This window comes from Hyla sarda, chromosome 4, assembly GCF_029499605.1.
Source record: "Hyla sarda isolate aHylSar1 chromosome 4, aHylSar1.hap1, whole genome shotgun sequence".
In the NCBI taxonomy this organism is placed as follows: domain Eukaryota; kingdom Metazoa; phylum Chordata; class Amphibia; order Anura; family Hylidae; genus Hyla; species Hyla sarda.
Window position 1 is genome coordinate 44,842,982 of NC_079192.1, and position 288,358 is coordinate 45,131,339.

Here is a 288,358-nt window from a genome sequence, read left to right on the forward strand (position 1 = left end):
ACAAAAATATTAGACAAAGAAGTTCAACATACCCATTCCTTTCCTTCCGCAACATCATTTGTCAGGGGCGAGTCAAGAGGCCCCCCATACACATATTAGACAGTCAGCCAGTCCCACCGACATTGGTAGGTTCAGATGCAATTCCTCTTTCTTTAGATTCTAGTCTCTTGATGACTATACTATGAACAATATTGCTGAATTCTAGAACAAAAACACCATCTTATATACAATATATGTACCTTATAGTGCTTTATGCTGAATTAAAGACCCAAAGACAAGAATCGCAATGGGGTACCCCAGTGTTTTCAAAACAGTGTGCCTTCAGTTGTTGCGAAACTACAAATCCCAGCCCAGCATGCCTGGACAGCCAAAGGCATCACACCGCCTCCCGGCTTTCCTCATGAATAAAGTGTGTCAACGTGAGAATAAACTGTGTCAACCTCGCCATGAACCGGTGGCCAACACGTACACTCCATGCATCTTTATGGAAGAGCCAGAGATACAGATGCATAGAGGGGCGTCGGGCAGGAGATCGCGGGAGGTCCCAGAGTTTGGACCCCCGCGATAAGACACTTATCTCCTGAGTACCCCTTTAATACCCACCATCCCTTGCTGCCAAAAATTCAGCAACTTTTTCAAAGACATTGGCCTTTACTATCCAAATCATATCACCAAATACCAGAATTTCTTACTCCTATGCTAGCACGTTATAAAAGACCACAGAATTAGAGAGATTCCCTAGTTAAAGCTGATGTCGGCTCCAAACAGAGCGCTCCATGCGCTCATTATTTGCCTACTTATAAAGTCATCTCATTTGGTTAAATATATGTAGAAGAAACACCCCAAATGGTAAAGAATTAAGTTCTTTTGGACTCACGATTTACAAACTTGGTCCCCCAAGGGACTAAATGGGGAAATTAGTATATTGTAATAAACTTTCCAACTCCTTTTGTAGAGTTGTAGCTTTTTCTCTGGGGCATGTAGACATATTTCTTTTCAGTCTTTTTTCCCATAACTTGTTTATATTGATGGCTCTTATCATCTTTCTCTTTCCATATATCAGTTCTGCATTTTATATATTACATTTTATTTCCTTTGTATCTGTTTATAATTTATATTTCATCATATTTCTCTTTAATTTATCTTATCTCTTAGCTTCTTATCAACTTTACCCACATTATATATCTTTATTTATTATATCTGTATTTATTTGTTTCAGACAGATATTGAGCAGAACTCTCCCTTTCATCATATCGCATCTTTTTTATTGATATTCTAATTTCAATTTGTCTTAAGTTCATCTTATTTTTCCTCTGACCATTAATTTCATTACACTCCATATCATCCAATTTCACATTGATTTTTTTTCATTTAATTCCTCTTACTTTGCACAGTCTCTTACATTATACTGCTGCTCATATACTCTTTAAAGTTATTCCCAATTTTAGATTTTACTTTTCTCCTTTTCTTTAGTTCTTGTCATTCTACTTTTTTCCTTGCCTCTATACAGCTGCTTGTGGAGGCAAGAAAAAGACCTTCTGGTATGAAACGGCTGTTGCCTTTGCACACACCCTGTTCTTCTATGTATCATCAGAAATAAAAGTTATGGATACCTGCAATTGGTGAGTGCTCCATCATACTTCTGCTTCTATGTATGCTGTATACACCCTTGCTGACAATCTCTGATGTTGAGCACCAGAACGCAGAAGATCCGCAGGCTATTGCATTGACGTCTGTTGTTGCTTCTCCATAGCGCCGCTGCATACATACTGACACATAGTGCTAGGTCTCTTTTATTATTCATTTTATGGTCTTGCGCCCTCCTTGTCTCCCTTATTCTTTCTTCTGACGTGTGAGCGGGCTTCTGGGCCTGAGCACACTTTCAGTCTTGCTTCTAGCACTCTACTGTACACGCTTTGTTTGTATGTACAGATGCAACTCGACTGAGTAGCTGGCACCATCTTGCAGGTCTCACTGCCATCACAAGCTCCTACAGGTACAATGTATTTGGAAAGTCTTCAGACTTTTTCATATATTGTTATTTTGTGGGCTTAGTTCCAGCCTCCAGTCTTCTTGGGGATGGGGACACACGGTTTACAAACCTGGATTTGGGGATCTTTTGTCATTCTTTTCTGCAGAGCCTCTCAAGCTATGTCAGGTTACATGGAGACAGAAATGCTCCATTGGGTTCAAGTCAGGGTTCTGTTTTGGCCACGCACATTGACAGAGTTGTCCTTAAGCCGCTCCTGTGTTGCCTTGGTTGCATAGTCTTGTTGACTGTAGGGTACCCCAGTGTTTTCCAAACAGTGTGCCTCCAGCTGTTGCAAAGCTACAAATCCCAGCATGCCTGGACAGCCAAAGGCACCGCACCGCCTCCTGGCTTTCCACACGAATAAAGTGTGTCAACGCGTGAATAAACTGTGCCAACCTGGCCATGAAGCGGTGGCCGACATATCCCCTCCATGCATCTTTATGGGAGAGCCAGAGATACAGATGCACAGAGGGGCGCCGAGCAGGAAATCGCGGGGGGTCCTAGAGTTTGGACCCCCGCGATAAGACACTTATCTCTGGAGTACCCCTTTAATACCCACCATCCCTTGCTGCCAAAAATTCACCAAATTTTACAAAGACATTGGCCCTTACTATCCAAGTCATGTCCCGAAATACCTGAATTTCTTAATCCTATGCTAGCATGTTATAAGAGACTACAGGATTAGAGAGATTCCCTAGCTAAAGCTGATGTCGTGCTCCATGCACCCCTATTCAGGTCCATCATATCCAGTCGAAGGTTTATTTTCATGTCTGCCTACTTATAAAGTCATCTCATCTGGTTAAATACATGTAGAAGAAATACTCCAAAAGGTAAATAATTAAATTCTTTTGGACTCACGATTTACAAACTTTGACCCCCAAGGGACTAAATGGGGAATTTAATATGTTGTATTAAACTTTCGTAATCCTTATTTTGTAGAGTTGTAGTATTTTCTCTGAGGCAGGCAGACATATTTCTTTTCAGTCTTCCTTCTCTTCCATAACTGGTTCATATTGATGGCTCTTATCATCGTTCTCTTTCCATATACCAGTTCTGCATTTTATGTATTACACATTTTATTTCCTTTGTATCTATTAATTTATATTTCCTCATATTTCTCTTTAAGCTATCTTATCTCTTAGCTTCTTATCGACTTAACCCATATTATATATAGTTTTAATTCTTTATTTCAGACATATATTGTGTCTAACTCTCCTTCTCAAACTCCATTTCATCTTATTTTTTTCTCTGATCCATTCATTTCATTACACTCCACACAATCTAATGTCAATCTAATGTCATTTTATTTCTTCTTACTTTGCACAGTCCCTTACATTATACTGCTACTCATATACTCTTAACAGTTATTCCCAATTTTAGGTTTTACTTTCCTCCTTATTCCATTTAGTTCTTATCATTCTCCTTTTTCTCTGGATTCAAGTCAGGGCTCTGGTTTTGGCCACGCAGATTGACAGAGTTGTCCTCAAAGTGTAGCTTTTTAGCCACTATCCTTTTTTTTCTTCTGACCCTGCCTATTGCCCATCTATCCCCAACCCCCTTATTTCCTTTAATTATTCTTTTTTTACTATATTAACCCCTTAACGACGCAGGACGTATATTTACGTCCTGCGCCGACTCCCGCGATATGAAGCGGGATCGCGCCACGATCCTGCATCATATCGCGTCGGTCCCGGTGCTCATCAACGGCCGGGACCCGCGGCTAATACCACACGTCGCCGATTGCGGCGATGTGCAGTATTAACCCTTTAGAAGCGGCGGTCAAAGCTGACCGCCGCTTCTAAAGTGAAACTGAAAGTGACCCGGCTGCTCAGTCGGGCTGTTCGGGACCGCCGCGGTGAAATCGCGGCATCCCGAACAGCTGACCGGACACCGGGAGGGCCCTTACCTGCCTCCTCGGTGTCCGATCGACGAATGACTGCTCAGTGCCTGAGATCCAGACAGGAGCAGTCAAGCACCGATAATGCTGATCACAGGCGTGTTAATACACGCCAGTGATCAGCATAGGAGATCAGTGTGTGCATTGTTATAGGTCCCTATAAAAAAAAGTGTTAATAAAGGTCATTTAACCCCTTCCCTAATAAAAGTTTGAATCACCCCCCTTTTCCCATAAAAAAAATAAAACAGTGTAAAAAAAAAAAAAAATAAACATATGTGGTATTGCCGCGTGCGTAAATGTCCGAACTATAAAAATATATCATTAACTAAACCGCACGGTCAATGGCGTACGCGCAAAAAAATTCCAAAGTCCAAAAAAGCGTATTTTGGTCACTTTTTATACCATTAAAAAAATGAATAAAAAGTGATCAAAAAGTCCGATCAAAACAAAAATCATACCGATAAAAACTTCAGATCACGCCGCAAAAAATGAGTCCCCATACCGCCCTGTGCGTGGAAAAATAAAAAAGTTATAGGGGTCAGAAGATGACATTTTTAAACGTATAAATTTTCCTGCATGTAGTTATGATTTTTTCCAGAAGTGCGAAAAAATCAAACCTATATAAGTAGGGTATCATTTTAACCGTATGGACCTACAGAATAATGATAAGGTGTAATTTTTACCGAAATATGCACTGCGCAGAAACGGAAGCCCCCAAAATTTACAAAATGGCGGGGTTTTTTTTCGATTTTGTCGCACAATGATTTTTTTTTCCGTTTCGCCGTGCATTTTTGGGTAAAATGACTAATGTCACTGGAAAGTAGAATTGGCGACGCAAAAAATAAGCCATAATATGGATTTTTAGGTGGAAAATTGAAAGGGTTATGATTTTTAAAAGGTAAGGAGGAAAAAACGAAAGTGCAAAAACGGAAAAACCCTGAGTCCTTAAGGGGTTAAAAATGGCTTTTTGTCTGCCTGGTAGTGTGCTCACTACCAGATAGACTTCCCCAGCAAGCACAACGTCACTGATGCCTGCTGGAGCTGACACTTCTGCCCTTAGTTCACCTGTACAGTGTGCCTCCAGCTGTTTCACCATTACAACTCTCAGCTTGCCCTGACATCTATTGGCTGTCAGGGCATGCTGGGAGTTGTAGTGGGGAAACAACTGGAGGAGGCACACTGTGGTGAAAACAGCTGCTGCACATCCCGCACATGCCGCACATCCCACTCCCCCGAACCCCACCACGCAACCCGCTGCCACGCAACCCGCTGTTTCACCACTACAACTCACAGCTTGCCCTGACATCTATTGGCTGTCAGGGCATGCTGGGAGTTGTAGTGCGTAAACAACTGGAGGCACGCTGGGGTGAAAACAGCTGCCGCACATCCCGCTCTCCCGAACCCTGCAACACAACCCGCTGCCACGCAACCCGCTTTCCACCACAAAAAAGAATGAAGTGAATAAAGTGCAGGTCAGTCCTACCTAACACCGGGTACCGAGGCTGGCATGCTAGGTCAGGGAGCCTGCGCGCATCCTCTAAGTTCAAAGCACTCGCTCCCGCCTGACTGATTGACAGACAGGGAGCGAGGGCAGACTGAATGAATTAGGACTGATGCCCGGCCGGCATAGGTCCGCATTCATGCGTGACGTCATGCCAGGCTGCAGCCGGCCACTAGGAGGGAGACCCCTAATGGCCGATTTTCAAATGTAAATGAAACAATTTTAATGAAAAAAATAATAATTAATGTATATTAGAGATATGTTGTAGTACATAAGTACTACAACATATCAAAAAAAAAAGTTTGGTGACAGTGCCCATTTAAGCCGCCCCTGTGTTGCCTTGGCTGCATTGCATTGTTGCCTTGGCTGCAGTGTACTCTGCGAGCTAACTAAACAAGATCCAGAGCTGGATGCAGAAAAGTCATCTATGAGCATTATAGAGATACTTAAAGGGGTACTCCCGTGGGAAACTTTTTTTTTTAAAATCAACTGGTGCCAGAAAGTTAAACAGATTTGTAAATCACTTCTATTAAAAAATCCTAATCCTTCCAGTACTTTTTAGGGGCTGTATACTAAAGAGAAATCAAAAAAAGAAATGCATTTCCTCTGATGTCATGACCACAGTGCTCTCTGCTGACCTCTGCTGTCCATTTTAGGAACTGCCCAGAGAAGGAGAAAATCCCCATAGCAAACATATGCTGCTCTGGACAGTTCCTAAAATGGACGAGGTCAGCAGAGAGCACTGTGGTCATGACATCAGAGGAAATGCATTTCTTTTTTTTATTTCTCTTTAGTATACAGCCCCTAAAAAGTACTGGAAGGATTACGATTTTTTAATAGAAGTGATTTACAAATCTGTTTAACTTTCTGGCACCAGTTGATTTAAAAAAAAAGTTTTCCACGGGAGTACCCCTCTAAGTTGGACTGAACTGATTTACAGCCTGTAGAAGGGTAAGAATAAAACACTCCTTTCCCTGTTCCCCATCAGAGCCCCCTGAACTCTCATACAAATAAAAGGCCCTAATCTCGGTATAACTGACAGTTTGGGAGTTTTAGCCTACTCCTAATAACACTGTGGAGCACGACTTTGTATGGGCCATCTATTCAATATGCACCAGCTGAAGGTCCCCAATGGTCGAATATTTGGGTGGGCTGCAGGTGTTATTGTGTATGGGTGAGAGAGATCTATATACACATTGCATTTGTCTGATTTTGTGCTATACTATACCTGACAGTTTGTTATGTTACACATGGTTGTTTTCCTTTATGCAATGCAAAGTTTCAAGTTAGCTTTGTGTCAGTAATATTAATCACTCAAGGATGTTCCCAACAGGATCCATACAATGGATGATCCATTGGGTGGAGCCACTGCCACAGATACTTACGACAGCTCCTTGTTAGCGGAGGTTCAGTATCGCCTGCCGAGTGCAAAGAGTTAACAAGGAACGACAAGAAAAAGGTAGACATTCCCAAAACCCAATTACACTTGTTCAAGAAATATTCTTAGATCCAGGTTGACTAGATTTAAAGGAAATAGCCATGTTTAAAAAAAAAAAATGTAAAGACCCCAAATGCAGTGAAATAACTGCACTTACCTCCTATTCCGATCTCACGCTGGCCCCCTGTTCAGAAGGAGTGGTGAAATGGAAGGACACTTATAATGGGGGCTTATTAGGGGTCTGCTGCCATGGACGCCTAAAATGCCAAGGTCTTTATTAAAAGTCATTGCACATTGTTTTGATGCCCAGAACATCCACGTATTAATCACTTACAGAAACTAACCAACAAGAACCACACCTCATGTGTTAGCTGTGAGTTTCTTCATATGGCTGACCTCAGAGCAGTTAGTACATTGTTTGTGATGGACAGTTCCTCAGAAGGCTCCTCCTTGCAGGATAGAGAGAGAGTTGGTTGTACGTTGGTATAAATGTTTGCGTCACAGACTGAGGCTGATAAAAAAAGGCTGATGATGAAATATTCCTGTTACTTAGAATTTAATATAAATCATCACTTGAGACACATAATTGTAAAAAAACAAAAAAAAAAACAAAAAAAAAATTGCTGTACTGTACTTTAGCCAGCAGAGGTCACTGCAGCAACTAAAGCAGTGGTGTCCAAGCATTAACCCCTTAACAACACAGACTATTTTCACTTTCACTTTTCAACAATGTAATTCAGTCGTGCCAGGCAGTACAATTATGTGGACACCATGTTTGTGTGTATACAGTATATATATATATATATATGGAAACAAAGGCAGTCCAACCAGCTCACCCCGCCCGATAGATGGAGCACGGACTCCTGGCGCTGGACAACGCCGCAGAGAATATAAAAAATGGAGGATGGAGTCCAGCTCAGTTGCAAGTAAAATCCGATTTATTAGCAGACAAATGCAGGAACACAAGGGTTACGCGTTTCAAGCGCTACAAGCGCTTGAAACGCGTAACCCTTGTATTCCTGCATTTGTCTGCTAATAAATCGGATTTTACTTGCAACTGAGCTGGACTCCATCCTCCATTTTATATATATATATATATATATATCTATATATATATATATATATATATATATATATATATATATAATCCAACCAGTGATGGCGCAGCACTCCAAAGTTGAAAAAAAACGTGAATTTATTCACCACATGTAACAGACAGCAACGTTTCAGCTCAACACTAGAGCCTTTTCAAGCATAGTGACAATTATCAAATGGAGGGAATATATACCCAATCACACAATACATCCAATAAAATAAATTAATATTAATAAAGTGCAATATAATAAAAAAAAACAATAAAGTGCAAAACATAGTGCAAATCCATATGCATAATTTAAGAGTACTCTTAAGTACATATAGTGTCCGGTGTTAAATAGTATCAAAATATTAAAAACAAGGCTTGAAATAAGATAATCATACATAATTGAGTCTGAAAAATAATTAATATCACATGTATCTTATTAAAAATATGTCATGCGTCTCAGAGGAGAACTTACCAGCTCCGTTACTGTCATGGCGCCGCCGGCTTGTAGTAATCCGCCGTGCGCATGCGCCAGACATTCCGTTCAAGTGACACAGTCACGTCAACGTTAAGTCACATGACTAGTCTCCTGGGAAACGACTGACGCATATTAGCTGTCAGTGTTTTCTGGATTGAATGTAGGAGACTATGATGTCAGGTGACTGGCTACCTAGGCAACCTAGGACGCTCTTACGCTGTCAGAGGCTAAAAAGGTTTCATATTATAATCAGAAATATACAAACTGTATATTGACAGCAAACACCCACAAGGCAAGTATTTTAAATCAACTATAAAATGTGCAAATTTAATAATAAACCATGACTCCAAAAAAAAAAAAAGTATATTCTACCACCACATTATATAGCACCTGTTGGTAATGTCATCAACTATGTGTGTGAAAGAAATAAAAATATACATAAAAAAAAACAAACAAAAAAAATAAAAATAAAAAAATATTTTTTTTTGAAAAATAAAAAATAAAAAAATGAAAAAATATTATAAACTATAAAATAAATATATAAATGACATACAAAAATATGTAAAAAAAAATAATAAAAAATAAAATAGAAAAATAAAAATAATAAGCTAAATAAAAATGATAAAGTAAAAAAAACAAAAAATGAAATTATATTAAATAATATAATAATCAAAATAAAAAATTTTTGCCAATAAGCAGGCACTGGTCAGGATGCATGTGTCTATACCTCCCTGGTTTGTAGGACAGTGTGTGTATCATCCCAATAAGGTGACACCCACTCCTGTCATTGGCCAGATCCCACTTGTGATATCCCTCAGGACACCCCAGCAAGGTACTGACCATCTACAGCCAGTAACGGGAGTGCGCCCGCTTTTCAGCAGCGCCCACAGACATCAACTGTGTGCACCCATCCCAAGTATGTGCCACTATATTTGGCTATTTTTCTGCACAAAAATAAAACTGAAATAAAATATAAATAAATAAAGTACAGATAATAACGAAAATTTAACACACTATCAGGGACACTAACATCAGTGCCTCTCCATTCCTAAGTGAAACTATCTATCATTAACCTTGCCGAGTGAGTGGTCACAAGTCAATAAAAATATCAAGATTTTATTTTTGCAAATATTGTACAGATATAGATGGAAAAAAAAGAGACTTCGGAGCTTGTAAGATTCTTCCCGTGAGGATTCCATGGCATATTATGTTTATCTGTAAAAAACAGAACAAACAGAATCAAGATCTTATAGTAGATAATTGTCACTTGTTATGCATTAGATTCAGCAAACAGTTTATCGCTTTATAAAGGAAAATCAACCACCTTAGACAGCATTAAACGCTACATTCAGGCCATAAGGCCTCAAAGAATTTCATTTATGGATCCACCACAACTCTCTCCTATGTAGTATAGATATCCTATCCCCCCACCACCACCACGTTTGGGGACAGGTACATGATCAATGGCCATAAAACGAAGATCTCTCTCGTCATGGCCCTTTTCACTGAAATGCTTAGAAACTGGCAGATCCATTTTTTTGCGTCTTTTTGCTGTACCTATGGTTGTTAATCCTGGTTTTGAGGCTCCATGTCGTTTGACCGACATATAAAAGATCACATGGGCAGACTAACACATATATAACCCATGTGGAGTTGCATGTCAAGAAATATTTCAATATATGTTCTCGCTTGGTTTTAGGATGAATAAAGTTGGTTCCTTTGATCATAGCTCTACAGTTAATACACGACAAACAGGGAAAGGATCCCAATTTCTTACTAGTAAGGTAAGTCTGTCCTGTCTCTTTTTTACAGCTAATATGCGTCAGTCGTTTCCCAGGAGACTAGTCATGTGACTTAACGTTGACGTGACTGTGTCACGTGAACGGAATGTCTGGCGCATGCGTACGGCGGATTACTACAAGCCGGCGGCGCCATGACAGTAACGGAGCTGGTAAGTTCTCCTCTGAGACGCATGACATATTTTTAATAAGATACATGTGATATTAATTATTTTGCAGACTCAATTATGTATGATTATCTTATTTCAAGCCTTGTTTTTAATATTTTGATACTATTTAACACCGGACACTATATGTACTTAAGCGTACTCTTAAATGATGTATATGGATTTGCACTATGTTTTGCACTTTATTGTTTTTTTCGATTATATTGCACTTTATTAATATAATTTATTTTATTGGATGTATTGTGTGATTGGGTATATATTCCCTCAATTTGATAATTGTCACTATGCTTGAAAAAGGCTCTAGTGTTGAGCTGAAACGTTGCTGTCTGTTACATGTGGTGAATAAATATAATATGTTGAGGGATCCGTGCAATAATAATATAGAAAATTATACTCACGTGTCCCTGCCGCTCCGGACCGTCACCGCTGCCCTGGATCGTCGCTCTCCATTGCCGTCATCACGTCGCTCCGCATGCCGCCCCGCATGCCGCCCCGCATGCCACCCCGCATGCCGCTCCGCATGCCGCTCCTATTGGATGAAGGGACGGCATGCGCGGCGACGTGATGACGACGAAGGAGAGCGACGGCAATGCAGCAGAGCCCGAAGAGGACGGTCCGGAACAGGTGAGTGATCATCACCGGACCACACACGGCACATTAAATGGCTATCCGGTGGCAGCTGAAGCAGTCTGTGCTGCCGGATAGCCGTTTATGGGATGGCCCCGAAATACAAAAGCATCGTATGTTGATGCTGCCTTCAACATGCAATGGCCATCGTATGTTGAAATTATCGTATGTCGGGGCCATTGTAGGTCGGGGGATCACTATATATATATATATATATATATATATATATATACAGTGGGGATCAAAAGTTTGGGCACCCCAGGTAAAAATTTGTATTAATGTGCATAAAGAAGCCAAGGAAAGATGGAAAAATCTCCAAAAGGCATCAAATTACAGATTAGACATTCTTATATTGTGTCAACAAAAGTTACATTTTATTTCCATCATTACAAAAATAACAGAAAACAAAAAATGGCATCTGCAAAAGTTTGGGCACCCTGCAGAGTTAATATCTTGTACTGCCCCCTTTGGCAAGTATCACAGCTTGTAAACGCTTTTTGTAGCCAGCCAAGAGTCTTTCAATTATTTGAGATTTCTGGGCTGTCTGTCACGCACTGCTTTTTTAAGGTCTATCCATAGATTTTCAATTATGTTGAGGTCAGGAGATTGTGAAGGCCATGGCAAAACCTTCAGTTTACGCCTCTTAATGTAATCCCTCGTGGATTTTGAGGTGTGTTTAGGATCATTATCCATTTGTAGAAGCCATCCTCTCTTTAACTTCAGCTTTTTCACAGATGGCATCAAGTTAGCATCCAAAATTTGCTGACGTTTTATTGAATCCATTTTTCCTTCTACTTGTGAGATGTTCCCTGTGCCACTGGCTGCAATACAACCCCAAAGCATGATTGATCCACCCCCATTCTTAACAGTTGGACAGAGGTTCTTTTCATTAAATTCTTTTCCACTTCTTCTCCAAACATACCTTTGCTCATTCCAGCCAAAAAGTTCAATTTTAACCTCATCGGTCCACAGAACTTGTTTCCAAAATGCATCAGGCTTGTCTATATGTTCATTTGCAAAGTTCAAATGCTGATTTTTGTGGTGAGGACGTAGAAGAGATTTTCTTCTGATGACTCTTCCATGAAGTCCTAATTTATACAAGTATCTCTTTATCTCTTGGGTTTTGAATTGTTATTCTCACAATTCTGCGAGCTGTTCTGTCTGATATTGTTTTTGGTCTTCCACATCTTGCTTTAACTTCCACTGTTCCTAATGACTGCCATTTCTTAATTACATTCCAAACAGAGGATATTGACATCTGAAAACGTTTTGCTATCTTCTTATATCCTTCTCCAGCTTTGTGAGTGTCAACTATTTTCAGTTTCAGATTTCTAGACAACTGCTTAGAAGAACCCATGGTGCTGATTGTTGGGGCAAGGTCAGATGAGTCTGGGCATTTAAAACATTTGAGATTGACATCACCTGGTCTTCCCAGATGATGATTGAGAACAATCCATGACACTGGCAGGTCTCAGCTTTGCAAAGGGAGTAGTGCATGCTATAAATTCTGCAGGGTGCCCAAACTTTTTCAGACGCCTTTTTTTCTGTTATTTTGAAAGTGTAAATGATGGAAATAAAATCTAACTTTTGTTGACATATTATAAGAATGTCTAATCTGTAATTTGATGCCTTTTGGAGATTTTTCCATCTTCCCTTGGCTTCTTTATGCACATTAATACAAATTTTTACCTGGGGTGCCCAAACTTTTGATCCCCACTGTATATGTATATATATATATATATATATATATATATATATATATCAGGGTTTTGGGGGTGTCTATCTACAGCCCTGTTGTCCCTCTTCATGCCCTGCAGGCTGATCCTAAGCCTTCACTATCTGGGAGCTGGGGTAGTAATCTACGGCGGTGCTTCCACCCAATGGATCATCCAGGGTGTCGAAGTGAAGTCCAGTCGGGAACATCTCTGAAAGAATTATAAAACTGACAAAAAGCTAACTTGAGACTAACATTGTATTGTATAAAGGAAAACAACCATTCTTAAAGGACTACTCCAGTGAAATAGGACAGGGGATAAGTTATAGATTGGTGTGGGGGGGGGTCTGACTGCTGGTCTAACCCACTGGCCACCGCTTCGTGCAGGGGTTGGCACGCCCCTGTACCTGCAGACTGCAAGGGTGCCGTGCAGTAGATCGTAGTCAGACCCCCTCGATTTATAACTTATCCCCTATTCTTTGGAAAGGGGATAAGATGTATTTCACTTCAATACTCCTTTCACATAACAAAACAGTAGGGTACAGCACAAAAATCAGACAAATACAGTATATATATCTATGTCTCACCCACCCACAATAACACCTGCAGCTCACCACTCTAGAGGGTGCACATTGAATAAATGGCCCTTCTCCGCAGTTTTACTTGGAGTAGCCTGAAGCTATCAGGGAGTTCAGGGTGCCCTGTTGTGGGACAGGGAAAGAAGGGTTTCAGGCTTACCCTTCCACAGGCTGAAATTCAGGTCAGTCCATACAGAGGGCTTTTCTGCTACCAGCACTGGATCTTGTTCAGCTTGCTATCGGGTTCCTACCAGCTGCTGTAGCACTCTTGGGACCAGATACTGATACGCTGCTTTATCTGTGTCCTCTCTTGGCTTTAATTCCAAGATGGCCACTGGCAGACTAGCCCTCCCCCAGCTGGACACCTTATATCATTGCAGGACTAAACACAGCAAGGTGAACAAGGGCTCTTCTGCTTTTCCCCATTTGCAGTGAGCCTTCGGCCAAAGCCAGTGTTACGTGACTTCCACACCACTAACCTTACTGCTCTGCATCCTTTAATAGGGCATTCTATTGAAAAACAGTGAGTACCACAGGTCTTTCCAATTTGTCTACTGCAAATGTTAGAAGTACTAGGTGTGAATGGGTCTCCAACCTTGAGATAGAAAAAAGTAGCAGTTACCATGCTAGAGACCTGTAAAGTATTACCTGGTTTGCCAACCAGACTTGCTTGCAATTCAGTGCGTTAGCATGGTTAACAGTGCCCAAGGCAAAGCAAGTATTGTGCCCTATAACCAGAGCAGTGTTCTAGCCTGGTGGATGACTTGTAACAGATTACTCGGTTACTATGGTGTGCTATGCTATTGGCATGGTGTCACACATTGTTTGTACAGGAGCAGGGACTTCTGCCATCACCAGACTCCCTGTTCCCATACAGAAGTGAGCAGTGATACATACACTTTACATTCTGCACTCACACACACGCATCTGGTTAATACCCTCTCGGCACCAGGCGGGTGCAAGAGCTGTACCCTGGGGTGCAAGAGCTGTACCATGTGACATCAGAAACACCAATATGTATGCACAGAGCAGGAGGAGGCAGAATTTTTTTATTAATTGGATGGGTTGTGTTTCGAATGGGTCAGTGTCTGCTCAATTAGGTGACATAGTAGGTATACAGTTTTTGGCACTCATGTGAACCCTCCTGCATTTCCCTTTCTGTTCTGTGCACAGCCTGACTTTAATATTTTGCACCTCTAACAATTTTCCACCCAGGGAAACTGCCCCCGGAGGGATATTGTCAAGGAAAAGCTGTCACTTTTACAGTAGAGATGAACCATGTTTGGCAAACCAGTCAAGAAATTTGGACCAGAATATAAAATGGGTAAAAAGTTTCCTTTATTTCTCATTTCACCAAGCTTCTTTGAAGTACAAATGAAAGTAGGAATTCTGAACACTGACAAAGCTTTTCTGGAGTTCCATAATAGTAAGAAATGTGGGAGTCACTGCTCTAGAGGTAATATATGATAGATCAGCCATATCGATTTGAAGGGCATGTAACCTGTGAATACAGCCCGTTGGTTTATACTTGTTGGCCAAATCTTATTACTCCCAACACCCCCATGCACACATAGATCGTCCATGTTCTTAATAGGAATATGGGAAAATACCATTGCCAGACCTCTATGGCATTGGCTTATCTACTTTGAAACCCAACACGTCCGATCTTTCCTTTCTTTAATATCTACTGTAAATGTATTTTCATTATCTCTATTAGCTTCTACCGCAGGACAACCAGCCGACAAGACCTTCGGGCTTGAGTGGATCATTCTCCAACGTAATACCCTTAAGGGGTGATATGCGTGCTATGGGGGAGATTTATCAAAACCTGTCCAGAGGAAAAGTTGCCCAGTTACCCATAGCAACCAATCAGCTTGTTTCTTTCATTTTTAACAAGGCCTCTGCAAAATGAAAGAAGCAATCTGATTGGTTGCTATGGGCAACTGGGAAAATTTTCTTTTACACAGGTTTTGATAAAGCTGCCCCAGTGTGTTCACTTGAGGTGAGCAGCTAATTCATAAAGCCTGCATGCAGGTAACCCCATAATCAGGGCCCCATATAACTTGGGTAATATGCAATGTGCTGCTGATCTATTTGCAGATTTAGGGAAGTGTTTGGACACCCCATACATCCCATAATCGTGTCTCACTGAGGTGTATCTAACATTTTTGGTACATTGTTATGGGTGTGATCGGTCAGCGTATTCAATTGGGTAGCTTCTCTCGCTACAGGCCTCCCTTAGGGTTTGGATTCCTTGACTAAAGAGGATTTTAGATACATTCCCCCCACTGATTTACACCACCCTCTTTCCCATAAATACATGTATATTGTGGTAAAATGGGCAGGGAGGCCCATTTATTTAACAACCATAAATAACAGTTAAATACATTATAACATATAAACATTACCAAAGTTCACTAAACTTAAACACTTGCCCTAAAGGGCCCCTGGAAGGCCCTCCCCTCCAACAACAAAAAAAAACCTGTGCACTATGCTCTTACCCCTGGCCACAATCCTCTAACCCAAGGGCACCCAGGTAACCTTGTGCACATTGCCACAGACTCCTGAGGCCCAGAACCACCACCAGGAGGCCCAGTTAAACAACATCATAACATCTGACTATTACCTCCAAGGACCCTTCCACTTGCCACCCAACCCTGAACACCAACCCAACCGAATAAAAAAGGGTTCCTGCTTCCACATGCCGACTGTTAAGTACATCCCCTGGGGCATCCCCTAAATATAACCTCTCCCTCCCCACCCCCTTTCTAGCTTTGACCATGGTTGAAATAAAATGAATTGTCTAGGCAAGGTCAACGAGCACAACTGAGATATATCTTATACCCAGCCTGCATAGCTAGACAACCCTACCCCCAAAAACACACCAGGACCACCATCAAAAGGAGCCAATTTACCAGCATGTAATGAGATCTTAGAGAGATTATATACAAATGACATAAATCAAGCTATAAAAACTATTATATACGGTATTGGCTAGAACAAAAGAAGATTTTGAATAAGAATTAGTTAGTATGTCCAGTTCTGCATCCATTGATCCATGATATTAAATACATCTATTGATGAGTTCTGCTCAGAAGAAACCAGTTCCCCCTCCCCCTCCACCACCTCCATCGTCATCATCGTCCCTTCCTGGCCGCTCCTTCTTCTTCTTGGTGTCCTCCAATTTGTACTTTATTCTACGGATGGGGTCGGTGACACTCCTCGAGGCTGTCGAGTCAGTGAATTCTGGAAGGACGAAACTTCTGTCAATGATTTCAGAGGCTTCCTGCCAATTCTGGAAGCATGAAGGTCCGAGTCGAGTCACCTCGTCCACTGCGTTTAGAGAGATGATCTGTCCGGATGGCTTCAGGACTACAAGGACTGGTACTTCGGAAACTGAGAACTGAATTTCCAGGTCCCTAAAACAGTATTATGTATGAGAATATAACATTATAAAAGTAAAACAACCAACATCAGTCTCCGATCCTGTAATAATGTGTCTTCTATTATTTTAAGGATTGATCTGAGACATATTACAGCTGGGGACGTTTTGTTCTGGAAAGGAGTGGTCCGGAACAAGGGGGGGGGGGGCTGGAGAAGGAGTTTGGCACATGGCAATACTATGGAAAAAAATGGTCTGGCATAGAGCAGAGCAAGCGTGGAGTGGTCTGGTATAGAGTACAGCTGGGGGTGGAGTGGTCTGGTATATAGTACAGCTGGGGATGGAGTGGTCTGGTATATAGTATAGCTGGGGATGGAGTGGTCTGACAAATAGTACAGCTGGGGATGGAGTGGTCTGGTATATAGTACAGCTGGGGATGGAGTGGTCTGGTATATAGTATAGCTGGGGATGGAGTGGTCTGGTATATAGCATAGCTGGGGATGGAGTGGTCTGGTATATAGTACAGCTGGGGACGGAGTGGTCTGGTATATAGTATAGCTGGGGATGGAATGGTCTGGTATATAGTACAGTTGGGGATGGAGTGGTCTGGTATATAGTATAGCTGGGCATGGAGTGGTCTGGTATATAGTACAGCTGGGGATGGAGTGGTCTAGTATACAGTATAGCTGGGGATGGAGTGGTCTGGTATATAGTATAGCTGGGGATGGAGTGGTCTGGTATATAGTACAGCTAGGGACGGAGTGGTCTGGTATATAGTACAGATGGGGATGGAGTGGTCTGGCATATAGTACAGCTGGAGATGGAGTGGTCTGGCATATAGTATAGCTGGGGATGGAGTGGTCTGGTATATAGTATAGCTGGGGATGGAGTGGTCCCCTTTTTCAGGGTTTTCACAGCAAAATGGAGAGCTAGTCGAGTATTTTACAATTCTGGTGCAAATTCTGGCGCAAAATCTGGCGCAGACAGAATTTCTGGCGCAATGTCACAGAATCTGGCGCACAACCCAACAAAACATGTCGGGTTTGCAATAGTAAATGAGGGCCAAAGAGTTATCTAAACACATACAGTGGGGAAAAAAAGTATTAAGTCAGCCACCAATTGTGCAAGTTGTCCCACTTAAAAAGATGAGAGGCCTGTAATTTTCATCATAGGTATACCTCTACTATGAGAGACATAAGGAGAAAAAAAAATCCATAAGATCACATTGTCTGATTTTTAAAGAATTTCTTTGCAAATTATGGTGGAAAATTAATATTTGGTCAATAACAAAAGTTCATCTCAATACTTTGTTATATACCTTTGTGGGCAATGACAGAGGTCAAGCGTTTTCTTTAAGTCTTTACAAGGTTTTCACACACTGTTGCTGGTATTTTGGCCCATTCCTCCATGCAGATTTCCTCTAGAGCAGTGATGTTTTGGGGCTGTAACTGGGCAATACGGACTTTCAACTTCCTCCAAAGGTTTTCTATGGGGTTGAGATCTGGAGACTGGCTAGGCCACTCCAGGAACTTGAAATGCTTCTTACAAAGCCACTCCGTTGCCTGGGTGGTGTGTTTGGGATCATTGTCATGCTGAAAGACCCAGCCACGTTTCATCTTCAATGCCCTTGCTGATTATGGAGGTTTTTACTCAAAATCTCACAATACACTGTCCCCATTCATTCTTTCTTTTACACGGATCAGTCGTCCTGGTCCCCTAGCAGAAAAACATCCCCAAATCATGATGTTTCCACCCCCATGCTTCACAGTAGGTATGTGTTCTTTGGATGCAACTCAGCATTCTTTCTCCTCCAAACACGACGAGTTGAGTTTTTACCATAAAGTTCTATTTTGGTTTCATCTAACCATATGACATTCTCTCAATACTCTTCTGGATCATCCAAATGCTTTCTAGCAAACTTCAGATGGGCCCAAACATGTACTGGCTTAAGCAGGGGGACCCTTCTGGCACTGCATGATTTGAGTCCCTGGCGGCGTAGTGTGTTACTGATGGTAGCTTTTGTTACTTTGGTCCCAGCTCTCTGCAGGTCATTTGCTAGGTCCTCCGTGTGGTTCTGGGATTTTGGCTCACCGTTCTTGTGATCATTTTGACGTCAAGGGGTGAGATTTTGCACGGAGCCCCAGAATGAGGGAGATTATCAGTGGTCTTGTATGTCTTCCATTTTCTAATAATTTCTCCCATAGTTGATTTCTTCTCACCAAGTTGCTTGCCTATTGCAGATTCAGTTTCCCAGCCTGGTGCAGGTCTACAATTTTGTCTCTGGTGTCCTTCAACAGCTATTTTTTTTTCTCATTATGTCTCTCATAGTTGAGGGGGAACTTGCACAATTGGTGGCTGACTAAATACTTTTTTTTGCCCCACTGTATCAGAGCTGGGATATAGTGGACCGGTACATAACATAGCTCCAGTTTTTTGGCCATGATGAGTGATACATGCAAGAAGAAAGCAATAGATATGCGATAACTGCTTGCTAGCAGCCCAATGAGGCTATATTTGTGTGGTATACACATATATATATATATATATATATGTATATATATATATATATATATATATATATATATATATAATAAAAATGTCTTATACAGTATCTCACAAAGTCGCAGCAAAGCTTAAAGGGGTAGTCCAGTGGTGAAAAACTTATACCCTATCCTAAGGATAGGGGATAAGTTTGAGATCGCGGGGGGGTCCGACCGCTGGGGCCCCCTGCGATCTCTCTGTACGGGGCCCCGGCTCTCCGGCCAGATAGCGGGTGTCGACCCCCGCACGAAGCGGCGGCCAACACGCCCCTTCAATACATCTCAATGGCAGAGCCGGAGATTGCTGAAGGCAGTGCTTCGGCTCTGCCATAGAGTTGTATTGAGGGGGCATGTCGGCTGCCGCTCCGTGCGGAGGTCGACACGCCCCCTTGCCGCGGGCTGTCGGGGCTCCGTACAGGAGATCGCAGGGGGCTCCAGCAGTCGGACCCCCCGCGATCTGCAACTTATCCCCTATCCTTAAAATAGGGGATAAGTTGTTCACCACTGAGTCACCACTGGACTACTCCTTTAACTAAGCAGATCCATGGCCTAATAGTTTACTTTCTATTAATCTGTCCATGGCTATAACATGCCAAAGTACATATATATAGCCAAATAAATGCCAATTATTTGACTGCCCTGCTAGTTAACCCAAATAAATGAATGGATAGTATGATCCTGTAATACTAAGCCTCCAACATCCCATAAATCCTTGGCAATTACCATATCTGTAAAGCGCTAATCCTCTGCGGGTTATCCAGATTACACGTAAAGTGAGTAATGTGAGGATCACTATTCGGTGAGAAATTACATCCATAATCATTTACATTATGTTAGATGGTAGAGATAATTCCCAGCTCTAGGTATTCATCCTATGCATTACTTTAATATGTGACACCATTTGTATGTTAATGCAGATTTTATATGCTGATCGTGTCTGGATAATTCTGCACATCCCCTGAGTCATTGGAGATTGGAGATTGGACACCTAAAGTTTCTCGTACAGCGCCATTTTGTATTCTATTCAAAAAGAGGTGTTCCCATGTTTTAAGATGATGGCATATTACTGGGATATTGATCTGCGTGGGTTCAATCTTTGGGACCCCAACAATCCAGGGAGCTCCCAGCTACCTACCGTATCATTCTTATAAATAGGCTGCTATTTCCAGCCAATGGCTAGTGCTGCTCTACAAGGACACAATGCTTAAAGGGGTTATCCTCCATAAGGTGATTTTAGTACGTACCTGTCTGACAGTAAAGGACATACTTAGGAAGGATCTGCGCTTGTCTTGGGGCTAAATGGCTATGTTGTGAGATTACCATAACACTATGGCTAGCTTTTTGTGAACTGATATTTCCTGTTTGCCTTATTTTTTTTATACTACAAATCCCATAATTCTATTTTCCTCCCTCCCACATATAAGCCACCCCACCCATTGAAACATAAATGAACTGCATCCATTCAAAAGACCTGAGGTTTTTAATCAGGGTGCCTACAGCTGTTGCATTAGTTGCAGATTGATCTCTCTCCCACCAAGCGATCCTTCCACCCATTGAAGCAGATAGGCTCCCTGTCATCAGCTGACTAGTGAGTCAGGTCTCGGCCGCATTGCAAGCTGGGAAAAATCTGAGACAACAGTCACAGTCATTTTGTATGCTGTTAAAAATAAATATTGGAGTGAAAATCAAAGAAGAATTGTGAGAAAACCGTCACACACAGGTACAGACACTATATTATGAACTACACTAAATTTACAGCCCCTGTAGCATAGTCAAATAAAAAAAAAATCCTGGAATACCCCTTTAATTCAGAGATGTCCATCCAGGGCTGCCACAGAATGGTCCACAGCCTACTCAGAAACTATTCCATCAGGGACAGTCTGTACATCGAGGTGTGTGTTGTCTCTCAATAAAGTTTTGGGCCTGTGATCTCCCCTCCCTACCCCCTTTTCTCCCAACACCCATGCCCTATCACTGTCTGCAATTGTTTATTGTTTGACTTTTATTAATAATATGTGCAGGAATGTTACTGTAGCATGTGGTATGATGTATAGTGTAGGAACACCTGTACTGTATGTTATACTGTCATGTATATAATATGTGCAGGAAAGTTAGAGTGGCATGTGGTATGATGTGTAGTGTAGGGACATCTGTTCTGTATGTTGTACTGTCATCCAATAATATGTGCAGGAAGGTTAGTGTAGCATGTGGTATGATTTGTAGTATAGGGACATCTGTGCTGTCTGCTGTACTGTCATGTATATAATATGTGTCGGAATGTTAGTGTAGCATGTGATATGATGTATAGTGTAGGGACACCTGTACTGTATGATGTACTGTCATGCTATGTACGGTAATTGTATTTATTTATTATGTGCTTCATCTGACACGATCACGGCCTCCGGCTCCGAGCGTTTGAAACAAAATGTTCAGAATGCTGGAGCATTAGAGTACCCCTTTAAGGGAGAAAGAGCTGGGATAATCATTGTGTATTTTCTGTGTTGCCAAGTCTGAACTTTTATGGGTGCTGTATTATAGATCTGTGCAACACATCACATGTGTAAAGCCTAAAGTGTACCTCCAAGTACAATAGCAAAACCTGATAGCGTCTATATTTATTCACAAACATGAAGAGCATAACTATGAACAGCAAAGTAGACATCACAATTCACCTTCTAAACTCTTCATCCTCGAAAGGAATCACTAGCCACCGTTTCGGCATGTCCTTTATGAAGCTTTCGTGATCCTCCTCCGTGCGGTCTAGAGACACATAAACCAGGGCAAGCTGAGAGGATCGGTTCACGTAGAACTCATCAGTCAGTTTGGTGAAAAAATCCTTTAAAAGCGGCGCAAACTCCTGACAGCGTGAACATCCTGACTCCGCAAAGTACAAAAGAAGAACACGATTTTCCAGTCTCTGCCAAATCTCTTGGTCCGTGTCCAACTCGTCCTGATCACGGTTATTTTTTAACAACACTTTGCCCAGAAATAATTCAGCCATATTTTTGACCAAAGTCAACCCCTGTAATGAAGAAGACACTTTAAGCTTTCTGGTAGTTCATACAAAACCCACACAATAGTTTAGTTAGCATTGCCCAGTAAATTCCCAAAAATTCTGAAAAACCTGAGGGACTACCAATATGGCAGCCATTACAGTTTCTTTGAGATAATTGTCTAATCAAAACAATGAGGACAACTTGACAAAGGACCTTATCTTTTTGGTGTGGGGGTGTCTCTTTAGGATTATTCATTATTACATCACCCTTATCTCTTTTGTCATTGGTAGCGCACTTAACTCTCAGGCCTGGCATGCAATTCGACTGATTTAGCTACTCCATTATATTTTATAGAGCTTGTCTACTGCGTTGAGTGCCAAGCCGGGGAGTAAAGCACACTGCTGCGTGATTTACCCTGCTTTAACTAACAATAGGAGGAGGTCTCAGCACAGCTGTCACGCCCCCTCCCATAGGCTTGCATTGAGGGGCAGAGCATGACATCACACGGGGGCGGAGGCGTGACGTCACACGCCGCTGGCCCCGTGGTCGCCAGTAATCAGACCCAGAGCGAACATGCTCCGAGGACTGATTTTAACTGGGGTGCTGCGTGCAAGATCACGGGGGTCCCCAGTCCTTTGGATAGGGGATAAGATGTCTAAGCGGTGGAAATGTTTTCAAGTCAACTAGCTCCAGAAAGTTAAACATATTTGTAAATTACTTCTATTTAAAAATATTAACCCTTCCTGTACTTATCAGCTGCGTAAACTACAGATATACTACAAAGACATTTGTGAAGTTCTTTCCAGTCAGACCACAGTGCTCTCTGCTGACACCTCTTTCCGTGTCAGGAACTGTCCAGAGCAGGGGAGGTTTTCTATGGGGATTTGCTCCTAATCTGGACAGTTCCTGACACTGACAGAGGTGTCAGCAGAGAGCACTGTTGTCAGACTGGAAAGAACTTCACAAATTTCTCTGTAGTATACAGCAGCTAATAAGTACTGGAAGGCTTCAGAATTTTTAATAAAATCAATTTACAATTCTGTTTAACTTTCTGGCACCAGCTGATTTGAAAACATTTGTTTTCCACTTGTTTCCACCGGAGTTCACCTTTAAGACACACCTTCTGTCATATAATTGGTTAAGCCTACTGCTCTCCCTCCGTTGTTGCTCTATCTTCTCTGACTGGCTGGTATACATAAACACAAGTCTATCACAGGTTCACCAGAAAGTCAGATAGGATCCCTAGAAAGTCCGATAGGATCCCCAGGAAGTCAATTTGGATCACCAGAAAGTCAGTAAGGATTAAAGGGGTACTGCTCAGTGTTTGGAACAAACTGTTCTGAATGCTGGAACCGGCGCCGGGAGCTTGTGAAGTCATATCCCTGACCCCTCATGATGTCACGCCCCGCTCCCTCAATGCAAGTCTATGGGAGGGGCCTGACAGCCATCACGCCCCCTCACATAAACTTGCATTGAGGGGGCGCGGTGTGACATCATGAGGGGCCGGGGATATGACGTCACAAGCTCCCGACACCGGCTCCATCGTTCGGAACAGTTTGTTCCAAATGCTGAGTATCAGAGTACCACTTTAACATGAAGTCAGTTAGGATCACCAGAAAGTCGGTTAGGATCACCAGGAAGTTATTTGGGATCACCAGGAAGTCAGTAAAGATTAACAGGAAGTCAGTTAAGATCACCAGGAAGTCAGTTAAGATCACCAGGAAGTCAGTTAGGATGACCAGAATGTCGGGATCACTAAAAAGTCAGTTGGGATTACCAGTAAATCTGTTAGGATTACCAGGAAGTCAGTAGGGATCACTAAGAAGTCAGAATCACCAGAAAATCAGTTAGGATCAACAGGAAGTCAGTTTTACCAAGGACAGAATACAAAGAACAGATTACTAAACCACAGGTGAGAAAAAGGTAATAAAATAATTGCATCATTTACTGAGGGAAAAGAGTTCTATATATATATATATATATATATATATATATGGAACCTGTAGGGGTGCTTTACACTCGTTCTGACCTCAGGCCTAGAGAAAGCGTTCTGCCAGTTGTCATTGAAATTAATAATACTTAGGGACATGACTGGTCCTTCAAAACAAGAAATGTTCTGATCTAATAGTGATGGCCTGTGCTAAAGATAGAGACTCTGGCCAAGAGTATTTACAAAGGCGTTTAATAAACTAAAAATATATTTGGTAAACCTTTTGGAAAAAAAATTTATAAATAATAATGAAGGAGTCCAGAACCTGTAGAGAATTACAAGTAATTTGGATTCCTTCCCATGCAGTGCACATACACATACAGGGTTAATGAATCAGATTAGATGGTAATGACTTAATATTCTCCTAGCTATGAGCGTGTTCAGACTCCTATTGTAAAGCTATTAGGTCTAATTCTTGTAATGACTTCATTAGTTTGTTAATCTTGAAAAGTCTTCAATCCACTTTCGGTGTCGGCAATAACCTAAACACCTATTATACACAATGAGGCAAAACGGAAATTCTCTAAAGGCCAGTTACACGGTATTACAAAAATGGCTTCCTCTTAATTAAAAAAATGTATTTAGTGTATTTACAGGGGCATTATAGACATCTACTCTCTCTCCAGTGCATAGGTGGACTTTCCGGTGGACAGCTCCACACTAGTCCCACTCATCTTCTACCGTGGAATAACCTTACCTAAGCTCTACTTTGACTTTCAAACCACAAATCTCTGCCCTTACCACCTCCACCTTAACATTTCTTGAACCTGCTCTTCTGTAAATCTTGGCAGATGCTTCATATCATGGTGTCCAACATGCGGTCCACAGGCTGCATGCGGCCCACAATGAATATATTTGCGGCCCGGACATCCCTGTGTCCCGAAAGATGTTTTCGGGACACAGGGATGCCCCCGTCAACTCTCAGCGGCCCCATGTTAAGTTATAAAATGCAGGGGCCGCCAGGAGATGACGTCCTGTGCATACGCCCATAGCAACGGAGGCACGGAGGAGCAGAACATGGAGGTGGAAGACAGGCGCTGGCCAGCATGGTAAGTGACTAGCGGCAAGTCAGCTACGGTGCTCAGACCACCCCTCCTCCCGTCCCAGGACCTACTGCTATGGCCAGACCGGAAGAGTGGTGGTCAGAGCACTGAAGTGGGGCAGTACACTGGCATACAGCCTCCAGCCATACACTGTATATGGCTGGAGGCTGTATGTCTGGGGGGAACATACTGCACCTAATGTGGGGAACTATACTGCACCTAATGTGGGGGAACTATACTGCACCTAATGTGGGGGAACTATACTGCACCTAATGTGGGGAACTATACTGCACCTAATGTGGGGGAACTATACTGCACCTAATGTGGGGGAACTATACTGCACCTAATGTGGGGGAACTATACTGCCCCTAATCTGGGGAACTATACTGCACCTAATGTGGGGGAACTATACTGCCAACCTAATGTGGGGGAGCTATACTGCCAACCTAAAATGGGGGAACTATACTGCCAACCTAATGTGGGGGAACTATACTGCAAACCTAATGTGGGGGAACTATACTGCACCTAATGTGGGGAAACTATACTGCACCTAATGTGGGGGCCCCGTACTGATGTTCGTTCATGTCACTCTCCCAGAATTTGAGGGCCGGCGTTACTATGTCCTTTTTTGGATGCGGCCCACATAAACTTAAACCTTGTTTTTTTGGCCCATGTTAGCCTTTGAGTTTGACATATTCATATGTCTTCTTTATGTGTCTATCTTCTGTATTTGGCTCACAAATCTGTCTGTTCTGCTGCTCACTTATTCTGACATCCACTGCTCAGGAAGGGGTATCTCTGAAGCAAGTACTGAGCCCGCCCTCACTCACTATGCACCTGAGTCTGATGTGCTGTGCCAGAGCGTAAGACTCATGGCAATAGGCAGGACACACACAGAGGTAGCGGGATGGTCTTGCTGCGGCAGGCGGCACCCAGTTCGCTACCCCTGGCATGACCTGACCACACAGGCGGCGGAGTTGATGCGAGGCACAGGAGGGATTCAGCAAGATGTGGTCAGGATAAAAGGAGGTCAGGACAGGCGGCACAGATGCGTGGTCAGGAACGTGGCAGAAGGTCAATAGGCAGGCATGGAGCAGTGTCAGGAAATGGAGCAGAGGGTCTGGACACAGGAGAGCAAACACAGAATATGCTTTCTCTAGGGCACAAGGCAACAAAGATCTGGCAGGGAATGATAGGAGGTGCAAGAACTTATAACTGAGGTACAGGTGCAAACAATAATTATGGGCGTACTGGACCTTTAAATCTTAGAGCTAAGGCGTGCGCGCCCTAGGAGGCGGGGGCACACTCGCCGGGGCTGTGAGAGCAGACAGGAAGCAGCAGAGAGCGGAGGTGAGAGACAGGCTGGGATTCACATGCGGGCGCATCCCGCAATGCGAATTCCGGCCCCCCTGGCTGGGGTGGACAGAATAGGAAAGCGCTCACGGCCTGCGCAGAACGTAACACAGAGGCCTTCAATCACTGCAAGCTGCTCTGTAACCCTCTCCTCTCTGTTTTCAGACAGGAGTCTAATAGAAAGGACAGGAGTGAGAAAAGACTAGTGCTTGTCCCGCCCCACTTACTGGACTTTGTTCCTGCCTGTGCTTCATCTGGGACAAAGATGATGCAGCCGGACCGGATTATGTTCTGTTTAAAAACAAAAATTTAAGTGATATTGTAACAATTAATATGCCTTTTCATGTAATTGGAAACTTATTAAAAAACATCATGTTGGAAGAATTATCTTCTGGATGGATCTTCTTTATAAGCCAAGATTTCTATAAAAAGGAGATGACATTTTTTAATGAAGTATATTACAAAAAACTTATGCTTCGCCAAGATGTACAACATGCACAACAAGTTTTTGATTCTGATAGTACCCATTTAAAATATTAACCATAACACCTCCTGATACCTTCCCACACATATTTTCCAATTCTCACAAGACAATCTTCTGTGCTCTTCCATTGTCCACTCTTCATACAACCAGATGTCTCCAGAGCTTCCCCCATACTCTGGAACTCCCAACCCCAGAACATCAGCCATTTATCTATTCATCCTTCTCTTCAGACATCTACTTTATAAACAGCTTCTCCCTTCACTTACTGTCTCCTTCCCCTCATCTTGTTGATTATCGGTCCTTGCAGGCAGGATCAAAATCAAAAACTTCATATCTTGGCAAAACATTAACCTTTCTTATATACTGTATTTTTCGCCGTATAAGACACACTTTTTCTTCCCCAAAACTGGGGGGAAAAGTTGGTGCGTCTTATACGTCGAATACACATTAAAACCCTGTACTATTGCGGCAGTCCCTGCGGCCATCAACGGCCGGGACCCGCGGCTAATACAGGACATCACCGATAGCGGTGATGCCCTGTATTAACCCTTCAGACGCGGCGATCAAAGCTAACCGCCGCGTCTGAAGCGAAAGTGACACTAACCTGGACAGCCGGACTGTTCGGGAAAGCCGCGGTGAAATCGCGGTGTCCCGGACAGCTTACAGGACACCGGGAGGGACCTTACCTGCCTCCTCGGTGTCTGCTCCATGCCGGGATCCCCTGCATTGCCGGCACTCTCCTTCGCCGTCATCATGTCGTTGCGCACGCCGTCCCGTCATGCGTAGTGACTGGATGTCGGCGAAGGAGAGCGAGGATACCGGGCAGCAGAGACGTTCCTGAGCGACGGGGACACCCTGGGGACAGCAATGGAGGGCGACATCCAGGGCAGCGGTGCCGATCGGTGACGGGTCCGGAGCGGCGGGAACACGTGAGTATTACCTCCTATACCAGTGGTCTTCAACCTGCGGACCTCCAGATGTTACAAAACTACAACTCCTGGCATGCCCGGACAGCCAACGGCTGTCCGGGCATGCTGGGAGCAGGGCCGTTTGAAGGAATTTGGGGGCCCCAAGCAAAATAGACATGGAGGGCCCCCCCCACCTTACGCACGCAAAGCCTACAGGAACCACAGCATAGCCATACAGTTTAAGTTCACATACACTTTATATAAATAATAAAGAAGGTTTACAGTGCAATTTTCATGCACATTAAATGCAACAGCAGTATTTGCACTGTGCTGTTGCATTTAATGTGCATGGAATTTGAACATTTTGAACAAATGAACATTTGCAAAAAACACCACTGTACCATACAAATTGTATGGTATAGTGGTGTTTTTTTTTGCAAATGTTTAATGTATATTGGATACAAGCCAATATACAGTGGTCCCTCAAGTTACAATATTAAGTGGTTCCAGGACGACCATTGTATGTTGAAGCCATTGTATGTTGGGACCAGAACTCTATGGAAACCTGATAATTGGTTTTGAAGCCCCAAAATGTCATCCAAAATAGGAAAAGGTGAGGATTAAAGAAAAATAAGTAAATAACTAATACAGATAAAGCAAATCCTTACATATAAAAGTAATAAAGATCTGCTGGGAGCTGTAAATCACTGTCTATATCAGTTATTTCCCATCCAGAGTGCCTCTAGCTGTTGCAAAACTACAACTCCCAGCATGACTGGACAGCCAAAGGCTGTCCAGGCATGCTGGGAGTTGTAGGTTTGCAACAGCTGGAGGGACCCTGGTTTGGACAGACTGGTCTATATAGAGGACAGGAGCTTCTTCAGGGTCCTGTACAGTACACACGAAATGTAGCCGCCCTCACCTGGTATCCAAAAGGAGCAGCTAACCCTGGCACAGGTAGAGTGCAGAACATGTAATACCTACCTGTACTGTAGGGGGCGCTAGCAGACACCAGTCAGTGCATACACTTCAGTAATACAGGTAAAGAGTACAGAACATGTAATACCTCCCTGTACTGTAGGGGGCGCTACCAGACACCAGTCAGTGCATACACTTCAGTAATACAGGTAAAGAGTACAGAACATGTAATACCTCCCTGTACTGTAGGGGGCGCTACCAGACACCAGTCAGTGCATACACTTCAGTAATACAGGTAAAGAGTACAGAGCATGTAATACCTCCCTGTATTGTAGGGGGCGCTACCAGACAGCCAGTCAGTGCATACGGTATGGGGGGCACTACCTGCCTACTGGGGGGGGGGTTAATCTGGGGGTAGTACATGCCTGCTGGGGGAGGGGGTTAATCTGGGGGTACTACCTTCCTACTGGGGGTGAGGGGGTTAATCTGGGGGTACTACCTGCCCCCCAGTAGGAAGGTTGTACCCCCAGATTAACACCCCCTTGTAGACAGGCAGTACCCCCTAGATTAACCCCCCCCCTCCCTTGTAGGAAGGTAGTACCCCAAGATTAACCCCCCTCCCTCCCTTGTAGGAAGGCAGTACCCCCCAGATTAAACCCCCCCTCCCTTGTAGGAAGGTAGTACCCCCCAAGATTAAAACCCCCCCTTGTAGGAAGGTAATACCCCCCAAGATTACCCCCCCCCCCTTGTAGGAAGGTAGTACCCCCCAGATTAACCCCCCCTTCCCTTGTAGGAAGGTAGTACCCCCCCAGATTACCCCCCCTCCCTTGTGTACCCCCCAGATTACCCCCCCCCCCTTGTGTACCCCCCAGATTACCCCCCCCCCTTGTGGGAAGGTAGTATCCCCCAAGATTACCCCCCCCTTGTAGGAAGGTAGTACCCCGCAGATTAACCCCCCCCCCCCATCGAAGGTAGTACCCCCCAGATTAACCCTCTCCCTTGTAGGAAGGTAGTACCCCCCCCCCCTCCATTGTAGGAAGGTAGTACCCCCCAGATTAACCCCCCTCCCTTGGAGGAAGTTAGTACCCCGTAGATTAACCCTCTACCTTGTAGGAAGGTAGTACCCCCCCCCCTTGTAGGAAGGTAGTACCCCCAGATTAACCCCCCCCCTGTAGGAAGGTAGTACGTCGGTACCCCAGATTAACCCCCTCCTCCCCCCAGACCCAGTAGGCACGTAGTTTAGAACTTGAAATAACATTGCTTTTACTCACTGTCACTATCGCAGCACTAAACGCCGCACGTGGTAATCCTGTGACGAGGCAGTGAGTTCGCGCACCGCGCACCATCACGTGACACGTCACGCTCTTGAATTATGGGACTCAGCGCGGTGACGTCATGACGGTGACGCGCGAAATTACGCATCCTGGACTGACTGAGTGAAGGTGAGCCGGAGCGGGGCACAAAAAGGAGCCGGAGGCAGGGACTTCAGTCTCTGCTTCCCGCTCCAGGCAGGGTCTCGCACTGCTGGCCTGTCAGGCCGACAGGGCGAGCTGCCTGCAGAACAGTATAGCGCAGGAGGACAGGCAGAGACCGGCTCTGCTCAGGGGCCCCGGGCCAGCTCGGGGCCCCAAGCAGTTGCTTGGTTTGCCTGTCCTCTTGCGACGGGCCTGGCTGGGAGTTGTAGTTTTTCTACATCTGGAGGCCCACAGGTTGAAGGTTTAGAATCTTTTTTTTCTAGATTTTCATCCTTTAAAATTGGGTGCGTCTTATATGCCGGAGCGTCTTATATGTTGAAAAATACGGTAATTCATTTCTATTTTTTATAGAAAAAAGACCACTAGGGGTCCCCATACCATCCAGAACACAATTCTGTCCGGCTGCAGCATCATCTTTGTCCCAGCTGAAGCACAGAATTGGACAAAGTAAAGTAAGGGAGGGCAGGACTAGCACTCCTCTGTGCTCACTCCTGTCCCATCAGACTGCAGCATGAAAACAAAGAGGAAGGGGTTACAGAGCAGCCTGCAGGGATTGGATTAAGAGACCCAGCGGGGCGGGCTCAGTGCTTGCCTCGGACATACCCCTTGCTGAGCAGTGGAAGTCAGAATGAGTGAGCAGCAGAATGTAGGGATTTGTGAGCCAAATACAGGAGCTAGACACATAAAAAAGGGCATGTAAAGTATCCGCATGAGCTAGTGAGTAACATATAAAAGCAATATCTAAAGTGTATTGTTCAGCGTGGCCTGGAAGATTTTACAGGGGGATCCCTGAGGGAGCAAGGTAGGTAAGTATGTGTTCTTTTTCCAACAGCATACACAACAATTTCTAGAAACCAGAATACCCCTTTAATATTTAATATACAGAATAAAAAAATATATATATAGATAGATAGATAGATAGATATAGATATGGGATATATAAGGAATGGTATTAAATCTCTTAAAACATCTATATTTTCTTTCAAGAAAAATTTATTATTCATATTTATAGAAAAAAAAATAATAAAAATGATGAATTTTCTACCTCTTTTACAGTTGTGTCGTTTTGGTTATATAAGGAATATTATTAAAAATTATTATTATTATTATTATTAATAATAATGATAACCCTCCCTCCTTCTTCTCCTGGCTAGTCATGATGGTAGCCATCCCATGACGTTTGACCTCCCTCCACCCTACCTTGGCCATTAACGCCATTAAAGGGGTTATCCAGGAAAAAAAAAATGTTTTTAGATATCAACTGGCTCCAGAAAGTTAAACAGATTTGTAAATTACTTCTATTAAAAAATCTTAATCCTTTCAGTACTTATGAGCTTCTGAAGTTAAGGTTGTTCTTTTCTGTCTAAGTGCTCTCTTATGACACGTGTCTCGGGAACCGCCCAGTTTAGAAGCAAATCCCCATAGCAAACTTCTTCTAAACTGGGCGGTTCACGAGACACGTGTCATCAGAGAGCACTTAGACAGAAAAGAACAACTCAACTTCATAAGTACTGAAAGGATTAAGATCTGTTTAACTTTCTGGAGCCAGTTGAGATATAAAAAAAAGTTTTTTCCTGGATAACCCCTTTAAGGTTGATGTGTTCCTTACTTTCATTGCGGGTTTTACCCTTCTGTTAGAGGGAGGATGACGTTGGGATATTTGCTACTTTTTATCTTTATGTTATGCTTGTTTGTCAAAAGCTTAATAAAACTTTACAATTGAAATAAATATATAATAATAATAATAATAATAATAACAATAATAATAAAAGAGTAAATCAATGTCTTTCTTTGCTTTTTAATATCATTAACCAATAACGGTAATATTAAATTGATTAAATAAAAATGAAAATAGGATAAAAATAACCTATAAGTCAATATAGAAATTTTAACCTGTTTACAGTCATAATCATATGTGAAATGTTATGTTTTTTAAATAGTTAAATTCAAAAGTAAATTAAATGTACAAATTACAGATCTTTATGTAAGAACCTATTAAGTGTCCCCCCCCCCCCCCCATGAAATCCTTCCGATGTCTATAAGAGTCTCTGTCATCTACGTCATTCTATAAGTATATATCAGTGGTCTCCAACCTGCGGACCTCCAGATGTTGCAAAACTAAAACTCCCAGCATGCCCGGACAGCCGTTGGCTGTCCGGGCATGCTGGGAGTTGTAGTTTTGCAACATCTGGAGGTCCGCAGGTTGGAGACCACTGGTATATAATGGTATGTTTGCCAATCAGGGTGCCTCCAGCTGTAGCAAAACTACAACTCCCAGCAGGGAGTTGTAGTTTTGCATCAGCTGGAGACACAAACGCTGCTGTATAGGAAAGCTGTGCGGCTTCACTGAGATGTTACCTACCTTCTAAGGAAGAGTGGGAGACACCACCGGTCCATTAGAAAACATGTATAATCTGCCCTACGGGACTTTTACTTGTGGGACCGATAAACAGTGCGAGGGATTTAGGATGCCGTCCTATAAATAGAGCGGATCCACGCAAAGGATTCTGGGAGCATAATCAGCTTATACAAAGGGCTAAGTATATATCACCTGGTAGAGTTTGTGGGATTTTTATTTATTTTTTATGAGGATGTAGTTTTTGTGAGATTTTATTGAATATATGTATATATATATATATATATATATATATATATATATATATGTGTAGAGGTTTTTGTGTATAGAGGTTTTTGTGTATACCTGTTTTAGCTGGTGTGACATGCGTGGGGTTTCCAGCCATACTGATTCTAATTTCAATCAGTGAAATGATTTCCTAATGCTGCCTACATTTCCTACTTCTGGCTTTGCAGAGAGAGAAGGTGGATTCTCATCACTGCACTTGGTCATCACCTTGCTAGAGTCTATAAGCCTTAAAGGGGTTATCCAGGGAAAAAAAACAAAACTTTTTTTTATATATATATCAACTGGCTCCAGAAAGTTAAACAGATTTGTAAATGACTTCTATTAAAAAATCTTAATCCTTTCAGTACTTATGAGCTTTTGAAGTTAAGGTTGTTCTGATGACACCTGCCTCGGGAAACGCCCAGTTTAGAAGCAAATCCCCATAGCAAACCTCTACTAAACTGGGCGGTTCCCGAGACACGTGTCATCAGAGAGCACTTAGACAGAAAAGAACAACCTTAACTTCAGAAGCTCATAAGTACAGAAAGGATTAAGATTTTTTAATAGAAGTCATTTACAAATCTGTTTAATTTTCTGGAGCCAGTTGATAAATATTAAAAAGTTTTTTTCCTGGATAACCCCTTTAACTGCTAAAACTCCTAAGTGGGTTGGGGGTTAGTTCACATTAGGTGCAGTTTGGATTCGGTTTCTTATTTAGAAAAGGGTTTCACGGAGCGTATCCACAGCGTATTTCACGCTGCGGATGCGCCGACAGCAGTTGCACATGGGAGTTCTGTGTCCACTCGTAACACTTAAAGGGGTACTTCATTGCCCCAGTGGCTGCCACACTCCCTCCCATAGACTGGCATTGAGGGGGCATGGGGTGAGTCACGAGGGGCGCAGCCGTCATGACTGCCGCAGCCCGCACCTAGCATTCGGAACAAAATGTTCCGAACGCTGGGCCAGTGGAGTACCCCTTTATATTTTTTTAATATATCAACTGGCTCCAGAAAGTTAAACAGATTTGTAAATTACTTCTATTAAAAAATTGTAATTCTTCCAATAATTATCAGCTGCTGAAGTTGAGTTGCTCTTTTCTGTCTTTCAACAGTGCTCTCTGCTGACATCTCTGCTTGTCTCGGGAAATGCACAGTAGAAGAGGTTTGCTATGGGGATTTGCACATTTGGACAGTTCCCGAGACAGGTGTCATCAGAGAGCACTTAGACAGAAAATAACAACTCAACTTTAGTAGCTCATAAGTACTGAAAGGATTAATATTTTTTAATAGGAGTAATTTACAAATCTGTTTAACTTTTTGGAGCCAGTGTATATATATATATATATATATATATATATATATATATATATATATAAAGTTTTTTCCTGGTTAACCCCTTTAAAGGGGTACTCCGCCCCTAGACATCTTATCCCCTATCCAAAGGATAGGGCATAAGATGTCAGATCGTCGTGGTTCCGCTGCTGGGGAGCCCCGGGGATCGCCGCTGCAGCACCCCGCTATCATTACTGCGCAGAGCGAGTTCGTTCTGCACGTAATGACGGGCAATACAGGGGCCGAAGCATCGTTACGCCACGGCTCCACCCCTCGTGACGTCATGGCCCGCCCCCCTCAATACAAGTCTGGAATGGGGCGTGGCGGTCATCACGCCCCCTGCCATAGACTTGCATTAAGAGGGCAGGCCGTGATGTCACGAGGGGCGGAGCCATGAGGTCACGCTGCTCCGGCCCCTGTATCGCCCGTCATTACGCACAGAGCAAACACGCAAACACGCTCCTTTGGATAGGGGATAAGATGCCAGGGGCGGAGTACCCCTTTAAGGTGTTTTATGAAGATATGAAGTCTCAGGCTGTGTTCACATATTTTGTAGCATTTTTACCATGTTTTTGCTGTAATTTTCCAATTTTCTGGTAAAACCGATGGGTGAAAACCTCTTAAAATTCTATTTTTGGAATCAAACTCCAAAGTTGTACAACGCCATTTGTTTCTTTCCAAAAATAAAAAAAATGCACTAAACATTTAATGTGTTTACCTGGGTGACCTCGAGGACCAGCAGCCTGATTCAATGACCAGGTGAAGTGATCAAACACCACACCCTCTCTCTGCAAAGCCAGAGTAATCATGGGAAACGTTGGCTACACAACATATTCATTTCTGATTTGAATGATGTAAAAACTTGCTTCTTATTATTGAAAACTTGCGCCTGCCACATCAGCTAAAATAGGTAAGCACAAGGCACTCACAAAAAGAAACTCTTGATTTTTCTCCATTACAACGTTTCCCAAACCAGGGTGCAAAACTACAACTCCCAGCATGCCCGGACATCCAACGGATGTCTGGGCATGCTGGGGGTTGTAGTTTTGCTAAATCTAGAGGCACCCTGGTTGGGAAACACTGCTCTAATAAAGAACAGTCCATATATATAATTTTCTGCAAAAAAAAAAAAAGGGGAACTAAACTGTGTAGACAGTTTTTTTGCAATACTTTTTTTTTGCAATACTTTAGTTTCCTGTCATACAGGGGCGTAACCATTAGCTCAGGTAATTTTGGCTTCCTGGACATTTTATATATCATTTCATAGTGTTGCCAGCACTTGTTGAACTTACGCACAGGCAATTCCGCCCTTACCTGACGTTACTTCCGGTAGAGCACAGTATCGCTAAAAGCTATTACCTGGTGAGTGAGTGAATAGTTCTAGCTCGGCGTCACATCCGCCCTCACTGAAGCCTCACAGGTAGGGCCGGGTGACGTCACGTCCGCCCTCTCACCTGCCAGTTCTCTGATTCTCGTAGTGCTGTCATTGTGCCGCTCAGTGTGTGCCCGGTACAGTATCCATTATGGCTATTAGTGTGCGGGGGATGTGCATGATGCTGGGGGGGACACACCGCTGCGACATAATGTATGCTGCGACAAATGCCTGTGACAGTGTGTGGGTGTGGGTCATGCCGCCGTGCTGGGCATTGTTCTTACCAGGCTGCATGGATGGCACAGGTGGGAAAGCGGCTTTCTGCACGACAAGGAGCAGCCTGCCATGCTGGGAGTTGTAGTTCCACAATGGCTGGTGCCCCCTCCGTGCAGATTTTAGAGCACATGTATGCAGGGTTAGTGGTGGGCACTGAGCTGCCATCATGACATGTGCCCGCTGTGTGCCCTCTTTATGGCTGTAACCTGTTGCACATGGTGTAGTGTGAACATGGTGCGATAACACACTGGGCTGCATGTGATTGGCACAAGTTATAATATAGAACGCTTATTACTGCTACAGTGGGCATTGGCACCCTGGCATACAGCGACAATCACATGACTGTCACCTGCAGCTACAGTGATACGTGTGTCCAGTGGGTATTGGGGGTGAAGGGTACAGGAAAGTGGTATCATAGACCATGTGTGCTTTTTATGTGTATTTGGGTTGTTTTTCTCTGTTATCAGCCAGTTTATATGTATATATTCTATCCGTCTTATATCTATCTATCTCATAGGAGCTAACACTGTTATGTGGGGCTGGCACTGTTATATGGCGGATGTAGTGGGGCTGGCACTGTTATGGCGGATGTAGTGGGGCTGGCACTGTTATATGGCGGATGTAGTGGGTCTGGCACTGTTATGGCGGATGTAGTGGGGCTGGCACTGTTTTATATGGTGGATGTAGTGGGGCTGGCACTGTTTTATATGGCGGATGTAGTGGGGCTGGCACTGTTATGGCGGATGTAGTGGGGCTGGCACTGTTATGGCGGATGTAGTGGGGCTGGCACTGTTATATCGTGGATGTAGTGGGACTGGCACTGTTATGGCGGATGTAGTGGGGCTGGCACTGTTATATCGTGGATGTAGTGGGGCTGGCACTGTTATGGCGGATGTAGTGGGGCTGGCACTGTTATATCGTGGATGTAGTGGGGCTGGCACTGTTATGGCGGATGTAGTGGGGCTGGCACTGTTATATCGTGGATGTAGTGGGGCTGGCACTGTTATGGCGGATGTAGTGGGGCTGGCACTGTTATATCGTGGATGTAGTGGGGCTGGCACTGTTATGGCGGATGTAGTGGGGCTGGCACTGTTATATCGTGGATGTAGTGGGGCTGGCACTGTTATGGCGGATGTAGTGGGGCTGGCACTGTTATATCGTGGATGTAGTGGGGCTGGCACTGTTATATCGTGGATGTAGTGGGGCTGGCACTGTTATGGCGGATGTAGTGGGGCTGGCACTGTTATATCGTGGATGTAGTGGGGCTGGCACTGTTATGGCGGATGTAGTGGGGCTGGCACTGTTATATCGTGGATGTAGTGGGGCTGGCACTGTTATGGCGGATGTAGTGGGGCTGGCACTGTTATATCGTGGATGTAGTGGGGCTGGCACTGTTATGGCGGATGTAGTGGGGCTGGCACTGTTATATCGTGGATGTAGTGGGGCTGGCACTGTTATGGCGGATGTAGTGGGGCTGGCACTGTTATATCGTGGATGTAGTGGGGCTGGCACTGTTATGGCGGATGTAGTGGGGCTGGCACTGTTATATCGTGGATGTAGTGGGGCTGGCACTGTTATGGCGGATGTAGTGGGGCTGGCACTGTTATATCGTGGATGTAGTGGGGCTGGCACTGTTATGGCGGATGTAGTGGGGCTGGCACTGTTATATCGTGGATGTAGTGGGGCTGGCACTGTTATGGCGGATGTAGTGGGGCTGGCACTGTTATATGGTGGATGTAGTGGGGCTGGCACTGTTATGGCGGATGTAGTGGGGCTGGCACTGTTATGGCGGATGTAGTGGGGCTGGCACTGTTATGGCGGATGTAGTGGGGCTGGCACTGTTATGGCGGATGTAGTGGGGCTGGCACTGTTATGGCGGATGTAGTGGTCCTGGCACTGTTATGACGGATGTAGTGGGGCTGGCACTGTTATGGCGGATGTAGTGGGGCTGGCACTGTTATGGTGGATGAAATGGGGCTGGCACTGTTATATGGCGGATGAAATGGGGCTGGCACTGTTATATGTTGGATGTAGTGGGGCTGGCACTGTTATGGCGGATGTAGTGGGACTGGCACTGTTATGGCGGATGTAGTGGGGCTGGCACTGTTATGGCGGATGTAGTGGGGCTGGCACTGTTATGGCGGATGTAGTGGGGCTGGCACTGTTATGGCGGATGTAGTGGGGCTGGTACTGTTATGGCGGATGTAGTGGGGCTGGCACTGTTATGGCGGATGTAGTGGGGCTGGCACTGTTATGGCGGATGTAGTGGGGCTGGCACTGTTATGGCGGATGTAGTGGGGCTGGTACTGTTATGGCGGATGTAGTGGGGCTGGCACTGTTATGGCGGATGTAGTGGGGCTGGCACTGTTATGGCGGATGTAGTGGGGCTGGCACTGTTATATGGTGGATGTAGTGGGGCTGGCACTGTTATGGCGGATGTAGTGGGGCTGGCACTGTTATGGCGGATGTAGTGGGGCTGGCACTGTTATGGCGGATGTAGTGGGGCTGGCACTGTTATGGCGGATGTAGTGGGGCTGGCACTGTTATGGCGGATGTAGTGGGGCTGGCACTGTTATATCGTGGATGTAGTGGGGCTGGCACTGTTATGGCGGATGTAGTGGGGCTGGCACTGTTATATCGTGGATGTAGTGGGGCTGGCACTGTTATGGCGGATGTAGTGGGGCTGGCACTGTTATATGGTGGATGTAGTGGGGCTGGCACTGTTATGGCGGATGTAGTGGGGCTGGCACTGTTATGGCGGATGTAGTGGGGCTGGCACTGTTATGGCGGATGTAGTGGGGCTGGCACTGTTATGGCGGATGTAGTGGGGCTGGCACTGTTATGGCGGATGTAGTGGGGCTGGCACTGTTATGGCGGATGTAGTGGTCCTGGCACTGTTATGACGGATGTAGTGGGGCTGGCACTGTTATGGCGGATGTAGTGGGGCTGGCACTGTTATGGCGGATGTAGTGGGGCTGGTACTGTTATGGCGGATGTAGTGGGGCTGGCACTGTTATGGCGGATGTAGTGGGGCTGGCACTGTTATGGCGGATGTAGTGGGGCTGGCACTGTTATATGGTGGATGTAGTGGGGCTGGCACTGTTATGGCGGATGTAGTGGGGCTGGCACTGTTATGGCGGATGTAGTGGGGCTGGCACTGTTATGGCGGATGTAGTGGGGCTGGCACTGTTATGGCGGATGTAGTGGGGCTGGCACTGTTATATCGTGGATGTAGTGGGGCTGGCACTGTTATGGCGGATGTAGTGGGGCTGGCACTGTTATATGGCGGATGTAGTGGGGCTGGCACTGTTATGGCGGATGTAGTGGGGCTGGCACTGTTATGGCGGATGTAGTGGGGCTGGCACTGTTATGGCGGATGTAGTGGGGCTGGCACTGTTATGGCGGATGTAGTGGGGCTGGCACTGTTATGGCGGATGTAGTGGGGCTGGCACTGTTATGGCGGATGTAGTGGGGCTGGCACTGTTATGGCGGATGTAGTGGTCCTGGCACTGTTATGACGGATGTAGTGGGGCTGGCACTGTTATGGCGGATGTAGTGGGGCTGGCACTGTTATGGTGGATGAAATGGGGCTGGCACTGTTATATGGCGGATGAAATGGGGCTGGCACTGTTATATGTTGGATGTAGTGGGGCTGGCACTGTTATATGGCGGATGTAGTGGGGCTGGCACTGTTATGGCGGATGTAGTGGGGCTGGCACTGTTATGGCGGATGTAGTGGGGCTGGCACTGTTATGGCGGATGTAGTGGGGCTGGCACTGTTATGGTGGATGAAATATGGCTGGCACTGTTATATGGTGGATGTAGTGGGGCTGGCACTGTTATGGCGGATGTAGTGGGGCTGGCACTGTTATGGCGGATGTAGTGGGGCTGGCACTGTTATGGCGGATGTAGTGGGGCTGGCACTGTTATGGCGGATGTAGTGGTCCTGGCACTGTTATGATGGATGTAGTGGGGCTGGCACTGTTATGGCGGATGTAGTGGGGCTGGCACTGTTATGGTGGATGAAATGGGGCTGGCACTGTTATATGGCGGATGAAATGGGGCTGGCACTGTTATATGTTGGATGTAGTGGGGCTGGCACTGTTATGGCGGATGTAGTGGGGCTGGCACTGTTATGGCGGATGTAGTGGGGCTGGCACTGTTATGGCGGATGTAGTGGGGCTGGCACTGTTATGGCGGATGTAGTGGGGCTGGCACTGTTATGGCGGATGTAGTGGGGCTGGCACTGTTATGGCGGATGTAGTGGGGCTGGCACTGTTATGGCGGATGTAGTGGTCCTGGCACTGTTATGGCGGATGTAGTGGTCCTGGCACTGTTATGGCGGATGTAGTGGTCCTGGCACTGTTATGACGGATGTAGTGGGGCTGGCACTGTTATGGCGGATGTAGTGGGGCTGGCACTGTTATGGCGGATGTAGTGGGGCTGGCACTGTTATGGCGGATGTAGTGGGGCTGGCACTGTTATGGCGGATGTAGTGGGGCTGGCACTGTTATGGCGGATGTAGTGGGGCTGGCACTGTTATGGCGGATGTAGTGGGGCTGGCACTGTTATGGCGGATGTAGTGGGGCTGGCACTGTTATGGCGGATGTAGTGGTCCTGGCACTGTTATGGCGGATGTAGTGGTCCTGGCACTGTTATGACGGATGTAGTGGGGCTGGCACTGTTATGGCGGATGTAGTGGGGCTGGCACTGTTATGGCGGATGTAGTGGGGCTGGCACTGTTATATGGTGGATGTAGTGGGGCTGGCACTGTTATGGCGGATGTAGTGGGGCTGGCACTGTTATGGCGGATGTAGTGGGGCTGGCACTGTTATGGCGGATGTAGTGGGGCTGGCACTGTTATGGCGGATGTAGTGGGGCTGGCACTGTTATGGCGGATGTAGTGGGGCTGGCACTGTTATGGCGGATGTAGTGGTCCTGGCACTGTTATGACGGATGTAGTGGGGCTGGCACTGTTATGGCGGATGTAGTGGGGCTGGCACTGTTATGGCGGATGTAGTGGGGCTGGTACTATTATGGCGGATGTAGTGGGGCTGGCACTGTTATGGCGGATGTAGTGGGGCTGGCACTGTTATGGCGGATGTAGTGGGGCTGGCACTGTTATATGGTGGATGTAGTGGGGCTGGCACTGTTATGGCGGATGTAGTGGGGCTGGCACTGTTATGGCGGATGTAGTGGGGCTGGCACTGTTATGGCGGATGTAGTGGGGCTGGCACTGTTATGGCGGATGTAGTGGGGCTGGCACTGTTATATCGTGGATGTAGTGGGGCTGGCACTGTTATGGCGGATGTAGTGGGGCTGGCACTGTTATATGGCGGATATAGTGGGGCTGGCACTGTTATGGCGGATGCAGTGGGGCTGGCACTGTTATGGCGGATGTAGTGGGGCTGGCACTGTTATGGCGGATGTAGTGGGGCTGGCACTGTTATGGCGGATGTAGTGGGGCTGGCACTGTTATGGCGGATGTAGTGGGGCTGGCACTGTTATGGCGGATGTAGTGGTCCTGGCACTGTTATGACGGATGTAGTGGGGCTGGCACTGTTATGGCGGATGTAGTGGGGCTGGCACTGTTATGGTGGATGAAATGGGGCTGGCACTGTTATATGGCGGATGAAATGGGGCTGGCACTGTTATATGTTGGATGTAGTGGGGCTGGCACTGTTATGGCGGATGTAGTGGGGCTGGCACTGTTATGGCGGATGTAGTGGGGCTGGCACTGTTATGGCGGATGTAGTGGGGCTGGCACTGTTATGGCGGATGTAGTGGGGCTGGCACTGTTATGGTGGATGAAATATGGCTGGCACTGTTATATGGTGGATGTAGTGGGGCTGGCACTGTTATGGCGGATGTAGTGGGGCTGGCACTGTTATGGCGGATGTAGTGGGGCTGGCACTGTTATGGCGGATGTAGTGGGGCTGGCACTGTTATGGCGGATGTAGTGGTCCTGGCACTGTTATGATGGATGTAGTGGGGCTGGCACTGTTATGGCGGATGTAGTGGGGCTGGCACTGTTATGGTGGATGAAATGGGGCTGGCACTGTTATATGGCGGATGAAATGGGGCTGGCACTGTTATATGTTGGATGTAGTGGGGCTGGCACTGTTATGGCGGATGTAGTGGGGCTGGCACTGTTATGGCGGATGTAGTGGGGCTGGCACTGTTATGGCGGATGTAGTGGGGCTGGCACTGTTATGGCGGATGTAGTGGGGCTGGCACTGTTATGGCGGATGTAGTGGGGCTGGCACTGTTATGGCGGATGTAGTGGGGCTGGCACTGTTATGGCGGATGTAGTGGTCCTGGCACTGTTATGGCGGATGTAGTGGTCCTGGCACTGTTATGACGGATGTAGTGGGGCTGGCACTGTTATGGCGGATGTAGTGGGGCTGGCACTGTTATGGCGGATGAAATGGGGCTGGCACTGTTATGGCGGATGAAATGGGGCTGGCACTGTTATGGTGGATGTAGTTGGGCTGGCACTGTTATGGCGGATGTAGTGGGGCTGGCACTGTTATGGCGGATGTAGTGGTCCTGGCACTGTTATGACGGATGTAGTGGGGCTGGCACTGTTATGGCGGATGTAGTGGGGCTGGCACTGTTATGGCGGATGTAGTGGGGCTGGCACTGTTATGGCGGATCTAGTGGGGCTGGCACTGTTATGGCGGATGTAGTGGGGCTGGCACTGTTATGGCGGATGTAGTGGGGCTGGCACTGTTATGGCGGATGTAGTGGGGCTGGCACTGTTATGGCGGATGTAGTGGGGCTGGTACTGTTATGGCGGATGTAGTGGGGCTGGCACTGTTATGGCGGATGTAGTGGGGCTGGCACTGTTATGGCGGATGTAGTGGGGCTGGCACTGTTATGGCGGATGTAGTGGGGCTGGCACTGTTATGGCGGATGTAGTGGGGCTGGCACTGTTATGGCGGATGAAATGGGGCTGGCACTGTTATATGGCGGATGAAATGGGGCTGGCACTGTTATATGTTGGATGTAGTGGGGCTGGCACTGTTATGGCGGATGTAGTGGGGCTGGCACTGTTATGGCGGATGTAGTGGGGCTGGCACTGTTATGGCGGATGTAGTGGGGCTGGCACTGTTATGGCGGATGTAGTGGGGCTGGCACTGTTATGGCGGATGTAGTGGGGCTGGCACTGTTATGGCGGATATATGGGGCTGGCACTGTTATGGCGGATGTAGTGGGGCTGGCACTGTTATGGTGGATGAAATATGGCTGGCACTGTTATATGGTGGATGTAGTGGGGCTGGCACTGTTATATGGCGGATGTAGTGGGGCTGGCACTGTTATATGGCGGATGTAGTGGTCCTGGCACTGTTATGACGGATGTAGTGGGGCTGGCACTGTTATGGCGGATGTAGTGGGGCTGGCACTGTTATGGTGGATGAAATGGGGCTGGCACTGTTATATGGCGGATGAAATGGGGCTGGCACTGTTATATGTTGGATGTAGTGGGGCTGGCACTGTTATGGCGGATGTAGTGGGGCTGGCACTGTTATGGCGGATGTAGTGGGGCTGGCACTGTTATGGCGGATGTAGTGGGGCTGGCACTGTTATGGCGGATGTAGTGGGGCTGGCACTGTTATGGCGGATGTAGTGGGGCTGGCACTGTTATGGCGGATGTAGTGGGGCTGGCACTGTTATGGCGGATGTAGTGGGGCTGGCACTGTTATGGCGGATGTAGTGGGGCTGGCACTGTTATGGCGGATGTAGTGGTCCTGGCACTGTTATGACGGATGTAGTGGGGCTGGCACTGTTATGGCGGATGTAGTGGGGCTGGCACTGTTATGGCGGATGTAGTGGGGCTGGCACTGTTATGGCGGATGTAGTGGGGCTGGCACTGTTATGGCGGATGTAGTGGGGCTGGCACTGTTATGGCGGATGTAGTGGGGCTGGCACTGTTATGGCGGATGTAGTGGGGCTGGCACTGTTATGGTGGATGTAGTGGGGCTGGCACTGTTATGGCGGATGTAGTGGGGCTGGCACTGTTATGGCGGATGTAGTGGGGCTGGCACTGTTATGGCGGATGTAGTGGGGCTGGCACTGTTATGGTGGATGAAATATGGCTGGCACTGTTATATGGCGGATGTAGTGGGGCTGGCACTGTAATGGCGGATGTAGTGGGGCTGGCACTGTTATGGCGGATGTAGTGGGGCTGGCACTTATGGCGGATGTAGTGGGGCTGGCACTGTTATGGCGGATGTAGTGGGGCTGGCACTGTTATGGCGGATGTAGTGGGGCTGGCACTGTTATGGCGGATGTAGTGGGGCTGGCACTGTTATGGCGGATGTAGTGGGGCTGGCACTGTTATGGCGGATGTAGTGGGGCTGGCACTGTTATGGCGGATGTAGTGGGGCTGGTACTGTTATGGCGGATGTAGTGGGGCTGGCACTGTTATGGCGGATGTAGTGGGGCTGGCACTGTTATGGCGGATGTAGTGGGGCTGGCACTGTTATGGCGGATGTAGTGGGGCTGGTACTGTTATGGCGGATGTAGTGGGGCTGGCACTGTTATGGCGGATGTAGTGGGGCTGGCACTGTTATGGCGGATGTAGTGGGGCTGGCACTGTTATATGGTGGATGTAGTGGGGCTGGCACTGTTATGGCGGATGTAGTGGGGCTGGCACTGTTATGGCGGATGTAGTGGGGCTGGCACTGTTATGGCGGATGTAGTGGGGCTGGCACTGTTATGGCGGATGTAGTGGGGCTGGCACTGTTATGGCGGATGTAGTGGGGCTGGCACTGTTATGGCGGATGTAGTGGGGCTGGCACTGTTATGGCGGATGTAGTGGGGCTGGCACTGTTATGGCGGTTGTAGTGGGGCTGGCACTGTTATGGCGGATGTAGTGGGGCTGGCACTGTTATGGCGGATGTAGTGGGACTGGCACAGTGATGGGGACTTAGTGTGTCTTGCTCTGTTATAGGTGACCCAGTGAGGCTGGTGCTGGTACAGGAAACCTAGTGTCACCAGTGCTACCAGGGACCTAGTGGCAATGGTGCCATTATGAGGGATCCAGTGAGACTGGCGCTGTGATGGGACACCCAATGGGGGTAATGGGGGACCTTGTGGGGCTGATGCTGTTATTGGGACCCAGTGGGGCTGAGGTTGTGATTGTAGAACTGTGCAAATATATTCCACTCCCGGGTGGTAGGATGTGAGTAGCTCGTTTTTGATTGTGTATTATGTTGCGTGCGATTTATTTTTTATTTTTTTTGACACAGAAAAAAACTGAATATTTAAAATTCGGGCTGTGGTTGCTATAGGCTTTATGTTTTGTATATGAGTTTTCTTTTTTTTTCTTTTTTTTTTTTTTATACAGGTGCTGCACTGTGTGTATGGGGCTTATTGTTACCTTTTATTGATTCAAGGATAGGTTCATGTGGTGCCAGGGCTGGACAACCATGACAGGAGCGGGCACGGCTCCACACCCACACAAACCTTGGGGTGAACTGTCTGAGCTGGGGACTGTAGGTCTTCTGCCGCTGTCTATCGCTCTTTCTCATATCTATCTATCTATCTCATATCTATCTATATATCTCATATCTATCTATATATCTCATATCTATCTATATATCTCATATCTATCTATATATCTCATATCTATCTATATATCTCATATCTATCTATATATCTCATATCTATCTATCTATCTCATCTATCTATCTATCTATCTATCTATCTCATATCTATCTCATATCTATCTATCTATCTCATATCTATCTATCTATCTCATATCTATCTATCTATCTCATCTATCTATCTATCTCATCTATCTATCTATCTCATCTATCTATCTATCTCATCTATCTATCTATCTATCTATCTCATCTATCTATCTATCTCATATCTATCTATATATCTCATATCTATCTATCTATCTCATATCTATCTATCTATCTCATATCTATCTATCTATCTATCTATCTCATATCTATCTATCTATCTCATATCTATCTATCTATCTCATATCTATCTATCTATCTCATATCTATCTATCTATCTATCTATCTATCTATCTCATATCTATCTATCTCATATCTATCTATCTATCTCATATCTATCTATCTATCTATCTCATATCCATCCATCTATCTCATATCTATCTAGCAAAGCAAAACAGCAGCACTCCGGTTTAGATGAAAGCGTGTCAGGCTTTATTCATCAGATGCCACGACGTTTCAACCTTCTCTCACGGTCTTTGTCAAGCTTGACAAAGACCGCGAGAGACGGTTGAAACATCGTGGCATCTGATGAATAAAGCCTGACACGCTTTCATCTAAACCGGAGTGCTGCTGTTTTGCTTTGCTGGCTGTTTGTGGGGGCTCTTGACCTGGGCCCGACCAGCTTGCACCCGTGGACACCCCTGGGAGTGCGGTCTGTTTTGTTGAACTCTATCTATCTATGATCTCATATCTATCGATCTATCTAATATCTATCTCATATCTATCTATCTTCTATCTATCTATCTATCTATCTCTATCTATCTATCTTTATCTATCTATCTCATATCTATCTATCTATCTTTATCTATCTATCTAATATCTATCTATCTTCTATCTATCTATTGTTCCTTGTATAGTTGTCCACACTGACCACAGTAACTTATAATGAAGTGTCTCAGGCTTCAATCATAATGACCTAAATAGCACCAAAAAATGGAGGGAAAAAGTCATGGCCTATGTCAGCAATTAAGATCTAGGTATCCAGGCTCTGGTTGCCATGGACGACTGCTTCATGTTTTATCTATTCGTCTTTTTGCTGCTCTGAGGATTAGAGATTCTTATTGTTGCCATTATTGATAGAAGGATAGGTTCATGTGGTGCCAGGGCTGGGTGTAGTCAGGTAACCATGACAGGAGCGGGCACGGCTCCACACCCACACATGCCTTGGGGGTGAACTGTCTGAGCTGGGTACTGTAGTTCTTCTGCAGCTGTAGAACTGATGGCGACCCGCCGGCTGTCAGAAGACTACAACTCCCAGCATGCTATGACTCTAGCTGTAGCTTCACAACAGACTGAGACCTGGTTAATAATCTAATCATACCCGCATAGTACGTGCCGGAGCATGCTGGGAGTTGTAGTTTTCCAACAGATCATAGATTAGAGATATATTCTGTTATGTTAGTATCTACATCAGTGTTTCCCAGCCAGTGCGCCTTCAGCTGTTGCAAAACCACAACTCCCAGCATGCCCGGACAGCCTTTGGCTGTCCGGGCATACTGGGAGTTGTAGTTTTGCAACAGCTGGAGGCACACTGGTTGGGAAACACTCTGAAGTAAATCCCTAATCTATTCCAGGGACCCTATAGTACCCTATATGTCATGTCTGGTACTGGATTTCTTCTTGTACTATGGCGCCGATTTCTTCCACCTTACTCAGCTCGGCCCCTAGGAATACAACCCCCTCATCCTTACCCTCCGGCTAGAAGACTCTGTCAGCCATAGCAACCTGTTTACAGTCTCCCAACGGAGGAGATGTGGGACTTGTCACTAGAGGAAAGAGCCGTTACCTGGAAACCATCATCTTATATAACCCTGTATGGAGACATCTGGGATTCTTATTGTGGAGAGGCCACCTGAGGGCTTACCGGGGCCCCGCAGGGACATATTGTGTGGCCCTTATCCTGTGGGATACAGATATGCCTGTCTGTGATAATATATGAGACATTACACGGCAGCGCCATTCAGTATGCTCTGCACTGATTAGAGATACAACTTCAGGACGTGGAAGAGGGAATGTAAGCTGGCACTGTTATGGGGAACTGATGCTGTTATGGCGGACCTAGTGGGGCTGGCACTGTTATGGGGGACTGGTGCTGTTATGGGGGACCTAGTGAGACATGCACTGTTGTGGGGGACTGGTGATGTTATGGGGATGGGGGACCTAGTGGGATTGGCACTGTTATGGGGAACTGGTGCTGTTATAGCGGGCCTAGTGGGGCTGGCACTGTTATGGGGGACTGGTGCTGTTATAGGGGGCCTAGTGGGGCTGGCACTGTTATGGGGGACTGGTGCTGTTATAGGGGGTCTAGTGGGGCTGACACTGTTATGAGGGGACTGGTGCTGTTATGGGGGACCTAGTGTAGCTGGCACTGTTATGGCGGATGTAGTGGTGCTAGCACTGTTATGGCGGATGTAGTGGGGCTGGCACTGTTATAGCGGATGTAGTGGGGCTGGCACTGTTATGGCGGATGTTGTGGGGCTGGCACTGTTATGGCAGTTGTAGTTGGGCTGGCACTGTTTTATGGCGGATGCAGTGGGGCTGGTACTGTTATGGCGGATGTAGTGGTCCTGGCACTGTTATGGCGGATGTAGTGGTCCTGGCACTGTTATGGCGGATGTAGTGATCCTGGCACTGTTATGGCAGATGCAGTGGGGCTGGCACTGTTATGGCGGATGTAGTGGGGCTGGCACTGTTATGGCGGATGTAGTGGGGCTGGCACTGTTATGGCGGATGTAGTGGTGCTGGCACTGTTATGGCGGATGTAGTGGTCCTGGCACTGTTATGGCGGATGTAGTGGTCCTGGCACTGTTATGGCGGATGTAGTGGTCCTGGCACTGTTATGACGGATGTAGTGGGGCTGGCACTGTTATATGGCGGATGTAGTGGGGCTGGCACTGTTATGGCGGATGTAGTGGGGCTGGCACTGTTATATGGCGGATGTAGTGGGGCTGGCACTGTTATGGCGGATGTAGTGGGGCTGGCACTGTTATGGCGGATGTAGTGGGGCTGGCACTGTTATATGGCGGATGTAGTGGGGCTGGCACTGTTATGGCGGATGTAGTGGTGCTAGCACTGTTATGGTGGATGTAGTGGGGCTGGCACTGTTATGGCGGATGTAGTGGTGCTAGCACTGTTATGGTGGATGTAGTGGGGCTGGCACTGTTATGGCGGATGTAGTGGGGCTGGCACTGTTATGGCGGATGAAGTGGGGCTGGCACTGTTATGGCAGATGTAGTGGTGCTGGCACTGTTATGGCGGATGTAGTGGTCCTGGCACTGTTATGGCGGATGTAGTGGTCCTGGCACTGTTATGACGGATGTAGTGGGGCTGGCACTGTTATATGGCGGATGTAGTGGGGCTGGCACTGTTATGGCGGATGTAGTGGGGCTGGCACTGTTATATGGCGGATGTAGTGGGGCTGGCACTGTTATATGGCGGATGTAGTGGGGCTGGCACTGTTATGGCGGATGTAGTGGGGCTGGCACTGTTATGGCGGATGTAGTGGGGCTGGCACTGTTATGGCGGATGTAGTGGTGCTAGCACTGTTATGGTGGATGTAGTGGGGCTGGCACTGTTATGGCGGATGTAGTGGGGCTGGCACTGTTATGGCGGATGAAGTGGGGCTGGCACTGTTATGGCAGATGTAGAGGTGCTGGCACTGTTATGGCGGATGTAGTGGGGCTGGCACTGTTATGGCGGATGTAGTGGGGCTGGCACTGTTATATGGCGGATGTAGTGGGGCTGGCACTGTTATGGCGGATGTAGTGGGGCTGGCACTGTTATGGCGGATGTAGTGGGGCTGGCACTGTTATGGCGGATGAAGTGGGGCTGGCACTGTTATGGCAGATGTAGTGGTGCTGGCACTGTTATGGCGGATGTAGTGGTCCTGGCACTGTTATGGCGGATGTAGTGGTCCTGGCACTGTTATGACGGATGTAGTGGGGCTGGCACTGTTATATGGCGGATGTAGTGGGGCTGGCACTGTTATGGCGGATGTAGTGGGGCTGGCACTGTTATATGGCGGATGTAGTGGGGCTGGCACTGTTATGGCGGATGTAGTGGGGCTGGCACTGTTATGGCGGATGTAGTGGGGCTGGCACTGTTATGGCGGATGTAGTGGTGCTAGCACTGTTATGGTGGATGTAGTGGGGCTGGCACTGTTATGGCGGATGTAGTGGGGCTGGCACTGTTATGGCGGATGAAGTGGGGCTGGCACTGTTATGGCAGATGTAGTGGTGCTGGCACTGTTATGGCGGATGTAGTGGTCCTGGCACTGTTATGGCGGATGTAGTGGTCCTGGCACTGTTATGACGGATGTAGTGGGGCTGGCACTGTTATATGGCGGATGTAGTGGGGCTGGCACTGTTATGGCGGATGTAGTGGGGCTGGCACTGTTATATGGCGGATGTAGTGGGGCTGGCACTGTTATATGGCGGATGTAGTGGGGCTGGCACTGTTATATGGCGGATGTAGTGGGGCTGGCACTGTTATGGCGGATGTAGTGGGGCTGGCACTGTTATATGGCGGATGTAGTGGGGCTGGCACTGTTATATGGCGGATGTAGTGGGGCTGGCACTGTTATGGCGGATGTAGTGGGGCTGGCACTGTTATGGCGGATGTAGTGGGGCTGGCACTGTTTTATGGCAGACTTACTGGGGCTAGCACCATTACGGGGACTGGTGCTGTTATGGAGGACTTAGTGTGTCTTGCTCTGTTATAAGTGACCCAGTGGGGCTGGTACTGGTACAAGAAACCTAGTGTCACCAGTGTTACCAAGGACATAGTGGCAATGGTGCCATTATGAGGGATCCAGTGAGACTGGCGCTTTGGTGGGACACCCAATGGGGCTCATGTTGTAATGGGGGACATTGTGGGGCTGATGCTGTTATGGGGACCCAGTGGGGCTGACATTGTAGAACTGTACACATATATTCCGCTGCCTGGGTGGTGTAGGATGTGAGTAGCCAGTTTTTGATTGTGTATTAAGTTGCGTGCATTTTTAAAAAATTAGACACAGAAAAAATTTTCACGCGAAAAAACTATATATATATTTTGTATTGGGAGATCTCCCTGATATATCTCCAGCAATAACAATGTGCGAACATCTGTGCTCCTTCCCCAGTAGATTTCCGGAGAACCTTGCTGAGAACCATCTGTGTCCAGCTTATACTAGTATAGCAGTGGTTTCCATACATTGCCAAACTACAACTCCCAGCATACCCGGACATCCGTTGGCTAACCAGGCATGCTGGGTGTTGTAGTTTTGCTACGCCTGGAGGTCCACAGTTTGGAGACCACTGTATTAGAAGTAGTAGGGCTAATCGTGTAACTACGGTAACACATCTGGGCCGGGTCAAAGTTTTTCTTTGGGATTTGGAGGATGCAGTAGAATAGGAAAACTTGTTTGCACTTTACGGAAAGGAATTCAGCAGCGCCACAATGTACTGGATAAACAGAACCATTCCGCTTCATATGTCGCTGTGTATTCATCTGTTGAGAAACACTAAAGGGGCTCACTGCTTAGAACAATCTCTGCGTACCTGTCATATCACAGAAAAAAATAATTCTTCTATATGTTACTCACTAGGTCATGCAGCTTTACATGTCTTTTTATGTGTCTAGCTTTTGTATTTGGCTCACAAATTCCACTGATCTGCTGCTCACTCATTCTGACATCCACTGCTCAGGAAGGGGGCATGTCCGAGGCAAGCACTGATCCCACCCTCACTCACCATGCATTTACTGTCTCCCTGAGTCTGCTGTGCTATGTTAGGTCTCTTTATCCAATCACTGCAGGCTTCTCTGCAAGCCCTTCCCCTCCCCATTTTCATGCTGCAGTCTGATAGGACAGAAGTGAGCACAGAGGAGTGCTAGTCCCGCCCTCACTTCCTGGAGCTTCAATGGGCACTGTCAGATACAATGGCTCAGATTTGTCAAACTGTGTGATAGAAAAAATAGTGATTTTTTTTTTCTCACACACAGTTTGATAAATATGGGTCTATAACTTTTGATATGTTATATAGCAAATATGTTTTGCAATTGCTTTCATCAGAAAATTTACAGTATTTCGTACTGAAAAAGCCAGTCAAAGAACTGGCCACTAGGGGTCCCCCTGCCTCCTGGGACACATACCAGTCCTGCAGTGTCCAGTGGTAATCGACACATCATGGACACCATGAGTGATTGACAGGGCTGCAGGCTGGTCCAGGGCCCTCTGTGAGTCAGAGCAGAGTGAAGGGGGGGGGGGGAAGGAGTCAACACAGTGAGGAGAAGAGAGGGACACACCCCATGCCTCTGCATGGACAGAAACCTCACTGAGCAATGATGGCAAGTAAATAAAGGTAATTCTGAGAGACATATAGGTTGTAGATACATAAAAATTAGATGTGCATGATCAGGATGAGGTACTGAGTAGAGATGAGCGAACTTACAGTAAATTCGATTCGTCACAAACTTCTCGGCTCGGCAGTTGATGACTTTTCCTGCATAAATTAGTTCAGCTTTCAGGTGCTCCCGTGGGCTGGAAAATGTGGATACAGTCCTAGGAGACTCTTTCCTAGGACTGTATCCACCTTTTCCAGCCCACCGGAGCACCGGAAAGCTGAACTAATTTATGCAGGAAAAGTCGGCAACCGCCGAGCCGAGAAGTTCGTGACGAATCGAATTTACTGTAAGTTCGCTCATCTCTAGTACTGAGCAACTTATAACACATATTATTATTATTATTATTTTTATTAATTTTTTCGGGGGGGGGGGGGAATCTGACAGGTACACTTTCAGCTTGGACAAAGATGATTTTGCAGACGGACAGGATTATGTTCTGAGGTTTCATGTGGCTGAAAAAGTTTGCCTTAATCTGGCTTTTATACTAAAGCCCCTCCCACATGACACATATTGGTGCTAGGTGCCTGAAACTTTGATCATTTGCAGATCTTGGCGACACCTGCTACTTCCCCGATATGCATAACCCTATGGCTTGTCCTTCATGTAGTTTTAATGTTCAGGAGCGTATATATTCATGTAACTCCCTATATTAGTTAGGGTCTGTACATCTGTGGCCCAGCTTTACCCATTCAGAGTCATAATCTTATCCTGTGGGGGGCACTATTGTATTGTATTCATGACATGTATATTTACTGCTTCTTTGACTGGAACTGCCCTTTAAATAAAGCAGCTATGTAACCTTTGTATTCCCTCCAGATTTGTGATGTCCTCCAATCGTCAGATCCGTGTGTTCCCCTCGGCAGCAGAGCTTGCTCTCTCTCTTTCCCAGCTCCTGGTTAATGAGTCTAAGGGAGTGGATAAGTTCAGGATCGGATTGTCCGGTGGCAGCCTGGTGCAGCTTCTGAGCCGGGAATTACCTAATACTGCCGGCCTCAATACAGAGGGATGGCAAGTGGCTATGTGTGACGAGAGGCTGGTCCCATTCTCTGACCCTGAGAGCACATATGGCGAGTACAAGGTGTGTACACTCTAGGAGAGTACTCTATGTAGCGTTAAATTCAAATATCTGCAATTTATCATCTGTATTATGACCACAAGGTCTGGTATATGTAAGCCTGTTAGTTCGGGTCATCATACTTGCGGTCAGGTCAAAGTTTTCAGTCGTAATATGGATATAAAAATGCAGCCCCCTTACAGATGTCTGAGAGGGCCCTTCTGTATAGCCATCTGACCATGCACTAATCTTACACTGCCCCAGTCTCTATTAACCCCTTAAGGACACATGACGTACTGGAACGTCATGTGTCCACTCCCGATCTATAACGCGGGGCCACGGCGTGGCCCCGCGTCATAGCGGTTCGGGCCCGGCCTCTAACAACGGCCGGGACCCGTGGCTAATAGCGCGCGGCATTGATCGCTGTGCCGCGCGCTATTAACCCTTTAGACGCGGCGTTCAAAGTTGAACGCCGCGTCTAAAGTGAAACCGAAAGCATGCCGGCTAGCTCAGTGGGCTGTTCGGGATAGCCGCGGTGAAATCGCGGCATCCCGAACAGCTGACAGGACAGCGGGAGGGCCCCTACCTGCCTCCTCGCTGTCCGATCGCCGAATGACTGCTCAGTGCCTGAGATCCAGGCATGAGCAGTCATGCGGCAGAATCATCGATCACTGGTTTCTTATGAGAAACCAGTGATCAATGTAAAAGATCAGTGTGTGCAGTGTTATAGGTCCCTATGGGAGCTATAACATTGCGAGAAAAAAAGTGCAAAAAAAAAGTGAATAAACATCATTTAACCCCTTCCCTATTAAAAGTTTGAATCACCCCCCTTTTCCCATAAAAGAAAAAACACAGTGTAAATAAAAATAAACATAAATGGTATCGCCGCATGCGGAAATGTCCGAATTATAAAAATATATCGTTAATTAAACCGCTCGGTCAATGGCGTGCGCGCAAAAAAATTCCAAAGTCCAAAATAGTGCATTTTTGGTCACTTTTTATATCATGAAAAAATGAATAAAAAGCGATCAATAAGTCCTATCAATGCAAAAATGATACCGTTAAAAACTTCAGATCACGGCGCAAAAAATGAGCCCTCATACCGCCCCATACACGGAAAAATAAAAAAGTTATAGGGGTCAGAAGATGACAATTTTAAACGTATAAATTTTTCTGCATGAAGTTATGATTTTTTCCAGAAGTGCGACAAATTCAAACCTGTATAAGTAGGGTATCATTTTAATCATATGGACCTACAGAATAAAGGTAAGGTGTCATTTTTACCGAAAAATGTACTACGTAGAAACGGAAGCCCCCAAAAGTTACAAAATGGCGTTTTTTTTTTCAATTTTGTCTCACAATGATTTTTTTTCCCGTTTCACCGTAGATTTTTGGGCACAATGACTGACGTCATTACAAAGTAGAATTGGTGGTGCAAAAAATAAGCCATCATATGGATTTTTAGGTGCAAAATTGAAAGAGTTATGATTTTTTAAAGGCAAGGAGCAAAAAACGAAAATGCAAAAACGGAAAAACCCCCGGTCCTTATTAAAGGGATTGTGCCCTGCTATAAATTTGTTCCCTATCAACAAGATAAGGGATAGCTAGGTGATTGCAGGGAGTCCGACTGCTACAGTCTCAAGAACGGTGACCCCAGTCTCAGAAGGAGTGGCTGGATCTTCCTCCTGATTATCCTGCTTCATCCTCCTGCACCTCATCATCCTGCTTCATCCTCCTGCACCTCTTCATCCTGCTTCATCCTCCGGCACCTCATCATCCTGCTTCATCCTCCTGCACCTCATCATCCTGCTTCATCCTCCTGCACCTCATCATCCTGCTTCATCTTCCTGCACCTCATCATCCTGCTTCATCTTCCTGCACCTCATCATCCTGCTTCATCCTCCTGCACCTCATCATCCTGCTTCATCCTCCGGCACCTCATCATCCTGCTTCATCCTCCTGCACCTCATCATCCTGCTTCATCCTCCTGCACCTCATCATCCTGCTTCATCTTCCTGCACCTCATCATCCTGCTTCATCTTCCTGCACCTCATCATCCTGCTTCATCCTCCTGCACCTCATCATCCTGCTTCATCCTCCTGCACCTCATCATCTTGCTTCATCCTCCTGCACCTCATCATCCTGCTTCATCCTCCTACACCTCATCATCCTGCTTCATCCTCCTGCACCTCCTCATCCTGCTTCATCCTCCTGCACCTCATCATCCTTCTTCATCCTCCTGCACCTCATCATCCTGCTTCATCCTCCTGCACCTCATCATCCTGCTTCATCCTCCTGCACCTCATCATCCTGCTTCATCCTCCTGCACCTCATCATCCTGCTTCATCCTCCTGCACCTCATCATCCTGCTTCATCCTCCTGCACCTAATCATCCTGCTTCATCCTCCTGCACCTCATCATCCTGCTTCATCCTCCTGCACCTAATCATCCTGCCTCATCCTCCTGCACCTCTTCATCCTGCTTCATCCTCCTGCACCTCCTCATCCTGCTTCATCCTCCTGCACCTCTTCATCCTGCTTCATCCTCCTGCACCTCATCATCCTGCTTCATCCTCCTGCACCTCTTCATCCTCCTGCACCTCCTCATCCTGCTTCATCCTCCTGCACCTCTTCATCCTCCTGCACCTTCTCAACCTGCTTCATCCTCCTGCACCTTCTCAACCTGCTTCATCCTCCTGCACCTCTTCATCCTGCTTCATCCTCCTGCACCTCTTAATCCTGCTTCATCCTCCTGCACCTCTTCATCCTGCTTCATCCTCCTGCACCTTCTCAACCTGCTTCATCCTCCTGCACCTTCTCAACCTGCTTCATCCTCCTGCACCTCTTCATCCTGCTTCATCCTCCTGCACCTCTTAATCCTGCTTCATCCTCCTGCACCTCTACATCCTGCTTCATCCTTCTCGTACCTCTTCTTCCTGCTTCATCCTTCTCGTACCTCTTCTTCCTGCACCTCTTCATCCTTCCCGCACCTTATCATTCTGCTTCATCTTCCTGTACTTCTTCATCCTGCTTCATCTTCCTGCACCTCTTAACCCTGCTTCATGAGCCACAACGTGGACAGGGACTGATCAGAATGATGGAAAAGCACTGGGGAATAAATTGGTGCTATATAAACAAAGAATTGTTCTTTTTGTAGCTGTAAAACACTCTTCCCTTTCTTGTGCTCCCCCTAGTGGTTGAAACAGGGCAATAGGAAAAATGTAATTATTTTTTTTAAAATATTTCCTGATTTTAGAACAAAGGTAAAAGAAAATGTTTTTTTACACTACGACCTTGTTTTTTCAAATTCTGTTTCTGTGACACATTCCCTTTAAATGTCATCCCTTCAACCATTGTGTCAGTGTCTCCATACAGTCAGTGTATCTCACAAGTGAAGCCTTTCACAAAGCAGGATATGTTGTGGTGTAAATCGGGAAGTTACACAAGAAACAGGCGGCATGCAAATCTCATGGACTCCATCACAAGCTGAGCCCTGACCTGTTGCATAACAATGTTATCCTGTGAAAGTGCCGTCCATAGTAGAATATTGCTGAAAAAACTCTGAAAGGCCCCATGACCTTGTTTACTGTAGTGAGGTCTCTCAGTTATCTGCTTCTGGGTTTTAGAATTTAGTTCTGTGTTTTATCCCGTCCTGCAGTGATCCAGTCATTCATGCTGCTTAATAACATTGGAAACTACAGTAATTTTCTGTAAAAAGGGGGATGTTGCTGCCCCTTTAAGAAGTTGTGCAGTAGCTAAAAAGTGTTTTGTCATGGTGGCTGCAGAACCTCTATGAATTGAAAGCAGGAGCTGCAGAACTTCTGTTTCATGTCAGTGATACAAAAAATGTTTCCAGTGATTGATTTACCATACTTCTTTTCCGGCATTAGCTGAGGTATAAATTGCTCTGCCTCTGCTGCTGCAGAACATCTTAGTGAGGAGAAGGATAGGAGAACTTGAAACTTTATTGACCTGAATCTTTTTTTTTTTTTTCCTTGTCAATGAGGTTCTGTAACAGCTGAGGCAAACGTAGGCCTCATGAAAATTAAAAAGAAATGTAAAAAAGAATGTAGTGTTTGACATGTTCTGTCTTCTCCCTGTACAAAGATGTTCAGCAGCAGGTAGGCCAGTGCACTTTACTGTATATTACTTACCCTAGCTGCTGCAGAGCCTCCTGTCTATCATTAAATGATTGTGTTGAGCAATTGACATAATCCCCCTTCTCTTGTTCTAAAGAGGTTTTGCGGCAGCATAAACAGCACATAAAGTTTTACAATACACGGTGCAAAACCTCTTCATATAGGTAATGGGGATCTTCATATCAATCACATTAAACTTATATCCACCTCCCTTATATTGAGAAGTTCTGCAGCAGAAGTCCTCTTCAATGTCAATAGCTCGCAGATTTTATATAACCACAGGACTGCTCATTTTTTTCCATACACATCAATTTCTCTGAAATCTGGGGGATCGGGGGTGTATTCCATGTAGAGGTCTGAGCCACATCAAAGGCTGAAAGTGTCAGACGGGGGCGGGAAAGTGTAGTTTCCTAGAATGTGACCACAATGCCCACAGTCTAAAGGCTCCCGAGGCCACCAACCTTCTCTTATGGTTACCCTGGTCCTGGTGAACATCTAGCGTTACAACCACAGCGGACACGAGAACACGGAGACCAGGGTTATTTGGATGCTGCCTGGGTTATTCCTTGCACAATTCTCATCCACATTCCTTTCCTTTATGTCACAGCGTCAGCTCCTTCCTCTTGGCCTTCTGTCGGAATCTCAGTTTGTAGTCATCGATCCATCTTTGAGCGTGGAAGACGCCGCCACAGACTATGAGAAGAAGCTAAGAGAGGTGAGGAACCCGGGCTCTAGTGTAGCCTACCATTTGCTGTCTAGGCCAATTATCATCCATTAGTGTATTGTTTGTTGACTTAAAGCGTTACTGTCGTTAGAAACAACTTTTTTCCATTTAATACTTCCTTAAAGGAAATCTGTCACCAGTGTCACCTGCACTAACCTGTCGGTACCGACAGGTAGTGCAGGTGACACTAATGACAACGGTACTTACCTTGTCCCTGTCCATGGCGGGGATCTCCGATAATCTTCTCCGGTATCTTTGCTCCTGGCAGCGGCTTGAAGCACGGGCGGAGCTTAATGACGTAACCCCTGCTGTTCCCAGGACCCAGCAGAGAGCAGCGGTGACATCACTAAGCTCCGCCCATGCCCCAAGCTGCTGCTGCTTTCTGCAGGGTCCCAGGCAGCAGCGGTTGCATCATTAAGCTCTGCCCGTGCCCCAAGCCGGTGCCCAGAGAGAAGATACCGGAGAAGATTACAGGAGATCCCCGCCACGGACCGGGACAAGATAAGTACCGTTGTCATCAGTGTCACCTGCACTACCGGTCGGTACCGACTGGTGACACTGGTGACAGATTTCCTTTTAAAGAGTACCTGTCACCAAATAAAACTTTTAATACAGTGTTCCTTGCGTAATTAGCAAACACTTTTCCATTCACTTGCTTTTAAAATTATGAACATAAATATGTTTAAAATGTAAAAAAAATACAAAAAATAAAAAGCCACTAGGTGGCTATGTTCTGTTCCCTGCCACAATTCATTCAGTGAGTTTGGTCCTGGCAGGAGACCGTAAGTGGTGCCCCAGCAGGCTTCAGTGATGTCTTGCCTGCTGGAAAACGCCCACTTTCTCTTGAGTTGGTTTAGAAAAGTTTATTTGGTGACAGGTACTTAAAAGTAAGTATTTTCCTAATATATTTCATTAAAAAAAATGTGATTGCTAAAGATGTGAAAAAATGGTTTAAAAAAAAAATGGCCACTAGGGGTCTCTGTCTTTGGTCCATCAGAAAAAAGGACCAAAATATCTAAAGGGGAGGGGAGGTATGGTTATCTCCATTCTGTGCCTCAGAGCACAGGCAAGATGCAGACAGCTTGCAGCCTCTGCAGATGAGGAGCATTTCCATGCACAGTGACAAGCAATACAAGGTGCTAAACTATTATTTTATATGCAAAATGGTTTCTCTATGGTCATTTTATGAACTTATTTCTTGTGTTTTTGCACCATATAGATTCCACATGGCTCCTTTAGGGTTATAAAAAAAACATGCACCTTGTTTGTTTGTTTTTTGGCACAAAATGCCGGTTTTTCTTCTGTCCTTGCACCATATAGTTTCACATGGCTGCATTAGAGTATTATAGAGCATGCATTTAGGCAGAAAGCTTTGCAAATGTAAAAATGACAGGGGCCTCCGGAGAGGGAGAGGGAGGGGGAGGAGAGGAGCTCATCATACTCTAAGGGAAACATCCTAAGCCTCTCAAAGAAATTCAAAAAGACTCATCACAGTAATACATAGATCAAAAAGTATTTTACATATTAACACGTGCATATTATTATGCATACAGGTCTTAGGTCTCATTACTACTAGGGATCGACCTATTATCGATTTGGCCGATATTATCGGCCGATTTTCACGATTTTGGACGTTATCGGTATCGGCAATTACCTTGCCCGGGAACAGGTAATTATAAAGCCGGGAATGGGGGAGGCAATGGGGCAGCGGTGGCGGCAGTCTCGGGGCGGTGTGGCGGCGGTGATAGGACTCAGGACCCCAGGACAGACAGTGGGAGAGTAGCGGGTGGCGGCGGCGGTCTCTGGCACCGCAAAAGCCGCTGCAGTTCATTGATTTAAAGCGCCCTCTTTAAATCAATGAACTGCAGCGGTGTCGCCGGGGGGGTGGGGGGGGGGGGGTGTTGGGGGGGGAATAAATAGCCGTTAACTTATACCGGAATATCGGTATAAGTTATCGGTATCGGCCCTAAAATAAAACGATATCGGTCGATCCCTAATTACTACACTGATATTAAGTATTTTTTCTAATTTTCTTACTAATGACAATAACGCTTTAAAGGAGAACTTCCCATACTAATAAAGCAGTGTTTTTCAAATAGTGTGTCTCCAGCTGTTTCAAAACTACAACTTTCAGCATGCTCGAAGTTGTAGTTTGGCGACAGCTGGAGACACACTGTTTGGAAAACACTCCTACTGTTTGGGTTAATAGATCAGATCATTAACCTCTTAACGACACAGGATGTAAATGTACGTCTTCGTGCCCTGGTACTTAACGCACCAGAACGTATTTATGTCCTGTACATGACCATGAGCATCGGAGTGGTACTTGTGTCGCGCACGGCAGGTCCCAGCTGCTACTAGCAGCCATGGACCCGCCGGTAATGGCAGACATCAGCGATCGCGCTCATGTCCGCCATTAACCCCTCAGATGCTGTGATAAATACAGATCACGGCACCTGCGGCAGTGTGGTCGGTTAAATGGATTATCGGATCGCCTGCGGCTCTGCCGCAGGGATCTGATCATCCATAATGGTGGACAAAGGTCCCCTCACCTGCCTCCGGCCGTCTCCTGGGGTCTTCTGCTCTGGTCTGAGAATATAGCCGATAACACTGATCAGTGCTATGCCATATGCATAGCACTGAACAGTATTAGCAATCAAGTCATTGCTATAAATAGTCCCCTATGGGGACTATTAAAGTGTAAAAAAATAAAAATAAAAAGAAAGTGAAAAATCCCCCTCCCCCCAATAAAAATTTAAATTGTCCCTTTTTCCCATTTTACCCCCAGAAAGTGTTTAAAAAAAAAAAAAAAAATTGCTGCTTTTTTTGTCACATAATATTAATATTATGTCACATATATTAATATTATGTCACATAATATTTTAAATTTCATTTAAAAGTTTGTATGCAAATTTATCAATAAATAGTGCAGATCACGGCGTAAAAGATGAGCCTTCATACTGCTGCTTATACGGAAAAATTAAGTTATAGGTCGTCAAATTAGAGGGATTTTAACCCCTTCCCTCTTTGGCGATTTTTCATTTTTGCACTTTTGTTTTTTCCTCCTCACCTTCTAAAAACCATAACACTTTTCAATTTTCCACCTAAAAATCCATATGAGGGCTTGTTCTTTGCTCCAACATTTTTACTTTGTAATACTATTAATAATTTCACCACAAAATCTACGGTGAAACCAGAGAAAAAATATTTGTGAGGCAAAATTGGGGGAAAAAAAAGCCATTTTGTAATTTTTAGCGGCTTCCGTTTCTACGCAGTGAAGTTTTCAGTAAAAATTGCACCTTATATTTATTCTGTAGGTCCGTAGGGTCGCAAGTAGAGATGAGCGAACTTACAGTAAATTCGATTCGTCACGAACTTCTCGGCTCGGCAGTTGATAACTTATTCTGCATAAATAATTTCAGCTTTCAGGTGCTCCCGTGGGCTGGAAAAGGTGGATACAGTCCTAGGAAAGAGTCTCCTAGGACAGTATCCACCTTTTCCAGCCCACCGGAGCACCTGAAAGCTGAACTAATTTATGCAGGAAAAGTCATCAACTGCCGAGCCGAGAAGTTTGTGACAAATCGAATTTACTGTAAGTTCGCTCATCTCTGGTCGCAAGGATACCCATTTATATAGGTTTGATTTTATTTTACTACAAAAAAAAAATCATAACTACATGCTCCAAAATAAAATTTGTTGAAAAATTTCCTATTCTGACCCCTATAACTTTTTTTTTTTTCCATATAAGGGGCGTTATGGGATGTCATTTTTTGCGCCGTGATCTGAAGTTTTTATTGGTAGCATTTTTGTTTTGATCAAACTTTTTGATCACTTTTTATAAAAAAAAAATGTATGGGACAAAAAGTGAGCAAAAATACGCTATTTTGGACTTAGGAATTTGTTTGCGCGTACGCCATTGAACGTGCGGTTTAATAAACAATATATTTTTAAAGTTTGGACACTTACGCATGCGGTGATACCACGTTTTTATTTACACTTTTATATTTTTTTTTATGGGAAAAGGGGGGTGATTTTAACTTTTATTAGTGAAGGGGTTAAATCACATTTATTTCCTTTTTTTTTTTTTTTTTTACACTTTTTTGCAATGTTATAGCTCCCATAGAGGACTATAACATTGCATACACTGATCTCTTACACTGTTCACTGCCATGCAATAGCCGGGCATTGATCTGTGTTATCGCCGCTCGACTGCTCCTGCCTGGATCTCAGGCACGGAGCAATTATTCGGCGATCGGACAGCGAGGAGGCAGGTAGGGATCCTCCTAGTGTCCCACCACCGCAGCGGTCCCAAACAGTACCATTGAGTTAACCGGCAATTTTTACTTTAACTAAAGGGTTAATGCCGGACATCAGCCCGATGGGCGATGTCCGGAATTAGCGGTGGGTCCCGTTTGCTTATAGCAACCAGGACCCACCGGGTATGATGCGCGCTTACCTTCTGAGCGAACGTCATACATCAGGAGCCGCAAATGGACGTGAATGTACGTCCATTTGCGGCAAGGGGTTAAACGCACTAATTTGGTTTAAAAGTTTGAGATTTTTTTGAAACGGTACAATAATAGAAAAGTATGTAATCATGGGTATGATTTTAATCGTATTGACCCACAGAATAAAGAAAACATGTCATTTTTACCGTAAACTGTACATAGTGAAAATGAAACCTTCCAAAATTTGCAAAATTGCAGTTTTCTTTTCTATTTCCCTACACAAATAGTATATTTTTTTTTATTTCGCCATACATTTTATGGTAAAATGAGTGATGTCATTACAAAGGACAACTGGCCGCGCAAAAAACAAGCCCTCATACTTGTCTGTGGATGGAAATATAAGAGTTATGATTTTTAGAAGGCGAGGAGGAGAAAACAAAAATGCAAAAATGAAAAATGCCTACATCCTTAAGGCCAAAATGGTCTGAGTCCTTAAGGGGATAAAAGATAATATGGAAGAAATATGTGATCCCTATTGATCGCTACAAGTAAGAAGCTTTTTGGGGAAAAGCACAGACGGGTATTTTCCCTTCAGCTGCAATTGTTCATCTGGAATCCTGTTCATTCTCTGTAGATCTTCCCTGGGGATGACCTCCCGAACTTTGACTTGCTGATTTTAGGAATCGGCCCAGATGGACACACGGCTTCCCTTTTCCCAGGACACCCTATCCTAGAGGTAAGTGCTTCCACCTACGATTTGAAACCTATGACGTCACCCACCATGTATTTGACGCTACATACAAATAACGGGGGTTTACTAACGTGATGCAGATTATTTTTCTCAGGTTTTGTGCCCAAATTGTCATTGTGACTTTACACCCAGGTTTTGCTTGTTTGAATTTGAAAAATGAATAACAATTTTTGACAACCAATAATACTACAGACTGTAGGGGACGGGTTTTGCCCCTTAGGGTTTTTTGCACAAGCAACAAAGCAAGACATAGGAGATTCCTAGAAATTCAGACCCAAAATAAGCAAAATAGGCAAAATAAGACCGGGCTTACATTTTTGCGGAAAGCGGAATTTCCACTGTCTGAATGGGACTGCAGAATCGCATTAAAAATAATAGGCAGTAAACTACGTCGGAATTCTACAGCGGAATTACGCACGGAAATTCCGCCATGTGAACACACCCCACCCACACACACACCCCCATTCACACACACCCCCATTCACACACACCCCCCCCACCCACACACACGCGCACATGTCTACACACCCACAACACCACCCTCTCCCACACACACACACTCCATACACACCCACAACCCCACACACACACCCACCCACACCCCACACACAAACACACATCCCAGCACACACACACACCCACAACCCACCCCCACAGCCCCCCACACATACACCCCCCCCCCCACACATACACACGCACACACATATAAGCACGTATATATATATATATATATAACAGGCGAATACAGCAGCACACTGCTAGCACAAAGATACAAATAAAATATAAAATGCTATATTGCTACAATGCAAAAAATGCAAAAATGAGGTACTTAGCTCACACTTTGGCGGCCAAATAGTTTGGACCATCCCACCACGATAAGGTGACCTCATTGGGACGGACCCTACACTGTGAATATGCCTCTGTGCAATCAGTTTAACAGGCTTGCAAGGTCTGAGACGTCCAGCACCTTATACAGCACCTAATAGAGATGGGTGGGGTGCAATGTATGTATGTATAACAAACAAGGATAAGTCCCAATGAGGTCACCTTATCGTGGTGGGATGGTCCAAACTATTTTGGCCGCCAAATTGTGAGCTAAGTACCAAATTTTTGCATTTTTTGCTTTGTAGCAATATAACATTTCATATTTTATCTGTATCTTTGTGCTAGCAGTGTGCTGCTGTATTCTCCTGTTTATGTATATTCAGCCTAGAAGGATGCACCTGTATGCCAGGTCCATGCAGTAGTTTCAGTATCAGTATGTGCTGGCCAACCTATCCTTGTTTTTATATATATATATATATATATATATATATATATATATATATATATATATACATATATATATATATATATATATATATATATAGTCACACACACACATACACACATGCACCTCAGCTCATGTTCTCATGTATCTCTGTGAGGAACGGTCTCAAGCTGTCCTCCCTCCAGGTCTGGACACACATACTGCTCCGAGGTGGTCATCAGGAATAGTTGGCATTCCTTTGGCTTGAATGGATCACCCCCATCTTCCTGTGTCTTACTTCCCATGTGCAGATTTGCTGACCACAACAATAGAAGACCCCTTCCCCCCTCCAATGCCTATAGACAAGTGGCCCTAAGTTGCTTGCAGAATACTTTTTAGAAATTTTGGAGTAGTTCATAAAAAATCCTCATCTTGCATTGGTGCATATTCTCAGAACACACAAGCTTTGTTTTTTGTGATTCATAAGTGAGGACCATCCTTCTACTCATGAGGGCCATTAAACTCCATTAGTGGCCATTAACATCAGCTCAGGGAGGTTTAAAGATGCAGAGATCTCTATACTAAGAGCTGGCTGGCACAATGCTGGCACAATGCTTGCCCCTTAATAGTAGCAAAGAAAACATAAGCTTTTTTTTAGTCCTCCATTAAATGTTGGAGTATTTTTTATTTTTTTTTATCTCTTAAAGGGGCACCCTGCCCCTAGACATCGTATCCCCTATCCAAGGGATAAGGGATAAGATGTCTGATCATGGGGTCCTGCTGCTGGGGACCCCCGGGATCTCCCTGCTGCACCCGACATTCATTGAGTTCGTCGGGTGCAGCGCCTGAGGCTCATGACGTCACGGCCATGCCCCCTCAATGCAAGTCTACGGGAGGGGGCGTGACCGCCATCACGCCCCCTCCCATAGACGTGCATTGAGGGGGCCGTGGCCATGACATCGCGAGCGGGGCATGACCTTGAAGTCACGAACCTCCGCCCCGCATCGCCAGTCATCCGGCCCAGAGCAAACTTCGCTTCGTGCACCGCATGTCTGGTGTGCCACAGCCGAGATCGCGGGGGTCCCCAGTGGCGGGACCCTCGCGGTCACACATCTTATCCCCTATCCTTTTGGATAGGGGATAAGATGTCTAGGGGTGGAGTTCCCCTTTAAGGACACAGGACGTACGTGTACTCTCCCTCCATATAAGCTGAGCAGGCTTCATACCCGGTGAGAATGCTGGCGCTAGCTCAGACAGCTGGTCGGGACCACCACAGAAAAATCACGAGGTCCAATTTGGCTGAGATGATAGACAGAGGCCTCTTACCCAACTTCCGCAAAAAAACTAATTTTCCTGTAGGTGGAGAATTGAAAAGTTTAAGGCTATTAAAAGTAGAGGATGAGAAAACAAGAGTGTAAAAATAAAAAATAAAACTCCCTGTAAGGGTCTATTCACACTTACAGTATTCTGTGCAGATTTGATGCGGAGGATTTTCTGCTGCAGATTTCAGTGTATACTAAATGACTGAGCACAGCTTCTAATCTGCAGTTTCAAATCCTGCGCATCAAATCTGTGCAAATCTGCAAGTGTGAACATGTCCTAAAGAGGACCCGAGGGCTGATCACATACCTGTTTACAGCATGAAAAAGACTATGCAGTTTACATAAAACATTTCTGGGTCCACTTCATCCATTGTTTTGTTTCGGTTTTTACATCTAGGTTACATTATTTTTATGTGATTTTTATTTCTCAGGTGACAGATAAGATTGTGGCTCCTATCAGTGACTCCCCCAAGCCTCCTCCGGAGAGAGTCACTCTCACACTCCCAGTGATCAATGCAGCCAAAACGGTTGTCTTTGTGGCCACAGGAGAAGGCAAAGCTACGGTTTTGAAAGTAAGTGTGGTGTAAGGTTGTGTTCACACTTCCATCAGCGGCTCCAGACAGCATGCAGGCCGCGCTATTCTTTCAGTCAAAATTACAGACACCATTATGAGTCACTGAAGTCCTTTTGGGCACCACTAATGCTTAGTCTTCCAGCTGGCCCTCAGCAACTAGTCTACCGACTGTCCCCCCAGCGTCTAGTCTGCCCCCAGCGATTAGTCTGCCAGCTGTCCTTCCAGTGTCTAGTCTGCCCCCAGCCTCTAGTCTGCCCCCTAACCTGTTTTTTAGCCCCTAGCCTGCTCCTAGTGTATAGTCTACCCCCAGCATCTAATCTGCTCCCTGTCCCCAGCATCTAGTCTGCCCCCCAGCCTGTTCTCTAGCCTCTAGTCTGCTCCCTAGCAACTAGTCTGCTGGCTGACACCCATAACCCCCCCCCCCCCCCCCCCCAAGGCGTCTAGTCTACCTTCCCAGCATCTAGTCTGTTCACTGTCCCACCCAGCGTCTAGTCTTCTCCCTGCCCCCCCCCCCCAACGTCTAGTCTGCTCCTTGTTCCCCCCCAGCGTCTAGTCTGCACCCTGTCCCCCCCCCCCAGCGTCTAGTCTGCTCGCTGTCCCCCCCCCCCCCCCAGCGTCTAGTCTGCTCGCTGTCCCCCCCCAGCGTCTAGTCTGCTCGCTGTCCCCCCCCAGCATCTAGTCTGCACGATGTCCCCCCAGCGTCTAGTCTGCACCCTGTCCCCCCCCCAGCGTCTAGTCTGCACCCTGTCCCCCTCCCAGCGTCTAGTCTGCACCCTGTCCCCCCCGCAGCATCTAGTCTGCACCCTGTCCCCCCCCCAGCGTCTAGTCTGCCCCCTGTCCCCCTCCCAGCGTCTAGTCTGCACCCTGTCCCCCTCCCAGCGTCTAGTCTGCACCCTGTCCCCCCCACAGCGTTTAGTCTGCACCCTGTCCCCCCCACAGCGTTTAGTCTGCACCCTGTCCCCCCCACAGCATTTAGTCTGCTCGCTGTCCCCCCCCAGCGTCTAGTCTGCTCGCTGTCCCCCCCCAGCGTCTAGTCTGCTCGCTGTCCCCCCCCCAGCGTCTAGTCTGCTCGCTGTCCCCCCCAGCGTCTAGTCTGCTCGCTGTCCCCCCCCCAGCGTCTAGTCTGCTCGCTGTCCCCCCCCCCCCCAGCATCTAGTCTGCTCGCTGTCCCCCCCCCCCCCGCGTCTAGTCTGCTCGCTGTCCCCCCCAGCGTCTAGTCTGCTCGCTGTCCCCCCCAGCGTCTAGTCTGCTCCCTGTCCCCCCCCCCCAGCGTCTAGTCTGCTCCCTGTCCCCCCCCCCCAGCGTCTAGTCTGCACCCTGTCCCCCCCAGCGTTTAGTCTGCTCCCTGTCCCCCCCCCCAGAGTCTAGTCAGCTCCCTGTCTCCCCCCAGCATCTAGTCTGCTCCCTGTGGCCTCCCCTCCCCAGCGTCCAGTCTACTGCACTGCATCCTATAATTTCTTGACATCCCTGAATTTAATTTCCAGAGCTCTGTTGAGAAGTGATGGATGCCAAATGAACTTGTAAACATGTGACCTGACTAATCTCTATTCTTTACCTTGGCTTCTGTACCTACCAGCGTATCCTGCAGGAGGAGTCCGATCCATTGCCGGCAGCTCGGGTCTCCCCGGTGAACGGTAAACTGCTGTGGTTTCTCGATGAATCTGCTGCTCGGGATTTAACTTGCCCTGTAGAGAAACACTCAGTCCTGTAATGTTACTGTAAGAACGCCAAGTATCCGGAGCCGGTTCGTAAACCAAAGTCCGGAGCTCCCCACACGTCATCCCTGGGTCTACCGGGGCCACAGGCAGAAGAAGAGAGCTGGACAGAGCAGAACTACAGATCATATTCAAGCCAAGGATAACTCAGCCACGGGCTGATAAGGGACACACAACCAAAACAAGTTATACATAGTGGAAATGTACACCGGCGCCGTGACCTCCTGGACCAAAGACAGAACTGGGACAAAAGCCAAGGATGCGAAGACTCAGCCACGGACAGAACTGGAATCAGGACCAGGATAGATGACCATGAACGTAGTTTGAAACCTTTAGACCCGTAGCCAGAACCTCAGACCAACCCACGGGCAGGAACCAGGCTCTGGCCAGTACATGAAGCTTTGCAGAACTGCCTTTCATATCAGTACCTTCCATATTTTTGACTCTGCCCGCTGTCCCCTTTGATGTTCTGTCCCCCTCTCACATCTGCCTCCTGCTAGGATTCGCTCCTCTGTGTCAAGACGAGCCACAGCTTCCGAAAAGGTTTGCACATTCCGAGCACGTCACCTCTGACTGCACAGTAATAAACATGCTATCTCGTCCATCTGAAGTGTGGTTCAATGCGCGACTGCTCGCAGCGCAAAATAAAACATTTTACCTTATACCTTAATTTTGTGCACCCAAAATTATCAGCCTGCAAGGACCTTGTATGATAAAGGAGGAACCTCACATACTTCCTCTATTGTATGGGCCATTGTTTCTTAATCAGGGTGCCTCCAGCTGTTGCAAAACTCCAACTCCTAGCATGCCCGGACAGCCAAAGGCTGTCCGGGCATGCTAGGAGTTGGAGTTTTGCAACAGCTGGAGGCACCCTGGTTGGGAAACACTGGTATGGGCTTTAGTCAGGGACAGTACTTGTTGTACGCTGCCTATTATTGTTCAATACCACCCTAAAAAAAAATCACCACCCTGCGTAATGACGCCCCACCCCAATAAAAATCTTAAAGGGGTATTCCAGGAAAAAACTTTTTTTTTTTATATATAGATTTGTAAATTACTTTTATTAAAACAATCTTAATCCTTCCAGTACTTATCAGCTGCTCATGCTACAGAGGAAGTTGTGTAGTTATTTTCTGTCTGACCACAGTGCTCTCTGCTGACATCTCTGTCCATGTCAGGAATTGTCCAGAGCAGGAGAGGTTTGCTATGGGGATTTGTTCCTGCTCTGGACAGTTCCTGACATGGACAGAGGTGTCAGCAGAGAGCACTGTGGTCAGAGTGGAAAGAACTATACAACTTCCTCTGGAGAACCCCTTTAAAGGGGTACTCCGCCCCTGGCATCTTATCTTCTATCCAAAGGATAGGGGATCAGATGTCAGATCGCCGCGGTCCCGCTGCTGGGGACCCCGGGGATCGCCGCTGCTGTGCCCCGCCATCATTACTGCACAGAGCGAGTTCGCTCTGTGCGTAATGACGGGCGATACAGGGGCCGGAGCATCGTGACGTCATGGCTCCGCCCATCATGACATCACGGCCCGTCCCCTTAATGCAAGTTTATGGCAGGGGGCGTGACGACCGCCACGCCCCCTCCCATAGACTTGTATTGACGGGAGCGGGCCGTGACGTCACGAGGGGCGGGGCTGTGACCTCGCGATGCTCCGGCCCCTGTATTGCCCGTCATTACGTGCAGAGCGATCTCGCTCTGCGCAGTAATGATAGCGGGGCGCAGCAGCAGCGATCCCCGGGGATCTGACATCTTATCCCCTATCCTTTGGATAGGGGATAAGATGTCTAGGGTGTCGGAGTACCCCTTTAAGAAAGAAAAGTCTGCATGCAGAAATTCTGCAGTATATAATGGTACTAGAAAAGTGCACTGTATGGGGGAGATTAATTGCAATACCTGTGCAAATGAAAAGTTTCCCAGTTGCCTATAGAAACCAATCAGATCGCTTCTTTCATTTTGCAGAGGCCTTGTTAAAAATGAAAGAAGCGATCTGATTGGTTGCTATGGGCAACAGCAACTTTTCCTCTGGACAGGTTTTGATAAATCTCCCCCATATATATCTCTATATAGAGTGTTCCCTCAAGTTACAATATTAATTGGTTCTAGGACGACCATTGTATGTTGAAACCATCGTATGTTGAGACCAAAACTGTTTGGAAACCTGGTAATTGGTTCAGAAGCTGCCAAAATGTCATCAAAATAGGAAAAAGTGAGGATTAAAGTAGGTAACTAACGCAGATAAAGCAAGTCCTTACATATGAAAGTAATGAAGATCTGCTGGGAGCTGTAATCACTGTCTATGTAGAGGACAGGAGCTTCTTCAGGGTCCTGTACAGTACACAGTGTCCTAAAAAAGTAACATGAGCCGCCCCCACCTGGTGTCCAAAGGAGCAGCTAACCCTGGCACAGGTAACATGTAATACCTCTCTGTACTGTAGGGGGTGCCACCAGACAGGAATTCGGTGCATGCCTTTCAGTAATACAGCGAATTTACCAGTGAATGCCCATTCTGATTGGTCTGTTCTTCCAGCTGTTGACACATTTCGCAGATTTGGACTGTCCGTAGCATTGTATGTTGGGTCTGGTTTCAAGGGTAAGTTCACACTACATTTCTTACATACGGTCACCGGATCTGGCTGGGGGGAGTGAAAACTGGGCGCTCCCGTATCCCAGCCATATCTCATTCATTTGAATAAGCCGACCGGAGTCAGATAGTGACTCCGGTTGGGTAATTTTTGCCCTGTAACCGGACTTAAAACCACGGTATACCACCATTTTAGGTCCGGTCAGAAAACCGGATATGGGGCAAAAATCGGACTCCGGTTGTCTCATTCAAATGAATAACATAAGGGCCGGGTCCGTCTGGGAAACAGGAGCGCCCGGTTTTTACTAACCCCCCCCCCCCCCCCCCCCCAAGCCGGATCCGGCGACCGTATGTAAGAAACGTAGTGGGAACCCACCCTCACACTGGTAAAGAAAAAGACCATTGTATGTGTAAGAGGTCTATGTAGGGGAATAGGACAACACCTGGGAATGCACAGTATCCCCAACACTATCCTATTCGCCCCTGTAGGACAGCACCCAGGTATGAACAGAGGCTTTTGTTAGGAGCGTGTGGGGTTCACATGTCATTGTGGCTCCGGTTGTGACTAGCGGGAGGGTGAATAGGATGGATCAGATCTCAGCTCGGTGAAACATATAATCCCACAGCTACAGGAAGGCAGAACAGGAACGAGATACTCCCAGTGCTGCAATGTAATACTGGATATTGCAGGAGGAGAAGCCAGTGGCGCAGGGCTTGTCCATCACAGGGCGGTAGAAGTTAAACAAATGGACACACAGGACTTTAGTTAAATGAATTGGTTACTTGCACCAAATGACAGTACCCCTTATATATGTAAAAGGGAATGCTTAACAAAAGGAAGGGTAATGGTGACCCGCTTAAAGGGAACCTATCATCAGGTTATCCTCAACGTATTATATATAGCAAAATCTTCTTCCTTCCCATGCCGGGAGAAATTCCTGCCTCCAGGGATAGTGAAGATAATAACTTTGAAAGGTGTCCCCGCCAGTCCATAAGTAGTCCCCTGGGCAGGGAGACCTCTTCTAGTCCCATCTGCTCTGGCTATAGTCACGCCCACTCCTGACAGCCCGGTATGGCCCATGTGATCAATATGCTGTCGGCTTAGAGAGCAGATTGGTGACGCAGGCTGTCAATCATGCTGAGGGGACGTGATTACAGCTGCAGAAGATGGGACTACATAAGCATAGCTCCCCACCCAGTGGTCTACTTACAGGCCGGCAGGGGGACACCTTTCAAAGTTCATATCTTCATCATCCCAGCCGGCAGGAACGTCTCCCAGACATGGAAAGGAAGAATATTTTACCATATATAATGCATTACCATCCGTATATGGAATAGCTGTAACTCACCTTCAGTACCAAAGGATCACTCTATCACTAGTTGATCATAAGGGATCTTGTTTCAGTATTACAAGAAAAATGTAATCATGGTTTTAAACAACTTCTATCCATGTGATTTCTAACTTATTGGTAAATAACTTTTATTTTTTGTCAAAAATTACTTCTTCCCCAGACAAAAAAACTAAAGTATTGGCCGGTAGGTGTCTTGCATCCCTGCAATCTGCTGTTCGCTGTCTGTTGTTAGGCTCAGTCCATCTTTAGTAACAGAGACCAAGATGGAACACATGAAGTGGAGTTGGGGCTTATTTACTGGTAAGTTTTACTGGTAAGACTTAGTTTTACTGGTAGGTACCTGCTCCACATAGTAAAGGGAGATCTGAATGACACGGGGCGCTCAGAGGCAAACAGCCGTTTTCGCACACAGCCGTGTGCTTCTTCCGGCCTCTAAGAGGCCGGAAGAAGCACACGGCTGTGTGCGAAAATGCCTGCTTGCCTCTGAGCGCCCCGCATCGTTCAGATCACCCTGGCCGAACGGAATGACCGTCTGAAGAGAACACTACAGGAACGGTGAGTGCAGGCTTACGCTCTTCATCATAGATAACAGAAGTAAAATGAACAGACATACATACAGCACAATCCTTCTATTATATTTTTGGGGCAGAAGATAAATGATCATTATACATAAAGGACTCAGCCTACTACAAAAAAAAGTTCTGATTGTTATTATAATATTAATATTAAAACTGATGTCACGAAAACAGAGGCGTTTTGTGTAGTCTGTTAATCTCTTATATAGAAGACATGATATACATATTAACTGCATGGAGGGGACTGGGGCTCTGTGTGATCAGTGAGAACTAAAATCACCTTGTCAGCACTCTAAAGAGTTACTGCAACTAAACCATACAGGTTTTGATAAATATTTTGAAATGACTGGTACGTTACATAGAGCCACCGTGTAATATGGCCAGTCCTCCAGGCCAAGAACCTTTTCTTAGCAATGGCTTTCCACTTACCTACTTTGGACCATCTCGGCTTAGGCAGCATTCACACCACGTTTCACACCGTATACTACGGTTTTAGGTCCTGTCCAAAACTGCATACGGGTCAAAACTGAGCCGACCGGAGTCACCGTTTGACTCCGGTCGGCTCATTAAAGTAAATGGAGTCACGGGCTGATTCAGCTGGTTTGCCCCTCCCCCCCGTATCCGGCACCCGTATGTACAAAACGTGGTGTGAATGCAGCCTTAGAAGGGGTGTCAATAGGCTGAACCCAAAATCTCTTCCTACCAGAACTCCCTAGCAACCAGCTGTAATTTATGGGTAAACCTTGTAGTAAGTGTTAAGCTTTCCTGCAGCGCCGCCGCCACCAGATGGGGGAATAAAGTATTACACAGTGCTTATTTAAAGGGAAACTGTCCCTTTAAAAAAAAAAAAAAAATAACTCCTATATATATATATAATATGTATATGAAATTGTTATATAAAATTAGTTTAGTTAAAGGGGTATTCCGGTGGAAAACTTTTTTTTTTATCAATTGGTGCCAGAAAGTTAAACAGATTTGTAAATTACTTCTATTAAAAAATCTTAATCCTTCCAGTATTTATTAGCTGCTGAATACTACACAGGAAATTCTTTTCTTTTTGGAACACAGAGCTCTCTGCTGACATCATGACCACAGTGCTCTCTGCTGACATCTCTGTCCATTTTAGGAACTGTCCAGAGCAGCATATGTTTTCTATGGGGATTTTCTCCTGCTCTGGACAGTTCTTAAAATGGACTGAGATGTTAGCAGAGAGCACTGTGGTCATGATGTCAGCAGAGAGCTCTGTTTTCCAAATAGAAAATAATTTCCTCTGTAGTATTCAGCAGCTAATAAGTACTGGAAGGATTAAGATTTTTTAATAGAAGTAACTTACAAATCTGTTTAACCTTCTGGCACTAGCTGATTAAAAAAAAAAAAAAAAGTTTTCCACCGGAGTACCCCTTTAATTTGTGTTTTTGCAGAACAGGACAGGTCCTCCAGAGCATGAGACTCTCTTAGAATGCTCTATAAATTCTCCAAAACTATCAGGATCTCGGACAGAGACCCCACCTCCTCTATTAACTATGAATTACCTGATAGTGTATGAAGGAACGAGTATCCTAACCTGAACAATGGCATTAATAGACAAGTGTCTGTATGAGGTACTTCCCTTCAGGTATTACTATAGTGCATAAGGAACCATCCACCCATAACCTGCCGATCACGTATGACAGAAGTTAACCCTTATAGCACTGCAATCATATGTTCTCTCGTTATATAGTGCGCATTTAGAACATCCAATACATTACGCTCCACGAGGCAGTAAGGCCTGGGAACCAGAGGATGTGTCTGGTTTAGTCATCCACACGAGGCTCCCTGGAGAGAAGAGATTTCCTACAGCAGAAACACAGAATCTACAGTATATAGTGGAGATCTCATTCTGAAATCATTATCCCCAGATCCAGCGTCCACAACATGTACACAGACCTCTCCAGCAGAATAGTGAGTGCAGCTCTGCAGTATAATACAGGATATAACTCAGGATCAATACAGGATAAGTAATGTAATGTATGTAACACAGACCTCACCAGCAGAATAGTGAGTACAGCTCTGGAGTATAATACAGGTTATAACTCAGGATCAGTACAGGATAAGTAATGTAATGTATGTACACAGTGACCTCACCAGCAGAATAGTGAGTACAGCCCTGGAGTATAATACAGGATATAACTCAGGATCAGTACAGGATAAGTAATGTAATGTATGTAACACAGACCTCACCAGCAGAATAGTGAGTACAGCCCTGGAGTTTAATACAGGGATATAACTCAGGATCAGTACAGGATAAGTAATGTAATGTATGTACACAGTGACCTCACCAGCAGAATAGTGAGTACAGCTCTGGAGTATAATACAGGATATAACTCAGGATCAGTACAGGATAAGTAATGTAATGTATGTACACAGTGATCTCACCAGCAGAATAGTGAGTGCTGCTCTGGAGTATAATACAGGATATAACTCAGGATCAGTACAGGATAAATAATGTAATGTATGTACACAGTGACCTCACCAGCAGAATAGTGAGTACAGCTCTGGAGTATAATACAGGATATAACTCAGGATCAGTACAGGATAAGTAATGTAATGTATGTACACAGTGACCTCACCAGCAGAATAGTGAGTACAGCTCTGGAGTATAATACAGGATATAACTCAGTATCAGTGCAGGATAAGTAATGTAATGTATGTACACAGTGACCTCACCAGCAGAATAGTGAGTACAGCTCTGGAGTATAATACAGGATATAACTCAGGATTAGTACAGGATAAGTAATGTATGTGCACAGTGACCTCACCAGCAGAATAATGAGTGCAGCTCTGGAGTATAATACAGGATATAACTCAGGATCAGTACAGGATAAGTAATGTAATGTATGTACACAGTGACCTCACCAGCAGAATAGTGAGTACAGCTCTGGAGTATAATACAGGATATAACTCAGGATCAGTACAGGATAAGTAATGTAATGTATGTGCACAGTGACCTCACCAGCAGAATAGTGAGTACAGCTCTGGAGTATAATACAGGATATAACTCAGGATTAGGACAGGATAAGTAATGTAATGTATGTACACAGTGACCTCACCAGCAGAATAGTGAGTACAGCTCTGGAGTATAATACAGGATATAACTCAGGATCAGTACAGGATAAGTAATGTAATGTATGTACACAGTGACCTCACCAGCAGAATAGTGAGTACAGCTCTGGAGTATAATACAGGATAGAACTCAGGATCAGTACAGGATAAGTAATGTAATGTATGTACACAGTGACCTCACCAGCAGAATACTGAGTACAGCTCTGGAGTGGGAGCCAATCAGTTGTGGGTGTGGTTCTGCTTCAGTTGAGCTGTGTGTCTGCTGTGTCTCCTGAGCTCCAGGGAATTACCACCTGTTCCACCTGGGACCTGCTTTCTCCTCCCCAGGGAGGGAGTGGGTTTCCAGGGATGAGTGAGGGAGGCAAGGCCCAGGCTTCTGCCTCCCGGAGTAGGCCGCAGGGAGGCAGGAGAGGCCAGCAAGCGGCCTGTACATCAGAAGATCTGGGGGTTAGGCGATCCACCCGGAGTCGCAGCAATGTCACTCCAACACCCCCCACAGAGGCAAGAGGCCGAAAGGTTTCTGGAAACGAGGATCCCAATTTGGGAAAGCTGGGTGCTGCCAGCAGAAAGCCAAAGTCATCTGGAGGAAGGCAGAGTACTCACGGAGGTGAAGCTGACCTCAGTGAGGAAGGCTGGGGAATGCTGAGGACCCGGGAGTCTATTTCCACCTATACTACCCGGGTCGTAAGTCACCTCCGTGAGTATGAAGACGCCAGCAAAGGTGTGAGGAGGCTTCAGGAGGAACTTCGCCATGTCCGTTCTAGGCTGGAGGTTACCCCAAAGAAGAAGAAGCCGGAAGTCCAGGCACAGATAAAAGGTCTGATGGCTGAAATAAATGCTTTGGAGGAAAGAAAGGAGGAATTGCTGGAGATGAGTGGACCATTTAAAGAAAAGCTAAAAAATCAAGAGCGTTTCAGAGAAATGGATGAAAAGAAACAGAGAAGGTTGATGGGGCTGCAACCTGAGAGCCAGGTGGATGATGAGGAGGAGATAGAGGGAGAACAACAGCCAGATCCACCTGGTGGCCTGTCGCAACAGCAGCAGGCCCTGTACAGTGGGCCCCCTGCACAGCAGCCAGCAGTATCACCTGCCGACTCAGGGGAAGACAGTGAAAACAGCTACCAGGGAGGGGTGCTAATGGCCCAGATACGTATGCTGGAATCCCCAGTGTGTCCTCAGAATCTGGTGTTCGGAGATGAGCTGCCAGATGAGGCACCTGGGGGTAAGAAAAAGAAGACCAAGCCAAAGCAGCAAGAAGTGGTGAGTTACATCTACACCCCCCTCCCTGTAAACCCTGAGTCGGCCGCAGGGTCAGCTCATTGTGCAAGCCCCGTTACCCAGCCCAGCCCGTGTTCTGTGGTGGACTCGGTGCAAAGGAGCGGGGAGAGTACAGGTACTAAAAGGGCGCAAAACTCCATGCCTGTTTGCAGTAGTAGGGATGGAGTAGAGAAGGCACTGGCTGCAAGGCCGGACAGTGAGGGCAGCCCAGCAGTGGGCATAGAGGCAGACTCCGGGGCTGTAGTTCGCTCCCCTGTGGGAGGGGGGGGGTGACTCAGTGCCTGAGGTAGTCGCGGTGACTACAGATGTAGCAGACGCTCCCAAAAGAAAAGAACAAATCTTATTTTGTATTGGCGCCGCTGATCCCATTGATCAGCGGCGCCCTGATAAGACTGGAGAAATTGCTGATGAGGCGGAGGGCACTAATAAGAACAGGGCTGGGGCCTCCTCTAGACTGGGTAAGCATGCTGCCCGGTCCCTTAAAGGGCCAGCGGAGGTTGTCCCAGCTCTAGTGCCCCGTGATGCCGAGGCAAAACGGACTGAAAATGTATCAACATCACCATCATCATCATCATTTGCCGGTTTACCTGTTGCTGGTCCAGCCAGTGTGAGTGATGGGGTAAATGGGGTTGGGGGATGTATGACTGGGGAGAGGATGGAGATTGATGTTACTGGGGAAGGTGTTTTTGGGGGAGGTGGTGACCATGTTATTGGAGTTGGTGCTAATGTTGTCATTGGGGGTGGTGGGGATGTTGTCATCGGCAGTGGTGTAGGTGCAGGGTCTGGTCCGGTTGCCCCCCCAGTGGTGACAGACCATAGGAGTTAAGCCAATGTCACTGCTGGGGGAAGTAGAATACTTTCCTCGTCTCCTGACTCTAGGGACGGTTTATTGCAGCGACGTCTCCTGGAAGCTCTGAAAAAGGGGGAAAGGTCGATTAATGTAGAGGGTAGAGCAGTTGATCTGTCCTTCTGGATAGAGAGACACGGTCTCTCTGCCTTCCGAGAGGAAAGAGGGGGCAATACTGTGTGGTCCCTCCCAACAGCCGGGGCAGGTAGTAACCATAGGAATGTAGTCCGTCTTCGGTGGCAGGGCGAAGATATGTGTCCTTCAAGGACGAAAGTGGTTGAGCTCTTGCTAAAGATGGGCTTCAAGGCAGTTGATATCTTCGCCTTGATACATCCCTACGGTACTCCTGAATTCGATATCAGTTTTGTTCGGCCAGAGGGGCTTGAGCTTTTCTGGTCGAATTATGAATTGGTAAAGAATGAGCCCGGCTGGCGAGACTTTGCCATACAGGCATTGTCTCTCCAAAACGAAATCAAGAGAGTGACCGTTTTGACCCGTAACGAATCACTCTCTTGTGTTGACATCATCACCTGGTTAGGACGGTATGGCGAGGTAATGGGGGTCCCACAGAAGAACAGGGACGAGTTTGGTATCTGGTCAGGAGCCTGGACGTTTTTGGTAAAACTTAAACGTTCAGGAAATACAGTTACCCATATTCCATCCTCTGCCTTTCTCGGTAGGGATCGTATCCAGATTTTCTACCGGGGTCAGCCGAAGCTCTGTCACAGATGTGGTGACCCCACACACTTCAGTGCAAACTGTACGGTGCAGAAATGTGCCTTGTGTGGGGGTGTAGGCCATCTTGCCGCATCTTGTGCAGAGATTAGGTGTCACCTGTGTGGTGACTTAGGTCACCCATTCAGTCGTTGTCCTCGTTCTTTCGCTAATGCAGTCTTGTCCCCAGCGGGTGAAGATCACGAGCCGGAATCTGCTGGGGAGGGGACTAGCAGGGGTGGAGGAACTGAGGGGTCAGTGAGGAACAGCAAGAAAAAGACACCAGCCCAACTAAGACGTCTTGATAAACGCCGAAGGGATAGGGTGATGGGGAAAGCCCGGGTTACCGGGACAACCTCTCATTCTGTCCCAGAGGCCAACCTTGCTGCTGAGACCCCGAGGGATGGCGAGTTGAATGAGGAGGTCAGGAGGATCCAGAATGAGGAAGGTGCCATCTCCTCAGATAGCGTGGAGGAGGATGATGGGGGATGGCAGAAGGAGACACGAAAGCGGGGTACAAGTAGGAAAAAAAAGGGAGATTTAAGATCTTCTCCCACCCTGGTCCAGGTGCCACAGGAAGGCAAAACTGACTCCCCTCTGGTTGGCCTTTCCAATCGATTCCGACCCCTCAGGGACGTCTCCTCCTCTTCTTCGGAGGGGGAGGATGAGGGGGAGGTGGCAGAGGGGCTTCCAGGGGGCGCCGAGTCCTCTTCCCCTGGGGAGGTTATGTCCTCGGGGGAAGGGACTGGCCTGGAATCCGGAGACGAGGAAAGTAAAATGACGTCTGGTGAGATGGACACTTCTATTTCTCTAAAGAGGGTGAAGAGTTCTTCTGATGTGGAGGGTGAGAAGGGGAGTGGGAAAAAGAAAGCTGTTTCACTCAATCACCCTCGATGGCGGCACCCTCTCCGTTGACGCTGGCGTCCATTAATGTTGTCAGCATTAAGTCAGATACAGCTCGATTTGCTGCCTATGATTTTTTTGCCCATATTAATGCTGATATTTTATTTTTGCGGGAGACCAGGCTAACAGACATGTCATCTATCTACAAGGCTAAAAGAGAGTGGAGGAATGGGCCCTCCTACTGGTCTCTTGGGGCCGAGCCGTATAGCGGAGTGGCGGTCCTTTTTACCGCAGCGGTAGAATGCCGACGGGTTATCGAGTTAGAAATGGGCAGGTGCCTGATCTTAGATGTCCTCATGAGGGGACAAGAACTTCGCCTTATTAACATCTACGGCCCACAGTCTAAGTGGGACCGGAAGTGTCTCTTTATGAGGATCAAGCCCTATCTTTTTACAAGTCGGCAGGTGGTCTTTGGAGGGGACTTTAATGCTGTCACGAGGCCCCAAGACAGGGGAGGTGCCAGAGACAAGCTGACTTATGATAGCGTCGCCCTTAATAGCATAGCGAGTGAGGCTCGCCTGGTGGATGTCCACATCCGGCACACCCCAGGCCACGCGGGATTCACCTATCATAGGGGTAGTTGTAGGTCTAGGATAGACAGGTTTTATTTAAAGGAGGAGGCCGTCTCTTCAGCAGTGTCTGTTGTTGAGGTGGAGTTCTCCGATCACTGTTTAATTTTGTTTTCTCTGAATGTCACAGAGACCCCCCGGATGGGCAGAGGCTATTGGAAGCTGAATTCGTCTCTCTTGGAAGAAGCGGAGATAAGACAGTCCTTTGAGGATTTTCTTCAGAGCCAGGTACCATTGCTGGGCCTTTGTAGCAGTAAGTCAGAGTGGTGGGAGATCTTCAAGGAAAGGGTTGCGAGATTCTTCCGCCAGCTCTCGAGCCTCAGAAGCCTAAACAGGTACCGCTTGTACCAGGGCCTGAGGAAGAAACTTGAGAACCTTGTCTCGACTGGAGGTAGTCGTGATGATATCTCCAGAGTGAAGTCCTTGCTGATGAAGTGCCAGTACGATAGGCACGCATCTTTGGTTTTTGAGAGGGATTACGGGAAGTACCGCTCGCCCGACCCTTACAGAAACTGCAAGATGTCAGTGAATAGTAAAGTAGTCTCAGGACTGATTGATAGTACGGGATCCTTGAAAAGGTCCAGATCAGGGATCCTGGAGGTCGTCAGATCCTTCTACTCGCACCTCTTGGAAAGGAAGGATCTAGATCGAGATAAGGTATCAGCTTTCTTGGCTGAAACCGTCCCTGAACCAGGAGTAGACCCCTCTCTTGACGTTTTGACAGAGATGATCCAGGAAGAGGAAGTCAGGATGGCTATTGACGGGCTTGCCCTCAAGAAGTCACCCGGTCCGGATGGCTTAACATCTGAGTTCTATAAGACCTTTAACCTGTTGGGGACGAAGGGCGTATGCATACGCCCTTGCGTCCTGGTACTTAAGGACGAAGGGCGTATCCATACGCCCGTGGGAATTTCGGCCCCCGCCGCTCGCCGGGCGGGGACCGGGCCGGGGTGACTGCTGATATCTATCAGCAGGCACCCCGTGCAAATGCCCAGGGGGGTCATTAGACCCCCCCATGTCGGCGATCGGCGCAAATCGCAAGTGAATTCACACTTGAGATTTGCGCCGATTCCGGGTCATTACGGGTCTATGGTGACCCTGTGACCCGGAATAGAAGGGGGATCGCGGGTGTCTAAGACACCCACGATCCCCTAAAGCGATAGGAGTGAGGTGGCAGAGTTGCCACCCCTCCTATCTCTGCTATTGGTGGTCTAGATGCGACCACCAATAGCAGATCTGGGGCGGAGGGGTTTACTTTCGTTTTCCCCGTCCTGCCCACCCACAATAGGCGGGGCAGAACGGGGAAAACGAAGAGGAGCGGCGCCGGAGTCCACTTACCCCTCCGGAGGCAGCGGAGCGTCGGGGATCGGCGGCGGCGACGGAGATCTGCGGCGGCGTGCGGCAGAAGAGGACGGCTCCCGGATGCGACGGAAGCCGGTGAGTAGTTGCATAGCAACATCTAGAGGGCTACAGTCTGAGACCACTATAGTGGTCTCTAGACTGTAGCCCTCCAGATGTTGCAAAACTACAACTCCCAGCATGCCCAGACAGCTGTTTGCTGTGTGGGCATGCTGGAATTTGTAGTTTTGCAACAGCTGGAGGTCTGCAGTTTAGAGATCACTGCACAGTGATCTCTATACTGCCCTCTAGATCTTGCAAAACTACAACTCCCAGCATGCCAAGACAGCTGTTTGCTGTCTGGGCATGCTGGGAGTTGTAGTTTTGCAACATCTGGAGGTCCACAGTTTGGAGATCACTGTTCAGTGGTCTCTAAATTGTAGCACTCCAGATGTTGCAAAACTACAAATTCCAGCATGCCCACACAGCAAACAGCTGTATTGGCATGCTGGGAGTTGTAGTTGCGTACCTCCAGCTGTTGCATAACTACATCTCCCAGCATGCCCTTCTGATCAGACATGCTGGGAATTGTAGTTTTGCAACAGCTGGAGGCACACTGGTTGGAAAATACTGAGTTAGGTAACAGAACCCAACTCAGTATTTTCCAACCAGTGTGCCTCCAGCTGTTTCAAAACTACAACTCCCAGCATGTACTGACAGACCGTGCATGCTGGGAGTTGTAGTTTTGAAACAGCTGGAGGTCCCCCCCCATGTGAACGTACAGGGTACATTCACACGGGCGGGTTTACAGCAAGTTTCCTGCTTCAAGAATGAGCTGCGGCAAATTTTTCGCCGCAGCGCAAATTCCTAGCGGGAAACTTACCGTAACCCGCCAGTGTGAATGTACCCTAAAAACACTACACTACCACCTAATAAAGAGTAAAACACTACATATACACCCCCTTACACTGTCCCCCCCAATAAAAATAAAAAACGTATTGTACAGCAGTGTTTCCAAAACGGAGCCTCCAGCTGTTGCAAAACAACAACTCCCAGCATTTCCGGACAGCCACTGATTGTCCAGGCATGCTGGGAGTTTAGCAACAGCTGGAGGCACCCTGTTTGGGAATCACTGGCGTAGAATACCCCTATGTCCACCCCTTTGCAATCCCTAATTTAGTCCTCAAATGCGCATGTGCTCTCTCACTTTGGAGCCCTGTCGTATTTCAAGGAAACAGTTTAGGGCCACATATGGGGTATCTCCGTACTCGGGAGAAATTGCACTACAAATTTTGGGGGGCTTTTTCTCCTTTACCCCTTATGAAAAGGAAAAGTTGGGGTCTACACCAGCCTGTTAGTGTAAAAAAAAAAAATTTTTACACTAACATGCTGGTGTTGCCCTTTACTTTTTATTTTCACAAGAGGTAAAAGGAAAAAAAATAATAATAATTTGTAACGCAATTTCTCCTGAGTACGGAAATACCCCATATGTGGGCGCAAAATGCTCTGCGGGCGCATAACAAGGCTCAGGAGTCAGAGCGCACTATGTACATTTGAGGCCGAAATTGGTGATTTGCACAGGGGTGGCTGATTTTACAGCGGTTCTGACATAAAAGCAAAATAATAAATACCCACATGTGACCCCATTTTGGAAACTACACCCCTCACGGAATGTAATAAGGGGTGCAGTGAGCATTTACGCCCCACAGGGGTCTGACAGATTTTTGGAACAGTGGTACGTGAAAATGAAAAATGTAATTTTTTTGTTTGCACAGCCCACTGTTCCAAAGATCTGTCAAACGCCAGTGGGGTGTAAATGCTCACTGCACCCCTTATTACATTCCGTGAGGGGTGTAGTTTCCAAAATGGGGTCACATGTGGGGGGGTCCACTGTTCTGGCATCACGGGGGGCTTTGTAAATGCACATGGCCCCCGACTTCCATTCCAAACAAATTATCTCTCTAAAAGCTCAATGGCGCTCCTTCTCTTCTGAGCATTGTAGTTCGCTCGCAGTGCACTTGACGTCCACATATGGGGTATTTCCATACTCAGAAGAAATGGGGTTACAAATTTTGGGGGGCATTTTCTCCTATTACCCTTTGTAAAAAAGTAAAATTTGGGGAAAAGCCAGCATTTTAGTGGAAAAATATTTTTTTTTCATTTACACATCCTACTTTAACAAAAAGTTGTCAAACACCTGTGGGGTGTTAAGGCTCACCGTACCCCTTGTTACGTTCCTTGAGGGGTGTTGTTTCCCTAATAGTGTGCGATGTGGTTTTTTTTGCTGTCCTGGCACCATAGGGGCTTCCTAAATGGGACATGCCCCCCAAAAACCATTTCAGAAAAACTCACTCTCCTAAATCCCATTGATGCTCCTTCGCTTCTGAGCCCTCTAGTGCACCCGCCGAACACTTGACATACACATATGAGGTATTTTCTTACTCGAGAGAAATTGGGTTACAAATTTTGAGAGGATTTTTTTCCTTTTACCCTTTGTAAAAATTCAAAAACTGGGCCTACAAGAACATGCCAGTGTAAAAAATGAAGATTTTGAATTTTCTCCTTCACTTTGCTGCTATTCCTGTGAAACACCTAAAGGGTTAACACACTTACTGATTGTCATTTTGAATACTTTGAGGGGTGCAGTTTTTATAATGGGGTCATTTATCGGGTATTTCTAACCAGAAGACCCTTCAAATCCACTTCAAACCTGAACTGGTCCCTGAAAAATTCAGATTTTGAAAATTTTGCGAAAAATTGGAAAATTGCTGCTGAACTTTGAAGCCCCCTGATGTCTTCCAAAAGTAAAAACTCGTCAATTTTATGATGCAAACATAAAGTAGACAAATTGTATATGTGAATCAATACATAATTTATTTGGAATATCCATATTCCTTATAAGTAGAGAGCTTCAAAGTTAGAAAAATGCAAAATTTTCAAATTTTTCATGAAATTTTTGCATTTTTCACCTAGAAAGGATGCAAGTATCGCCGAAAATTTACCACTAACATAAAGTAGAATATGTCATGAAAAAACAATCTCGGAATCAAATTTATAAGTAAAAGCATCCCAGAGTTATTAATGTTTAAAGTGACAGTGGTCAGATTTGCAAAAAATGCTCCCGTCCTTAGGGTCATAATGGGCTCCGTCCCCAAGGGGTTAAGGACACTTTGGTTCCCCTCTTGACCACGGTTTTTAATGAGTGTCTATCCTCGGGCACATTGAGTCCCACATTGAGAATTGGCGTCCAATAGCACTTCTCAATGCGGACAGAAAGATTCTGGCAAAAGTGCTGTTTAACCGGCTGGTGGAGTTTGCACCCCGGCTCCTTTCGGGGGCTCAGCATTGCTCTGTTCCGGGCCGCAGTACATTCAGTGCTGTGCTCAGTGTCCGAGAGGCTGTGGAGCAGGGTAGGGCTGGCCACTGGAAGGGGTACTTGCTTTCCTTGGATCAGGCAAAAGCGTTTGATCGGGTTAACCATGAGTACCTCTGGTCTGTCCTTCTGAGATATGGCCTGCCAGGGGGGTTTGTTGATTGGCTTAAGACCTTGTATGTAGGGGCAGAGAGTTTCCCGCTTGTGAATGGTTGGATTGGCCGCTCTTTTGAGGTTGGGTCTGGTGTCCGTCAGGGTTGTCCTTTGAGCCCTTTGCTGTACGTGTTTGCAATCGATCCTTTCCTTAGAGGGATTGATTGTGGACCGTTGGCGGGGGTGAGAATGGACCTGGCGGTGCCGGATTCGGCTCTGAGGGCGGTAGCGTACGCTGATGATGTCACCGTGTTTGTCTCCTCACAAGAGGAGGGCAGATGGGTGATGTCAGAGGTGGACCGCTACTCGGAGGCATCCGGGTCCAAGATCAATCAGGATAAGTGTGAGAGTCTCTGGCTGGGAGGGGGAGATCCTGATTTTGATCTCCCGGACGCCCTTCCAGAGCCCCAGGAATCCGCAAAAGTCCTCGGCATCGAATTTGGTCAAGGGGATTACCCCAAACAAAACTGGGACAGCAGGCTTAAGATCGCCGCTCAGAAGGTAGATCAGTGGAAGGGTTGGTCTTTGACCCTCCGGGAAAGGATTAACCTGATGAAAACTTTCCTGCTCCCTTTACTGATATACCTGGGCAGTGTATGCATGTTGCCAGAACCTCTTTGGACCCGGGTCTACAGTGTGTTCTTCCAAATGTTATGGGGGAATAGACTGAACCTAGTGAAGAGGGAGGTTACTTACCGTACGAGGAGACTAGGGGGGTTGTGTATGGTCAACCCTGTGGTGTTCCTAGTGAATACCTTTCTTAAGACCAATATAGCAAACCTCTGGTCAGAGAGGGCTCCTCCGTGGGTATCCTCCTGTAGGGGATGGTTTCGGCCTTTCTTCCAGGAATGGGAGACAGGAGGGCAAGTGAAGGATCTTCGCACACCACACGGGCATCTCCCGGCTTATGCTACACCGGTTCTGAAGGTTATTCGTCGGTGGGGTCTGGGGATGTGGGAGATTAGGACTCTGTCGAGGAAATTCCTTGACAAGAGGGTCCTGTCTTCTCATTTCCAGAGGCCATTGGCGCTCAGGGACTGCCCAAGTCGGGATCTGGAGGTGGGTTTAGAGCTTTTGAATTCTATCAGGATCCCCTTGAAGTTTTGGGACTTGACTTGGCGCTGCTTCCATGGGAAACTGTGTGTGAGGGACAATCTGAAGTGCAGGAGCTCTGATGACTGGGGATGTCCCCGCGAAGAGTGTGGAGGCATGCTGGAAAGCATGGAGCATTTTCTGCTTCATTGTCCCTTTAACACAGAGGTTTACAACAGGGTGGGCGCTTCCATTGGTTTGCCTCGGCTGGCCAGTCTCTCCTATGCGGAATGGGCCTATGGGGCATTCAGAAACCTTGGAGGCTGGGACCGATGCACTTTATTCCTAGTCAGCTCAGTGGTCAGGTATTACACGTGGAACGCACGGTGTTTAGTGTCGACGCAGCGTAAAATCCTCCCTGTGGGTGAGGTGGTTAGGAACATTCTCAGTGACCTGGTGAAGGTGCGTTCTCTGGAGTACGAGAGGCTGGGTGCTGGCAGGGCCTCTCGTCTGTGGAGGGGCTCTGCCTTTAAAGTGCCTTAGCCTGTTGTCTCCCCCTGGTGGTGGGCTGATGCTGGCACATTAGTCTTTTTGTTTTGTGCTGTAGATATATGGTGATATAGGGCTTGCAGGCGCTGAACTTGAGCTTTAGGGGTTTGTGTGATTGAAAAGCCTTATTGATGTTTGTTGTTTGGTTTGTATTATTTTGCATATATTTGTTTTGTTTGTACATTTATGTATATGTGTATATATGTATATATATTGTATTTTTTTCTAGGGGTTGTGTTGTGTTGGGGTTTAGTGCTAGGTTGGGTGGTGGGTAGATGGGGGGAGGGGGGATTCTGTGTGGGACTTTTTGTTTAAAAAAAAATAAAAAAATCCTGGACTGGTTCATGGACGTCTGTTATCATGTACTGGGGGCATGGGATGCGGGACCAGCTCAGGGCCAAAAAAAAAAAAAATAATTTAAAAAAAAATTATAATATATAAAAAATATAAAAAAACATTGTATATTCGGTTTTTATGTTTGCGGTGTTTGTTGGTGGTTTGACACATATTTATTATTTTGGGTGGGGAAATGCAACCGGACCAGTTTTTAGTTATTATTGTTATTATTATTACTGTAAGTATTATTATTATTGTAGATTGTTTAGTAGTTGTTGTTATAGCGGTGTGTTTGGTGAGAATGAGGCTGGACCAGAAGATACTTGGTTGGACATTTTTGGACTAATATGGACTCATTTTTGTATATATTATACAGGTGTATGTTGTTTGTATTATTGTTATGGTGATGTTTATTCTTTTTGTAATGTTTTATATTTTTTAATAAAAGATCTACAGGATATATTGGGATCAGTAAAGCATATATAATGTATTTATAAAGTGATTCCTCTTTTTAGAATAGATGTAGAATTAATTAATATGTACAGTAAAAATGGTTGAAATGGATGCACACTCATCACTGGGCTGGGGTCCTCGGCTTTTTTCATGCAGCATACTGACGAGGATTTATCTACTGCTGTCAACCAGTAATTTGTTGTAAACATCTTGAAAAGTAATAGTTAAAGGGGAACTCTGGTGGAAAACCAATGTTTTCAAATCAGCTGGTGCCAGAAAGTTATACAGATTTGTAAATGACTTCTATTTAATAACCTTTAATCCTTTCAGTACTTATCAGCTGCTGTATGCTCCAAGGAAGTTCTTTTCTGTTTTAATTTCTTTCCAGTGCTCTCTGCTGCCACCTCTGTCTGTGTCAGGAACTGTCCAGAGCAGGAGAGGATTGCTATGGGGATTTGCTCCTTCTCTGGACAGTTCCTGACATGGACAGATGTGTCAACAGAGAGCACTGTGTTCAGACTGGAAAGAACTACACAACTTCCTGTGTAGTATAAGCAGCTGATAAGCACTGGAAGGATTAAGAATTTTTTTTTTTTATCAAAGTAATTTTAAAATAACTTTCTGGTACCAGTTGATTTGGAAAAAATTGTTTCCTGCCGGAGTACCCCTTTAAGAAGTTCCGACCAAAGCGTGGACTTTTTGTTCAACACCTCAGCAAACCTACAGACAAAACAAATCCCAGTCTTACCTCTCAGCACCACAAAACCAGCACATGTCAATACCAGTACAGGCTTCACCTGTTTGCCCCCAAGCTGGGAGCCCACGTAGCTCAGACCGTTCCTAAAACAGCCATCACAGCTGACAGGCCAAACCCTGGACCAGTGTTTCCCAACCAGGAAGCCTCCAGCTGTTGCAAAACTACAACTCCCAGCATGCCCGGACAGCCTTTGGCTGTCCGGGCATGCTGGGAGTTGTAGTTTTGCAACAGCTGAAGGCACCCTGGTTGGGAATCACTGATCTACACAGAATTTATGCTATGAATATGATTGGCTGTCCGGACATGCTGGGAGTTGTAGTTTAGCAACAGCTGGAGGCACCCTGGTTGGGAAACACTGCCCTGGACTGTCTTGAAGTTGCTGCATTTCTGATTCCTTCAACCAGGTCCTTTTCCACACCCCAGACCACATTGTGACTAGTGTTGAGCACGACTCTTCGTAATGCAAATTTTTATCGCGAATATCGGCACTTCGCGATTTTGCGAATATTTAGAATATAGTGCTTTATATTCTTAATGATGAATATTAATTTTTTTTTCACATGCAAATTTTTTTTTACATTTTCGCATGGGGGAAAAAAAAGTGAATGAACATAGCGAATATGCGAATTTGGTGAACATAGTATGAATAATCGTCAATAAATTAGCGAAAATATCGCAAATTCGAATATGGCCCCTGCCGCTCGTCACTAATTGTGGCTGCCTGACCGTTGGCGTACATAGGAGATAGAGGGGTCCCCATAGCAGATATGAAATGGGCCTCCTATTATGGCCGCTGAATTTGCCCCCCAAGAACAGAAAGGTCTTGTGTTTACTGTATTTCCCATTGTTTTCTATGACTCTTCATGACTTTTCGGAATTTGTGAACGGAACTTGATGGGGGTAGTGCGGATGATTAACAGGACTCATGCCCTTTTTTTTAGGGAGATTTATCAAGACCTGTCCAGAGGAAACACTGCTGAGTTGCCCATAGCAACCAATCAGATTGCTACTTTCATTTTCAAGGCCTCTGAAAAAATGAAAGAAGCGCTGTGATTGGTTGCTATGGGCAACTCAGCAACTTTTACTCTGGGCAGGTTTTGATAAATCTCTCCCTTTGTGCCCACATTTTGCTTATTTTTAACCCCTTCCCGCTATAGGACGTATACATACGTCCCAGCACCCGACACGTTCGCTCGCTGGAACGTATGCATATGTCCTAGTGATCTCCGGCACTGCAGCGCAGGAGATCGGCGGCGGGACCCATTAACCCTCAGAGCCAGAGTCCTGGCATCAATCCTGATCACGCATCTATGGTGTTGACAGGGGGAGCGCGCTGCTCCCCCTGTTCACCAATGGTGGCACTGCGATACGATCGCAGGTCGCCGTTGGTTGCTATGGCAGCAGGAGGTCAGATCAGCTGTGCATGATGGGAGAATATCCCATAGGAACTGCACAGCTCCCGGGACGTGAGTCATCAGAAAGCAGTTAGACAGAAAAAACAACTCAACTTCAGAAGCTAATAACTATTGGAAGGATTAAGATTTTTTAATCGAAGTAATTTTCGGAGCCAGTTGATATATAAAAATAAGTTTTGGCCTGGAATACCCCTTTAACTTTCTGGAGCCAGTTGGAATGAAAAAAGTAGTTTTCCACCGGAGTACCCCTTTAACTCTCTAAAATTCAGAACAAAAAAAAAGCACAGAGAAAAGCACCTTCCCCTCAATATGTTTTGCAGTCGGTTTTCTATTCTCTAAATATTGCCCTGTACTTAATGTCTTGAATGTCTGAAAAGTATTAGGCTATGGTTTCCGGCGACTTTGGCTGCTCGACGCGAAGATCTGTGCGACCTGTTCGCCACTTTGTTGCAATTTGACAATCTTTTTAACAGCCAAATCACATTTACTGATGCACCTCCTGCAGCCCTGGCTGAAACATCTACGAGTAGCCTTGGCCTAAGCATCTACATGTAGCTGTGGCCTAAGCATCTACGTGTAGCTTTGCCTAAGCATCTACCTGTAGCTGTGGCCTAAGCATCTATGTGTAGCTTTGCCTAAGCATCTACATGTAGCTTTGCCTAAGCATCTACGTGTTGCTGTGGCCTTAGCATCTACGTGTTGCTGTGGCCTAAGCATCTACGTGTAGCAGTGGCCTAAGCATCTATGTGTAGCTGTGGCCAAAGCATCTACGTGTAGCTGTGGTCTAAGCATCTACGTGTAGCTTTGCCAAAGCATCTACGTGTAGCTGTGGCCTAAGCATCTATGTGTAGCTGTGGCCAAAGCATCTACGTGTAGCTGTGGTCTAAGCATCTACGTGTAGCTTTGCCAAAGCATCTACGTGTAGCTGTGGCCTAAGCATCCACGTGTAGCTTTGCCTAAGCATCTACATGTAGCTTTGCCTAAGCATCTACGTGTAGCTGTGGCCAAAGCATCTACGTGTAGCTGTGGCCTAAGCATCTACGTGTAGCTGTGGCCTAAGCATCTACGTGTAGCTGTGGCCTAAGCATCTACGTGTAGCTTTGCCTAAGCATCTACGTGTAGCTGTGGCCTAAGCATCTATGTGTTGCCCTGTCCAATGCATTTACGTATATTTACAGTTTTTCACACCCTGACAATCTCCAGCCATTGCAACCGGTCAGGGCATGCTGGAAGTTGTAGTTTTGCAACAGCGGGTTGGGTAATGCTGCCCTAACATGAAAGGCCCACCTAGCTGGGTAGGTCCCCTTATTTTAATGGGTGGTGAGTTCAACCCCCGAGGACCTCTTTTCTATAGTCCCTATAAATTTAGCAAATAAGGGTGTTACCGCTTTCTTCCAGCAAAAGCGCCACCACTATCCTCAGGTTGTGCATGGTATTACAACTTGTCTCCATTCACTTAACTGGAACTGAGCTGCAATACCACACACAATCTGAGGGCCAGAGTGGCGTTGTTTTTGTTAAAAAGAGCTAATTTCTTCCAGAAACAGCGCCATCCCTTTCCTCAGGTTGTGTGTGGTATTGCAGCTCAGTTCCATCAAAGTAAATAGAGCTAAGTTGTAATACCACACACAACCTGAGGACAGGAGTGGCGCTGTTTTTGGAAGAAATAAGCTCTGTGTTTCTATTTCCAATCTGATTCTATTTTAGAAATACACACGGCTATTTGTCGCTTATAGTTATCACACAAGCAGTTCCGCAGCAGCTCAACAGAGTAAAATACATTTAGGTGAATATAAGTTGTTTTTCTCTCTATGAATGGACTTGTGGCCATTTCTTACTGCTGAATGAAGTCATTCACCGACTTACACCTCAGCTTGTGGGGCGCGTTTACTACACGCAGTACGGCCTCTCACATCCCACGCATTCACACAGCGCGATTCATCCGGCTGTCGCGCGCCTCTACACGGTGCATTACGGTTTGAGTTGGCAGTGCGCCCATCCCTTTAAGAACTCGCTTGAATGTGACAGCGCGTTAGGGACTCCCGAGTCGGAGGAGAGATATGCGCTCTCTTAAAGGCATATTAACACTTCGCGACCAATCCCCGCTCCCTTGGCCACGCCTTCCCCTTTAAATCGCTGCTCCTGCTACTAAGTTGTAGTCGGAGGGCAGAAAGTGAGTGGATCCGCCGCTATGTACCGGGTGTGGGTGCTGCTGGGGCTGCTGGCTGCTCTGGGGCACTCCGGGGCCGGATACTTCCCGGAGGAGCGATATAACCCCGAGTCCCCGCTCCGGCAGCCCACCGTGCTGATCGCCCTGCTGGCCAGGAACGCCGAGAGGTCCCTGCCCGAGGTGCTCGGAGCTATAGACCGGCTGGAGTACCCCAAGGATCGGATGTCTCTATGGTGAGGAACCCCGGACCACTGCCACTGCTTCTTCTATGCTTGGCACTGCCACATCTGTACCTGGCACTGCCACATCTATACCTGGCACTGCCACATCTGTACCTGGCACTGCCACATCTGTACCTGCCACTGCTTCTTCTATGCTTGGCACTGCCACATCTGTACCTGGCACTGCCACATCTACACCTGGCACTGCCACATCTGTACCTGGCACTGCCACATCTACACCTGGCACTGCCACATCTGTACCTGGCACTGCCACATCTACAGCTGGCACTGCCACATCTACAGCTGGCACTGCCACATCTGTACCTGGCACTGCCACATCTGTACCTGGCACTGCCACATCTGTACCTGGCACTGCCACATCTGTACCTGGCACTGCCACATCTACAGCTGGCACTGCCACATCTACAGCTGGCACTGCCACATCTGTACCTGGCACTGCCACATCTGTACCTGGCACTGCCACATCTGTACCTGGCACTGCCACATCTGTACCTGGCACTGCCACATCTGTACCTGGCACTACTACTACATCTACACCTGGCACTACCACATCTGTACCTGGCACTACTACTACATCTACACCTGGCACTACTGCTACATCTACACCTGGCACTACTGCTACATCTACACCTGGCACTACTGCTACATCTACACCTGGCACTACTGCTACATCTACACCTGGCACTACTGCTACATCTACACCTGGCACTACTGCTACATCTACACCTGGCTCTACTACATCTACACCTGGCACTGCCACATCTGTACCTGGCACTGCCACATCTGTACCTGGCACTGCCACATCTGTACCTGGCACTGCCACATCTGTACCTGGCACTGCCACATCTGTACCTGGCACTGCCACATCTGTACCTGGCACTGCCACATCTGTACCTGGCACTACTACTACATCTACACCTGGCACTACCACATCTACACCTGGCACTACTGCTACATCTACACCTGGCTCTACTACATCTACACCTGGCACTGCCACATCTATACCTGGCACTGCCTCATCTGTACCTGGCACTGCCTCATCTGTACCTGGCACTGCCTCATCTGTACCTGGCACTGCCTCATCTGTACCTGGCACTGCCTCATCTGTACCTGGCACTACTACATCTGTACCTGGCACTGCCTCATCTGTACCTGGCACTACTACATCTGTACCTGGCACTGCCTCATCTGTACCTGGCACTGCCACATCTACACCTGGCGCTGACCCATCTACACCTGGCACTGCCACATCTGTACCTGGCACTGCCACATCTACACCTGGCGCTGACCCATCTACACCTGGCACTGCCACATCTGTACCTGGCGCTGACCCATCTACACCTGGCGCTGACCCATCTACACCTGGCGCTGACCCATCTACACCTGGCGCTGACCCATCTACACCTGGTGCTGACCCATCTACACCTGGCACTGCCCCATCTGTACCTGGCATCACTCTTACATAATATGCCAGCCCTGAAGTGGGCATTCTCCTCTCATGTACTCGTTATAGAACGTCCACAACTGACAAGGCTGTATTGACTACACTAGGGATGTAAGAAACAATCGATTTGCGCGATTATCGTGATTTTTCATTTGCCGATACTGAATCAATTCAAAATATTTTTTAATTGATCCTTTTAGGGATGTGGAATTTGTATCTCCTGACACCTGGAACAGCATGTCCTGGACGTCAGGAGATACAAATTCCACATTTGTGGAGCCGGGCATGCCGGATCTGACGTAGCGGCACTCTGGGTGTATGAAGCGGGCTCCGACTCGTGCCCGCTTCGTACTCTGCGGCCCCCGGCTGATTTCAGTAGCCGGGGGCCGCTGGTGCATCACCGCCGCTAATATCCAGCATGCGGCGCTCAGAGGGGTGTATGGAGCGGGCTCCGGACTCGTGCCCGCTCCATACTATGCAGCCCCCGGCTGTTCTCAGTAGCCGGGGGCCACCGCTAATAGCCAGCATGAGGCGATCGCTGCGGCTGGCTATTAACCCTTTAGATCGCCGCTGTCAAAGCTGACGGTGGCGTCTAATGGGATCTGTGAATGCTCCCTGGTGGGCTAGTGGGGTGGATCGCCCCCCCCGCAGCGCGATCGCGGGTGGGCGATCCACAGTGCAGGTAGCCGGAGGACTTGCCTCTGCTTCCTGCTGTCCCGGCTCTGGCATTGATAGATCCTGGCTGGACCAGGCTCTACCAATGGATCACAGATCAATGGAGTCCAATAGAATCTATTCATCTGTCTGAGGAATCTAATGATTCCTCCTAAAAGTCTAATAAAGTGTATAAAAATAAATAAAGTTTTAATAAGTGTAAAAGACATTGTTTTTGAGACAGAATCGGGATATATCGCAATGTATCGTCACCTAGATGGTATCGGGATATATATCAAATCGCCACACTGGTATCGCGATTCAAATCGTATCGCCAAATTCTGGGCGATTCACACCCCTAGACTACACTACACTACATTATATTGATTATCCTATTATAATGCAGAGCTGTACTCACTATTCTGCTGGTGAGGTCACTGTGTACATACATTACATTACTTATCCTGTACTGATCCTGAGTTATATCCTGTATTATACTCCAGAGCTGTACTCACTATTCTGCTGGTGAGGTCACTGTGTACAAACATTACATTACTTATCCTATACTGATCCTGAGTTATATCCTGTATTATACTCCAGAGCTGTACTCACTATTCTGCTGGTGAGGTCACTGTGTACAAACATTACATTACTTATCCTGTACTGATCCTGAGTTATATCCTGTATTATACTCCAGAGCTGTACTCACTATTCTGCTGGTGAGGTCACTGTGTACATATATTACATTACTTATCCTGTACTGATCCTGAGTTATATCCTGTATTATACTCCAGAGCTGTACTCACTATTCTTCTGGTGAGGTCACTGTATACATACATTACATTACTTATCCTGCACTGATCCTGAGTTATATCCTGTATTATACTCCAGAGCTGCACTCACTATTCTGCTGGTGAAGTCACTGTGTACATACATTACATTACTTATCCTGTACTGATCCTGAGTTATATATGCAGCTCTGGAGTATAATACAGGATATAACTCAGGATCAGTACAGGATAAGTAATGTAATGTATGTACACAGTGACCCCACCAGCAGAATAGTGAGTGCAGCTCTGGAGTATAATACAGGATATAACTCAGGATCAGTACAGGATAAGTAATGTAATGTATGTACACAGTGACCTCACCAGCAGAATAGTGAGTGCAGATCTGGAGTATAATACAGGATATAACTCAGGATCAGTACAGGATAAGTAATGTAATGTATGTTCACAGTGACCTCACCAGCAGAATAGTGAGTACAGCTCTGGAGTATAATACAGGATATAACTCAGGATCAGTACAGGATAAGTAATGTAATGTATATACACCGTGACCTCACCAGCAGAATAGTGAGTACAGCTCTGGAGTATGATATAACTCAGGATCAGTACAGGATAAGTAATGTAATGTATGTACACAGTGACCTCACCAGCAGAATAGTGAGTACAGCTCTGGAGTATAATACAGGATATAACTCAGGATCAGTACAGGATAAGTAATGTAATGTATGTACACAGTGACCTCACCAGCAGAATAGTGAGTACAGCTCTGGAGTATAATACAGGATATAACTCAGGATCAGTACAGGATAAGTAATGTAATGTATGTACACAGTGACCTCACCAGCAGAATAGTGAGTACAGCTCTGGAGTATAATACAGGATATAACTCAGGATCAGTACAGGATAAGTAATGTAATGTATGTACACAGTGATCCCACCAGCAGAATAGTGAGTGCAGCTCTGGAGTGCTGACCAATTAGTTGCGGGTGTGGTCGTGCTTCAGCTGTGCTGTGTGTGTCTGCTGTGTCTCCTGAGCTCCAGGGATTTCCACCTGTTCCACCTGGGGCCTGCTTCCTCCTCCCCAGGGAGGGAGTGGGTTTCCAGGCATGAGTGAGGGAGGCGAGGCCCAGGCTTCTGCTCCTCGGACTAGGCCGCAGGGGAGCAGTAGAAGCCAGCAAGCGGCCGGAACATCGGAGGATTTGGGGGTGAGGCGTTCCACCAGGAGTCGCAGCAATGCTGCTCCAACTCCCCCCACAGAGGCGAAAAACTCCAAGGTGGGATCCTCCTTGGGAAAGCTGGGTGCTGCCAGTGGAAAGCTGAGTTCGTCCGGAAGAAGGCAGAGTACTCACGGAGGTGAAGCCGACCTCAGTGAGGAAGGCTGGGGAGTGCTGAGGACCCGGGAGTCTATTTCCACCTATACCTCCCGGGTAAAAAGTCACCTCCGTGAGTATGAAGACGCCTGTAAGGCCATCAGGAGGCTCCGAGAGGAACTGCGCTGTGCCCGTGCTAGAGCCAAGGTATCTCCTAAACGGGAAAAAACTGAGATCCAGTCAGAGATAAAAAGACTTATGGCTGACATGCAAGTTTTGGAGGAGAGGAGAGCAGCATTACTGGAGAAGAGTGGGCCATTTAAAGAAAAATTGGAAAATGAGGAGCGCTTCAGGGTGACAGAAGAAGAAAAAAATAAAAGGTTGATGGGGCTGCAACCTGAGAGCCAGGTGGATGATGTGGAGGAGATGGAGGAAGAACAACAGCCAGATCCACCTGGTGGCCTGCGGCAACAGCAGCAGGCCCCGTACAGTGGGCCCCCTGCACAGCAGCCAGCAGTATCACCTGCCGACTCGGGGGAGGACAGTGACAGCAGCTACCAGGGAGGGGCGCTAATGGCCCAGATACGTATGCTGGAATCCCCAGTGTGTCCTCAGAACCTGGTGTTTGGAGATGAGCTCCCAAATGAGGCACCTGGGGGTAAGAAGAAAAAGAAGACCAAGCCAAAGCAGCAAGAAGTGGTGAGTTACATCTACACCCCCCTCCCTGTATACCCTGAGTCGGCCGCAGGGTCAGCTCATTGTGCAAGCCCCGTTACCCAGCCCAGCCCGTGTTCTGTGGTGGACTCGGTGCAAAGGTGCGGGGAGAGTACAGATACTAAAAGGGCACAGAGCTCCATGCCTGTTTGCAGTAGCAGGGATGGAGCAGAGAAGGCATCGGCCGCAAGGCCGTACAGTGAGGGCGGCCCAGCGGTGGGCATAGAGGCATACTCCGGTGCTGTAGTTCGCTCCCCTGTGGGAGAGGGGAGTGACTCAGTGCCGGAGGTAGTCGTGGTGGCTAAGGGAAAAATAGATTCTCCCAAAAGTAGAAAAAAACTTTTGTTTTGCATTGGCGCCGCTGATCCAGATCAGCGGCGCCCAGGAGCTGGACATTCTAGTACGGATGAGGCGGAGGGTACCGGTAAAAACAGGGCTGGGGCCGCTAATAAACAGGCTAGGCAGGCTTCCCGGTCCTTGTATAAGGGACCGGTGACCTGTCCTGTGGTGATGGCTCCAGCCCTGGTACCCAGTGATGCTGACAGTACAAAATCTGCGCCAGAACGCACCGGTCCAGCCAGTATGAATGTGGAGGTTAATGTTGGAGTGACTGAGGGTGTGAATGAGGGGAATAATTCATCTGTTACTAAAAATCTGTCTGGGGCTTTGAATAGTGGTTTGGGCTGTAGCACGGGTGGAGGTATGGGGGGCACATCAGCTAAAATAGGGGTCAATGGTTTGGGTATGGATTATGTGGAGGAGGGTGGTGAAGGGGCACAGATTAGTGGTGGGAATGTAGGGCCTGGTCCAGTTGCACCCCCAGCGGTGGCAGCACCCGTCCGCAGCTACGCGAATGTCACCGCTGGGGGAAGGGGGGCAGCTTCCTCGTCCTCTGGCTCTGGGGAGAACAGTTTGCAGCAGCGTCTCCTGGGGGCCTTAAGGAGAGGGGAGAGATCGATCAATGTAGAGGGTAGGGAGGTTGATCTATCCTTCTGGATAGAGAGACATGGTCTTTCAGCCTTCCGAGAGGAAAGAGGGGGGGATAATGTGTGGTCCCTCCCTACAGCCGGGCCAGGTGGTCTCCGTAGGAATGTGGTCCAGCTGAGGTGGAGAGGCAGTGATACATGTCCTCCAAGATCTAAAGTTGTTGAGCTTCTGCTGAAGTTGGGCTTTAAGGCAGCTGACATCTATGCCTTGATACATCCTTATGGTACCCCTGAGTTCGATATCAGCTTTGTTCGGCCGGAGGTGCTTGAGCTCTTCTGGTCGAATTATGAGTTGGTAAAGAATGAGCCCGGCTGGCGAGACTTTGCCATTCAGGCAGTGTCTCGCCAAAATAATGTCAAGAAGGTGACCGTTTTAACCCGTAATGAATCGCTTTCTTGTATTGACATCATGACGTGGCTAGGTCGGTATGGTGAGGTGGTGGAGGTCCCAAAAAAGAACAGGGATGAATATGGCATCTGGTCAGGGGCCTGGACGTTTATGGTCAAGCTTAGGCGTTCAGGAAACACCGTTACCCATATACCATCTGCGACCTTCCTCGGAAGGGATCGTATCCAGATCTTCTACCAGGGTCAGCCGAAGCTCTGTCACAGATGTGGTGACCCCACACATTTTAGTGCCAATTGCACTGTGCAGAAGTGCACTCTGTGTGGGGAAATAGGTCATCTCGCTACATCTTGTGCGGAGATTAGGTGTCACCTGTGTGGTGACTTAGGTCACCCATTCAGTCGCTGCCCTCGTTCCTTTGTCAACGCGGTTGTTGCCCCGGTGGGAGTAAGCCGTGAGGTGGATTCTGCTGGGGGGGATGGCTGTCGGGGATGAAGGGGTGCAGGGGCCAGGGAAGAAAAGTAAGCAGAAGACGCCTGCCCAACTGAGGCGTCTCGAGAAGCGTCAAAGGGACAGGGAGATTCAGGACTCACAGGAGCATCAACCAACTGGGGTGACTCCTGATCCTGTCCCTGCGGCCAGTCTTACTGCTGAGGCCCTGGGGGATAGTGAACTGGATGAGGAGACTGGAAGGATCCACAAAGAGGGGGATGCCGTCTCCTCACTGTCCTCCCATGGTGGGAGCGCGGATGAGGACAGTGGGGGATGGGCAGAAACAAAGCGGGGTACTCGGAAGAATAAGAAAAGGAGAGATGTAAGATCTTCTCCCACCTGCCAGATGCCAAAGGAAGGTACAACTGATCCCCCTCTGATTGATCTCTCCAACCGGTTCCGAGCCCTCCGCGACATTTCCTCTTCGGAGGAGGGGTGGCTGGGGGTGAGGTTCCGGATGTTGCGGTGGGGCTCACAGGAGACGCTGAGTCCTCTCTCCCTGGGGAATCTATGTCTTCAGGGGGGGAGACAGGCCCAGAGTCAGGGGACGAGGAAAATGTATATAAAGGGAAAATGGACACATCCATCTCACTTAAAAGGGGTAAACCATCATCTGATGAGGAGGGTGGTGGGGTGGATGGGAAGGATGGTGGGAAAAAGAAAGCTGTCTAACTCAATCACCCTTGATGGCGGCACCCTCTCCGTTGACTCTGGCATCCATTAATGTTGCCAGCATAAAGTCAGATACGGCTCGATTTGCGGCCTATGATTTTTTTGCCCATATTAATGCTGATATTTTATTTTTGCAGGAGACCAGGCTAACAGATATGTCATCTATCTACAAGGCTAAAAGAGAGTGGAGGAATGGGCCCTCCTACTGGTCTCTTGGGGCCGAGCCGTATAGCGGAGTGGCGGTCCTTTTTACCGCAGTGGTAGAATGCCGACGGGTTATCGAGTTAGAAATGGGGAGGTGCCTGATCTTAGATGTCCTCATGAAGGGACAAGAACTTCGCCTTATTAACATCTACGGCCCACAGTCTAAGTGGGACCGGAAGTGTCTCTTTATGAGGATCAAGCCCTATCTTTTTACAAGTCGACAGGTGGTCTTTGGAGGGGACTTTAATGCTGTCACGAGGCCCCAAGACAGGGGAGGTGCCAGAGACAAGCTGACTTATGATAGCGTCGCCCTTAATAGCATAGTGAGTGAGGCTCGCCTGGTGGATGTCCACATCCGGCACACCCCAGGCCACGTGGGATTCACCTATCATAGGGGTAGTTGTAGGTCTAGAATAGACAGGTTTTATTTAAAGGAGGAGGCCGTCTCTTCAGCAGTATCTGTTGTTGAGGTGGAGTTTTCCGATCACTGTTTAATTTTGTTTTCTCTGAATGTCGCAGAGACCCCCCGGATGGGCAGAGGCTATTGGAAGCTGAATTCGTCTCTCTTGGAAGAAGCGGAGATAAGACAGTCCTTTGAGGATTTTCTTCAGAGCCAGGTACCATTGCTGGGCCTTTGTAGCAGTAAGTCAGAGTGGTGGGAGATCTTCAAGGAAAGGGTTGCGAGATTCTTCCGCCAGCTCTCGGGCCTCAGAAGCCTAAACAGGTACCGTTTGTACCAGGGCCTGAGGAAGAAACTTGAGCACCTTGTCTCGACTGGAGGTAGTCGTGACGATATCTCCAGAGTGAAGTCCTTGTTGATGAAGTGCCAGTATGACAGACACGCATCTTTGGTTTTTGAGAGGGATTACGGGAAGTACCGCTCGCCTGACCCTTACAGAAACTGCAAGATGTCAGTGAATAGTAAAATAGTCTCAGGACTGATTGATAGTACGGGATCCTTGAAAAGGTCCAGATCAGGGATCTTGGAGGTCGTCAGATCCTTCTACTCGCACCTCTTGGGAAGGAAGGATCTAGATCGAGATAAGGAGTCAGCTTTCTTGGCTGAAACCGTCCCTGAACCAGGAGTAGACCCCTCTCTTGACGTTTTGACAGAGATGATCCGGGAAGAGGAAGTCAGGATGGCTATTGATGGGCTTGCCCTCAAGAAGTCACCCGGTCCAGATGGCTTAACATCTGAGTTCTATAAGACCTTTAAGGACACTTTGGTTCCCCTCTTGACTGCGGTTTTTAATGAGTGTCTATCCTCGGGCACTCTGCCAAAGTCAATGAGGAGGTCAGCGCTGATCATCCTGTCAAAGGGTAAAGACCCGTTCCACATTGAGAATTGGCGTCCCATAGCGCTTCTCAATGTGGACCGAAAGATTCTGGCAAAAGTGCTGTTTAACCGGCTGGTGGAGTTTGCACCCCGGCTCCTTTCGGGGGCTCAGAATTGCTCTGTTCCGGGCCGCAGTACATTTAGTGCTGTGCTCAGTGTCCGAGAGGCTGTGGAGCAGGGTAGGGCTGGCCACTGGAAGGGGTACTTGCTGTCCTTGGATCAGGCAAAAGCGTTTGATCGGGTTAACCATGAGTACCTCTGGTCTGTTCTTCTGAGATATGGCCTGCCGGGGGGGTTTGTTGATTGGCTTAAGATCTTGTACGCAGGGGCAGAGAGTTTCCCGCTTGTGAATGGTTGGATTGGCCGCTCTTTTGAGGTTGGGTCTGGCGTCCGTCAGGGTTGTCCTTTGAGCCCGTTGCTGTACGTGTTTGCAGTTGATCCTTTCCTTAGGAGGATTGATTGTGGACCGTTGGCGGGGGTGAGAATGGACCTGGCGGTGCCGGATTTGGCTCTGAGGGCGGTAGCGTATGCTGATGATGTCACCGTGTTTGTCTCCTCACAAGAGGAAGGCCAATGGGTGATGTCAGAGGTGGACCGCTACTCGGAGGCATCCGGGTCCAAGATCAACCGGGATAAGTGCGAGAGTCTCTGGCTGGGAGGGGGAGATCCTAGTTTTGATCTCCCGGACGCCCTTCCAGGGCCCCAGGAATCTGCAAAAGTTCTCGGCATCGAATTTGGCCAAGGGGATTACCCCAAACAAAACTGGGACAGCAGGCTTAAGATCGCCGCTCAGAAGGTGGATCAGTGGAAGGGTTGGTCTTTGACCCTCCGGGAAAGGGTTAACCTGATCAAAACATTCCTGCTCCCTTTACTGATATACCTGGGCAGTGTATGCATGTTGCCAGAACCTCTTTGGACCCGGGTCTACAGTGTGTTCTTCCAAATGTTATGGGGGAACAGACTGAACCTAGTGAAGAGGGAGGTTACTTACCGTACGAGGAGACTAGGGGGGTTGTGTATGGTCAACCCTGTGGTGTTCCTAGTGAATACCTTTCTTAAGACCAATATAGCAAACCTCTGGTCAGAGAGGGCTCCTCCGTGGGTATCCTCCTGTAGGGGATGGTTTCAGCCTTTCTTCCAGGAATGGGAGACAGGAGGGCAAGTGAAGGATCTTCGCACACCACACGGACATCTCCCGGCTTATGCTACCCCGGCTCTAAAGGTTATTCGTCGGTGGGGTCTGGGGATGTGGGAGATTAGGACTCTGTCGAGGAAATTCCTTGACAAGAGGGTCCTGTCTTCTCATTTCCAGAGGCCATTGGCGCTCAAGGACTGCCCAAGTCGGGATCTGGAGGTGGGTTTAGAGCTTTTGAATTCTATCAGGATCCCCTTGAAGTTTTGGGACTTGACTTGGCGCTGCTTCCATGGGAAACTGTGTGTGAGGGACAATCTGAAGTGCAGGAGCTCTGATGACCGGGGATGTCCCCGCGAAGAGTGTGGAGGCATGCTGAAAAGCATGGAGCATTTTCTGCTTCATTGTCCCTTTAACACAGAGGTTTACAACAGGGTGGGCGCTTCCATTGGTTGGCCTCGGCTGGCCAGTCTCTCCTATGCGGAATGGGCCTATGGGGCATTCAGAAACCTTGGAGGCTGGGACCGGTGCACTTTATTCCTAGTCAGCTCAGTGGTTAGGTACTACACGTGGAACGCACGGTGTTTAGTGTCGACGCAGCGTAAAATCCTCCCTGTGGATGTGGTGGTTAGGAACATTCTCGGTGACCTGGTGAAGGTGCGTTCTCTGGAGTACGAGAGGCTGGGTGCTGGCAGGGCCTCTCGTCTATGGAGGGGCTCTGCCTTTAAAGTGCCTTAGCCTGTTGTCTCCCCCTGGTGGTGGGCTGATGCTGGCACATTAGTCTTTTTGTTTTGAGCAGTTGGTTTATGGTAATATAGGGCTTGCAGGCACTGAACTTGAGCTTTAGGGGTTTGTTGTTTGGCTTATAGTGTTATATGTATTTGTTATTGTATTTATTGTTGTAGTCTATTTGTATACTTATGTATTGTATATATTGTTAGTCTGTGTATATTTTATGTAATGTATATATTGTATATATTGTGTGATGCCACCTGGGGTTTGGGTTTAGTTTAGGTTGGGTGGTGGGTTAAAAAGGGGGGAGGGGGTTTGTATGGGACTTTTATATATACAGAAAATCCTGGACTGGTTCATGGACGTCCGGTAACATGTACTGGGGGCATGGGATGCGGGACCAGCTCAGGGCCAAAAAAAAAAAAAGTGGTGTTATTTTGTTTGTGTTGGTTTTTATTATTTTGTATATATTATTATTGTTGTTGTTGTTATTCTTTTTGGTATATTACTGGTATTGGGTTTTTGGTATTGCAACTGGGCCAGGAAATTCACATTTAGTATTAGTGTATATAGTTTATTAGTATGGTATAGTATTATGGGTATTATAGGAATCTGTCTTTTGTAAATATTGTATATATTTGTTTGTGTGCAGGAATGAGTGTGGGGTGGACCGGTGTTGTATTTTATGCTATTATGTTGGTTTTATGATCATTATATTGATATGTTCTGTCGGATATGATATGTTTATGTTTTGTAATTTTTTTTATTGTTATGTTTGAAATTTTAATAAAAGATCTACAGGATAAATCGTGTAGTATAGTGAACTTATTCCATGGCTTTCAGGGTTATCCTCACAGATCCTGTAGTCTCGTCTATATACCTCACTGCTCGTCACCGCTGATCCCTGTATATTATAATATTCTGCACAGTCAGTTTGTTGCTTTTTTTCATGCCAGGTCTATGAACCTTTAATTCTTTATGACATGTACTCTCCTCCCCCCATGTGTATTCTGTACGTGTATCCCTTGTCTGGCAGATATGTCTGGAGGCCCCCGTATACCCAGTAGCTGTGCCAGTTTGCTCCCTTGGTGCCCGCTGCCAGTATGTCAGGAGTGGTGAGTGCAGCCTGGTGTTGGCCCTCACCCCCGGTACTCTCCAGTATTAGATCCCTGCGACTTCCTGCCAAGAAATCATATCCCTTCCCTGGTCCTTCCGAGGACGGAGATTCCTTGTATGTGGCGCCTGAGGCTACACTGTCTGCTTTATGAGGGACGCTGTATAATCTGGGTGCACGCCCAGGGACTCTCTGCTGTGCTAGCACCTCTACTACAACTGGTGTAGAGCGGAGTTTGTCATTGACACTTTATACTGCAGCTTTGCTTGTTCAGCTGTGGGGAAATGAACGCCAATTATTTTTTTCTGGTATGTGACAAAAAAATCCGCATTTCTAGACTTTGGTGTTTGTTTTTGCCATTGATCGTGCAATTTAAAGGGGTATTCGGGGCAATTTTTTTTATCCCCTATCCAATGCTGGGACCCCCCGATCTTCCTGCAGCGCCTACATTCTATGCGGGGACTACGTCATGCCTCGCCCCCTCCATTCATGCCTATGGGAGGGGGTGTTTCTATCAAGAAATAGTGCCACTCTGATAACCCAGGCTGTGTCTGGTACTGCAACTCTTCTCTGTTCACTAGAATGCTGCAAGATCAGACAGAGCCTGTGGGTAAGAGTAGTGCCATTTCTGACCCTCATTCTGGACAAACTTTAAGGGGGTACTATTGTTTTCAAATCAACAGGTGCCAAAAAGTTAAACAGATTTGTAAATGATTTCTATGTAAAAATCTTAACCCTTAACCACACACTCGGATCACGCCCCTGTAAGGATGACATTTACCCTTCCCTCTTCTGTCAAGCCACACTCTTCCTGGAAGTTAAATGAATCCCTCCTCCTGGACGCTCTTCACTCCAGGATGTCAAGTCGGCGATTTCTAAATTCCAGGACGCTCATCGAGGGGATCCCTCCCAACCCATGATTAAATGGGAGGCCCTGGAGTGTGTACTTAGAGGGGTACTGATCAAACATGGGGCTCGACTGAAGAGGGAATCAGCTGCGAAATACGCTTCACTTATCAGTCGTTTGCACTCCCTAGAATCCCAACACAAACAGTCACTCCAGGAAACGGTATTGCAAGAACTCGTACAGGTCCAACATGAATTGGTAGCCCATTTATATAACAGACGTCACTATTATAAACCGGTCACGGGCAGGGTCTTTTATGAATGGGGGAACAGGTCGGGCAGACTTCTTGCAAACGCACCCCAGAAAAAATTGTCCCCCCATTTTCTCCATCTATTAAAATGCCCTCGGGCTCCCTCACACATCTCACACCTGAAATCTTGGACGCTTTCCGATCCTTTTATACGTCCCTGTATAACCTTCCTTCTCCTCACCTCCCCTCCCTCACTACATCAGTACATTTCCGCCACAGCTCTTCCTGTTCCACCTTCAGAAGGGATCCAATCGCTGGAAGCGCCATTCACACTAGATCTAGTGATTTTGTTCCTGGCTGGTGGCAAGAGTCCAGGTCCTGATGGATACACTACTAAGTTCTTCAAAACCTTTCGCACAGACCTAGCAGACCCCCCTTCTTTCTGCCCTCAACTCCATCTCGCCCTCTTCCCCCACCCCCCTCCCCTCGTCCTTCTTGTGAGCCTTCATTGTGGTCATCCCTAAAGGTGGGAAAGATCCGTCCTTCTGCCCCAGTTACTGTCCAATTTTATTCCTCCACCTCTACGCTAAAATGTTTGCCAAGCTCATAGCAACCAATCTCTCCAACTTCATGGAAGATCTTATCCACCCAGATCAAGCGGGCTTCATCCGTGGGAGGGAGACGAGGGACAATACACTGAGAACTTTCTCTGGGATCCATTTCGCTCGTAAACGAAATATCCCTCTTTTCCTCCTCTCCCTTGACGTTGAAAGAGCCTTCGATAGGGTGGATTGGGGCTTCCTAGAAGCAACCCTTACGCAAATTGGACTAGGAACCGCAATGAAGGATCGCAAGATGGCACTTTATTCAAATCCACAAGCCCAGATACGCCTTAACGGACAGCTCTCCTGCCCTTTTGACACTTGTAATGGTACGAGACAGGTCTGCCCACTGTCTCCACTGTTATACGTCCTGTGTATGGAACACCTCCTCCCAGACATTCGCCAGAATCCGGATATAAAAGGTCTGAACACCGCCTCCCCCCCCCCCCCCCGTACCATTACAAATGCTCTGCCTATGCTGATGATCTCCTTCTTTACCTCTCATCCCCTCTAACGTCCCTCCCTTTCTTAATATCTGCCCTACAACGTTTCACAACTCTCAGTAACTATACATTGAATCCCACCAAATGTGAAGCGCTCAACATCACTCTGCCCCCCCCCCCTCCATGACCAGCCAACTTCAAAGCAACTATCCTTTTAAATTGCAATTCAAGTCCCTACAGTACCTAGGTGTCCTAGTCCCTGCCCACTTAGCTGAAAAAAGCCATCTTAACCTCCCCCCCCCCCCCCCCCCCCCCCCCCACATGGCTCCAAGTTATCAAATCGGATCTAGCCAGATGGGAGTGAAGGGATTTTTTTTCCATGGCTAGGACGCATTATTATCAATAAAATGAATATCCTCCCCCGCCTCCTGTACTCATTTTCTGCAATCCCGACACACCTCCCTCACCCATTTTTTCCGGGACATCTCTGGGCTCCTCTCTGGCTTAGTCTGGTCTCACAAACATCCTTGGTTAGCACGGCACATCTTAATCCAAAGGAAATCAGAGGGGGGGCCTTGCTCTACCGGACTGCCTCTTACTACCACCTATCCGCTGTGTTTACCTAAGTGTTAGTTTCCACCACCATAAGACAAAACAATGGGTACACCTGGAATCATCGTCCACGGGCATTGATCAGAGATCCATGCTCTGGCTCCCGACTCGGGACCTTCTCAGATCCACCCTGTTAACCCTTCCCCTGATCTTACACTCCATTGCTTGTGCACATAACTCCTATATGAGAAAATCTGCTTTTCTTCTACCAAATGGACCCATGACACCGGTCTTTGGCATTAACCCCTTAATGACTCAGGGTTTTTCAGTTTTTGCACTTTCGTTTTTTCCTCCTTACCTTTTAAAAATCATAGCCCTTTCAATTTTCCACTTAAAAATCCATATTATGGCTTATTTTTTGCATCACCAATTCTACTTTGCAGTGACATTAGTCATTTTACCCAAAAATGCACGGCGAAACAGAAAAAAAAATTATTGTGCGACAAAATCGAAGAAAAAATGCCATTTTGTAACTTTTGGGGGCTTCCGTTTCTACGCAGTGCATATTTCGGTAAAAATGACACCTTATCATTATTCTGTAGGTCCATACGGTTAAAATGATACCCTACTTATATAGGTTTGATTTTGTCGCATTTCTTGAAAAAATCATAACTACATGCAGGAAATTTTATACGTTTAAAAATGTCATCTTCTGAACCCTATAACTTTTTTATTTTTCCACGCACAGGGCGATATGAGGACTCATTTTTTGCGCCGTAAGCTGAAGTTTTTATCGGTATGATTTTTGTTTTGATCGGACTTTTTGATAACTTTTTATTCATTTTTTAATGGTATAAAAAGTGACCAAAAATGCGCTTTTTTTGACTTTGGAATTTTTTTGCGCGTACGCCATTGACCGTGCGGTTTAATTAATGATATATTTTTATAGTTCGGACATTTACGCACGCGGCGATACCACATATGTTTATTTATTTATTTTTACACTGTTCTATTTTTTTTTATGGGAAAAGGGGGGTGATTCAAACTTTTATTAGGGAAGGGGTTTAATGACCTTTATTAACCCTTTTTTTTTTTTACTTTTTTTTTTTGCTGTGTTATAGGTCCCATAGGGACCTATAACACTGCACACACTGATCTTTTACACAGATCACTGGTGTGTATTAACATGCCTGTGATCAGTGTTATCGGCGCTTGACTGCTCCTGCTTGGATCTCAGGCACGGAGCAGTCATTCGCCGATCGGACACCGAGGAGGCAGGTAAGGGCCCTCCCGGTGTCCTGCAAGCTGTTCGGGACGCCGCGATTTCACCACGGCGGTCCCGAACAGCCCAACTGAGCAGCCGGGTCACTTTCACTTTTGAAGCGGCGGTCAGCTTTGACCGCCGCTTCTAAAGGGTTAATACCGCACATCGCCGCGATCGGCGATGTGTGGTATTAGCCGCGGGTCCCGGCCGTTGATGAGCGCCGGGACCGACGCGATATGATGCGGGATCGCGGCGCAATCCCACTTCATATCGCGGGAGCCGGCGCAGGACGCAAATATACGTCCTGCGTCGTTAAGGGGTTGAAGCTTTTGCCCCAGCTTACACATCCTTGTCCTTCTCATCCCTCGTCCTGGGACACGACAGGAGAGAGGGGTTATTTTCCTCTTTCCTTTCAATCACCTCTTTGAAATCCCTACCTGACATCTTACAGGATAACCCCCCCCCCCTTCTTTCTATTTCCAATACATGCAACTGCGTCATTTCTACGATACCTCTAAATCCGCCTTTAACTTACATCGCCAGCGTACTCCCTTTTGAGCTGCTGTGTGCCTCCGCGGCACAATTCCAATGCCTGGTGAGTGTGCTGTATGGCCTTTTTGTTAGACCAATACCGTAACACGCCCTTACCCTCTCGGCTAGGCTGGGAGCACGAACTGGGTTGTGCGTTTACTGACCAGGAATGGGATATGGCCGTGGCTCTGTGCCACAAAACCTCAATTTCCTGTAGGGCACAAGAGACCAACTACAAAATACCAGATGGTACAGGGTACCGACCCTCCTCTCTCATATATACGCCTCCCTCCCGGACCTATGCTGGCGTTGTGGTTCCTCTTGCGGCTCCATGACCCACATTTAGGTGACCTGCCCTGCATTAGATTCTTTCTGGAAACAGGTTCTGGACGTGATAAACTGCCTGACCTCAGTGGCATTACCCCTCGACCTATGCCCACTTCTTCTCGGTGTTCTACCTGGCCCGATCTCTAAGTGGTCTAAATCTCTACTACGTTTTCTTCTCCTAGCGGCGAGAACGATTATCCCCAGACTTTGGAAATCCACTTCCTCTCCTTCCCTTTTGTCTTGGCTTCAAGACGTGTCCCATCTCCATAGGATGGAGGAACTTATGGCGGATTCCTATGGAAGCTCGGCCAAACACTTTTTACACTTTGGCACCCATGGACCGAATTCATCTCCTCACCTGAGTTTAGGGATCTCCACCCTCCGGCTTCGCCCTCGGCTCTGTAGCTCTTCCATCCCCTTCTACAGTCTCTTCGTACACAGTAGGTAGAAGGAATCCCGGCACTCACTGGATATGCTAAATCACAAATGTTTATTTATCCATATGAATAAATAAACATTTGTGATTTAGCATATCCAGTGAGTGCCGGGATTCCTCCTTCCTACTATTTGCACCTCTGGTCCACGCGCACCACCACCTATACGAGTGCTGACTCCCTACTTCTCTCCGTACACAGTCTCCCCACTCCCTCTGCTCCTTATTCTCCCCAACACTACCATGGTCTCGTCAAATGGGGACCCGGACGTGTCCTGCGAGGTAAGCACCTACATGTCACATTTCTTTTTCTTTTCCTTTTTTTTCCTTTCCTTTCCTTTTCTCCTCCTTTCTCCCTTTCCTTGTTTTTCTATAGGCCCCATCTCTGGCACTAATACCTGATTCGTATATATTGATGCCGATATTACTGGTGTTAAGAGTTAAGGTCCATGTTGGTCCCAATTCTTTTTTTCCTTCTTTCTGCCTGATGACTATCCATGCAATACACCTGTTTTGTATACTCATTTGCTTGTACACTTTTGGAAAAGTTAATAAAATCTCTACTTAAAAAAAATAAAAAAATATTAATCCTTCCAGTACTTCTCAGATGCTGTATGCTCCAGAGGAAGTTGAGTTGTTCTTTCCAGTCTGTCCACAATGCTCTCTGTCCATGTCAGGAATTGTCCAGAGCAGGAGCAAATCCCCATAGCAAACCTCTCCTGCTCCAGACAGTTCATGGCATGCGTGTCAGTAGAGAGCACTGTGGTCTGGCATAAACTACACAACTTCCTCTGGAGCATTCAGCAGCTGATAAGTACTGGAAGGATTAAGATTTTTATATAGAAATCATCTACAAATCTGTTTGAACTTTCTGGCACCAGTTAATTTGAAAACAAACAAACAAAAAACTCCACTGGAGTACCCCTTTAAGAGGCTTTTTGTGGTCCCCCAAATAGACCTGCATGCCCCTATACACTGCTGTACTTGAAATAATATGGCTCTGTTCTTTCTTGTCTCCAGGGTCGCTACAGATCACAATGTGGACAATACCAGCAGTATTCTCCGGGAATGGCTCATCAACGTACAGAACCAGTACCACCACGTGGAGTGGAGGCCACAGGAGCAGCCCAGGTAAGGGGACGGGGCCAAGACCAATTACCAATACTACTAATTCTTCTTCTTTTTTTTTACCATTTCAGGTACTCGTGTGTGTGTGTGTGTGTGTGTGTGTGTGTGTGTGTGTGTTTATATTTATATTATAATTATTTAAACTTGTCAAGCCTTAGGCCAAAGTCGAACATGAGGACCTCACTGACACTCACTGACACCCACGAAGCGGGGCCGACACGCCCCCTCGATCCCTTAGAGATACAGTCATAGCTGTAAATGTTGGCACCCCTGACATTTTTCTAGAAAATGAAGTATTTCTCACAGAAAAGGTTTGCAGTAACACATGTTTTGTTATACGCATGTTTATTCCCTTTGTGTGTATTGGAACTAAACCAAAAAAGGGAGGAAAAAAAGCTAATTGGGCATAATGTCACCAAACTCCAAAAATGGTCTGGACAAAATGATTGGCACCCTTAACTTAATATTTGGTTGCACACCCTTTGGAAAAAATTACTCGAATCAGTCCCTTCCTATAACCATCAATAAGCTTCTTACACCTCTCAGCCGGAATGTTGGACCACTCTTCCTTTGCAAACTGCTCCAGGTCTCTCTTATTGGAAGGCGCCTTTTCCCAACAGCAATTTTAAGATCTCTCCACAGGTGTTCAATGAGATTTAGATCTGGACTCATTGCTGCCACTTCAGAACTCTCCAGCGCTTTGTTGCCATCCATTTCTGGGGGCTTTTTGACGTATGTTTAGTGTCAATGTCCTGCTGGAAGACCCAAGATCTTGAATGAAAACCCAGCTTTCTGACACTGGGCTGTACAGTGCTACCCAAAATCCATTGGTAATCCTCAGATTTCATGATGCCTTGTACACATACAAGGCACCCAGTGCCAGAGGCAGCAAAACAACCCCAAAACATCATTGAACCTCCACCATATTTCACTGTAGGTACTGTGTTCTTTTCTTTGTAGGCCTCATTCCGTTTTCGGTAAACAGTAGAATGATGGGCTTTACCACAAAGCTCTCTCTTGGTCTTATCTGTCCACAAGAGGTTTTCCCAGAAGGATTTTGGCTTACTCAAGTTCATTTTGGCAAAATGTAGTCTTGCTTTGATGTCTCTGTGTCAGCAGTGTGGTCCTCCTGGGTCCCCTCCATAGCGTTTCATTTCATTTAAATGTCGACAGATAGATCGCGCTGACACTGATGCTCCCTGAGCCTGCAGGACAGATTGAATATCTTTGGAACTTGTTTGGGGCTGCTTATCCACCATCTGGACTATCCTGCATGGACACCTTTCATCAATTTTTCTCTTCCGTCCATGCACAGGGAAATTAGCTACAGTGCCATGGACTGCAAACTTCTTGATAATGTTGCGCACTGGGGACAAAGGCAAATCTAGATCTCTGGAGATGGACTTGTAACCTTGAGATTGTTGATATTTTTCCACAATTTTGGTTCTCAAGTCCTCAGACAGTTCTCTTCTCCTCTTTCTGTTGTCCATGCTTAGTATGGCACACACAGACAGGCAATGCAAAGACTAAGTGAACTTCTCTCCTTTTTATCTGCTTTCAGGTGTGATTTTTATATTGCCCACACCTGTTACTTGCCACAGGTGAGTTTAAAGGAGCATCCCATGCCTGAAACAACAATTTTTTTTTATTATATTTTATTTTTTTTCACAATTTTGAAAGGGTGCAAATAATTTTGTACAGACCATTTTGGAGTTTGGGGTGACATTATGTCCAATTTTGCTTTTTTTCCTCTGGGGCGCAGTGCAGGAGATTGTGGGGGGTCTGACCGCTGGGACCTCTAGCAATCCGTACCTTTTATCCCTTATCCTTTTGGATAGGGGATACGTTTTATTTCACTGGAGTTCTCCTTTAACTGACAGGGTATTTTTCATGAGTAAGAAAATAAGGAAGGAAGAGCAGACTCCCCTTCCCCAACCTTAAATTTTTTACAATACCCCTTGAAAAGAGTTATCCGAGAGGCTCACTCGTAAAAGTCTCTAAGGGGAACAGGAAAACTAAACTCATGAAGACAAAGGGGTCAGAAGAATGCAGCTGCGCATAGACTAAAGCTGACCGTGAACATTAGATGAGCATTCAGCCGTCAGGTATACACTTGCACGACCAGTTTGGCTGAGCATGCATGTGTTCTGAATAAGGGAAACATAGGTTGTTGTGGCACCTTAACAAAACCTATTAGGAATGTTGAAATACAACTGATCATACCTACCCCAACATCTGCCGTCAGGTTTGGGTCAGGAGGACCCAGTCCACGTTAGGTTGTTGGCCGGTCCTGCCCAAACCGGTAGGATCACCAGACGTTCATGCACTTTTTATAATCAGCTTAAGACAAAGGCAGAAACAATAGGGGAGGTCACCCCCTTAGAATAGTTGTGAAGTAAATATTTAACCAGGATCTAGAAGAAGACGTTCTCCTTGGCTGCCAGATTTGGCCAACACTTTCCCATAAGGTCTGTAGGAGTGTTGGGGGTATTTGGGTGGAAAACTTTTATTTTTATTTATTTTTTATTTTTTAATTTATTTTTTATTTTGGCAGAAAGTTATACAGATTTCTAAATTACTTCTTTTAAATAATATTAATCCTTCCAGTACTTATCAGCTGCAGTGGAAGTTGTATAGTTCTTTCCAGTCTGACCACAGTGCTCTCTGCTGACACCTCTGTCTGTGCCAGGAACTGTCCAGAGCAGGAGAAAATCCCCATAGCAAACCTCTCCTGCTCTGGACAGTTCCTGACATGGACAGAGGTGTCAGCAGAGAGCACTGTGGTCAGACTGGAAAGAACTACACAACTTCCTCTGGAGCATTCAGCAGCTTATAAGTACTGAAAGATTTTTTTTTTTTAAAGTAATTTACAAACCTGTTTAACTTCCTGGCACCCGTTGATTTGGAAGAAAATTGTTTTCTACCAGAGTACCCCTTTTAAAGGGGTGCTTCGGTGAAAAACTTTTTTATTTATTTATTTATTTTTTATGAACTGGTGCCAGGAAGGTAAACAGATTTGTAAAATGACTTCTATTTAAAAATATTTATCCTTCCAGTACTTATTAGCAGCTGTATGCTACAGAGGAAACTATTTTATTTTTGAATTTCATTTTTGTCTTGTCCACAGTGCTCTCTGCTGACACCTCTGTCCATGTCAGGAACTGTCCAGAGCAGCATAGGTTTGTTATGGGGATTTTCTCCTGCTCTGCACAGTTCCTGATACGGGCATCAGGTGTCAGCAGAGAGCACTGTGGACAAGACAAAAAAATACATTCAAAAAGAAAAGTATTTCCTCTGTAGTATTCAGCAGCTAATAAGTACTGGAAGGATAAAGATTTTTTAATAGAAGTAATTTACAAATCTGTTTAACTTTCTGGCACCAGTTGATAAAAAAAAAAAAAAAAAATAGTTTTCCACCGGAGTACCCCTTTTAAGGGTGTTGGCTAGAGGTGAGCGAACTTACAGTAAATTCGATTCGTTGCGAACTTCTCTGCTCGGCAGTTGATGACTTATCCTGCATAAATTAGTTCAGCTTTCCGGTGCTCCGGTGGGCTGGAAAAGGTGGATACAGTCCTAGGAAAGAGTCTCCTAGGACTGTATCCACCTTTTCCAGCCCACGGGAGCACCGGAAAGCTGAACTAATTTATGCAGGAAAAGTCATCAACTGCCGAGCCGAGAAGTTCGTGACGAATCGAATTTACTGTAAGTTCGCTCATCTCTAGTGTTGGCTTTTTCCTCAGTAGTCCATGAAGAACAGATGATCCTTGCTGTGATCCCGCTCTGCTAGAACATGACTGAAAGATTCCCCAATCTCTGTATTGTCTTCTGTCCAAATGGAGGAGACCTTCAACTTCATTACCTCATAACCGGTTTTCATTAGAGCAGCGGTCTCCAAACTGTGGGCCTCCAGCTGTTGGAAAACTACAAATCCCAGCATGCCCGGACAGCCAATTTACAAATCTAACTTCAGTTGATTTGAAAACACTTGTTTTCCACTTGTTTCCACCGGAGTTCCCCTTTTAACCCCTTAGTCTTCTGTGTACAGTCCATAGCATCCTGGGTTGCGAACTCTTCGCTCGTTCTCAGTTTCGCAGTAGGGTGAGGTATTTGCCCGGTATACAAGACGTTATTCTCTGTACACAACACCCTGCAATGAGATTTGTATGCGTCCCCACGGCCGTATTAACAGGGATTCCTGATAAGAAGACTCGAGGGTACCTACTGAGTAACAAACGGACTCCTTGTGTTGGCATTTCCAAGGCCGTGGCATTGTGTGCGCCAATCTGGTTCACACCACGTTTTTGCAGTACAGTTCCCGTATCAGGTTTTTGATTAAAAAAAAAAAATAAAAAAAAAAAAAAAAAACGGATTCCTCAAAGCCGGACTAAACTGTATCAAAACCCGTGTACACATTTTAATCCCTATACAGTTTGAAAAATGATTTCCGGTTGCATCGTTTTTTTTTTTTTTTTTTTATTTATTTATTTATGTTTGTTGAAAAAAAACGTATAAGTTTTTAACTTTCCACTCAATTATGAATAAAGTTTCACTTGTTTTGATTGAAATTCCAAGAAAAAAAAAAAACTGTGCAAAGTCAAAAACCGTACGGTGAAAACTGGATGGAACCGTACGCACATACGATTCTGTACGGTTACCGTTGACTCCCATGGTTTAAAAAAATAAAATAAATAAAAAATATACATTTCAATACGGTTTTTCACCCGGACCAAAAACCGTGGTAGGCTACGGTTTTGGGTACAGGAAAAAAACTGATAAAACCGTACAGGTTGCAAAACTGAGACGACCTGATGCATCTTTTGGCATACGGTTTTCAATGGAGAGTCAGTGCATACGGTTTACAATACGGTTGCGTACGGTTTTCAAATCGAAGACGTATACGGGAAGTGTATTGCAGAAAACGTGGTGTGAACGCAGCCTTAGCAGGGATTCCTGATAAGAAGACTCGTGGGTACCTACTGAGTAAGAACGGACTTCTTGTGTTGGCATTTCCATAGCCGTGGCGTTGCGTGCGCCCATCTCTACGTACTGTATGTACAGAGCAGCACCAGCTGTACCAAGCCAATGCCAGTCCCTTATAGGGCAGTCTGACGCTCCTTTGATCTGCATTCATGTACCATCTTATGACTGTCCCATTTCTGGTGCCCATCTGACTACACTTCCTTTTGGGAAGTCTCAGTGTAGCACAGTGTTTCCCAAGCAGGGTGCCTCCAGCTGTTGCAAAACTACAACTCCCAGCATGCCAGGACAGCCTTCGGCTGTCCTGGCATGCTGGGAGTTGTAGTTTTGCAACAGCTGGAGGCACCCTGCTTGGGAAACGCTGGTGTAACCTTTGATGTCGCTCATCTGCCATCCTAATCCTAGTTCTTCTTCTCCAGATGGTTCCAGGACGAAGAGGGCCCGAAGCATTGGTCGCAGTTACGCTACGAGTATATCATGAAGCTACGCCAGGCGGCCTTAACCTCCGCGCGGGAAATGTGGGCAGACTACATAATGGTATGTGATGGCGTCTGCGGTATTATGGGACAGTTCTCCTCACAATTGTGAAATATTCAACCATAACACATATGAAAATCACTCTCTTATGTTATGGCCTTGTGCTAAAATGGGGGGGGGGGGGGGGGATCGTTTTGCCCTTTTTAAAAGGGTATTCCACTGGAAAAGCTTTTATTTTTTTTTATTTTTTTTTATGAACTGGTGCCAGAAAGTTAAACAGATATGTAAATTACTTCTATTTAGAAAAAAAAAAGAAAATAATCTTAATCCTTCCAGTACTTATCAGCTGCTGTTATGATCCACAGGAAGTTCTTTTCTTTTTGAATTTCCTTTATGCCTGACCACACTGCTCTCTGCTGACACCTCTGTCCATTTTAGGAACTGTCCAGAGTAGGAGCAAATCCCCATAGAAAACCTCTCCTGCTCCGGACAGTTCCTAAAATGGACAGGGATGTCGGCAGAGAGCACTGTGGTCAGGCAGAGAGTAAATTAAAGGGGTACTCCGGTGAAAACCTTTTTTCTTTTAAATCAACTGGTGGCAGAAAGTTAAACCTATTTGTAAATTACTTCTATTAAAAATTCTTATTCCAGTACTTATTAGCTGCTGAATGCTACAGAGGAAATTCCTTTCTTTTTGCAACACTGATGACATCACGAGCACAGTGCTCTCTGCTGACATCTCTGTCCATTTTAGCAACCATGCAGAGCAGATGTATGCTAAGGGAAGCATGGTGGCTCAGTGGTTAGCACTGTTGCCTTGCAGTGCTGGGGACTTGGGTTCAAATCCCACTAAGGACAACAATAAATAAGGCATTATTATTATTATAATAACGTCAGCAGAGAGCATTCCAAAAAGAATAGAATTTCCTCTGTAGTATTCTGCAGCTAATAAGTACAGGAAGGATTAAGATTTTTTTAATAGAAGTAATTTACAAATATGTTTAACTTTCTGCCACCAGTTGATTTAAATGAAAAAAGGTTTTCACCGGAGTACCCCTTTAAAAAAGAAAAAAATTTCCTGTGAATTATAACAGCAGCTGATAAGTACTGGAAGGATTAAGATTTTTTAATAGAAGTCATTGACAAATCTGTTTTAACTTTCTGGCACCAGTTGATTTAAAAAAAAAAAAAAAATTGCCAGTGGAGTACCCCTTTTTAATCCAACTTATTCAGACCCTTTCACTTTTTTCACAGTTTTATGTTGTGGTCTTGTTCTAAAATAACATTTTTAATTTGAAAAAAAATTATAATAAAAAAATAGATAAAAAATTTTTTGAAAAACTTCTTCTAAACTTATTAAAAAGGAACAACTAAAATTTCACATGGACATAAGTATTCAGGCCCTTTGCTGGGACACTTGATATATAGCTCTGGCTCCTCCCCTTTCTCTCGATCATCTCTGAGATGTTTCTAGACCTTGATTGGAGTTTCCTGTGGTAAATTCAGATGATTGGACGGGATTTGGGAACATAAAGCCCTGTCTATATAAGATAAGGTCTCACAGCTAATAATGTATTTCAGAGCAAAAGCCAAGCCTTGAGGAGGAAAGAACTGCCTGTAGGGCTCAGAGACAGAAAGGTGTGGAGAGACAGGAGAAGGGGACAAAAGCATTTCTGCTGCACTAAATGTTCCCAATGGCCTCCATAATTCTTATATGGATGAAATTTGGAACAACAGGACTATTTCTGGAGCTGTGGACACAAACTAATCTGGGGAGAAGGGCCCCTGTAAGAGAGATGATCAAGAACCCAATGGTCCCTATGGCTGAGCTCCAAAGATCCTGTGTGCAGATGGGAGAAACTTCCAGAAGGTCATCACTGCAGCCTCCACCAATCTGGGCTTTATCACAGAGTAACCAGAAAGAAGTTTCTCCTCAGTTAGGCCCCTTTCACACTACAGGTATCATCCTGTAAAAACCTCCATTATTACTCCTGGCAAAAAGTCCTGAAAATGGCCGTCAAAAAATCCCATTCATGTCAATGGGATTTTTTGACCATCCTTTTCCATCAGACATGTCCGTTATTTTAGCCTGCACAAAAGATGGTGCATGCACAAATTTTTGGTCCGGCAAAAATAATGGGGGGGAAAAAATGGCTGTTAAAATTTAACATTAATTTAACATTGAAATCTATGGGAAACGGATGTTAATAATAATAATAATAATAATAATAATAACATCCGCTATTGTCCGGTCCGTTTTTTTAACATCTGTTTTTTGTACTGTGCATGCTCAGTACAGCTTTACAAAAAAAGGCTTAAAAACCTGATGAAAAAAAACGGATGTAACTGGTAATAACGGATGAACAACATCAGGTTTTTTTTTTTTTTTTTTATTTTTTAAAACATTATTTTGCATGTTATTGCATCTGTGTTTTTTTTTTTTTTTTTTTTTTCATCCGGTATTGTAAAATAATGCAGTAAAAAAGCAGGATGATACCTGTAGTGTTAAAGGGGCCATATTCAACAATAATGGGTCATGAAAAAAATGGCTGAAACAACTGAATACAACAGATGACAACTGATGACCAATTTTGACGGACATTCTGTCAAAATAACGGACATGTGCCATTCATTATCACCTGTTATAGTCCGTTATTTTATTTCCATGTGACTTCCTGGTTGTGATGCTGTACTGAGCATGCTCAGTAGCAATAACGGAACATAAAAATAACGGACCGTCAGCCATAGAATTCAATGTTAAAATTTAACGTTCGTTATTCCACCGTTACAAAAATGAGTGCATTTTCCATGCCAAAAATAACGGACGTTGGTCACAACGGGACATAACTGATGCTAAAGGATGGTAAAAAAAAAAAAAAATCCCATTGACATGAATGGGATTGTTTTATGGACTTTCTGACTGCAGGTTTTTAAAGGAGGATAACGGTGGTGTGAAAGGGGCCTAAGAGACACATTAAAGGGATACTCCCCTGCTCAGCGTTTGGAACAAATTGTTCCGAACGCTGGAGCCGGGAGCTCGTGATGACATAGCCCCGCCCCCTCATGACATCACGCCCTGCCCCTGAGGGGCGGGGCATGGTATCATGAAGGGGGCGGGGCTATGACGTCACGAGCTCCCGACTCCAGCGTTTGGAACAGTTTTGTTCCAAACGCTGAGCAGCGGAGTACCCCTTTTAAAGCCACTTGGAGTTGGCAAAATAAAAAAAAGCCTCTAAAGAATTCTTGGAAGGTGAGAAACAAGATTCTCTGGTCTGATTAAACCAAAATTGAACTTTTTGGCCTCAATTCTAATAGTCCTGTCTGGAGGAAACCAGATATTGCCCAATACCATCCCTACAGTGGGGGCAGCTTCACGCTGTAGGAACAAGGAGACTGGTCAGGGTTCAGGGAAAGCTTTATTGTGCAAAGTACAGAGAGATTCTTAAAGGGGGACTCTTCTGCCCCAGAGTCCAGACCATTTCGTTCCGAACGCTGGGTGCTGCCTGCGGGGGTTGTGCCGTCATGTCCACGTCCCTCATGACTTCACACCACGCCTCCTCAATGCAAGTCTATGGGAGGGTGTGTGATGGCCGCCACTCCCCCTCACATAGACTTGCATTGAGGGGGTGTGGTGTGAAGTCATGAGGGACGTGGACATGACGGCACAACCCCCGCAGGCAGCACCCAGCGTTCGGAACTAAATGGTCTGGATGCTGGGGCATTGCAGTACTCCTTTAATGGAACCTGATCCAGAGCTCGAAGCACACAGCAAAGGCAACACAGTGAATGTCCTTGAGTGACCCCGACAGAGCCCTGACCTGAACCCAATGGGACATCTCTGGAGAGGCCAGAACATGGCTTCCACCAACCTTCCCCATCCAACCAGTGGCGGATCCAGAGTCTATTCTTGGGAGGGGGCGCTATCAGGCTATATTTGCACGGGGGAATGTCCGCACAGAAAATCTCAGCTCTTGGAATAGTGGCAGGGAGGGTCTTCGGGGGGCTCCATTGATCCCCCCCCCCCCCCATCCCGCCACTGCATCCATCCTGACAGAGCTTGAGAAGAATTGGATCCCCATATCCAGGTGTGTAAACCTTGTGGCCTCATCCCCAAGAAGACTGGAGGCTGAAATCACTGGCAAAGGGGCTTCACCTAAATCCTGAGTAAAGGGTATGAATACTTATGTCACTGCAAGATTATAGTTTTTCCTTTTTGAATACAGTAGCAAAAAATTCCTTTATGGGGTACTGAGTGCAGAATGATGGGGGATGGGGACTTGAATGTTGTATTTAGCACAAGACTTTCTGAATGCATTGTATATGCCTCAAAGGGTACAGCAGAGACCTCTAGAGGCTGACTGAGATATTACAGAATAATTATAAAAATGTCATTCCCACCATTGACATCTGACATGTTTTTTGAAAGGTCCCTGCTCTGGTGCACCCACCTTTTGTGAGGAGGGGTACCCCAGTGTAAAACATTTTTTTTTTTTTATTATCTGGTGCCAGAAAGTTTTAAACAGATTTGTAAATTACTTCAATTTAAAAATCTTAATCCTTCCAGTACTTATAAGCTGCTGTATACTACAGAGGAAGTTATTTTCTTTTTGAATTTATTTTCTGTCTGACCACAGTGCTCTCTGCTGACACCTCTGTCCATGTCAGGAACTGTCCAGAGTAGGAGCAAATCCCCATAGCAAACCTCTCCTGCTCTGGACAGTTCCTGACATGGACAGAGGTGTCAGCAGAGAGCACTGTGGTCAGACAGAAAGGAATCCAAAAAGAAAAGAACATCCTCTGTAGTATACAGCAACTTATAAGTACTGGAAGGATTAAGATTTTTAAATAGAAGTAATTTACAAATCTGTTTAACTTTCTGGCACCAGTTGATTTAACCCCTTAACGACCACGGATTTAAATTAACGTCCTGGTTTACGTCCTGTGTATGACCACGAGCATCGGAACGGTGCTCGCGTCATACACGGCAGGTTCCGGCTGCTAGCAGCAGCCAGGGATCCGCCGGTAATGGCCGACATCAGCGATCGCGCGGATGTCCGCCATTAACCCCTCAGATGCCGTGATCAATACAGATCATGTCGTCTGTGGCAGTGCGGTACTATGAATTGATGATCGGATCGCCCGCAGCGCTGCCCCGGCGATCCGATCATCCAGCATGGCGGCCGGAGGTCCCCTCACCTGGCTCTGGCCGTCTCCCGGGGTCTTCTGCTCTGGTCTGAGATCGAGCAGACCAGAGCAGAAGATCACCGATAATACTGATCAGTGCTATGCCCTATACATAGCACTGAACAGTATTAGCAATCAAAGGATTGCTATAGATAGTCCCCTATGGGGACATAAAAAATGTTTAAAAAAATAAAATAAAAAAAAAGTTGGAAAATGTAAAAATAAAAAGCAAAAAAAATTTGAAAAATCCCCTCCCCCAATAAAAAAATTTAAATTGTCAGTTTTTCCATTTTACCCCCAAAAAGCTGATTTTTTTTTTTTTTTTTAGAAACATATTTGATATTGCTGTGTGCCTAAATGTCCAAACTATCAAAATATAATGTTAATGATTCTGTACGGTGAACGGTGTAAACGTAAAAAATAAAAAATAAATAAAAAAAATTCAGCTTTTTTGTCACATTTTATTAAAAAAAAAATTAATAAAAAATGATCTAAAAGTTTTATATATGCAAATGTGGTATCGATAAGAAGTACAGATGACTGCGCAAAAAATTAGCCTCATATCGCCCTATATACGGAAAAATGAAAAAGTTATAGGTGGTCAAAATAAGGCGATTTTAGATTACTGATTTTGTACAAAAAGTTTTAGATTTTTTTTAAGCGGTACAAAAATATAAAAGTATCTAGCCATGGGTATCATTTTAATCGTATTGACCCACAGAATAAAGAACACTCGTCATTTTTACCGTAAAGTGTACAGTATGAAAACAAAACCCTCCAAAACGTGCAAAATTGTAGTTTTCATTAAAATTTTCTCCCTAAAATTTTTTTCTTTTGGGTTCGCCGTACATGTTATGGTAAAATCAGGTTTCATTACAAAGTACAATTGGTCACGTAAAAAACAAGCCCTTATATGGGTCTGTAGATGGAAATATAAAGGAGTTATGGATTTTAGAAGGCAAGGAGGAAAAACGCAAAAATAAAATTGGCCTGGTCCTTAAGGTGAAAATGGGCTTGGTCCAAAAAAAAAAAAAAATGTCTAATCGCGGGGGTCTCACTACGGTTACCCCATATCTCTGTGCAGCACCCAGCATTCTTTTAGAACACTGCGTGTGGGTGGGAGGGTCGGGATGTTACTGCCACGCCCCTTGTGACGTCGCACCACCCCTCCTCAATGAAAGTCTATGGAAGGGGGCGTGGCGGTCATCATGCCTCCTCCCATAGACTTGCATTGAGGGGTGGTGGTGTGACATCATGACCCCTCTGCCACTCACTCCAAGCATTTGGAACAAGCAGGGTACCCCTTTAACAACTGCGTACACTGACAGCTGATGACGAATCCCCCCAACTTTAAAGGGGTACTCTGGTGGAAAACTTTATTTATTTATTTTTTTTAACCAACTGGTGCCAGAAAGTTAAACAGATTTGTAAATTACTTCTATTAAAAAACCCTAATCCTTCCAGAACTTATTATCGGCTGTATACTACAGAGGAAATTCTCTTAATTTGGGATTTCTTTTATGTCACGACCACCGTGCCCTCTGCTGACCTCTGCTGCCCATTATAGGAACTGTCCAGAGCAGGAGAAAATCCTCATAGCAAAGCTATGCTGCTCTGGACAGTTCCTAAAACGGAACTAAAACGGTGTCAGGAGAGAGAAATGTGGTTGTGACAGAAAAGAAATTGCAAAGAAAAGAATTCTCTCTGTAGTATACAGCTGCTAATAAGTACTGGAAGGATTAAGAATTTTTAATAGAAGTAATTTACAAATCTGTTTAACTTTCTGGCACCAGAGTACCCCTTTTAAATGTTGTGCAGCGCTCCATTTTGGCCACTAGAGGCCGCTGTTGTATGACACAGATTAGATGACGGTTCAGGTGCTTCCTGCCTGCAGACAAGTGTTCATTGAGGAATCTCCTTCACCTCATGTAGCCAAAACACTGTGGTCCCTGTCTCCTGAGCTGCCATCCTATTGTCAGAGCTTTATAATTAAACCCAGATTATACAAAAGACACAAGGGGGAGATTTATCAAAACCTGTCCAGAGGAAAAGCTGCTGAGTTGCCCATAGCAACCAATCAGATCGCTGCTTTCATTTTTCACAGGCCTTTTTCAAAAGTGAAAGAAGCGATCTGATTGGTTGCTATGGGCAACTCAGCAACTTTTCCTCTGGACAGGTTTTGATAAATCTCCCCAACAGACTGCGGCCATATGTAAAATACAGACTTGGCAGGACATACGGTGTCTAGCCGCTGCTTCCTTCCTGCTGCCATATTTATTGCAATGTGTCTTGGATAGACGTACACAACAGACTAGTGTTTCCCAACCAGGGTGCCTCCAGCTGTTGCAAAACTACAACTCCCAGCATGCCCGGCTCTGTTAGGGCTCTGTTCGCTGCTTCCTTCCTGCTGTCATATTTAATGCAATGTGTCTTGGATAGCCATACACAACAGACTAGTGTTTCCCAACCAGGGTGCCTCCAGCTGTTGCAAAACTACAACTCCCAGCATGCCTGGCTCTGTTAGGGCTCTGTTCGCTGGTTCCTTCCTGCTGTCATATTTAATGCAATGTGTCTTGGATAGCCATACACAACAGACTAGTGTTTCCCAACCAGGGTGCCTCCAGCTGTTGCAAAACTACAACTCCCAGCAAGCCCGGCTCTGTTAGGGCTCTGTTCGCTGCTTCCTTCCTGCTGTCATATTTAATGCAATGTGTCTTGGATAGCCATACACAACAGACTAGTGTTTCCCAACCAGGGTGCCTCCAGCTGTTGCAAAACTACAACTCCCAGCAAGCCCGGCTCTGTTAGGGCTCTGTTCGCTGCTTCTTTCCTGCTGTCATATTTAATGCAATGTGTCTTGGATAGCCGTACACAACAGACTAGTGTTTCCCAACCAGGGTGCCTCCAGCTGTTGCAAAACTACAACTCCCAGCATGCCCGGCTCTGTTAGGGCTCTGTTCGCTGCTTCCTTCCTGCTGTCATATTTAGTGAAATGTGTCTTGGATAGCCGTACACAACAGACTAGTGTTTCCCAACCAGGGTGCCTCCAGCTGTTGCAAAACTACAACTCCCAGCATGCCTGGCTCTGTTAGGGCTCTGTTCGCTGCTTCCTTCCTGCTGTCATATTTAATGCAATGTGTCTTGGATAGCCATACACAACAGACTAGTGTTTCCCAACCAGGGTGCCTCCAGCTGTTGCAAAACTACAACTCCCAGCATGCCCGGCTCTGTTAGGGCTCTGTTCGCTGCTTCTTTCCTGCTGTCATATTTATTGCAATGTGTCTTGGATAGCCATACACAACAGACTAGTGTTTCCCAACCAGGGTGCCTCCAGCTGTTGCAAAACTACAACTCCCAGCATGCCTGGCTCTGTTAGGGCTCTGTTCGCTGCTTCCTTCCTGCTGTCATATTTAATGCAATGTGTCTTGGATAGCCGTACACAGCAGACTAGTGTTTCCCAACCAGGGTGCCTCCAGCTGTTGCAAAACTACAACTCCCAGCATGCCTGGCTCTGTTAGGGCTCTGTTCGCTGCTTCCTTCCTGCTGTCATATTTAATGCAATGTGTCTTGGATAGCCATACACAACAGACTAGTGTTTCCCAACCAGGGTGCCTCCAGCTGTTGCAAAACTACAACTCCCAGCATGCCCGGCTCTGTTAGGGCTCTGTTCGCTGCTTCCTTCCTGCTGTCATATTTAATGCAATGTGTCTTGGATAGCCATACACAACAGACTAGTGTTTCCCAACCAGGGTGCCTCCAGCTGTTGCAAAACTACAACTCCCAGCATGCCCGGCTCTGTTAGGGCTCTGTTCGCTGCTTCCTTCCTGCTGTCATATTTAATGCAATGTGTCTTGGATAGCCATACACAACAGACTAGTGTTTCCCAACCAGGGTGCCTCCAGCTGTTGCAAAACTACAACTCCCAGCATACCCGGACAGCCTTCGGCTGTCCGGGCATGCTGGGAGTTGTAGTTTTGTAACAGCTGGAGGCTCCCTGGTTGGGAACACATTGCAAAAGACCGTCCATACTCTTCTCTGCGGTCATAGAGACAGAAGACGTGAGAACACATGCACGCTCAGCTGATCAGAGTGTGTATGGGGCAGGTCAGGAGCGATAGCTGTGTGTTTATCCGTCTGGTATCTATTGCTTATAGCTGGTCCTATCCTCCATTTGCGCCTCATCTAAGCTTTTTCTGCCTGTCTAAGGTAGTCTCTGCATAGGGCAAGCCCCGCTCTAGTGCATTGTGGGACGTGTAGTGCATACACCCCCATATTCTTGGATAATGCAGTCAGACTGCGGCCTCAGCTTAGCTATAGCGTATCTTCCTCCAGTTCTCATTCGCATGCTGTCAGAATTATGAATGCTGCTTTGGATGTGACTAGAGTATAGGACATGATGCACTAGATAAGTACAGCAAAGTTAAAGGGGTACTCCGGTGGAAAATAAAATAAAAAAAATATTTCTGGTGGCAGAAAGTTATGAGGATTTGCTCCTACTCCGCACAGTTCCTGACATGGGCAGAGGGGTCAGCAGAGAGCACTGTGGTCAGGCAGAAAAGAACTACACAACATCCTCTGGAGCATACAGCAGCTGATAAGTACTGGAAGGATTAAGATTTTTTTTTTATAGTAATTTACAAGTTACAAACTTTTTTAAATTTAATTTACAAATCTGTTTAACTTTGTGCCACCAGTTGATTAAAAAATAGTTTTATTTTTCCCACCGGAGTACTCCTTTAAGTGATGTGGGTGACCGTGAGAGGCCTTATTAGGCTGGGATTCCGCATAACTTCTGTGTGTGGTGTGTTTATTTATTTTTTATTTTTTTTTCCTGTTGGGTGTGTTTGGGACCTTAACTGCCTCCTCATTTGCACTGCCAAAATGTATTTTCGTGGCTTTTTTTTTTCTTCTCTGTTTTTCTCATTACATAATTTCATATACCATGTAGTGGCCAAAATATGGGAAAAAGGCATTAAAAACACCAATTTGGCATACCCATTGAAGCCTCTGAAAGGGGAAAACACCAAAATTTCCGAAAAAGCAGAAAAAAAAACCCATGCTGTGATTTTTGGAAAACCTCTACTGTAACTTTATAACCCCACAATAGGGTGAAAAAAAGGAAAAGAAAAAATTCCATTTGGGTATTAGGATTTTCCTATTGACTCCCTGATAACAATAAAAAGGTATTGTGTTTTTGCCAAAAAAAAAAGCCAAGTGGAGTCCCGGCCTAAGCCAGGGGAAAAACTTAAAGGGGTACTCTGCTGGAAATATATTTTTTTTAAATCAACTGGTGCCAAAAAGTTGAACAGATTTGTAAATGACCTCTATTTAAAAATCTTAATCCTTCCAGTACTTATCAGCTGCTTTTATGCTCCACATGAAGTTCTTTTCTTTTTGAATTCCTTTCCAGTCTGACCACAGTTCTCTCTGCTGACAGTTCTCTCTGCTGACCATTTTAGGAACTGTCCAGAGCAGGAGAAGTTTGCTATGGGGATTTGCTTCTACTCTGGACAGTTACCGACATGGACAGAGGTGTCAGCAGAGAGCACTGTGGTCAGACAGAAAAGAACTTCCAAACTTCCTCTGGAGTATACACAGCTAAGTACGGGAAGGATTAAGATTTTTAAATAGAGGTAATTTACAAATCTGTTTAACTTTCTGGCACCAGTTGATTTAAAAAATAAATAACTAAAAAAAAAGTTTTCCAGTGGAGTACCTCTTTAAGCTTCTCTGTTTTTAAAGGTTTTGCCTATTTATTTATAGTCTCCATTATTGTTTCCTGTAATTGCTAGACAGAGAGCACTGCCTAACATATATACATGTCTGCAATGAGGTTCTTACATGTTACTTGCCCACTAGAGATTACACCTCAGTTAAGAGTTTGTGGCACTTATTGTTGTCTTCTCTACAGTATATAGACGCTGACAACCTGCTGACAAACCCCAACACCCTGAGTTTGATGATCGCCGAGAATAAGACAGTAGTTGCCCCTATGATGGAGTCCAGGGCGGCGTACTCCAACTTCTGGTGCGGGATGACCACGCAGGTAATGGGATTGGTGTGCCATCTTGGATGGGTTTAGTAGACTAAAGACGTTGTTGATCTCCTACATAACCATACCTTATGTAATTCACAGGGTTATTATAGACGGACCCCGGCCTACATGCCCATCCGGCGCAGGGAACGTCGCGGTTGCTTTGCCGTGCCCATGGTTCACTCAACGTTTCTTATTGACCTGAGGAAGGAGGCCACCCGGTATCTAGAATTCTACCCTCCTCACCCAGACTACACCTGGGCGTTCGATGACATCATCGTCTTCGCGTTCGCCTGTCGCCAGGCTGGTGAGTTCAGATATTCTATGGTGGAGATCTAGATGATGGTGGAGAGATGAGGTAAAATTTTAAGTATGTGCATTACAGAATGCAGCCGTAGCTAATGCCGAACTGAAGACCTGATTAATGGTAGAATGCCTGAGACAACTATAAATCTTCCATGTTCTTGACCACAAGGGAGGTCACTTAATCTAGACAACCCAGGATCAAGATACAGTCATGGCCGTAAATGTTGGCACCCCTGAAATTTTTTAAGAAAATGAAGTATTTTTCACAGAAAAGGATTGCAGTAACACATGTTTTGCTATACACACGTTTATTCCTTTTGTGTGTATTAGAACTAATGTCACCAAACTCCAAAAATGGGCTGGACAAAATTATTGGCACCCTTACAAAATTGTGGAAAAATAAGATTGTTTTAAGCATGTGATGCTCCTTTAAACTCACCTGGGGCAAGTAGCAGGTGTGGGCAATATAAAAATCACACCTGAAAGCAGATAAAAAGGAGAGAAGTTCACTTAGTATTTCTATTGTGTGTCTGTGTGTGCCACACTAAGCATGGACAACAGAAAGAGGAGAAGAGAACTGTCTGAGGACTTAAGAACCAAAATTGTGGAAAAATATCAACAATCTCAAGGTTACAAGTCCATCTCCAGAGATCTAGATTTGTCTTTGTCCACAGTGCGCAACATTATCAAGAAGTTTGCAACCCATGGCACTGTAGCTAATCTCCCTGGGCGTGGACAGAAGAGAAAAATTTATGAAAGGTGTCAACGCAGTATAGTCCGGATGGTGGATAAGCAGCCCCAAACAAGTTCCAGAGATATTCAAGCTGTCCTGCAGTCTCAGGGAGCATCAGTGTCAGCGCAAACTATCCATCGACATTTAAATTAAATGAAATGCTATGGAGGAGACCCAGGAGGACCACACTGCTGACACAGACATATAAAAGCAAGACTACATTTTGCCAAAATGAACTTGAGTAAGCCAAAATCCTTCTGGGAAAACGTCTTGTGGACAGATGAGACCAAGATAGAGCTTTTTGGTAAAGTGCATCATTCTACTGTTTACCGAAAACGGAATGAGGCCTACAAAGAAAAGAACACAGTACCTACAGTGAAATATGGTGGAGGGTCAATGATGTTTTGGGGTTGTCTTTCTGCCTCTGGCACTGGGGGCCTTGAATGTGTACAAGGCATCATGAAATCTGAGGATTACCAATGGATTTTGGGTCGCACTGTACAGCCCAGTGTCAGAAAGCTGGGTTTGCGTCCGAGATCTTGAATCTTCCAGCAGGACAATGACCCCAAACATACATCAAAAAGCCCCCAGAAATGGATGGCAACAAAGCGCTGGAGAGTTCTGAAGTGGCAGCAATGAGTCCAGATCTAAATCCCATTGAACACCTGTGGAGAGATCTTAAAATTGCTGTTGGGAAAAGGCGCCTTCCAATAAGAGAGACCTGGAGCAGTTTGTATAGGAAGAGTGGTCCAACATTCCGGCTGAGAGGTGTAAGAAGCTTATTGATGATTATAGGAAGCCAATGATTTCAGTAATTTTTTTCCAAAGGGTGTGCAACCAAATATTAAGTTAAGGGTGCCAATAATTTTGTCCAGACCATTTTTGGAGTTTGGTGACATTATGTCGGTTTTTTTTTTTTTTTTTTTTCCTCCCTTTTTTGGTTTAGTTCCAATACACAAAGGGAATAAACATGTGTATAGCAAAACATGTGTTACTGCAATCCTTTCCTGTGAGAAATACTTCATTTTCTTGAAAAATTTCAGGGGTGCCAACATTTACGGCCATGACTGTAACTGCAGGGGAAGTTTTCGGCCGCTGAATTTTTCTCCTACAGAAGGTCGGCTTGTAGGGCTCTGTTAGGGCTCTGTTAGGGCTCTGTTAGGGCTCTGTTAGGGCTCTGTTAGGGCTCTGTTAGGGCTCTGTTAGGGCTCTGTGACTCAGATTTGCCTACAAGTCTTAAGCAGTGGTCTAGCATATTCAGCGATTCATCTCCTGTTGCATCAAAGTAGTGTTTCCCAACCAGCATGCCTTCAGCTGTTGCAAAACTACAACTCCCAGCATGTCCGGACAGCCTTTGGCTCTTACTGTTTCTCTGTCCTCCATCCTTTACACTGCAGCTCTACTTGTTTAGTGCTACGTCCCCAAAGTCTATGCAGTGCTCATTGATTATAAACCCATATGCTTATAATCTGTCGGCGTACATTCACACCTGCTGATTTTGTTATTGGCATACCGTTAAAAAATCTGCAGCATAATTCACACGTGTGGCCTGATTTTGTGTGGATTTTTCGCAGCGTATTTGCTGTAGAAAATTCTCAGCAGATTTTGCTCCCATTGATTTCAGTGGGTCAGTAGAAAATCCACAATAGTGTCAGATTTGTGGACACATTGAAGTCAATGGTAGCTGCAGGTTTTCTGCAAATGCACTGTGGAAAATCAGCACGAAATATGCCCATGTAAACAGACTCTTACTCTGCGTTTCTCCATAGTAGAATGAAAAATAAATCAAAATAAAATAAAGACAGCTCCTCCTTCTTTTTCCTCCAGATGTGCAGATGTTCCTTTGTAATAAAGAAGTATATGGAAATCTGCCGGTTCCTCTGCGGGCGCATAGCACATTGCTGGATGAGGCTGACAACTTCCTACATACCAAGCTCGAAATCATGGGTGAGTATTGGCGCAACGCTACGATGAGCAATGCACCAGGAAAGCAAAAGAAAAATATTATAATATTTAATAGTAGTAATAATAATTCATAAAATAATAATAAAAAATAGTAATAAAAATAACCATTAGTGTGAAACTTTGCTCAATGTCTTTTATTGGCTGGGGGGGGGGTTCCATGTCTAATTTAAGAAATTGCGGCAACAATATAATACATTTTGTGTTTCTATTATTATTATTATTATTATTATTATTTTATTATTATTATTATTATTATTATTATTATTAATAATATTAATAATATGTGCAGCAGGGGAAAAGCCTCTCCACCCAAAATGTCCCACAACCTGCTCCATTTCAGTCAGTGTTTTGTAAACAGTGTGTCTCCAGCTGTTGCAAAACTACAACTCTCAGCCAATAAGACATTGAGCAAAGTTTCACACAAATGAATATTCTCCCCATGGTTATTTTTCTTACTACTTTTTTTTCATTATTATTACTACTATTATATATTATAATTTTTCTTTTGCCTTCCTGGTGCGTTGCTTGCGCACTGTTTGGGGAAAAATACAGATTTTAGGGAGTGGATTCTACTTTTTATACACAAAAAATTAAAATTTTCTGCAGACAATAAATGGAATAAATCTCTCAGCACACGCTAAGCCACGGCTCCTCCAAGTGCAGAAATAAAGCGAGCACAAATACTAAAAAGAAAACGAAAACTGCTCCAAAGTTGCCAATAAAAATGTAAAAAATGTGTAAGGAGTCTGAATTAAAGGGGTACTCCATGGGGAAAAAAGTTCTTAAATCAACTCATGACAGAAAGTTAAACAGATTTGTATATTAGAACATCCACAAAAGCAACAGAAAAAGGGGAGAGCGCTCTTAAGAGCAATATCACCTTATACAGTGATCCCTCAACTTACAATGGCCTCAACATACAATAGTTTCAACATGCAATGGTCTTTTCTGGATCATTGTAACTTGAAGCCAGACTCAACATACAATGTACAGACAGTCCAGATCTGTGAAACCTGTCAATGGCTGGAAGAACTGACCAATCAGAATGGGCATTTTACTGGTAAAACCCCTGTATTCCTGAAGCGTATGCACTGACTGATGTCTGGTAGCGCCCTCTACAGTACAGGGAGGTATTACATGTTCTGTACTCTTTACCTGTACCAGGGTTACCTGCTCCTTTGGACACCAGGTGAGGGCGGCTCCATGTTACTTTTTTAGGACATTGTGTACTGTACAGGACCCCGAAGAAGCTCCTGTCCTCTACATAGACCAGTGTTTCCCAAGCAGGGTGCCCCCAGCAGTTGCAAAACTACAACTCCCATCATGCCCGGACAGCCTTTGGCTGTCCGGGCATGCTGGAAGTTGTAGTTTTGCAACAGCTGGAGGCTCCCTTCTTGGGAAACACTGACATAGACCGTGATTTACAGCTCCCAGCAGATCTTTATTACTATTATATATGGATTTGCTTTATCTATATTAGTTATCTACTTATTTTTCTTTAATTTTCACTTTTTCCTATTTTTGGATGACATTTTGGTGCCTTTAGAACCAATGACCAGGTTTCCATAGAGTTCTGGTCTCAACATACAATGGATTCAACATACAATTGTCGTCCCGGAACCAATTAATATTGTAACTTGAGGGACCACTGTATAAGCAGAGCGGTCCTCGGCGACCTCTGTCAATGTCTCCTGCGGGGTTGCACATGTGACAGTGTGAAATATTCAATGTAGATACAAAAAGGAGCACATACGTGCACTCACCGCAAAGCAGAGACGATCAAGCCTGGAGGTTCCGGTGGCGATGACGGGGTGCCGGGTCTCTGCATCGGCGCTGGTGTGTGGCGCTCGGAGGCTACCCTGGCTGTTTCGCAAATAGATGCGTGAAACAGCCAGCGTAGCCTCCGAGCGCCACACACCAGCGCCGATGCAGAGACCCGACACCCCGTCATTGCCACCGGACCTCCAGGCTTGATCGTCTCGGCTTTGCGGTGAGTGCACGTGCTCCTTTTTGTATCTAGATTTCTATATTACTTCTATTTAAAAATCTTAACCCTTCCGATACTTATCAGCTGCTGTATTCTCTAGAGGAAGTTGTGTAGTTCTTTCCAGTCTGAATACAGTGCTCTCTGCTGCCACCTCTGTCCATGTCAGGAACTGTCCCCGGAGCAGGAGAGGTTTGCTATAGTTTACTATTTTCTCCTATTTTGGACAGTTCCTGACACAGACAGAGGTGGCAGCAGAGAACACTGTGGTCAGACTGGAAAGAACTACACAACTTCCTGTAGAGCATGCAGCAGCTGATAAGTAGTGGAAGGATTAAGATTTTTAAATAGAAGTAATTACAAATCTGTATAACTTTCTGGCACCCTTTAAACCTTTTAGACGTGAATGGAGAAGATGATTGTGGGTCTATGTACATTATATGGTGTGTTTTTTATATATATATATATATATATATATATTGGTATCTTCTTCCTCCAGTGAAGGGGCCTCCAGTGGAGCCATCGCGTTTCCTGTCTGTTCCATCAAAAGTGCCGGACAAGATGTCCCTGGATGAGGTAACTAGAGGAGCCGGTTGTGTGTCCAGTAATGGCCGCCATCGGGTTTCCCTCCCCGTGTCGAGGTCCGGACTTCTGGTTTAATCTCCTCCTCCTTTTTTCATAGATTTTCCTCATAAACCTGAAGCGTCGGACGGACAGGAGAGACCGTATGAGACGGACCCTCTATGAGCTGGAGATTGACTTCAAGCTGTCTGATGCTGTGGACGGCCGGTGAGTAGTCAGGACGCTGTTCACACCAAACCTGTGTAGAGGAAAACCCCTCACCAGTTGCCCATAGCAACCGATCAGATCGCCTATTTCATGTTCCAGAAGACTTTTTGAAAATGAAGGGAGCGACCTGGTTGCCGGGGGAGCTTGGGACACAGTGGCATACATATGATGGTTCTCTATACCAGTGGTCTCCAACCTGCGGACCTCCAGATGTTGCAAAACTACAACTCCCAGCATGCCCGGACAGCCAACGGCTGTCCGGGCATGCTGGGAGTTGTAGTTTTGCAACATCTGGAGGTTCACAGGTTGAAGACCACTGCTCTATACCATATGATGTGGCTATATGTTAGAATTCCCATTATATGGCATGTATGGTTTATGCACAGTATGGTGCACCTATGGATTACTGTGGCTGGAGTGTAAACGTGTGTATTTTTAAATGTAAAAAATTTTTTTTTTTTAAATTGCAGTTAGAGATGAGCGAACTTACAGTAAATTCGATTCGTCACAAACTTCTCGGCTCGGCAGTTGATGACTTTTCCTGCATAAATTAGTTCAGCTTTCCGGTGCTCCCGTGGGCTGGAAAAGGTGGATACAGTCCAAGGAGACTCTTTCCTAGGACTGTATCCACCTTTTCCAGCCCACCGGAGCACCGGAAAGCTGAACTAATTTATGCAGGATAAATCATCAACTGCCGAGCTGAGAAGTTTGTGACGAATCGAATTTACTGTAAGTTCGCTCATCTCTAATTGCAGCGTTTAACTTGGTACATACACTTTTTTTGTTTTAGTAGTTGTTTATTCTGTATTAAGGAAGTACCTCTCATGAGCTTCCGTCTCTCCTTCCCACTTCTATATATATATATATATATATATATATATATATATATATATATATATATATATAAATAAATTGTATTGGTTCTTTATCTCCATATAGACAATCTCGCCTTTTTACCTTCTGGAAACTACCTTAATGGTCTATTCACACGTACAGTATTCTGCGCAGATTTTATGCACAGAATTTTCTGCTGCAGATTTCAAGGTAAACAAATTGCCTCAACACCGCTTCTAATCCTGCGCATCAAATCTGCGCAGGATACTATACGTGTGAATAGACCCTAAGGGTGCGTTCCCACACGGCGTATTTTGCTGCGTATTTGCTGCGTATTTGGTGCTGCGTATTTCCCTACCCATTGACTTCAACAGGGAAAATAAAATACGCAGCAGCAAATACGCCGTGTGGGAACGTACCCTAAAGGGGTATTCTGGCCTTGGACATCTTAAAGGGGTACTCCGGTGAAAACCTTTTTTTTTTTTTTTTTTTTTTTTTTTAAATCAACTGGTGCCAGAAAGTTAAACAGATTTGTAAATTACTTCTATTAAAAAATCTTAATCCTTCCTGTACTAATTAGCTGCTGAATCCTACAGCGGAAATTCTTTTCTTTTTGAAACACAGAGCTCTCTGCTGACATCACGAGCACAGTGCTCTCTGCTGACATCTCTGTCCATTTTAGGAACGGTCCAGAACAGCATATGTTTGCTATGGGGATTTCCTTTTACTCTGGACAGTTCCTAAAATGGACAGAGATGTCAGCAGAGAGCACTGTGCTCGTGATGTCAGCAGAGAGCTCTGTGTTTCAAACGGAAAATAATTTTCACTGTAGCATTCAGCAGCTAATAAGTACAGGAAGGATTAAGATGTTTTAATAGAAGTAATTTACAAATCTCACGAGGTGTAGTTACAGCTGTTTCACGGGAACTCAGCCCACTTCGTCAGAGTCTGACGAAGCGGGCTGAGTTCCCGTGAAACAGCTGTAACTACACCTCGTGTTCCCCGGCGTAACTGCCGACTGTCTTGTGTTCTCCGTTGATGTTCCACGGAATAAAGATATTAGTGCACGATGCACGGGTGAGTGCGGTTCTTTCTACATTGTTTTGATGTTACAAGCGACTTGTGCCTTTCTAACCAGCACCCCGGCATAGCACACCCTCATTGGTCTCTATATCTCCCTGTCGAACGGATACCATGCCATGCTACCTCATGCTACCTATACCAGTATAGCGGTGCCGGACTGATTTCTTTCTGCTTCTACCTTAAGTTGGAATTTACAAATCTGTTTAACTTTCTGGCCAGGTTGATAAAAAAAATAAAAAAATAAAAATAAAAAAAAATTTCACCGGAGTACCCCTTTAACCCTATCCATAGCATATGGGATAAGATGTCTGATCGCAGGGGTCCCGATGCTGGGACCCCCGTGATCTCTGTGCAGCACCTGTGTGCCGGGCGTTATTCCCTGGACGTGATGTCCTGCCCCCTCCCATAGACATGAATGGTGGGGGCGTGGTGTGAGGTCACGAGGGGGCCTGACGTCATGTCTCCGTCTCTGGAGACTGTTTGCTCAGTTCTTTATAGCTGTATGACTTTTGTGTCTTTTACGGCTTTTTATTTATTTTTTTTCTTGAATTTTAAACACTTGCTGTAACATGGCTCTAGTTACCCTTCAGCACATTTTTACTTTTTTTTTTTTTTTTCTCTCTCTGTACAAGATCCAGCATCATTGACAACCTGGCTTGAAGCGTAACCCCCAATCCCAATCGCAACATCGTAGCCCCAGACTACGGCGATCAGGAGACAGATCTGCCTTAGGTCCCATAGACTTGCATGGGACTTCTGTATCTTGATCGCTGTAGTCTGGGGCTACAATGTTCCCGGGAATGTAAACAAATATTCTGCCACCAGAGTTTGATCGGAGTTATTTTAGGGTAGGGTCACACGTAGCGTATTTTTACGCTGCATATTTCTATGCTAGCAAAGTCTGTAGGAGTAATGAAACGCCCCAAAAATTTGCTATCATTGAAATATGCAGCGTCAAATACGCTACGTGTGACCCTACCCTTCAAGAGTTGTTTTTTTTTCCAGCTAAATTATAAAGCCTGCTCTCTTGGTAATTGGATATGAGAACAGTGGCTAAGGTCTAATCCAGTGGTCTCCAACCTGCGGACCTCCAGATGTTGCAAAACTACAACTCCCAGCATGCCCGGACAGCCGTTGGCTGTCCGGGCATGCTGGGAGTTGTAGTTTTGCAACATCTGGAGGTCCGCAGGTTGGAGACCACTGGTCTAATCCATTGGTTTTTCCTTATTAAGTAATGGCAGATATTTTTTATTAATTTTTTTTCTTCAGAAAATAGGAAATGCGCCCATATTGATTGACACAACAGAATTAGCTTCTACTTCACCAATGAGCTGCTATTTTATTACTGGAAAGATAATTCAAAAGTATCTCCAATATGGCTGACCGTCTTGGCCAGTGATTGTCTTCTGCAATGGAGCGCACCATGAGAAAGAGAGAGAGAGAGCGTGCGCCATTTGTGAGCGGGGAAGAGCGTGCACCATTTGAGGGTGGGAGGGAGGGCTGCGCCATTTGAGGGTGGGAGGGAGGGCGCGCCATTTGAGGGTGGGAGGGAGGGCGCGCCATTTGAGGGTGGGAGGGAGGGCGCGCCATTTGAGGGTGGGAGGGAGGGCGCGCCATTTCAGGGTGGGAGGGAGGACGCGCCATTTGAGGTTGGGAGGGAGGGCGCGCCATTTGAGGGTGGGAGGGAGGGTTGCGCCATTTGAGGGTGGGAGGGAGGGCGCGCCATTTGAGGGTGGGAGGGAGGGCGCGCCATTTGAGGGTGGGAGGGAGGGCGCGCCATTTGAGAGTGGGAGGGAGGGCGCGCCATTTGAGAGTGGGAGGGAGGTGTCACTATTATAAAAGCATACTTATAATAAACAACGCTTAGGTGTGTGTTAGAGATGAGCAAACTTACAGTAAATTCGATTCGTCACGAACTTCTCGGCTCGGCAGTTGATGACTTTTCCTGCATAAATTAGTTCAGCTATCAGGTGCTCCCGTGGGCTGGAAAAGGTGGATACAGTCCTAGGAAAGAGTCTCCTAGGACTGTATCCACCTTTTCCAGACCACCGCTCATCTCTAGTGTGTGTAATATGTGAACGGAACAGAGTCTTGGCAGTACCTGGATAAGAGATTTAGTGTCCTCTCGCCCTTGGACCTGCTCTTTTCCGCGCTCTGAGATGATCTGTTCTATCTCTTTGGAATAATGTATTAGACGTCCTCTGTGACTAACTTGGCAAATGGGGCGTCTGCCTGAAGCATCTGTTTTCCTATGTATAGGACCATGTTTGACCTTGGAGTAGTAATATTTAATGGCTTTTTGGCGAAACTCTGCAGTCCTCCAGATGTTGCAAAACTAATAAACTGCGGCCCTCCAGATGTTGCAAAACTACTACTCCCAGCATGCCCTGTCCTGCCTTAACTTGTATAATCAGAAAATGTCCTATTGTGCTGTAAAAAAGATCAAAAGGTAGCAGGTTTCTCAAAAATGATACCAATAAAAAATTCAGCTCATCCCACAAAAAATAAGCCCTTACTCAATGGCGTCGGATGAAAAATAAAAAAGTTACGGCTGTTGGAATATGAATGGCAGGAAAAGAATTTTGCTTAGAAAAGGAAAAATAACATAGAAAGCTCTATAAAATGGGTATCGCCATAATCGTACTGACCCACACAATAAATATAACATCACTCTTACCGCACAGTGAACACCATAAGAAAATAAGAAAAAACTGCCAGAAATTTTCCAGTTTTTCACAATATTTGAGTTTTTCACAAAAAGTGCCTCAAATGTCAGCATAAATGCACCACTAAAGTACAATATGTAATGAAAAAACAGTCTCAGAATCGCTCCGCTCAGAAAAAGCGTTCTGAAGTTATTACCATTTAAAGAGACCCAGTCAAATAAAAAAATAAAAAAGAGCCTGGTTATTAAATGGGCACTGTCAGATACCAAAACTTTTGATATGTTGTAAAGCATGTATGACCAATAGGTTTTGCAATTTCTCTCATTAGAACATTTTCAGTATTTCATACTGATAAATCCAGTCACACAACTGCCCCCCCCCCCCCTGCTTGGACACATACTAGTCCTGCTGTGTCCATGCCTCATCACCTATGTCATGGACACACTTCCTTGATTGACAGCTGTGAGCGCAGGGCTCATACCTGGAGGAAAAATCCTCCCACTGTCAGCTTGTGTCCCGCTACTGTCAGTGAGGACATGCTGGGAGTTGTAGTTTTGCTAATGCTGGGGGAGATGAGAGCAGACAGCATACTGAGGGAGGGGGCGGAGACCTGCACAGTGAGGCCAGAAATGCAGCAGCCCCTGTCTTCATCCACACTCCACACCCAACTCTTGCAGAGTGTAGCCAGGAAAGGGCCACATCAGGGGCATCCCTGCACATGGACGTCTGCTGCTTTTAAGGCGGCAGCGTCCATACCTTAACCGAGTTTTCTTGGGGCCGTGGCCAGCCCAGAGCAGCGCCACCAGAGAAGGGGGGATGACGGGAGGAGGTGTGTAGGGGGGCAGATGGACAGATGGGCTTATACTCTAGTATATATTTTGTGTGTGTGTGTGTGTGTGTGTGTGTGTATATATATATATACACTGCTCAAAAAAACTAAGGGAACACTTAAACAACACAATGTAACTCCAAGTCAATGACACTTCTGTGAAATCACACTGTCCAATCAGGAAACAACACTGATTGACAATCAATTTCACATGCTGTTGTGCAAATGGAACAGACAACAGGTGGAAATTATAAGCAATTAGCAAGACACCCACAATAAAGGAGTGGTTCTGCAGGTGGTGACCACAGACCACTTCTCAGTTCCTATGCTTCCTATGCTTCCTGGCTGATGTTTTGGTCACTTTTGAATGCTGGCGGTGCTTTCACTCTAGTGGTAGCATGAGTCTACAACCCACACAAGTGGCTCAGGTAGTGCAGCTCATCCAGGATGGCACATCAATGCGAGCTGTGGCAAGAAGGTTTGCTGTGTCTGTCAGCGTAGTGTCCAGAGCATGGAGGCGCTACCAGGAGACAGGCCAGTACATCAGGAGACCTGGAGGAAGCTGTAGGAGGGCAACAACCCAGCAGCAGGACCGCTACCTCTGCCTTTGTGCAAGGAGGAGCAGAAGGAACACTGCCACAAATGTGCATGTATCCACTCAAACGGTCATAAACAGACTCCATGAGGGTGGTATGAGGGAACGACATCCACAGGTGGGGGTTGTGCTTACAGCCCAACACCGTGCAGGACGTTTGGCATTTGCCAGAGAACACAAAGATTGGCAAATTCGCCACTGGCGCCCTGTGCTCTTCACAGATGAAAGCAGGTTCACACTCATGTGACGCCGTGGAGAATGTTTTGCTACTTGCAACATCCTCCAGCATGACCGGTTTGGTGGTGGGTCAGTAATGGTGTGGGGTGGCATTCCTTTGGGGGGCCGCACAGCCCTCCATGTGCTTGCCAGAGGTAGCCTGACTGCCATTAGGTACCAAGATCCTCGGATCCCTTGTGAGACCAAATGCAAGACAATGCTAGACTTCATGTGGCTGGAGTGTGTCAGCAGTTCCTACAAGAGGAAGGCATTGATGCTATGGACTGGACCGCCCGTTCCCCAGACCTGAATCCCACTGAGCACATCTGGGACATCATGTGTCGCTCCATCCACCAACGCCACGTTGCACCACAGACTGTCCAGGAGTTGGCGGATGCTTTAGTCCAGGTCTGGGAGGACATCCCTCAGGAGACCATCCTCCACCTCATCAGGAGAATGCCCAGGCATTGTAGGGAGGTCATATGGGCACGTGGAGGCCACACATACTACTGAGCCTCATTATGACTTGTTTTAAGGACATTACATCCAAGTTGGATCAGCCTGTAGTGGGGTTTTCCACTTAGATTTTGCTTGTGATTCCATATCCAGACCTCCATGGGTTGATAGATGTATGTATGTATGGATATATTAGTGTAGGGCGTCCGCAGCGTTAATTTTCATTATTATATAATTATGTAGGGTCACATGTAGTGCATCTGCAGCCTTAAATTTTTTTTTCTTTATTGAAAAAAAATATATAAATGCAGTGTATGTGTATATTATTTTATTATATATACACAGTGGGGGAGATTTGTCAAAACCTGTCCAGAGGAAAAGTTGCTGAGTTGCCCATAGCAACCAATCAGATCGCTTCTTTCCTTTTTTTAAATGACCTCTGCAAAATGAAAGAAGCGATCTGATTGGTTGCTATGGGCAACTCAGCAGCTTTTCCTCAGGACAGGTTTTGTTAAATCTCCCCCACTGTGTATATTATTTTATTTTGAATACTGCTCTATCCTGAGGCATGATGGGGGTTAATATTCATTACAACAAAAAAAATACTAAATGACATTACAATCTCTGTTGCTTGTGAAATTACATCATAATAATTCTCAGGAAGTGAAACTGGAAATTTGATTTTATGTCTTTTAATAAACAAATACTTCTTAAGAAAGGGAGTTGGTGACTTTATTGGGCCGAGTACCTGGCAGATCGCCCGTGGCCACTTCCCGTCAGAAAACCTTAATCTTACGTCTTTCTATCTTGAGATCTTATAGTCCTGTAGCTGCTGTATCCATTGGTGAACTGCAGTATTTCCCAACCAAGGTGCCTCCAGCTGTTACAAAACCACAGCTCCCAGCATGCCCGGACAGACTTTAAAGAGGTACTCCAAAGGATAGGGGATTAGATGTCTGATTGCAGGGGTCCCGCTGCTGGGACCCCCTGTGATCTCCCGCAGCACTCAGCGTTCTAAACAAACGCTGGGTTCCTGCTGCAGTGGTCATGATGTTATGGCCACACCCCCTCCATTCATGTCTTTGGGAGAGGGCGTGTCAGGCAACATGTCCCCCCCCCCCGTAGACGTGAATGGAAGGGTATGGCGTGATATCACAGCCTCCGGCTCCAAGCGTTCTGAACAAAATGTACCGGAGTACTCCTTTAAGGACTCCTTCACATTACAGAATCTCCAGGTGGAGATTTCGTCTGGAGCGGGCGCCTGCGAAACCAGCCGGAGCTAGGACCCCATGGAGATGTCGTCTCGATAGACGTCGGTGCATTTCAGAGCACAATGAGAGGCTGCTGCACCGTATTTTCCAAGCAGAACTCTGCTTGGAAAATCTTTAGTGTGAATGGGCCCTAAATCTTTTTTTTTTTTCTCGTATAGCCGTTCCAATGTTGGAGTCCTCCAGCAGGAACACAGGGAGTCCCATTAAGATTTCTTTTATTTAGAATTGCTTGTTCAGACTTAGATCAAACCGGGTCTCGGTTCTAGGACTCACTGTGGTCACCAGTTATAACCCGGAGGAGTGGGCTCCTCACTCCCAGCTGGCACTCAAACTCAACTCATTCACTGCTTAAAGGGGTACTTCAGTAAAAAAACATTTTTATTTCATTAAATTATATATTTTTTTAAATCAACTGTTGCCAGAACATTGAACAGATATGTAAATTACTTCTATTTTAAAAGCTTAATCCTTCCAGTACTTATCAGCTGCTGTATACTATGGAGGAAGTTCTTTTCTTTTTGAATTCCCTTTCAGTCTGAACACAGTGCTCTCTGCTGACACCTCTTTCAAGAACTGTCAAGAGCAAGGATAGGTTTGCTATGGGGATTTGCTCCTGCTCTGGACAGTTCCTGACATGGACAGAGGTGTCAGCAGAGAGCACTGTGGTCAGACTGGAAAGAACTACACAACTTCCTCTGGAGCCTATAGCAGCTGATAAGTACTGGTAGGATTAAGATTTTTAAATAGAAGTAATTTACAAATCTGTTTAACTTTCTGGCACCTGTTGCTTTAAAAAAAATAAAAATAAAATAGTTTTCCACCGGAGTACCCCTTTTAAGTCTATGCAGTGAATGAGTCAGGCGGAGGGAAGAACGCTGCCGCACGCTTTACCCGACAATAACCAGTGCGATCTAAACTGGCGCTGTTTTTGTTTTTATAATATTGGATAGTGCATTTAAAGGGGTTTGCTTAATCCATCACTCTGATGGCCTATCTTTATATTATAGGCCAATGGTCTCCGAACTATGGCCCTCCAGATGTTGCGAAACTACAACTCCCAGCATGCCCGGACAGCCGTTGGCTGTCCGGGCATGCTGGGAGTTGTAGTTTTGCAACATCTGGAGGGGCGTAGTTGGGAGACCACTGTTATAGACCATTAGGGTCTGTTAGGTTCGGAATTCTGATGATCAGCCATACCCCCTCCATTGTACACTGGGACAGCGCAATAGTTGTGGCGGCACCTAGTACTACTGCTCAGTCCTGTTCCGGTGAATGCGACTAAACTGCAATACCAGACAGGGCCACAACCAAGTGCACAAAGCGCTATGACCTCGGTCAGTCAGACCCGCGCCCTATACCTATTCAGGTAGACTATTTCGATCCTATACCCTCTTGAGGTTGGGTCCCATTTCCCACTGGGCTACACAAGCATTAGGAGGATTGTATCCTGTATACTTGAGATTCCAGGAATTGTTTATTTTATTTTTTTTCTGAAGCCAGGAAGGGGTTAATGTAGCCCGACACCATGGCCATACTATGCAAATAGCTTCATGGTCTTACGTTTTTGTCTTTTTTTTTTTTTTTTTTTGGGAAAGAGAAGTGCCTGTTTCCAGCGCTATGGAGAAGGCTCTTCAGAAGGTGCGGAGGGCTGGTAAGCCTTGTTCTATGGATGTGAAGGGAGGACAGCTGTAGAAGGAATCGGCGCCGGTCTTGACAGCTGTGAAGGCATATGTACGGCTCATGACTTCATCAGCGAACAATGTGGAGGAAGGAAAAACTCTTCTTAAAAATGTCTTTTTTTTTTTTTAAAGCCAGAAAGTATTTCTAAAAGAACTCCGACACCTGCGAAGCGATCATTCCTTCCATACGGCAGCCCTCCGCACCTTCTGAGGAGCCTTCTCCGTAGAGGTGGAAACAGGCATTTCTCTTTCCAAAAAAAAAAAAGACAAAAACGTAAGGCCGTGAAGCTGTATAGACAGAGTATGGCGACGGTGTCGGGCTACATTAACCCCTTCCTGGCTTCAGAAAACGAAAAAAAAAAATTCCTGGAATCTCAAGTATAAGGATACAATCCTCCTAAGGCTGGGTTCACATCACGTTTTTGCAATACAGTTCACGTATCAGGTTTTTAATAAAAAACGGATTCCTTAAAACCTGACTAAACTGTATAAAAACCTGTGTACAAATTTTAATCCGTATACGGTAGGGATCGACAGATATGTGTTTTTTTTTTTTTTTTTTTTTTTAGGGCCAAAACCAATAATCTGTGGACTTTAAGGCCGATAGCCGATAACTTATACCGGAATATTGGTATAAGTTATCGTCTATTTCGGCACCACCGCCGCCACCATCTTCTCTCCCCCTGCCTGTCCTGGGGTCCTCCTGAGTCCAACCCCCTCTCCCCCTCCCTCTCCCTATGCTCTGGCCAGAGACCGCCGCCGCCCGCTTCTCTCCCCCTGCCAGTCCTTAGTCCAACCACCGCCGCTGCCCCATTGCCTCCCCCATCCCCGGTTTTATAATTACCTGTTCCCGGGGTCCACGCTACTTCTAACTCCGGTGGCGTCCTGAGCTGTCACTGTGCGCACTGACGGTGACGTCCCGTTGAGGATGTCATTCGTCATTGAGCAGCTCACAGCGTAACGCAGGACGCTGCAGGAGCCAGAAGTAGCGTTGACCCCGGGAACAGGTAATTATAAAACCGTGGATGGGGGAGGCAATGGGGCATCTGCGGTCTCTGGCTGGGGCGGTGCGGTGCTGTGGGGGTGCAGTGGGGGGGGGGGGCGTTGCGGGGAGGCGGGGCATTGTCGGATTATCGGCAAGGTAATTGCCCATAACTTCCAAAATCGTGAATATTGGCCGATAATATTGGCCAAACCGATAATTGGTCGATCCCTAGTATACTGTTTGAAAAATGATGTCCGGTTGTATACATTTAAGAAAAAAAGTATACGTTTTTAACTTTTAACTGCATTATGAATAAAGTTTCACTTGTTTGATTGAAATACCAAGAAAAAAACAGTGCAGAGTCAAAAATCATATAGTGAAAACCAGACGAAACCGTACGCACATATTGTTCCGTATGGTTCCCATGTTAAGAAAACAAATAAAAGTTTCAATATGGTTTTTCACCCGGACCTAAAACCGTGGTAGGCTACAGTTTTGGGTACGGGAAAAAAACCTGACAAAAACCGTACAAGGTGCAAAACGGATACAACCTGATGCATCTTTTGGCATACGGTTTTCAATGGAGAGTCAGTGCATAAGGTTTTCAATACGGTTCCGTAAGGTTTTTAAATTGAAAACATATAAGGGAACTGTATAGCAAAAACGTGGCGTGAACCCGGCCTAATGTTTGTGTAGCCCAGTGGGAAATGGGACCCAACCTCAAGAGGGTCTAGGATCGAAATAGTCTACCTGAATAGTTACAGAACATCATCCCGTATGGAAGGAATGATCGCTTCGCAGGTGTCTGAGTTCTTTTAGAAATACTTTATGGCTTTAAAAAGATTTAAAAAAAAAATTTTTTTAAGAGTTTTTCTTCTGCCACATTGTTCGCTGATGAAGTCATGAGCCGTACATATGCCTTCGCAGCTGTCAAGACCGGCGCCAATTCCTTCTACAGCTGTCCTAGAGAGTAAACCAGTCCTCCCTTCACGTCAATAGAACACTGCTTACCAACCTGTGGCTCTCCGGTTGTTGCAAAACTACAACTCCCTTCAGGCCCTGACAGCCACAGGCTGTCAGGGCCTGAAGGGAGTTGTAGTTTTGCAACAGTGCTGTAAAGTAAAAAGCAGTCAGTTCACCACTGCTGAAGAACATCTGGTAGGTACCGTGTTTCTCCGAAAATAGGACCGGGTCTTATATAAATTGTAGCCCCAAAAAACACACTAGGGCTAATTTTCAGGGTATGCACATTGAACAACATGGCGGTTCCACGGTATTTACCCCCCCCCCATTATCATCATGTGATATGTGCGAGCTGCGCATATCACATGATAATAATGGGGGGGGGGTGTAAATGCCCCCCAACGTCCCTAACCCCCCCCCCCCCACCCCCGCCGGTTTATCAGCCCAGCGCTGCACCCCACAATCCCCTGATCATCTGTAACCTGCGAGCGCAGCTTCTCTCCCCCCCCCCCCCTGCCAAATAATTATCAGCCGCTGCGCTGTATCTATTCTTGTGCCCGGGCTGCAAATATTAAAAAGCAATCTTTAACTTACCTTCGTCCTCCGTTCCCCCGTTGCTAAGGCACCGGCCTCATGGTCCCTCCGCTGTTCCTGGTGTTGTGACGTCTCAGAGCCTTCAGCCTATCACCGGCCGCAGCGATGTCCCGCCTCTGCCGATGATAGGCTGAGCCTACTGTCATGTAAGAAGCCGGCCGGCAAGCAAGAACAGCGGAGGACAGCGAGGCCGGTTCCTTAGCAACGGGGGAACGGAGGACGAAGGTAAGTTAAAGATTGCTTTTTAATATTTGGCATTGTCTAGGTCAGTGGTCTTCAACCTGCGGACCTCCAGATGTTGCAAACATTTGCAACATCTGGCGGTCCGCAGGTTGGAGACCACTGGTCTAGGTCTTATTATCGGGGTAGGGCTTATATTGCAGCCCACCCCATCCGGCTAGGGCCTATTTTCGGGGTAGGTACTATTTTCGGGGAAACACGGTAGGTTGTCACATCTGGACATCTTAAAGGGGTACTCTGGTAGAAAACCCATTTTTGTTATTTTTTTATCAATTGGTGCCAGAAAGTTAAACAGATTTGTAAATCACAGTACTTTAAAAAAAAAAATCTTAATCCTTACAGTACTTATCAGCTGCTGTTTACTACAGAGGAAGTTCTTTTCTTTTTGAATCTCTTTGCTGTCTGACCACAGTGCTCTCTGCTGACACCTCTGGACAGTTCCTGACGTGGACAGAGGTGTCAGCAGAGAGCACTGTGGTCAGGCAGAAAAGAAATTAAAAAAGAAAAGAACTTCCTGTGGAGCATACAGCAGCTGATAAGTACTGGAAGGATTGAGATTTTTTTTAATAGAGGTAACTTTACAAATCTGTTTAACTTTCTGGCACCAGTTGATTTAAAAGAAAATGTTTTTCCGGTGGAGTACCCCTTTTCTAAGGTGGATGTTCTCCTGGTAGGTTTGGCGCTCTGTCCTGAAGGTCTACACACATATACAAAGTGTAAAATATTCTGCTACCTGGGGGGGATACAAATAGGAAAGATGGGAACAGTAAACTAGTATATGTCATAACCTCCTTCAAGAGAAAGGCGATGTTATATAGTGGGCTTTTAAAGAAGTATTCCAAGGTTTTTTTGGTTGTTTTTTTTGGACTATGCTACAGGGGCTGTAAAGTTAGTGTAGTTTATAATATAGTGTCTGTACCTGTGTTTGATGGATGTTCTTGCAATTCTTATGTGATCTTTGCCCGATGTTCATTTTTAGCAACATACAAAATGAGTGCCGTCTCAGCTTTTCCCAGGTGGTCAGTGCGGCCCAAGACATTACATCACTAGTCAGGTGTTCAGAAGGAACCTGTCTTTTCTTCAATGGGAGGAGCGATCGCAAGTGGGAGGGAGATCATTCTCCACAGGGCTGCAGGAAACCATAGTTTTAGGCACAGTAGGCATGGAAGGGAGCTCAGCTGTGCTGCAACGGGTAGGTTGACTGATATGTGGGAGGAAGTAATGTGACCTCACTCTTACAAACAAGGGATCCTGGGACTTTTAGTTGGAGAGAAGGAACTCCAAAAGGAAATAGCCATTTCTCAAAAAGAAAGCAGCAGCGGTATGGTAGACTCTCAATTCAGCCATTAAAGGGGTACTCCAGTTAAAATAAATTTTTTTCAAATCAACCGGTGACAGAGAATTAAACAGATTTGTAAATTACGTCTATTAAAGAAATCTGAATCCTTCCAGTACTTATCAGCTGCTGTATGCTACAGAGGAAGTTGAGTAGTTCTTTTGTCTGACAACAGTGCTCTCTGCTGACACCTCTGTCCATGTCAGGAACTGTCCAGAGCAGGAGAGGTTTGCTATGGGGATTTGCTTCTACTCTGGACAGTTCCTGATACATACAGAGGTGTCAGCAGAGAGCACTGTGGTCAGACTGGAAAGAACTATAAAACTTCCTCTGTAGTATATTTGTAGTATACAGCAGCTGATAAGTACTAGAAGGATTATGATTTTTAAATAGAAGTAATTTACAGATCTTTTTAACTTTCCGGAGACAGTTGATATGACAATTTTTTTTTTCTCCCACTGGAGTACCCCTTTAAGCCCCAAGACACGCACAAATCCTTTCTAAGCATGTCCATTACTATCTAGCAGGTAAGTACTAAAATCACCTTTATGGTGGATAACCCCTTTAAAGGGGTACTCTGGCGCTTAGACATCTTATCCCCTATCCAAAGTATAGGGGATAAGATGCCTGATCGCGGGGGTCCCGCCGCTGTGGACCCCCATGATCTTGCACGCCGCACCCCATTAGAATCAGTTCCGGGTCTGATTACTGTCGATCACGGGACGGAGCATAGTGACGTAACGGCTGCGCCCCCATGTGACGTCACGCTCCGCCCCCTCAATGCAAGCCTATGGGAGGAGGCGTGACAACTGTTGCGCCCCCTCCCATAGTCTTGCATTGAGGGGGCGGATCGTGACGTCACAATGCTCCGTCCCTGTGATCGACAGTAATCAGACCCGGAGCGAACACGCTCCAGGGACTGATTCTAACGGGGTGCGGCGTCCAAGATCACAGGGGTCCCCAGTGGCGGGACCCCCGCGATCAGGCATCTTATCCCCTATCCTTTGGATAGGGGATAAGATGTCTAAGCGCCAGAGTACCCCTTTAATGTATGAAATGAAAGGGCCAGGTCTGCAAGGTCAACATGCCCCAATAGACTCCATATATTTTAGGAGAAATAAATAGACGCATCGTATGGATGTCCATAGTCTGACTCCAAATAACAAACATATCAAAATACTCATCAGAACGAGGACAGATGGGGATTGTCTACCAAACAGGACGACATGGACAAAGGCTGGGGCTGCAACGTATACAGACTCTTTGTATCGTCGTATCATAGGGAATCATTGCTGTCTTTTCGATGAGGAGAATATTCATTCCTCCTCCATCAGGAGTCTGTATGTTCACCCTCCATATGTGACATGTGTAGTAAACACACCGGGGCGGTCGTATATGTGACTACACTGCAGTCTGTGTCCTCTTTATAGTATATACACATTCCAGTGCCATTTATAGTTCCATTGTATACACAGCTTATAGACCACATCCTGATCTCACACATAGTAGTAATTAGTATTAGGTGGTGGTAGTAGTGGGTGGTGGTAGTAGTAGTAGTTTATTAAGAACTGTTGTTTTTTTCTGATAAAATATAAAAAGAAAAATAATAGTAGAAATAAATAATATAGGGGTTGTTGTTGTGTTTTTTTATTTTTATTTTTTATTTAGTATTAAAGGGGTACTCCGCTGCTCAGCGTTTGGAACAAACTGTTCTGAACGCTGGAGCCGGCGCCGGGAGCTCCTGACGTCATAGCCCCGCCCCCTCAATACGTCACGTCCCGCCCCCTCGATGCAAGTCTATGGGAGGGGGCGTGACAGCCGTCACGCCCCCTCCCATAGACTTGCATCGAGGGGGCGGGGCTATGACATCATGAGCTCCCGACGCCAGCTCCAGCGTTCGGAACAGTTTGTGGAGTACCCTTTAATAATTTTATTAATAATAATAATATCTAATAGTATTTTTTTTTTTTTTTTTCAGTAATAACAAAATGTAATAGTATTTTTTTTATCGTTTTTTTTAAACTAATTTTATTTATTTTATATATATATATATATATATAATATATAAATATAAATAAAAAAAATGTCTTTGTTTTATCCAGGGCACTGAATGAATCTCAGGTGACCGCTCTAGGCATACAGATGCTGCCGGGGTATAAGGATCCTTATCACGGGCGCCCCCTGACCCGAGGAGAGATGGGCTGCTTCCTCAGCCACTACAACATCTGGAAGGAAGTGAGTGGTTTTCTATTATTGGAGAGTTTTTTGAATGGTCTTTATAATTGCTATAGAAAAGGGGTTTTCCAATTTCTAAAAAGAGTTTTTCCTCCTACTAGAAACCTGAAATAAAGCAGCTTTTATAAATGCCCTTTCTTTAGTGGTCCTGTTGCGGCTCACAGATCACGTGACACCAGTCTTTTTATTTTTCCTTTTTTTCCTGCCGATATCACGTATACTGCCTGCTGCGCGGTGCGCTGTAATAGTACGTCAGCTCTGATGTATGTGGAAATAGACCGATCATCTCATCGCATGCTCAGTATAAGAAGACCGGGGTACAGCTTTTTTCTACATATGTTGCAGGGCATGTTAGCAGAAGAATGATGACCAGCGTCAAGTGACCTACTGGGAGAACGGTGCAACAGGACCGTTTGGGAACATTAAAGTGGTACTCCGCCTATAGAATCTTATCCCCTATCTAAAAGATAGGGGATGAGAGGTCAAATTGCGGGGGTTCCGCCGCTGATGACCCCTGCGATCTCTGTTGCACCCTGCCTTCGTTAGAGTGCAGCGCTGGAGACTCGTGATGTCATGGCCACGCCCCCTCAATGCAAGTCTATGGGAGAGGGCGTGATGGCCGTCACGAGCCTCCACCCTACACCACCAGTATCCAGCACTGAGTGAAGTTCGCTCCGTGCACCGGATGTCTGGGGTGCCACACCCGAGATCGAGGGGGTTCCCAGCGGCGGGACTCCCACAAACTTTAGATAGGGGATAAGATTCTATAGGCGGAGTACCACTTTAACGTTCCCAAACGGTCCTGTTGCACCGTTCTCCCAGTAGGTCACCTGACACTGGTCATCATTCTTCTGCTAACGTGCCCTGCAACATGTGTAGAAAAAAGCTGTAACAGATGTCTAGGGGCGGAGTACCCCTTTAAGGGATTTACAAATTTGCTTTAATATTAGGTTTCTAGTAGAATAAAAAAAAAAAACTTTCTAAAAAAAATAAATAAATCCTTGAAATGCACCAGTGTTAAAGAGTTTGTCCGGATAAAACAGGATAGAGAATAAGTATCTTATCACGGTGGGTTTGACCGTTTGGACCACCCCCATTTTCTGAAACGAGACCCTGGCTCTTAGGCTAGGTTCAGACTACGGAATCTCCGGGCAGAAAATTTCCGCCCGGAGATTCCGAGTGCGGCCAACGCCGGCTGAATCAGTCGGCGCTAGGACCGCGCACACTGCAGTCTCCAATAGACTACAATGTGTTCCGCGAGTATTTCCGCCTAAAGAAAGAGCAAAGCCATTCTTCAGGCGCAAATTTCCAAGTGGATTTTCCGTTCACAAATTCTACTTCACAAATTCCGAAGCGTGAAACCCATTCACTACAATATACATTTTAGCAAGCGGAATTTCCGCCTGCAATTTCAAAGTGGAATTGCAGACAGAAATTCCGTAGTCTGAACCTAGCCTAAGAGCCGGAGCTTGGAGCGCTGGAGGTGATGCACTCTGGTATATCCAGCGCTCCTATACAAATGAATGGAGGGTGGGCCGCTTACAGCTCTTGCTCCTCTCTGAGAGCGGGGGATCTCTGCTGTCGGACCCCATGATCAGATACTTATCCCCTATAGCGGGGTTTCCCATTAAATGTGCCTCCAGCTGTTGCACAACTACAACTCCAAGGATGCCCAGACATTTCTGGGGTGGCTAGGCTTGGCTGTCCTGCTGTTCTAAATGGGGGTAGAGGAGTGCGGAAAGCTCCTGCCGCAGCCAGGAAAGTGTCGAACCAAGCTGCCTCCAGCTATTGCAAAACTATAACTTCCAGCATGCCCGAACAGCCAAAGGTTGTCCGGGCATGCTGGGAGTTGTAGTTTTGCAACAGCTGGAGGCACATTGGCTGTTAAACACTGCCCTCTACCGTGGATAGGGAATAAGAGTATTCAGTGAACTATTTCTTTAGGAGGATTTCTAGCCCCCTCATTCTCCTCCTCATCTTAAAGGGGTACTCCACTGGAAAACATATATATATATATATATATATATATATATATATATATATATATATATATATATATATATATATATATATATATATTTTTTTTTTTTAAATCAACTGGTGCCCGAATGTTAAACAGATTTGTAAATTACTTCTATTAAAAAATCTTAATCCTTCCAGTACTTATCAGCTGCTGTTATGATTGACAGGAAGTTATTTTCTTTTTGATTTTCCTTTCTGCCTGACCACAGTGCTCTCTGCTGACACCTCTGTCCATTTTAGGAACTGTCCAGAGCAGGAAAGGTTTGCTATGGGGATTGACTCCTACCTTGGACAGTTCCTAAAATGGACAGAGGTGTCAGCAGAGAGCACTGTGGTCAGGCAGAAAGGAAATAAAATAAGAAAATAACTTCCTGTGGATCATAACAGCAGCTGAAAAGTACTGGAAGGATTAAGATTTTTTAATAGAAGTAATTCACAAATCTGTTTAAGTTTCTGGCACCAGTTGATTTAAAAAAGTTTTCCAGTGGAGTACCCCTTTAATAAACGTCTTTCCTGGAAATATCTTTATTACCATTCCTTAACGAATTCCTCTGCAACCTTTTCTCTCTGTAGATCTCTGAGCGCTCGCTGGCGTTTTCAGCCGTGTTTGAAGATGACCTGAGGTTTGAGATCTTCTTTAAGAGGCGGCTGTTGAACCTGCTTCAGGATTTGGAGAAAGCTAAATTGGATTGGGATCTCATGTGAGTTTGATGGCTGGGTAGGGCGGAGTAAATATGGCCGCCGGAGTCCGGATGATGTGGACTGCTGGCAAGGGAATATATGCTTACTTATAAGTATGAGGTAAAGGTGTTATCCAGGAGTAGAAAAACAGCACCACCCCTGTCCACGGGTTGTGTGTGGTACTGCAGCTCAGTTCTATTGGAGTGAATGGAGTGAAGTTTTAATACCACGCATAACCTGAGGATGTGGGTGGTGGTGTTTTTGGTATAAAATTAGCTTCTGTAGACCTCATCTTGGATAAGCCCTTTTAACCTTCTCTTACTTAAAGGAGAACTCCAGAATACAAAAATTGTCCCCCATACTGCCGGCAGTAAAAAAATAAATAAAGACATACCTTCCTTCGCTCCCCCGGTGCCTCAGGTAAAACCCACTTCGGTCTCCGCCGCGATCCTCTTTCCTGGTTGCCGGTGGTCGGCGAGTCATACTGCACTCAGCCAATCACCGGCCGCAGTGAAGTCCCGACTCGGCCGGTGATAGGCTGAGCGGCAGTGTGAGAACACTTCAGGACACAAAATTCTTCACTACACCGGCACCTGCTGCCGGGGCCAAAAACGTCACACTGCCGCTCAGCCTATCGCCGGCCGAGTTGGGACTTTGCTGCGGCCGGTGATTGGCTGAGTGCAGTATGATTCGCCGACCACCGGCAACAAGGAAGAGGATCGCTGCGGAGACCGAAGACTGTTACCGGAGGCCCCGGGGGAGTGAAGGAAGGTATGTACCTGTTTATTATTTTACTGCCGGCAGTATGGACGATAATTTTTGTATTCTGGAGTTCTCCTTTAAGGAAAAAAAAATCTTAAATATCAAGTTGGCCGTCACAATGTGTGGTGTTTTTTTTACATTTTTTTTGCTTTTTTTTTTAAAATTTTTTTTGCTTTGCTTTGGTAGTGGGGGAAGGGTTAATTCTGCAGTGGGAAAATTTTTCGATTCCTAAGAAGAATTCTAATTTGCGGAAGCCGAATGTAAGTATCGGCCCCGCTTTTTCCAGAATGGACAATCTGTTCCCTTGTCTTACAGGAGAACTACCAAAAATAGTCAATAAAGAGATCCTTGTGTCGTGCAATGAAGGTGAAAACCGGTTTTCAATAGATGACGTGTCCTGATACCTGCCGCTTCCTTTTTCTAATCTTTATGATCAGGAGTGCGCCCCCATGATACCGATCCTCATGTGCCTTCTGTAGACAATAGTGTCCTGTATACAGTGTGTGTGATTGGCATCCTTACTATATTAAAAAATTCTTCATATAGCGCACACAGATTCAGCAGCACAGTACACTGTTCATTCTATTCCAAGGTTTTCCAACCAGGGTGCCTCCAGCTGTTGCAAAACAACAACTCCCAGCATGCCCGGACAGCCGACGGCTGTCCGGGCATGCTGGGAGTTGTTGTTTTGCAACAGCTGGAGGCACCCTGGTTGGAAAACACTGCTCTCTATTCCTATGATTATCTCAATTTTTTAGGTTATTTTCTGGTACTATGTTGTGGTTGTTTTTATCCACCATCAAAATGACATCCCTTTTTTGTCTTGTAGTTATCTAGGTAGAAAACGGATGCAGGTGGACGAGCCTGAAGAGCCTGTACCTGGGGTCCGAAATCTGGTGGTCTCTGACTACTCCTACTGGACGCTGGGATACCTGATCTCCCTGCAGGGGGCCAAGAAGCTCCTCAGTGTAGAACCTCTGAAAAAGATGCTACCAGTGGATGAGTTCCTGCCGGTCATGTATGACAAGCACCCCATGTAAGTGCGGCTATGTGTGGACATTGATATGGACTGTGGTTTGGATCTCCTTGAGGATCCATGGTCACATGACACCTGATAGAAAGCAGAGACTCTCAGTAGTGCGACCTCTGACTTTGGGCCTATACATGATAACAATGATGGGATGATCAGGCTATTCCCACTTAATACTAGGACTGTTTTACAGGACATAATATCCAGGAAAGGTGATTACTATAGGCACTACACATATTTCTCTTTATTCCTTCTTATTCCTGTTTATCTGTAGTACTTAAAGGGGTGCTCTGCCCCTAGACGTGTTATCCACTATCTAAAGGATAGGAGATAACATGTTTGAATGCGGGGGTCCGGCTGCTGGGACCCCCCGCGATATCCAGGCCTTCCGTGTTTGTGACGTCAGGCCACTTCTCCTCAATTCATATTAATCGGAAGGGGTGTGACGGCTAGTACACAGCCTTCACTCCTTCCCCCCATAGACCTGAATGGAGGGGGCATGGCAGCTGTGGTCGCCAGTCATCCGGCATGGAGCAGAGTTCGCTCCGTGCACCAGATGACTGGGGTGCCGCAGCAGAGACTGCAGGGGTCCACAGGGGCTGGGCCCCCCACGATTAGACATGTTATTCCCTATCCTTTGGATAGTGTATACAGTCATGGCCGTAAATGTTGGCACCCCTGAAATTTTTCAAGAAAATTTAAGTATTTCTCACAGAAAAGGATTGCAGTAACACATGTTTTGCTATACACATGTTTATTCCCTTTCTGTGTATTGGAACTAAACCAAAAAGGAGGGGAAAAAAGAAAAATGGACATAATGTCACACCAAACTCCAAAAATGGGCTGGACAAAATTATTGGCACCCTTTCAAAATTGTGGAAAAGTAAGATTGTTTCAAGAATGTGATGCTCTTTTAAACTCACCTCGGGCAAGTAACAGGTGTGGGCAATATAAAAATCCCACCTGAAAGCAGATAAAAAGGAGAGAAGTTCACTTAGTCTTTGTATTGTGTGTCTGGGTGTGTCACACTAAGCATGGACAACATAAAGAGGAGAAGAGAATTGTCTGAGGACTTGAGAACCAAAATTGTGGAAAAATAATCAACAATCTCAAGGTTCCAAGTCCATCTCCAGAGATCTAGATTTGCCTTTGTCCACAGTGCGCAACATTATCAAGAAGTTTGCAACTCCCTGGGCGTGGACAGAAGAGAAAAATTGATGAAAGGTGTCAACGCAGGATAGTCCGGATGGTGAATAAGCAGCCCCAAACAAGTTCCAAAAATATTCAAGCTGTCCTGCAGGGTCAGGGAGCATCAGTGTCAGCGCAAACTATCCGTTAAGATTTAAATGAAATGAAATGCTATGGAGGGGACCCAGGAGGACCCCACTGCTGACACAGATTTTGACAGAATGAACTTGAGTAAGTCAAAATCCTTCTGGGAAAACGTCTTGTGGACAGATGAGACCAAGATAGAGCTTTTTGGTAAAGCCCATCATTCTACTGCTTACCGAAAACGGAATGAGGCCTACAAAGAAAAGAACACAGTACCTACAGTGAAATATGGTGGAGGGTCAATGATGTTTTGGGGTTGTTTTTCTGCCTCTTGCACTGGGTGCTTTGAATGTGTACAAGGCATCATGAAATCTGAGGATTACTAACGGATTTTGGGTCGCACTGTACAGCCCAGTGTCAGAAAGCTGGGTTTGGGTCCGAGATCTTGGGTCTTCTAGCAGGACAATGACCCTAAACATACATCAAAAAGCCCCCAGAAATGGATGGCAACAAAGCGCTGGAGAGTTCTGAAGTGGCTGCAATGAGTCCAGATCTAAATCCCATTGAACACCAGTGAAGAGATCTTAAAATTGCTGTTGGGAAAAGGCGCCCTTCCAATAAGAGACCTGGAGCAGTTTGCAAAGGAAGAGTGGTCCAACATTCCGACTGAGAGGTGTAAGAAGCTTATAGATGGTTATAGGAGGCGACTGATTTCAGTTATTTTTTCCAAAGGGTGTGCAACCAAATATTAAGTTAAGGGTGCCAATAATACTGTCCAGCTCATTTTTAGAGTTTGGTGACACCATGTTCAATTTGCTTTTTTTCCTCCCTTTTTTGGTTTAGTTCCAATACACACAAAGGGAATAAACGTGTATAGCAAAACATGTGTTACTGCAATCCTTTTCTGTGAGAAATACTTCATTTTCCTGAAAAATTTCAGGGGTGCCAACACTTACGGCCATGACTGTAACATGTATAGTGGCGGAGTACCCCTTTTAATATAGTGGGTTCATATGTACAGTACTTATTAGGCACCACTTATCACTTGCATACAAAGAAAATTGCACTTTTACGTACATTGAGGCATGTTTACTATTGCAAATGCAACAGAATTTCGGTGCCTTTGCCTAGCACCACATTTAATGTTTTTAGACCCTTTTGCACCGTGTTCTACAATGGCCCAGCTGAATGGGGGGGGGGGGGTAGTTTATTGAAAAGGTGCGTGCTGTGAGTGTGATGCTAGATGCCAAGGAACGTGTCAGATTTTATTTTCTATTGAAAGATTTTATAATTAACCTAATGTGTATATATAAAAGAAAAGGATGACCAAGTAAAACAACAAAAATACATAAAACAATATACTATATAGGATTTATAAAGCGACATTTACATATGAACGTATGAAACCATGTAGAAAAAATAACAAGAAAATATATAACAAGAACGGAGTTCCCAGGTGATGGTGCATTCACATCACGTTTTTGCAATACTCTTTTGTATACAACCGTATTGTTTGCCATACCCATTGACTTTACATAGATAAACTTACATATAAAGATGTATGTATGTAACATTTTTTTTTCTTTTTTTTTTTTTTTCCTTTTTTTCTTTTTTCTGCACTTTTTTATTTTATTTATTTTTTAATCCTGTGCACAAAACCGTGGTCAACCACGATTTTGTTCCCTGTTCTGTCCTGTTTTTGGATCTACAATGGTTTAAAAAATACCATGTCACCCGTATGTATGTTCTTTTTATTTTTTATTTTTATTTTTTTTCTTAATAAACATTGTAGTCAATGCAAACTGCATTGATTCATATGGTTTTGTCAGTTTTTTTTTTCGTATACAGTACTTCAAAATCATGATGTGAATGTAGCCTAAAAAAAAATTATAAGAGTAGAAATGTAAACCCTATGGGGGGAGATTTATCAAAACCTGTCCAGAGGAAAAGTTACTGAGTTGCCCATAGCAACCAATCAGATCGCTTCTTTCATTTTTAAAAAAAAGGCCTCTGAAAAGTGAAAGAAATCGATCTGATTGGTTGCTATGGGCAACTCGGCAACTTTTCCTCTGGACAGGTTTTGATAAATCTCCCCCCATGTGGTGCAAATTTTAAGCCAACTTATAGGTCTAAACTTGGACTACACAGTTGAAGGCCGGGTTTCACAAATCGGAAAATCGCAATATCTTATTTTACACAAGGATTTCGGGGGAGATTTATCAAAGTCTGTCTGCAGGAAATGTTGCTGAGTTGTCCATAGCAACCAATCAGATCGCTTCTTTCATTTTTCAGAGGCCCTTTCAAAAATGAAACCAGTGTTCTGATTGGTTGCTATGGGCAACTTGGCAACTTTTCCTCTGGACAGACTTTAATAAATCTCCCCCCTTCTACTTTTAGGGTACAGTCACACGTGGCGCATCCGCAGCGTATTTGACGACTGACCGCCCCTCGAGTCAGCCTCCTACTTTGCCCGTGTGTCCTGGTTTGTCTGCTCGTAGCAGAAATACGCAGTTATGAGCAGAGACAGACTGAGCTGCGAGTCGCGCACACCATGCGCCGTGTACTCACAGACATTGCGGTCTAGCAGAGGGAGCGACACCGCATGCGCGACTCTCAGCTCAGTCTGTGTCTACACTGCGGATGCGCTGTGTGTGTGACCTTAACCTAAATCTGTGATAAAAAAATATAATGCTGATGTACATGTATGACAGTGTTTTCCAAACAGTGTGACTCCAGCTGTTGCAAAACTACAACACCCAGCATGCCCGGACAGCCAACGGCTGTCCGGGCATGCTGGGTGTTGTAGTTTTGCAACAGCTGGAGACACGCTGTTTGGAAAACACTGATTTATGGGGTGGGTTTGTTAATCCCACAGTCTAGTAGAGGCAACTCAAGTACCCGGCTGTCAGATCTAGAAGAGTGTATTACCACTTTGTCTTATCCCACTTCCACTATTCCACTTCCGTGGAGCACTGTGAGGTGAATGGAGGCTGCGCTGACCACCAGGTTCCCACCAATATAGCAGAGCTAATGGGTTTTGCAAAGTCCAGATCTCCCCATAAAAGGGAACTCCTATTGTGTGTCCTCTGGAGGCCTTTTTTCATCTCAAAGGGAAACGTTATGTAAAAAAAAAAAAAATTTGTGAAAATGTTTAGTTTTTGTTTTTTTTTCTTTCACTTCCGCTTTTACTTTTACTATGTGTTCTATATTACCCCAAGAGAACTCTGACAAAACAGCCTGCCAGGAACACGTATCTCACGTTCCGTGACTGGAAGAACAGTGCTGTGTGTGTAGCATTATTTTTCATGTCACGATAGTGGACGCCACAACTTATTGTCATTGGGGTTTGTCAGGTGCCTGTGTGGTGGATCTAGCCTTGCATTGTGTCTCTCTTTCCTCCATCTCTACTGTTTTGATCATGTTCATAGTCATTGGGGGGGGAGATTTATCAAAACCTGTCCAGAGGAAAAGTTGCCCAGTTGCCCATAGCAACCAATCAGCTCGCTGCTTTCGTTTTGTAACCCCTTAAACGACATCGGGCGTAAATGTACGTCATGGTGCGGTGCTACTTAACGTACCATGATGTACATTTAAGTCATGAACGTGACCGTGAGCACCGGTCCAGTGCTCTCGTCATGCGCGGCAGGTTCCGGCTGCTATCAGCCAGTAATGGTGGACATCAGTGATCGCTCACGGCATCAGATGCCGTGATCAATGCAGATCAGGGCACGTGCGGCACTTAATATGGATGATCAGATCGCCCGCAGCGCTGCCGTTGGGATACGATCATCTGTAATGGCGGCTGGAGGTCCCCTCAACTGCCTCCGGCCGTCTCCTGGGGTCTTCTGCTCTGGTCTGGATCGAGCAGACCAGGGCAGAAGATGACAGAGAATACTGATCAGTGCTATGTCCTATGCATAGCACTGAACAGTATTAGCAATCAAGTGATTGCTTTAACTAGTCCCCTCCCCCAATAAAAAGGGCAAACGTCCGTCTTTCCCATTTTACACCCAAAATTTAAAAAAATAAAAGTTTTATATATTCAAATGTGGTGTCGATAAAAAGTTCAGATGACCGCGCAAAAAATGAGCCCTCATACCGCCCTATATATGGAAAAATGAAAAAGTTATAGATGGTCAAAATAGGGCGATTTTAGATTACTGATTTTGTACAAAAAGATTTAGATTTTTTTTTTAAGCGGTACAAAAATATAAAAGTAACTAGCCATGGGTATCATTTTAATCATATTGACCCACAGAATAAAGAACACTCGTCATTTTTACCGTAAAGTGTATAGTGTGAAAACAAAACCCTCCAAAATGTGCAAAATTGTGGTTTTCATTTAAATTTCCTCCCTAAAAAATATTTTATTGGGTTCCCCATACATTTTATGGTAAAATGAGAGGTTTCATTACAAAGTACAATTGGTCACGCAAAAAACAAGCCCTTTATATGGGTCTGTAGATGGAAATATAAGAGTTATGGATTTTAGAAGGCGAGGAGGAAAAACGAAAATGCAAAAATAAAATTGGCCTGGTCCTTAAGGTGAAAATGGTCATATTCCAGGAAAAAACTTTTATTTTTTTATTTTTTTTAAATCAACTGGCTCCAGAAAGTTAAACAGATTTGTAAATCACTTCTATGAAAAAATCTTAATCCTTCCAGTAGTTATCAGCTGCAGAATTTGAGCTGTTTTTTTCTGGCTGACATCTCTGCTTGTCTCAGGAACTGTCCAGAGTAGGAGCAAATCCCCCATAGCAGACCTCTAATTCTTCGGACAGTTCCGAAGCAGAGGTGTCCGCAGAAAGTAAAAAACAACTCAACTTCATCAGCTGATAACTACTGGAAGGATTAAGATTTTTTCATAGAAGTAATTTACAAATCTGTTTAACTTTCTGGAGCCAGTTGATATAAAAAAAAAAATTCTTGGAATACCCCTTTTAACAAGGCCTCTGCCAAATGAAATAAACAATGTGATTGGTTGCTTTAGGCAACTTTTCCTTTGCACAGGTTTTGATAAATCTCCCCCATTGTCCTTTTCCCAACCTCTGCATAGGGCTATAAGCAGGTTCGAAGACTAAACATTGCTGACGGACTCCCTTTTAAAACAATGCTCTGGTTCTGTGTTTACCTACTATTGGATGGTGCTGTTAGAGACAGATGTGAACAGAGCCTTAGATGTTTTGCTTTCCTCCATCTCGATGAATGTGATCAAAACAGTATTCATTGTATGAGACTTTGTAGAATTGGTCTCCTTCTCGCTCTGGCAGCTGACAGTATAATCCCTTCTTACATCCTGATGGGTATTGTGGGATCAAGAGTAGAGAAAGTATATACTGAATGGTATGCTCACTATGCATTCAGCAGGGTACAAAGCTTATTCTAGTGGTTGCTACCTATGTAGAGTCTTAGTGGCAGGGACACCACAACTCTGTGTCATTTCCTTTTTTTTTTGTTATGGTTTCAGTTTATAATGGATAATATGACACCGATGTGAACTGAGCCTTTAGATGTTTTGCTTTCCTCCATCTCGATGAATGTGATCAAAACAGTATTCATTGTATGAGACTTTGTAGAATTGGTCTCCTTCTCGCTCTGGCAGCTGACAGTATAATCCCTTCTTACATCCTGATGGGTATTGTGGGATCAAGAGTAGAGAAAGTATATACTGAATGGTATGCTCACTATGCATTCAGCAGGGTACAAAGCTTATTCTAGTGGTTGCTACCTATGTAGAGTCTTAGTGGCAGGGACACCACAACTCTGTGTCATTTCCTTTTTTTTTTGTTATGGTTTCAGTTTATAATGGATAATATGACACCGATGTGAACTGAGCCTTTAGATGTTTCACTTTCCTCCATCTTCATGAACATGATCAAAGCAGTAGTTATGGTCTTTGTAGGAGACTTTGTAGAATTGGTCTCCTTCTTCCTCTGGCAGCTGACAGTATTATCCCTCTTAACATGCTGATGGGTATTGTGGGAACAAGAGTAGAGAAGGTGTATACTTGGCATACTTACTATGCACTCAAGCAGGGTAAAGGCTAATTCTCCTATGCACATTGTTGGTTGTAGGGACACCATAACTGTATCATTGGGGTTTGTGGTCTGTGAGGTGGATCTAGCCTTGTATTATGGTTTCAGTTTATAATGGAAAATATGACAGATGTTTCGCTTTCTTCTATCTCTGTGAACCTCTCCTTGACATGTATGACCCCTTCTAAGGATATGTAGAAGTTGACCTCTTGTTTGTCTTATTTCAGCTCTGACTACTCCTCTCAGTTCTCACCACGTGACCTGCGTGCCTTCTCCGTGGAGCCCTTGCTGCTTTACCCCACGCATTACACCGGGGATGAGGGCTACGTAAGCGACACCGAAACCTCTGTGGTATGGGACAATGTGACCGAATCGACCGACTGGGATCGGGCAAAGTCTCGAAAGACCCAACAGCAGGAGAAGTTGCGTAGCGAAGCCATGAACACCCCTTCCCTCCGATCGCCTTTCGACAGCGCCGCCCGGGACGAGCTATGACCTTGGTGATGTCCGCGACATGAGAGGAACCACGCCTGAGCTCTTTTTGTGTAGGGATACGCTTGAGTACCAATGATGATGTATGATTGGGCAAGTGGACCTTTTGGGGGTGACCAAAACATGGTCAGATGCTTGAACCCCATTGATGACTCCCCTTCTCTGCCTTGTGGGGGCGAGTGGGACATAACAGTGCTATCTATGAGGGAACCGGGGCTTTTTTTTTTTTTTTTTAACAAATCAGGAATGCCTCCGCTCTGGGTTTCTTTAATAATATTAATTATTTATATATTTACTTGTGCAAATGAAATCCCCCTCCTCCTGCCCAGTACAGGCCCGAAAACCAACAGCTGAGCTGTTCTGAGGGACATCTATGGGAATGGAAATGCTCGACGGATGGTGGTTGTAGTCCCATCTTATAATTGCGGGAGACTTGTAGGTAAATCTTCAGCCTCCTCGCCCAGCTGCTTGGGTTACACAGTGAATCATAGTTCCTCATTTCGCACTTGATCAAAGAAGCAAATCTCCAAGTATGGCCATGGCGGGTAGGTCACGTGTACCCTGACACCTGTATAGGTCGGTATTGGTTTCTCCTGACTTGACAGGCTGAATTCTCCTACATATTCACTATATAGACTGGTGTTTTCCAACCAGGGTGCCTCCAGCTGTTGCAAAACTTCAACTCCCAGCATGCCCGGACAGCCAACGGCTGTCCGGGCATGCTGGGAGTTGTAGTTTTGCAACAGCTAGAGACACCCTGGTTGGGAAACACTGGTGTAGACATAGGCTTTAGCAGTTCTGAGCTAGTACAGGACACCTAACATGAAGAGCCCACATTTATGGACTCTCCATCTCCCTGCAGCAAACTTAGTCATTGTCCGTTCCGCAACTTCTGTATAGGGCCCAAAATTGCCAACAGACTCCCTTTTAAAACAGTGCTCTGGTTCTGTGTGTACCTGCCATTAAAGGGTGCTGCTAGGGTGCTGTACCTGAACAGGATCTGTGGTATAGTGTCCACCCCACAGTAGGTTAGATACTTGTTTAACGCTTCCCAGCAAAATAAATATAAAAAAAAAAAAAAGGGGGGGGGGGGGGGGAAATAGCCCATACGAAGTGTTCTAAAACACAACTTATACTGGTTTCTTTGCTAAAATACACCAGTTCTGTGACCCAATAAAATATTTAGTTATGATCTGATGCCCATTGTACCAATTATGTAAATGGCCTAACGTGTTTCCATTGCATAAAGCAGCTTCCTCGGGGAACAATCAATTATCTCCTTTGACATCTAGTCTGATAAGTCAAGCATCAGAGTAATTAAAGGGTCACTCTCATTTAAAATAAATTTTTGCTATTGCACTCCTTATGGTAAATAACAAATGTTTCTCATATACTTTGTTTAAAAAAAAAAAAAGTTTTTTATGTTTTATTTGTGCTTAAAAAAGCTCAAGAGCACATTTTCTCCCATCTTATACACAGACTTAGGACAGAGGTCCAAGCACAGAAAGTGCAGCCTGGAGTGCTGAGGGGGGGGTGTCCAGCCTCATCCAATCATAGCTCCTATCACACTTAACTGCCATTTGCTGTTGGTTGGACACCCCCCCCTCAGCACTCCAGGCTGCACTTTCTGTGTTTGGACCTCGGTCCTAAGTCTGTGTATAAGATGGGGGAAAATGTGTTCTTGAGCATTTTTAAGCACAAAAAAAAACATAGAAAACTTCATTTTATGTTTTTTTTTTTACCAAAATATATTTGAAATCTTTTTTATCTACCATAAGGAATGCAATAGCAAAAATTAGTTTTAATCAATGCCCATTTAACCCCTTAAGGACACATGACGTACTGGAACGTCATGTGTCCACTCCCGATCTATAACGCGGGGCCACGGCGTGGCCCCGCGTCATAGCGGGTCGGGCCCGGCCTCTAACAACGGCCGGGACCCGTGGCTAATAGCGCGCGGCATTGATCGCTGTGCCGCGCGCTATTAACCCTTTAGACGCGGCGTTCAAAGTTGAACGCCGCGTCTAAAGTGAAACCGAAAGCATCCCGGCTAGCTCAGTCGGGCTGTTCGGGATAGCCGCGGCTAATCGCGGCATCCCGAACAGCTGACAGGACAGCGGGAGGGCCCCTACCTGCCTCCTCGCTGTCCGATCGCCGAATGACTGCTCAGTGCCTGAGATCCAGGCATGAGCAGTCATGCGGCAGAATCGTTGATCACTGGTTTCTTATGAGAAACCAGTGATCAACATAGAAGATCAGTGTGTGCAGTGTTATAGGTCCCTATGGGACCTATAACACTGCAAAAAAAAAGTGAAAAAAAAAAGTGAATAAAGATCATTTAACTCCTCCCCTATTAAAAGTTTGAATCACCCCCCTTTTCCAATAAAAAAAAAAACACAGTGTAAATAAAAATAAAAATAAACATATGTGGTATCACCGCGTGCGGAAATGTCCGAATTATAAAAATATATCATTAATTAAACCGCTCGGTCAATGGCGTGCGCGCAAAAAAATTCCAAAGTCCAAAATAGTGCATTTTTGGTCACTTTTTATATCATTTAAAAATGAATAAAAAGTGATCAATAAGTCCTATCAATGCAAAAATGGTACCGTTAAAAACTTCAGATCACGGCGCAAAAAATGAGCCCTCATACCGCCCCATACACGGAAAAATAAAAAAGTTATAGGGGTCAGAAGATGACAATTTTAAACGTATTAATTTTCCTGCATGTAGTTATGATTTTTTCCAGAAGTCCGACAAAATCAAACCTATATAAGTAGGGTATCATTTTAATCGTATGGACCTACAGAATAAATATCAGGTGTCATTTTTACCGAAAAATGTACTACGTAGAAACGGAAGCCCCCAAAAGTTACAAAACAGCGTTTTTTTTTTCAATTTTGTCGCACAATGATTTTTTTTCCCGCTTCACCATAGATTTTTGGGCAAAATGACTGACGTCATTACAAAGTAGAATTGGTGGCGCAAAAAATAAGCCATCATATGGATTTTTAGGTGTAAATTTGAAAGAGTTATGATTTTTTAAAGGCAAGGAGCAAAAAACGAAAATGCAAAAACGGAAAAACCTCCGGTCCTTAAGGGGTTAAAGGGGTACTCCGGTGGAAATTTTTTTTTTTGTTTTTTTTTTTTTATCAACTGGTGCCAGAAAGTTAAACAGATTTGTAAATTACTTCTATTAAAAAATCTTAATTCTACCAGTACTTATTAGCTTCTGAATACTACAGAGGAAATTGTTTTCTTTTTGGAACACAGAGCTCTCTGCTGTCATCTCTGTCCATTTTAAGAACTGTCCAGGGTAGGAAAAAATCGGGACAGTTCCTAAAATGGACAGAGATGTTAGCAGAGAGCACTGTGCTTGTGATGTCAGCAGAGAGCACTGCGTTCCAAAAAGAAAATAATTTCCTCTGTAGTATTCAGCAGCTAATAAGTGCTGGAAGGATTAAGATTTTTTAATAGAAGTAATTTACAAATCTGTTTAACTTTCTGGCACCAGTTGATAAAAAAAAAAAAAAAAAATGTTTTCCACTGGAGTACCCCTTTAAAGATAAAGCAAAGCCAAAGGGTCCCACTATACTGTTTCAGTAGGTATGCATAGCGCTTCAATCACTCATAGACAGACACTAAAAATTAAGTTCTTAAATCAGCTCCATCACGGCATGGTATATAAATAATCTAGAAACAGTACATGAAATGGGAAAAATACCGGGCTGGCTAGTTTCCCGAGGGCAACCTCCAGTCCCTTCAGGATGCGTTTAGATGTCCGATGTGTCATAAATGTGAACGGGCCCGAGCCCTACCTACAGTAGTAGGGAGCCAGTTTGCTGGGTGCTGTACCTACCATTAGAGGGTGCTGTAGAATTGGTCTCCTTCTCCCTCTGGCAGCTGACAGTATAGTTCCTCCTCCAATGCCGATAGGTATTGTGGGATCCAGAGTTGACAAGGTATATACTGTATGGCATTCACAGTTTACATTCACTTAGAAACCAAGCAGGGAAGAAAGCTTATTCTAGTGCAGACATAGGCGACCTTCGGCACCGAAGATGTTTTGGACTACATCTCCCATGATGCTTTGGCAGCATTTTGGCTGTAGAAGAAGCATCATGGGAGATGTAGTCCAAAACCTTGGCAGTGGCGAAGGGTGCCTGTGCCTGTTCTGGCAGTTGCCATCTATGCCAGTGTTTCCCAACCAGGGGGCCTCCAGCTATTGCAAAACTACAACTCTCAGCATGCCCGGACAGCCTTTGGCTGTCCGGGCATGCAGGGAGTTGTAGTTTTGCAACAGCTGTAGGCACCCTGGTTGGGAAACCCTAATCTATGTAATGTCAGATATTTAATGGTGAGACAAGCCCTTATTCCTATGGGGAAAAACTAATGTTTTAAAATCAACTGGTGCCAGAAAGTTACACAGATTTGTAAATTACTTCTATGTAATAATCTTAATCCTTCCAGTACTTAGCAGCTGCTGTATACTACAGAGGAAGTTATATAGTTATTTTCTGTCTGACCACAGTGCTCTCTGCTGCCACCTCTTTCCATGTCAGGAACTGTCCGGAGCGGGAGAGATTTGCTATGGGGATTTGCTCCTGCTCTGGACAGTTCCTGACATGGACAGATGTGTCAGCAGAGAGCACTGTGGTCAGATTGGAAAGAACTACACAACTTCCTCTGTAGTATACAGCAGCTGATAAGTACTGGAAGGATTAAGAATTTTATATATATAATTTACAAATTTATATAACTTCCTGGCTCCAGTTTATTTGTAGAATTCCCCCCCCCCCCCCCCCCCTTCAGAGGACCCCTTTAATTGAGTCCTACAATGCCTGTAGGGTGATCTGGTAGTATATGTGACCAAATGTTGTCTTGTGTCAGACCGGCAGGTGACTGACTTAAAGATTGCTGACGTGGTGTAACAATGACCACAGCGGGAGAGGAAGTAGCTAACTTCCTCGCCTATTTTAGGTTTGATTACAAATTTACCGTATTTTGCAGCCTGTGACGTGACGCTATGGCTGACACAGCCCTGGAGCAGCTTTAGTGTAGATTTCCTTTGCTTCTGCTTTAAAGAATACTTATTCAGTCTATAGGCTTTCTCCCCGCAGTAACTCCTGATGTGTCTTATGTAACACCCCACCCCCTGCTGAAACCGGAGTCATGTTGACAACTGGTTCCTCGTTGAAGCCCTCTTAATATGCATTCTTAAGAATACTGGTTCCTTCCTCTTCCGAAACGTGTTTCTTACCTAAGGATTAGTCAACTCGATGGAAGTATAGTGGTCTTTATGAAGCCCCAGACATTTTGTTTCTGCTTCCTCACTCCTGCTATCTGGGATAGTTTCAATAAAGTGTTAGGGTATACACCAGTGTTTCCCAACCCGCGTGCCTCCAGCTGTTGCAAAACTACAACTCCCAGCATGCCTGGACAGCCAACGGCTGTCCAGGCATGCTGGGAGTTGTAGTTTTGCAACAGCTGAAGGCACCCTGCTTGGGAAACACTGATCTACACAGACTTTATGCTATGAATATGGTACATCTGCAGAAGAGCCAAACTAGTTAATTTTTTGTAAAAAAAAAAAAAAATCGTAATTTTTATTTATCTTTTGCTTGTGTTTTTTGTTCCCCCCCCCCCCCCCCCAAGCCACGGACAAATGTTAGCAGGATATAAAACACAAAACCCACTTATTTTTTTTTCTTTTTGCGTTTTTGTTTTTCTGTATTTTTTTTTTTTTCCTTATTTTTTTTTCACATTTTTTTGGTGTTTAGGCTGTGTTAGTTTTCAAAAGTTGCAGCTATGGCGTTTTTATAATTTTTTTTTATTTTTTCTTCTAAGAATCGTGTTTTTTCTTCTGTAGACAAAAGTGGCAAGAAAAAAACGCAATGTTTATTTTCTTTTTTAAATCAACTGGTGCCTTAAAGCTAAACAGATTTATAAATTACTATTAATAAAAAAAAATATTAATCCTTCCAGTACTTATTAGCTGTTGTATGCTCCAGAGGAAGTTCTTTTGAATGTCTTTTCTGTCTGACCAAAGTGCTCTCTGCTGACTCCTCTGTCCATTTTAGGAACTGTCCAGAGTAGGAGCAAATCCCCATAGCAAACCTATCCTGCTCTGGACAGTTCCTGACAGAGGTGTCAGCAGGGAACACTGTGGTCAGACTGGAAAGAGCTACATAACTTCCTCTGTAGTATACAGCAGCTGACAAGTACTGGAAAGATTAAAAATTTTAAATAGAAATTATTTACAAACCTGTTTAACTTTTTGGCATCAGGTGATTTAAAAAAAAAAAAGTTTTCCAGCGGAGTACCCCTTTTCACTATTATTTTTTTTTTTTAGTGCGTGTGTGTGTGTGGGGGGGGTCTTTTTTTTCTTTCTTTTGCGCAAACCCTCCCTTGACATAATGAATGGATCACACGATCAACCAGGGATGAAAGAAACGTCTAAAACCTACTGTCTATGAAAAGACACCACAAAAGAAGAAAAAAAATAAAATAAAAATGCAAAATGACAAGGTAATCCCCCCCCCCACCCCCACCCTTCGGCACAAAAAAAAAAAGGCAGAAAATTACTTCTCAAAAATCTAAAATGCAATAAAGACCACATTAATCCATTTATTCATATTTTTCCCTTTGGAGGTGGCGCCACCCTTGACCATAGGCTATTTCCGGTATTGCAGACATAAGTATGGTGCTGTTTCCACACTTTCTTTCCCCCCCTTGTTGCTTATACATGGCCATATTTTTTTTATAAATTTTTTTTACATTTTTTATAGTCTTTATCCCATTCTCACGTTTTTTGTGCCAAATCCGAAATGGAAGCATTCCCAGCAGAAGAACGTAGGAAATCTGGAAGTAATCCTGGAATAGGAAAGTATTTTTGTCTTCTCATTTTTGCCGGCTCGACATTTTTATGTACAGAACACAGCTCTCCAGTTGTGACAGAACTATAACCCCCAGCAAGTCCTGACAGCAGCAAAAGTGCTGGAATAATTCTATTGTAGGAAACGGGATTGGTAAAATGTAAGAGAATGCAGCCAGTCAACTCGGAAGGAACGCGTGACATCATTGAAGTGTGTGACATCATCATTGCACACTTGTTTTAGAACTTGTAGACAACGAAGCCTACTATCCATTCCGATTCTATGTCATAGATGGGGGGCTTCCATATGGACCACCCTGCCCCGATGTGATACTTCTATTAAACGGTGAACTCCCCCTATGGGCACAAGAAAGTACTACATCAGTGTTTTCCTAACAGGGTGTCTCCAACTGTTGTAAAACTACAACTCCCAGCATGCCCGGACAGCCGGAGGCTGTGAAAACGCTGTATTACACTCTCTAAGATTACCTTGCGATTAATGCTTTCTCCAACGGTAGAAGATCTTGTATATGTCTTGGAATTGGAAGACTATCTCTTCTCTGTTAACTGAATTTCGATGATTTTTTTGGGTTCTTCAGTAGGAGGGATTAACACTAAAGGGGTACTTGGGTGTGTGGATAAAGGCTTGTAAGCCCAGTGCTGGTGGCCACCTGTTTTACAGAGTTCTTTATATTTTTGTGCTTTTTCCAATAAAACATTTTTTACAATAATTTGTTACTTTGTGGTCCAATCAGCTTTTCAGGTTCATTGGAAATGTGAGATGTTCTATTACAATTTAAATTTTATGGGTCTAGCGCCTATAGTTTCCTCACAAATACCTTCTTTCTGTTGCTCACTTGGTTTGTCAATTTGTACTTTGGAGAGGGCGTGTCCTTACTCTGCATGACTCGCCTGAGTCTGCTGTGTTGTGTGGGTGTCTTCATCCAATCACTGCAGGCTGCTCTGTAACCCTTCCCCTTTTCATGCTGCAGTCTGATAGGACAGGAGTGAGCACAGAGGAGTGCTAGTCCCACCCTCACTTACTGGCCTTATTGTCAATGCCTGTGCTTCAGCTTGGACAAATGTGAGGCTGTAGCTGGACAGGATTATGTTCTCAATGGTATGGGGACCCCCTAGTGGTCTGTTTTTTTATAAGCCATGATTTCTAAAAGGAAATAGAATTTTTCTCATGAAGGATATTAGAAAGTGTAATGTTTTGCCAAGATGTACAACATATAAAAAGTTTTTGAATCTAGCAGTGCCCATTTAAAGGGGTACTCTGCCCCTAGACATCTTATCCCTATAAGATGTCTGATTGTGTGGGTCATGCTGCTGGGAACCCCTGCCATATCTCCTGCAGCACCCCTATCATTTGGTGCACGGAGCGAGCTTCGCTCCGTGCCTGAATACTGGCGATGCAGGGGCAGGAGGATGGTGACATCATGGCCCTGCCCCCTCAATGCAAGTCTATGGGAAGGGACGTGATGGCCACTACGCCCCCTCCCATAGGCTTGCATTAAGGGGGCGGGGCCTTGACATCACGATCCTTCGGCCCCTGTATCGCCAGTCATCAGGCACAGAGCGAAAAAAAAATAAAAATAAAAAAATATATATATACATTGGTATCACTATGTGCAGAATTTTCCAAACTATTAAAATAATGTTATTTTTAATAGTTTGGACAATTCTGTACATAGCGATACAAAAAATAAAGTTTAAATTGTGTTTATTTATTTTGAGCAGATCCCACAAAAAAATGAATTCTAGGCAATCAAAAAGTCCAATCTATGTCAAATTTGTACATATAAATACTATAGATCTTTGAGCAATAAATGAGTCCCCACACAGCTCACATAGCAAAATTTTTTTTTCATTAAAGGGGTACTCCGCTGCTCAGTATTTGGACGGCTGTCACGCCCCCTCCCATAGACTTGCATTGAGGGGGCGGGGCTATGATATTACAAGTTCCTGGCTCTAAGCGTCCGGAGCTTTTTGTTCCAAATGCTGAGCGGCGGAGTACCCCTTTAAGGTCAGAAAAGGGCAATTGTAAGCATTCTCATGTTTTTATTTTTTAAACCTAGTAAATCATTCAAAAAAACATATATTGAGAAATTAAGAAAACACGTCAGTTTGACCTCACTGTGAATGGTGAAAGAAGATCTCCCCTCCACCAATTTGGTTGAACATTCGCCTCTTAAGGGTACGTTCACACGTGCGTATTTTTGCCGCAGATCTGCTGCAGCTTTGTTGCTGCATATTTTGTAGCCCATTGACTTCAAGTGGCAGAAAATGCGCATGTGTGAACACACCCTACATAAAAAATGTTTGTAGTTACACAGTATCGATAAGAGTATCATTGGAAAGTACAATTAATCCCGTGAATAACAAGCCGCCATTTTGGATTAGATGCGAAAAATAAAAGTTATGGCTATGAAAAGGCGAGCAGGAAAAAATTAAAATGCTAAATAAAAAATTAGAAAATGTGTCCTTATTAATGTTAAAACAGCTGTATTTATCCGTATTGCTCTCCTACTATATAATAGTGCTAAAAGGGAATATTTAAAGGGGTACTCGGATGGAAAACATTTTTTTTATATTTTTTTTAATTTTTTAAATCAACTGGTGCCAAAAAGTTAAACAGATTTGTAAATTACTTCTATTAAAAAATCTTTACCCTTCCAGTACTTATTAGCAGCTGTATGCTACAGAGGAAATTCTTTTTTTGTCTTGTCCACAGTGCTCTCTGCTGACACCTCTGTCCGTGTCAGGAACTGTCCAGAGCAGGAGAAAATCCTCATAGCAAACCTATGCTGCTCTGGACAGTTCCTGACACGAGCATCAGGTGTCAGCAGAGAGCACTGTGGACAAGACAAAAAAGAAATTCAAAAATAAAGGAATTTCCTCTGTAGCATACAGCTGCTAATAAGTACTGAAAGGATTGAGATTTTTAAATAGAGGTAATTTACAAATCTGTTTAACTTTCTGGCACCAGTTGAGTAAAAAAAAAAATGTTTTCCACCGGAGTACCCCTTTAAGCTTCTTTTATTCGACAACGTTTTGCATAGTCCAAAAATGTTGCTGCCTGTATCTATTTATGATGATTTTGGCAATTGCCTGTAAATTCATTCCCATTCCACCGCATCTCAGCGGTGATCTATTGGATGAGATCTGGTGACTGTGGAGATCATTGGAGTCCAGTGACCTCATTGTCCTGTATGAGATGATGTCATGTGACCTCATTGTCCTGTATGAGATGATGTCATGTGACCTCATTGTCCTGTATGAGATGATGTCATGTGACCTCATTGTCCTGTATGAGATGATGTCATGTGACCTCATTGTCCTGTATGAGATGATGTCATGTGACCTCATTGTCCTGTATGTGATGATGTCATGTGACCTCATTGTCCTGTATGAGATGATGTCATGTGACCTCATTGTCCTGTATGAGATGATGTCATGTGACATCATTGTCCTGTATGAGATGATATCATGTGACATGGGGCATTATCCTGCTGGAAGTATCATCAGAAGATGGGTCCACTGTACTCAGGTAGGCTGTCATGTTTATACCATGTTTAATTGGTACTAAGGGGCTCAAAGTGTTCCAGGAAAATGTCCTCCACACCATTACACCCCCACCAGCCTGAACCACAGATTCATGCTTTTATGGGGGGATATTTATCCAAACCTGTGCAGAGGAAAAGTTGCCCAGTTGCCCATAGCAACCAATCAGATTGCTTCTTTAATTTTGCACAGGCACTTTTAAAAATGAAAGAATCAATCTAATTGGTTGCTATGGGCAACTGGGCAACTTTTCCTCTGCACAGGTTTTGATAAATCTCCCTCATGGTGTTTACGGCAAATCCTGATCATCTGAATGTCATAACTGGAATCAAGACTCATCAGACCATCTAGTCTTCCATTGTCCAATTTTGGTGACCTGTGTGAATGGTGGCCTTAGTTTCCTGTTCTTGGCTGACAGGAGTAGCACCTGGTGTGATCTTCAGCTGCTGTAGCCCATCTGCTTCAAGGTTGGATGTGTTGTACAGTCAAAGATGGTATTCTGCATACATTGGTAGTAACCACTGGTTATTTGAGTTACTGTTACCTTTCTGTTATCCCGAACCAATCTGCCCATTCTCCTTTGGCATCAACAAGGCATTTTCATCCACACAACTGGATATTTTCAGTTTTTCAGATCATTCTCTGTGTAAACCCTAGAAATGATTGTGCCTGACGGTAGAGATGGTCGATCAGCCCATCTGCCACCAACAACCATTCCACGTTCAGTCCCTAAAATCCCCTTTCTTCTCCATTCTTCTGTTCAGTTTGAACTTCAGCAAGTTGTCTTGACCACGTCTACTTGCCTAAATGCCATGTGATTGGCTGATTAGCAATTTGTGTTAAACAACTAAACAGGTGTAACTAATAAAGTGGCCGGTGAATGTATATACCCCAATATGCCACAAATTTATACTAAAAATAACCAAAAGTTGGTCTTCTAGGGATTCTCTATCATTCATAATAAACCTGCAACCATTGACTTAAAGGGGTAGTCCAGTGGTGAAAAACTTATCCCCTATCCTAAGGATAGGGGATAAGTTTGAGATCGCGGGGGGTCCGACCGCTGGGGCCCCCTGCGATCTCTCTGTACGGGGCCCCGGCTCTCCGTCGAGATAGCGGGTGTCGACCCCCGCACGAGGCGGCGGCCGACACGCCCCCTCAATACATCTCTATGGCAGAGCCGGAGATTGCCGAAGGCAGCGCTTCGGCTCTGCCATAGAGTTGTATTGAGGGGGCGTGTCGGCCGCCGCCTCGTGCGGAGGTCGACACGCCCCCTTCCAGCGAGCTGTCGGGGCTCCGTACAGGAGATCGCGGGGGGCCCCAGGGGTCGGACCCCCCGCGATCTGCAACTTATCCCCTATCCTTAGGATAGAGGATAAGTTGCTCACCACTGAATCACCACTGGACTACTCCTTTAAATAATTTATTATAATGTTCTATATAAAAGCATAAAAACCTAAAAAAAATCACATAAACAAAACTAAAACAAAAGCAAATGTCCAGAGATGGCTACAGCTAAAATGATTTATCAAAATGATGTAACCACCAACAATCACGATTTATCGGCTTACTATACAAAATGCCAAACCTAAAAATATTCAATATAAATGTTAGACGATCAGACATTACTCATTGGGGGGGATGTATCAAAACCTGTGCAAAGGAAAAGTTGCCCAGTTGCCCATAGCAACCAATCAGATCGCTTCTTTCATTTTTAACAAGCCTTCTGCAAAATGAAAGAAGCGATCTGATTGGTTGCTATGGGCAACTGGGCAACTTTTCCTCTGCACAGGTTTTCATAAATCTCCCCATTATCTGTATATAACTATAATATAAAAAGATAAACTTCGAGAGAGGAAACTCAGATTATACATTGATCTTGTGATTAATCGGAGTTTCCTCTCTTAAAATATTTATAATTTATTCATATGAATGGTCATACAGATTATCAGTGATTTATTATCTTATAACTATTATATTCATGTTGTTCTATGAAATATATTTAATTTTGGCATCTAGTCAGCTGGTGGAGCAGTGGTCTCCAACCGGCGGACCGCCAGACATTGCAAAACTACAACTCCCAGCATGCCCGGACAGCCGTTGGCTGTCCGGGCATGCTGGGAGTTGTAGTTTTGCAACATCTGGAGGTCCGTAGGTTGAAGACCACTGCGATAGAGGGTGATTATTGGTGGTTCAGCTCTAGGGCACTGTGGTATAGGGGGAGATTTATCAAAACCTGTGCAGAGGAACAGTTGCCCAGTTGCCCATAGCAACCAATCAGATCGCTTCTTTCATTTTTAACAAGGCCTCTGCAAAATGAAAGAAGCGATCTGATTGGTTGCTATGGGAAACTTTTCCTCTGCACAGGTTTTGATAAATCTCCCCCATAGTGCCTTGCATAAATTTTCACCCCCTTTTACTTTATGACTATTTTTCTACTGTTACAAACTGGAATTCAAATAAACTTGAAGGAAATCTGCAGTAAATTAACGTATCTCCGATCCACAGGATAGGGGATAAGTGTCTGATCGCGGGGGGGTGATGGACCCCCGCTATCTCCTGCACAGGCCCCGCCTCCTCTATGTATCTCTATGGGAGAGGCAGGGATGCAGCATTCGTGCCCCCCCCCCTGCCTCTACCATAGAGCTGCATTGAGGGGGGGGGGTGTCCGTCGAGCTCAGTGAGTTTAAAGCTACGCGCATTAGCTGGCGCACAGTGCGACAATGCAGGGGAGATCAATGGGGGCCCCATCGGTCAGACCCCCGCATTTAGACAGTTATCCCCTATCCTGTGGCTAGGGGATAAGTGTATTTCGCTGCAGTTGTCCTTTGAAGGGTTAGTCCGCCCTTAGACATCTTATACCCTATCCAAAAGATAGAGGATAAGGTATCTGATCTTGGGCGTCCGACCGGGAGCTGTTGTCTGTCTGTCTTTAACCCCTTAAGGACGCAGGACGTAAATGTACGTCCTGGTGCGGTGGTACTTAACGCACCAGGACGTACATTTACGTCCTAAGCATAACCGCGGGCATCGGAGCGATGCCCGTGTCATGCGCGGCTGATCCCGGCTGCTGATCGCAGCCAGGGACCCGCCGGCAATGGCCGATGCCCGCGATCTCGCGGGCGTCCGCCATTAACCCCTCAGGTGTCGGGATCAATACAGATCCCGTCATCTGCGGCAGTATGCGATTTGAATGAATGATCGGATCGCCCGCAGCGCTGCTGCGGGGATCCGATCATTCAGAACGCCGCACGGAGGTCCCCTCTCCTTCCTCCGTCCGGCTCCCGGCGTCTTCTGCTCTGGTCTGAGATCGAGCAGACCAGAGCAGGAGATGACCGATAACACTGATCTGTTCTATGTCCTATACATAGAACAGATCAGTATTAGCAATCATGGTATTGCTATGAATAGTTCCTATGGGGACTATTCAAGTGTAAAAAAAAATGTAAAAAAATGTAAAAGTAAAAGTAAAAAAAAAGTGAAAAATCCCCTCCCCCAATAAAAAAGTAAAACGTCCGTTTTTTCCTATTTTACCCCCAAAAAGCGTAAATTTTTTTTATACACATATTTGGTATCGCCGCGTGCGTAAATGTCCGAACTATTAAAATAAAATGTTAATGATCCCGTACGGTTAACGGCGTGAACGAAAAAAATAAAAAAAAAGTCCAAAATTCCTACTTTTTTAATACATTTTATTAAAAAAAAATTATTAAAAATGTATTAAGTTTTTTATATGCAAATGTGGTATCAAAAAAAAGTACAGATCATGGCGCAAAAAATGAGCCCCCATACCGCCGCTTATACGGAAAAATAAAAAAGTTATAGGTCATCAAAATAAAGGGGTTATAAACGTACTAATTTGGTTAAAAAGTTTGCGATTTTTTTTAAAGCGCAACAATAATAGAAAAGTATATAATAATGGGTATCATTTTAATCGTATTGACCCTCAGAATAAAGAACACACATCATTTTTACCATAAATTGTACGGCGTGAAAACGAAACCTTCCAAAATTAGCAAAATTGCGTTTTTCGTTTTAATTTCCCCACAAAAATAGTGTTTTTTGGTTGTGCCATACATTTTATGATATAATGAGGAGGAAAAAGTCCTTAAGGCCAAAATGGGCTGAGTCCTTAAGGGGTTAAAGGGATACTCCAGCGGAAAAAATGTTTGTTTTTTTTTGTTTTTTTTTTACAAATTAACTGGTGCCAGAAAGTTAAACATATTTGTAATCTACTTCTATTTAAAAATCTTAATCCTTCCACTACTTATCAGCTTCTGTATACTACAGAGGAAGTTGTGTAGTTCTTTCCAGTCTGACCACAGTGCTCTTTGCTGACAACTCTGTCCATGTCAGGAGAGGTTTGCTATGGGGATTTGCTTACTCTAGACATTTTCTGACATGTCAGTAGAGAGCACTGTGTTCAGACTGGAAAGAACTACATAACTTCTTATGTAGTATACAGAAGCTGATAAGTACTGGAAGGATTAAGATTTTTTTTTTTTTTACTAAAAGTTTACAAATCTGTTTAACTTTCTGGAGACAATTTAAATGACATTTTTCCCCCCCCTGAGTACCTGGTGTGATCAATTCTGATTGGCACTTAAGTGTTGCAATAACAATCCCTATAACCAATTGGCACCCCCGCAGCATGTATGTGGGGATCCAGTTTGCCCAACAGATGTCCTCTCATCTGTTCCATACCGGTCCCAGTTTGGATCTGCTGATAGAGTCTTCTGAGCCAGGATCTATCAGTAGATCACTGATAACACTGGGTAATGCAACAGCATAGCATTACTCAAGGTAAGCATCTATAGATAGCATGTAAAATGTGACAAAATTTGGTGTGAATCCAGCCTTAGTTGGCGGTATAGATAGCTGAGTAGTTGTTGTAGTAGAATACCCACCCTGGTTAATAAGGAAGATTTTGTTTGTTGTGACGCTTTTGATCTGACGGATATTCTGCTCGTGTAAATGGGATTTAAATTGATGAAAAAGATGTTTCCTGTTTTTGTGACAACATTAAACAGTAAATAATATCGTATAAAAAAAAGGTCAAATGGAAGTAAAATAAATATGAGGATGTGGTGTAACTTATGGACATCTAGGTTGGGTTGCTGATTTCCCATTTGCATGTACACTCGCTGGTGTTCAGAACACTCGAGACCCTGATCGTGATGTCATATGGAGGAACTGTGTGATGTCATCATGTCTATATGGAGGAACTGTGTGATGTCATCATGTCTATATGGAGGAACTGTGTGATGTCATCATGTCCATATGGAGGAACTGTGTGATGTCATCATGTCTATATGGAGGAACTGTGTGATGTCCTCATGTCCATATGGAGGAACTGTGTGATGTCATCATGTCCATATGGAGGAACTGTGTGATGTCCTCATGTCCATATGGAGGAACTGTGTGATGTCATCATGTCTATATGGAGGAACTGTGTGATGTCATCATGTCTATATGGAGGAACTGTGTGATGTCATCATGTCCATATGGAGGAACTGTGTGATGTCATCATGTCCATATGGAGGAACTGTGTGATGTCATCATGTCCATATGGAGGAACTGTGTGATGTCATTATGTCCATATGGAGGAACTGTGTGATGTCATCATGTCCATATGGAGGAACTGTGTGATGTCATCATGTCCATATGGAGGAACTGTGTGATGTCCTCATGTCCATATGGAGGAACTGTGTGATGTCATCATGTCTATATGGAGGGACTGTGTGATGTCATCATGTCTATATGGAGGAACTGTGTGATGTCATCATGTCCATATGGAGGAACTGTGTGATGTCATCATGTCCATATGGAGGAACTGTGTGATGTCATCATGTCCATATGGAGGAACTGTGTGATGTCATCATGTCCATATGGAGGAACTGTGTGATGTCATCATGTCCATATGGAGGAACTGTGTGATGTCATCATGTCTATATGGAGGAACTGTGTGATGTCATCATGTCCATATGGAGGAACTGTGTGATGTCATCATGTCTATATGGAGGAACTGTGTGATGTCATCATGTCCATATGGAGGAACTGTGTGAAATCTCTGAGGAACATTTCCAGCACCTTATGAAAAGTATGCCACATAGAATGAAGGCAAAAGGAGATCCAACCCTGTATGTGCAGGATGTTTTTTGCAACTTTTTTGCAACAGTCGCAGTTGATACATTCATTACCACTGCACAAGACTAACCCTTAACAGCTGGTGTGTACGCTCTTTTTAACCATCAAACAAAGAGACTTTATTGAATAGTAAGAAAATGCACATACAAAATATGCAAAGCATGAACCAAACCAGGTCTTTCGACCTAAAGAAAACAAAAGTAACCAGGTACAACTTGCCAGGCAATACAAAAAAGCTCATGAAAGGTAACAGCACAGTCATCATACAATTACTGGTACAATATCAGGATATTACAAAAAGTCACATATAAATATTAAGCTAGAAACCCCAAAAATCCCCCCCCCTCCACCTATTAAAGAAGCTTCCATAGATACCTAATAGACAGAAAGCAAAGTCAATATAATGAGAAGCAATGGTTTATGTTAGGGCAGTGGGGAGAAGAAAATTGAAATAGGCATAATGGCCCACATTTATCATTGTAGATGTAAGTGAAGCATTTTTTTACACCTTTTTTTTGGTGTGCTGATAATGTGTAGGGGCACCAAATATATTAAAAGGTGAAAAAGCTTTGATAGATTTTGTGCAGGTCACATTTTCTGAAATTTCTGTCTACACATACACCAAAAAGCTAAGCTAAGTCTGGGCTGGTGTAGTTTTAGAGACTTTTCAGTGGCTTTGCGCCTTTTTTTGCTCCTTTTTCCAAAAAGGGGCAATGATAAATCCCTTCCATATCATGTCTATTGCCAAAATCAGTGGATTGCAACTCAAAATCAGTGGATTGCAACTCAAAATCAGCAAAAATGTGTAAACAAAAAGGGGCAAAAAAAGGCACAAAAAACCCTGCTTGCGCCTTTTTTGCCCCTTTTTTAGACACAAAAAACAGTCTAAAGACAATGATAAATGTGGGCAATAAAACAGAAAGCAATCCAGGCACGTCTGGGGAGTACCGCATATGCCGTTCATATGGGGTCGGCTCAATCTGAATAGCATGAGGTACATGAGAAGCATAATATGACATAAGGGGGGGCGCGAGGCTCCGTAAAGGGGGGCCCGACTCACTTGCAAGCGGCGTCCCAACTCTACAGCTGGATCTTACTTACGGCCCTGGGTTGTCAGTGTGGCTGCCTGGGAGAGGCGCTTTGAACTCCGGCGTGGCGCGCTGCTACGTTCAGACGTGAGGTCACGTCACCGGGGTCAGAATTCACTGTGCCACCGAGCAGTGCGCCCGCCGCCCTGCTCTCTCTCGTACAGGCCCTGCTTGTCCTCCATGTAAAGAGCCCTTTTTGTCCTCAGTGTACAGAGCCCCGCTTGTTGTCAGTGTACAGAGCCCCGCTTGTTGTCAGTGTACAGAGCCCCGCTTGTTGTCAGTGTACAGAGCCCTGCTTGTTGTCAGTGTACAGAGCCCTGCTTGTTGTCAGTGTACAGAGCCCCGCTTGTTGTCAGTGTACAGAGCCCCGCTTGTTGTCAGTGTACAGAGCCACGCTTGTTGTCAGTGTACAGAGCCCCGCTTGTTGTCAGTGTACAGAGCCCCGCTTGTTGTCAGTGTACAGAGCCCCGCTTGTTGTCAGTGTACAGAGCTCCGCTTGTTCTCAGTGTACAGAACCCCCTTTTGTTGTCAGTGTACAGAGCCCCGCTTGTTGTCAGTGTACAGAGCCCCGCTTGTCCTCAGTGTACAGAGCCCCACTTGTCGTCAGTGTACAGAGCCCTGCTTGTTGTCAGTGTACAGAGCCCTGCTTATTGTCAGTGTCCAGAGCCCTGCTTGTCCTCAGTGTACAGAGCCCTGCTTGTCCTCAGTGTACAGAGCCCCGCTTGTCGTCAGTGTACAGAGCCCTGCTTGTCCTCAGTGTACAGAGCCCCGCTTGTTGTCAGTGTACAGAGCCACGCTTGTTGTCAGTGTACAGAGCCCCGCTTGTTGTCAGTGTACAGAGCCCCGCTTGTTGTCAGTGTACAGAGCCCCGCTTGTTGTCAGTGTACAGAGCCCTGCTTGTTGTCAGTGTACAGAGCCCTGCTTGTTGTCAGTGTACAGAGCCCCGCTTGTTGTCAGTGTACAGAGCCCCGCTTGTTGTCAGTGTACAGAGCCACGCTTGTTGTCAGTGTACAGAGCCCCGCTTGTTGTCAGTGTACAGAGCCCCGCTTGTTGTCAGTGTACAGAGCCCCGCTTGTTGTCAGTGTACAGAGCTCCGCTTGTTCTCAGTGTACAGAACCCCCTTTTGTTGTCAGTGTACAGAGCCCCGCTTGTTGTCAGTGTACAGAGCCCCGCTTGTCCTCAGTGTACAGAGCCCCACTTGTCGTCAGTGTACAGAGCCCTGCTTGTTGTCAGTGTACAGAGCCCTGCTTATTGTCAGTGTCCAGAGCCCTGCTTGTCCTCAGTGTACAGAGCCCTGCTTGTCCTCAGTGTACAGAGCCCCGCTTGTCGTCAGTGTACAGAGCCCTGCTTGTCCTCAGTGTACAGAGCCCCGCTTGTTGTCAGTGTACAGAGCCACGCTTGTTGTCAGTGTACAGAGCCCCGCTTGTTGTCAGTGTACAGAGCCCCGCTTGTTGTCAGTGTACAGAGCCCCGCTTGTTGTCAGTGTACAGAGCCCTGCTTGTTGTCAGTGTACAGAGCCCTGCTTGTTGTCAGTGTACAGAGCCCCGCTTGTTGTCAGTGTACAGAGCCCCGCTTGTTGTCAGTGTACAGAGCCACGCTTGTTGTCAGTGTACAGAGCCCCGCTTGTTGTCAGTGTACAGAGCCCCGCTTGTTGTCAGTGTACAGAGCCCCGCTTGTTGTCAGTGTACAGAGCTCCGCTTGTTGTCAGTGTACAGAACCCCCTTTTGTTGTCAGTGTACAGAGCCCCGCTTGTTGTCAGTGTACAGAGCCCCGCTTGTCCTCAGTGTACAGAGCCCCACTTGTCGTCAGTGTACAGAGCCCTGCTTGTTGTCAGTGTACAGAGCCCTGCTTATTGTCAGTGTCCAGAGCCCTGCTTGTCCTCAGTGTACAGAGCCCTGCTTGTCCTCAGTGTACAGAGCCCCGCTTGTCGTCAGTGTACAGAGCCCTGCTTGTTGTCAGTGTACAGAGCCCTGTTTGTTGTCAGTGTACAGAGCCCTGCTTGTCCTCAGTGTACAGAGCCCTGCTTGTCCTCAGTGTACAGAGCCCTGCTTGTCCTCAGTGTACAGAGCCCCGCTTGTCCTCAGTGTACAGAGCCCTGCTTGTCCTCAGTGTACAGAGCCCCGCTTGTCCTCAGTGTACAGAGCTAGAAACCCCAAAAATCCCCCCCCCCCCTCCACCTATTAAAGAAGCTTCCATAGATACCTAATAGACAGAAAGCAAAGTCAATATAATGAGAAGCAATGGTTTATGTTAGGGCAGTGGGGAGAAGAAAATTGAAATAGGCATAATGGCCCACATTTATCATTGTAGATGTAAGTGAAGCATTTTTTTACACCTTTTTTTTGGTGTGCTGATAATGTGTAGGGGCACCAAATATATTAAAAGGTGAAAAAGCTTTGATACATTTTGTGCAGGTCACATTTTCTGAAATTTCTGTCTACACATACACCAAAAAGCTAAGCTAAGTCTGGGCTGGTGTAGTTTTAGAGACTTTTCAGTGGCTTTGCGCCTTTTTTTGCTCCTTTTTCCAAAAAGGGGCAATGATAAATCCCTTCCATATCATGTCTATTGCCAAAATCAGTGGATTGCAACTCAAAATCAGTGGATTGCAACTCAAAATCAGCAAAAATGTGTAAACAAAAAGGGGCAAAAAAAGGCACAAAAAACCCTGCTTGCGCCTTTTTTGCCCCTTTTTTAGACACAAAAAACAGTCTAAAGACAATGATAAATGTGGGCAATAAAACAGAAAGCAATCCAGGCACGTCTGGGGAGTACCGCATATGCCGTTCATATGGGGTCGGCTCAATCTGAATAGCATGAGGTACATGAGAAGCATAATATGACATAAGGGGGGGCGCGAGGCTCCGTAAAGGGGGGCCCGACTCACTTGCAAGCGGCGTCCCAACTCTACAGCTGGATCTTACTTACGGCCCTGGGTTGTCAGTGTGGCTGCCTGGGAGAGGCGCTTTGAACTCCGGCGTGGCGCGCTGCTACGTTCAGACGTGAGGTCACGTCACCGGGGTCAGAATTCACTGCTCTCTCTCGTACAGGCCCTGCTTGTCCTCCATGTAAAGAGCCCTTTTTGTCCTCAGTGTACAGAGCCCCGCTTGTTGTCAGTGTACAGAGCCCCGCTTGTTGTCAGTGTACAGAGCCCCGCTTGTTGTCAGTGTACAGAGCCCTGCTTGTTGTCAGTGTACAGAGCCCTGCTTGTTGTCAGTGTACAGAGCCCCGCTTGTTGTCAGTGTACAGAGCCCCGCTTGTTGTCAGTGTACAGAGCCACGCTTGTTGTCAGTGTACAGAGCCCCGCTTGTTGTCAGTGTACAGAGCCCCGCTTGTTGTCAGTGTACAGAGCCCCGCTTGTTGTCAGTGTACAGAGCCCCGCTTGTTGTCAGTGTACAGAGCTCCGCTTGTTCTCAGCGTACAGAACCCCCTTTTGTTGTCAGTGTACAGAGCCCCGCTTGTTGTCAGTGTACAGAGCCCCGCTTGTCCTCAGTGTACAGAGCCCCACTTGTCGTCAGTGTACAGAGCCCTGCTTGTTGTCAGTGTACAGAGCCCTGCTTATTGTCAGTGTCCAGAGCCCTGCTTGTCCTCAGTGTACAGAGCCCTGCTTGTCCTCAGTGTACAGAGCCCCGCTTGTCATCAGTGTACAGAGCCCTGCTTGTCCTCAGTGTACAGAGCCCCGCTTGTTGTCAGTGTACAGAGCCACGCTTGTTGTCAGTGTACAGAGCCCCGCTTGTTGCCAGTGTACAGAGCCCCGCTTGTTGTCAGTGTACAGAGCCCCGCTTGTTGTCAGTGTACAGAGCCCTGCTTGTTGTCAGTGTACAGAGCCCTGCTTGTTGTCAGTGTACAGAGCCACGCTTGTTGTCAGTGTACAGAGCCCCGCTTGTTGTCAGTGTACAGAGCCCCGCTTGTTGTCAGTGTACAGAGCCCTGCTTGTTGTCAGTGTACAGAGCCCTGCTTGTTGTCAGTGTACAGAGCCCCGCTTGTTGTCAGTGTACAGAGCCCCGCTTGTTGTCAGTGTACAGAGCCACGCTTGTTGTCAGTGTACAGAGCCCCGCTTGTTGTCAGTGTACAGAGCCACGCTTGTTGTCAGTGTACAGAGCCCCGCTTGTTGTCAGTGTACAGAGCTCCGCTTGTTCTCAGTGTACAGAACCCCCTTTTGTTGTCAGTGTACAGAGCCCCGCTTGTTGTCAATGTACAGAGCCCCGCTTGTCCTCAGTGTACAGAGCCCCACTTGTCGTCAGTGTACAGAGCCCTGCTTGTTGTCAGTGTACAGAGCCCTGCTTATTGTCAGTGTCCAGAGCCCTGCTTGTCCTCAGTGTACAGAGCCCTGCTTGTCCTCAGTGTACAGAGCCCCGCTTGTCGTCAGTGTACAGAGCCCTGCTTGTCCTCAGTGTACAGAGCCCCGCTTGTTGTCAGTGTACAGAGCCACGCTTGTTGTCAGTGTACAGAGCCCCGCTTGTTGTCAGTGTACAGAGCCCCGCTTGTTGTCAGTGTACAGAGCCCCGCTTGTTGTCAGTGTACAGAGCCCTGCTTGTTGTCAGTGTACAGAGCCCTGCTTGTTGTCAGTGTACAGAGCCCCGCTTGTTGTCAGTGTACAGAGCCCCGCTTGTTGTCAGTGTACAGAGCCACGCTTGTTGTCAGTGTACAGAGCCCCGCTTGTTGTCAGTATACAGAGCCCCGCTTGTTGTCAGTGTACAGAGCCCCGCTTGTTGTCAGTGTACAGAGCTCCGCTTGTTGTCAGTGTACAGAACCCCCTTTTGTTGTCAGTGTACAGAGCCCCGCTTGTTGTCAGTGTACAGAGCCCCGCTTGTCCTCAGTGTACAGAGCCCCGCTTGTCGTCAGTGTACAGAGCCCTGCTTGTTGTCAGTGTACAGAGCCCTGCTTATTGTCAGTGTCCAGAGCCCTGCTTGTCCTCAGTGTACAGAGCCCTGCTTGTCCTCAGTGTACAGAGCCCCGCTTGTCGTCAGTGTACAGAGCCCTGCTTGTTGTCAGTGTACAGAGCCCTGTTTGTTGTCAGTGTACAGAGCCCTGCTTGTCCTCAGTGTACAGAGCCCTGCTTGTCCTCAGTGTACAGAGCCCTGCTTGTCCTCAGTGTACAGAGCCCCGCTTGTCCTCAGTGTACAGAGCCCTGCTTGTCCTCAGTGTACAGAGCCCCGCTTGTCCTCAGTGTACAGAGCTAGAAACCCCAAAAATCCCCCCCCTCCACCTATTAAAGAAGCTTCCATAGATACCTAATAGACAGAAAGCAAAGTCAATATAATGAGAAGCAATGGTTTATGTTAGGGCAGTGGGGAGAAGAAAATTGAAATAGGCATAATGGCCCACATTTATCATTGTAGATGTAAGTGAAGCATTTTTTTACACCTTTTTTTTGGTGTGCTGATAATGTGTAGGGGCACCAAATATATTAAAAGGTGAAAAAGCTTTGATACATTTTGTGCAGGTCACATTTTCTGAAATTTCTGTCTACACATACACCAAAAAGCTAAGCTAAGTCTGGGCTGGTGTAGTTTTAGAGACTTTTCAGTGGCTTTGCGCCTTTTTTTGCTCCTTTTTCCAAAAAGGGGCAATGATAAATCCCTTCCATATCATGTCTATTGCCAAAATCAGTGGATTGCAACTCAAAATCAGTGGATTGCAACTCAAAATCAGCAAAAATGTGTAAACAAAAAGGGGCAAAAAAAGGCGCAAAAAACCCTGCTTGCGCCTTTTTTGCCCCTTTTTTAGACACAAAAAACAGTCTAAAGACAATGATAAATGTGGGCAATAAAACAGAAAGCAATCCAGGCACGTCTGGGGAGTACCGCATATGCCGTTCATATGGGGTCGGCTCAATCTGAATAGCATGAGGTACATGAGAAGCATAATATGACATAAGGGGGGGCGCGAGGCTCCGTAAAGGGGGGCCCGACTCACTTGCAAGCGGCGTCCCAACTCTACAGCTGGATCTTACTTACGGCCCTGGGTTGTCAGTGTGGCTGCCTGGGAGAGGCGCTTTGAACTCCGGCGTGGCGCGCTGCTACGTTCAGATGTGAGGTCACGTCACCGGGGTCAGAATTCACTGCTCTCTCTCGTACAGGCCCTGCTTGTCCTCCATGTAAAGAGCCCTTTTTGTCCTCAGTGTACAGAGCCCCGCTTGTTGTCAGTGTACAGAGCCCCGCTTGTTGTCAGTGTACAGAGCCCTGCTTGTTGTCAGTGTACAGAGCCCTGCTTGTTGTCAGTGTACAGAGCCCCGCTTGTTGTCAGTGTACAGAGCCCCGCTTGTTGTCAGTGTACAGAGCCACGCTTGTTGTCAGTGTACAGAGCCCCGCTTGTTGTCAGTGTACAGAGCCCCGCTTGTTGTCAGTGTACAGAGCCCCGCTTGTTGTCAGTGTACAGAGCTCCGCTTGTTCTCAGCGTACAGAACCCCCTTTTGTTGTCAGTGTACAGAGCCCCGCTTGTTGTCAGTGTACAGAGCCCCGCTTGTTGTCAGTGTACAGAGCCCCGCTTGTTGTCAGTGTACAGAGCCCCGCTTGTTGTCAGTGTACAGAGCCACGCTTGTTGTCAGTGTACAGAGCCCCGCTTGTTGTCAGTGTACAGAGCCCCGCTTGTTGTCAGTGTACAGAGCCCCGCTTGTTGTCAGTGTACAGAGCTCCGCTTGTTCTCAGCGTACAGAACCCCCTTTTGTTGTCAGTGTACAGAGCCCCGCTTGTTGTCAGTGTACAGAGCCCCGCTTGTCCTCAGTGTACAGAGCCCCACTTGTCGTCAGTGTACAGAGCCCTGCTTGTTGTCAGTGTACAGAGCCCTGCTTATTGTCAGTGTCCAGAGCCCTGCTTGTCCTCAGTGTACAGAGCCCTGCTTGTCCTCAGTGTACAGAGCCCCGCTTGTCGTCAGTGTACAGAGCCCTGCTTGTCCTCAGTGTACAGAGCCCCGCTTGTTGTCAGTGTACAGAGCCACGCTTGTTGTCAGTGTACAGAGCCCCGCTTGTTGTCAGTGTACAGAGCCCCGCTTGTTGTCATTGTACAGAGCCCCGCTTGTTGTCAGTGTACAGAGCCCTGCTTGTTGTCAGTGTACAGAGCCCTGCTTGTTGTCAGTGTACAGAGCCACGCTTGTTGTCAGTGTACAGAGCCCCGCTTGTTGTCAGTGTACAGAGCCACGCTTGTTGTCAGTGTACAGAGCCCCGCTTGTTGTCAGTGTACAGAGCCCCGCTTGTTGTCAGTGTACAGAGCCCCGCTTGTTGTCAGTGTACAGAGCTCCGCTTGTTGTCAGTGTACAGAACCCCCTTTTGTTGTCAGTGTACAGAGCCCCGCTTGTTGTCAGTGTACAGAGCCCCGCTTGTCCTCAGTGTACAGAGCCCCACTTGTCGTCAGTGTACAGAGCCCTGCTTGTTGTCAGTGTACAGAGCCCTGCTTATTGTCAGTGTCCAGAGCCCTGCTTGTCCTCAGTGTACAGAGCCCTGCTTGTCCTCAGTGTACAGAGCCCCGCTTGTCGTCAGTGTACAGAGCCCTGCTTGTTGTCAGTGTACAGAGCCCTGCTTGTTGTCAGTGTACAGAGCCCTGCTTGTCCTCAGTGTACAGAGCCCTGCTTGTCCTCAGTGTACAGAGCCCTGCTTGTCCTCAGTGTACAGAGCCCCGCTTGTCCTCAGTGTACAGAGCCCTGCTTGTCCTCAGTGTACAGAGCCCCGCTTGTCCTCAGTGTACAGAGCCCCGCTTGTCGTCAGTGTACAGAGCCCCGCTTGTCGTTAGTGTACAGAGCCCCGCTTGTCGTCAGTGTACAGAGCCCTGCTTGTTGTCAGTGTACAGAGCCCTGCTTGTTCTCAGTGTACAGAGCCCTGCTTGTTGTCAGTGTACAGAGCCTCATATACATTAATAAGGATACAGTGTTATGCAGAGGTGTACTTTTAACAATTTTATAAACAAATGATACTATTTACAGTGGTGTGGGGGGCGCGAAATGTTTTCTTCTTCCTAGGGGGAGCATGACAGAAAATAATTGAGAAGCACTGCCTTACAGGAATATCCTGACGAGATATCAATGTCTCTAATGAGATTAGGGCCCGTCCACTCAGGAAATCGTGTAGGCAAAGTAGGTTAGGCCTCTTTCACACTATGAAATTGTTCCGTTTAGGAACTTCCGTCACAAGTTCCGTCACTATATCAGGGAAAACCTGCCGTTACAAAACCCCTGAAGGCCGTGACTAAATCGCATTGCAGCCTATGGGGTTTTGTAACTGCCCGTTTGCACCCGTATATGCCCGTAATTCATTACGGACGTGATACAGGTATGGGACATCGTGGCGGAAAAATTACTACATGCAGTAATTTTTCCGCCATGATGTCCCGTCACTGTATAACGTCCGTAATGAATTACGGGCATATACGGGTGCAAACGGGCAGTTACAAAACCCCATAGGCTGCAATGCGATTTAGTCACGGCCGTCAGGGGTTTTGTAACAGCAGGTTTTCCCCGATATAGTGACAGAACTTGTGACGGAAGTTCCTAAACGGAACAATTTCATAGTGTGAAAGATGCCTTAGCAGTTTGCCACCATTAATAAGATGCTACGGTCAGAACAGGTGTAAAGGACGGGTTTTTCAGGAAGGGTAATAGCGGGAGGGAATAGATTGCAAAGAGAATTTGAAGTGAACCTTATGCCAAAGAGAAGAAGCATACGGCTAGGTTTCCACTTGTTTTTTTTTTTTAAAAATGCCAGCAAAAAGGCCAGAAAAACTGCCACAGGTTTTTCCTGAGTTTTGGCAGTTTTTCTGGCGTTTTTTCTGGCGTTTTTTCTGGCGTTTTCCCTGGTGTGTGGAAACAGCCAAATTTGTCCCCTGTTGCAGTTTTCTCACTGCCGTCTGGGTACCACTCTGTGGGTCGGATGCTGAGCGCCCGGTCCACAGAGGGTAAGGAGGTGAGGAGTAATGTACAGCATCACTACTTACCTCCCCAGCCGTATAGTATACAGGGGGGCATAGTGTACCCACATATACTATACAGGAGCCGGGAAGCCTGTCACCAGACTGACAGGACTCCCTGCTCCTATAGCTGTATATAGTGTATACAGAACAGGAGGTCCACTTACCTCCCTCGTTTCTGTCACCGCCGGTCCGTGTAGCTCCGCCCCTAGTGATGACTTCATTAGGGGTAGAGCTACATACACATTCAGGCTAGTCTGAAGCACTGTTCACATTGTCCGTTTTGGATAATGGGAACAGACCCTTCTGCCAGTGTCTACCCAGACAGGGAGACTCCAGCTGTTGCTAAACTACAACTCCCAGCATGCCCAGACAGCCAAAGGCTTTCTGGGCATGCTGGGAGCTGTAGTTTTGCACCAATTGGAGGCTCACTGTTTAGGTAGACATTGCATTATGGGCGCTCTCCCCTGCAGAGAGCACAAAAAATGTCCTAACCTATTTTTTTTGTGTTTTTTTTTCTCCTCGTTTCAGATCCGTGTATGCAGAGGATTACGACGGATTCGATTGATTACGACGGATGAACTTTATTTTTTAATTTTTTTAAATTTTAATAAAATGGTTAACGAGGGCTGTGGGGGAGTGTTTTTTTAAATAAAATATTTTTTCCAATGTGTTGTGTCTTTTTTTAATTGAATATTCAGGCTTAGTTATGGAGGCTGTCTAATAGACGGAATCCATGACTAAGCCAGGGCTTAGTGTTAGCCCCCAAAACAGCTGGCGCTAACCCCCAATTATTACCCTGGTACCCACCGCCACAGGGGTGCCGGGAAGAGCCGGTACCAACAGGCCCGGAGCGTCAAAAGTGGCGCTACTGGGCCTAGGTGGTAACAGGCTGGCGTTATTTAGGCTGGGGAGGGCCAGTAACAATGGTCCCCGCCCACCCTGGTAACGTCAGGCTGTTGCTGATTTGTTGGTATCGTGCTGATACTGAATATACAGGGAACCCTATGCGTTTTTTTTTCATAAATAAAAAATATAAATAAAAAAACAACAACGCAGAGGGTTCCCCTTATTTTCAGTATCAGCCAGATACCAACCAAGCAGCAACAGCCTGACGTTACCAGGGTGGGCGAGGACCATTGCTACTGGCCCTCCCCAGCCTAAATAACGCCAGCCTGTTACCGCCTAGGCCCAGGAGTGCCACTTTTGACGCTCTGGGCCTGTTGGTACCGGCTCTTCCCGGCACCCCTGTGGCGGTGGGTACCAGGGTAATGATTGGAGGTTAGCGCCAGCTGTTTTTGGGGCTAATTCTAAGCCCTGACTTAGTAATGGATTCCGTCTATTAGACAGCCTCCATAACTAAGCCTGAATATTCAATAAAAAAGAAAACACAACACATTAGAAAAATTTTTTTATTTTAAAAAAACACTCCCCCACAGCCCTCATTAACCATTTTATTAAAATTAAAAAAAAATCCTGTTCATCCGTCGTAATCCATCAAATCCGTCGTAATCCTCTGCATACACGGATCTGAAACGAGAAGAAAAAAAAACATAAAAAAAATAGGTTAGGACATTTTTTGTGCTCTCTGCAGCTGAGAGCACCCATAATGCAATGTCTACCTAGACAGTGAGCCTACAATTGGTGCAAAACTACAACTCCCAGCATGCCCAGACAGCCTTTGGCTGTCTGGGCATGCTGGGAGTTGTAGTTTAGCAGCAGCTGGAGTCTCCCTGTCTGGGTAGACACTGGCAGAAGGGTCTGTTCCCATTATCCAATACGGACAATGTTAACAGAGCCTTATACCCTTGCCAGCCTGGATTGTGTCTGTAGCTCCGCCCCCTAATGACGTCATCGCTAGGGGGCGGTGCTACACGGACCCGCGGGGACTGGACGGAGATAAGGGGACTTCTCCATCTTCTGTATACACTCTATACAACTATCTATAGATAGCTGTATATAGTGTATACCGCCCAAAGGGTTAACCTACACTGTCCAGCAGTGTAAGTTAACTCTTTGATTGCTGGGCTGGTGCATAGCGCACAGCTCAGCAAGGGGTTAAGTGAGCCAGCAATGTGTATACTGTATACACATTGCAGGCTCACTGTAAGTTCTTGCTGGGCAGTAGATATACGATGTATATCAACTGCTCAGGATCAGCCGATCTCCCGGCTCTGTAGCCTTGAGAACAGCTGATCCCGACAGTCACTTTGATCGCAGAGGGTGTCAGGAGGAGTGACATCCCTGGGATCTGTCCCTTACTGCAGGTACTAATACTCCCAACATGGAGCACACTCTGCTCCATGCTGGGAGCTGTAGTACCTGCATTAATAGACAGATCGCAGCGAGTGTCACTCCTCCTGACACCCGCTGTGATGCTCCAGTATAATGTATAGATGCGGCGTCCGCTCTCCTATGGTCCCCTGCACGGCTGTATATATACACATATTCCTATTTCTCACAGAGAGCTGTGATTGGCTGGAACCATCTGGCCAATCACAGCTCTGCGGGAAACATGAATATGTATATATATACGTGAGTGCAGGTGACCATAAAAGAACGGCTGCCCGTATCTACACATTATACAAGAGGATCGTAAGGGACCCCTGCGATCTGTCAATTAGTACAGGTAACTACTACTCCTATCATGGAACAGTGTGTTTCATGCTGGGAGTAGTAGTACTACTTAAAAAATGTAAAAAGAAGTGAAACATACACACACACTAAATTTTTATTATTGTCGGCTACATTTTTATTGCCATACTCATACACACATAAATTGATCCCTGTTTAAAAATTAATAGCAATTTTGTTATAAAAGAGATACATTTCGTTAAATACAATTTTTTCCATCACTACTGTATCTTTTTTATTATAATTTTTTAATGGTACCCTACTAAATTTTAATAAAAAAGGTATCTCCAACACTTTTTTGGATCGCTAAAGTCCAAAAGAGAATAAAAACCGCCTGAAAAAATGCCAAATGTAAAACCCACATGGCGTTTTTTCTTGGCGTTTTTTCACTCCCATAGACTTCTATGGGAGAAAAACGCCAAGATTTTCCCGAAAAAACGCCAAAGTCTTGACAAGAGGTCGTTTTTTAAAAACTGCCAAGGAGCCCAAAAACGCCAAAAGGATAAAAAAAAATGCCAAACTGAAAAACGCCAAGTGGATTTGGCATTTTGCAGTTTACTATTGACTTGCAGCTAACATCTGGCCGCAGCGTTTTTTCACAAAAAAACGCCATGCGGCAGAATGGGCGTTTTTATTGGCGTTTTTGTAAAAAAAAAAAAGTGGAAACCTAGCCTAAGGGGGATATTTATCAAAACCTGGGCAGAGAAAGGTCTTTGCCTCGAAAACAAGAACTAAGGGGGAGATTTATCAAAACCTGGGGAGAGGAAAAGTTTCCTGTTGCCCATAGCAACCAATCAGATCGCTTCTTTCATTTTTAACAAGGCCTCTGCAAAATGAAAGAAGTTATCTGATTGGTTGCTATGGGCAACGGGAAACTTTTCCTCAGCCCAGGTTTTGATAAATCTCCAAACAAGGAGAAATGATCCAGCGTGGGTAAGTAGAAATCCAGACTTTATTAGAACTCACAGTAAAAGCAGTACAAGCAACCAGCAGATCAGACGCGTTTCAGGTGCAGGCGCCTGAAACGCGTCTGCTCTGCTGGTTGCTTGTACTGCTTTTACTGTGAGTTCTAATAAAGTCTGGATTTCTACTTACCCAGGCTGGATCATTTCTCCTTGTTTGAATCTGTGTGCACCGGGCTGGGTGCGGATCCGTGTCGGGGGTGTATCGGTGGAGCGAGCTGGATCTTCGTGAACTACATTTGATAAATCTCCCCCTTAGTTCTTATTTTCGAGGCAAAAACCTTGTCTACTCCGCTCATTGACGAACTCATACGATCTTCTCTTTGTGACCATAGAAATGTTTTATCGTCTTGTGATATGCTAGTCATGTCCATCACATTTTGCCAGGAGCTGTCAAATAATTCGACAAGATCACCTTTCTAAATCTGCCGTTTCACATTTACTTTATCCGTGTTTCTTGATTTCTCTTTACCCAGATTTTGGTGTTCTTTGTACAGCTTCTGTATACCAGCACGGATATTCTCCTCCATCTTTACATGGATAGTTGCTTTCCTCCACCATTCCTGGAGTCTAGTACTGGTAGATTTAGCAGCATCTGAAAGCGTTTTTTTCCCCTTGTGATGGTAAATAAAAACTAAAAGTACTTGTTCCTTTGAAGGGAGCCGAACTCCTAAAAACTCACCACTAGGCACTTTTTCCAGCAGCCAAATTCCTCTTTTGGTTCCCATTGGTTGGGTAAAAGAGAAGCCCATTAGTACAAAGTACTTCAATATGAGGAATGACACTTGTTTGAGATAAAAGTGATCAATGTGTGCAGCCCCTAAATATTATCCAATCATCTTGAAATTTGGCATATATATCTTTTACATCACTAAGACTCGGGGCGTAAGCAAAGTCATAAGAAAAATCACATCTTTGGAAAAAGGAAACACCCTAACGCCCCCTCCCACAGACATGAACGGAGGGGGTGTGTTGTGATGTCACAAGGGCATGTCCGTGACATCACGATCACTGCCACAAGAACTTGGAGTTTGTTTAGAAAAACAAACGGGTGCTGCGGGAGATAGTGGGGTGCCCCAGCAGTGGGACCCCTGCTATCAGACATCTTATCCCCTATCCTTTGGATAGGGGATAATATGTCTAGCAGCAGAGTACCCCTTTAACCTGTGCTCCTACTGCGCTGGGTAATGCCCTCTGGGCACTTGAGCCTTATTTGCATGATAATTACTGTACATCTCATTGCTTGAAGGGACTGTGGCAGTAAAGGATCTGCCCAGAATCATATGACCGATGCCCTTCAACGGGTAAATTCATGGATACAACAGGGTCTCCATCTCTAAAATAATACATCAGTCCTTGCGCTGTGGTAAATTGATCAGGATCTTTCTTCGGAATTGTGTCAAAATTGTTGGTTCCTTCCTGTCACACCTTCCTCATTTCTTTTAGTTTCTTTCCTGCCTTGTTATTATGTTGGAGAAATGTCGTTTTTATTAGTCTTAGGTTCTATTTTTCATGTGCAGTACTTAAGAGCCTCCACTGTCCTATATATTGTTTAGGCTGCTCAGATGGGCTGTAAAAAGGTGGGGTTTCTGTAAATGTATTAAATATAATGGGGAGATCCATGCCAGCTTTATCAGGGTAGGCAGGGCTCAAGTCCTGCAGGAATGCATAGGAACAGATTTCCTGCACTTTTGACACAGCATGAACACTGTTCCCAGTCCTGCTGGACCAGCCCTTGAGTGAAACTCTTCCCACACTTTTTACCACCAGGATTGACCCCTGAGTGTAGGGCTAGGTTTACATCTGTGCCAAAAGCTTCATATTCTATTCAGCAAACAGAGTTGACCCAACTGCTGCGTGACGGATACAAACAGAGCCCAACAGACCCCACTGACTTTAATGGGGTCCGATTTTCCGCTCATGTCTGTCATTGTGCACCAGACTAACGGCTCAAAATAATGCAGCATGCAGTATTTTCCCCCCGTTATTCAAACATATTCTGTGATAGAGGCCCATAGCCTATTTTTTTTTGGGGGGGTTTGTCAGTGCCATGGTTGACATTTGTTTTTCTTCCCCACCCAATTGTTGGTGTTAATACTACTGCAAGCGAAACACAGCATTTGCACGCAGCACTGGGCATTCCTTTACCCACATTTTCGCTCTTTCCTACTACCATACCATGCTTACTGCATCTCCTCTCCTCTCTCCAATGGTGTAGCCGGCTACTTAATACCCCTTTAGCGGGCTAGTCTTATTCCACGTGTGGGAGAGTCCATTTTGGTGTAGCAGGACACAAGGTAGGGCCTCCTAGGGTCAGCAGATAGGCCTGATTTTACGCTTTTGGGAAGTTATTGAAATAAAAAAAACTGTCTGCTATTAACCTCTTAAGGACCATGGACGTGTATACACATCCAATGGCCCTTAACCGAGTATGACGTGGGCTCCTGACTCGAGCCCGCGTCATACCGTCCGGCCCCCAGCTGATTCCTGCAGTTGTGGGCCGGCGTTAATAGCCGACGTGCAGCGATCGCCACGGGGCAGCTATTAACCCTTTAGATCGCCGCTGTCAAAGTTGACAGCAGCGTCTAAAGGTGCCTGTATTCAGTCCCTGGTGGTCCAGTGGGGTGGATCGCCCCCCCGCAGCGCGATCACGCGGGGGCGATCCACTACTGAGGTAGCCTGAGGGCTTACCTCTCCTTCCACGGTGGCTCCGGCTCTCTGAATGATACAGCCTCTCTGAATCATTCGAGCGCAGAGCACACTGATCACTATGGTTCTATACAACCATAGTGATCTGTATGAGGAATCTAATGATTCCTCCTAAAAGTCCCCTAAGGGGACTAAAAGTGTAAAAAAAAAAAAGTTTAAAAAAAGTTTAACACACACACATTAACCCCTTCCTTATTAAAAGTTTAAATCACCCCCCTTTTCCCAAATTCCATATAAATAATATATAAACATAATAAAAATAAACATATGTGGTATCGCCGTGTGCATAAATGTCCGAACTATAAAAATATATCATTAATTAAACCGCACGGTCAATGGCGTACGCGCAAAAAAATTCCAAAGTCCAAAATAGCGTATTTTTGGTCACTTTTTATATCATGAAAAAATGAATAAAAAGCGATCAAAAAGTCCAATCAATACAAAAATGGTACCAATATAAACTTCAGATCACGTCGCAAAAGATTAGCCCTCATACCGCCCCATACACAGAAAAATAAAAAAGTTATAGGGGTCAGAAGATGACAATTTTAAACGTATACATTTTCCTGCATGTAGTTATGATTTTTTTCCAGAAGTACAACAAAATCAAACCTATATAAGTAGGATATCATTTTAACCGTATGGACCTACTGAATAAATAGAAGTTGTCATTATTACCAAAAAATGTACTGCGTAGAAACGGAAGCCCCCAAAATTACAAAATGGCGTTTTTTCTTCAATTTTGTCGCACAATGATTTTTTTTCCCGCTTTGCCGTAGATTTTTGGGTAAAATGACTGATGTCCCTGCAAAGTAGAATTGGTGGCGCAAAAAATAAGCCATAATATGGATTTTTAGGTGCAAAATGGAAGTGGTTATGATTTTTAAAAGGTGAGGAGGAAAAAATGAAAGTGCAAAAACGGAAAAACCCGTGGTCCTTAAAGGAAAACTGTCACATATTTTCTCCCGCACTATCCACATGTACTGGTGGATAGTGCTGGAGACGCTGATTAAAATGAGCCCTACCTTGGTCTGATCCGCGCCGCCGTTCGCCCGCAATTGTAGTTTTAATCTCTGTGTATATCAGGCTGTAACTGGCAAAGGCGGGGCTTCTGCGGGCTAACGGACACTGACGTCAGCGCCGCTCATGAATGTTCATCCCTCCCTCTGGTAAGGAGCGGCGAAGAGAGGGAGAACAGGATGAATATTCATGAGCGGCGCTGACGTCAGTGTCCGTAAGCCCGCAGAAGCACCGCCTTTGCCAGTTACAGCCGGATATACACAGAGATTAAAACTACAAGTGCGGGCGAACGGCGGCGCGGATCAGACCAAGGTAGGGCTCGTTTTAATCAGCGTCTCCTGCACTATCCACCAATATCGGTGGATAGTGCGGGAGAAAATATGTGACAGTTTTCCTTTAAGGGGTTAAGAGACGTCTGCTAGTGAGATTTTACTGTATACTTTATACATAGAACACTACAATTGAAACCAGAAGTTTACATACACTATATAAAAAGACACACATATATATATATATATATATATATATATATATATGTTTTTCTCACATCTGGCATGAAATCAGAATAAACCTTACCCGTTTTAGGTCAATTAGGATTACCAAAATATTTATATTTGCCAAATGCCAGAATAATGAGAGGGAGATTTTTTAACGCATTTTAATTACTTTCTACAAGGTCAAAGGTTTACATACACCAGGATTACTATGGTTTTAAACTTTATGGGACAACCCATATGATGATGTCATGTCTTTGAAAGCTTCTGATAGGTTAATTGGCAACATCTGAATTAATTAGAGACACACCTGTGGGTGTATTTTAATGCACACCAGAATCACACTGCTTCTGTTTTTTCAAGTCATGGATATCAGGAAGAGAATGTGGATTTGCATAAGTCTGAATCATTCTTGGGTGAAATTTCCATCTACCTGCAGAAGCCCCGTTCATCTGTACAAACAATTAAACAAGATGGAAATGTCCAGCCATCATATCGCTCAGGAAGTAGACGGGCTCTGTGTCTCAGAGATGACCCTGCTTTGGTCCGACATGTGCATATCAACCCAAGAACAAAAGCAAAAGACCTTGTGAAGGTGCTGGCGGAAACTGGTAAGATTGTGTCTTTATCCACAATGAAAAGAATACTGTATCAACATGGGCTGAAAGGCCACTCTGCCAGAAAGAAGCCATTACACCAAAAAAAACATATAAAAGCCAAATTAATGTGTGTAAATGCACACAGGAACAAAGGCCTACATTTTTGGAGACATCCTAAGTCTGACGAAAGGAAAATGTAACTGTTTGGCCATAATGACCATAACATTTGGAGGAAAAAGGGAGAAGCTTGGAAGCCTAAAAACACCATCCCAACTGTGACACACAGGGGGCAGCATCATGTTGTGGGGTTGTTTTGCTGCAGGAGGTACTGGTGCACTTCACAAAATGGATGGTATCATGAGAAAAGAAGATAATGGGACAAAACTGAAGCAACATCTCAAGACATCTGCCAGGAAGTTAACGCTTGGTCTTCCAAATAGACAATGACCCAAAGCATTTTGCAAAACTGGTTCCCAATTGGCTTAAGGATAGCAAAGTCAATGTTTTGGAGTGTCCATTACAAAGTCCTGATCTAAACCTGTTGAAAATTTATGGGCAAAGCTGAAAAGGCAGGTTTGAGCAAGGCGACCTACAAACATGGCTCAGTTACACCAGTTCTGTCAGGAGGATTGGGCCAAAATTCCTACCAACTATGGAGATAAGCTTGTGGAAGGATATCCAAAACGATTGTCCCAAGTCAAACAGTTTAAGGGCAATGCTACCCAATGCTAATGAAATGTATGTAAACTTTTGACTTTGCAGAAAGTAATAAAATGCCTTAAAAATCCTCTCTCTCTCTCATGTGATAGCCTGGGGGATATAGGGTATGGGGAGTGTAGCTGTGCGGTGATTAAAGGGTGCTTGTTATTCGTGATGCCAGGGTGAGGGCTCCTCAGTAATGCTCAGTAATACCGCCACCTTTCCCAAGAGCGATAGGGAGGTAGATAATAATAGAATGTCCACAACCGGGGAGTTTTCTGAAACAGGTATAACTTTTACTGAAGGTTTTCTGCAAGCTTCATAAACGGAACAGTCTCTATGCATACAACTGCTTACTTTGGAGATTGACAAAGGTTGGGACTTTAGCAATTTAGAGTCTTTAGGTATTATGCGCTGTTCCACTGGATTTAGGGGATTTAGTTGCGGTCCAGTAGTCACGCTAGCATTAGCGGGGGTAGTTTAGAACTCACGGTTTTAGTTCAGCTGAGACTGGTAGGTTTTCAGGCCTAGCGTGTCTTTGCAAGTTGCGCAGATCCGTCCTGCTAGTCCGGCATCCACGAGAGCAGCAACCCAAGAGAGCGATAATTGGCTTCAGCTCCCTTAAATGGGCAGGAGCTGGACTAGTGCTAATTGGTCCATACTTGTGTCAATCACCATTACAAAGACTTGTGGGCAACACGTTACCCAAGGACCTCCAAAGGTCCTCCAACATACCATAGAGGATATTAACATGGTCACATGACTGAAGGTCCTGCGACGCTAAACAAGGTAAGCACTATACATTATTATTAAATATATACAGGTATTAACATTAGAGAATTAGACTTGAGGAGAGGCGACTAGGGGCTGTCCCACCTGAGGGACCCTACCTGAACGTAGTTACTCTGACTTTGGGGACCTCTACACCAGTGGCGGTTCCAGGGGGGGGGGGGGGGCAAGGGGGCAATTGCCCCCTCCCCCCCGAGATTGCTGCCCCTCCCGATACTATAGTATTGATGAGCGGGAGCTGTCAGCCCCGGCTCCACTGTCCCCTCACCTGCAGCATTTGCAGCGTGTGAACCGCGGGGACACCATCCTCTGCAGGCTGCCTGTCAGCACTGAGGATGCTTCGGTCTCAGCATCATTCAGTCTGCAGCCATTACACTGTGCAGGGGCTGGGAAGAGATAAGCTCCTCCCCCTCTCACTCCTCTGTATTTCCTGCAGGCCGGGCTGAGTTTCCTGCACCTCCAACACAGGCCCGGACACCCACCCAAGGCCTCCAGACCCCCCTGCCCACCACCCTGATGCTGCACTTCATGGTAAGTAACTTTGGGGTGAGGAGGAGGAGGGAGGGGGGGTCAGGAGACAGTGAGAGATAAAGGGGGACTCTTATCAGTGTTTCCCAGCAGAGGCCTCTAACTGTAGTAAAACTACAACTCCCAGCATGTATTTGGCTTTGTGGGCATACTGGGAGTTGTAGTTTTACAACAGCTGGAGGCACCCTGGTTGGGGAACACTAATCTATCTGTCTATCTATCTCCTATCTATCTCCTATCTATCTCTCATATCTATCTACCTATATCATATCTATCTATCTATATATCTCATCTATCTATCATCTATCTCTATCATATCTATCTATCTATCTCATATCTATCTATCTCATATCTATCATCTCTCTCATATCTATCTTTCTATCTATGTATCTATCTATCTATCTATCTATCTATCTATCTAGCAACAGGAGAATACGGCAGCACACTGCTAGCACAAAGATATAGATGAAACATGAGTATATAGATAAAACATGAGTATATAGATAGAACATGAAAAGCTATACAGCTGTAATGTAATAAATGAAGATATGAAACTATGAAATTATGAGGTACTTAGCTTGCAAATTTGGCGCCAAATAGCGTGGACCGTCCCTCCACGGTAAGGTGACTAGTGTTGAGCGGCATAGGCCATATTCGAATTCGCGATATTTCGCATATGCGGAAATTAGCATATGCACAAATTAACATATGAGAAAATTAGCAAAAACGAAAATTTGCACGCCAGTCTCACATAGTAGTATTAGAGCCTTCTTTACACCACACAAGCTGGAAGCAGAGAGGGGTGATCACTGTGATGTGTACTGTGATAAAAAAAAAAAAAAAACAATATTCGTAATTACGAATATATTGCGCTATATTCGCGAATATTCACGAGCAACACTAAAGGTGACCTCATTCTGGGACGGACCCTACACTGTGTATATGCCTCTGTGTGAACAGTACAGCAGGCATGCAAGGTCTGAAACATCCAAGGCACCTTATATACACCTAATAGAGGTGGGTGGGGTGCAGGAGCCAACATGGAGGTAGCCACTCCCCCGTATCTATCTATCTATCTATCTATCTATCTATCTATCTATCTATCTCCTATCTATCTCCTATCTCCTATCTCCTATCTCCTATCTCTCTCTCTCATATCTATCTATCTATCTATCTATCTATCTATCTATCTATCTATCTATATCCTATCTATCTATCTATCCATCTCTCATATCTATCTATCATCTTTCATCTATCTATCTATCTATCTATCTCATATCTATCTATCTCATATCTATCTATCTATCTATCTCATATTTATCTATCTATCTATCTCATATCTATCTATCTATCTATCTATCTATCTCCTATCTATCTATCTATCTATCTATCTATCTATCTATATATCTTCTATCTATCTATCTCATATCTATCTATCTATCTATCTATCTCCTATCTATCTATCTATCTATCTATCTAGAAATTGGAAATATCCGCAGCACACTGAGTAGTAAAATTCAAAAAAGTTTTATTCCATCACAGTGGGGGTGTCCAGAACAACGTTTCAACCAGCTCCCTGGTCTTTTTCAAGCTCAGTATACAATGTGCACAACACAAAATTTATAGGGGTACTAATCAAGTACCAAGATAAGTGTCAATCAAAACATAATATCAAATACAGTATAGAAAAGAATCACTCACAAAATTATGATCAAATACATCATACACAAACTATTTGTGTATGATGTATTTGATCATAATTTTGTGAGTGATTCTTTTCTATACTGTATTTGATGTTATGTTTTGATTGACACTTATCTTGGTACTTGATTAGTACCCCTATAAATTTTGTGTTGTGCACATTGTATACTGAGCTTGAAAAAGACCAGGGAGCTGGTTGAAACGTTGTTCTGGACACCCCCACTGTGATGGAATAAAACTTTTTTGAATTTTACTACTCAGTGTGCTGCGGATATTTCCAATTTCTGCTTATACATGGATCCCTGACCCGGGTCTGGACTCTGCGTGCACCGGATTTCTTTCTTTTTTTGGGTGCTGCTCTCCTTCTACTATATATCTATCTATATATCTTCTATCTATCTCTCATATCTATCTATCTATTTATCTATCTCAAATCTATCTATCTCATATCTATCTATCTATCATCTATCTATCTATCTATCTATCTCATATCTATCTATCTATCTATCTATCTCATATCTATCTATCTGTCTCATATCTATCTATTTATCATCTATCTATCCAGCTATCTCACATCTATCTATCTATCTACTCCAAAAGACAAAAAGCCGCAGCACTCCAGGGTACAAGGTGAATAAGATTTATTGACCCAACATCAGGAACAACGTTTCAACTGCCCAATTGCAGTCTTTCTCAAGCTCGAGCTTGAGAAAGACTGCAATTGGGCAGTTGAAACGTTGTTCCTGAGGTTGGGCCAATAAATCTTATTCACCTTGTACCCTGGAGTGCTGCGGCTTTTTGTCTTTTGGAGTGGATGTCTATGGGACCCTGGACCTGGGACCTTTACCGCCTGCACCCGTTGCTCTCTCTGGAGGTTGTGCTGCTCTACCCTTTTGCTTATCTATCTATCTATCTATCTATCTATCTATCTATCTATCTCTCTCATATCTATCTCCTGTCTATCTATCTATCTATCTATCTATCTATCTATCTCATATCTATCTATCTATCTATCTATCTATCTATCTATCTATCTAGCAACAGAAGAATGCAGCAGCACACTGCCAGCACAAGGATGTAGGTGAAACATGAATATGCAGATAAAACATGGAGAGCTATACAGCTATGGTGTAATAGATGCAAATGTGTAACTATGAGATAGGGAGGCACTTAGGTCGCAAATTTGTCTCCGCCGGCGGTCAAATAGCTTGGACCGTCCCACCGCGATAAGGTAGCCTCATTGGGATGGACCCTACACTGTGAATATGCCTCTGTGTGAACAGTTCAGTAAGCATGGCAGGATCTGGAACATCCAAGACACCTTATATGCACACCTGATAGAGGTGGGTGGGGTGCAAGGCCAACATGGAGGTAGCCACTCCCCCGTATGTGCAATACAGACAAAGAATAAGTCAGCCAGCACTTTAGTTGATACCAAACTATTATATATATATATATATATATATATATATATATATATATATATATATATATTATCTATCTATCTCCTATCTCTCATATCCATCTATCGCATATCTATCTATCTATCTATCTATCATCTATCTATCTCATATCTATCTATCTATCTAGAAGAAGATAGAAGAACAGCACATCCAAAAAATATATATCCGTGTGGAGGTGCTCGCAGATCCTGGATCCTTGGTTAGGGGACCAAATTATTTAAACAGCAAAAAGAGATCTTGTCCACAACACCAATTCCAAAAAAGTGAAAATTTTATTCCATAACAGGTGTCAATACAGCAGCGACGTTTCAGTCAGCTCAACCTGACCTTTCTCAAGCAGTATATCCATAGTGTTAACCACATTTATATAAGGGTATCAATCACACCAGATACCAAATAAAATAAATAACAATTAGTGAATAAAGTGCATCGTAGTGCATAATCAAAGTGCATATAAAATATTCAACCATAAAAAATTGATCACACAATATATCAAAATTGTATACATACTTGTAAAAAACACACATATCATACAGTGCAAAAGATATTAAGATAAATGCTTAATCGCATTTAATTTAGACAAGTGATAACCATGTGTGGAAAATAATAAAGATTAAAAAGGTGGGGGGAGTAAACACTCACCGGATGATCACATAGTCAGCGCCATTACAGTAGCTAGCGTGGGGTAATGCAGACTGCGCCTGCGTAACCTGTTCAATGAGTGTTTGTCCCTGTCCACGTGACTCAACCAATCGGTTGCAGGCATTGTAGTTCCCAAGGAGACGGGCGCAGCGTCACAGTACGCATGCGCTCATCCCCATGAGCTCGACAGCGCCATCTTGAAAGAGGGAATGAAGCCTCCGTAATATATATAGATGTACTGGTAAATTAACTAAAATTTTTTTTTAAATATACAGTCTGATTTGTTCCTGTTTGGGATATGTACAGTGGTAGGGATGTATCCCAGTCCCTCACTCAAAGAGATCACTCACTCTTTTACAGGCTGTCAGCCCAATCAATGCGTCACCTAGCCCCGGGAATCGGAGCCAGGTGCCGCATAGTGTGCATGCAGTCATGTACACCCCGCACGTAAGTGTGAGGGGACATGTATGCAGCAACATAGATCGCTGGCAGCCCTAGGACCCTCTCGGTCCATCAATCACATTCAGAGACTCACTCCCAGGGACATAAAGGGACCATCCACTACTAAATAAGATAAAAAATGAAATAAATAAATAAATAATAATGATAAAAATAAAACAAAGCAAAGAATACAAAATTAAATTAAAATAGAAATTGTGCAAAAGAGCACCAAAATATAAAAAAAAGAGACCAAAAAAAACAAAAGGAAAATGATTAAAGAAATAAAAAAATTAGAGAAAACAACGAAAATGAATAAATATTCTTACGGGGCCTCATTCCCTTTGTTACGTTGGTTGGACATGCAAACAGCTCATGAACAATAAAGTAAAAAGTGTACATAAAATATTTTATTTCTTATACTAATAATTATACAAATATATAAATAAATCATCAGATGAGTGTTCAAAAATTCCCCCGATCCACCTAGAAAAAACAAAAGAAGGGCAGATTAGTATAGTTACATATAGTGGTAACACAAAAAGATATAGCAACACCAAGCTTCAATATCACGAATTACATATATTGGAGGATTATTGAGCAACCACCCTATGGGGGGTCTTAAACTCAACGTTCAAGCCCCCTGGTTTCAATGAACCAAGTTTAAAAATCCATTTCAACTCTAATCTCTTTAAGACAGCTTGTCGATCCCCACCTCGTTTAAGCGGAGGGACATGATCGACTATAACAAATTTTAATTCCTTTTCTGTGTGTCCAAAAGTCGCAAAATGACTCGATAACGGCAAATCTAGCTTTTTTTTTACGTATTGTGTACCTGTGCTGGTTTAAACGTGTCTCCAGGTCCCAAGTGGTCTCCCCCACATACAGGAGGCCACATGGGCACCAAAGCACGTAAACCACATAAGAACTGTTACACGTTAGGTAGTACTTAATAGGATATGTTTGTCCACTCCTAGGGTGAACAAAATTGTTACCCATCAATCCGCAATTTATACATTGTCTACAGGGAAAGCTTCCTTTATTCACAACGGACAGATACCTCTGTGTGCCACCTTGTCTCTGGTAAATGTCCGCCTTAACCAGTCTGTCTTTTAGATTTGTTTGTCTTCTATAGGATAAAAGGGGGTAAGAGTTAAATTCAGAGACATTACAGCAATCCTGTATAATGTGCCAATGTTTTCTGATGATCCTGCCTATAGCCTTAGAATCCTCACTGTAGGTAGTTACAAAAGGCACCCGTGTGTCATTCTTACTCCTTCTCTCTGGTACCTCCTCCATTTGTTCCACATGAATTCTATGTCTCTGTACCAAATCCCTAGGGTAACCCCTCTTGACAAAATTGTCAGTCATCCTTTTCAATGCCGTTTCCAATTTATCCTTTGTGTCTGTAATCCTCCTTGCCCTCAGCATTTGGCTGAAGGGCAAGGAGTTAACCATAGGTCTCGAGTGACAACTCTCAAATTTCAATAACATATTACAATCAGTGGGTTTAATGTACAAGTCAGTGGTCAAACCATCATTTTCGACACTGACCAGTACATCGAGAAAATTAATGGACTCATGAGAATGTGTGAGAGTAAACTTAATGCTTGTTGTGACATCATTGAGATAGTCCTGAAAAGAGAGTAACTCAGACACTCCCCCACTCCAAATGAGGAAGATGTCGTCTATGTATCGCCACCACCCCAGGACATGCCTGAAGTGGTGCGACACATAGACGTACATCTCCTCAAAATGCGCCATATAAATATTTGCGTATGTAGGCGCAGTGTTACTCCCCATTGCGGTCCCTCTTTTCTGTAAAAAAAATTCATTATTAAAAAGATCTATGTTGCTGCATACATGTCCCCTCACACTTACGTGCGGGGTGTACATGACTGCATGCACACTATGCGGCACCTGGCTCCGATTCCCGGGGCTAGGTGACGCATTGATTGGGCTGACAGCCTGTAAAAGAGTGAGTGATCTCTTTGAGTGAGGGACTGGGATACATCCCTACCACTGTACATATCCCAAACAGGGACAAATCAGACTGTATATTTAAAATTTTTTTTTTGTTAATTTACCAGTACATCTATATATATTACGGAGGCTTCATTCTCTCTTTCAAGATGGCGCTGTCGAGCTCATGGGGATGAGCGCATGCGTACTGTGACGCTGCGCCCGTCTCCTTGGGAACTACAATGCCTGCAACCGATTGGTTGAGTCACGTGGACAGGGACAAACACTCATTGAACAGGTTACGCAGGCGCAGTCTGCATTACCCCACGCTAGCTACTGTAATGGCGCTGACTATGTGATCATCCGGTGAGTGTTTACTCCCCCCACCTTTTTAATCTTTATTATTTTCCACACATGGTTATCACTTGTCTAAATTAAATGCGATTAAGCATTTATCTTAATATCTTTTGCACTGTATGATATGTGTGTTTTTTACAAGTATGTATACAATTTTGATATATTGTGTGATCAATTTTTTATGGTTGAATATTTTATATGCACTTTGATTATGCACTACGATGCACTTTATTCACTAATTGTTATTTATTTTATTTGGTATCTGGTGTGATTGATACCCTTATATAAATGTGGTTAACACTATTGATATACTGCTTGAGAAAGGTCAGGTTGAGCTGACTGAAACGTCGCTGCTGTATTGACACCTGTTATGGAATAAAATTTTCACTTTTTTGGAATTGGTGTTGTGGACAAGATCTCTTTTTGCTATCTATCTATCTATCTATCTATCTATCTATCTACCTCATATCTATCTATTTATCTATCTCATATCTATCTATCTCATATCTATCTATCTATCTATCTATCTATCTACCTCATATCTATCTATTTATCTATCTCATATCTATCTATCTATCTATCTATCATCTATCTATCATCTATCTATCTCATATCTATCTATCTATCTACCTCATATCTATCTATTTATCTATCTCATATCTATCTATCTATCTATCTCATATCTATCTATCATCTATCTATCTCATATCTATCTATCTATCTCATATCTATCTCATATCTATCTATCTATCTCATATCTATCTTTCTATCTATCCCACTGCTGCCAGCATCTATTTTTCATTTATTTACAGCCTATTTAGACGCCGAGACAGAGGATAAGTTATAGATTGTGGGGCATCCGAGTGCTAGGACCCCCTACATTCTCCTGAACAGGGCCCCTGCAGTCTGCTGCAAGGGGGTGCTGAACCCTGCACGGAGTGCCGGCCGACATGACCCCTCCATGTATCCCATGTGTTGGCCGCGGCTTCCTGCGGGGGACATTGGAATGGCCACTTCCGGCAGACTGACAGGGCCCTGTTATGTGCCCCTCACTTATAATGCCCCCCTGTCTTGTACCGCTAACAAATAATGTGCTCTGATTTGTAATGCCCCCTTTTATGTGCCCCTTACTTAAAATGCCCCCTGAGGGTGCAGGACAGGGGGCATTATATGTGAGGGGAACATAAAGGGGCATTATAAGTCGAAGCACATTATATGTTAGTGGCCCAAGACAGGGGGGCATTATAAGTGAGGGGCACATGACAGGGGGGCTCCTCTCGTATAATGCCCCCCTGTCATATGCCCCTCACTTATGCCCCCTGTTATGTGCCCCTTACTTAAAATGCCCCCTGAGGGTGCAGGGCAGGGGGCATTAAATGTGAGGGGCACATGACAGGGGGGCATTAAATGTGAGAGGCACATGACAGGGGGGCATTATAAGTGAGGGGCACATAACAGCGCATTCAATGTGAGGGGCACATGACAGGGGGGCATTACAGGTTCTCACTTATAATGCCCCCCCCTGTCTTGGGCCCCTAACTTATAATGCCCCCCTGTCTTGAGCCGCTAACATATAATGTACTTCGACTTATAATGCCCTGTTATGTGCCCCTTACTTATAATGCACACTGTTATGTGCCCCTTACTTATAATGCACCATTATGTGCCCCTTACTTAAAATGCACCCTGAGGGAGCAGGACGGGGGCATTATATGTGAGGGGAACATTGCAGGGGCATTATAAGTGAGGGGCACAGCACAGGGGGGAATTATATGGTAGGGGCACAGGACAGAGGGCATTATTATTATGAGGGGGAACAGGACAGGTCATAGTTATATGTGCAGGCACAGGATGGGGCATTATTACTATATATGAGGGGCACAGAGTACAAGGAATTTCTGGGGTAGTACGGTTTTCATAAGCCACATTACATCACGGTATTGTATTCAGAGGGATATTTAGAGTGTACAGTGTGTGGTAGTATTATATTCTGAGGTTATAGTGTGTGGTAGTATTATATTCAGGGGTACAGTGTGTGGCAGTATTATATTCAGAGGTACAGTGTGTGGCAGTATTATATTCAGGGGTACAGTGTGTGGGCAGTATTATATTCTGAGGTTACAGTGTGTGGCAGTATTATATTCAGGGGTACAGTGTGTGGCAGTATTATATTCAGAGGTAAAGTGTGTGGTAGTATTATATTCAGGGGTACAGTGTGTGGCAGTATTATATTCAGTGGGTACAGTGTGTGGCAGTATTATATTCAGTGGGTATAATGTGTGGCAGTATTATTCAGTGGGTGCAATGTGTGGCAGTATTATATTCCTTGGGTACAGTGTGTGGGTAGTAATATTTTCAGTGGGTACAATGTGTGGCAGTATTATATTCATTGGGTACAGTGTGTGGGCAGTATTATATTCAGTGGGTACAGTGTGTGGCAGTATTATGTTCAGTGGGTACAATGTGTGGCAGTATTCAGCGGGTACAATGTGTGGCAGTATTATATTCAGTGGGTACAGTGTGTGGCAGTATTATATTCAGACGGTACAGTGTGTGCCAGTATTATATTCAGAGGGTACAGGGTACAGCATGTGGCAGTATTATATTCAGAGGGTACAGTGTGTGCCAGTATTATATTCAGAGGGTACAATGTGTGGCAGTATTATATTCAGTGGGCACAATGTGTGGCAGTATTCAGCGGGTACAATGTGTGGCAGTATTATATTCAGAGGGTACAGTGTGTGCCAGTATTATATTCAGAGGGTACAGGGTACAGCATGTGGCAGTATTATATTCAGAGGGTACAGTGTGTGCCAGTATTATATTCAGAGGGTACAATGTGTGGCAGTATTATATTCAGTGGGCACAATGTGTGGCAGTATTCAGCGGGTACAATGTGTGGCAGTATTATATTCAGTGGGTACAGTGTGTGGCAGTCAGCATCTCCTCACCACTACTTAGGTCATACTGGGAGCTGTAGTTTTAAATTGTGAAAACTTCTTTAGCGCTTTCTCATTCTGTGGCAATTGGTGTATTTGATTATTATACTGGATACATTTAACAATATTGTAAGTTCTTTAAGAAACACCTTATTTTCTGTCCACCAAAACAAAATTCTCTAATAGTGCCCCTCCCGAGACTAGACTCTGGATCCGCCCCTGCTCTACACTAGGTACGGTATGTAATACAGTACCAGGACACCACACTCATTATTCTGGCACTTGGCAAATATAAATAATTTTGGTAAGCCTAATTGACCTAAAATGGGTAAAGTTTATTCTAATTTCATGTCAGATAGTGAGAAAAACATGTATATGTGTCTTTTTATATAGGATATGTAAACTTCTGCTTTCAACTGTACAACATGACCTGATCTTAGAGTTGTTTTAGACAGTATTTACTTCCCCTCATTTTGCATCTGATAAGAACCTTTAGAGACATCATGTAGATTTTTGTATGTTAATTTGCTTTTTTCCTCCTGTTATCTTTGTACTTCTTCTTCTTCTTCTTCTGCTCAGTGCCCCACATAAGGTTAACCATCACTTAAGAAATTCTGTGCATTCCTCTTTATTTTCGACCACTGCCTTAATTTAGAACTCATTTTATTCTCACAGTGGAATCTATGTCTAAATGCTCATACGTGGAAGGTTGTCAATATTGAGCGAGCCTGCCCCCTGGACTCCTACAGTGATCAGTGACTGACATCTATCTGTGTATACATGCTCATAAGTGGAAGGCTTTCAGTCACTGAGTAAGCCCGCCCCCTGGACTAATACAGTGATCAGTGAATGACATATATCTGTGTCTACATACACATACAGGGAAAGCTGTCAATCACTGAGTGAGCCCGCCCCCTGGACTAATACAGTGATCAGCGACTGACATCTATCTCTGTATACATGCTCATATAGGGAAGACTGTCAATCATTGAGAGAGCCCACCCCCTGGACTCCTACAGTAATCAGTGACTGACATCTATCTGTGTATACATCCTCATGCATGGAAGGCTGTCAATCATTTAGGGAGACCACCCCCTGGACTCCTACAGTGATCAGTGACTGACATCTATCTGTGTATACATGCTCATAAGTGGAAGGCTTTCAGTCACTGAGTAAGCCCGCCCCCTGGACTAATACAGTGATCAGTGAATGACATATATCTGTGTCTACATACACATACAGGGAAAGCTGTCAATCACTGAGTGAGCCCGCCCCCTGGACTAATACAGTGATCAGCGACTGACATCTATCTCTGTATACATGCTCATATAGGGAAGACTGTCAATCATTGAGAGAGCCCACCCCCTAGACTCCTACAGTAATCAGTGACTGACATCTATCGGTGCATACATCCTCATGCATGGAAGGCTGTCAATCATTTAAGGAGACCACCCCCTGGACTCCTACAGTAATCAGTGGCTGACATCTATCTGTGTATACATCCTCATGCATGGAAGGCTGTCAATCATTTAGGGAGACCATCCCCTGGACTCCTACAGTAATCAGTGACTGACATCTATCTGTGTATACATCCTCATGCATGGATGGCTGTCAATCATTTAAGGAGACCACCCCCTGGACTCCTACAGTAATCAGTGACTGACATCTATCTGTGTATACATCCTCATGCATGGAAGGCTGTCAATCATTTAGGGAGACCACCCCCTGGACTCCTACAGTAATCAGTGACTGACATCTATCTGTGTATGCATCCTCATGCATGGAAGGCTGTCAATCATTTAAGGAGACCACCCCCTGGACTCCTACAGTAATCAGTGACTGACATCTATCTGTGTATACATCCTCATGCATGGAAGGCTGTCAATCATTTAGGGAGACCACCCCCTGGACTCCTACAGTGATCAGTGACTGACATCTATCTGTGTATACATGCTCATAAGTGGAAGGCTTTCAGTCACTGAGTAAGCCCGCCCCCTGGACTAATACAGTGATCAGTGAATGACATATATCTGTCTACATACACATACAGGGAAAGCTGTCAATCACTGAGTGAGCCCGCCCCCTGGACTAATACAGTGATCAGCGAATGACATCTATCTCTGTATACATGCTCATATAGGGAAGACTGTCAATCATTGAGAGAGCCCACCCCCTAGACTCCTACAGTAATCAGTGACTGACATCTATCTGTGTATACATCCTCATGCATGGAAGGCTGTCAATCATTTAAGGAGACCACCCCCTGGACTCCTACAGTAATCAGCGACTGACATCTATCTGTGTATACATCCTCATGCATGGAAGGCTGTCAATCATTTAGGAAGACCACCCCCTCGACTCCTACAGTAATCAGTGACTGACATCTATCTGTGTATACATCCTCATGCATGGAAGGTTGTCAATCATTTAAGGAGACCACCCCCTGGACTCCTACAGTAATCAGTGACTGACATCTATCTGTGTATACATCCTCATGCATGGAAGGCTGTCAATCATTTAGGGAGACCACCCCCTGGACTCCTACAGTAATCAGTGACTGACATCTATCTCTGTATACATGCTCATGCAGGGAAGGGTGCGGACACTGCTCCATACCATAAACATATTAGTTTATATTAGAGATATTTCTGCTCTAATACATAATAGATGAAGATCTCTTCTATACACCACCTGATAAATTCCTCCTAGACAAAGCAATACGTACCATAGTGGCAGACCATACGGACTACGTGGCCCTTGGAGAGAGAGGGCCCCATCCTGGTTGGCCTCATTCCTTTTTCTACACTACTTTAACACCAACTATGCTATGGGCTCCTTTATTTGATACAATTATCATGGGTTTGTGAAATGACGGGCACTACCATTTGTGCATCAATATTCCGTTGCTTTCATTGAAGCCATGTTAGAGCTTGCAACATTGCTGGCCTCCATTGCCCGGATGGGCTAATATGGTGTCCCTTTCTGCTCACTGTGGGGACAAAGGAGTGAGGTTTCCCCTTGAGAAAAGTGTGATGACTATGTGTGGGGACTAATAGGCCATTAATGTTCTACTGGGAATTCTGGGAAGGAGGGATATACCAAGCTGCTCTCTCATGCCACCTTTTCTAGGTAGCTTTCCCTTAAAGAGTACCTGTCATGATCTTGTTAAATTTTATAATCCTCCCAGTTCACTGCCCCCATCATAATAAACCACCCTCTGCCTTTATTTTTTATTCTTTTTTAGTTTTATACCTTGGTATTTCTCTGTATTTTCTGCTCAGTCTCAGTCAGATTCACAGACTGGGAAGGGGCATTCCACAGTAGGCATGACATCATCTGAAGCCATACAGGGGAGAACTTCCTCCCTCACTCTGCTACACACAGAACAGAGAAGTTCAGTGTGAGATGACCTATGATTGGCTAAGGCTGCACCCCCCCCCCCTCAGCACTCCAGACTGCATTTCCTGCTTTTGAACTTCTGCCAGGCCAGCAGGTGTCCAAAGTCTGTGCAAGAGATGGGGGAAATGTGCTCTGGACAAGTAGGGAGACACCTAGTGACAGCTTTTTAAAACACAAATAAAACTTAGAAAACTTCATTTATTTTTTTTAAACAAAGTACATTAGAAAGATTTTTTTATTTACCATAAGGAGTGCAATAGCAAAAAAATTGTTTTAATGACAGTGCCCATTTAACCCCTTAAGGACACATGACGTTCTCATCCGTTTCCATTTCCGAGTCCTTAAGGACACATGACGTATGAGAACGTCATGTGTTTTACCGGCCCCCCGCAACCATCTGGAGCGGAGCCGGTGCCCGAAGCCTGCTGAAATCGTTCAGCAGGCATCGGGGCATATCGCCCAGGGGGGTCATTATGACCCCCCATGTCGGCAATGGCCGCAGATCGCTGGACAATTCAGTCCAGCGATCTGCGGCGGATTCCGGGTCAATCGGGTCTCCAGTGACCCGGTGACCCGGAATTATTGGCTGATCGGGGCCATCAGAGACGGCCCCGATCAGCCAGAGCCAGCAGGGGTGAGGTGGCACTGGTGCCACCTCACGATCGCCCTGATTCGTCGGCCGGATTACCGGCCGACCAATCAGGGCGCCTGCTGCGGGTGTCACTCCCGCAACCCGCTCCGCCCCTCTTCCGGAGGACGTGAGCGGGTGCGGGACGTGCACCCCGGGTGCTGGGGACCCCGATCCCCGGCGTCCCTGTTGGGATCGGGGCCCCAGGAGCAGCGGCGGCGGCGGAGACGACGAGGGACTGACCTGCAGCGTCTGGATCGTTGGAGGTGAGTGACAGCCTCCTGCTGTTGCTTAGCAACAGCTCCCAGCATGCAACAAGGGCATGCTGGGAGCTGTAGTTATGCAACAGCAGGAGGCAGACCACCACAACTCCCAGCATGCCCTTATGGGCATGCTGGGACTTGTAGTTTTGCAACAGCTGGAGGCACATTCTTTCTATGGAAAAGTGTACCTTCAGCTGTTGTGTAACTACAACTCCCAGCTTGCACAATCAGCTAAAGTGCATGCTGGGAGTTGTAGTGGTGCATCTGGTGGTTGCATAACTACAACTCCCAGCATGCCCGTTGGCTGTCGGTGACTGCTGAGAGTTGTAGTTTTGCAACAGCTGAAGGCACACTGAGTTAAGTAGCAAACCAGTGTGTCTCCAGCTGTTGCATAACTACAATCCCCAGCATCCCCATCCAAAGTAGTATGCCTCCAGCTGTTGCATAACTACAACACCCAGCATGCCCTTCCGCTGTCCGTACATGCTGGGGGTTGTAGCTTTTGCAACAGCTGAAGGCACACTGGTTGCAAAACACTGAGTTTGTTACCAAACTCGGTGTTTCACAACCAGTGTGCCTCCAGCTGTTGCAAAACTACAACTCCCAGCATGCACTGATAGACCGTACATGCTGGGAGTTGTAGTTTTGCAACAGCTGGATGTCCCCCCCCCCCCCCAATGTGAATGTACAGGGTACACTCACATGGGCGGAGGATTACAGTAAGTATCCGGCTGCAAGTTTGAGGTGCGGCAAAATTTCTGCCGCAGCTCAAACTGCCAGCGAGAAACTACTGTGAACCCCCCGCCCGTGTGACTGTACCCTAAAAACACTACACTACACTAACACACAATAAAATAAAAAGTAAAAAACACTACATATACACATACCCCTACACAGCCCCCCTCCCCAATAAAAATGAAAAACGTCTGGTACGCCACTGTTTCCAAAACGGAGCCTCCAGCGGTTGCAAAACTACAACTCCCAGCATGCACTGATAGACCGTACATGCTGGGAGTTGTAGTTTTGCAACAGCTGGATGTTCCCCCCCCCCCAATGTGAACGTACAGGGTACACTCACATGGGCGGAGGATTACAGTAAGTATCCGGCTGCAAGTTTGAGCTGCGTCAAATTTTATGCCGTAGCTCAAACTGCCAGCGAGAAACTACTGTGAACCCCCGCCCGTGCGACTGTACCCTAAAAACACTACACTACACTAACACAAAATAAAATAAAAAGTAAAAAACACTACATATACACATACCCCTATACAACCCCCCTCCCCAATAAAAATGAAAAACGTCTGGTACGCCACTGTTTCCAAAACGGAGCCTCCAGCTGTTGCAAAACAACTACTCCCAGTATTGCCAGATAGCCGTTGACTGTCCAGGCTGGGAGTTTTACAACAGCTGGAGGCACCCTGTTTGGGAATCACTGGCGTAGAATACCCCTATGTCCACCCCTATGCAAGTCCCTAATTTAGGCCTCAAATGCGCATGGCGCTCTCACTTTGGAGCCCTGTCGTATTTCAAGGCAACAGTTTAGGGTCACATATGGGGTATCGCCGTACTCGGGAGAAATTGGGCTTCAAATTTTGGAGGGTATTTTCTGCTATTACCCTTTTAAAAAATGTAAAATTTTTGGGAAAACAAGCATTTTAGGTAAAAAAAATATATTTTTTTTACATATGCAAAAGTCGTGAAACACCTGTAGGGTATTAAGGTTCAAATTACCCCTTGTTACGTTCCCCGAGGGGTCTAATTTCCAAAATGGTATGCCATGTGTTTTTTTTTTGCTGTCCTGGCACCATAGGGGCTTCCTAAATGCGGCATGCCCCCAGAGCAAAATTCGCTTTCAAAAAGCCAAATGTGACTCCTTCTCTTCTGAGACCTGTAGTGCGCCAGCAGAGCACTTTTCACACCCATATGGGGTGTTTTCTGAATCGGGAGAAATTGGGCTTCAAATTTTGGGGGGTATTTTCTGCTATTACCCTTTTTAAAATTGTAAAAATTTTGGGAAACCAAGCATTTTAGGTAAAAAAAAAATATATTTTTTTACATATGCAAAAGTCGTGAAACACCTGTAGGGTATTAAGGTTCACATTACCCCTTGTTACGTTCCCCGAGGGGTCTAGTTTCCAAAATGGTATGCCATGTGTTTTTTTTTTTGCTGTTCTGGCACCATAGGGGCTTCCTAAATGCGGCATGCCCCCAGAGCAAAATTTGCTTTCAAAAAGCCAAATGTTACTCCTTCTCTTCTGAGACCTGTAGTGCGCCAGCAGAGCACTTTTCACCCCCATATGGGGTGTTTTCTGAATCGGGAGAAATTGGGCTTCAAATTTTGGGGGGTATTTTCCGCTATTACCCTTTTTAAAAATGTAAACATTTTGGGAAAACAAGCATTTTAGGTAAAAAAAAATTTTTTTTTTTACATATGCAAAAGTTGTGAAACACCTGTAGGGCATTAAGGTTCACGTTACCCCTTGTTACGTTCCTCGAGGGGTCTAGTTTCCAAAATGGTATGCCATGTGTTTTTTTTTTGCTGTTCTGGCACCATAGGGGCTTCCTAAATGCGGCATGCCCCCAGAGCAAAATTTGCTTTCAAAAAGCCAAATGTGACTCCTTCTCTTCTGAGACCTGTAGTGCGCCAGCAGAGCACTTTTCACCCCCATGCAAGGTGTTTTCTGTATCGGGAGAAATTGGGCTTCAAATTTTGGGGGGTATTTTCTGCTATTACCCTTTTTAAAAATGTAAAATTTTGGGAAACCAAGCATTTTAGGTAAAAAAAATATATATTTTTTTTACATATGCAAAAGTCGTGAATCACCTGTAGGGTATTAAGGTTCACTTTACCCCTTGTTACGTTCCCTGAGGGGTCTAGTTTCCAAAATGGTATGCCATGTGTTTTTTTTTGCTGTCCTGGCACCATAGGGGCTTCCTAAATGCGGCATGCCCCCCAAAAACCATTTGTCGCTCCTTCCCTTCTGAGCCCTCTACTGCGCCCGCCGAACAATTAACATAGACATATGAGGTATGTGCTTACTCGAGAGAAATTGGGTTTCAAATACAAGTAAAAATTTTCTCCTTTTTATCCCTTGCAAAAATTCAAAAATTGGGTCTACAAGAACATGCGAGTGTAAAAAATGAAGATTTTGAATTTTCTCCTTCACTTTGCTACTATTCCTGTGAAACACCTAAAGGGTTAATACACTTACTGAATGTTTTTTTGAATACTTTAGGGGGTGTAGTTTTTATAATGGGGTCTTTTATGGGGTATTTCTAATATGAAGACCCTTCAAATCCACTTCAAAACTGAACTGGTCCCTGAAAAATAGTGAGTTTGAAAATTTTGTGAAAAATTTCAAAATTGCTGCTGAACTTTGAAGCCCTATGGTGTCTTCCAAAAGTAAAAACTCATAAATTTTATGATGCAAACATAAAGTAGACATATTGTATATGTGAACCCAAAAAAATATATTTTGAATATCCATTTTCCTTACAAGCAGAGAGCTTCAAAGTTAGAAAAATGCAAAATTTTCATTTTTTTCATCAAATTTTGGGATTTTTCACCAAGAAAGGATGCAAGTTACCATAAAATTTTACCACTAAGTTAAAGTAGAATATGTCACGAAAAAACAATCTCGGAATCAGAATGATAACTAAAAGCATCCCAGAGTTATTAATGTTTAAAGTGACAGTGGTCAGAATTGCAAAAAACGCTCCGGTCCTTAAGGTATAAAATGGCTCGGTCCTTAAGGGGTTAAAGTCAGTGTTTCACTTCAACTTGGAGTCTTCCAAACTAACTGGGAACTTATGCCAAGCCAGAGATGTCTCCAGAAGGAGAAAGTTCCCATTTCTTCTGCTCACTCCAATGGACCTTTGTGGTGTCCCGGTATGGAACACATTCCACTGCCTGTCCTGTCCAGCAGATGTTGCTTCTGGTGTACGTTCCGGCTCACATCTCCCAGGAGGGGGATGCTCAGCAACATCCTTCTGGGTGATCATTGAGGAATTGTATGGACACCAGGGACGTGCACAGACATTTTGTGGGGCAGGGGCTGAATTGAAGAAAAAGGGCACTTCCCATAATTATTTATATAAATGTCCACATAATGATGCCAGACTGCCCAGCACTGCCCAGGGCACTTTTAGGAATAACATCAAAAGGGCAGGGGCTCAGGCCTACTTTCTAGTCAACCTGTGCATGTCCCTAATGGACACTTTTGGGGAGTATATAAGGAAATGTTTGGATGTGCCCCACTAGACAGCTTCTTCCCCACCCAATCTTTGCCCCAGTCATGGTGTCTATATATCAAGCCTTTTCGGTCGAGACATAACTTATTTATGCATGATTGTTTTTTAATCTATTGTGGGAGGAAGTGCTATGTAATCCCCAGTGTTATCTGCAGAGTGGATATGAGTGCAGAGAACACTTCTCTATTTATCTCTCCACTTCTTTATATCTTTGGTCACAATGCAGACCTCACGAAGACTCCTGCTCTATGGTGAGTAGCTGAAATCATAAGACATTATTTTCTAATATGTTACGACAGGTTCACCTCTGCATATGTTCCGTGTTTTGGACCTACTCATGGTTTTGCCTGAAAATACCACATGTGGTGTTTTTTTAGGAACAGTCACATGGGTGCAGACAGGTTAAGCTTTGGTTTGGGAAGGTCTAACCACTTGTCCTTACAGAACCTACTGGCTTGGGGGGTTAGGAATGGTCCTGGGCACATAACCATTTAGGAGAAGGCTTGCAATAGACCACATCCTTGGTGTTTGATTTATATAATCTTTTTGGCTGATAAACCTAGGTGAGATAAAGCGCAATGTGGTCTAGCACTCCACTTTGAGAGTCTATTCACATGGCAGAATTTCCACTTGCGGATTTCTGCCTCAAATTAACCCCTTGGGGACGGAGACCATTTATAACCCTAAGGACGGGAGCATTTTTTTTGCAAATCTGATCTCTATTACTTTATGTATTAATAACTCGGGGATGCTTTTACTTATAAAATTGATTCTGAGATTGCTTTTTCGTGACATATTCTACTTTGTTAGTGGTAAATTTACGTTGATACTTGCATCATTTCTTGGCGAAAAATTCCAGAGTTTCAGTAAAAAAAAAAAATGTTTGCATTTTTCTAACTCTGCTTGTAAGGAAAAGGGACATCTCAAATAAATTACATATTGATCCACATATACAATATGTCTACTTTATGTTTGCATCATAAAGTTGACATGTTTTAACTTTCTGAAGACATTAGAGGGCTTCAAAGTATACCAGCAGTTTTCCCTCCCAAAAATTTTTAAATCAGAATTTTTCAGGGACCAATTAAGTTTAGAAGTGAATTTGAGGGTCTTTTTGTTGGATATCCCCTATAATGGACCCCATTATGAAAACTGCACCCCTCAAAGTATTAAAAATGACATTCAAAAAGTTTGTTAACCCTTTAGATGTTTCACAGGAATAGCAGCAAAATGGAGGAGAAAAATAAAAATCTAAATTTTTTACACTAAAATGCTATTGTAGCCCCACTTATTTTTACAAGGGGTAAAAGGTAAAAAAGGCCCCCCAAAACTTGTAATTCATTTTCTCTTGAGTAAGGAATACTTCTAAAGTGCTTTGTGGGTGCACTAGAGGGCTCAGAAGGGAAGGAGCGACAATGGCATCTTGGAGAGCGAATTTTGCTGAAATTGTTTTTGGGGGGCATGTCGCATTTGGGAAGCCCCCATAATGCAAGAACAGTAAAAAAAAAAAAAAAGAAACACATGGCATACAATTTTGGAAACTACATCCCTCAAGGAACGTAACAAGGGGTATAGTGAGCCTTAACACCCCACAGGCGATTGACAAACTTTCGTTAAAGTGGGACGTGAAATTGAAAAATTTTATTTTTAACACTAAAATGCTGGTGTTACCTCAAACTTTTCATTTTCACAAGGAGTAATAGGAGAAAATGCCCCACAATTTGCAACCCAATTTCTCTTGCGTAAGGAAATACCTCATATGTGGATGTAAAGTGCTCTGTGGGTGCACTAGAGGGCTCAGAAGAGAAGGAGCGACAATGGCATATTGGAGAGCGAATTTTGCTGAAATGGTTTTTGGGGGGCATGTCCCATTTTGGAAGCCCCCATTGTGCCAGAACAGTAAAAATAAAAATAAAAAAAACAACACATGGCATACAATTTTGGAAACTACACCCCTCAAGGCACGTAACAAAGGGTCCAGTGAGCCTTAACACCACACAGGTGTTTGACGACTTTTCGTTAAAGTCAGATGTGTAAATGAAAAAAACAAATTTTTCACTAAAGTACAGTTTTTTCCCCCCAAATTTACCGTTTTTACAAAAGGTAATGGAAGAAAATACCCCCCAAAATTTGTAACCCCATCTCTTCTGAGTATGGAAATACCCCATGTTAGGGCGTAAAATGCTCTGCGGGTGAACTACAATGTTCAGAAGAGGAGTCACATTTGGCTTTAGGAAAGCAAATTTTACTGAAATGGTTTTTGGGGGGCATGTCGCATTTAGGAAGCCCCTGTGGTGCCAGAACAGCACAAAAAAAACACATGGCATACCATTTTGGAAACTACACCCCACACGGAACATAACAAGGGGTACAGTGAGCCTTTATATAAGGGAGCTGTGGCATTTTATCGCTCTCTTGAGTTGCTGACTCTGGACGAGGTAGGACCTCCGCAGCTTACAAGACAATTACTAGGCCAAAGCCTTGCGGCCTCGGCCTGCGCTAGAGACGGATAGTGCTTACAATTCGCCGCTATCTCCGCAAGATCTCTGGACCTAATCTAACCCCTAAATCCAGCGGATATATGCAAGTGCAATCCTCCTAATCTTCAGAGAACTTTCAGTCCTAAGCAACTGTCAGTCACTGCTGTGCTGTCTATAGAGACTCTTATCTGGACTGTTACGATAATGCATGTACATAAAATCTTCAGTAAAGTTCCTGCAAGTTTTAAGTTCAGCACTGCTGTGGACAATCCATTTATTTTACACTCACCTATCGCTCTTGGGAAGGGTGGCGATAGGCCCAGCATCACTACAGAGTTTTAACCCTCACCCTGACGTCACGAGTGACAAGGGTTAACAGCGCCCTTTATTATACAGAACCGTAACACCCCATATACCCTACAACCCCAGGCTATCACACGGACGACTGTTCAAAAAATCTGTCAGACACCTGTGGGGTGTAAAATGCTCACTGCATGCCTTATTACATTCCGTGAGGGGTGTAGTTTCTAAAATGGGGTCACATGGGAGGAGGTCCACTGTTCTGACACCATGGGGGCTTTGTAAACGCACATAGCCTTCAATTCCAGCCTAATTCTTTCTCAAAAAGCCCAATGGCGCTCATTCTCTTCTGAGCATTGTAGTGCACCCGCAGAGCACTTTACATTCACATATGGGGTATGTTCTTATTGAGATGAAATAGGGTTACAAATTTTGTGGGGCTTTTTCCTATTACCCTTTGTGAAAAAGAAAAATTTGGGGTAACACCAGCATTTCAGGGGAAAAAAAAACACTTCTTTAATTTTCATGTCCAACTTTAACGAAAATTTGTCAAAGACCTGTGGAGTGTTAAGGCTCACTATACCCCTTGTTACATTCCGTGAAGGGTGTAGATTCCAAAAGAGGGTCACATGTGGGTGGTTTTTTTTTGCGTTTATGTCAGAACCGCTGTAACGATCAGCCACCTCTGTGCAAATCACCAATTTAAGCCTCAAATGTACATGGCGCTCTCTCAATACTGAGCCATGTAGTTCGTCCGCAGACCCCTTTACGTCCACATATGGGGTATTTCCTTACTCAGAAGAAATTATGTTAGAAATTTTGGGAGTCTTTTTCTCCTTTTACCTCTTGTGAAAATGAAAAGTATGGGGCAACACCAGCATGTTAGTGTAAAAATTTTAATTTTTTTACACTAACATGCTGGTGTAGCCTCCAACTTTATCTTTTCATTAGGGGTAAAAGGAGAAAAATCTCCACAAAATTTGTAACGCAATTTCTCCTGAGTACAGAAATACCCCATACGTGGCCCTAAGACAGGGCTCTGAAGTGAGAGAGCACCATGCGCATTTGAGGCCTAAATGAGGAATTTGTAATAGGGGGGACTCGGACACAAGGATGGGGCTGGTCTCCACCACAACCCTACGGCAATGTTTCCCAAACAGGGTGCCTCCAGCTGTTGCAAGACTCCCAGCCTGCCAGGATTTTGGCTTACTGAAGTTCATTTTGGCAAAATGTAGTCTTGCTTTTTTATGTCTCTGTGTCAGCAGTGGGGTCCTCCTGGGTCTCCTGCCATAGCATTTCATTTAATTTAAATTTCAGTGGATAGTTCGCACTGACACTGATGCTCCCTGAGCCTGCAGGACAGCTTCAATATCTTTGGAACTTGTTTGGGGCTGCTTATCCACCATCCGGACTATCCTGCGTTGACACCTTTCATCAATTTTTCTCTTCCGTCCACGCCCAGGGAGATTAGCTACAGTGCCATGGGTTGCCAACTCCTTGATAATGTTGCGCACTGTGGACAAAGGTAAATCTAGATCTCTGGAGTTGGACTTGTAACCTTGAGATTGTTGATATTTTTCCACAATTTTGGTTCTCAAGTCCTCAGACAGTTCTCTTCTCCTCTTTATGTTGTCCATGCTTAGTGTGGCACACACAGACACACAATGCAAAGACTAAGTGAACTTCTCTCCTTTTTATCTGCTTTCAGGTGTGATTTTTATATTGCCCACACCTGTTTCTTGCCCCAGGTGAGTTTAAAGGAGCATCACATGCTTGAAACAATCTTATTTTTCCACAATTTTGAAAGGGTGCCAATCATTTTGTCCAGACCATTTTTGGAGTTTGGTGACATTATGTCCAATTAGCTTTTTTTCCAAATTTTTTTGATTTAATTCCAATACACACAAAGGGAATAAACATGTGTATAGCAAAACATGTGTTACTGCAATCCTTTTCTGTGAGACATACTTCATTTTCTTGAAAAATATCAGGGGTACAAACATTTATGGCCATGACTGTATATATATATTGTGTGTATTTCTTCTCCATTTCTTCTTTTTTTCCCCTCCATTAGCTAAGAGGAAGAGCCTGGGTGAGGGGAAATGAATAGTTGTTATATGTTTCTAATATAGATTTTGTTCCATTTTTTATAAAAAAAAAATTAAAAAAAAGCAACATTTTTGGAGCAATTTCTTTTGATGTTGCCATCCTGAGATATCTTTTAAATTTTACGTTGAGGAAGCTGTGTTAGGGATTGTTTTTTGCGGGACACGTTGTAGTTTTTATTGATGCAGTTATGAGGTACATAACACTTTTTGATCATTTATTAGACAGGATGAACAAGAAAACTACATAACTGTTTTCAGCTTTCTTTGTTTATTTATTAATTAATAAAACATTGAAACAAATGTTTCAGCAGATAAGAAAGTAATACTTCCTGATATTACCGCAGAAACCTCTGCCCCTCTCATATAAAACTATGTCCTCTTGTGGTCGTTTTTCCTTCTATATAAATCTCCTCTCCTCCTTTACCGTGTTGATTCCCTTTATGTATATAAAAGTCTCTATCATGTCTCCTCTGTCTCTTCTTTCTTCTATACATGTTAAGGTCCTTTACTCTTTCCTGGTAAGTTTTATCCTGCAATCCATGTACTAGTTTAGTATCTTCTCTGGACTCTCTCCAATGTATCTATATCCTTCTGGAGATACAGCCTCCAGTACTGTGCACAATACTCCAAGTGAGGCCTCACCAGTGTTCTGTACAGCTGCATAAGGCTAAGTTTCCACTTGTTTTTTTTTTTTCTGGCAGTTTTTGGAATACTGCCACTGCAGTTTTTGAGCCAAAGTCAGAAGTGGATCCATGCAAGGGAGGAGAAGTATAAGTCCTTCCTTTATATGTCCTATTCCTTATGAATATACTTCTGGCTTTGGCTCAAAAACTGCAGTGGCAGTATTCCAAAAACTGCCAGAAAAAAAACCAAGTGGAAACTTAGCCTAAGCACCTTACTCTCTAATGCTAATAAATGCTAATAATATTCGCTATACCCCATGAGCACTTTCCTCTCTACTGCTAATATCTCTCCCTATATACTCATGAGCACTTCTCTCTCTACTGAGATACTGAGATCAGGACTGTATCACATATTCTATACTCTTCCCTTGGGGTTTTACGCCCTAGGTGCATTATCTTGCACTTATCCTTATAAAATTTTAGTTGTTCCAGAGTACGGACCATTCCTCTTATTTACCTAAATCCTTTTCATTTGGCGCATCCCTCCAGGAACATCAACCCTGCTACAAATGTTTGTGTCAAGAGCAAAAATACCATCAAGACCTTCTGCAATATCACTGATAAAGATATTAAACAAAATTGATCCCAGTACAGATCCCTGAGGTCCCCACTGGTAACAAGACCTTGCTTTGAATATTTTCTATTGACTGCAACCTTCTTTTGTCCCTCAGCCACTGCCTAGTCCATTCCACAATATGGGAGTCCAAGCTCAATGGCTGCAGTTTATTGATAAGTCTTCTATGTGGTACAGTGTCAGAAACCTTACTAAAATCTAGATATGTGATGTCTACTGCATCTCCACCATCGATTATTTTAGTCAACCAATCCAAAAAGTTTGACATGATCTCCTTGAAGTAAACCAATGTTGTTTTTCATCTTCCAATCCATGAGAATTCAGATGTTCCAGAATCCTATGCTTTAGTAGGGTTTCCATTAATTTCCCCACCATTGAGGTCAGACTTACTGGCCTATAGTTTCCTGATTCCTCCCTGCTACCTTTCTTATGAATGGGTAAAACATATGCAAATGTCCAATCTTCTGTGACTTATTTGTCTTATCTTTAGATAGCTGATGTAGAACCTCTTCATCTGTTAAGACACATGTAACGGTTGGTGATGGAGAAGTGGATCCGCTGGACCTATGTGGAAGATTACGTGGGCCGTACCAGGGAGCAGAGTCTAAGGTGCCACTGGTTTTCACCAGAGCCCGCCGCAAAGCGGGATGGACTTGCTGCGGCAGGCAGCACCCAGGTCGCTACCCCTGATATGACTTGTCCACCCAGGCTGCCAAGGTTTAGCATGGCACAGGAAGGATAAAGCAAGCTTGTGGTCAGGTCAGGCAAAAGGTCAGGGCTGGCGGCACAGGAGCAAGGTCATGAACTTAGCAGGAAGGTACGGTACATGGATGATCAGAACACACAGGAAAATGCTCACAAAGATCCAGCAGGGGTCAAGGGGAAATCAGTCCCCTTTGTAGGGTCAGCGCCTGGTAATTACCAATTTCCGATGCGCTGGCCTTTTAAATCTCGGAGGTTTCCGAAACTAGAGACGCAGTCCCGGTCTGATCGTGGGGGGTCCCAGCAGGGGGCCCCCACGAACAGACATCTTATCCCCAATCCTTTGGATGGGGGATAAAATGTTTTTGCCAGGAATACCCCTTTAAGGACACAGCCAATTTTATTTTAGCATTTTCATTTTTACCTCCTCGCCTTCTAAAACCCATAACTCTTTTATAGTTCCATTCTCAGACCCATATGAGGGCTTGTTTTTTGCGTGACTAGTTGTACTTTGTAATGACAAATTTTACCCTAAAATGTATGGTAAGCCCCCCAAAAATTTTTTGTGTAAGGAAATTTAAATGAAAATCACAATTTAGCACATTTGAGATGGGTGTTTCCTTTTCAGGCTGTACACTTTACGGTAAAAATTATGTTTTCTCATTCTGTGGGTCAATATGATTAAAATGATACCCCTGGTTACATACTTTTCTATTATTTTACTGCTTTTAAAAAATCTCAAACTTTTTTTTACAAAATCAGTATGTTTAACCCCCTAAGGATGCAGCCCATTTGGGCCTTAAATGGGCACTGTCATGAAAACAAAAAATTGATATGTTGTAGTACTTAAGTACTACAACATATCTCTAATATAGTTTAATTAAAAAAAGTGATTTTAAAACAGTTTAAAATCACTTTTAAATTCGGCCACTAGGGGTCGCCCTCCTAGTGGCCGAATGCATTCTGCAGTGACGTCACTACAGAATTTCGACTAATTTCGACTCATTTCAGCCGGGCAAATGAGTCGAAATTCATTCACTGCGCGCTGGCTTCCTGTCTGTCAATCAAACAGGCAGGAAGCCAGCTCAGTAAAGTTCAGGAGCAGCCGCCCTGGCCGCACCATGCACGCAGCCTGTACCTCAGCCCAGTTGGAGTCTGCACTCTCTCTGCAGACTCCGGTAACTGAATTGGATTCCCCGTTTCTCTGCAGCTTGCCGCGCAGCGCAGAGTTCGCTGTCCCGGCTTCTTCTATCCATCTGAGCGACCGGAGGTGAGGGGAGGGGGGTGGGGGCGGGAGGTTGTTATGAATGGGTGCCTCCAGTTGTTTCCCCACTACAACTCCCAGCATGCCCTGTAAGCCAATAGATGTCAGGACATGCTGGGAGTTGTAGTTGTGAAACAGCTGGAGGCACCCTGTTAGAACTAAGGGCGGAAGTCCCCCCCAGCAGGCATCAGTGACGTGGTGCCTGCTGGGGAAGTCTGCCTGGTAGTGAGCACACTACCAGGCAGACAAAATGCCATTTATTAGTCAATAAATATAAAAATAAAGGCAGGGAGAGGGTTAGGGATAGAAGGGCAATAGGCAGGGACAGAAAAAAAAAAAAAGAGGGTTGGTGGGAGCTACCCTTTAAGGACGCAGAAAATTTTATTTTTATGTTTTCATTTTTTCCTCCTCGCCTTCAAAAAATCATAACTCTTTTATATTTTCATCCACAGACTAGTATGAGGGCTTGTTTTTTTGCGCGACCAGTTGTCAGTTGTAAGGCCATTACTCACTTTACCATGAAATGTATGGCACCACCCAAAAAATACTATTTGTGTGGGGAAATTAAAATGAAAACCGCAATTTTGCTAATTTTGGAAGGTTTCATTTTCACGCCATACAATTTATGATAAAAGTGACATGTGTTCTTTATTCTTTGGGTCAATACGATTAAAATTATACCCGTGATAACATACTTTTCTATTACTGTTGCGCTTAAAAAAAATTGCAAACTTTTTAACCAAATTAGCATAAGCGGCGGTATGAGGGCTAATTTTTTGCGCCGTGATCTGTACTTTTTATTGATACCATATTTGCTCATATAAAACTTTTAATACATTTTTTTATAAATTTTTTGGGGAATAAAATGTTATAAAAAAGCAGCTATTTTGGACTTTTTTTTTAACGTTCACACCGTTCACCGTACGGTATCATTAACATTTTATTTTAATAGTTCAGATATTTACACATGCGGCGATACCAAATATGTATATGAAATATTTTTTTTAACACTTTTTGGGGGTGAAATAGGGAAAATGGGGCAATTTACGTTTTTATTGGGGGAGGGTTTTTTTCACATTTTTTTTACTTAATTTTTTTTACTTTAATTTTTACACTTTAATAGTCCCCATAGGGGACTATTTAAAGCAATCATTCGATTGCTAATCCTGTTCAGTGCTATGCATAGGACACAGCACTGATCAGGGTTATCGGTCATCTTCTGCTCTGGTCTGCGGGAAGGCAGATCAGAGCAGAAGACTCCCGGAAGACAGCGGAGGCAGGTGAGGGGACCTCCGGCTGCCGTACAGGATGATCGGATCTCCGCAGCAGCGCTGCGGGTGATCCGATCATCCAATTAAGTGACCGCGATGCTGCAGATGCCATGATCGGTATTGATCAGGGCATCTGAGGGGTTAATGGCGGACATCCGCGGGATCGGGACCTGCCACGCATGATCCGGGCATTGCTCGGATGTCCGCGGTTATGCTTAGGACGTAAATGTACGTCCTGGTGAGTTAAGCACCGCATCACCAGGACGTACATTTACGTCCTTCGTCGTTAAGGGGTTAAAATCTCCCTATTTGGACCACCTCTAACTTTCTAATTTTTCCATATACGTAGATGTGTGAGGGCTCATATTCTGCGCCATAATCTGATTTTTTTAGTATCACTATTGTATATGCAGTATGTGACTTTTTGATTGCTTTTCATAAGTTTTTTTTGCAATGTGATGTGACCAAAAAGCAGAAATTTTGGACTTTTTTTTTTTACGTTTATGCCATTTACCGTAGGGGATCATTAACATTATATTTTTATATTTCAGACATTTACGCATGTGGCGATACCAAATATGTTTATTTTTTATAATTTTTACATTTTTTTTTATTAAAATGGGGAAAAGGGGTGATTTAAATCTTTATTAGGCTTTTTCACATTTTCTTTCTTTCACATTTTACTTTTCTACATTTATTTTACACTTTTTTAGTCCCCATAGTGGACTATTTATAGCAATCTTCAAATTGCTCATACTGTTCAGTGCTATGCATAGGCGTAGCACTGATTAGTATTATCAGTGATCTTCTGCTCTGGTCTGCTGGAAGTATGTTATATATCTGCTGGAAGTATATTCTCAGTGCAGAATACCCTGGGAGAGTGGTGGAGGCAGGTGAGGGGACCTCTGTCTGCCATCTTGGCTGATCTGATCCATGAGGCAGTATCACGGGCGATCAGATCGGCCATTTTAAGTGCCGCACTGCCACAGATGCCGTGATCTGTATTGATCCCGGCATCTGAGGGGTTAATGGCGAACATAAGCGCGATCGCTGATGTCCACCATTACCAGCAGTTCTGTGGCTGTTGACAGCTGCTGGGACCCACCATGCATGAAGTGAACGCAGCCCCTGCGCTCGCTTCATAGCCGCGCATAAATGTACAGTGCCATGGGCAAAGTAACTCGCTGCAGCGCCATACCTTTACGATGCGCGTCCTTAAGGGGTTAAAAAATGGGAAAAAGGGGTGATTCCAACTTTTATTAGGGAAGGGGCTTCACATTTCTTAACTTTTTCCCCACTATTTTTTAATACCCATAGGGGCCAATTCACTTTTGCATACACTATTTAATGCTGTTCCATAGAAGAGCATTGATCAGTGTTATCAGCGCTCCATTATTATAAGCTGCCATGGCCTCCTGCTGTAAGAGAGCGCAGGTCAGATGGCACAGAGTCAGGTAAGAGACCTTGGCCCGTCCAGCTGATAGGAACTCTGCTATTTTGTCACAGTTGTCCCAATCAGCCCACTGAGACAGCTGGGATCGGTGATGTCCGGCATTAGTTGTGGGTCCTGGCTGCTACCCGGACCCACGAGATATGAAGCGTGCTTAGCTTCTTAGCGCAATTCAACAGGAGCGGAACAAGGGCGAACAGCCTGTTTGTTTCACACATAATTAACAAATCTCAGATTTCCAAATGCCTTTACCTGCTGCTGTAAGGATATGTTTACATTGTGAAATGATTGCACGGAGAATTCACCTGTGGACAATCCACTGACAGTGGAGCGCCAGAAATGCACCATCTCATAGACGGCAATGCATTTCCTTGCAAAATCTGCAGAAACAATAGACATGTTTATTCAATTGGAATTTCCGCTGCAAAAATTTCTGGCGCGGAAACTCTGCTGTGTGGACAGTGCAGCAGAATCCTATTGATATCAATAGGACTCTGCTGAAGCAGAATGTGTTTTAAGGCCATGGTTACACGGCGGAATTTTCTTGTGGAATTCCGCACAGAAATTTCGTCATGTAACCATGGCCTGAGGAGAACCTTCTATAGATCAGACAACATCTAAACCTCCAAGTGGAACAAGAAATAAATGCACATCAATTCCTGGACTGAACCAAGTCACCATTGGGTAGAATTGGCATTGTAGCTTTATTCTTCAGGTTGATAAAACAACTTAAATACTATATCATACATTTTTATTTTATTTACATTTTTTTTTACTTCTGCACCATATAGTCACTTTTTCTAAAAAAAATACAAACTGTTTCTGTGTAACCATATTGTGAGAGCCACAACTTGGTTGTTTCTCCATCCGCAGAGCTGTGTAAAGAGCCTGATTTTTTGTGTGACAACCTGTCATTTTTATTGGTACTGTTATGGGGAACAAATTACTTTTTTGCTGACTTTATGTTCTGTTTAGTAGGAAGTGAGATGAACAAAACAAACTGCATTTATGGGCAATAATTGACATGTTTCCTGCAGGATCTGTAGAATTTCAGCAATTTATTTAGTTTTGTATTTATTTTGCCGCTTTTGCATAATACAATCACCTCTTCTAAAAAAAAAAAAAAAAAAAAAAAAAATTATGTGTTTCACCATATTCTGGGATCCATAACCTCTTTTTTCCATGTATAGAGTTGTGTGAAGGCTTGTTTTTTGCAGGGAAATTTTTTCTATTGGCAGTATTTGGGAGGTTGGATAAAGAAAAGAAATACAGATGTTTTAAATGATTTTTAACAGTGTTCACATACAGAGAGTCCCCGAGAGTATATATAGACACTGTGTTACACTATGTACAGTCATAATGTAAAACCCCGCACTATTTTTTTTTTTTTTTTAAGAAACATTTTGCAAATCTCAGTTTCACCTTTTTGTCTGGGGACTGTCTGGTTACATTTACATTTTTTTTGCATAACAGATGTTATGTGCATGAGTAGGATGTGATAGAATTTTTTTCTTCCCACGCTTTTATATTGTTCCATTACAGTAAGGCTGCATTTACACTATGATTGCAGCCTACGGGCCGGCGACGAAACCCATTCACTTTTATGAGCCAACCAGAGTCAGATAGTGACTCCGGTCGGCTAATTTTTGCCCCGTATCCGGTTTTGTGACCAAACCTAAAACTGTAGTATACCACCGTTTTAGGTCCGGTCACAAAACTGGATACAGGGCAAAAATTAGCCGACCGGAGTCACTATCTGTCTCCAGTTGTGAAGCTGAGCGGGTCCGGCTGGAGTACGGTAGTGCCCGGTTTTAAAATTTCCCAGCTGGACCCTCCCAGCAGGCATCTCAGTTTTTCCCTCCTCGCCTTCTAAAAATCATTACTCTTTTATATTTCCATCCACAGACCCGTATGAAGGCTTGTTTATTGCAGGACCAATTGTCCTTTGTATTGACATCACTAATTTTACTGTAAAACATACGGCAGAACCAAAAAAATATTATCTGTGTGGTGAAATTGAAAAGAAAACCGCAATTTTGTCATTTTGGAAGCTTTCGTTTTCCCGCTGTACACTTTATGGTAAAAATGACATGTTTTCTTTATTCTATAGGTCAATACGATTAAAATGATACCCACTTTTAGATACTTTTCTATTATTGTACTGCTTTTTACAAAATACGTATGTTTAAAATTGCCCTATTTTGTCTACCTATAACTTTCAGATTTTTACTTATATGGGGCTGTATGAGGGCTCATTATTTGCGCAGTGATCTGTTGTTTCATCAGTACCAGTTTGGCACATATGTGAATTTTTTTAATCACTTTTTATAAAAAAAATTTGGAATGTGATGTGACAAAAAAGCAGCAATTTTGGAAGTTTACACTGTTCACCGTATGTGATCATTAACATTACATTTTGATAGTTCGAACATTTACTCATGCACAAATACCAAATATGTTTATTAATAATTTTTTTAATGCTTTTTTGGGGGGAAAATGGAAAAAAGGGCCATTTAGATTTTTATTGGGGTAGGGGCTTTTTTAAATTTTTATATTTTTAGCAATCTTTATATTGTCAATTCTGTAAAGTTCTATGCTGCTGTGTCGCAGGTGATCCAATCGTCCATTAGAATGGCCGATCAGTATTGATCACAGCATTTGAAGGGTTAATGGCGGACATCAGCGCGATCGAGTTATAGGGATCACAATAGGACAGTTTTAAGCATACTCACTTTTCAAAAGTAGTCAAACAAAAACAATATAAATTAGGTATCGTTATAACCGTATGGACCTACAGAAAAAAGATAAGGTGTTATTTTTACGGAAAAGTGCAGAAACGTAAGCCCCCAAAATTTACAAAATGGCTTTGTTTATGGTAAAATTAGTGATTACATTATAAAGTACAAACAGTGGCACAAAAAAAAAGCCCTCATATGGGTCTGTAGGTAGAAAATTGAAAGTGTTATAGCTCTTAGAGGGTGAGGAGAAAAAATGAAATTGCAAAAATGAAAAATCCCTGCGTCCCTGAGGGGTTAATGGCCTAAATGTAGACAACTATTATATGTGTATTGACTCATACTCAAAGGAGTGATGTGCTGCACTCTTGATTCTGGGTCAATACACATGTACATTTGGGAAATTACCTGAACAAAGTCAATAGTTGACTATTATAGTATGCCATTAAAGAAAATCTGCAGTGTAAAACCCTTATCCCCTATCCTCAGGAACCCCCTGCGATCTCCTGTATGGGGCACTAGCTCTGCTGCGGCTATCCTGTGCAGGAGGCGTGTCAGCCGCAGCATAACGCCGCGGGTGACATGCCCCCTCCATGTATCTCTATGGGAGAAGCAGAGATGCAGTGTTCGTGCATCACCGCCTCTCCAATAGAGCTGTATGGGGGGGAGGGCATGGCAGCCACAGCAATGCCGGGTCCCCATACAGGAGATTTCGGGGGTCCCAGTGGTCGGACCCCCCCTCCCCCCACGATAAGACACCTATCCCCTATCCTTTAGATAGGGGATAAGTGTCTTACACTGCAGTCCAAGATAACGTAAGAAGATAACGTTTTTTTTCTTTTCCCTTCTGGCAGGGGTGCGGGGTGGCGGTAGAGGGAGGGGGGGGGGGGAGGTTAGGGGAATGTACTGTTTGAGGATTATGAGATGTGTATTTATATGTGTAATTGATAAATTGATATACTGTATTTATCGGCGTATAACACACACTTATAAAACTACAATTATAGGCAAAAACCCTACCTGTTATACGCCGATAAATCTGCCGATCACTGATTGAAAGTGGCCGCAGCCCTGGCTGTTTGTTAAAAGATCAGCAGCTCGGCTGCGGCCACTTTAAAAAAGTGACCAGTGGCGGCTGCTGCAGCAGCACGGATTACACCTATCATTGTCCTCCCCCTTTTCCCCCGGCTTTTCTCCCCTGCTTATTTGTAAATTTAACCTCACCTGGCCGCGCTCTGGCAGGCTCAGATTCAGGCTGCGGGTCTTTCGGGGCTGCGTGGCCAGTAAAGCATTGAAAGTGTGCCGAGTGATGATCCCTGACGGCTCTTCTGTGTGGCATCAGGGACGTCACTCGTCATTCCCTGCAGCTGCAGCGGGTTAAAGTGACGTCCCTGATGCAGCACAGAAGAGGAGCAGGCAGGGATTGTCACACTTTCAATCTTTTACTGTCCGTGCAGCCCCGGAAGCCCCACAGTCTGAACCTGAGCCTGCCGGAGCGCGGCCAGTCGAGGTCAAATAAAATTTGAGACAGGGTGAAGGAGGGAGGACAATCATAAGACACAGATAATCTGGTGGAGAGGGGGGGGGGGATGATGAGGCACAGGAGGGGATCACAGAGGCACAGGGGGATAATTAAAGGGAAATGAGGCACGGGGGGATCACTAAGGGCAAATGAGGCACAGAGTGATCACAAATCACAGGGGCAAATGAGGCACAGAGTGATCACAAATCACAGGGGCAAATGAGGCACAGGGGGATCACAAATCACAGGGGCAAATGAAGCACAGGGGGATCACAAATTACAGGGGCAAATGAGGCACAGGGGGATCACAAATCACAGGGGCAAATGAGGCACACGGGGATCACTAAGGGCAAATGAGGAACAGGGTGATCACAAATCACAGGGGCAAATGAGGCACAGGGTTATCACAAATCATAGGGGTAAATGAGGCACAGGGGGATCACAAATCATAGGGGCAAATGAGGCACAGGGTGATCACAAATCATAGGGGCAAATGAGGCACGGGGTAAATGATGAGCCACAGGGGGATGGGGGGCGTGTTGTAGCACAGGGGTTGATAAAGGGGAAGGAATGATGTGGCACAAGGGTGGGGGCGGCAGACTGAGGAGCAGGAAAATTATCAAATTATCAGTGTCAAATGGGGGGAATGATGTGACATTAAGTTCAGAGCTTCAAAGTAATTTATTTTACATTTATTTATTTTTTTAACTCAAATTTCCCTGTTAAAATGAGGGTGCGTGTTATACACCAGTGCATGTTATATGCCGATAAATACGGTAATAAAAATGTATTAAATAAAAAAAAATGTAAGAAAAAAGGAGACTGCACTCACCGTCCAGTGATCTTTATTTTAGTTGAGTCCTTTAGGCATATTACAGTACATGCGGAGCAGGCAGAGAAAAGCCGGAGGCAGATGTGATAATGAGACAGTACTGTTTCGCGCACTAAGCGTGCTTCCATTAGCTGAAACCAACTGGTATTGGCTAGTGGAAGCACGCTTAGCATGCGAAACAGTACTGTCCCGCTTCCACATCTGCCTCCGGCTTTTCTCTGCCTGCTCCGCATGTACTGTAATTTGCCTTACGGACTCAAGTAAAATAAAGATCACTGGACGGTGAGTGCAGTCTCCTTTTTTCTTACGTTATCTGGTGACTATTTGAGCATGAGTATGCACCCCGGACTTCAGGATCAGGGAAGTTCTTTTATGGTCAGTGCTTATCTGTGAACTCAATCCCCTTCAGATGTGCAAGTGTCGGTTCATTCACTCCCCTATGAACTAGTTACACTGCAGTACTCCTTTAAAGTCAATAGGGACAGTGTCTGTCCTTGCAGTTACTGACATATACGTGTGAGGGACGTCAGGCTCATGATGTGAACATGCTCTAAGAGGCTGTTAATGTCACAGGGAAAAACACCTCAGCATCCTATCATAAACACATGTTGACTTATTCTGGAAGTGGCCCCATTAGTAACCAGACACTCATGATATTCTGCACAATAAAGGTCACCAAAATACTAAGGCAGCATTCACATCTCTTCTTATGAATCACACAGACTGATACGGCAGGATAAATTCCGAGAAAGAAACGTTTTCCATATTTGCTTGTACTAACTATCTATGCAAAGTCTGACAGCGCCTATTCAAAGTAAATAGGGCCGCTGCAAGTACACCGCGGACTTACATTGCAATATAGAGCAATAGTCCTCAATGTAGCTTGTTCAGACATGAGACACTTATGTAACAGGTTATTTCTTCCTCAGGTCTCTGCTGCCTGTTGAACTGCTACACAGTGAGAGGTAAGTCGTGGGGGAAATGAAGGGTTAAAATAACATTAGATGTGCACGCTGTGGGAGGGGATAGGATGGTTGGATACGTACAGTGTAATAAAGAGAGAAAGACACAGTGGACATACATCATTCTGCACTCAATACCCCATAATAAGTAGGTGAAAACAGAATTTTAGAAAATGAAAAACTATAATCTTGCAGTGACATAAGTATTCAGACCCTTTACTCAGGATTTAGTTGAAGCCCCTTTGCCAGTGATTCCAGCCTCCAGTCTTGTTGGGGATGAGGCCACAAGGTTAACACGGCAAGTGTAGTTCACGCTCCACCGATATGCCCCCGACACGGATCCGCACCCAGCCCGGTGCACACAGATTCAAACAAGAAGAAATGATCCAGCGTGGGTCAGTAGAAATCCAGACTTTATTAGAACTCACAGTAAAAGCAGTGCAGGCAACCAGCAGATCAGACGCGTTTCAGGCGCATGCCTGAAGTCTGGATTTCTACTGACCCACGCTGGATCATTTCTTCTTGTTTGACACAAGGTTAACACACCTGGATTTAGGGATTTTCTGCCATTTTTCTCTGCAGATCTTCTTGGCTCTGTCAGGTTGGATGGGGACGGTCGGTGGAAGCCATTTTCAGGTCTCTCCAGAGTTGTTCCATTGGGTTCAATCAGGGCTCTGGCTGGATAGTTCTGCCACCAGGCTTCCCTATAGGGATGGTATTGAGCAGGTGATGAGCAGGGCCTGGTTTCCTCCAGACATGATTTTTAGAGTTGAGGCCAAAAAAGTTCACCTTTCAGTGCTGTTTTTGCAAACTCCAGGTGGCCTTTATGAGTCTCTTACTGAGATTGAGGCTTCTTTCTGGTCACTCTGTCGTAAGCCCAGATTATTGGAGGCTACAAGGAGATGGTTGGCCTTCTCGAAACTTCTCCCATCTTCACACAGGATCTTTGGAGCTCAGCCAGAGTGACCACTGGGTTCTTGATCAGTTCTCTTACTGTGGTAGGCAGGGGAATAGCGTGTGGTGTAGACTGGTGGGTGATGTGACTAAGGTGAATGTTTGTGACGCCAGGAGTGTTAACCTACCACACTCCAAGGTAAAGCGGTCACCGTTGCCAAGCTTTGGGTAAAGAATACCTCCAATGTCAGGTTAAGGTAACGATATGAACTTTACTTGAACATTTTAAGGAGAGGTAGTATAAACACTTCATGCATTTGTAGTGATGGATGCAGTAAGAAACCACAGTTGTGTTACAGGGTTTCTAGGACTTGTAGTCTGTGACGTGACTTAAACTTGACTAGACTGTGACGTAACTTAAACTTGACTAGAATTAACTTACCGCCAGGGTGGACTTTAATGGACAGGGGCAGCCTAAGGATAGGATAGGGGTAATATAGAGGAACTGTATGAATGAATGCAATGTAGGAGAGGGGTAATATACAGGCATTGTATGAATACAGAGTAGGAAAGGGGTAATATAGAGGCAATGTATGAATACAATGATAGAGGGTGATAACAAAGGATCCCGAAGATGTATGTTGGGCATGATATAGGAGATATGGAGGGGCAAGCTGTGGATAATTTGATTGTCCCCTGGCTGTTGAGCTTATTATTGTTTTGGCCCCTTTAAATTTGCCCTCCCCCTCTTGACCTGGTCAGTGTGCTGGTCCGAGGGGATGTGTGAGGATATGGGTTCCTCAGTGTCCTGGTCAGTCACCGGTGGGGCATGTATTCCCTTCTTCTGATGTTCCCTTCCTGCACTTTATAGTTCATCCATGGTCTGCTTCTCTCACTTCCCCCTGGTCCCGGAGGTCCCGCCCTACCTCCCCTTGTTTGTTATTGATGGTGTGCTATGCTTGTTTTTCTTGTTTTCTTTAGTTTTTTCTTTCAGTTCTGGGGTCTTTTCTGAAGTCACAGCGGGCGGTCAGAGAAGGCAACAGTGAGGCCAGTTTGGTTGTGCACCGGCACACTGGAGGCGGTGTGGCATGACTGCACAAACTCTACCCAGAAACAATGTGCCTTGTGTTTGAGTTGTGTTTTTTTTATAATAAAAGCTCTAGCCCACCCTCACCCACTTTAAATGCTAAACCGTTGTCTTGCCTTTTCTTTTCAGGGGTTGGTCAGGGCCTGATGGGTAGATGGCGCTGGTGGTCTCAGCAGTCAGTGGAGTAAGGCTGATTCCTTTATGGGCTGAGAAGATAGAGAGTTCAAGCTTTCAAGACCTCTCAGGACCCTTCATCGGCATGATATATGTATTGGTGTAACTTGCCTGATGAAGAGACCTGGGAGGTCTTGGAAGATTGGAGGTCTATATATTCTCAGTTAGCCAATAAAGGTATCATCCTTACTCCACTTACCTCCTGTATATTTTATGGCTTACATGGTACTGACTCTCATCTTTAATGGGCATATTATTATAAAGGCTGCCATGAATGTGTATATAGTATATACTTCCGTTGTATTATAGAGGGCACTTTATTGAATACTCTCTACTACAGGATTGCGTTTTCTACCTGATAAAGCCATTAACTTTAAGAACTGCGATCCGGCTCTGAATGAATGTCCAGCTAACTCCACCTGTGAGGAAACAACTAACAACAACATCAACTACTACAAATGTGGATGTGATATCACCCACTTCAATGTCAAGGACAAGCTGACCATCACTTACCCGGGCGGGGAGTGTCTCGGTAACATTTGCTTGTATTTCATTGTATTACTTCATATCTTCTGAATTATTGTTTGTTCTAGGGCACAGTCGTTGTATAGAGAGATAGAACTTTTTTTTTCCACCATAAACAATTGCTAGGCCCCAGGAAAAAATCTGTGACAGGACCCTACTGTGTACTATATGTAATACCAGGGTCTGTTTATGTGGCAGAGGGTCCTTTGCACACCCTTGGGAGCCAATGTCTTGGGAATTAATGTCTAGAAATATAACCGCCCATAGACTCATCCATCCATGTGCTGCTTTCCTCCATTAGTAGTAAGGTACAGATGGACCGCCAGCCAGGAGTTCACAATAGACTTCTCCATCAGTGCCATTTTATAATATAGAGATTTATTTTGGCCTTCAGGCATAAACACTGGGATCTGGCTGCATTTGGTTTTCTTCCCTTCACTGATAAGATGCATTATAGTGCTTGTCAGGGACCCTTTGGATGTAATGAAGTTGTTAAAGGGGTTATCCAGGAAAAAACTTTATATATATATATATATATATATATATATATATATCTCAACTGGCTCCAGAAAGTTAAACAGCTTTGTAAATTACTTCTATTAAAAAATCGTAATCCTTCCAGTACTTATGAGCTTCTGAAGTTAAGGTCGTTCTTTTCTGTCTAAGTGCTCTCTGATGATACGTGTCTCGGGAACCGCCCAGTTTAGAAGAGGTTTGCTATGGGGATTTGCTTCTAAACTGAGCGGTTCCTGAGACACGTGTCATCAGAGAGCATTTAAACAGAAAAGAACAACCTTAAAGGGGAACTCCGGTGGAATTTTTTTTTTTACAAATCAACTGGTGACAGAAAGTTAAACAGATTTGTAAATTATTTCAATAAAAAAAATCTTAATCCTTCTAGTACATATTAGCTGCTGTATAAAACAGAGAAATTTGTGAATTTCTTTTCTGCCTGACAACACTGCTCTCTGCTGACACCTCTGTCCGTGTCAGGAACTGCCCAGATTAGAAGCAAATCCCCATAGAAAACCTCCTGTTCTGGACAGTCCTGACACGGACAGAGGTGTCAGCAGAGAGCACTGTTGTCAGGCTGAAAAGAACTTCACAAATTTCTCTGTAGTATATCTGTAGTATACAGCAGCTGATAAGTACTAGAAGGGTTAAGATTTTTAAATAGAAGTAATTTATAAATCTGTTTAACTTTCTGGCACCAGTTGATTTGTAAAAAAAAAGAAATTTCCACCGGAGTTCCCCCTTAACCCCTTCCCGACCTATGACATACCTGTACGTCATGGGTGGCAAGGTGTTCCCGACCCATGACATACAGGTACGTCATGAACATTACTGCCGCTACTCGCGGCACCCCGCAGCGCCCGGTAAGATGGTGGCTATCACTGATAGCCAGCCCTCTTACCATGCGACCACGGGGGGTTTCATCCCCCCCCCCCCCCCCCAGCGATCGCTGCTATCAGCTGGTCAAATCTGACTAGCTGATAGCAGCGTTTCGCTATCAGAATACTTAGCAGCGTGGTGTGTGAGTCCGGATCACGGGGATCGGGACACACACCGCTCTGCTAAGTGTCCCTGTCCCGTCCCCGGTGTCACTTACCCGTCCGAGCGGTGTCCCGAGCGGTCCCGGCGCGAGCGACGTCCTCCATGCGGTCCCGGCTGCGCTGCGTCCCGGAGGTGAGTTTGCAGCAGCAGTGCGGCATCTTCATTGGCAGCAGTGAGATTGCCGTAAAGCGATCTCACTGCTGCCTCTGGGAGTTTCAAAACTGCAACTCCCAGCATGCCCAGACAGCCTTTGGCTTTCTGGGCATGCTGGGAGTTGTAGTTTTGCAACATCTGGAGGTCCTCAGTTTGGAGACCACTGTATGATGGTCTCCAATCTGTGCTCTTCAAGATGTTGCAAAACTACAAATCTCAGCATGCTCAGTCTGTCCAGGCATGCTGGGAGTTGTAGTTCTCTAACATCTGGAAGAGCACAGATTGGAGACCATTATACAGTGGTCTCCAATCTGTGGACCTCCAGATGTTGCAAAACTACAACTCCCAGCATGCCCGGACTGCCCAAGCATGCTGGAAGTTGTAGTTCGGCAACATCTGATCCTTCCGATATTGCCGAACTACAACTTCCAGCATGCCTGGGCAGTCTGGGCATGCTGGGAGTTGTAGTTTTGCAACAACTGGAGGCACACTAGTTGGGAAACATTGTCCGTTTCCTACCTCAGTGCCTCCAGCTGTTGCAATTGTTGCAAAACTATAACTCCCAGCATGCACTGACAGACCATGCATGCTGGGAGTTGTAGTTTTGAAACAGCTGGAGGCACACTGGTTTGGAAACACTAAGTTTGATTGCAAAACACTTGAAAGTTTATTACTTAACTTAGTGTTTCCAAACCAGTGTTCCTCCAGCTGTAGCAAAACTACAACTCCCAGCATGCACGGACAGCCAAAGGGCATGCTCGGAGTTTGCAACAGCTGGATGTTTGCCCCCCTCCCCCCAATGTGAATGTACAGGGTACACTCACATGGGCGGAGGTTTACAGTGAGTGCTGCAAGTTTGAAATGGCGCAAATTCTGCGCTGCAGCTCAAACTTTCGGCGGCAAACTTGCTGTGAACCTCTGCCCATGTGACTGTACCCTAAAAACACTACACTACACTAACACTAACCTAAAATAAAAAGTAAAAAACACTACATATACACATACCCCTACACAGCCCCCCTCCCCCCAAAAAATGAAAAACGTCTGGTACGCTACTGTTTCCAAAACGGAGCCTCCAGCTGTTGCAAAATAATAACTCCCAGTATTGCCGGACAGCCATTGACTGTCCAGGCATGCTGGAAGTTTTGCAACAGCTGGAGGCACCCTGTTTGGGAATCATTGGCATAGAATACCCCTATGTCCACCCCTATGCAAATCCCTAATTCAGGCCTCAAATGCGCATGGCGCTCTCTCACTTTGGAGCCCTGTCGTATTTCAGGGCAACAGTTTTGGGACACATATGGGGTATTGCCGTACTCAGGAGAAATTGCCTTACAAATTTTGGGGGGCTTTTTCTTCTTTAACCCCTTATGAAAAGGTGAAGTTGGGGTCTACACCAGCATGTTAGTGTAAAAAAATAAATTTTTTACACTGACATGCTGGTGTTGCCCTATACTTTTCATTTTCACAAGAGGTAAAAGGGAAAAAAGACCCTCTAAATTTGTAATGCAATTTCTCCCGACTACGGAGATACCCCATATGTGGGCGCAAAGTGCTCCTGGGGTGCACAACAAGGCTCAGAAGGGAGAGCGCACCATGTACATTTGAGGCGATTTGCACAGGGGTGGCTGATTGTTACAGCAGTTCTGACAAACGCAAAACAATAAATATCCATATGTGACCCCATTTTGGAAACTACCCCCCTCACGGAATGTAATAAGGGGTGCAGTGAGCATTTACACCCCACTGGTGTATGACAGATTTTTGGAACAGTGGTCTGTGAAAATGAAAAATAAAATTTTTGATTTGCACAGTCCACTGTTTCAAATATCTGTCAAACGCCAGTGGGGTGTAAATGCTCACTGCACCCCTTATTAAATTCCATGAGGGGTATCGTTTCCAAAATAGGGTCACATGTGGGGGGGGGGTCCACTGTTCTGGCACCATAGGGGCTTCCTAAATGGGACATGCCCCCCAAAAACCCTTTCAGAAAAACTCACTCTCCAAAATCCCATTGTCGCTCCTTCCCTTCTGAGCCCTCTACTGCGCCCGCCGAACACTTTGCATACGCATATGAGGTATTTCCTTACTCGAGAGAAATTGGGTTACAAATTTTAGGGTGATTTCTCTCCTTTTACCCCTTGTAAAAATTCAAAAATTGGGTCTACAAGAAAATGCGAGTGTAAAAAATGAAGATATAGAATTTTCTCCTTCACTTTGCTGCTATTCCTGTGAAACACCTAAAGGGTTAAAACACTTACTGAATGTCATTTTGAATACTTTGGGGGGTGCAGTTTTTATAATGGGGTCATTTATGGGGTATTTCTAATATGAAGACCCTTAAAATCCACTTCCAACCTGAACTGGGCCCTGAAAAATTACGATTTTGAAAATCTTGAGAAAAATTGGAAAATTGCTGCGGAACTTTGAAGCCCTCTGGTGTCTTCCAAAAGTAAAAACTCATCAATTTTTTTATGCAAACACAAAGTAGACATATTGTATATGTGAATCAATATGTAATTTATTCGGAATATCCATTTTCCTTTCAAGCAGAGACTTTCAAAGTTAGAAAAATGCAAAATTTTCATGAAATTTTTATATTTTTTACCAAGAAAGGATGCAAATATCAGTGAAATTTTACAAATAACATAAAGTAGAATATGTCACAAAAAAACTATCTCGGAATCAGAATGATAAGTAAAAGCATCCCAGAGTTATTAATGTTTAAAGTGACAGTGGTCAGATTTTCAAAAAATGCCCAGGTCATGAAGGTGAAAATGGGCTGGGTCATGAAGGGGTTAACTTCAGAAGCTCATAAGTACTGAAAGGATTAAGATTTTTTAATGGAAGTCATTTACCAATCTGTTTAACTTTCTGGAGCCAGTTGATATATATAAAAATAGTTTTTTCCTGGATAACCCCTTTAAAAAGAAACAAAAAACAACCTTTAAAAGGGTTCTCTGCCCTAGACATCTTATTCCCTACCCAAAGGATAGTAGGGGATAAGATGTCTAATCACGGGGGGTCCCGCCACTGGGGACCCCCTGTAATCTAGGCACCCCAGACATCCGGTAAATGGATCAAAGTTCGCTCTGTGCCGGATGACTGGTGATGCGGGGCGGAGGCTCGTGATGTCACGACTACGCCCCCTCAATGCAAGTCTATGGGTTAGGGATAGGGGATAAGATGTTTAGGGGCGGAGTACCCTGTAAGGGAACATATTAGCATATAGGGGAAGATTTATCAAAACCTGTCCAGAGGAAAAGTTGCTGAGTTGCCCATAGCAACCAATCAGATCACTTCTTTCACTTTTAACAAGGCCTCTGCAAAATGAAAGAAGCCATCTGATTGGTTGCTATGGGCAACTGGGCAACTTTTCCTCTGCACATGTTTTGATAAATCTCCCCCATTATCTTTGTCAGTTCCTTCAATCCTAAAATGGGCACTGTCATTCTATAAAACGTTAAATATGTCAGAGATATATGAAACGTTTTTAATCAGTCAGGGTCTGAGTGTTCAAACCCTGACCTATCAGTAGAACGAGCAGAGAGAAGTGTGCGCTTAGCGCGTTCTCTACCAGCTCTCTCACATGACAGAGATAGTCTTATAATGTAAGTCTATGGTACGGTCTCGCTCACAAAAACAGAGAGCAGGGAGAGAAGACGTGGTTGCGCACTTCTCTCTCCACTATTGATCGTCGGGGTCTGAATACTTGGATGACAATCCCTAAGACATGTAAAAAAACACTATAATGGCAGATACACTTTATAATATAAAAGGTTTCACCAGCGTTCTATGAAGTTTATTTACACCAATACATGCACACCACACAGGTGTTTTTTTTTTATCAGTGTAACTTATTTGTATATTTAATTCTGTCATATTTCCCAAGCTTTTGTCTGACCCCTAATTTTTTTCTCCTCCAGAACTTTGTGGCGCTGGAAAACCCTTCCCCTGTGCCTGTAATAGGAGGGGATATATTTCTAAGCTAAATAAAGTAACTGGATTCTTTGAATGCACAGGTAAGAATCTGGCCACTTGGTGACTGGGCTCAGTATTGTTGACTACAAAAAAGTATATACTCGCGTATAAGCCGAGTTTTTCAGCACGATTTTTCGTGCTGAAAACGCCCTCCTCGGCTTATACTCGAGTGAACTCTCCGCCTGTCAATCCCTTCTCAGTGGTCTTCAACCTGCAGACCTCCAGAAGTTGCAAAACTACAACTCCCAGCATGCCCGGACAGCCATCGGCTGTCCAGGCATGCTGGAAGTTGTAGTTTTGAAACCTCTGGAGGTCCACAGGTTGAAGACCACTGCGGCCTTCGTCATCATCCAGACCCCCTTTTAGTTTTCTACTCACCTCCCCTCGGTGGGAAGGAAGGGTGTGCTGGTCGGGGCCATCTATGCTGCAGGGACCGTTCGGTGGGAGGGTTAGTCGTTCCGGGCTGTCCATTTTCACCAGAGGGGCCCTCTTCTCCGTGCTCCAGGCCTGCCCCGGACTAGTGATGTTGCCTTGACGACGTCGCACAGGGACGTTCATTCGCAGCCTGCGCATGAAGTCCCTGTGCGTCGTCGTCAAGGCAACATCACTAATCCGGGGCCATCCCGGAGCGGAGAAGAGGGGCCCCCCGGTGAAAATGGACAGCCCGGAACGACTAACCCTCCCCACCGGACGGTCCCTGCAGCATAGATGGCCCCGACCAGTGCACCCTTCCTTCCCACCGAGGGGAGGTGAGTAGAAAACTAAAGGGGGGTCTGGATGATGACGAAGGCCGCAGTGGTCTTCAACCTGTGGACCTACAGAGGTTTCAAAACTGGGAGTTGTAGTTTTGCAACATCTGGAGGTCCGCAAGTTGAAGACCACTGATGAAAGGATTGACAGGTGGTGATGATGACGGGGTCTCAATGATGACGTGGGGGGATGATGTATTTCCCACCCTAGGCTTATAGTCGAGTCAATAACTTTTCCTGGGTTTTTGGGGTGAAATTAGGGGCCTCGGCTTATATTCAGGTTGGCTTATACTCGAGTATATACGGTAAATTATCCCAGGTGGTTCCTGGGCTTGCACCACTCAGGGACAAGACTTGTGTAGAGGAAACGTTTACCAGTTGCCCATAGCAACCAATCCGATTGCTTCTTTTATTTTTCAGAGGCCTTTTTTTTTTAAATAAAAGAAGCGATCTGATTGGTCGCTATGGGCAACTAGTCGACTTTTCCTCTGCACAGGTTGATGAATCTCCCCCTATGTCCCTACAGCCTTATGATACCCCCCTATATTATAGGGGTACTCCACTGGAAAACATTTTTTTAATCAACTGGTGCCAGAAAATTAAACAGATTTGTAAATTACTTCTATTAAAAAATCTTAATCCTTCCAGTATTTATCAGTTGCTGTTATGATCCACAGGAAGTTATTTTCTTTTTGAATTTCCTTTGTCTGACCACAAGTGCTCTCTGCTGACACCTCTGTCCATTTTAGGAACTGTCCAGTAGAAGCAAATTCCCATAGCAAACCTATCCTGCTCTGGACAGTTCCTGACATGGACAGAGGTGTCAGCAGAGAGCACTGTGGTCAGACTAGAAAGGAAATTCAAAAAGAAAAGGACTTCCTGTGGATCATAACAGCAGCTGATAAGTACTGGAAGGATTAATATTTTTTAATAGAAGTAATTTACAAATCTGTTTAACTTTCTGGCACCAGTTGATTTAAATACGTTTTCCAGTGGAGTACCCCTTTAGAACTTCCTCGCTCATTCTTCTACACACAGCCCAGAGCAGTTCAGTGTGAGATGAGCTATGATTGGCTACACACAGCCCAGAGCAGTTCAGTGTGAGATGAGCTATGATTGGCTACACACAACCCAGAGAAGTTCAGTGTGAAATGAGCAATGATGGGACTGCTGCCAGGCCAGCAGGAGTCCAAAGTCTGTACAAGAGATGGGGGGAAATGTGACCTGGACAATTAGGGAGACACCTAGTGGCAGCTTTTTTAAACATAAATAAACTTAATTTTTTTTTATCAAAGTACATTAGAAAGATTTTTTATTTACTATACGGAGTGCAATGGCAAAAATTAGTTTTAATTAGAGTGCCCATTTAAGAAAAGAGTACTTTTGTAATTACCTGTGGAAAACATATGGGCGGTCCTGTAGATGCACCCCACCACTACATTGATACATGTTTTTACAGTCCCGACGAAGAGTGTCAAAACGTGTGCCTAGGTGGTGGTTGGGTGCATCTACAGGACCGCCAGTATGTTCTTCACGGGTAATTACTTAAATTAGATAGGGTTATTGTGCACTATCAGTACCTGCTCAACAATAGTACTGCATTCTTGGCACCCGTATACAAGGGTCCATTGTGATGTTGGGGGTTTCATGTGGGTGCTCCCCATTTGTTCTTGTTGTTCTTTCCAGTCTGACCACAGTGCTCCCTGCTGACACCACTGTCCATGTCAGGAACTGTCCAGAGTAGAAGCAAATCCCCATAGCAAACCTCTCCTGCTCTGGACAGTTCCTGACATGGACAGAGGTGTCAGCAGAGAGCACTGTGGTCAGACTGGAAAGAACTACACAACTTCCTCTGAAGAATACAGCAGCTGATAAGTACTGGAAGGATTTAGAATTTTTAATAGAAGTAATTTACAAATCTGTTTAACTTTTTCCTGGCACCAGTTGGTTTGAATTTTTTTTTTTTCCACTGGAGTACCCCTTTAACCAGAAAACCCCTTTAGGGTATGTTCACTAATACAGGATCTGCTGCATATTTTGCTGCATATTTTCTTTTGTTGATTTTACCAAACATTGGGGGTTATTTAAAATGATTTCATGATGGTTTTTTCATAGGTTTTGTGGCTGAAATTTGCAACCAAAAAACCCTTCTAACACGATCACTCCATTTTCATTCAAAAATCTCAAAAAGGGGACGTGACTGATGTGTGAAAAGGGGCGTGGCCATTGAAAGAGGCATGTCCACAACAGTATTGAAAGTTCAACATATTTACTAATGTTCTAATGTTTTCCAGGCCTGAAATGTGGTTGATTTCAGGTTTGGAAACCCCGGCAATAGTAAAAAAAAACAAAAAACAATATGTAGGGAAAAATCAGTAAACACCGTGGAAGATACCTGTTGGGGGAAAAAAAAACACAAAGAAAACTAAAATCCACTCTGGATCAATCAACCCCATTGACTTCAATGAGTAGCAAAATCAGCTGCAGAAATTATGCAGCAAAATATGCAGCAGGTCCATGTCCTGTACGTGTGAACGTACCCTTACAACCAAAAATTTCGGGACTCTATGAATTTTACTCTTAAGAATGACATAACCTATAATTGCATCAATGTTGTGTATATCATTGTGTCCCAGTAATTATGATGACCTGTGCCAGGCAGGTAAAGTAGGACATGTTTCTTGGAACCTGCCAATGACATGTTAAATCCCAGGCAGTGTAATATCTTAAATGTATCCAGACATTTTGTTACTCACCATCATGGCCAGTTGAGTTCAATGAAAACGTATAGCATCAAAAAGGTGTTACGTTCATCAAAGCTCGTGAAAATAAATGCCTCTTCTTGGACCATATTGGACCCTAACCCTGGGTATGTCCTTTCCATCTGGTTTAAATTTAAATCGGCACTCTCATTAAAAGTAATTTTTGCTATTGCACTATGGTAAATAAAAAATCTTTCTAGTGTACTTTGTTTAATTAAAAAAAAATTAAGTTTTCTATGTTTTATTTGTGTTTAAAAAAGCTGCCACTAGGTGTCTCCCTACTTGTCAAGAGCACATTTCCCCCAAACTCTTGCACAGACTTTGGACTTCTGTAGGTCTGGCAGAAGTCCATAATCAGGAAATGCAGTCTGGCGTGCTGAGGGGGTGCGCAGCCGTATCCTATCATAGCTCATCTAACACTGAACTGCTCTGAGCTGTGTGTGGCAGAGTGAGGGAGGAAGTTCTCCCCTGTATGGCTTCAGATGATGTCACGCCTACTGGGTAACGCCCCTTCCCAGTCTGTGAATCTGACTGAGATGAGCAGAAAATACAGAGCAATATGAAGGTAATAAAAACTAACAAATAAAAAAATGAAGGCAGGGGGTGGTTTATCATGATGGGGCAGTGAACTGGGAGGATTATAAAATTTAACAAGATCCTGACAGGTACTCCTTAAGGCTCAGGGCTCCATAGCATAAATCATAATTGGATTTGTTGGGTAAATCCCCAGTCCAGCCCCTACATAGTAAGTTCTACTGTACCGACTGTATAGTTCAGGAAGGTGCGGGAAGGGGAAGGTTTGTGATAGGTGCTGCAGGGGCTGATTCAGGCAAACCACACAGCGCTATCAGGCCCTCCTGTCCCACAGGCCCAATAGCAGTTGCGTGGTCTATGGGCACTACACCAGTACTAATTGCCCCATTCAGTTTGTTGCAAGCACTGCGCTACTTTCACTTTGACAAATTAAGGGCGGGACATTGGTGGATGATGTGACTGCTCCAGCACTGGATCTATCACAAGAGGTACAAAGCTACTGTGTTTTCTCCATGCTGGTACTCTTATCTGTACACGCAAATGGGCAGATAACAGTGCAGATCTTAGGCAAGCACACTGTTTATTTTGGCAACAGGGAGACAACAGATCATGGTTGCTAAAAAAAAACTGTATGCTTCCCCCAGGATGCATATTTGCATATACAGATGAGAGTGCCAGCATGGAGAACACACATCAGCTCCGTACAAGTGCCCTGCAGCAATCACATTGAAACCTATGGGGCTAAATGAGCTGGTGGAGGCCGGGGCCAGGAATTACTGCAAATGCTTTAGAATGCACGATTCCCGAGAACCACGCCATTCTGCCATAGAAGTAAAAGGACAGGACAATGTGCAAGCGCGGCCACCAGTATAAGATCACAGTTTTATGTGACAAGCTAAAAATGTGCAATCTGAGAAGATCCCAAAAGAGTTAAAGGAGTACTCCGCCGGAAAACATCTTATCCCTATAGGGCATAAGATGTCTGATCACGGGGGTCCCGCCACTGGGGACCACCACGATCTCTGCTACGGCACCCCGGTCATCCGGTGCACGACTACAGCCAACATGCCCCCTCCATTCATGTCCATGGGAAGAGGCGTGACGGCTACGTACTAACCGTCATGCCCCCTCCCATAGAAATGGATGGAGGGGGCGTGGTATGACATCATGAACACTGAAGCAACAAGCTTCCATGTTCTGGATGCTGCCACTGTGGGCCCTGAGATCGCGGGGCTCCCCAGCGGCAGGACCCCCGCGATCAGACATCTTATCCCCTATCCTTTGGGGATAAGGTGTTTTCTGGCGAAGTACCCCTTTAATCCAGGACAGCTGATGGATTCTGTCATAAACTAACCTAACATTCTAAGTTGTTGGTCATTAGTGCCACCTAGTGCTCAGTAAATGGTACAGAAATTGATATAGGTATAACCTTGTCCTTTAAGTCTATTGGATCAACCATATCTGATTTGAGTGGATATCAAAGTTAAGCAAAAGGGTAAAACATTTGACACAGCTTGACACAAGAAACAAGAGAAAAAAAGAGGGGGGAGTTTTTAAAGTTGCAGAACAGGGTTTTCCAAACTGGGTGTCGCAACACATTAGTGTCTCAGCAGCATTCCCAAGGGGTGTTGTGGGGCCGTCCCATCCTGCAGCAGAAGCCGCTGGTCACTGGTCTAAAATGGCCATGGCCCTTGCTGCCTGATCTTGAACTGACAAGACGGAGCCCCTGACGACTGATGCCCCTTATGTCGCCCTGAGAGGAGCCTGTCAGGAGAAAAATGGCACAGGGGGTAGACAAGGCAGAGGGAGGCATGAAGTGATACAGAGGGAATCAAGGTGGGGGGAATGAAATGGCACAGGAGGTGATCAAGGGAGGGATGAAGTGCCACAGGGGGTGAGGAAGGCGGAATAAAATGGTACCGGGGGAATATCAGTCACATTTGTAATGCTGTTATTACGTTGATGTGTCATACGTTCAATTCGTGGTATGGTGAGGAGTGTGTCACAAAACTATGCATGTCTAAAAATGGGTGTCCCCAACATGAAACGTTTTGGAAACTCTGTCCTAGAAGTTGCCTGAATGGTTGGCCATAAAGAGTGTAGGGGAAATATTCTGCATGCTTCTGGTCTGATCACATAATGAAGACAATGGCTATTCATTTTTGTGTAAAAACCGACATCAGAAAACAGGTGGTGTCATGTGACGCGTTTCAGGAGTTGTGCACACCCTTAATCGTACATTATGTATGAATAAAAGGGTACTCCGTGAAACTATTTTTTTTTAAATCAACTGGTGCCAAAAAGTTAAACAGATTTGTATATTACTTCTATTTAAACAATCTTATTCCTTCCAGTACTTATCAGCTGCTGTATGCTCTACAGGAAGTTGTGTAGTCCTTCCCAGTCTGACCACAGTGCTCTCTGCTGACACCTCTGTCCATGTCAGGAAATGTCCGGAGCAGCTGAGGTTTGCTATGACAGACAGAGGTGTCAGCAGAGAGCACTGTGGTCAGAATGAAAAGAACTACACAACTTACTCTGTAGCATACAGCAGCTGATAAGTACTGGAAGGATTAAGATATTTAAATAGAAGTAATTTACAAATCTGTTTAACTTGCTGGAGCCAGTTGATTTGAAGAAAAAAATAGTTTTTCATTGGAGTTCCCCTTTAAGAGTGTGCACAACATCTGAAACGCATCACATGACACCACCTGTTTTCTGATATCGGATTTCCCACAATAAAGTTTTGGAATCCCACTTCCTGCGCTGGACATTTCTTTCCTTGTGTATTATATTTGGGGTTCTCACCTTATATTGTATTGTATATGTCATGACATGTTTTTATTATCATGTGTCATTCACCTCTAGTGAATAATTCATATTGGTGTCATTGTTTCATGCAGATAAATGTACGGATTACTCCGACTGTCCTACTGGAGCCACTTGTACGAAACAATCTTGCTACTGTACTGAGGGTTGTAAACAACCGCAAGGAACCAGCTGCATTACTTTGGTAAAATTGGATGAAGTATGTGGGGGTACGTAATTCTGTTACTATTTAAAAAGGTTTACTGGGATTTTCAATCAATGGCCTTAGGGTGGCCCATCATTGTATGATCTGACTCCCAGGAATCCCCCCCGATCTGCTGAATAAAGGGGCTGGAGTTTTATCTGGAGGGCTTCTTTCCTGCTGAATGATGGGTATCCTGGCAGTCAGCCGCCCACTGTTACATTAAAGGGCTACTCCACCCCTAGGCATCTTATCCCCTAACCAATCAATAGTGGAAAAGATGTCTGATCATTAGGGTTCCGCTGCTGGGGACCCCCACGATCCCCCTGCTGCCCCTGGCGTTTGTTTAGAGCGCCGAGTTCAGCGCTAGAGGCTCATGACATCATGGTCATGCCCCACTTATGATGTCACGGCCACGCCCCATCAATGCAAGTCTATGGGAGGAGGTGTGACAGCCTACACGTCCCCTCCCATAGCCTTGCATTGAGGGGGCGTGTCCGTGACATCACGACCAGTCATCCGACACAGAGAGAAGTTCACTATGTCCACCAGATGACTGGGATGCCGCAGCCGAGATCGCGGCGGTCCTCAGAGGTGGGATCCCGCAATCAGACATCTTATCCCCTATCCTTTGGATAAGGGAATAGATGTCTAGGGGCGGAGTACCCATTTAAGGTGGATCCTGGGAGAGATCCCAAGAACAGCTCATGAATGTATCATCTATACGGCTCGGACTCCCAAAATGTCCTCTAATCAGCAGAATAAATGGGCTAGGGTGTTAGCCGCAGTGCTACAACCTTTTTGTCTTGCTGAACAATAGCTATCCTGCCAGTAAGGCCCCCACCAATCATGCATTGAGATGGAAAGATCCTAAATATAGGCCATTGAATGGAAAACCCGATGCACCGACTGTTTCATTAAGTGCACACCACTGTAAAAATAAATTTTTATTGAAAGTCTGGTGGTAACATGCTATGTTGGGGGGAAACACCTACTTTCATACTTCTTTTTCAGTCCTGACTACAACCACTAGTTCACCACTGACATCCAATGGGAACACGGAAAAGACGGCAGTTTATACGCAACATGGGGCAACAACACAGCAACCAGGTGGGTATTTATAGTCATCATCCCAATGGGAGATGTGAGTTCTTCCATTATTACTATCAGGCAATGAGTGAGGTGCCAAGTTAAACCTGACTTCCAGATTTCTTGAATTATTATTAATACTTAGAAGTCATAGAACTGTAACGTTTCTTTGTCAATCTAATGGAAAAACAGTTTGATCAATCCTGACCCTTGTTCTACACTGACCTCTAGCAGCAATAAAAGAAGGACTTGCGAGAAGAAAAGAACATGGGACTGCACTCACCATCCAAGGATACTTTATAGATTGGCATTGTCACAGGCATACATCACGGGGGAGGCAGGGGCTCCGGAACAGACTGTTTCACGCAAAGGTTGCCCTTCTTCTAGCCGGTATGCCGTATGGCATACCGGCTAGAAGAAGTGCAACCTTTGCGTTAAACAGACTTTTTCACGCAAAGGTTGTGCTTCTTCTAGCCGGTATGCCATATGGCATACCGGCTAGAAGAAGCGCAACCTTTGCGTGAAACAGTCTGTTCCAGAGCCCCTGCCTCCCCCTTGATGCACGCCTGTGACAACACCAATCTATAAAGTATCCTTGGATGGTTTATGCTCTGTTTGGACCGCCGCTACCAATTTATATTCAGGTATCGCCTTGTTCGACTCCTGACACATGCCAGCATAGTCTAGTCCTGCTAGTGCCAGGCCCTTAGTCTCTCTCAGTTTTCAATAAAATAAGGACATCTACCATGGAGGAGGGAGGATGAGCATATTTCGGTTCTGTAGTTAGTCTTACTCAGATACTCCAGCATAATTTAATACTAAATACAAACAAATTCTTGAACCTTTGTTGATAAATCAAATACTAAAGTAGTAGCTTTATTTTTTCTGAAAACAGTACCATCCTTGTCCATGGACATTATCTGGTTTTGCAGCTCGGCCTCACTCTTGTCCTTGGATCAGGTCGCCAACCTGCTACCGTATGCGATAACCTGTGTCATGACTAACAGAGCTTCTTCATAAACCATGACTTATGGTGAATTAAAAACAATGTTGAGCAGTACAATGCAGGGCTTTAGGTTTGATCAAGTGCAGCTGATAGTCTGGTGATATCTATTTTCTTGGCTTAAAGGGGTAATTATTTTTTTTTTTAATCAACTGGTGCCAGAAAGTTAAACAGATTGGTAAATTACTTATATTTAAAAATCTTAATCCTTCCAGTACTTATCAGTTGCTGTATACTACAGAGGAAGTTGTGTAGTTCTTTTCTGTCTGACCACAGTTCTCTCTGCTGAAACTTCTGATGATGTCAGGAACTGTCCAGAGCAGAAGCAAATCCCAATAGCAAACCTCTCCTGCTCTGGACAGTTCCTGACTTGGACAGAGGTGTCAACAGAGAGCACTTTGGTCAGACAGAAAAGAACTATACAACTTTCTCTGGAGCATACAGCAGCTGATAAGTACTGGAAGGATTAAGATTTTTTACATAAAATTATTTACATATCTGTTTAACTTTATGGCACCAGTTGATTAAAAAAAAAAAAAAAGGTGTTTTCCACCGGAGTACTCCGCCCCTAGAAATCTTATCCTCTATCCAAAGGATCTCTGCTGCGGCACCCCAGTCATCCGGTGCACGGAGCAAACTTTGCTCTGTGCCTGATGGCTAGAGATGTGGCGCCAGAGGCTTGTGATGTCATGGCAACGCCCCCACCCCCTTATCGCCTCAAGCCGCTCCCATAGACTAGTGGCAAGTTGCTACGAGGGGGCATGGTTGGTCATGATGGGGCATGGTCGCAGCGTCACAAGCGTCACCAGTGCCGCAGCCGGCATTCTAAACGAATCTCGTGTTGGGGGGGGGGGGGTGTTAATGTGGGACCCCCGTGTTCAGACATCTTATCCCCTTTCCTTTGCACAGGGGATAAGATGTCTAGGGGCGGAGTACCCCTTTAAGCGTAACTGGAGTTTGCAGCAGTATTCACCTGGAGGACCATGCTTGCTAATAGACAATCTCCATTCGACAGCTCTTACCAAGGTCTGGGCTTAGTCCATGGACTCCATGAAGTCTTAGAACAATTCAATGGAATTTTGTAGAAGGTCTTGTGGGATTGTATCCATCATTGTATCCATCATTAGCAAAGGCAAAAACATTTATTTTTAAACTTATGCTGTGTAGATTTTCTTTAAATTGGATAATAGATTATTCTTATTATTTTTACAGGAAGTGTTGACATTTTCATTTATACCATTTTGGGATTTAAATGACTTTTTGATGACTTTTTATTTAGTTTTTTTGTGACACATGAAGGACAAAAAACAGCAGTTCTAAAAACAGTGTTATCATGCTATTTACATGGATGCTGAATAATGTGATAACTTAATATTTAAGGTTGTTATAAACGCAGCAATACCAATGGTGTGTAATTTTTCTAGTAATTTATTTTTTACAATATAAAGCAGTATATGAGAAAAAGGTGTTTATTTTAGTTTTTGTTTCTTTTTTACAATAAAAAAATTGATTTAACTTTTTTTTACAATTTATCCCACTAGGACTCACTTGACCAGTATAAAACACACTGAGGATTTCTGTCAGTATAGTTCCTTTATTAAGGACCAGGCTGCCAGGGTAACCCATCGGCACTCCACTATATTGCTGTAGACGGGGCTTACACCTAGATGCTGTGATCACTATTACCTGGGGCATCTAAGAAGTTAAACTTCCAGGGTCAGAGTTATCTTCAATCTTGGCAATGGTAGGAAGGGATCTAGCTATGTAGATCAGCCCTGCTATTGCTCCCGATCTCGTAGGTAAATAGGAAAGGCCTATTGGACCATTGTGATGTATGTATCCATTGCATACAAAACCATTTGTTACACAGACAAATATCACATGAACAGTTTAACTAGATATTTCCGTTGTGAAGCTGGTGGCAAATGTGTGAGGCTACATTCACACTAAGTTTTGTCCATACGAGGATCGGATCCGGCTGGGGGATGGTAAAACCGGGCCCACCCCCATCTCATTCATTTGAATGAGCCAGCCGAAGTCAAATAGTGACTCTGGTTGGCTCATTTTTGTCCCGTATCTGGTTTTCTGGCCGGACTAATAACCGCAGCATACCACGGCCAGAAAACCGGATACGGGGCAAAAATGAGACGACTGGAGTCACTATGTGACTCCAGTCGGCTCATTCAAATGAATGAGATGGGGGCGGGCCTGGTTTTCCCATCCCCCAGCCAGATCCGGTCCCCATATGGACAAAACGTAGTGTGAACCCAGCCTTACAGGGTAGGAACACTTGAGGTGTCCATGCTATTTAGCAAAACTTTTGATGTCACAAAAGGGTCTTAATTTTCATACCTCTCCCAATTATTACAAGGAGCAGGGCCTGCAATCTCTATCCAGTTGCAGAAGATGTACGCCATAGACTTAATATGGAGTTTGTGTCCTGTGATTATACATAGTTTTCAATGAGCCAGGGAGTGAAGCCCACAGCTGCATGCTTCTCTTGGCTCTTTCTAACAATAAGTGCGGGTGTGATCATCCACAATGATCAAAACTTTTGACAAGTCTCTGTGACATGTCAAATGTTTTTGTTAAAGGGGGATTCCAGTTTTTTTTTATCAACTGGCTCCACAAAGTTAAACAGATTTGTAAATTACTTCTATTAAAAAATCTCAATCCTTCCAATAATTATCAGCTGCTGAAGTTAAGTTGTTGTTTTCTGTCTGGCAACAGTGCTCTATGCTGACATCTATGTTTGTCTCGTGTACCGCCCAGTTTAGAAGAGGTTTGCTATCGGGATTTGCTTCTAAACTGGGCGGTTCCCGAAACAGGTGTAATCAGAGAGCACTTAGACAGAAAATAACAACTCAACTTCAGCAGCTCATAAGTATTGAAAGGATTAAGATTTTTTAATATAAATCATTTACAAATCTGTTTAACTTTCTGGAGCCAGTTGATATATATATATATATATATATATATATATATATATATATATATATAAAGTTTTTTCCTGGATAACCTCTTTAATGACTGGGACACTTTAATTTCTTAAGCTCTTAAACTTCTTTTCCATCAGTCCTGAGTTCAACTACAGGTTTACTGCTGACATCAAATGTCAACATGGGAGACACAACAGCCTACACCCTTTTGGATGTCCAAGAAACCCACAACATTCCATTTACAACATCACCCGGAGAGACATCAGTTACATCACACAGCATGTCTCAAAAAACCTCAGAGGAACCAGAAGCTCTGACTACACAACCAGGTGGGCATGTCATCGGACTCATCAACCCAATGTCAGATGTTTGTTCTATCGGTATCACACCTATCCTCAAAAAGCCATCTCTTGACCCATCCTTTTTGTCTAGCTACTGCCCATCTTACTTCTTGCCTAGGCCTCAAAACTTCTTGAACAACATTTCTACTTTGAATTGCCCTCCCACCTCTTGTCCAACACGCTTTTCAACCTGTTACAACTTGGTTTCAGCCCCACCACTCTACTAAAACTGCACTAACCCCATTGACCAATAATCTGCTAACCGCTAAAGTCCTATGGCCTTAGGGTCTATTCACATGGTAGAATTTCTGTGGAAATCTGCCTCAAATTAAAGACCATAGACTTCTATGGGATTCCGCACTCCCATTCACACCTCTGAATTTCTGCCTGCGGAATTCCGCAAGCGGAAATTCAGAAGTGTGAATGGGAGTGCGGAATACCATAGATTTCTATGGGTTTTAATTTGAAGTAAAATTTCTGCCATGTGAATAGACCCTTACTCTGTGTTCCTTCTTTTTTTACCTCCCTGCTTTTTACACAGTTTACCACTCCCTCCTATTACAATCACAGATTCAGCCTTGTAATGGACTCAGCCTTGTATTATCTCACCAACAGTATATTCAGGATATCCTACTCTCCCACCCCCTGTACCCCATCCTCTTGCTGTTGGAGTTCCCCAAGGCTCTGTCATGGGGCATCTACTTTTCTCCATCTATACATTGGTCTCGGGCACATCATAGAACCCCATGGCTTTAAGAACCATAATTTTGCTGATAACACTCAAATCTACCTCTCTGGTCCGGATATCACCTCTTTGTTCTCCAGGATCCCAGACTGCCTATCAGCTATATCTTCCTTTTTTCTCCCACTTTCTAAAATTCAACATGGAAAAAACAGAATTCATAATTTTTTTCCATCTCGCTCAGTCCCCCACCTGTTCTATAAATTCAAGTCAATAGTTCCACCCTATCTCCAGTCCCACAAGTCGTCTTGATAATCTGACTATGCCTCGTCTTTAAAACCACATATACAAACCCTTTCTACCTCTCACCACCTCCACCTCAAAAACATTTCTTCAATCCACTACTTTCTGAACTTTGACTCAACAAAAATACTTGTGCGTGCCCATCTTCTACTTGGACTACTCCAACATCCTTTTCTGTGGAGTTCCATCCAAGACTCCTGATCCTCTCCCGTCCATCCTTAACCCTATTGCTTGACTAATCCCCCACTTTTCTGCCAATTCCTTCACTGGCTACCCGATGCCAATAAAATTCAGTTTCGCCCGAAACATAACCATTCTGATATAAAGTGTGTTGTCCTTTTTAGGTGGGTTCATGGGTTACTGAAGAAAAATGTAATTGATGGATTCTAAATAGTTACCTACACCTTGTGTATTCATCCATCCTATGAGCCTAAATCTCTTTTCTCACTGGTTCCGATGACCAGGTGTAGTCCTCGAACAATAGGAAGCAATTGTCTGCTAAGACTCTAGGGGGGAGATTTATCATTGCATTTAGAGCTTTTTTTTGTTTAGTTTATTTGCTTACTCCAGGCGAGCAAAATGTTGCACGTACACCTAAACACTTTTTTGCGACTGTTTGATACTTTACGCATAGAGTAGTAAACTGTCTTTCCTAAGCAACTTTTAGTTTTTAGTGATTGCAACTTTATGAAGTGGGAATGTCGCTCGTGAGCATTCAAACCCCCTACAAAATGTCGCAAGTCAAAGCCAAAAATTCCTTTGGAGGGCACTTTTAAAAAGTCTCAGTGGAGAGGAAGAAACATACAAAATGGTGTTCTGAAGTGATTTGTTGTTTTTTGCTTATGTGCGCCAAATTTATCAACCCCTCTTGATGATAAATGTGTCACATATAAACAAAACCAAATAAAAAATAAACATGACTTCAAAACTAACTTTCCAAAGACAACAATGCTTTTAATTGGTGGTTCAATATGATATAATATCTTACTAAATGTTGCATAAAAGTGAGATTTTGTAAGAGTTCCTGAATTGTTTTTTTTTTTTTAACACAAAGTTATCTATAGTTTCCTAAGATCCCAAAAATATGCTGCTATGGCGTAAATTTGTGTTGCCCCTCGGAATAGGAAAGGGTTCATAATAAGTAGAATACCAGTTGTTTATTGCATTGTGTCATATAAGTTCCTGCAGCATCACGTATGTGCACGCCAGATTTTTTTTCAATGTATGTTTATGCAGTGTTACCCCTTTTCTAGCTACATTCATGAGAAGTTGTTGTAAGGTTAAAAGAACCCTGCACCAACTACCCCGTTATGTGTATAGGGTACTGTGAGTTGACCAGCCTGATAGTCGGAATTAGTACTCAACATATCATGAAAATTCGTATATTGGATTGTATCCTGTCTATAACTACATTTCAATAGCTTCACTTATACATGCAAAAAGCACACCAGCGACTTTCAACCTGGTATATCTGCTAAAAATAGCAACTCTTAAAGGGACAGTGACCAACTACTCACTCTTAAAGTGGTTATCCAGGTTTAGAAAGACAGAGACTATTTCTTCCAAAATCAGTGCCATGCCTGTCCTCAGGTTGTGTGTGGTATTGCAGCTCAGTTCTATTGAAGTAAAGGGAGCCAAGTTGTAATACAAAACACAACCTGAGGATAGGAGTGGTGCTGTTTTGAGAAAAAAAATGGGTCTGTTTTTCTAATCCTGGATAACCCCTTTAAAACATGTAACATAAAACACTATATTTTGCTTATATCTGCACAGAACATTAAAAGTTTTAAGTTGTTTCTGCATAATACAAGTGTCTGGTTTTATTAATCTTACACTTCACACCACTGGGTAAAACCCTCTGATAAAAGCATTGTTGGGCCTACAGGGGCCCCTCATGTTGGTTATACCACCACGCCATACTCCCAGCTATCCTGCACTTCAGCACCTGTCATCCCCTTGGGTACCACGCTTATGCCTATCACAATTGTTTTACCTAATTACTGATATAGAATCACAAAAGTGTCCCACTAGGCGTGAATCCCACGCTATCTCAATACAACAGAACAACATACACAACAGCGTGATGAGGGATAATTACAAATTTTATTACACACATAAAATACACAGACATGTTATAAAAATACACAAAAAGCCATAAAAGCACAAACTAGAAACAACTGGAAATGGAGACTCATACCCACATATATTGTAACGGGTTAAAGGTAAACATATTGATTAGCAATACATAGGTATTTTGCCGCAAGTGCGGTCCTAAGAAGAAACCCCCATAGGGGCTAAATAAGAGACATCCTACTCTACACAGATTATAAGGAATAGTATTACCAAGTGGACCAGAGGGGATATGAGTCACCGCTACCCAACGTTTCGCCAACACCTGGCTTCTTCCGGGGCATCGCCACGTGGCAACTTTAAGGGACAAGTATCATGTAAACAAACTTATCCCTTATCCAAAGGACAGGGGATAAGTTTTAGATCGCGGGAGTCCGAGCGCTGGGGCCCCCCGCAATCTCCTGTTTAGAGCTCTGGCTCTCCTATACAGGAGTGCGTCACGATCCCCGCCTGAAGCAGGGGCTGCCATGCCCCCTCTATATATCTCTATGGGAGAGGCAAAGATTGCCGAACGGCTCTTCCATAGAGCTATATGGAGCGGGCGTGGCAGCCCCCGATTCAGGCGGGGGTCGTGACGCAGGCCTGTATTGGAGAGCTGGGGCTCTAAACAGGAGATTGTGGGGGGCCCCAGTGCTCGGACCCCCCCGCAATCTAAAACTTATCCCCTATCCTTCGGATAGGGGATACGTTTTTTTACATGATACTTGTCCTTTAAGGCGGTCCTTAATCTAAATAAATGATCTGTGTTATACAAGACGATTGTGACCAGAGGGGTAGCTTTTAGCTTCTGGGCCCCGATGCAAAATCTGCAACAGGGCCCCATATGCCAATTATGATACTGGTCTCTCATGAGGCAGATGTGCTGTGCTGCCCCTTAGGCACCAGGGCCCCAGTGCGACTGCTACCTCTATAGCTACGCCCCTGATTGTGACTCTTACTTTGCTTACTTGCTTGCTTTTTGTGAAATAAAACCCTATTTTAAACCTTGCTAATTTTGTGGGTATTCCTAGAAGGAAATGCAATGCCAAGGATGACGCTTATGATAGTGTCTTATTATTCTAGTTTAACGGAGTTTCAGTACCAGACAAAGCTTATGGACAAGAGTGGCGCTGTTCCTGAATACATTTTTTTTTTTAAACCTGCACTCTCCCATCTTCTCACTATAGGTCCTCTTGTCTAGGAAAACTCCACTCCAATGGTTAAACGGGTATTCTGGCCATAGACATCTTATCCCCTATCCAAAAGATAAGGGATAAGATGTCTAATCACAGGGGCCTGCCGCTGGGACCCTCCCCGATCTTCATGCAGCACCCGCATTGTATGCCAGGCTGCTGCTCCAGTCTCGGAAACCTCTGTGTTTCTGGGACTGGAGACATGACGTCAAGTCACGCCCCCTTGTGACATCACGTCATGCCCCCTCCATTCATATCTATTGGAAGGGGCATGATGGCAGTCACGCCCCCACCCATAGACATGCATGGAGGGGGCATGACGTGATGTCACATCTCCAGTCCCGGAAACACAGAGGTTTTCCAGACTGGAGCAGCAGCCCGACAGAGAATGCTGGTTGCGGCACGGAGATCGTGGGGTGCCCTGAGATCAGACATTTTATCCCCTATCCTTTGGATAGGGGTTAAGATGTCTATGGCCGAAGTACCCCTTTAACTATCCACCAATCAGACATTGATGACTCATTCTACAAATACGTCATCAATGTCTTCCTTGCTGACAGCCAAGCTCCCATAATCCCCTCACAAGAGACCCACAGTCACCTTATTTTAGCCCCGCCATTAAAAGTTGACAGACTAGAATAAGGCCTCTTAATGGCTGCCATAAAAAAATGCATATTGGTGGTCATTGGTGGTTTTCCCCCTCTACATGCAGTTTGAGCTACTGAAAATCTAATAAATTGTCTAGGATTTACCTTTTTCTTTATATAAGAGAATAGGGGGGGTGGGGGTGGGGGGGGTTAATTCAGCTGATGGTTCTCTGTGCATGTGCTGTGAAAGGTGAGAGGGAAGGAGGAGCAGGAGGTAAAAAATAAAACTTACACCATTACCATTACACCGGTATGCAGAGAGAAAGACAGCTGCGGAATACCTCCTTTATACATAGTCTTTAAATTGCCATTAAAATAAATAATTTGATATGTCTAGACATTATAAAAGGTTTGATCGATCAGGGTCTGAGAGTTCAGACCCCGACCAATCACAAAAGTGAGCTGGTAGAAATGTGCTTCTAGTGACCAGAACAGAATCATAATATTTTGTCCCTAGGTCATGTGAAAAGTTTATTTCATTTACCGGTACCCCTTACATCTATGTATAACTTCAGGCACTAAGATGAATGGGTGCAATACAGTACACCTTAGACAGCAAAAGAGCCTACAATTAGAAATATATATAATCCAGAAAGTAGTTTATTACAGTAGCTCGAAGCCCCTAAATAAGTCAAATAACCTGTTAAATGAATGTAATCCTATATTGTCTCTCCTCTCTGCACAGTATATGACAGATGTCAATCTAAATCCAGAGATGAGCAGGAGTGTGAAAAACATAATAACACGGTATGTAATGCTACCAAACACAAGTTTATACTAATATACATATTTCAGAGAACATAACTTTTCCTTAAAGGGGTACTCCGGTGGAAAACATCTTTAAAATCAACTGGTGCAGAAAGTGAAGCAGATTTGTAAATTACTTCTATTAAGAAATCTTAATCCTTCCAGTACTTATTAGCTGCTAAATACTACTGAAGAAATTATTTTCTATTTGGAACACAGTTCTCTCTGCTGACATCACAAGCACAGTGCTCTCTGCTGACATCTCTGTCCATTTTAGGAACTGACCAGAGCAGCATATGTTTGCTATGGGGATTTTCTCCTACTCTGGAAAGTTCTTAAAATGGACAGAGATGTCAGCAGAGAGCACTGTGCTTGTGATGTCAGCAGAGAGCTCTGTGTTCCAAAAAGAAAATAATTTCTTCTGTAGTATTCAGCAGCTAATAAATACTGGTAGGATTAAGATCCTTTACCTTCAAGGGTATGATCACATTTGCAGCCAACACTTGAGCACATGAAATTTTTTTTATATACAAATTCAGACATATGTGTCTCCATGGACTTCAAACCAATCCCATGTAGTCGGATCCTGTAGTACTCATCAGTCTGTCCCACTTCCCTTTGTCGTATAACAAGAGGGAGCAAACAGAAGAGAGTAAAACGTGACTCCATGATCAGAATACGGAGTGCGCTTGTTGTTTGTTACCACGAAGGCAAATACATCTGCAATGGTTCAGTAGGTATAAAATGAAGAATATGTTTAGTCAAGATGATTTGCAAATATATTTAAAAGTCTATTTAAAAAGTTAAAAGGTACACCGACAAGTAGAATGGCTATAACTCTGTTTCCAGTTTATTTATTTATTTTTTGCATTTCTGCTTGATTTGACATAGTATACAATGTTTTTGGGCTGATGCCCTTCATCATCCTTTTAGAAAAAAAAGTCACAAACAGGTTCCTGAAATTGCCTTGCTTGTGACTTGTCTTTTTCTTATTAAGGCTGAACCTGAAGAAGGGCATCAGGTTCAATACCAGTGGAAAGTCATTCCTCTTGTTGGTGTGCCGACTTTTACCTTTATTGACTGATAAGAGCATTTGCGCAGTTAGTTAATTTTTTTTATATTAGGTCTATTGGTGCATATTGGAGCACCTCTCTTCTGATAATGGCAGCTAAAGGGCAGACACTGGGCACTTAAAGAAGTACTTCACCCTAGACATCTTATGCCCTTTCCCCTCGATCCCGGCTGCTGCACCCCAGACATCCGGTGCACAGAGCAAAGTACGCTCCATGCCAGATGACTGGCGATGTGGGGCGGAGGCTCGGGACACCACGCCCCTTATTGCAAGTCTTTGGGAGGGGGCATGATGCCCGTCATGCCCCCTCTCATAAACATGCATTGAGGGGGCGTGGCCGTGACGTCACAAGCCTCCGACGCGGCACCCACGCTTTAAATGAATGTCGAGTGCAGGAGATCACGGGAGTCCCCTTTGGATAGTGGATAAGATGTCTAGGGGCAGAGTACACACAACTTTTTTTGGGGCCCCCATTTTAAAGCTCAAAAAAGTATTTTTTCCTCTTTTGGATTCTATTTTCAGCAAATAATGAGCCCTAAAACATTTTGGGTGATTTTTAGAGCCTAGAAAACACCTTAACTTACTGTATGAGAACGTAGCCTTAGGACTCAGTTTGTGATTAGTGTTGAGCGGCATAGGCCATATTCGAATTCGCGAATATTTGCAAATATATGGGCGAATATTCGTCATATATTCGCGAATATTCGCATATTCGTTATATTCTCGTTTTATTTTCGCATATGCGAACATTCGCGTATGCGAAAATTAACATATGTGAATATTAGCATATACAAAATTAGCACACGCGAAAATTCGCATATGCGATTTTTCGCACGCCAGTCTCACACAGTAGTATTACAGCCTTCTTTACACCACACAAGCTGGAAGCAGAGAGGGGTGATCACTGTGATGTGTACTTTGAAAAAAAAACAAAAAAAAAAAAAACGAATATTCGTAATTACGAATATATAGCGCTATATTCGCGAAATTCACGAATTCGCGAATATGCGATATTCGCGAATAATATTCGAATTGCGAATATTCGTGAGCAACACTATTTGTGATGTCTAAAGCTGGGGAGCTTCCTTTAAAGAAAATGCTAGAAAAATAGAAGGACATCATTTTGTGTGAATGTATTTTAGGACTCACTGGTTAATTTTTCTATAGGGTCCGGCGTGCACTTTCTTGAAATCCATAGAACATGTTAAAGAAGATGCCTGTGAGGGAAATATCACCAATACTGTCCAGGTAAGTAAAGAGATGATAAGATTTAAAACATTCTTTTTCAGTTCACTTCTTTTTATCCATGGCAGAATCTGGGTCCAATGCAAAATGTATAATAAGGCTCCTGCCTACCATGTGCCATTTATAATAACTGGATCTTTTTGTTTCAGTGGGACCGTTGTGCCTCCTCTGGCACCAGGGCCCTGATGCTGCTACCTTTCCCCCAGTCTGACCCACCTCCACCCATAGCTATTCCCCTGGTTAACAAACCCTTTGCCTCCCGATCGAACATGTGCTACCTTTTGGATGTCAGACTAGAGTTTTTAGGTTTACATGCATCTCATAAGATATAGGGGCAGATTTATCAAAACCTGTGCAAAGGAAAAGTTGCACAGTTGCCCATAGCAACCAATCAGATTGTTTCTTTCATTTTGCAGAGGCCTTGTTAAAAATGAAAGAAGCAAGTTGATTGGTTACTATGGGCAACTTTTCCTTTACACAGGTTTTGATACATTTCCCCCATAGACCCTAGTAACATGTGAGTGTCTCCATAGTCACCTCTAAATGGGGTTGTCTTCTGCTGGACCTTTTGAGACCTCTGGTACAGTACTATGGGAAGCAAGCTGACACTTTCTAGTACTATCGAAACAGGAGTCAGAAATTAAGTAACACACGACTGCAGTACTTTTCTAAAAGTTGATCCTCTAAGTCCCCTTTCACACTGTCGTTGCTCCCCGTCAAGAAGGGCCTTTAAAGTCTCTTTTTTTTTGTGTATGACTTTAACACAACGGGCAACAACAGTTCCCGACGGCTCACATTTACTATTATGGGGGACGTTGGGCGCCATTTTTTTATCTGATGGGAATAGCGGGAGAGAAAGATGGCGCAAGCAGTATTTTTTCTTCTGTTGTTCTCCCCGGCTCCCCTGACGTATGTCACACTGCCGTGTCCTAAGGCCAGTGTGAAAGAAGCCTAAGCTGTACTCCGTTTGTCACTGACACAACTTGTGTTAAGAGTCTATGGAATCTTCCAATTTTTTCCCTTAAACCCCAAAAAGAGGCTTGGCTTTATAGGTCTGACAGTGGTCCCTAGAGTCGTCCAATTTAATGTGGGTGTGTTGTACTGAAAAACTTGTAGTGAAATCAAATACTAGAATAGTGTCCATTATACAAGTCTGAGGACAAGGCAGAACTGAAGTTAAAAAACAGAAGTTGACTCCACAAGAACCAAGTATCAAAACTGAAGGAAGAGACATAAGCTAAATCCAGATACAAGGTGAGGTCAGAGTAAAGCAAAGAAAGCACAATAGCCAGGTAAAGATGTACCCTAAGCATTTGAGCCTCACTTTAGAGACCACTCAATATGGTTGGTGGATAGTAGAAGGAAGACACAACCACCATAGATCACTGGAGCTGGAGCAGCAGAGTAGGAGTAGACAGCGGGCGGGTGAATAACAAGCTCTGACTACATGCAGGATCCGTTTGTTGTCTGTAACCTTTGAGACAGATCTAGGAGTTGTCTATGCTAAAGGCTAGAAAATTTTCAATCAAGACTGTTTTTAAAAATACTCACTTTCTCATCCTGGTTGGTAACTGGTTATCACGACATGTGGCGAATTAAAAATCTATTTGAGAATCCTTATTTTTCAATCCTCTTGATTCATCCAAGTTTGGTTCATCAAGTGAACGTTGGGTAAAATAGACCATTAAAGTGGACATAAATCCCACAACAAGTAGACCAATGTCTTGGGACATTCAGTAGACAATGCCACAATTGTTGGTTAGAGAAAAACTATATTGGTATATAACTTATCCCCTATCCTTCGGATAGGGGATAAGCTATATGCCACTACAGTTTTCCTTTAAGTTTCATGCCTTACTTTTCCTGTGTCATGTTTGTTAATATTCTCCATTTTCCTCACCTAGAAAGTGGCATCTCAGATCACTGACCTTATCAATCGAACTTCCTTGGAGACGTTGAACCTCAGTGACCTTCAAACAGTTATTGCTGCAATAATTGATAATGTGGAAACCTCCTTGCTGGCATCTTTCTCTGCAGACCCCAGGAATGAACAAATAAACACCCCTGAAATTGGTGAGTAGACATTTATTAATGATGCCAGTAGGACTTACCTGTTACAAACCTTCAACAGAGTACAAATGCTTCCCCATACTGGTATGTCAACAAACCTTCCTATGATCACAGACAGATAGCTAGGACTCTACATAGGTATAACACCTTTTACAGGTACATAAAATGTCATGCCTGATTCAATGAACACTGCTTTATGGAGGTGGGGTATTTTGGGGTAAGGTCTTCATCACTGTATTGGCTGTGTCATGTTCTTTAAATGCAATAGCATAGTCGTCTACCACCTCTACAAATTTCCCTGACAGATTAGCTAAAAAAAAAGTCATTTATTTATTTATACTCGAGATTTGCTGGAACCAAGTCAACAAAATGTTCTGTTCTGTTGGTGACCACTAAAATGTATCCACTGTTTTTGGAGGCCTGGTTGAGCAATTCAGCTGTCAATGGAGTAACAAATGGAGAAGGAGGGTTCACAGTATATGATGGTGCATTGTTGACTAGTAATATCTGTTGATCAGTAATATATCCGTGTAATATCTTGGAAGATATTTTATAGTTCCCCTGTATGGGCACTTCATCAGAATACACACAAATATTCTCTTCTTTATCTCATATAGAGGCAGAAATTAAGGTCTTTCATGACCATTGTGGTAATGGATCTTCTGTTATTCTAAGAGTCCAGGACAACAAAATGGAAGTACCGTGTTCACTTGTAGACTCTGCAGATGGTGAGTGAGGAGTCCACTGTACTGACTATACGATGTATTTGTTGGTATGCTTATTATGTAATATTTATGTGTTTAGCAGGGGGAGCCATGTTTATCTCATACAAATGTCTAAACTCCAGGATAAATGGCAGTATTCTTGCAGCTTTTGGGGAATCTGATGAAACAGGGACAGAAGAAGTGATTTCCCCAGTGGTTGGCGGAGCAATAACAAATCCCAATACAGAGAATCTGGCCTCTCCAGTGACCTTCACATTGATACATCAGAAGGTCAGTACGAGAACTTAGCACTATTTATATGTCATCAGTACCATTACTAGTGGCAAGCTTGCATTTATTTACTTTTTTGCCACAGGTAAGATTAATGTCCTTATTTGGACAATTATATTTACCAAGTGCTGGCATATAGTCCTTTACCTGACATTGTGTTCCAATGTTATTTTCCCCTAGAAGCAATAAAACTGATGGTATGGTATTTACCAATATTATGATGAAGAAATGTTTTTCCATCTTGAAGCTTGTTGAGGCCATTGGACAGAACCGAAAATGTGTCTTGTGCATCTTTATACCTAACAACAAATTAACCAATAGGGGTTAAATAATCCTCTTCTAAACGTATTGACAATAATAATACTTAACTTTTATTATGTGCTTTAAAAAAAAAAAAAAAATGTCAGAACACAAAACATTTAAAAGCACACCTCTTATAGTGTAACTGATTTGACATAATGCCTGCAAACACTAGTTCCTCTCTAGTACCACTACTAGTCCCAAATAAATATAACTAATATATTGGCCCCTTATACAGATTCCATAATAATGGAATTCATTAGTAGGGATGAAAAGTGGGCATACTCTCAGGAATATCCGTATGGATTTTGACCTGGGCCAATAACAAATTATTTGTAGTTGATATAAGTTGGTAACCACACCACTACTTATATATGCAGTGGTTGGAGTCCTGAACCAGCCCCTCAACACGCCGTGCACTGCGGGTGTGGGCTGGATAGTGGTACAGAGAACTTAGATTGGTTATTAATACATAGTCTATACTCTTTCAGAACATAAGAGGTGCAAATTTAAAATATACTGCTGTCACCCCGACATGTTTCGCCCCTCACAGGGCTTTATCAAGGAGACAACCGACAGCAATGAGTGTCTCAGTCAGAATGAGCTTTTTATATGAGATGTAGGAGGGTCTGATCTAATCCTCTCCAATCAGAGTCACTCTAGATAAACAACCAATGAGGGCCTAGCTTAATATTGTATCTAACCAACCACCAAGTTTTGTATTACCACACGGTAACATCTATCCAATGTATCACTGACACATCACACGCCGCTGTGCCTCAGTCCAATCAATGTCAAGATACCGGCTTGGACCACCCACTTACCATGTACCAATCCGGGACCGTATCGTAGGCCACATCCACTCACGTCACTGCTAGCCGAATCTAAAACCGGCCTAGTTCCTATGCGTCTCGTTGTCACGGCCACACCCGCGATCAATTAGACCAATCACGTGCTTTGTTTACTCACGTGCCCCTAGCCATGTGCTGTCTGGCGTAGGGATAGTTGCGCATGCATCCGGGACTGTTTATTCGTTGGCATGGATACGCGGCACAACCTCCCATCATGTAAACTACCTGATACTAAGTGTCTAAACTTCTCTCGCTCCGTTATACTAGTTTACACCGCTGCAGCTGCATAACACTGATTTAACCCATACAAAATTATTCTGGATAGATTTATTAGGGTAAGTATCATCGGAATATTTGACATGATGCATTTTCTATGAAAGATATAACAACACTAGAAATGGTGGATATAATCCGTTATCCATGGGTAAACATAATATCGACGTGTAAAACAGTGACACAACAATACTTATATAACCAGCAGCCCGCATAATGGATTCCAAACAATTGGTCCAAGCCAATCAGAATACAACATTACCACAAAAGTGGAAATCCATGTGGGCAGATGTCCACATGAATACATGTATATATAGGTATTATGTTTGAGACATTCTGTTTAATACTGGATATGTTATAAAAACTATATCCTATATATGCGTGCAGCATCTCGTAAATGAGTATCATTGGTGAATGAACATAAATAATTAATTATAGACCCCTCATGGTCATTCCTAGGTGGACAAAAAATATTATTCATATCTGATTCTATCTAAAACAGATTTTACAACTGAGACACCCTAAAGTTCTCTACTCTTTAATTCCTCTTATATAATATTTATTAGTGATAATAGTCAATTGGCTGGTTGTTACTGTATGTAATATCTAAATTATATCCCCTTACAAACAATTGTCACGCATAATCTGTCCCTAAAGGGGAGCAGGAACAATGAACCAAAGTTCATATGAAGCCAGTCTAGTTAAAACCCTCGTTCAGGCCTTGCGGGTTCAATGTCTTTAGACGGAAAATCCATCTGGATTCCTCTCGCAAAAGAATATTGTCCAGGTTTCCACCTCTTGATCCTAATTTGATCTTCCTCAGACCCCAGAACTTGAGAACCCTCGGATCGTTTCCATGTACGTCTCCTATATGGCGGGCAATGGGTGTCTCGGCGCCAGTCCTGATGCCACTTATGTGTTTTGAGATTTGCCTTCTAAATTCTTGCAGGGTTTTCCCTACGTAAAGCTTGGGACACGTACAGGCACAGACATACAGAATCCCTGTACTTTTGCAATTAATGAAATCATACAGTTTATATGTTCTGTTGTCTGCCGGATTTGTAAATTCCCTACGGCGAGTCACATATGTGCAGAAACTGCACCCTACACATGGACATGTACCCGTATTTGGATTCTGTAACCACGTCTTGTTCTTATTAACATTAAAATGACTGTGGACAAGACGGTCTTTCAGGTTGGCCCCCCTCCGGTATGTAATGCTAGGATGTCTATTTAGAACATCCTTGAGATCCTCATCTGCTCTCAGTATGGGCCAATATCTTTTGATGATACTGGCTACTTGGTCCGATCTATTATCGTAGGTACCAATGCATCGAATAGTTTTAGTAAATTCACCCCTCAATTAAGGTTTCTCTTGCAATAGATCCGTTCTTGATGTTGTTTTTGCTCTGTGAAAAGCCTTCTTTATATGTGTCCTGGGATAGCCCCTGTTGGTAAATCTCTTCGCAAGTTTCTGCGATTCTACCTGAAAATCACTCTCCTGTGAACAGTTGCGCTTAATTCTCAGGAATTGGCCAACTGGTATCCCACGTTTAAGTGGTATGGGGTGCCAACTTCCCCACTCTAACAAACTGTTTACTGCTGTCTCTTTCCGAAACATTGATGTCTGAATGCAGCCGTTTCCGTCAATCCAGATAGTTAAGTCTAAAAAATTGATTTTTCGGACTCCGAATTCTGAAGTGAATAACATCCCTATATGATTATCATTAAGTACAGAAACAAAATCGTGAAAAAGGTCCCTACCACCATCCCATAACATTAAAATATCATCGATGAATCGACCCCAAAACAAAATGTGCTCAGTGTATGCTTTGTTACCTATCCTCCGTGAATACTATTGTGTCTTCCCACCACCCAAGCAAATTTGCGTAGGTAGGTACACACACCGTGCCCATTGCTGAGCCTTTTATTTGGTGATAAAATTTAGGTGAAAAAATGATGTGTGTGGACAAATTGTAAAAGTGATAAAGTAAAAGAATTGTGTGCGTGATACTGAGTGCCCTTAGTGCTTAAAAAATGGGTGACTACCTGAATCCCCAAATCATGTCTGATGTTGCTGTACAGGGCCTCCACGTCCAGACTTGCCAGACACGTACTACCCTGCACAGCAACATCAGTTAACTTGCATAACGTGTCTTTTGTGTCTTTTAAATAGGATGGTAAACTCTGTACAAATGGAGAAAGAATCTGGTTGACGTAACGGCTGCATTCTTGAGTGAGATTGTCGTTCCCGGAGATTATTGGTCTTCCGGGAATAGGAGTAGTTTTTTTATGCACTTTCGGAAGTGCATAAAATGTCGCAACGACAGTGGCTGGATTGAATAATACCCTAAATTCATCTTCCGTAATTAACTGATCTTCTTTAGCCTGAATCAATAGAATTCAGGACCTCATATGTAGTGTCGTCCTCTAATAGCCTTAGGACCATGGCAACGTAGTTGTCCTTATTAAGGACAACCACATTGCCACCCTTGTCCGCAGGTTTAATCTCGATACTCTCATTCCCTCAAGGGACTGTAAGGCTCTCCGTTCTTGCTGGCTCAAATTACTTGGTTTACTTCTCTTGTTGAATGTCTTGATCTTCTCAAGATCTTGTGTCACCAATTGTACGAACGTATCGATGTTACTGTACAAACTTAAGGGTGGAGTGTTCCTACTTTTAGATTTAAGATTTGAAAACGGTGCTCTAGGTGGAGGTGGACCATAATCATTTTCTTCCAGTAAGGATGTTAATTCTTCCACCACTCTTTCGTCCCGTCCACCTGAGCCACTTTCTGACCGTGCTATAATGGTGTGATATTTATGTAAGGCCAATTTCCGGCCAAACAAATTTACATCCTTCACCCATGTGAAAAGGTCGTAGTTGGGGGTTGGGGTAAAGTATAGACCTTTAGACAAAACTTGGACCTCATCTTCAGACAGAGGTCTACTTGATAAATTCAGGACTTGTAATTTGTCCTCTTCCTTCTCTAGGTCTAATCCTGTTTCCATCCCCCTAAAAAAAGGGCAGGTGTTGGTAGGATGCCAAGAGGGGGTGCAATAGTGTAACTCGGTGTAATAGACGAGGTGAAATTTTGTGTCTGTGAGCCACTCATTAAGTTCGGACCACCTATTGGTGGACTCTGTCCACTTATCGCATGGTGTCCACCAGGTAGGAACATATTCCCACCCCCAGGCTGGTCCTGAATATTTTGATGAGCAAACATCGAAGTTGAGCCATGACCAGAAGAATTGTAGGGCATAGACAATGATGTAGATATATTTGCTGGAGTAGGTGCTGTTCTGCTTGGAGGGCATGTTGTATTTGGATTATTGTTAGGTCTAGAGACAGGAGTTTTTCTTGGTCTCTGAGGATATTTAGGTCCGGTCTTTCTTTTTGTACCTCCTCTATATGAATTAGCGTCACTACCTCCAACAGAACTATCCGTCTCTGAAGTATCTGAGTCACTAAAAGGGGTTTGTCGGTTCCTCGGTGGGGGTCTAGATGTTTGTTGTCTGAGATTTTATATCTTTCCCGTTTGAAAATCTGTGGAATCCCTAATGAATTTACAATGTTTGCGTTCCTTAAGTTCTTTTTTGTAGGAATCAATGTTTTTTTTGTAAGTTCTGTTCCAGTCTTCCAAACTCAGGGGAGATGGTCAAGGTCTGAATTTGCTGGATTTCTCTTTCAAGTTGTTCAGTGATTCTATTGTAGTACTTTTTTTTCATACTCCAATAGATAGGACATCATACGGAGGGAATTCTCTGTGAGGACTGTTTCCCATCCACTCATGAATTCACCAACCTCAGTGTGTGAATTCGGAGTGATGTGTATCCTCAGTCCTCTATAAATGATTTTATTCTGGATATAGGAATCCAAACTGGCTATTTCCCACCAGGATCTTACACGGGACCTATAAGTGTGTGACAACTGCTTAAAGGTGGATTTAATATCAATTTGATCTAAAGGCAGGTCCTCCCTAGAGAAAATCTGGGAAGCCTCAAGTTTAAGGCTTTCTACGCTGGGTCTATGTGATAAGAACCCACCAGCCATAACCAAAAAACAAACTACCCATGCAAATTACTGGGGGGTGTATATGGCCACGGTGTACTAGACACCAAATCACAAAATCAACATTAAGCTAGGCCCTCATTGGTTGTTTATCCAGAGTGACTCTGATTGGAGAGGATTAGATCAGACCCTCCTAAATCTCATATAAAAAGCTAATTCTGACTGAGACACTCATTGCTGTCGGTTGTCTCCTTGATAAAGCCCTGTGAGGGGCGAAACATGTCGGGGTGACAGCAGTATATTTTCAATTTGCACCTCTTATGTCCTGAAAGAGTATAGACTATGTATTAATAACCAATCTAAGTTCTCTGTACCACTATCCAGCCCACATCCGCAGTGCACGGCATGGTGAGGGGCTGGTTCAGGACTCCAACCACTGCATATATATGTAGTAGTTTGGTTACCAACTTATATCAACTACAAATAATTTGTTATTGACCCAGGTCAAAATCCATACGGATATTCCTGAGAGTATGCCCACTTTTCATCCCTACTAATGAATTCCATTATTATGGAATCTGTATAAGGGGCCAATATATTAGTTATATTTATTTGGGACTAGTAGTGGTACTACTTTTTTTTTAAAAAAAAGCACATAATAAAAGTTAAGTATTATTATTGTCAATACGTTTAGAAGAGGATTATTTAACCCCTATGGGTTAATTTGTTGTTAGGTGTCTATACCTCTTAACGTATTGTCTGGCCAAAAAACAGTAGTGAGATTTTTTGATTTGGTGTCTAGTACACCGTGGCCATATACACCCCCCTAGTAATTTGCAGAGGGTAGTTTGTTTTTTGGTTATGGTTGGTGGGTTCTTATCACATAGACCCAGAGTAGAAAGCCTTAAATTTGAGGTTTCCAGGTTTTCTCTAGGGAGGACCTGCCTTTAGATCAAATTCATATTAATTCCGCCTTTAAGCAGTTGTCACGCACTTATAGGTCCCATGTAAGATCCTGGTGGGAAATAGCCAGTTTGGATTCCTATATCCAGAATAAAATCATTTATAGAGGACTGAGGATACACATCACTCTGAATTCACACACTGAGGTTGGTGAATTCATGAGTGGATGGGAAACAGTCCTCACAGAGAATTCACTCCGTATGATGTCCTATCTATTGGAGTATGAAAAAAAGTACTACAATAGAATCACTGAACAACTTGAAAGAGAAATCCAGCAAATTCAGACCTTGACCATCTCCCCTGAGTTTAAAAGACTGGAACAGAAATTACAAAAAAACATGGATTCCTTCAAAAAAGAACTTAAGGAATGTAAACATCGTAAATTCATTAGGGATTCCACAGATTTTCAAACGGGAAAGATATACAATCTCAGACAACAAACATCTAGACCCCCACCGAGGAACCGACAAACCCCTTTTAGTGACTCAGATACTTCAGAGACGGATAGTTCTGTTGGAGGTAGTGACGCTTATTCATATAGAGGAGGTACAAAAAGAAAGACCGGACCTAAATATCCTCAGAGACCAAGAAAAACTTCTGTCTCTAGACCTAACAATAATCCAAATACAACATGCCCTCCAAGCAGAACAGCACCTACTCCAGCAAATATATCTACATCATTGTCTATGCCCTACAATTCTTCTGGTCATGGCTCAACTTCGATGTTTGCTCATCAAAATATTCAGAACCAGCCTGGGGGTGGGAATATGTTCCTACCTGGTGGACACCATGCGATAAGTGGACAGGGTCCACCAATAGGTGGTCCGAACTTGATGAGTGGCTCACAGACACAAAATTTCACCTCGTCTATTACACCGAGTTACACTATTGCACCCCCTCTTGGCATCCCACCAACACCTGCAATTGCACCTGAATTTATCAAGTAGACCTCTGTCTGAAGATGAGGTCCAAGTTTTGTCTAAAGGTCTATCCTTTACCCCAACTTCGACCTTTTTACATGGATTAAGGATGTAAATTTGTTTGGCCGGAAATTGGCCTTACATAAATATCACACCATTATAGCACGGTCAGAAAGTGGCTCACGTGGACGGGATGAAAGAGTGGTGGAAGAATTAACATCCTTACTGGAAGAAAATGATTATGGTCCACCTCCACCTAGAGCACCGTTTTCAAATCTTAAATCTAAAAGTAGGAACACTCCACCCTTAAGTTTGTACAGTAACATCGATACGTTCATACAATTGGTGACACAAGATCTTGAGAAGATCAAGACATTCAACAAGAGAAGTAAACCAAGTAATTTGAGCCAGCAAGAATGGAGAGCCTTACAGTCCCTTGAGGGGGATGAGAGTATCGAGATTAAACCTGCGGACAAGGGTGGCAACGTGGTCGTCCTTAATAAGGACAACTACGTTGCCATGGTCCTAAGGCTATTAGAGGACAACACTACATATGAGGTCCTGATGGGTGACCCGACAAGGGAATACAAAATAGCGTTAAAAATTCTATTGATTCAAGCTAAAGAAGATCAGTTAATTATGGAAGATGAATTTAGGGTATTATTCAATCCAGCCCCTGTCGTTGCGACATTTTATGCACTTCCGAAAGTGCATAAAAAATCTACTCCTATTCCCAAAAGATCAATAGTCTCCAGGAATGACAATCTCACTCAAGAATGCAGCCGTTACGTCGACCAGATTCTTTCTCCATTTGTACAGAGTTTACCATCTTATTTAAAAGACACAAAAGACACGGTATGCAAGTTAACTGATGTTGCTGTGCAGGGTAGTACGTGTCTGGCAAGTCTGGACGTGGAGGCCCTGTACAGCAACATCAGACATGATTTGGCGATTCAGGTAGTCACCCATTTTTTAAGCACTAAGGGCACTCAGTATCACGTACACAATTCTTTTACTTTATCACTTTTACAATTTGTCCTCACACATAATTTTTTCCCCTTCAATGGTAAATTTTATCTCCAAATAAAAGGCTCAGCAATGGGCACAGTGTGTGCACCTACCTACGCAAATTTGTTTCTTGGGTGGTGGGAAGACACAATAGTATTCATGGAGGACAACAAAGCATACACTGAGCACATTTTGTTTTGGGGTCGATTCATCGATGATATTTTAATGTTATGGGATGGTGGTAGGGACCTTTTTCACGATTTTGTTTCTGCACTTAATGATAATCATATAGGGATGTTATTCACTTCAGAATTCGGAGACCAAAAAATCAATTTTGTAGACTTAACTATCTGGATTGACGGAAACGGCTGCATTCAGACATCAATGTTTCGGAAAGAGACAGCAGTAAACAGTCTGTTAGACTGGGGAAGTTGGCACCCCATACCACTTAAACGTGGGATACCAGTTGGCCAATTCCTGAGAATTAAGCGCAACTGTTCACAGGAGAGTGATTTTCAGGTAGAATCGCAGAAACTTGCAAAGAGATTTACCAACAGGGACTATCCCAGGACACATATAAAGAAGGCTTTTCACAGAGCAAAAACAACATTAAGAACGGATCTATTGCAAGAGAAACCTAAATTGAGGGGTGAATTGACTAAAACTATTCGATGCATTGGTACCTACGATAATAGATCGGACCAAGTAGCCAGTATCATCAAAAGATATTGGCCCATACTGAGGGCAGATGAGGATCTCAAGGATGTTCTAAATAGACATCCTAGCATTACATACCGGAGGGGGGCCAACCTGAAAGACCGTATTGTCCACAGTCATTTTAATGTCAATAAGAACAAGACGTGGTTACAGAATCCAAATACGGGTACATATCCATGTGGTGGGTGCAGTTTCTACACATATGTGACTCGCCGTAGTGAATTTACAAATCCGGCAGGCAACAGAACATATAAACTGTATGATTTCATTAATTGCAAAAGTACAGGGATTCTGTATGTCTGTGCCTGTACGTGTCCCAAGCTTTACGTAGGGAAAACCCTGCAAGAATTTAGAAGGCAAATCTCAAAACCCATAAGGGGCATCAGGACTGGAGCCGAGACACCCATTGCCCGCCATATAAGAGACGTCCATGGAAATGATCTGAGGGTTCGCAAGTTCTGGGGTCTGAGGAAGATCAAATTAGGATCAAGAGGTGGAAACCTGGACAATATTCTTTTGCGAGAGGAATCCAGATGGATTTTCCGTCTATAGACATTGAACCCACAAGGCCTGAATGAGGGCTTTAACTATACGGCCTTCATATGAACTTTGGTTTATTGTTCATGCTCCCCTTTAGGGACAGATTATGCGTGACAATTTTTTGTAAGGGGATATAATTTAGATATTACATACAGTAACAACCAGCCAATTGACTATTATCACTAATAAATATTATATAAGAGGAATTAAAGAGTAGAGAACTTTAGGGTGTCTCAGTTGTAAAATCTGTTTTAGATAGAATCAGATATGAATAATAATTTTTGTCCACCTAGGAATGACCAACAAGGGGCCTATTGTTACGCCGAGCGCTCCGGGTCCCTGCTCCTCCCAGGAGCGCTCACGGCGTCTCTCTCCCTGCAGCGCCCCGGTCAGACCCGCTGAACGGGAGCACTGCACTGACATTGCCGGCGGGGATGCGATTCGCATAGCGGGACGCGCCCGCTCGCGAATCGCATCCCAAGTCACTTACCCGTCCCGGTCCCCGGCTGTCATCTGCTGGCGCGCGCGGCTCCGCTCTCTAGGGCGCGCGCACGCCAGCTCTCTGAGACTTAAAGGGCCAGTGCACCAATGATTGGTGCCTGGCCCAATTAGCTTAATTAGCTTCCACCTGTTCCCTGGCTATATCACATCACTTCCCCTGCACTCCCTGGCCGGATCTTGTTGCCTTGTGCCAGTGAAAGCGTTTAGTGTTGTCAAAGCCTGTGTTACCTGAACTCCTGCTATCCATCTTGACTACGAACCTTGCCGCCTGCCCCGACCTTCTGCTACGTCTGACCTTGCCTCTGCCTAGTCCTTCTGTCCCACGCCTTCTCAGCAGTCAGCGAGGTTGAGCCGTTGCTAGTGGATACGACCTGGTTGCTACTGCCGCAGCAAGACCATCCCGCTTTGCGGCGGGCTCTGGTGAACACCAGTAGCCTCTTAGAACCGGTCCACCAGCACGGTCCACGCCAATCCCTCGCTGACACAGTGGATCCACAACCTGTAAGCCGAATCGTGTCAGTAGATCCGGCCCTGGATCCCGCTGAGGTGCCGCTGCCAAGTCTCGCTGACCTTACCACGGTGGTCGCTCAGCAATCGCAGCAAATTGCCCAACAAGGACAGCAGCTGTCGCAGTTGACCGCCACGTTACAGCAACTTCTGCCTCTGCTACAGCAGCAACCATCTCCTCCGCCAGCTCCTGCATCTCCTTCGCAGCGAGTGGCCGCTCCTAGCCTCCGCTTGTCCCTGCCGGACAAATTTGATGGGGACTCTAGACTCTGCCGTGGATTTCTGTCTCAATGTTCCCTGCATATGGAGATGTTGTCGGACTTGTTTCCTACAGAACGGTCTAAGGTGGCGTTCGTAGTGAGCCTTCTTTCAGGAAAGGCCTTGTCTTGGGCCACACCGCTCTGGGACCGCAATGATCCTGCCACAGCCACAGTCCAGTCCTTCTTCGCTGAAGTCCGTAGTGTCTTCGAGGAACCAGCCCGAGCTTCTTCTGCCAAGACTGCCCTGCTGAACCTGGTCCAGGGTAATTCTTCAGTGGGCGAGTACGCCATCCAATTTCGTACTCTTGCTTCCGAATTATCATGGAATAACGAGGCTCTCTGCGCGACCTTTAAAAAAGGCCTATCCAGTAGCATCAAGGATGTGCTGGCCGCATGAGAGATTCCTGCCAACCTGCAAGAACTTATCCATTTGGCCACCCGCATTGACATGCGTTTTTCTGAGAGACATCAGGAGCTCCGCCAGGAAAAAGACTTAGATCTCTGGGCACCTCTCCCACAGTATCCTTTGCAATCTACACCTGGGCCTGCCGCCGAGGAGGCCATGCAAGTGGATCGGTCTCGCCTGACCCAGGAAGAGAGGAATCGCCGTAGGGAAGAAAATCTTTGTCTGTACTGTGCCAGTACCGAGCATTTCTTGGTGGATTGCCCTATTCGTCCTCCACGTCTGGGAAACGCACGCATGCACCCAGCTCACGTGGGTGTGGCGTCTCTTGGTTCAAAGTCTGCTTCTCCACGTCTCATGGTGCCCGTGCGGATTTCTCCTTCAGTCAACTCCTCCCTCTCAGCCGTGGCCTGCTTGGACTCTGGTGCCTCTGGGAATTTCATTTTGGATTCTTTGGTGAATAAATTCTGCATCCCGGTGACCCGTCTCGTCAAGCCGCTCTACATTTCCGCGGTCAACGGAGTTAGATTGGATTGCACCGTGCGTTACCGCACTAAACCCCTCTTAATGTGCATTGGACCCCATCACGAATTGATTGAATTTTTTGTCCTTCCTAACTGCACCTCTGAGGTCCTCCTCGGTCTGCCATGGCTCCGGCTTCATTCTCCCACCCTTGACTGGACCACCGGGGAGATCAAGAACTGGGACTCTGCTTGCCATAAGAAATGCCTCTCCCCCCCTCCCAGTCCCGTCAGGCAAGCCTCAGTGCCTCCTCATGGCCCCCGTCCTGGTGACACACTGCCCCGTGCCAAGCTTCACCCTCTGCCCTCCCTCCCCATTCCCACTCCTGCTGTACTGCCTGCCTTTGAGGAAACCCTCCATTCACTCCCGGTGTCCTCGTCCCAGGTAAAGCAGTTGTCGGACAAAAAAAGGGGGAGACCTAAGGGGGGGGGTACTGTAACGCTGAGCGCTCCGGGTCCCTGCTCCTCCCCGGAGCGCTCACGGCATCTCTCTCCCTGCAGCGCCCCGGTCAGACCCGCTGACCGGGAGCACTGCACTGACATTGCGGCGGAGATGTGATTCGCATAGCGGAACGCGCCCGCTCGCGAATCGCATCCCAAGTCACTTACCCGTCCCGGTCCCCGGCTGTCATCTGCTGGCGCGCGCGGCTCCGCTCTCTAGGGCGCGCGCGCGCTCGCCAGCTCTCTGAGACTTAAAGGGCCAGTGCACCAATGATTGGTGCCCGGCCCAATTAGCTTAATTAGCTTCCACCTGTTCCCTGGCTATATCACATCACTTCCCCTGCACTCCCTGGCCGGATCTTGTTGCCTTGTGCCAGTGAAAGCGTTTAGTGTTGTCCAAGCCTGTGTTACCTGAACTCCTGCTGTCCATCTTGACTACGAACCTTGCCGCCTGCCCCGACCTTCTGCTACGTCTGACCTTGCCTCTGCCTAGTCCTTCTGTCCCACGCCTTCTCAGCAGTCAGCGAGGTTGAGCCGTTGCTAGTGGATACGACCTGGTTGCTACTGCCGCAGCAAGACCATCCCGCTTTGCGGCGGGCTCTGGTGAACACCAGTAGCCTCTTAGAACCGGTCCACCAGCACGGTCCACGCCAATCCCTCGCTGACACTGTGGATCCACAACCTGTAAGCCGAATCGTGTCACCTATAATTAATTATTTATGTTCATTCACCAATGATACTCATTTACGAGATGCTGCATGCATATATAGGATATTGTTTTTATAACATATCCAGTATTAAACAGAATGTCTCAAACATAATACCTATATATACATCTATTCATGTGGACATCTGCCCACATGGATGTCCACTTTTGTGGTAATGTTGTATTCTGATTGGCTTGGACCAATTGTTTGGAATCCATTATGCGGGCTGCTGGTTATATAAGTATTGTTGTGTAACTGTTTTACACGGCGATATTGTTATGTTTACCCATGGATAACAGATTATATCCACCATTTCTTGTGTTGTTATATCTTTCATAGAAAATGCATCATGTCAAATATTCCGATGATACCCTAATAAATCTATCCAGAATAATTTAGTATGGGTTAAATCAGTGTTATGCAGCTGCAGCGGTGTAAACTAGTATAACGGAGCGAGAGAAGTTTAGACACTTAGTATCAGGTAGTTTACATGATGGGAGGTTGTGCCGCTTATCCATGCCAACAAATAAACAGTCCCGGACGCATGCGCAACTATCCCTGGCCAGACAGCACATGGCTAGGGGCATGTGAGTAAACAAAGCACGTGATTGGTCTAATCGATCGCGGGTGCGGCCGTGACATCGGGAGGCATAGGAACTAGGCCGGTTTTAGATTCGGCTAGCAGTGACGTGAGTCGATGCGGCCTACGATACGGTCCCGGATTGGTACATGGTAAGTGGGTGGTCCAAGCCGGTATCTTGGCATTTATTGCACTGAGGCACAGCGGCGTGTGATGTGTCAGTGATATACTGGATAGATGTTACCGTGTGGTAATAGATAACTTGGTGGTTGGTTAGATACAACATTAAGCTAGGCCCTCATTGGTTGTTTATCCAGAGTGACTCTGATTGGAGAGGGTTAGATCAGACCCTCCTACATCTCATATAAAAAGCTTATAAAAGGCATTATGTCAAATCAGGTGTGCTTTTAAATGTTTGTGTTCTCACATTTTTTTTTTTTAAAGCACATAATAAAAGTTAAGTATTATTATTGTCAATACTTTTAGAAGAGGATTATTTAACCCCTATGGGTTAATTTGTTGTTAGGTGTCTATACCTCTTAACGTATTGTCTGGCCAAAAACCAGTAGTGAGATTTTGTGCATCTTTATACTCTCATTACAAAAAGAGGCAGATGACAGTCTGACCTGAGCCTCATAGTAGCTGTATGAACTGGACAATATGCGTCTACATGTACATTTATGGTGCTATATAAGCTTTTCTTCACTATTTCTTGACTATTCTTTGTTAATTTGTGAGATGTAAAGATTGTGATGTTTTATCTGTCTACATCTTTCTTTTTAAATATAGGCTGTAAAATCCTTCCACACTCCATTGTGTGTATTCTGGGACACACATCGTGAAGTTTGGTCAACCCATGGATGTACAACACAGGAGTCAGAGCAAGAGAACAGTACCCGCTGTGTCTGCACACATCTCTCCACCTTTGCTGTCCTCATGGCCCCCACTGAAATTCAGGTGGTGTAAATATAATGGTAGACTCTTACCTACATATTGTTTTTGTGTTATTCTGCTGCGTATGGATATCACACAATCTGGACAATGAGTAATAGAAAGCTAAAGTACTCTTTCACCATAAAGTTATACAATGTCTTAGGTATGATGACACCCTAGGTTCAAAGGTAGAATAGAACCAAAATAGAAAGAAATGGCTACCAAAGTCCAATACCACTCCAGTTTGCAGAATCTAAAGTAACCCCTAGGTTTTCCCCAGAGCCCACTGGAAGGCAGGAATGACTTGGCTGTTAGGGACCCAGGTTATGTCTACTTAGTCAGGTGACAGACTAACTGTTCCAAGAAAAAAGTTTGCATAAAAAACAGAAACCTGTGATGGGCAAGAAAGAAATGGACCAGCCTGGGTCAGAACTAGGAGCACAATGATAAAAAATGCTAAGCAAATGGGTAGTCAAAAAACAGTCCAGGAAAGCTCACATAATCCAAAACTCAGTAGGCAATGAGTAAACCAGACTACTTATCTACCACAATATCCACAACACGAACCTAAGGATCACAGACACTGACCGAGTGTGAGTGCCTAACTTAGATCTAGTGCCCTCATACTTGAATGCATTCTGAGTTAGAACCAATATTGGATTGCCATTCCTGACTGTGGATTGACCAACCAGTCCTGCTTGTGGTCATGGAACACTAGAACATATTCACTGATAGAAGCAACAGAGAAAAGATGACAAGGGGGCATAGGTACATTTTAACATTTGGTCAGATTGATTTTTCAGTAGATATCAGCACTATATGTTTCATTCTTCAATTTACAATGGGCCATGTATTACGTTCATACCTACATACAAACAGAACATAGATGGAACATAGATGGAACACTGAAGAACCAGAAGTTTGACTTTGAGTAATTAAATACCAATAATTCTTACAGACCACCATACATGCAAAAATCCAGATTGGGAGTCCAGAAAAATGTCATATTAGGCACATAGGAATTTAATTCCATATAGTGTGGGAACTTTCTAATGCTGTCTTATAGTGAGATTCATTTTAAAGCCCATAGCAACCACAGCCCAGTTTTAATTTACCAGCGCAATATGAGAAATTTACAAAGGAAACCATTCCATAAGACAGCCTTATATATCTCCCCCAATGTTCTATTGAAAACCAGCATTTGCAAGGCTCTTACAGGGGAGCTACAGACACCATTGGATAGGAGCTAGGGTTTAGAAGTAAGTTGTGCCTTCCCTGGAGCTGATGGTGGTTTCCAAACATACAGTATAAAATGGTCTTTTTATTTCTCAGCCAAGTGTCAAAGAGGCGGTGATGAACTGTTCAACTGCCACAGCTTGGCACTCCTTCTTACTTACCCCCAACACATAGACCCCTTATGATTCATGTACAGGGCTCTGTCCTTCTGTTAGTAGGGCTGAAAGGAGAGGGTGAGCGAGGAGTTGTGCCATCCTGTGGCACTTGGGCAGTTTGGCTCTGCCTCCTTGACACTTGGCTGAGAAATAAAAAGACCATTTTATACATTTGACAACCACTATCAGCTTCAGTTACAATTTGCCTTTATACCTTTACAGCTGTTCAATGGTGTCAGCAGCTCTTAGCAGCAAATATAGCTGACACACTGCCTTTTACATGCAATCCTAAGTATCAAATAAAGTACAACCTTATGCTGCCATTATTTTTTTCACAACTACAGGTGGACACTGGCTTAAGAGTGATCTCTACCATTGGCCTCAGTATATCTCTTGTCTGCTTGTTTCTTTCTTTTCTCACCTTCATCCTCTGTCGGTCTCTGAGAAGCGCTCACACCTCCATTCTAACAGTTCTGTGTGGATGTCTCTTCCTGGGCCAACTTCTTGTTTTGGTGGGACTTGGACAAACCTGGAATAAGGTAACAATTCTTTCCACATTTCTAGAAATATAAAACACTGTGGGTCTCCTATAAATAATGAAGGTATCTTCTTCCTCATCTTCCTCTACTTCCATAAAACCTGAGTCCATTGTCTTCTTACAGATACTTAATAGTGATACTTGAATACAGAATGTGATCTACATACAGAATGTTTAAGGCAACGATGAGCTGAGCAGACTGACATACATATATGTGGGAAAAGATTCAGTGTATCTAGCTATTTCTTAATTTAAACCTCTGCACACTCTAGATTTAAGGAGTCCAGTAGGTGGACCTTCATACTGAGATATCTGTCAATCACTGAGTTAGTTTATTAGTTATACTGAATATTTTCAGACAAAATTCATGTGAATCTACTCTCTACATTTTGCCCTAGGATATTCTGCCACCAGTGTGGACTGCAATTTTTAACATGACTGGTTCCTCTTAAGTGCCAGGAAAGTCTTAATAAGAATGTAAAACACTAATGTACCAGAGATCTCAGTTCTCGCATCCTCTAACTAAGAGAGTCCTTAACTGCTTCTAACTCTATATTACAGCCGGATGTAACCCTTCACTATCTTGTCCTTACTGTCTGTATTTCAGACCCTCTGCTCAGTGATTGCCGGCAGCCTACAGTTCATCTTCCTCTGTGCATTCTGCTGGATGTCTCTGGAAAGCATCCTTCTCTTCTTGACTGTCAGAAACCTGCAAGCTGTAAATTATATGAACTCTCAACGCTCTTATTTTCCATATCTCTGTCTCATTGGGTTTGGAATCCCCATCATCATAATAGTTATATCGGGTTCATTATATCCACATATCTATGGCGAAGAGACACAGTAAGTTACATCCCTGAATATGCAGAAATGTAGATGCAACAAAGTTCTCCTAAATATCTGTAGTAACAAAATTACTTAGGCAAATACCTGAGTGCCTAATGGGCTGAATGGGCTTAGTGACACCACTTGTCCAAGCTCAGCAGCCCAAGCATGAGTGCCATGTTAAATAATGATTTCTGAGCTTCCATCTTCACTGTTTTCATACAAATAATGAAGATGGTGACCACTTTGGGTTTCTTTTCTTTTTGCCTTTAGTTGCTGGCTCAAACTTAGTCACATCTGGATTTTCCTTGGTCCAGTCAGCATCTTTATCTCTGTGAGTAGAAAGTCTTATCCTAGGAACCCCTCCATCCTGTTATATTTTGCCAAAAGTAACTTATTTTTGTCTTTGACTCTCTTGTTAGGTTAATTTCACTCTATTGGTCCTCACATTCTGGCTCCTAAAGAAGAAGTTGGCATCTCTTAACTCTAATGTCTCCACCCTAAAACATACCCGGTGAGCCCAAGACAGACAAAATTTGTTGTACATCAGTCAGTAACCATTAGAGTCCAATAATGCCTAATTTAGGGTTCATATCTGATGTTAAATTTGTAAAATATGTAAGAATATATTTCGAACCTTATTTTCCCTGCAGCCTAATGACATTCAAGGCCTTGTCCCAGCTCTTCATACTTGGCTGTACATGGATTATCGGCATCTTTCAGTTCGGACCTGGCGCTATTGTCGCATCTTACATCTTCACAATCTGCAACAGTCTTCAAGGATTGTATATCCTCATTGTACATTGTCTGCTCAACCGCCAGGTCATGTGACTTTCATCGCCCATTATTTTCACTGTTTCTAAACATATGATCAGTTTGCTTCTCTCAATAACAGATGCTGAACTAACTCTGTTTGTCTTACCTTTACTTCTAGGTACGGGAAGAATACAGCAGAGCCTTCTTCAGGTGGTCTAAGAAGTCTACGTCAGAGACCATGTCTGGTAGTACCATGCCCATGACTCTAAAACAAGTAAGTCTTGGTATTGTCTAATATCCTGCTCTATGCGGAGATATTGTAGGAGCATTTTGAGCAAGGCCAGTTGCAAAGTGGTAAACATCCATTTACTCAGTAAGCTAATCTTCCGAATAGATCTTCTAAATGATAACCCTATAAATCCCAGACTCACAAATAGATATCTAAATTTTTTTTAACTTTAGCTCTCCTGAATAATCACTATAACATTGAGTTTCTCTTTCCATAAAGGATCTAGAAATGTTATTCAGATACTTATTTAATATGTTTTTCTTTTTAAATAATATAACAGCCCCTACAGATATCCCAAATATGTGAAAGCCACCATGTTAGAACCCATTCACATTCATGTTAAGACTTCTTCACACTACGTATTTTCCAAGTGGAAATCCACTCCAGAATTCCACTTGGATAACACATTGCAGCAGCGTAACATTGCTACTTAAAGGGGTACTCCACCGAAAAAAACATTATCCCCTATCCAAAGGGTAGGGGATAAGAAGTCTGATCGCGGGAGTTCTGTGGGAGTTCTGTGGATGGGGATCCCCGCGATCTCTAGCGTGGCTCCCCAGTCATCCATGCACGGAGGGAACTTCGATCTATGCCAGATCTGGCGACTACTAGCCATCACACCCTCTCCCATAGACATGAATGGAGGGGGCGTGGCGTGACGTCACAAACACGGAAGCTCCCAAAGATTGCGGGGGTCCCCAGCGGCAAGACCCCCAAGATCAGACATCTTATCCTCTATCCAACGCGGAGTACTGCTTTAATGGGATTCTGCTGCAACATTCACACTATGGAATTCCTGTGGCACAGTGGAAACTCCAGAATTAGCCCTTACAGTTTCCAGTAAAAAGTGAAACCAATCAGTGAAAGGAAGCGATCTGATATGTTGATATGGGCAACTGGCCACCTTTTCCTCTCCACAGGTTTTTATAAATCTCCCCCAATATGTTGGAGAGACTCCACTAGTCTATAATAGTAATGAAGTATGTGTCAATGAAATACGTGTCTTTATTCACACCTCCAGCTAGTGCAACGTTTCAGTCCTACAATTTGCATCTTTCTCAAGCAGTGTAACAAATGCATGTGTATGAGTATTTATGGTAACATCAATATGTGGCATTACAATAAGTATAAAAAAAACAATTAAAAAAAACAATGCATAAACATTGATCCAATGCCTCCATCATGTGCAAAAAAAATCATATACTGTATATAGTGAACAAAATCCATATAATCTTTCTTAAAAAAATATATATTAATAAATATATTAATAACATAAATGTACATGAAACACATAAAAAGCAAAAAAGTCACATGAAAGTACATGAAACAATCAGATAAATGAATGTATTAGTGGGCCATCACTCACCAGATCACATGACAGACATGGCATTGTGATCACATGACAGACAAGTAATGCATTGTGATTCCTCCACAGAGTCAAATTTCAGAGGCACCAAAAGAGGACGGTCTAGGAACCCTAAAGAACCAAAAATTATGAGAATTATTGCACTCCTCAATGTTCTAGTCATGTACATACAGTATATGCACACGGCTTCAACTAGTACAGTGGTCTACAAACTGTGGAGGGTCACAGTTTGGAGACCACCAAACTAGTACATAGAGCCCAGTATGAACAATATGAAGACATTAGAACAAAACTACATCAAAAAATTGTATTCAACCCAGCTGGCATCAAGTGGGTGAAGAAGAAATGGGTTGCCAACCTAAATTTTTTTTTATTTCGGGACAACTTATTAAAAAATCATTGACAGCCAGTGTTATTGCCGAACAAACCGAAATGCTATAATAAATTATAAAGGTTACAAGGTTTATGTGTCTATAGCTCAGTATACTGCCATCAAATCTTTAACAGAATTTACTCACAATGACCTACTAAAATTTGGAGAAAAGTCCCTTATTTTTATGGACTGTTCCAGAATTTTGTCGGATGGTAACCTTGCTGTCCTCCACCAATACAGAACATTTGCACGCGCACTTATAATTACAGACACAGGACGGATCATCCATAAGAACTAACAGGTTAATCGGGTATAAATATATACCATGCTTGTCTTTAAAGTCACCTCCAGATAGGGTTGTCTTCTGCTGAACCTTTGGAACTCATTGCTGTGTGAGAGCCTGGGCCTATCAGAGGGCCTTCCTCTGTTACCCTGATGGGCCATGCAGTCAAACTATCTACCTGAGCAAATCCTATATACATTACTATAGATCCAGTCAACTTATAAATGCCTGAGCTATGAGCAAGAACATTTTACCTGAGACAAGTTCACCTATGAAGATGTTGGACATGTACATAACTAAGAAGAGAAGATTGACCTGTTGGAATCATAGATTTGTCCTTCAAAAATAATATTATATATGATAAAAATGGTTGTACAAATTGTCTTGTTTTTGTTTTTCATGAACTTTTAAGTCTTAATAAAGTTTCATTTTATATTTGTGTTATGCACAACTGTATATGGCAACATTTTGGTGATCCAGCACAGTTTATAGTGTTTCCCAACCAGTGTGCCTCCAACTGTTGCAAAACTACAACTCCCAGCATGCCTGGACAGCCTTTGGCAGGAAAACAGAGCAATGTATCAGTAACAGATATGTGTAATTTGTGAGGACAGAATTCCTTATATGACAGCACTACCCTTATAAGTAGTGGCAATGCCTGTGTGAAAGGTAACATTGGAGCTTTAGTCCTATATCTTTCTAATCCTTTCTGGCAGAAAGCTCTGGCAGCATCAAAACAGCTGAGCAGCACAGATCTAAACACGATAGGAAAAATAATAATTAACTACTTTTGAGCTATGGTGGCTTCATCTGGTCGAGGGTATATACCTTTCTGCAGTGAAAATAAAATAATTGCTCCTTTCCCACATTGTTTACATGTTGCAGATTTACATTTTTGGAAATGTTCATGTCAAATCACATTCAACACAAGTGAATAGGAATTATATAAATCTCCCCCACCCCTTTCTCTGGTGGCAACCGGTCAGTAAATTTCAGCTACATCGCCGGGTCTCTTAAGTGACTGATTTATTTATAGGGAGTCTAGTTGTCTCCTCCTGTACTGTCTGCACATCATCCATATTGTTAAGTCTTGTACATAATTATTGTTGATAATTAATACAATGTGACAGCAGTCTGTCTTTTACTGGTCCGAAAAAAAAAAGAAATATTTACACATGAGACAAACAACTGACATTGTTGCACTATTTCAGAACCTCTCAGCTACAGAGCCATCTAGTGGCACTAGCCATACATAACAGACAATACATGACACACATCATAGAGGATAAGCGGTTCACTCCATAACAGGACATTCCCTGTCGTCTGCTCACCAGCACAATGATGGGGTGAATCTGCAGGACCTAGGAATTTTTAATAGTAAACTCAAAACACATGCCCCACAGGGCATAAAACACCCCTCAGAGAGAGGAACTGTGAGTTTTTTCTGTCCTGTGAGTATGACCCTGGTGCTGGAGGGCTCCTTTTCCCCCCTCCATTCTCATTATTATTACCTGTCTGTATGGCGGCGCGTGGACCAGCTAGTGCGGCACTCCTTTGGAGTCATGCCAGTCCCTGCCGTCTCCTTACTGGCTGCGCTCCGTGCACGTACTACTGGCGTTCGCATGGTGGCGGCATTCTGCTGTCCCGTTTTATGCCTGTCCTGCTTTCACTTTGAAGGTGCCATGTGTAGTGCGCGTGTGTCTCTCTGCTCGAGGGGCGGGGGGTTGCGATCATGTGATCGCATTCTTACAGATATACATTTATATGAATATTTTTTCTACTATTAGCTTCCCTTGCGACTTGTATTTAACCTAGTCTGCTGGCCATACTTTTTATTATCTGTTTTGATTTTTTTCTTAGAAGTTTTACTGTAACTTTCTGGGGGTGGGGTTGGCCTCCTTATTTAAGGCAGGCTTTCCTTCCACTCTCTTTTGAGCCAGCAGCTACAGGGTTCGCCTTGCTGTACCTTTCTGTGCATTGCCTTACTCTTAAGCCTGTGCTTTCTGTGTTACTCTTCTCCCTCCCCCCCCCCCCCCTCTTCCAGAAATTATTTTTTTTATTATTTTTTATTTATTTTTATTATATTATTATATGCACTTAGATGTCCTCCAGAGAATCCAGTGGGGCTCCACGCAAGTCTTTGGAGAAAAGCAGGCATCTTTCTTTTAGGAAGTGTAATATTTCTCTTCCTGATGACAACAATTTTACCACTTGTAGAGCATGTCGCCCGCCACCTCCACTGCCTTCTTCGGGTGAACCCAAAATCAGAGACATGTATGTCTGGGTGAAAGATTTTGTCACTGGATCCATTAAAGATCTTAAAGATTCTCTTAATACACCCAAGAAACGCTCACGCTATAGTCATCCCTCCCCTGCTCCTATGGAGGTGGATAGACGTGATGTCTAAGTCTGATTCTTACTCTGGTTCCTCTGAAGATGAAGAGGTGGTGGATGTCTCCAAATACTATTTTCCACCGGAAAAATCTCAGAAGTTGATCAGATTTGTGCAGGCTTTGAGCCAGCGAAATCCTAAGTCTGATGCTTCTTCCATATCTAAGGGGCTTAGAGCCTTTCAGATGGATGACATTCTCTCCGCGCTAATGTCGGCGGAGTGGGAGGGACTGGAAAAGCTTTGGTTACTTCTAAGAGATATAAGATGCGGTTTCCCATTGAAGAGTCTCAGTCCAGACCTTGGGCCAATTCACTTAGGGTAGATATGGCAATCGCCAAAATGTCGAGTGCACTATTATTCCCTCATAAAGTGGCTCTAATCTCCGTGATCCTATGGATCCTCGGATGGAGGTGGCTTTTAAGAGAAACTATATTTCTGGCTCTAGCCATAGCTCTGTAGCTAATGCATCCAGTAATGTGGCCCCTTAACGACGCAGGACGCATATTTACGTTCCGGCACCGGCTCCCGCGATATAACCGACATCAACGGCCGGGACCTGTGGCTAATACAGGACATCACCGATCGCGGTGATGCCCTGTATTAACCCTTCAGACACCGGGAGGATCCCTACCTGCCTCCTCGGTGTCCGATCGCTGAGATGCAGGTAGGAGCAGTGAATCGCCGATAACACTGATCAATGGCATATTAATACATGCCAGTGATCAGTGTAAAAGATTAGTGTGTGCAGTGTTATAGCCCCCTATGGGAGCTATAACACTACAAAAAAAAAAGTGAAAAAAGTGTTAATAAATGTGATTTAACCCCTTCCCTAATAAAAGTTTGGATCACCCCCCTTTCCCATTAAAAAAATAACAGTGTAAATAAAAACTGCCCCGCACGTGAAAAAATTAAAAAGTTATAGGGGTCAGAATATGACATTTTTAAACGTATACGTTTTCCAGTATACAGTTATGATTTTTTCCAGAAGTAGGAAAAAATCAAACCTATATGAATAGGGTGTCATTTT

At 44.5% G+C, this 288,358-nt stretch overlaps 4 protein-coding genes and 1 long non-coding RNA gene across 22 annotated transcripts; 4 read left to right on the plus strand and 1 right to left on the minus strand.

Moving 5' to 3' along the window:
* Positions 1-6,786: 6,786 nt before the first annotated feature.
* On the plus strand, positions 6,787-16,078 carry LOC130367841 (uncharacterized). Its single transcript, XR_008892200.1, has 3 exons — positions 6,787-6,889; positions 10,127-10,211; positions 14,528-16,078. It is a non-coding gene; the product is annotated as an uncharacterized LOC130367841 (long non-coding RNA).
* Positions 16,079-16,086: 8 nt separating this feature from the next.
* On the minus strand, positions 16,087-88,957 carry NXNL1 (nucleoredoxin like 1). 10 transcript variants are annotated; one of them, XM_056570702.1, is made up of 4 exons: positions 88,870-88,957; positions 26,844-26,907; positions 21,907-22,256; positions 16,087-16,731 (listed from the first exon to the last, which is right to left on the minus strand). In XM_056570702.1, the coding sequence occupies exons 2-4, from the start codon at positions 26,868-26,870 to the stop codon at positions 16,404-16,406; spliced, it is 705 nt and encodes a 234-aa protein (XP_056426677.1). In that variant the 5' UTR covers positions 26,871-26,907; positions 88,870-88,957; the 3' UTR covers positions 16,087-16,403. The 10 variants fall into 10 exon arrangements, with proteins under 10 accessions (XP_056426677.1, XP_056426678.1, XP_056426686.1 ...); XM_056570703.1 differs by lacking the exons at positions 26,844-26,907; positions 88,870-88,957 and adding an exon at positions 56,123-56,226; XM_056570711.1 differs by lacking the exons at positions 26,844-26,907; positions 88,870-88,957 and adding an exon at positions 47,545-47,766.
* Positions 26,867-68,787, plus strand: PGLS (6-phosphogluconolactonase). 6 transcript variants are annotated; one of them, XM_056570695.1, is made up of 6 exons: positions 26,867-26,925; positions 52,959-53,220; positions 57,942-58,049; positions 63,141-63,242; positions 66,260-66,400; positions 67,979-68,787. In XM_056570695.1, the coding sequence occupies exons 1-6, from the start codon at positions 26,882-26,884 to the stop codon at positions 68,111-68,113; spliced, it is 792 nt and encodes a 263-aa protein (XP_056426670.1). In that variant the 5' UTR covers positions 26,867-26,881; the 3' UTR covers positions 68,114-68,787. The 6 variants fall into 6 exon arrangements, with proteins under 6 accessions (XP_056426670.1, XP_056426673.1, XP_056426675.1 ...); XM_056570698.1 differs by lacking the exon at positions 26,867-26,925 and adding an exon at positions 35,770-35,864; XM_056570700.1 differs by lacking the exon at positions 26,867-26,925 and adding an exon at positions 35,936-35,940.
* Positions 88,958-91,550: 2,593 nt separating the features above from the next.
* COLGALT1 (collagen beta(1-O)galactosyltransferase 1) lies at positions 91,551-162,311 on the plus strand. Its single transcript, XM_056570712.1, has 12 exons — positions 91,551-91,854; positions 110,057-110,167; positions 115,561-115,678; positions 126,714-126,848; positions 126,939-127,143; positions 129,703-129,822; positions 132,324-132,400; positions 132,507-132,613; positions 148,463-148,595; positions 151,191-151,318; positions 152,890-153,096; positions 160,625-162,311. The coding sequence occupies exons 1-12, from the start codon at positions 91,643-91,645 to the stop codon at positions 160,890-160,892; spliced, it is 1,821 nt and encodes a 606-aa protein (XP_056426687.1). The 5' UTR covers positions 91,551-91,642; the 3' UTR covers positions 160,893-162,311.
* An 8,903-nt stretch (positions 162,312-171,214) lies between these two features.
* LOC130367843 (adhesion G protein-coupled receptor E3-like) lies at positions 171,215-285,310 on the plus strand. Of its 4 annotated transcripts, none has more exons than XM_056570715.1 (20): positions 171,215-171,317; positions 232,791-232,826; positions 235,319-235,510; positions 241,137-241,232; positions 248,140-248,274; positions 249,261-249,356; positions 253,415-253,606; positions 259,238-259,299; positions 261,539-261,619; positions 263,521-263,689; positions 264,304-264,414; positions 264,491-264,681; positions 278,975-279,142; positions 280,854-281,048; positions 281,655-281,890; positions 282,146-282,206; positions 282,295-282,386; positions 282,526-282,694; positions 282,807-282,902; positions 284,353-285,310. In XM_056570715.1, the coding sequence occupies exons 1-20, from the start codon at positions 171,299-171,301 to the stop codon at positions 284,413-284,415; spliced, it is 2,460 nt and encodes an 819-aa protein (XP_056426690.1). In that variant the 5' UTR covers positions 171,215-171,298; the 3' UTR covers positions 284,416-285,310. The 4 variants fall into 4 exon arrangements, with proteins under 4 accessions (XP_056426690.1, XP_056426688.1, XP_056426689.1 ...); XM_056570713.1 differs by lacking the exon at positions 284,353-285,310 and adding an exon at positions 283,838-283,961; XM_056570714.1 differs by lacking the exon at positions 284,353-285,310 and adding an exon at positions 283,838-283,961 and having other exon boundaries at positions 264,494-264,681.
* Positions 285,311-288,358: the final 3,048 nt, after the last annotated feature.

Coding starts and splice junctions, on each gene's coding strand:
- LOC130367843 (XM_056570713.1), top strand. Junction 259,300..261,538: donor GTGAAAAACATAATAACACG/GTATGTAATGCT, acceptor ATTTTTCTATAG/GGTCCGGCGTGCACTTTCTT. Junction 263,690..264,303: donor AATAAACACCCCTGAAATTG/GTGAGTAGACAT, acceptor TATCTCATATAG/AGGCAGAAATTAAGGTCTTT.
- COLGALT1 (XM_056570712.1), top strand. CDS start 91,643: ATGTACCGGGTGTGGGTGCTGCTGGGGCTGCTGGCTGCTCTGGGGCAC. Junction 91,855..110,056: donor AAGGATCGGATGTCTCTATG/GTGAGGAACCCC, acceptor TCTTGTCTCCAG/GGTCGCTACAGATCACAATG. Junction 132,614..148,462: donor TCTGATGCTGTGGACGGCCG/GTGAGTAGTCAG, acceptor TGTTTTATCCAG/GGCACTGAATGAATCTCAGG.
- PGLS (XM_056570695.1), top strand. CDS start 26,882: ATGATGCAGCCGGACCGGATTATGTTCTGTTTAAAAACAAAAAT. Junction 26,926..52,958: donor TTCTGTTTAAAAACAAAAAT/TTAAGTGATATT, acceptor TATTCCCTCCAG/ATTTGTGATGTCCTCCAATC. Junction 58,050..63,140: donor ATGAGAAGAAGCTAAGAGAG/GTGAGGAACCCG, acceptor CATTCTCTGTAG/ATCTTCCCTGGGGATGACCT.
- NXNL1 (XM_056570701.1), bottom strand. CDS start 36,074: ATGGCAGGCTGCTCCTTGTCGTGCAGAAAGCCGCTTTCCCACCTGTGC. Junction 22,257..36,011: donor TGTGCCATCCATGCAGCCTG/GTAAGAACAATG, acceptor TCTTCATTACAG/GGGTTGACTTTGGTCAAAAA. Junction 16,732..21,906: donor GAGGATGAAGAGTTTAGAAG/GTGAATTGTGAT, acceptor ATACTGTTTTAG/GGACCTGGAAATTCAGTTCT.